Source organism: Schistocerca cancellata, chromosome 5 (assembly GCF_023864275.1).
Source record: "Schistocerca cancellata isolate TAMUIC-IGC-003103 chromosome 5, iqSchCanc2.1, whole genome shotgun sequence".
NCBI classification, from domain to species: Eukaryota; Metazoa; Arthropoda; class Insecta; order Orthoptera; family Acrididae; genus Schistocerca; species Schistocerca cancellata.
The window spans coordinates 621,304,137-621,592,494 of NC_064630.1; the positions used below are offsets into that span (position 1 = coordinate 621,304,137).

The window sequence follows — 288,358 nt, forward strand, 5'->3', positions numbered from 1 at the left end:
GATCGGTGAGTCCTCGCGGCACACAGAGTGTTACGGATCGGCGCGACGTTTTGCTGAAGAACATTGAGGAATTACGACATTGAAGAACAAGAAAACGCTGTGTTGAATTTTTCTGAGCCATCAAGTAACGGCCTTTCGACAGAGAACAGTAGCAAGATGAAATTACGCCCACCGCAGTTCATACCTGATAAACGTGAACTGTGGCTTGCAATGCTTGATCTGACTTTCCAGCATCATGGCATTGTAAACGAAGAGACAAAATTTATGATCGCCGTTAGTGCGCTTGACAATAAAACAGCAACGATCAGCCGCCCGCCACGCAAAAGTATACGTGTTTTAAGCAACTACGTCGGCCGGTGGAACAACGTATCCAGCAACTATTGCACGGTGAAAATAGAGGAGATAAGTTACCTTCGGAATTTTGGCGGCACCTGCGAAGTTTAGTCAACGACACCGAGTTTCCAGATACGACACTGCAACATGTATGGCGTGTGGAGTTGCCAGAACGGCTGTGGCGCTCTCAGACGCACAAGATATCTCGTCGTTGATCTCATTAGCCGACAAGGTCTACACCTCGTTAGACGCAGCGCATACGTCGACGGTGATGTTCGGACACAACAGTACAGACTCACAGGAAACGTCTGCGATACAACGACGCCAACAGCCGGACGTTTCTCAGCAACTGGATGACCTACGGAAAACAAGTTGACGGATTGAAGCAGCAGATATCGACGTTGCTCGGAGGCAAGACAGGCACAAACAAGAAGAGCAAGGAAGATGACATTGTGTCTAAGGAGCGTATCTGCTGGTACCATCGACGATTCGGAAGAGAGGCGACGCGCTGCACATCACCCTGCAATCACCCAAATGTCGACAGCGGCCGGAGTTAGGCGCAGCCGGTCGCGAGTTCGAGCACCAGCGCCTACTGTTACGAGGTGAGATCGACGAGGGGCAGCTATGGGCGAGATACCTTTCTTCTTTATTTTCGCTGCCTCATCGGCTGTTTGTTACAGACGTTAAGTCCGGCCGTGCTTATGTAGTCTACTCAGGTTCGGACGTTAGTGCATTGCCTGTTAGAAACTGTGATGTGAAGCTTCCTCCATCTCAGTCGAAACTCACAGCAGCAAACCAGACGTCAATAGCGACTTATGGAAAACGTCAGTTAGAGGTAGACCTCGGGTTCCATGAAAGTTTACCATGGACTTTCGTAATTGCCGATGTGTCAGACGCAATATTGGGTGCAGATTTCTTGTTTCATTATGCACGTGAGGTATCTATTAGCTCAGTGAGCATTCGACAGGGGACACAGTGCATTAGAGGCACCCTAGGACGAAGCCCTATGTCCACGTCTGATTGCAGACAAGTAGCAAACTGCGAATCCTTGTCTGGTGGGCAGACAATAAAGCACAATACGGTACATCAGAATCGTCCGTAGGTCCGACAGTGCGTGGTCATCGCCACTTCACCTCGTAAAGAAGAAAGATGGGACTTGGAGACCATGCGGCGATTACAGGGCACTAAATACTCGTACCATCCCCGATCGTTATCCGATACCACGTATCAGGGATTTTACGCACGCACTTGCAGGCACGACCATTTTTAGTGTCATTGATTGCAAAAAAGCGTATCACCAGATACCGGTCGCACCTGCTGAAATACCGAAGACGGCTGTCACGACACCATTCGGTTTATTCGAATACCTCCGCAAGCCGTTTGGGTTAAAAATGCGGCACAAACTTGGCAGCGTTTCATTGACGAAGTCCTCAAAGGTTTACCATATTGCTTCACGTACTTCGACGACATCTTGGTTTTTCCGTTGTCTGAGGAATTGCACGAACTACATCTAAGGACTGTTCACCAACGTATTGAGGCATATGGCGTTTCGGCCAATGAATCAAAGTGTTTACTTCGACGACGTCAGGTGCCATTCTTGGGCTACTCAGTGACAGCAGCCGGTATCAGCCCACTGCAAGACAAACTCGACCTTATCAAAGAGATGACCCGCCCCTTTGACTATCGCCAACTACGCCGGTTTCTTGGAGCAGTTAACTTGTACAGACAACATCTGTCTAATGCGGCGGCCATTCAAGCACCTTTGACGTCAGCACTAGTCGGCAAGGATGCAGTAGGCAAACGTGGGCATCAGAGATGCAGACAACATTCGAAAAGATCAAAACCTGTCAACGTCAGGCAATAATGTTGGCACATCCGTTTCTTCAAGCTCGGCTGGCAATTGTTGTGGATGCGAGCCAGCAGGCTATAGGTGCAGCTCTACACCAGAAGGTGAGAAACAATTGGCAGCCCCTAGGTTTCTTCTCCTGCAAGCTTACATCATCACAAGTAAAATGGAGTGCCTATGATAGGGAGCTACTGGCAATTTATGAAGCCATCATACATTTCCTACCGCAAGTAGAAGGCAAACCATTCACTGTTTTCACAGACCACAAGCCAATTACCTTTGCCTTCAGTAAGAACAAGGATGCTTGCTCACCACGAGAATTTAGACAACTCGAGTTTATCGCCCAGTTTACGACAGACCTACCACTCATAAAAGGAGCTGAGAATGTCATTTCAGATTTCCTGTCTAGGTTGGAAACAATCTCTCAGACTATTGACTACAAGGAAATAGCTACAGCACAGGAAACAGACCAGGAACTTGCTAAATTTTCTCGTGATACTACGTCCGGGTTACGCTTGCAACAAATATAGCCAACGGATGAACACTTCCGAGTTTGGTGTGACGTATCGCAAGGAAAACCGAGACCGTTCGTACTTGAGAGATTGCGACGACAATTATTTGATAGCATCCATGGACTGGCTCATCCGGGAATAAACGCCAGCGTCAAACTAATGACAGACAGATTCGTGTGGCCCGGTATAAATAGACTGCTGTAATTGGGCAAAAACGTGCCTGCAATGTCAGAGGTCCAAGGTGGGACGACACGTGCACAAAGCCATAGGAAATTTCCCACTTACTACACAACGTTTCACACATGTGCAACTGGACATCGTGGGACCGCTTTTGCCGTCGGAAGGATACCGTTATCTCCTCACTTCAGTGGACTGCTTCGCCAGATGGGCAGAGGCGATTCAGTTATCGGATATTTCAGCAGAAACGGTGGCACGCGTATTTCTTTCATCTTGGATCGCACGTTTCGGCATCCCTTTACATGTCACCACAGACCAGGGGCGTCAGTTTGAATCGACGTTGTTCTCAGAACTGGCCAACCCCTGCGGGTTCCAACATCATCACACCACAGCGTACCACCCAGCAAGCAATGGGATGGTGGAATGTTGGCATATAACATTAAAAGCTGCATTAATGTGCCACGCACAATCTTGGATGTCAGCGTTACCACTAGTTTTGTTGGGCCTACGCACAGCATTGAAAACGGATTTAAGGGCATCCACGGCAGAATTGGTTTATGGTGAACCCTTACGACTGCCTGCAGAATTCTTCACTGATACAGAAGGGGCACGACGAACCGAATTGCCGTTTACATTGCAAATGGTACGCGAGCATATGGCCAGACTTCGCCCATCTCCTGTCTCGAGACATAGAGCGGTAAATACGTTCATGCACAAAGATCTACACTCATATACACATGTGATGCTACACACGGATGCTGTCAAGTCACCGCTGCAGCCTCCATATTCTGGACCTTACAGACTGCTCTCACAGGATGAACATACCATGCAGATAGATCTTAATGGAAAGAGCCAAATGGTATCATTTGAACGGCTCAAACCTGCACATATGTTACCGACTGAAGAGGACACAGAGGTCAGGCAAGCGCCACCTTCCACACCACTGGACCAGGATGACACCACCTCACCATCATGAGAGGAAGCAGTACCGTCACTACCAGCAACAGAAACTGAAGAAGTTCAACCAATGCCTTCAGTACACACAAGAGCTTGGCGTCGGCGAAATATAAATACCCCTGCATTCCCAGAGCTCCACTCTATTGGAGGGAGGCTGTGTGGGAGTCGCCAGCAGAACATCTGTAGATGCACAGTGAAGGATAGCATTATTCTGTGGTGGCACGCACAAAGGACAGATTGTTTTTTCTTTGATTATATATAGTAGTTCTGTTGTTAATATGAACTTTTCGTTGCAATAAAAAAAAATATTATAGCCTAACTACTTCGTGAGTCTTTCTGAAGATTGTAATAAGTAGTATGTGGCTAAAAGTCCAACATTAATCTTTTATAGTCTTATTTCATCGAGACAAAATACACGCAAAGGCTGCTACAAGAGCAAACAGAAATCCCTCTATGGTTGATTCACACTGGCTGTCACGTCACGTCCCATCAAAATATTGTGCAATGCATTTCAAATGGTGACATCCACACTTGCGAAATATTAAGTTTGTAGTTTTCAAGGCATTGAAATATTGTTGTGTCATTGGATGTGTCTCATTATCTGAGGTCACCGATATATTCAGATTTTCATTAGTACCTGATATGAATTATTGTTGAATCTCAAAGAGCTGTATCTTAGCCATCTTTAAAATTTTCTGATACTCCGCCATTTCTTGTAGCATCTCCTGCACAAAGACCATGCAACAACAGTTGTCGAAATTCCTGGCTCTGGGATTTACACATTTCTGGCGACGTTCTCGTTGTCTCTGAACCTAGGCTTGCAGGAACTGTCAACTAGTTGCCCTGGCTGCAACATGTCCTGTGCCCTAGGGCCACTAGTGTTCAGCTATAGAAGCAAATACACTTCTTACCAAAACTGGGCAGCTGATTATCTTGTCCAAATATGTGTGACGGGATAATGACCTATACATACTTCTTAAGGCTTTTGAACGTAACTTCAGACAGAAAATTTTCTCACAATTCGCCAATTGTCACTCATAGAAGGATGTGCATGCTTATTTGCAGTGGAATCTCTTGGTGAGCTGAAAAATTTGGCCAATTGCGACTAGAACTTGCACACTGAGGGATTCATACTAATGTAATTACGTGTGTATGTGTTTGTTATGTATAGGTATCGTGGGAATCGAGACACTCAACGATTTTTGCCTGTTAAAAATATTGTTACTGACAAGATAATAGTCCTGGGAATTCCAAAACTGTATAAAAATTTCTACATTGTTTCCCCAGACTAGCCCAGATATATAAATAGAAGTGAGCAGGGGACTTATGCATGTATAGAAAGAAGCTTTAATAAAACATTTTATTTACTTACTAAAACATGACTACAACTTACATTTTATGTTTGCATGCAGAAATGTTCGTCTCTTATGCTTCTGATGGATGATGAATGCAATGTACATTATTTTATGTGATGTAATTATTTTTAATAGGTTTTGGATATTTCAGTTTACTTGTACTGTGAAACCTCGCTTCTTGCTTAATTTAATGATTCAAGTCAAAAGCAAGTATCCCATTGGTTTTGAGAAGTGAGTTAGGGAATGTCAAAATACACTCCTGGAAATTGAAATAAGAACACCGTGAATTCATTGTCCCAGGAAGGGGAAACTTTATTGACACATTCCTGGGGTCAGATACATCACATGATCACACTGACAGAACCACAGGCACATAGACACAGGCAAAAGAGCATGCACAATGTCGGCACTAGTACAGTGTATATCCACCTTTCGCAGCAATGCAGGCTGCTATTCTCCCATGGAGACGATCGTAGAGATGCTGGATGTAGTCCTGTGGAACGGCTTGCCATGCCATTTCCACCTGGCGCCTCAGTTGGACCAGCGTTCGTGCTGGACGTGCAGACCGCGTGAGACGACGCTTCATCCAGTCCCAAACATGTTCAATGGGGGAGAGATCCGGAGATCTTGCTGGCCAGGGTAGTTGACTTACACCTTCTAGAGCACGTTGGGTGGCACGAGATACATGCGGACGTGCATTGTCCTGTTGGAACAGCAAGTTCCCTTGCCGGTCTAGGAATGGTAGAACGATGGGTTCGATGACGGTTTGGATGTACCGTGCACTATTCAGTGTCCCCTCGACGATCACCAGTGGTGTACAGCCAGTGTAGGAGATCGCTCCCCACACCATGATGCCGGGTGTTGGCCCTGTGTGCCTCGGTCGTATGCAGTCCTGATTGTGGCGCTCACCTGCACGGCGCCAAACACGCATACGACCATCATTGGCACCAAGGCAGAAGCGACTCTCATCGCTGAAGACGACACGTCTCCATTCGTCCCTCCATTCACGCCTGTCGCGACACCACTGGAGGCGGGCTGCACGATGTTGGGGCGTGAGCGGAAGACGACCTAACGGTGTGCGGGACCATAGCCCAGCTTCATGGAGACGGTTGCGAATGGTCCTCGCCGATACCCCAGGAGCAACAGTGTCCCTAATTTGCTGGGAAGTGGCGGTGCGGTCCCCTACGGCACTGCGTAGGATCCTACGGTCTTGGCGTGCATCCGTGCGTCGCTGCGGTCCGGTCCCAGGTCGACGGGCACGTGCACCTTCCGCCGACCACTGGCGACAATATCGATGTACTGTGGAGACCTCACGCCCCACGTGTTGAGCAATTCGGCGGTACGTCCACCCGGCCTCCCGCATGCCCACTATACGCCCTCGCTCAAAGTCCGTCAACTGCACATACGGTTCACGTCCACGCTGTCGCAGCATGCTACCAGTGTTAAAGACTGCGATGGAGCTCCGTATGCCACGGCAAACTGGCTGACACTGACGGCGGCGGTGCACAAATGCTGCGCAGCTAGCGCCATTCGACGGCCAACACCGCGGTTCCTGGTGTGTCCGCTGTGCCGTGCGTGTGATCATTGCTTGTACAGCCCTCTCGCAGTGTCCGGAGCAAGTATGGTGGGTCTGACACACCGGTGTCAATGTGTTCTTTTTTCCATTTCCAGGAGTGTATATGACCTTATGATTGAATCTTCTGATTGCATTGACTTAGAAGGTTAAATGTCTTACACCGCCAAGGGACCATAGACCTTAGAATGTGACATAAATTTGAACTTTGTACATCTAACTGTTCAAAAGAAAACAGTGTTTCTATGCGTTTGGGCGCTGATGACCACGCTGTTTAGCGCCCGAAAACCTCAAACCACATACACACACACAACAGATGAACAGACAGACACATGGATTAAAAATGACAAAAAATATTTTTATTCTTGTAATATCATTGCAGATTAGTTGTTTTCGGATTTTCCCTTTACTTGTACTGAGAAACCTTGTCTCTGGCAAATTTCATGATTCTAAGTCAATGGGAAGCTTTGATGAGTTAGTTTTCAAGTATCAAAATATGTGACATAAATGGATATCTTATGATTGCAGTCATCTAAAAACCCAAAAATTTTACAACCCTAACAGACCATAGACATTGACATGTTACACATATATGAACTTAATATTACAATATGCTCATGAGAAAAAGATTTCATAGCAGTCAGACAGACAGACAGATGAACAGCAAAGCCTACCTATAAGGACTCAGTTTTTACAGATCGAGGTACAGAATCTTAAAGAAGAGTTCTCTTCGAGGTTCTCAGATTTAGATGCTCATTCTGAGGATTTTCCAAAAACACATTTCTTGTAAAGTGTAAGACATTCACTTACCACTGCAATGAGAAATAATTGACCTACAAGCTAATGACACAATGAAGTACAAATTTAAAGAAGGAAACCTTCTTCAGTTTTACAAGTTTCTTCCAGAAGAAAACTACCCTAATTTCAAAGACTTTGCACAAGGTTTATAATTTGTATTTGGCACTACCTACAGGTGAGAACAACTATTCTCTTTGCTGAAAATTTACAAAACCTAAAGACAAAAGTAACCTGAGTGACAAACATTTAGGAGATATTTTGCCCATACAACAGATTAAGTTAGTGCCAGTAAATTTTGTATGCAAAAGACAAATTTCATACTCTCACTAAGTGTACTAAAGAGTAATAAAATGTACCTAAGGATTACACTGAATGTTGTTTTTGTGTTGAACAACATTAAATTTCGTATATTGAACTAACTCAGTATTGAACAAGCATGTAACAGGGGGGTCACGAACTGCAGATTCCCCTGTCAGATTCGTTAGCTCTGCCAGTGACACTGGAGTGGAAGGAATTATGTTTGCTGCAAATGAAGACGATATGTCATAATTTTAATCTATACATATATATATAGGTCTGTGATCAATAAAAAGTACGTCTCACTGCTGTTACTGTAGCTATATCACCTTTACATAATCCTTCTAAACTTCAACCAAAGCTTCACAAGCTGCAGGAACAATCTGAGGTATGGCTGGCTTTGAAATGTGGAATAACTGTGCAAGGCTTTGATGGCAATCTCCATTGCCAAGAACGAAGAGTAAGTCTTTGATTCACATTAATTTCTTTTCTGACATTCGTGTCTTTCTCTGAAACGACTAGCTAGATAATTTCGTAGAATATAATAACTGGAAGACGACGTCCTAGTGAAGTTACGAAAGCGAGACCGTCTTCTAAATTCAGCTCGCACCACATGTCATTGTCGCCATGTTTTCTATAGCATGGTTATGTACATCTACAATGGCTGCACCTTTTTCTTCATCTGATTGTTATTGATGTAGCACCACATATCATTAATTCACCCTCTTCACTTGTCGTAATGTGGCCCTTGACGCGAATTCACAATGTGAAATGATTGCTGCCAGTTCAGCGTAGCAAACGATGCTAATAGGTATACATTAATGTTTATACATAGAGTAGACGAAGATACGAACATGTTGCAGGCTTTGATAAATCGACATTGCCAACAGAAACATAGTTTTAAAACTCAGGTTTAGTAGGTTTCTAATGAATGGGCCTGATAGATAGCACTGCTTAAACATGGGCACGTGGTCCTTTATTAGTGACAAACTTAATTCTTTTTACAAAACTCGTCTAATTTGCAAGAATGAAGTTGATAGATTCTCAGTTACGAAGTAAGGAAAGGCAGCAATAGCTTCCAAAATTGCATTGCAATTGTGAATTTAGTATACTTCTTTACTTCTTCTGCTAGAACAGCTACCACCATATTTTATGTGTTCATCCCTTATTTAGCCTAAATATACCACTGTCCCATCAAAATACATACAGGATACCCATTGACCCATTTTTCATTAACTGCCCCGTGTATTTTGAAATAGTGTGATTATAATTTATGTGTAGCATAACTAAATAAAGAGCAAATATGGTCATACTCAAAGAATAAAGAAAATACACTCTTTGATTAAACCAAACTGAATGAGGTCTATTATCTTCACATTCCTTACATCTCAAGATAACTGCTGTAAGAATTTGCAGCTCATTGCTGTGTTTGTGCTAGCTTTAGTTGCATTAATGTTACTGCAGAGAGAGTGTTCTCAGTTACAGATTTCTGAATTGATGAAAAGAAGAAGTTTAGTGTTGAAGGCAATAAGGAAATAGTTATAACTAACATTCATTTTCCAGATTCGTCATACGTTGATTTTTATAAAATTCCGTTTGAAAACATCAAACTCCTGCAAAATATAACAAAAAATATTTCACAGGAATTACCCACAGCGAAACTTCCAGGCCAGTTGAGATTGAAAAATGAATAATCTACACAAATAATAATTCTCTACACTAGTTATAGGCCTTGTGACATTGTTTCCGCATTTGAGAACAATAAAACAATAAAATATTTACTCAGTTAGTAACGAAAGGGTTTTTGATAGTTCTTTTAGTATATTTGTACGTTGCTCTATGTAGTTGTGGCGTAAACCAAGTAGTTTAACACATATATGCTACATAGTTACAATTTTAACGAAAGTTTTCACCAATGTCGATTCATTTCATCTTCTAATCTGGGTCACATATTTATATTTTAGAACTCTGGTCTTCCCGTCTTATAAGGATATAGACGTCTATATGTACTTTCGGTGATCAATGACCACTGTCTCACCCCCTGGTGTCTCCCTTTCCCTCCACTCCCAACCAGTTGCCGCGCCTTTACCGTTGTGTCCCTCCCTCTCTCCATCTCCACACCCTCCATCTCCTTTCCCAACACAACTTCCACCGTCTACCCGTCCCGGATGATGAGCTTCGCCCTGACATCTACCCTTCCTACCAACTCTAACCCCCTATTCCTGCCTCCGCCTCAGGGCTCCCTCTCCCCCCCTCCCACCTTCTGAGCGGATTTCCCCTCCTACTCCCCCTCCATCTCTTGTGCCTTCTTTCAGTTTCTCTGCGCTCCCTCCTGCCCTGTCTTCCCTTTTCCTCTCCTGCCCCATGTGTCTCCTGCCTCTTCGTGAACCCACGGTTGCCCCTCCTCTCTTCATCCCGCCGCTTCCCCAGCTGCCCCATGCTCTCCCCTCCTTTTCCATCCTCTCTGACCTTTCCCTCAGCAGGTTCCACCTGGAAGTTTTATTCTTCGTCGTGTGTGCTCCAAGTGGGTTTTTAGTGTGTTGTTTCGGAGTGTTTTTAATACTATGGCCAACTTTTAACCTGTGCATGCGCATCCAGTGTCTTCTCTGTGTTTTACGAATCGTCAACTGTGTTTTTTTAACTTTCTGGTGACTTTTTTAACTGTCCCCAATGAACGTCTACGTGTCAGTGTATTTTTACCTCCATTTTCTCCCCTTACTCTGTTTTATGTTCCCCTTTTTTATCTCCTTATGTATGTATTATTTTATTCTTTTTTAGTTGTCGTATCACTCGGCTGAAGAGCGGCGGATTGTGCTGCTGACAGCCCTCCCCTGCTCATATGGGGTAGGGGAATGAAATCACAATAAAGAAAAAAAAAATGACCACTGTTAGTATCTCCCGAGGCGAAGATTGACTGAAGTCCACACATACATCTATGTCTATGGTCGAAGAGCAGATAACAATGTAGAAGCTCTGGAGAGGATGTGTTTTGCTCTATGTTCCAAGGTTTTGCTGTGTCAGCGTCATTGAAGTCTGGTCACCGCGTAAATTTGAAACTCCCACTTGACCTTGTATTTTTGTATTTGTTTGATAAACCGGTTTGATTAAAGTTCAGGTACGATGTCGGATAATGATAGGCAGGATCAGTAGTAAGCGAAAGTCAGCAGGTGCCAGGCGAACACATATTCCACCGAATTCCGCTGAAGCAAGCTTCATAAAATGTGTTTGTATTCATATTTGTACATTCATTTTTTCCTCAGAAGCCTATCTTGAAACCGACGACGCGTGAAAATGTTTTATTACTAGTGATATTAATATCACACACTGTTAAACCTGTGGTTATCAGTTTTTGGCAGTTTCGTTGTTTTATTAAGTTATTAGAATGAAGGTCTTCATTCTATGTTAATTACATTAAATGCGTAACAGAAGTAAAGGACGTTAGCGCGTGCCTGTCAGTTTTTGTAAGGTTTGTTTGTTTGCGGTGTTGGCAGCAACTTTAATTAACAATCAATGAATTAGTGATTTCAGTGAATTAGTCATTGACGTTGCAATAGCTTTCGAGAAGCGGCCTGTCTTCTTCAAGAACACCCATCCCATGGTTGAATTGCAGATAAACTTTTAATTTCTTTAGACTTTCTGTATAAATAATCGTCAGGCTTATTTCAAACAGTCAATCCAAATTTTAGAGAATGGAGCCAAGGTTTCAGTATTCGGTTCATCTGTCAGAATAAATCAATTTTACTTTATGGTTAAACCAACTTTCGTTCTTAAGCAACTGCAAGATGTAGTTCAGTTTGACAGCTAAGAATTTTTAAATTACTACTGGTACCTGTGGATGTGTGTGTCCACAAACCTGGACATGTTTTGCCGATAGTATTTTGAGAACCTAGTCAAATATTCATTTTCAGGAATGAGCCACTGTACTTAATATTCTACTTTGCTAGAAAAATCTTCCCAGTTAAGTCATGCAAGTGTCATCTGCAAATTGACAGATATTTGTTTCAGCTATGAGCAGAGCAGTGTGTATTTTCTATAAGTGACATCCAGTAGGACTATTTTCGGTAATTATTAGGTTAGCTTCATCTCATTTGCAAGACAAAATACACGCCCTTTTCAAGAAATTTCTTTGAGTGGCTAAGTGAAACATTCCTTTATTTTTGACAAAACACTGTCGTTAAGGCTCCACAGCTCCCGCACTACATCGATTTGGTGCAGAGGACCTGCATGAAGTGTATAGTTAGTTATTACCACATTATTTTATGGAGGCACTTTGGAATGAGTTTCTGGTGCAGGGGAGGGTGCCGACAGTAGCTGATGCAGTAATACTCAAAAAAGGTGATAACATACCTACCAATGTGCCCTATGAATACTGTGTGAAAAAATCCAAGAACTGCTTCTTTCTGCATAGGTACTTACCCATACAGAGCTGACTGGACCGAATTGTATTCAATACAGCTTATGGAAGAAGAGCTCCATTGTGAATGCAATAAATTCAACATTAGAACTACTCAAGAGTGCAATGTCTTGCTACACTGTAGAAGTGATGACTGATGTCCAGCGAGCTATTGATCATTTGTGGTGGCCCTCTTTTTTTTGCCAAGATCAGGGAGTTAAAGAAATCCAAGGTATCTATATTTGAGTCTGCTAGATTACTGCAAAAAACTGGAACGTATTATGGATAACCTAAGCAGTAGTATGAGGAAACATCATAGAGGGGTGCCTCCAGGTATCCATCTGTGAGCCTACCTTTGGGACACCTTGATGGACCATCCCCTCACCTCACTTGAATTGCCGAAAGCAAGTCAAGAAGTTACTTGAGTTGTTGCACCTGCACATGCCCTGCTAATCATTGTTATTTTATTTATTTATTCATCCATAGACCAATTGGCATAATAGTATCAGACATGTCAGAAATAATATATACATATAAAGCATTTACAAAACAGGACAGGATAAGGAGCAGAAAGAGCAGGAAATCAGTCATGGTGTAATCAAAGGAACCATCCCAGCATTCACCTTTGTGATAAGGGGAAACCATGGAAAACCCAAGACAGGATGGCCAGATGGGGAACAAATGCCAGTCCTTTAGAATGTGAGTCCAATACATTAAGACTGGAGTAGTCATTTTGCTCACGATGTGATTGGAACGGGAATAACAAAATACATTGTCTTGATTGTGAGTGCAACATGGAAAAAAAATTGAAAATAATATTTCAAGGAATTCCAAAGCACAGTTGGAAAAAGAAACATAATGAAGTTTTAGTCCTGGTGCAGAACTAATGTAGGTGCAACAAGCTGCAAATGGGACTAAATAAAACAATTTACATATTACTGAAGGGCAGATTGCCTAGACATGGAATTCAACTACTAGACTAAACAAACTGTCAGTCAAAACACTGCAGGTTTATAAATATCTTAGTCTCCATTTGGATGAGGATATGACTTTTAAAGACTGCATGAAACCGGTGTCCAAATGAGCAACAGTAATTGTGTGCAAGATTACTAGTACTGCTGCCACAATTCAGATCAGACATTTTTAGAAAATATACTGATAGCTGTAATTTCATTTGCAGCCAATGTCTGGGTGCACAAAGTGAGGTGAAGAGAGATGGTAAAAATCTTGAAAAGAATGCGGAGTGCATACAGGACACTAGAAATAGAGTTCCAATTAGTAATCCTGGAAATAAATGCCGTAGATCTGCAGATTCAAAGGAGAGGGTCTACTTGTTTGGCTACCCAGGGGAAAGAGAGAAAAAGTGTGGACAATAACTACAGAACAGATGCAGTACTGATATGGCAGACAAAGAATGGCAACATTCTTTGTCTACTATACATTTATTAGTGACAAGGTGCATTTATGTTTGCAAAATTTAAAAGAATGGAGTAGCTGAAGCACTTAGTTCCCACAAAAAGTCTTGTCCACCTCATCTCTGGGCATCAACACTGGTATCTATGCACCTTTAAGTGTAAAGATGATGACAGCTGTGCATGTGGTGACAGGGAGGGCCCCTCCTCCCCACCCCCCCACCCCCACCTCCCTCTTGCATTTTTCAATATGGCACAGATATAGGCATTAGTCTTCACTGGTCAATTTGTTACCACAACCAGATTTTCTGCTTTCAAATACATTGGCTTTGTGAACTCTCAACCAGACTATTACCGTCGAACTTAACCTAGACCTCAGGCTGCTCTACAGATCAGTTTGTCACCACAACCAAATTTCAGACTGGAATGGGGTTCCAATATGTACAAGGTTTGTGAGAAAAGTAATGAGACTGACAACATTATGAGTGATATGGCAATGCTGTGTTATTCCACTTGTGTAGACCAGAGAGTTCATCCCTTCAAGATGCTCAGTCTGAGTTTCAGCTCTTAAAGCCATCACATGATTTTTGAAACTGCCATCAGTGAAGCTGTGTTTTTGTTGAGCATTATGAAATTGGAATAGTGGACCTTAGAGTAATGTTATGGCAAGTTTTGTGTTAAACTGGGGGAATTCACTAGTGCAACTTTTCGAAAGTTGAAACAGGGCTATGTGGAACATTCCTTATCAAAAACACAAGTTTTTTACTGGCACAAATCATTTTTTCAAGGCTGAGAACATGTTGAAGATTAACCTGACTCAGAGAGACCTTCGACTTCAGAAATTGATGAAAACATTGAATGTATGCATGCTCTTCTAAGATTGGACTGACATTTAAATATAAGGATGATGGGTGACCTGTTGAACTTAAACACTTGTTCTGCACGTCAAATTTTTACCAAACTTTCACCCATGCAAAATGTTTGCACCAAAATGGTGCACACAACTGAGCTGAAGGAAAATCGATGAAACGTGTGCATTGATCTTCTTGAGAGGATTGCCAATGACCAAGAATGGTTCATTCATGTAAGCTAGGTGGTGAATCCTGGATTTTTAAGTACAAATCTTCTCGACCAGAAAAACCTTGAGTGAGTAAATCAAAGATCAAAACAATGATTATTTGCTTTTTTTGACAGTAGGGGGTGTCATGCATACAGAGTTTGTTCCTCCATGACAAACTGTCAACCAAGTGCTTTACAAAGATGTCCTTGAAATTCTCAGGAAAAGAGTGAATCAAGTGAAACTGGATATGCAGACAAGTGGATGCTCCATCATGAAAATACCTTATCACACGTGCCTACTTTCATCGTGGAATTTTTGACCTCAAAAGTCATTCCTGTTGTTCCAAATTCCCGTATTCACCAGATCTGAGTCTTTGTGACTTTTTTCTTTTCCCCAAATTGAAAAATGTCTTAAAAGGACATAATTTTGCGATTCTGGAGAACATTCAGAAGAGTGTGACTGACATGTTAAAGGCCCTACCATCACTGCTACCAAGACTGGGAACAATGTCTCCACCGGTGTATAGCTCCTGAAGGGAACTACTTTGAAGGGGGCAATATTGTTGCTTGGAAAAAAAAAAAAAAAAAAACTTTGGAAGAAAAAACAACAAATCTCATTACGTTTCTCACACCCCTCATAACTTTAACCCAACTGTGTTCATCAATTAGATTCAATGTTTCACTGAGTTGTTCTTTCTTCTTCTTACGGAGTATGTACATAGTGTCTAAATCCTCCTTTTATATGCGCTTATGTAAAACAAATTTGCTCTGCTTCCTGATGTGATTCCTGAGATTTTGAGCTGTTGCCTGCCTGTATGTTTTTAGGTGGGACATAATCATGATTCATGCTACCAATATGAGGCCCATGCAGAATTGATTTGATAGCTTCTTTCTATGTTAATACTGTTAGCAATAATTCCAATTTTTATGGCTGTTATTGCCCTGCATAGCATCATAGTCCTGACAACAAAAGATAGTAAAGTTTTATCCAGATTATTTCTGCAGAACAACTTTGACGCATATCGAATACTAAAGGTACCATCAAGGTACATTTTACAGAATCATTAGCTAAACCAATTAGGAGCTTTGCTTTCTGTTTTGGACAAAAGGCGGTAATGGTGTCACATGTCTATACGACTTTTGCTAGCTTACTCCTGGTTGGTTCCAATTAAAGAATAAATGTCAATCTTTGGCTTTCTTCTTGTTATTAAATTCACAAAGAGAATGATGGGTTGATCGGTGTTTGTAAGAAGCACAGCTCTCAGTACAGCTTATAAGTTACTTATAAGTTAAGGCAGTGCTACTTGTTTTCAGATACTTTCATTGTAGAAAAAGAAGGAAATGGTTGGGAGGGGTTCAAGGGGCTGGAGAGGTTAGACATGTCATTCAGAACACAGGGAGAGGAAGCCACATTATCTGAAACAGAAATGAGGCAAAGATGTAAGTGTACGTCTCTCTTGATGTTGCCTTGTCATAATAAGTTTTCAAAAACATTAAATCATTTCAAGCAGTAACTATTTTTGTAGCAACAGTTTTTTTGGTTGCTTGTGGCTCAAGATCTGTGGCCAGCATTGATCAGTGAAGTGCTGCACTGGGCAAGATGTTGGAACCTCAAAGTATTTGATTAGTCTGTTATACACAGGATAGCTCACTGGTTTTGTAAGGGACTGTCAAATTAACAAGGCACATGGAAAAATTAAGTAAACTGTTTATTATTTAAAAAGTAACCACCATAACTGTTAATACAATGACACTGTGAGACAAGATGCTCAATGCCTTCATGGAAAAATGTTTTCAGTTGCCTACTGAACCATTATTGTACCCAGGCATGCACCTCTTCATCTGAAGCAAACTGATGATCACAAATGTCTTTCTTCAGGGCTCTAATAATGTGGAAATTGCATGGGGAAAGGATATGTAAGGACTTGCCCCATATGTCGCCAAGGTTGTTTCGACAATGCTGCAGAAATTTTACTGGGAAGCCCTTATACATTCTCCATACAGTCCCAATCTCTCCTCACGCAATTTCCATATTTTTGGAGCCCTGAAGGAAAACTTTCATGGCTGTTGATTTGCTTTCGTTGAAGAGGCACAACCATTATTCAGTAGGCAACCACAAACATTTTTCCATGAAGGCATTGACTGTCTTATCTCACAGTGGGATAATTTGGTAATTAGTTTTGAAATAATAGATAGTTTAATTACTTTTTTCCATCGGTCTCATTTTCATTTGACTGCCCTTATACTATCAAAACTTTGTGCTTTTTAGAGGTCCATACAATTGAGAAGGTGAAGGCACAAATGATATTTTCATGAGAGCAACAATTTTCTTATTGTGGACAATGTTACAGCTTCCCAAATTGTTGCCTAATGCTAGGCAGAAACATAAAATTAAACTGTCTTGTACTTTTGTGACAGAAGTATAGTGTCTTAATTATTTGATTCATCATTAAGCTTGTTTCGTTGTTGTATTGTGATGATTGTCTTTGGCTGCCTGTATTTAGAGGATTAAGGACAGTTGATTCTTGGTTCAGATTAGACACACTTTTCCTACTGATTCCTTCTCTTTGCTTATTTTATTTTTTGCTGTATACAAGAGATAATTTTCCTGTTAAGACACTATTCTTGCCCATGTTATCTGAAAGTCAAACCTCTGACGAGCAGCAATATAGGTGTTATTTAAGTCAAGTAAGGTTTAGAAATGACTGCTAACCAAATTTTTGCCGACATTAATAAATGCTTTAAAGCTAATTCACTGTCATCCACTTTGAAAAGACCCACCATATGCATTTCAGAATCTGTAAGATTTTGCCTTCCAGTATCTGTATGACATATGAAGAGATACAGACTGAAGAGGTTGACAGTGTAGAATTTTCAAAATTTTTAGGTGTGTCCATTGATGAGAGGTTAAACTGGAAGCAACACATTGATGGTCTGCTGAAACGTCTGAGTTCAGCTACGTATGCTATTAGGGTTATTGCAAATTTTGGTGATAAGAATCTCAGTAAATTAGCTTACTATGCCTACTTTCATTCACTGCTTTCGTATGGCATCATATTTTGGGGTAATTCATCGTTGAGTAGAAAAGTATTCATTGCTCAAAAACGTGTAATCAGAATAATTGCTGGAGTCCACCCACGGTCATCCTGCAGAAATCTATTTAAGGATCTAGGGATCCTCACAGTAACCTCACAGTATATATATTCACTTATGAAATTTGTTGTTAATAATCCAACCCAGTTCAAAAGTAATAGCAGTGTGCGTAGCTATAACACCAGGAGAAAGGATGATCTTCACTATTCAGGGTTAAATCTGGCTTTGGCACAGAAAGGGGTAAATTATGCTGCCACAAAAGTCTTTGGTCACCTACCAAACAGCATCAAAAGCCTGACAGATAGTCAACTAACATTTCAAAATAAATTAAAGGAATTTCTAGATTACAACTCCTTCTACTCATTGGTTGAATTTTTAGATATAAATTAAGGGAAAAAAAACAACTTAAACATTAGTGACATGCAATATTTTGTGTAATGTAATATCTTGTACAGACATCTTTTATTAACCTGACACGTTCCACATCATTACGAAGTGTCGTATTCATGATCTATGGAACAAGTATTAATCTAATCTGGGATTACAACTCGATAATAAATTCAGTTAGGAAGGGTATACTACAGAAGGACTTTCCCACATGTTACCAAGGTTGTTTCGACTATGGTGTAGAAATTTTTCTGGGAAGCCCTTACACATTCTCCATACAATCGCAATATCACACCGTCTTTACAATTTGCACTTCTATCACAGCATGAACTACATTATTAGTGACACAATCAAAAACACATCTGATTATGCCAGAGACATGCCCACCACTACTTACATTCTGTGGTATCAGCTACTTATATAAAAAGAGGCTGTGTTAGAAGAGGATGTCCCATTACAATATCCCCCTCACAGTGTGTTTACAATACTACTATAAGGTTTGCCAAACAGTGTACAAACTGATGCTCAGGATAGAATATAGATATATAGAAATATCTGATACATAACATATTACAGAAAACTTAAGAAAAATATCTATACATATATCAGGATATGGTATTCAGATTTTCAGATCTGTGGAACATACTGTCACTAGACAAATAATATAAGGTCAAATCTACAACATTACACCACTAAACTATAGAAATAAATACATAGACAATGTAAATTACTAGAATTATTAAAATTATAAATTGGAAGTTAACAACCATACAATCAAACCTTCAAAATCTTCAAAACAGAAGAGAAAAATTTCAGAGCTTTAAAGTGTACGACAAGTGAGTCGAATCGAAAAACTCACAACGGCGGCTGCAGACGAGCAAAAACATCCTCAGTCATGACTAGGAATCAATCTAGTCACATAAACCTTAGTATTTAAGGATATGTTGACTTGTGAAAGAACAAAATAATGGAAAAATATTAGGCCCTAAGTTTACGATGCGGGGATTGACCGATGAATCCAAACCACACCGAGTACAAACTATCAAAAAATCTTTGAGGGAGAGAGAGAGAGAGAGAGAGAGAGAGAGAGAGAGAGAGAGAGAGAGAGAGAGAGTCGCGATGATCAGAGAATGGTGACACATTGTAGTAGCTTGAGAACCAAAATCAGAGTACAAAAGCAGACATATATACATCATGTTATATTGTTTTTACTAGTAGATCTCTTCCATACAAACTAACCTAAGTACACAAAAACCTAGAAGATTCATTTACAATTGATAAAAAATAAAATACATAGTGATTTAAAGTTACATAATGCACTGGAAAGTCAATCCCCATTCTTCAAAAAAATATGCTTTTGTGCTGAATAACACTTTCTTTAGCAGTTGTGGCTAACAATTCACAAATATCAGTCACAACACAGATCCAGTTGACAGACGCTCGAGTACATTACCCAGTACCCACGATCTCCCAAAAGTTGACTGGTCAAGCAGGGTACAGCCATACAGCAGTGTGGGGAGTGGATCTGCCACATCTTTCAGTTTCCTCTTTAGAGTTCTCATCACACACTCCAACAGATAGGTAACTTCCTGTCTAGCAATCGCATCAAATCCTGAAACATGGTTTTGTGTACTAAATATGCTGTTCAATACCTTCTTCACATCACACGAGATATGTTCCCCTCAGTAATTTTTCAAAGTCAATTATATGGGATTAATGTCAGATGAAATTAAAAAGTGTTCACATATGAAACATTAATAAACAGAGTTAAATACAATGAAAAGAATGGACTAATAAGGTAATTCAGACAGATATGCTTAGATACTATTCCTAATCTTTGCAGTACAAATTATGCACATTGTTCCAGTTCAAAATTGCAAAAAGATCTGATTTAGTCTCATGGCAGATATGTATCAAATTCTAAATAAAAAATCTAATACAGCACATAATTATATATTGTATCATAGATTTTAACTCAGTCAGTAGGTAAAATAGATCTTTAAAAATCACATCATCTTACATTCTCAATTCCAGGCAAACAAGACACAATTACATAATTTTATGGATCTGCAAATAGATTTACAGTCAGTCAATGGATAAGTTAGAACTCTGGAAATACATCATCTTACATACTACATTCATGGCAAACAAAACACAATTATATAGTCTTAAAAATCTTCAAACATAGTGAATATTTTCTTCTAGACTAGGTATGATTATGCATTCACGTTCACAGGTCTTGTCCTCTATACTGTGAATGTTAACAGTACTTGACATTTTACATTCTTGCTTTGCTTATCTGTAGCTCGTCTTATCTTTACATCTACAACGGGCATTTTCACAAAATTTTTACTATATTTAATCTTGTCTCTAAATTGTTCAAATATAACACAAATTAGGCTGCCTGTATCAATAAAACAGTTCCCTTACCACTGATCAACCTTAATCTTAATGTAAGGACATCCAAAATCTGAATCATCATCTATGTTATTGGACACTTCATGTAAGAGATAAATTTCATCAAATTCTACATCCACACTGTTTTTGCAGGGTTTTATCAACATCACTATCATCATATCATTACTTTGGTTACACATGTTGACAGGTAAAGATTTAACACAATGAATGAATACCATAGCGTAACTAACATCTCTTATTATGGAAGGAACACAAAATATACACTCCTGGAAATTGAAATAAGAACACCGTGAATTCATTGTCCCAGGAAGGGGAAACTTTATTGACACATTCCTGGGGTCAGATACATCACATGATCACACTGACAGAACCACAGGCACATAGACACAGGCAACAGAGCATGCACAATGTCGGCACTAGTACAGTGTATATCCACCTTTTGCAGCAATGCAGGCTGCTATTCTCCCATGGAGACGATCGTAGAGATGCTGGATGTAGTCCTGTGGAACGGCTTGCCATGCCATTTCCACCTGGCGCCTCAGTTGGACCAGCGTTCGTGCTGGATGTGCAGACCGCGTGAGACGACGCTTCATCCAGTCCCAAACATGTTCAATGGGGGACAGATCCGGAGATCTTGCTGGCCAGGGTAGTTGACTTACACCTTCTAGAGCATGTTGGGTGGCACGGGATACATGCGGACGTGCATTTTCCTGTTGGAACAGCAAGTTCCCTTGCCGGTCTAGGAATGGTAGAACGATGGGTTCGATGACGGTTTGGATGTACCGTGCACTATTCAGTGTCCCCTCGACGATCACCAGTGGTGTACGGCCAGTGTAGGAGATCGCTCCCCACACCATGATGCCGGGTGTTGGCCCTGTGTGCCTCGGTCGTATGCAGTCCTGATTGTGGCGCTCACCTGCACGGCACCAAACACGCATACGACCATCATTGGCACCAAGGCAGAAGCGACTCTCATCGCTGAAGACGACACGTCTCCATTCGTCCCTCCATTTACGCCTGTCGCGACACCACTGGAGGCGGGCTGCACGATGTTGGGGCGTGAGCGGAAGACGGCCTAACGGTGTGCGGGACCGTAGCCCAGCTTCATGGAGACGGTTGCGAATGGTCCTCGCCGATACCCCAGGAGCAACAGTGTCCCTAATTTGCTGGGAAATGGCGGTGCGGTCCCCTAAGGCACTGCGTAGGATCCTACGGTCTTGGCGTGCATCCGTGCGTCGCTGCGGTCCGGTCCCAGGTCGACGGGCATGTGCACCTTCCGCCGACCACTGGCAACAACATCGATGTACTGTGGAGACCTCACGCCCCACGTGTTGAGCAATTCGGCGGTACGTCCACCCGGCCTCCTGCATGCCCACTATACGCCCTCGCTCAAAGTCCGTCACCTGCACATACGGTTCACGTCCCCGCTGTCGCGGCATGCTACCAGTGTTAAAGACTGCGATGGAGCTACGTATGCCACGGCAAACTGGCTGACACTGACGGCGGCGGTGCACAAATGCTGCGTAGCTAGCGCCATTCGACAGCCAACACCGCGGTTCCTGGTGTGTCCGCTGTGCCGTGCGTGTGATCATTGCTTGTACAGCCCTCTCGCAGTGTCCGGAGCAAGTATGGTGGGTCTGACACACCGGTGTCAATGTGTTCTTTTTTCCATTTCCAGGAGTGTATTACTGTTAAAATTACATTTCCTACTTAGCCCTTTCACTTCATTCCACTAATTTGGGTACAAATTTTCACTAACCACAGCTAACATATTCCAGAATGCACATTTACATATGTTGTCATCAATCTGGTCCCAAACAAACTTCCAAAAAGTTTTCATCTTTATTCTGTAGGTATACAGACAACTCACCTTTACTGTTCAGACCATTACTCTGCATGATGATGATGACCATCTACATTTATTTGCAATAAACTACCAGTCTCAGACATACCGACCTCAGTCAGTTCACAGCTCTCATTCACATCTACATAAAAAATACCACCTAATTCAGATCCAATACAGTCATCACCTGTTTTGCATACATCAAAAACACTGTTTTCTGATCAAGAGAAGAAATCATTAGTACACACTACATCAAAATTCTCATTACTCTCACATTCTGGTTTGTGGTTAGTATCTACATCACTATGATTAAACATTGTATTCCAAAACTTTTGATCGAAACATAGATGAGAAATCTGATGTTCTTTCTGTTCAACGTCAGATACCTGTGCTACTTTATTAATACTCTTATTATTGTCTAATTGTAAGTGTAAATTGTGGGTCCTGTATTTGTTGTGTTTCCTCGCTCCAAAACTGTGGACCTTCATTGAGACTGCCGTTTCCTGAACAGTTACCTCTATGATTGATTTTCCTGTTAAATTGCCCATAGTTATCCCCATTGTTCCTATTCTGCTGATGTTCAAAATTTCTGCCTCTCTTACCATTTTGTCCCTCATAAAAATTACCATTATTTTTGTTTCTGTTGTTATTACCATTGTGATCTCTATCATTTCGATTATCATGGTACAGGCTTCTTTCTACTGCCCTATCCAGCCTGTCAACATATTGTAACAATTGTTAAAGGCAATCGTCAGGTCTGTATACTAAATACCACTGCAGTCTCTCTGGCAATCTCCTTTTGAGTGCGTCAATCAGTCATTTCATCAAAAGGTTTGTCAAGGTGTGTTAATTTCTTAAGATGATTCTTACAGAACTTTTTTAGGGTACCATCTGTATTCCTCTAATTTGGACCATTCAGAAATTCACTTTTAATTCTCTCTTGTTCAGCTTCTGACCAAAATGTATTTAAAAAAACTTTTTTCAAAAGTTTGGTATGTCTACCACTGACTTAAATTTATATTTACCAAAGACAGAGCCTCACCTTCAAGACATATTTTAACAGATTTAAACTTTTGGTCATCACTCATGCCTGAGACACAATTATCTCTACAGTAGTGAAGAAAATCCACTGGATGTAAATTGTTGATGGAAAACTTTTGATAAGAGTGTTGAATCTTGCAATACCATTGTTTACATTAGTAAGCATACTGTTTTAAACATTTAATATTTTTTGATCTAAACTACTAAAGTTCTGTTCCATTTTTTCTGCTATGGCTTTCTGTTTAACTCTGACGTCATCAACATTCTTCATTTGTTGTGCAGGCTAGGCCACAAACTCATTTTCAAAACAAAAAATTTATTTTCTAATATATTGACTTTTTCATTCACATTTTTTAATCCATTTGACAACTCATTTTTTAGCACCAAAATCTGATTACTAAGTTGGTCTATTTAATATTGTACCCTGTCCGTTTTATCATTGTTTTCAGTTCGTATTTCCGCTAACTGATCATTAACTGCACTAAATTTGCTGTTGTTATCGGTTTTTATTTCTGTTAACTGATCATTAACTGCACAGAATTTTACCAAAATCAACTGCATAACACCAGATTTAACTGTTTCTTTGCTGACTACACTTTCACTTGATTCAAACATGTATAGCCTATGTCCTACAGTTTTCACTTCATCACTACTACCCTTATCTCTATTCATTTTCCTAGCATTCACAAGAGTCCACAAAAAAATTTAATTTCACAAATATTTTGTACTTTTCTTTTTTCTTATTGATGTCCCTTGCCATACTTGTGAAGTCCCGTTTCAATTCATTCGGTCCGTCATTATCGATATCTCGTCACTGTTGATCTGACTTTGTTGGGCAGCTCTCAGCTCTTCTCTCATCACGTGATTGAAGTTCTTTTACATAAAAACTGCAGATACACAAATAATTGTCCTTCCTTCTTCTCCAACAGACAAAACTTCATTATCAATCAACAGATCCTGGAAGATGCCCACCTTTGTAATCTTACACTCCCACACATCACCATTAAATTTCTCTTAGTCTCTTCATTATTTTCAAAACCTTCAAGAGGTGTAAATTATACAAAAGAAAAAACTTTTTACTTATCTTCATTTTTTCTTCTTGTTGATGGCAACACCTAGGGGTACATTCTTGTGGCTGAAATTTTGATTTTTAACATTGTGGGTTCCTGATGACTATATAACTGATGAAGATTTGGCTGTATTATTCTTGAATTTTATTGTTTGTCAAATTTTTGAATATCACACTGTCTTTACAATTTGCACTTCTATCACAACACAAATTACATTATTAGTGACACAGTCAAAAACATATCTGATTCCATCCGAGACATGCCCACCACTACCTACATTCTGTGGCACTCACAATATTCCACAGAGTTTACAAAGCAAAAGAGTTTGCAAACTTTCTTAACAAAAGTAGAATCTTTACCATATTATATCTATCTTATAAATGAATCCAGAAATAAATTTAATAATTCACGTTAGATTGTGCAATTAATAATATGAATTTTAAGTGTGCCAGATATTCCATAATTTCAAATATTTCTAAAAGAAGAATAATTCCAACTTTACACACAGGGTGTAACAAATTAATTTCTTTTTATACCTTTTAGCCTGAAATATAATACATCGTATACAAAATCAAATGAAATTCTTTCAGTGAAACAGCCGTGAATGTTCACCTATCATATTTGAGATTAATCCTAGTATTGGCTACTTCTATAAAATAATAGTTATGCTAGAAGATGGTGTCCTGTTACACCTGCCTGATTAATGGACCTAACATGCCATGCTCAAATCCGTAGAAAGCTGGCCTTATTTCTCCTGATGACTACATCCTCCTGAGTAGTCCCTACTCAGTGATCTGAATGGGGGACATATTTTACTTCTGGAATATGTTACCCAAGAGGAATTATCATCATTTGACCGTACAGTAGAACTGCATGTCTTTCAGAAAAATTACGGGTGTAGTTTCCCCTTGTAGACAGCAAAGCCTTAAAAAAAAAAAAAAAAAACCAACCCTTGCATACTTTTCTTACTTTCATTCTATTTTGTCATATGGGGTCATATTCTGGGGCAACTTGTCAAACTGAGCGAAAGCACATAATAAGGCTCATGTGTGATTTAAATTCAAAAACATCATGTAGAAACCTGTTGAGGGGAAAGGGTATTCTAACCACTGCTTCTCAGTATATTTATTCCTTAGTGACACTTGTTGCAAATAATCAACCAATCAATGCTAGGAATAACAACAATCTACATAAAGACCTAGAATCGCCTACCTTGGTCTGATAAGAGGACCAATATTCAGGAAAAAGCATTTTCAATATATTGCAAGCAACCATTAAAAACTTTGTTTCAGATAAATCACTGTTTAAATAGAGTTTGAAAGACTTTTTGATAGGCAAACTCCTTCTACTCTGTAGATGAATGTATTAACAGTGGCTGTTAGACTAGCTTAAGTAAAAATGTCTGTTAGATTTCAGTTTTGTTAGCACTTGGTCATAACAGTTTTTGTGTGTGATAAATACATTAAATTTATTAAAACTGCATAACTATGTTTCATTCTGACTATTAATTCTGTAAATATTAGCAGTTCCAGTTTGTCAAAATATGTGAACATATTACTGTAATCTCCTAACAAATGATCAGGGAAGTCAGTATTATATGCAAATGTTATATGTTTATGTTATACCTTCTGACATGTTCAATGCCACAAGAATCATCTCATTTATGGGTCTATGGAACAAAAGCTGAATCTAATCTAAATCTAATCATCTAACTTCTTCCCCATGAAATATTGTGCAGTCCTTTCAGCAGAGCTACCTTACGCTACCTTTGTGGTTCTACCAGACTTCCCACACTGTCTTGCACTAAAATGGCCCTGAACCTTGATAAATTTTCAAGAATGAGATGCTTCATAGCATTACATCTTTTGATGAAAATACTTGACTGAAAACCCAAAAACTGTATATTAGACTGTTCAGGAGATATGTAAATATAGTATTGGACCAAATGTAAGCCACACTTTTCCCCACAATCTGGCTGTGAAATATTGCATTGCAGCTTATCTGCATGACCCTACAGTTTCAAATGGCACAACAGTATCACCAGTGTTTGCATATCATATATGAGGTTACAATGTAATCATTTTTGATTGCTGACATTTCATGTAGATATTAATTGCAAGAAAAATCCAGACACATTCATAGGATCTATAGACCTGGAAAAAATTTTATTCTGTACTTTGAAGAAGCAATTGGTAGCCCACATGCAGGATTGAACAACAGTAACATACAAGAACTAATTGGAAAATTGCTACTGAGTCTGGGTCTCAGCAATTGCAGGATATGTTAAGAATGTAGCTTTCTTCAACCCTCTTTGTACTGAAAGTAACACACACAGCCTACTAAATTTTTTACACTCTAACCAGATATCAATGTAAGTGATGTCTGAAACATGGTTGCTGCTGAATGTACCTTTCTGTTTCCTGAGTTTAATGTAATTGAAGTTGACAGACATGACTGAAGTGGGGGAAGGCAGGTCTCATAAGAAAAGGAATCTCAAATAAAACTAAAGGGCAGAGATACCCTTAAAGTTGCTGCAGCTGCTTTGTATACAAACAGGACTGAAATAAAAGTAATGTCAGTGTACATGTGGCAAAGGGATATCATAATGAAACAGCAACTAAGTATGTAGTTCAGTAGTGCATCTGAAGATATTATTATGTGATTTTAATGCTCCTCAACATGCTCGGGTTCAGTGCAAGAAAACATAGTCAGGAAAACGATAGTTGAGACTGTTGATGAAAATAACTTAATTGTTTCAAATGATTGTTTGGTGAGGTGGATAACTTTACCAGACCAATGATTGAGCACTGTAGATTTATGTTTGCTCTCAATCAGACTTCACATGGGAGTTAGTCGCTGAAACCCTTGAACTGATCTCTGTGCGCCATTCTCAGATGTGATGCAGGGGCAATATAAGGTGTCATATGACCGGCCTACAACTGGACTGTTTGGAAAGCAGACCACTATGCTTTAGGAAAAGGTAAAACCTTTTTCAGAATGTTCAGAAACAAGAATTTTATTGCTTATATTGAAGAAGGTGAAACACTGTGCATCCCAGAATATAAATGCTTTGTTTGAAAAACTAAAATGTTATCAGTAAAGTTGTCTGTGGAATACAATAATGCATTCTGGAATAAAGGGGAGCACTAAAACTGTACAGAAAGCATCCTCTGGAAGAAAGTTCTAAAAACTTCAACAGACTGCAGGCAAAAGTAAAGTACCTACTCAAAAATAAGAAGAAAACTGCATGGATAAACAACTGTAAGAAAGACACAGCTAGCACAACCATCTGATAACAAAATAATTAAATACATGGAACCCGGAACAACAATAGTACAACAGTGCTTTCGAAGAAAATAGTGGATGACTTCTTGAGACATCTGACATCAGATTCAGTTGAAAAATACATTGAGTAGTTTCAACCTAATGAAACAACCTCTTATAAGTCAGTCACACTCCAGAGCTGTGTACAGAAAGTGCGGGAAAGGATGCTAAAACATAGACGTGGATGGTGGTATGAACACCACAACTTGTTCACCAAAACAAATTTCAGACAGAGCGTGAATGAAATACTTGTAAAATTAGTAATCAATAACCAGATAAATCTTACCACAACAAAAACATCATTGCTGTTTTTACTGACACAAATCGCATTTATGATGTCACCTTGTTGATGCAGGCTGCCAAAATGTGGTGGCAGACCATTCCTCGAACCTTCATCAGCAAACTTATCCACTTATTTTCACCTCAATCATTGGTAGTAAGAATTGGAAATGGTTAGGTGGGGATGAATATGATAACTGTTGTGTTACCCCTTCATCAGAAGGTGAAAAGTTGGGAAATATCCTAAACTTGAAGCTAGGATTTATTCCTTTTGTATATAATAAAAGGAAAGATATGATAATCTAATTAAATGGCGTTGAAATTGCACATGGGAATATCAGCTAGTGTCGCAGCTTTATGCTTGGAAGTGGCCTCTATCCAATGAAATATTTCACTGGCCTAGAGACTGCCAGAAGATTTTACTAAGAAATTTGTCACCATCTAGATACACATAATCCAAATGCAGTAGAAGCACTCTTAGTCTCTACACAAGATCGTCAGTGCAAGCAAGATGCTCATTTTACGGGACATGTTGAGCAGTATGGGGGTGGATTGTAAAGTGGTGAGAGACATCACATTAAAGAGAACGAGAAATTAAATCAGTGAATGACTGTGATGTTAGTAGTTAAAGCAGAGGGAGGAAGGCTGCCTCCTGTGTTGTTTTGACGTGTAAAACCTTGTCCAAGGAAAATTTTTCTAAGGTGTTTGTGATTTATTTCTAAGAAAAAGGCTGAATGACAACAGGATTATTTATGGACTGGCTAGCTACTGTTCGGAACTGTATACATGATGGACTGATCAGTAAGAGTTCTGTGCTAGTATTGGATGTCACTGAAGGTCACCTCACACCTAAAGTAAAGAATAAAGTTTCTGCATTGAAGATAAGACCTGGTCATTGTATGACTTCAAAGCTAAGATTACAGAATTCAACAGTTCACTAAAAAGTAATAATTCTGTTGGCTGTGATAGTGTTTCTAGCAGAATATTAAATTCTTGTTTGGACGACATAGAATCACAGTTAAGCGATCTTTATAATCAATCGCTGTCATGGAGCATATTTCATGACTGCCTTAAATGTGCTGTAGTAGCTCTAATTACAGATGTACGTCAATCCTTCTAGTCTTTTCAAAAGTGTTTGAGAAAGTTACATATCATAGAATACTCACTCATTTATGAGAAGAAATTGTTAATTGCATTTCAGTTTGGTTTTTGTTACAAATTCTCCACACAGAAAGCCATAAGATATCTCACTGATGTAGAGCTAGCAGAAGTAAACAAGAAGAATTATCCTGTTGATATATTCTGTGACCTTGCCAGAGCTTTTGATTGTATGGATTACAAAATTCTATTTAGTAGGTAAAATGTTATCCTATCTCTCTTGCATGGGGGATCATAACATATGAAGCACAGCAGGTATCAGTACTGGGTGCTCTCTTTTTTTTCTAACCTCCATAAATGAAGAAATGTGTAAAATTCTTTGGGGTCTAACTGGATTACAAGTTAAAATGGAGTCAACACATGGACAAACTAGTAAAAAAGCTCAGATCTCTGTATTATGCCCTTAGAAGCATTTCTCATTGTGTTAACCTAAAGATAAGAGTGTGGACTTAGTTTAAATATTTTCGTTCCTTGTTGTTCTATGGAATTATCTTCTGAGACAGTGCATCTAAAAAGAAATAAAGTGTTTATTAAGCAGAAGCTAACAGTAATAGTTTTGTGTAAAGTAGATAACTGTACATTTTGTAGAAGGATTTTTAAGGATCTTTGAATTCTTAAACTCACTTCCCAACACATTTACTCCTGAACTGTTTTTGTTCATGGTAATAAAAATCAGTTTCAGCTGGACTGTGATACACAATGCAAGACACAAAAATCATTTGCATGTAGACTTTACCCAGAATTGACAATGGAATTATGTGCTGTGATGGTTAGCATTCAACAAGTTCCATCTAACGTAAGGCAAGAACTTGAGAATTCCTAGCAATTGAAAATTCAAAACGTATCTCATTAGCCACTCTTACTTGTAGTTATCTGCATACCTGTATTCGGGTACTGGAAAGTCTTGTTAGCTACATTGCAAGTAGCAATGTTCATTATAAAGCTGTATGACAACAATAATAATAATGAAACTTCCTGGCAGATTAAAACTGTGTGCCAGACCGAGACTCGAACTCGGCACCTTTGCCTTTTGCGGGCAAGTGCTCTACCATCTGAGCTATCCAAGCATGACTCACGCCCTGTCCTCACAGCTTTACTTCCACCAGTACCTTGTCTCCTACTTTCCAAAGTAGACGGGACGTGAGTCAGGCTTGGGTAGCTCAGATGTCCTGAGTACGAGTCTCAGCCCGGCTCACAGTTTTAATCTGCCAGGAAGTTTCATATCAGTGCACACTCCACTGCAGAGTGAAAATCTCATTCTGGAAACATCCCCCAGGCTGTGGCTAAGCCATGTCTCCACAATATCCTTTCTTCCAGGAGTGCTAGTTCTGCAAGGTTTGTAGGAGAGCTTCTGTGAAGTTTGGTAAGTAGGAGATGAGGTACTGGCGGAAGTAAAGCTGTGACAACGGGTGTGAGTTGTGCTTGGGTAGCTCAGATGGTAGAGCACTTGCTCACAAGAGGCAAAGGTCCTGAGTTTGAGTCTGTGTCCAGCACACAGTTTTAATCTGCCAGGAAGTTTCATATCAGCGCACACTCCGCTGCAAAATGAAAATCTCATTCTGGAATAATAATAATAATGAGGGCAGCAGTTTTTTTCATAGTAGCTGTTTTCTTACTAATTTACTTGATTAAATTTATACGGCATAAATATGAATAGAATTAAGCATAATTTATTGTTAGTACACTATACAGACTGATGTGCTATGGTGTCTTTGTCTTATGTTAATGTGTACTTTGACTCATTCCACGTTCCTTAAGGTTATCCTTATTGATGGTATATATATAACACAATGATTGAATGAAAATATAAGACAGTGATTAGAAGGCTGTGCATTAAAAATTACAGTAAAATTTAAAATATGTCATTAAGAGTGAGTACAATGTAATTTTATTTTTATTTTATTTTTTAGTTGGTAATATGACATAACGTAACTGTACTGACTTTCTTTCTCACCGCAACCCTAAAAATTTGGGCCCAGCTTATATTTAGGTGTGGCTTATATATGTACCACTACAGTAATTATGTTACAACTGGCATTCACGTGTCTGTTAAGCTGTAAAATTATTTTGGTACTGTTGAGGTTTTTAATTTGTCAGTTAAGAGAACATCAGTTTCTTTGCTCCTTTATTTATTTTTTAGCAGTTTTTCTTCTTAGCTTCAATATATTCTCTGTTGGATGTCAACTTTTCCATTTTCCTCTATCTCTTACACATTGGATCAAATTTTCTCCAACATGTTCATTTCAACTTGTTATTTTAAAGGACATAGCACCTATTTCAAGAACTTCTTTTCTGTATCTGTATTCATCAGTTTTCTTTTATCATCTTTAATCATTAACTATACCAAGAATTTGACTATTAACACTTAAGATTTGCAGCTTACTGATGCTATGTGTAGCATTGATTAGTTGTACTTTGTGCCTCATGCTTTTTTTTGGAATGCAGTTACTAATAAAATCTTCTTGGACTACCAGCCGTATTAGGTGGTTAAAATTTCACAAGATTTTGACCAAGCTTTCCTTGGCCTTTGTCAAATGGTGACTGACTGACATGGTTCTGTGGCTTCACTGTTATATAGCCACAGTGCTGGCTTATAACATAACTGTTGTTAACTTCCTCGCTGAATATGGTAATGTTTTTCTCCAACACCAGTTGCACCTGCTTCAACTCAATGATGACTGGGTTCCATGCTGTGCTGAGCCGCAAACTTCCATCCTTGTTGAAACTGTTTACAGATAGCTTTGTTTCTACAGATTCTTTTATAACACTATCCCAAAATCTGTTTGTCCTTATACTAACAGATGTTTCATCGAACATAATCCAATGTTGATTTTCTAAGGACTGTTCTGCCATTTACACATTTTTGCACATAAGCACCTCTCATGCTCTGCTGTTGCTCCTCAGTGCTTACTCTTTGCCCGACATAGTAGTAGCCACATTGACATGGTCTCCCTGCGGGTCCGGGGGTAAGAATAGGCCCGAGGTATTCCTGCCTATCATAAGAGGTGACTAAAAGGAGCCTCACACGTTTTGGCCTTTATGTGATGGTCCCCTGTAAGGTTTGACCTCCATTCCTCAACATTTTTCCAAACAGCGAGCCAGCTGGGGAAGGGTGCCTTACATGGTGCATTGTGTCTGTCGTGTCTTGAGATCTGCAGTCCGCTTGCTCATTGTCAGATTGCAGTCCCGCTCATTCTCCATCTCTGGGGTGAGGACAATGTCCTGGGAGTGATTTCCACCATGCACTATGCAATGTCGCTTTCTGCACCAACGATGACCATGGACTTGTTTGCACCTGGTATCCAGCACAGTAGCCAGTCCATTGTCGTGGGACCGCCATGTAACCTGTTTGTTGTAGCTCTGACAACACAAGGACCGCTCTGCTGATGCCTGCACTGTTAACTCCCCACGTGCCTGTTACCCTGGGCATCGGGACTACCGGCAATGGCCATCCTGCCAGGTGGTCTTTGCTGAGGCTCGGTAGCGCCCGTGGGGAGGGCCCGTGGCCGAAGTGGGTGGCATCAGGGCAGATGATGCGCGATGAAGCGCACCACGTCATCACTAGCTGGTGATCAAACACCAGCAGTCTCTAACTGTTCTAAGTCTCAGTACAATGCAAGGAAGTACGATCCTAAATCATTCCCCTCCCTGGCCACACCATGAGAGGACTGCAAGGCTAAGGATGGCAGCGAACCTTATTCACCTCGGTACCTCATATGTATGAGAACTGATGTGGATGCCATTGTTTCAACGAAGCCACAGTTTTTTATTTTATCGTTTAGAGGACAAGTTCGGTGAGGTGGAGGGCTTGTCCAAAATTCACTCTGGGTCAGTCTTGATAAAAACAGCTTCCTCTGCCAAGTCATTGGCTTCACTCACTTGTAACAAGTTGGGGGATGTTTCTGTTACCATCACACCACATAAGAGCTTAAATATGGTCCAAGGTATTATATCCATAGGGACCTTCTTTTGCAATCTGATGACAAGCTGCAAGTTGTTCATTTCGTGTGGCACATCCATCAGGGTCCGAGGGATAATCAAGTTGCCATCGGTGCCTTCATCTTGGCCTTCAAAGGTGACACCTTACCTGAGGAGGTCAAGGTGATGGTCTACCACTGTGGTGTCAAGACATATATCCCTCCCCCAATGCGGTGCTTTAAGTGCTGGAAGTTTGGCTATATGTCTTCCTGCTGTACTTCCAGCATCACACGTCAAGATTGTGAACGTCCATCACATCCCAATACTCCATGTGCCCTGCTTCCCAACTGTGTCAACTGTGGAGAGCATCATTCACCTTGCTCCCCAGATTGCAGAATTTTACAGAAAGAGAGGAAAATCATGAAGTACAAGACCCTGAACCGACTGACCTACACTGAGGCTAAGAGAAAATATGAGCACCTACATCCTATGGCTATGACCTCCTCATACGCCGCTGCTACAAGAACAGTTGTAGCCCCATCAGTTTCGCGAATACCAGTTGGCTCTGAGAGCCAGAAGGCTACACCTCTCCCCTTGATGGTGGGGGAAATTCCCCCCTGTTGCTCCCGCACCACCGACCTTGGGAGCACTGCCCTCCCAACCATCGAGGGCACCAGTCCCCACATCCCAGCCGGAGAAGTGTAAATCTTCTTTGGCTCCTCTTGCCTGAAAGGGGTCCCTTGCATCACTCCCTTCCCAGGTTTCTGCTAGAGGGAAATATGATGCCCGCCAGTGCCCAAAAGCAGCTGGTCATAGGACTTTACGATCCTCCTCGGTCCCAGAGACTAAATCAGTGAAGCCCTCTCAGCGAGAGAAACCCAAGGAGTACCGAGGAAAGTCCAAAAAGAAGACTGCTAAGACCAAGGAAATTGTGGTGGCACCCACATCACCGCTACCTACAAGCTCTGCATCTGAGGAGGAGTTGGAGTTCCTGGCATCCGCTGAGGACCTAGATCTTGCTGGACCCTCAGACACAATGGATACAGACTGCTCAGGCAATAAGTCGATGGCAGCAAGTGACCCTGAGGCGTAAACTGCCTCATTGAATGTTCCATGCCTTCCCAGTCTCACGATGTCATCCTCCAGTGGAATTGCAGCGGTTTTTTCCACTGCTGGCTGAGCTATGACAACTGTTAAGCTTTACACCTGCTTTCTGCATTGCCCTCCAGGAAACCTAGATCCCAGCAATGCAGACCCCTGCCCTCCATGGCTATAAGGGATATTACAGGAACTGTAGTGTAGTGACTATAATAGAGTGTCAAGCTGAGTTTGCGATTGTGTCCTAAACTCAGTCTGTAGTGCAACTGTGCCCCTTCAAACCCCTCTTGAAGCTGAGGTTGTCAGAATGAAGAAGACACAGGAAATAACTGTCTGCAATGTATATCTTCCTCCAGATGGTGCAGTACCCTGAATGTATTAGCTGCACTGATTGATCAACTCCCTAAACCTTTCCTATGTTTGGGAAATTTTAACGCCCATAACCTGTTGTGGGGTGGCACCGTGCTTACTGTCTGAGGTGGAGATGTAGAAACTGTGCTGTTTCAGTTTGACCTCTGCCTCTTAAATACTGGGGCCGCCACACATTTCAGTGTGGCTCCTGGTAGCTACTCGGCTGCTGATTTATCCATTTGCAGCCCAAGACTTCTCCCATGTACCCACTGGAGAGCACATGATGACTTGTATGGTAGTGACCACTTCCGCATCTAACTGCTACTACCCTGACATCAGGCCCACGTACGCTTGCACAGATGGGCTTTAAACAAGGCAGGCTGGGAAACTTTCATCTCTGCGGTCACTGTTGACTCTTCCCTACACGGTAACATTGATGTGATGGTTGAACAGGTGACAACAACAATAATTAATGTGGTGGAAAACATGATCCCTTGCTCTTTAGGGTGTCCCCGGCGAAAGGCGGTCCCTTTGGGGTCACTGAAGTCGCTGAAGTTGCTGAGGCAATTAAGGAGCGTCGGTGAGCTCTACAGTGGCATAAGTGGCACCCATCCCTGAAGCACCTCATAGCCTTTAAGCGGCTCCGTGCCCGCGTTCACCAGCTCATCAAAAGACAGAAGCAGGAGTGTTTGGAGAGATACATGTCGACCATTGGATGCCATATGTCACCTTCCCGAGTCTGGATGAAGATCAGACATCTTTTTGGGTACCAGACCCCAACAGGTCTCCCCGGCATTAACATCAATGACATGTTGTCCACTGACACAAACTCGATTGATGAGCACTTTGCTGAACACTATGCTAGAGCCTCTGTGTCGGAGAACTACTGCCCAGCCTTTTGCACTCTCAAACAGTGGATGGGAAGGAAAGTCCTCTCGTTCGCTACACACCACAATGAACCCTATAATGCCCCATTTACAAAGTAGGAGCTCCTCAATGCCCTTGCACATTACCCCAACACAGCTCCTGGGGCAGATCGGATTGACGGTCAGATGATTAAACATCTCTCATTTAACTACAAGCGACAGATTCCCATCATCTCCAACCGGATCTGGTGCGATGGTGTCTTTCCATTGCAATGGTGAGACAGCACCATCATTCCAGTGCTTAAACCTGGTAAAAATCCGCTTGATGTGGATAGCTATTGGCCCATCAGCCTCACCAATGTTCTATGTAAGCTGCTTGAACATATGGTGTGTCGGCAGTTGGGTTGGGTTCTGGAGTCACGTGGTCTACTGCCTCCATGTCAGGGTGGCTTCCGCCAGGGTCGATCTATCACTGATAATCTTGTGTCCCTCGAGTGTGCCATCCGAACAGCCTTTTCCACCCCCCAGGGAGTCCACAACTCTTCTGTGGATACGTATGTGGCGAGCACGGGGCCCTGAGCTAGTGCAGTTCTCCTTCCTTTCTGGGCTGCCCTACCCCTCTTCCCCATTCCTCCTCGTCCCCATTCTTCCCTCCCCCCTCCCTTACCACCCATGCAACTCCCTCTTCTTTGGAGTAATGTATCGAGCTTTCATCCAGAGACAGACGTTTGAAAACTCCAGGATCCTGTTTCCTTTGTTTTTCTCCATCCTCACGCTTTCTTCCTCTATTGGTCTCTCCCTACGTTCACTCTTCTCCTTGCTTTCATGCCCTTACTTCTATCTGTGCCTCATTCTCCTTGCCCTATTCTCCTTGTCTTCTTTTCCATGTCTTATTCTCTGCTTCGGTGTTTGAGATTCTTTCTTTTATCCCTCTGTCCCTCTCTATCTTTCCTCTCTTCTTTCCTCCCTGTGCGTGTCTGAAGGCCGACCCATGTGTTCGCACGCGTAGCCTGTGACGGGGTAACACGTAATTCCCGCCCTGGGTAGACAAGTAAGGCACGCACGTACCCCCTGGTAAAGGCCAGGCCCAGGGAGGGGTTATTGCCTGAGCTGTTACCTTCTGAACTTGCCGATTGGTCCCTATGTCCGTTTCTCATGAGATGTGACCTGAGGTGTGACCAATCACCTAAGGTAGGAGTGCCCTCTGCGACGACCCCCACAAGGAAGGAACGCGCCATCGGAGATCCTGGCAATCATGGGGGATTCATCTGCAATGGATTTCTCTTCTTCTTCTTCTTCTTCTTCTTCTTCTTCTTCCCTGTCTTCTGCCCAAAAAAGAAAGCTAGATGCAACTCCTGTTTCGAAATTTCTACCACCAGCACCAAAGTTTCTTGTTGTCACAAGATCTGACGGTCACGATTTCTCAACAGTCAACCCTTTTGTCATTCAGGAGGGTGTAGATGCGATTGCAGGACCAGTGAAATCTTGTATTCGGTTGAGCAACGGTACCTTGCTGTTGGAGACAGAGGGCGCCTTCCAGGCTCAAAAATTACTTCGAGCATCTCTCTTATATACATATCCTGTACGGGTGGAGGCCCACCGCACCTTGAATTCGTCGCGTGGTGTGGTGTATACCAGGTCACTCTACAGACTAACTGATGAGGAGATTCTGTCTTTCCTCTCTGATCAGGGAGTGATGGCTGTCCATTGGGTCGTGAAAAGGCTTGACAAGGACCTCATACCGACCTGCACCATATTCCTGACATTCGACAATGTGCAATTTCCTTCACGAATTAAAGTGGGTTATGAGCTCATTTCTGTTCGACCGTATGTACCCAGCCCTACAAGGTGTTACCAATGTCAGCAGTTTAACCATACACAGCAGTCTTGTTCAAGTGCGGCTAAATGTATTGCCTGTGGCAGGGATGCCCATGAGGGTGACTGTCCACCTCCGTCCCCTCGTTGCATCAATTGTATGGGCGACCATGCTGCCTCCTCTCACGACTGCCCCATCTACGAAGATGAGAAAAGTATACAGGAAATTCGAGTGAAAGAGAAGGTGTCGACCTCGGCGGCTCGCAAATTATTCAATAGCAGAAACCCCACTGTGCTTCTGGCAGGTCAATACAGTACCGTTCTCACCTCTCCTCGGCCTAACGGGGAGATAGCTACACAGACTTGCGATCTAACATTTAGTGATTCGGTCATCTGATCGGTCAGTACTAAGATCGCCCAATCAACGTCTCCTCTTCCTCCCACCAACTCTAAGGCTCAAACATCATCATCTGCTACTGCTAAGACGAGGACCTCTGAATCAGATGCTTGGACCTTCAAAAAAGAACAGACACGGGAAGATTTCTTGCGTACACAAACTTCACAGCCATCAACTGTTCTTTCGACAAAACATAATTCTTCAAAGAAGGCTCATAGAAAAAAGTGTTTTCCATCTCTGCTGAGCCACGTTTCTTGTCCTGCACCACCCAGCGGTTGCCGTCCCAGACCATCTTCAGTTTCGCCAGGCTGCACCGCTGGTAGCCGATCATCTGGCCTTTCACCAGCGGAGGAAGCTGCCCCTCCTAACCAGCTCAGGAAGGTGGCAGATGCAACTGTTGAGTTGATGGACCATGACTCACCACCTATCGATTGCAGCAGCAGTGCTCCCTCGAAGCCAGGCCCTCAGCGGCCATCGAGGTGACCCTTTCTTGTATCTTCTTTTTCTTTTTGTTTTCATAATGGCACTTCTTCAATGGAATATTCGTGACATTTGGTCCAACCGAGAGGAACTGAAATTGCTCCTTCGAATGCACTGCCTGCTTGTTGTAGGTCTCCAAGAAACAAAGTTATGCCCATGTGATCGTATTGACCTGGCACACTATACCTCCATGCGTTTTGACCTTCCCCCTGTGGCAGGTATTCCGGCTCATGGAGGGGTCATGTTGCTTGTTCGGGATGATGTCTACTGTGACCCAATCACATTGCACACAGATCTGCAGGCAGTTGCCATCCGAATTACTCTCCTCACTTTCACATTTTCCATTTGTACTGTTTACACTCCATCATCGTGTGCCTTTACTAGGGCAGACATGATACAACTGACTGCTCAGCTTCCTACACCATTTTTGTTGATTGGCGACTTTAAGCCCACCATCCCCTTTGGGGCTCTCCAGCATCCTGGCCGAGAGGCTCCCTCTTGGCAGACCTTTTCAACCACCTCAATCTAGTCTGCTTAAATACCAGTGCACCTACCATCCTTCCGGATGCAACACATACCTATTCCCACTTAGACCTCTCAATATCCACTATCCAACTTGCACATTGGTTCGAGTGGTATGCTCTGTCTGACACATACTCGAGCAACCATTTGCCCTGTGTAATCCATCTTTTGCATCACAGCCCTTCTCCACGTTCCACTAGCTGGAACATCTCCAAAGCCGATTGGGGGCTTTTCACCTCCCTGGCGAGCTTCCATGATCAAAACGTCTCCAGCTGCGATAGTCAGGTCACATGCCTCGCAGGCATTATTCTCACTGCTGCTGAATATTCCATCCCTCGTACTTCCTCTTCTCCTCGTCGAGTTCCAGTCCACTGGTGGACTACAGCGTGTGGTGACACTATTCGTGCTCGGCGACGTGCTTTACGCACCTACCACCACCACCCTACGGTGGCGAACTGTATCAGTACAGCGTTCCAGCTGCCTCGTGTGGAAGGCAGTGCCCTACTCTCTGGCAGCTGGGCTTTAGTACCTCCTTCAGGAGGACTTAGCTGCAGAGCAGCGTACGGCACCGGTTTATATTGGTACTCCCCCCGCCGCAGTCACCCGTGCTGCACCGTCTTTTCCAAGGGGGGAAGGGTGTTGTGCCAGAGCCAAAGTAGCCCCTGAGGGCCAGCAACCCATATTACACCACACAGAATGGGTTTGTCTGTGTCCAAGGCATACCAAAAGCACCATGGTAAACACTGGCTATTTACATATGAGATAACGGTAACAGACATTCTGAGCCTACGCCAAAACCTGATTGGCTGGAGACAGCTACTTAGGAGCTAGAACCAGCCCTGAAGTTTAGTTCACTCCGGATGCCGACCTTGTGGACTTCGACAGCTGAAGGTTACGTCTTCATCTCTGAATTGGACTTTTACTAAGGTGTGTGTGTTACCATGAACATTTGTGGAAAAGTAAAAGTGAACTTTTGTTTGCCTCAATTAGGAGACTTTTACTGTCTTTGTTATTGTTACCTTTCTTTTGTTGCTCGTCATCAACTGTGTAAACTTACATAAATAAAAGATGTGTTTGCGAAAAATTGTGAATTGTCAGTCACAACAAAAACGACACTGATCCATAGATTAGTTTGGACTTGGAAGCCATTCCAGTCAGTTATGCTACATTCTCTTTGCCAAGATGCCAAATGTGCATATTCACTTTTTGTTTTTGGGCGAAAAATGAATGTCAAAATAAAAGTGAAACTGGATGCTATTTATGGTAATTCTTTGCTGTCAAAGACAACAGTTAATTACTGGTTCAATGAATTTAAACATGGTCAAAAAATCCATTGTTGATGTGGAACCCCCAGGAGGTATAGTCACACAGAAATCAGTGAAAAAGTTCACAACATGATTCTTCACGACCCTGAAATGAAAGTGCATGAAATACCAGAGACCGAAATTGAGTTGAGGGGAATAATGATATTGTTCATGATTAAGATGGAGATACAAAAACTGGTTATCTTGAAGAGTGCCATGATTGCTTACAGTGGATAACAAATGGATCACATTTTCAACTTTTTAGCTGTGTGTGGAGCAAGTTAAGTAAGATCCTAAGTACTCTATGCATCAAGCTATTACCCTTAATGAGGCCTAAAATCGTAACCACACCTCAGAAATTAAGCAACTAATTGAAATAATTGGTTACTTCTGGTGAATCTGTAGGAGATGAGAGCTGCCCTTTTAGCCAAAAACATTAAGGCAATGATTTTTTGTGGTGTTGGTCATACTCTTAGACTTTCTAGAAAAAGAAAAAATAATCACTGGACATACTGCAATGAAATACTGGCCACTTATTAAGAAACTGAAGGAAACAGTTAACAAAGAAGGAAGTACTGCTCCACTACAACAGTACAGCAGCACATTCACTTGTACTTGATGCCACAAAATTTGTCGAACTGCATTACAAATTGGTGTTGCAGTCCTCACTCATCTGACTTGGCTTCCATTTTATCTTGTTCTAAACACAACGAATGATTTGCAAGAAATATACAATTCTACTCAAATTAGAATGTCAAGTGACAGTTATTGGGAAAAAGCAGAACTATGTTGAAAAGTAATTTGTTTTTCAATAAAAATTGATATCTTCATTCCAAACACAGGTACTTATTCAACTGTCATCATTCAAGGAAAATAAAAAAGCTCTCAAATACAATAACTCTTAGGTGTGCCTGAAAGCACACATTTCTGATTTATGAATATGGTGCTTACTCTTGCCCGACATGGTAGCAGCCACATTGACATGGTATTTTGTACACTTCAGGCATTCTGAGCCCTATACTGCCCTTCACAGGCCTGATGAGTTGCATTTTTCCTGGGGGGCTGAACATTGATGAAATGTTGTGTCTCTTGCAATAATGACTATTTTTTGAGCTCTGGTGTCTCCTTCATTATTCTTGACATTGGGTCCCTTGGCAGTTTCCTGTAGGTATCCTCCTCAAGAATCACCTGAATTTTAGTATCATAGTCAGCTTTATTCAGAATGATGGATACTTTGCCCTTGTCAGCTGGCAGACTCACAATGAGGGGATTGTTGCAGAATGAATGTATTCCACTGAGTTCATTTCCAGTCCTACATGCTTCTTGATGAATTTTATGTGTGCTCTCACCAGGCATCTTGTGTATTGCTTGTTCAACCCCACTTATATCACAGATTGAGATACTATGAGGTGCACAGTTAAGACCTTCCTTAAGTGTCAAAATAGCAGCCTTGTCAATATCTCTCTCCATCATATTGATGACCGTTTGTTCTGCATCATGCTGTTGTTGAGGTAGCTGGCTGAATGTCCCTTTCCATTTCTCTGTGGTTCTCTTTGTGTTGACATCTGCTGTGTGCCACATTTCCTCTCTATATGTATGGTGATATGAATTAATAAAATCTTCTCTGGCTTCTAGCCACATCAGATGGTTAATGTCCCACAAGCTTCCAATTGAGCTCTCCTTGGCTATTGTCAAGCAGTAAATGACTGCCATGGTCGCTTTGCTATTATACAGCTGTGTTGTTGGCTGTGACATCACTGGTGCTCACTTCCTAACCAAATGGGCAATGTTTTTTCCTATATCTGTCGTGTTCACTCCTAGCCCGCAATAGCCAGGTTCCAGGCTCTGCTGAGCTGAAAACCGCAGTCCTTATTTATGGTGTTTACAGATATTTTTATTTCTACATCTTCTTTTATAATGGTGTTCCAAAATCCAGCTGGCTCACTCAACAACAACAAAAAGAAGAACAAAAAACAACAGAATGAACTGTCGTCAACATGTTGGAGAGACATATCAATGCGAGACACATTTCGGCATTTAAGAAATATCTTAACTTCACACCAGCACCTCGGAGTTTCCCTATTGTGGTATTGTATGTGGGGTTGAACAAGCAATTTGCAAGATGCCTAGTGAGAGTACAGATGCAATTCACACAAAATGTGCCAGGTTATTTCAAAATCTAAACCACCGCCAACTAACATGACTAAGGCAGAACACAACAGCCTTCACGCACTCCGCAATGATTCCCTCAACATGATTCTGCCAACTGACTACAGCAGTGTATCCATCATTCTGAGTAAAGCTGACTGACACTAAAATTTAGTTCATACTTGAGGAGGATACCAACAGGAAACTGCCAAGGGACCCGATGTCAAGAATAAAGAGGAAGATATCAGAGCTCCCAAAACAGTAGGCATTGGAAGAGATTGCTATTAAGAGTCTCCTCCCTCAGGCATCATGACCAACTACGCTCTGTGGGCTACTGGAGATCCACAAAATGAATTCATTTAATTGCCATATTGTGAACACAATTGGGTCACCAATTTATAGACTGGCAAATATCTGGCCAGCCTCTTTACACTGCATGTGGGTCACTGTTTGCCTTACATCAAAAACACCAACAATTTTATCAACCGAATTAAGCATCTTCTCTTGATCAGCTTTGATGTGGTTTCCCTATTTACATATGCTGCAGTTAAAGATTGTATAGACCTCCTGTCTCAGTTATTTGATTGTACAATTGTGGGACTGTTTAAGCACATATTGAAATCATTGTATTTCCTATATGGTGACCAGTATTTTCACCAGATGAACAGTGAGGCAAAGGGAAGCCTGTTAGTTCCATCCATAACCACCCTTTTTATGGAGAAATCTGAAAACATTGCCTTGGACATGGCACCAGTTAAACCTAGTTACTTTTATTGTTACATCAATGACACATTATCATCTGGCCCATGGACATGAAAAACTGGGAGAATTCTTAGAACATCTGAATGGTGTTCACAACCACATCAGGTTTATTATGAAATTAGGGATAAATGGTACATTACCCTTCCTTGATGTCCTCAGTCACTAAAAGACCAACGGGCACTTTAGCCACAGTAACTACAGGAAACCCATATGCAGGTCAGTACCTCACCCACCACTGTCCGGCACAAAAACATGGTCTTCTGTACATCACGCTTTAAGTTGACTCAGATGCCAAAAACTTTCCACCAGAACTAAAACACCTCCAAAGAATCTTCCAGCAAAATGGGTACAATCACCAACAGGTGTCATGAACTATTCCTGGTGAAATGTGCAGGAAGAAAACCACTGAAGAAGAGAGCAAGAAATATGTTTTTCTGCTTTTTTGTGGCTCAATGTTGTGAAGGATTAGCCGGTTCCTGAAGAGACACAATATTTTAAAAGCGTTCAGGCCTCCAGAAGAAATACAACTCATGAGGCCTGTGAAGGGGCAGACTAGGTCTCAGCACACCTGGAGTGTACAAAATACCATGTCAGTGTTGGTTGGTTGGTTTAAAAGAGGGGGGAAGGGACCAAACTATGAGGTCATCAGTCCCTTGTTCTGAATGAAACAATGGCAGAAGGGTGAGAATAAGACAATGAGACAACACAAAACAGAATGAAAGGAAAAACCACAACAATGACTGAAGGGCAACAAACACTTAAAGGGACAAAAGAGGACAAGAAAATCACAAAGACACAAGAAACAGGTAGAAGAAGTTAAAACAAGAAAGCAGGCTTCCATGGCTGGCTGACCATGACGGTAAAAAGGAAAAGTCAGCCACTCTGCAACACATTAAAACCTCCACCCTGAAAGCACTAGGGTGGAGGACACACAGAGACAAAGGACATGTGCTAAAACTTAGAGCAAATGGTAAAACTCACCCTCACAAAGAAAACATAAAACTAAAGCTGCTGTTGAGGCATTGTCATCCAACACCGAAGGTAGGGTGCTGGGAAGGTTAAAAGTCCACCACAGAGCGGCTAAAAGAGGGCAATCCAGCAAGAGATTCACGACCGTCATTCATGAGCCACAGCGACACCGAGGTGGGTCCTCACGACGGAAGAGGTAACCATGTATCAGCCACATATGGCCAGCTGACAGAGAACCACAGAGTCCCTGCGAAAGGCATGCACGGAGGTCTTCCACACATTTGTAGTTTCCTTAATGGCACACAGCTTGTTGGGCCTACTGAGATTATGCCATTCCATCTCCCAAAGCTGCAGAACCTTGTTGCATAATACTGAACGAAGGTCAGTTTCAGAGAAGCCTATCTCTATAAGTGGTTTCTGCGTAGACTGTTTGGCCAGCCTGTCTGCAAGTTCGTTGCCTGGGATTCCGACATGACCTGGGGCCCAGACAAATACCACTGAACAACTGGACCATTCCAGGGCATAGATGGACTCCTGGATGGTCGCTACCAAAGGATGATGAGTGTAGCACTGGTCGATAGCTTGTAGGCTAAGGAGTCAGTACACAGGAGAAATGACTCACCTGGTCACGAGCGGATGTGCTCAAGAGCACAGAATATGGCCGCCAGCACTGTCGTGAAAACACTGCAGCCATCTGGCAAGGAGTGCTGTTCTATATGTCCTCCATGAACATAGGCAAAGCCAACGTGACCATCAGCCATCAAGCCATCAGTGTAAACCACTTCATGGCCCCAGTACATGTCAAGAACCAAGAGGATGTGACAGTGGAGAGTCGCAGGGTTAACTGAGTTCTTAGGGCAATGTGAAAGGTCCAGGCGAAGTCACGACCTAGGTGTACACCATGGAGGTGTTCGTGAATGAATCTCATGTAAAGGTGGTAAAGGTAAGGACTCCAGTTTGGAGAGAAGGGATCGCACACAAACTGCAATTGTAAGCCCTGACATGGGCCGCCAATGTGGGAGATGAACCCCTGTGGTTGCGAAACTGAGATGGTAATTCGGATGCGCAGAAGAACTATGAATGTGTGCAACTGGAGAGCAATTGCACACACCTAACCTGCAATGGAGGGACTTCGGTCCCCACCAAGACGTTGGTCACCGGACTCGTTCTAAAAGCTCCTGTTGCTAGGCGAATGCCACAGTGGTGCACTGGGTCACGTAAACACAATGCTGAGGGTACCGCCGAACCGTAAACCAGACTCCTGTAGTCAAGGCAAGACTGAACAACGGCTCTGTAGAGCTGCAGTAGCGCAGAGTGATCTGCACCCCAGTTGGTGTTACTCAGGCAGCGGAGGGCATTGAGGTGCTGCCGGCACTTCCACTTAAGGTTATGGAGGTGAGGAAGCCAAGTCAATTGGGCGTCAAAAACCAGTCCTAAGAATCGATATGTCTCTACTACAGTGAGTGGATCATCATTAAGGTAAAATTCTGGTTCCTGATGAATGGTACAATGCCGATAGAAGTGCATAACACACGACGTTGCAGCCAAAAACTGAAAACTGAGGGTTAGAGCCCATGACTACACCTTGTGGCTGGCTCCCTGTAGGCGCTGCTCAGCAACACCAGTGCTGGTGGAGCAGTATGAAATGCAGAAGTCATCTGCATACAGAGATACTGAGACGGACGGCCCTACAGCTGCTGCTAGGCCATTAATGGCCACTAATGCACTCAATACGGAGCCCTGCAGGACCACATTCTCCTGGATATGGGGCAAACTATGGGAAGCACCAACTTGGACAAGAAAAGTACGAAATGACAGGAAATTTTGGATAAAATCGGGAGCGGGCTTCAGAGACCCCATTCATGTAATGTGGCAAGGATATAAGGTCGCCAAGTGTTGTCATACGTGTTACGTAAGTCAAAAAAGAGAGCAACCAGGTGTTGGCATCTGGAAAAGGCTTTTTTTTGTTTAGGGCGCTCAACTATTAAGGTCATTAGCGCCCAGCCACAAACGTTAGTGCACTAATAGCATAGAAAAATGCAAGGGGACAACACCAGAAAGGACTTACAAAGGTGCAGATAAACGAAGTAAAGAAGTTAGATCTCTTTGGATAGGCCTGTCAATGTAATAAAACTAAGGATATGAGCATCAGCTAAAAGTTCCTGTAAGGTAGACAGCAGACACAGGAGAACACGAGAGTGAATAAACTGGGGACAGGACAATAAAATATGGCGCACTGTCAATGGACGACTACAGGGGCACTGAGGAGAGGGCATCAACATAGGCCCCAACAAAAGGGCCGGCGACGGGAGAGAGAGAGGAGCCAGTATTTGGGGCTGCAGCTGCTCAAGGAAATGAGGATGCAGTTGGCTGCGGTGATGCAAAATGACCCTGTTGGCCAGGCGTACGTTGAACAGGTGTCGGCCACGGGGCCGGATAACGACCCCTGGAAGCCAGCTGGGCCAGGGCCCGAAATCGTGAGCCCACACCTTGGAGCCGGATGAATGTCGGGAAGCGCTGGCAGGAGGAGATGGAGTAGAGTCCGAGGCTGGCGAACTTGGAGCAGTTCAGCTGGACTCTTGTCACGCACTGGCGTGACCCTGTAGGTGCTGAGAAATAATGTAAGAGCTTCTTTTGGAGAACGGTCCTCCGTGTACTTCTTCATCTGAGTTTAAAAGTGTGAACAAGGCACTCCGCCTTTCCATATGATTGGGGATGGAAAGGAGGTTTACCTTGATGTAAGACGTGGAGGATCCAGGACAGCAGGGAAGTTGGTTCCATGACTCATGGATTGGCGTCATTTTCTGCACGGAGAAGCACCCTGCTGATGGCCTCCAGTTGATGGCGGATGGAGAAGAATAATCAGAGGTTAGCCTGGGTGCGAGATGGAGGAAGCATGGGCCAGCCTTGGAGAACATAAAGCTGCACCAGTTGCATGAGTGGATCTGCAGTCATTGCTGCGGCCACCCTTTCAGCTGTGACTGAGAATGCAGCTAATGCATCCTGTATGTCGTCATCGACCTGAAAAATTAGGAGGTCTGATGAATCTAATACCGAATCCTGGTTGGCATTGTGGGGCGGCGGGTGGAATAATTGTTAATGTTCCCATTATTTATTTAATGCTGTTGTTTGCTGTTCTCAACACTGGCTCTCTAACTACAATATTGGCAACCAGAAAGTGATTAGCAAAACGTGAAGCCTGTAATTAGAATTCCTAGTGCCCACTTCATCTGAGAAATACATTTATAGCTCTGAGGAATTAGGAGATCGTCTGGGATTCACAATCAAAAACCATTCTCTCTAAAATGTTCACTATATTCTGAAAGTCACAGACCAAAAAGAATCCACACAATCCAACTACCAGAGCAGTTCAGAGTCTAATGTGCTGATGCAACTATAACTGTTCAAATTAAATGTTTAAGTGAATGCTCGCCATAATTTGATGATAATGTTCATCAAACGCCACGCTAAATAATCGTAGAACACCTGTCCTGCGGCGGCACGTGAAAATACGACATACGCAAACTGAAGATAGATCATTAACGTCATCCCAAAATTAACACTTCACTCGAAAATGCTTTCATGGTTACGCGTATCCCGAGTAACTTATTACTGCATCTGAGGCTGTTTATATCAACGATACCGACGCGACGCGGCTCCCGGCACAGTTGGTGCGCTAATCAGTGTCTGGAGAGAACTGGGGCCTTGCCTTTTTTCACGCAGCTTTCTTACATATAAAGCCATGGTGTGGACGGCTAAGGGAACGCCTGATCAAATCTGCTCTCCCTACTAGCCGCTGGGCTAGTAATGCACCACTTTAAGTTATCGAATAAATCATTGCTTCCTTTGCTGATGGCCAATGAAGCTTTCAATTTAATTGTGTAATCAGCACACAGATGAGTAATCATAATAAAAGTCTGACGTGGATTTGTCAAATATTTTGGGCGAGATAATTAATTTAATTACACTACATGCAGTAGACGAGCTCTGAACTTGCCCTTTGGAGATACGCTATCGCTATAGTTTTATAGTTATTCAGTTGAAACTTCTCACATCTTTATGGTTATAGCGGATCTCCCTTCTACTTAAATTTAAACATCCTAGATTTATTTATTCGCCTACTTAATCTATCTTAATTCCTTAATTTTAAAGATAAAAAAACCATAAAATCATGAATTTCAACTAAAATTGTAATTTGTGAGATCCAGAATACTGTTTCTACTAAATTATTATGCAAAAGGAATCTAAATATAAATTTTTAAGTTTCTAGCTCTTTTCTGTTGCGCCAATGATTTTTACAGAAAAAGTCCAAATTTCGAAAATGGTTAAGTTATTGAACTGATATTCAACACATATTGATTTAGTATTACTCCTGACATGCTAGAAACTTTTCAGGTTATTTACTTGATTTTTAAAGTATTGCGCAACATTTATGACGTCAGAGCTAGTTACAGCGGACTGGCTGTCACACAATGGAAAGACTGATGTGAATTTTATAAGGCGTGAGTAGGCTGCTTCCCTACAGCATGCTGCGAGGTTGGCGAGAAATGGATGGTGTACCTAAAACGTGAAAGGAATCCATCACTGCAGGCGGTGGGAAGTCTTTGTGGGTAACTGGGCTGATGGGGAAAATAAGGCTACGAGGGGCTTATGGTCAGTGATCAAGTGAAAAGACGTACTGTAAAGGTTTGGGAGGAATTTGGTACAGGCAAACACAATGGCTAGGGCCTCCTTCTCAATTTGGGAATATTTGCCTTGGGCATCTGTAAGGGATTTAGATATGTACGCCACTGGGCATTCTGATCCATCCGGTAGACAGTGTGAAAGGGCAGCCCCAACATCATAGTCTGAGGTGTCTGTAACCAAGAGGAGAGGAAGGGAGGAGTTATATGGCATGAGACACTCCATGAGTCCACCTTCCGTTTTAAGGTTTGGAAAGGCAATTCACAAGCCGGGGGCCAATGAAAAGGCATATTCTTTAAGCATAGGTGATGGAGGAGCGCCGCAACGCGGGCGGCAGAGGGAATGAACTTTTTATAGTAAGCAATTTTACCCAGGAAAGACCGCAATTGGTGGACATCACGTGGATGAGGAAGGGCCGCTATAGCGACGATGTGGGAGAAGGTAAGTGATATGGCATCATGGGAAATGATGTGACCCAGGTAGGAGATAGCAGGTTGAAAAAAGGAGCATTTAGCAAGGTTGCATTTTAGGCCCACAGTCCGCAGGTGCAGGACAATTGTCGCAGATGGCTGAGATGTTCATCCACGGTATGGCCGGTGATGACGATGTTGTCGAAGTAGTTGATACAACCTGGCGTATCCCGCAAGAGCTGTTCCAAGTAAAGCTGAAAGATGGCTGGTGCACAAGTGATGTCATACATGAGGCGGTTCAACTGAAACAGCCCAAACAGTGTGATGATGATGGCCAAGTGAGTAGAAGGCTCATCAAGAGGTATTTGGAGGTAGGCCTCGGCAAGATCGATCTTCGAAAAAAATTTTCCACCTGTGAGCTTGGAGAACAGGTCCTCGGGACACAGGAGGGGATAGTCTTTAACCTGTAGCTGAGGGTTAAGCGTAGCCTTGAAGTCAACACAAACTCAAAGACGCCTCTCTGGTCTTTTGAGGATGAACAAGGGTGTCGCCCACAAACTGTAACAGACTGGACTGATAACTCCTTCTATGGTGAGACGGTCCAATTCTTGTTAAAGAGGATGCTGGAGGGTGTGGGGAACCTGCTGGGCCCAGAAGTACTTTGGGCAGGTAGATGGTTTCAGCTGGAGCAACACATGAAAATCTTGAGCACAACCGATGCCCAGTGAGAAGAGGTTGTGGAATTCCATGCACAAGTTATCAACTGCCGGCAATGGAACCTGGGAAGACACCAGATGAACATTGTCATTGATGATGAAGCAAAGGCACAGAAGGCATCCAACCCGAAGAGATCCACCATGGCCTCATTGTTGGCCACAAGGAATGTAACTTTCCAGCGAACTATTTATACAGGACGGAAGCCGTGAACTGACCCAAGAGGGCAATCCCGTGCTTATTATAATAAGTAAGGAGGCGCCGAGGTGTGGACGCCGGGGGTCACCACAATCTTTGCACAAGAGGAACAGCTGATCAGTGAGACCGCTGTTCCAGTATCCATCTGCATCTGCAATGGCTGACCATTGACCTAAATGTCAATCATCAGTTTGGAAGATCCTGAAAACTGCACCTGATTGATATCCATGAGGATAGGTCCCTGACGGTCATTGGTTGGATGAGGAGTGGGCTGTCAAGATTGGCAGACCGAACTGACATGTCTGTTATAGGTACACACTGCACAATACGCCTACTTGTCAGGGCAGTCTTCCCGTGCATGGTTCTTAAAGCACGGGCAGGACGGCAGCCGGAGGGGCTGGCGGCGCTGGTGAGGGTGCAGGGGCCTCTGTGCACTGACGGCCTGCGCCGGACCTGCGAAGCCGTCTGAGGGTGCGAATTCCTGTACAGGGTGGCTGTCCTGTTGATGCTGTGCAGAACAGGATGGTTGGTGCCAGCCATTGGAATGGATAGTGGCAACGTCTTCGACCTCCACCTTCGATGGTCGGTGCCAGCCATTGGAATGGATAGTGGAAATGTCTTCGACCTCCACCAGCGATGTGATGGGCTCTGAGGCACTGTAGTCGTGGAGGGCCACTTCCGCCCAGGATTCCAAACACTTGTTTGGCGCTGTAGAGACTTCGTACTTAAATGCTAGATCAATGATCTGGTTGAGAGTAGGATTGTCGACTCGGAGGGCGTCGTGCCGGAAAGCCACATCAGGGGCGGCGTGGATGAGGTGATTGCAGAACATCTTCTCCATGTAAGATTCTTTGGAGACTCATGTGTTGAAGTGACATTTCCGGCTGAGACCTAGCATTTCCGCCGCCCACTGGTGATAGGATTGGCCAGCCTTCTTGCGACACTGGTAGAATTCGATACGAGCAGCCAACATGTGGAACCGTCATTGGTAGTAAGCCGCGAGAACCTAACAAATCTGGGAGAAAGTCAAAGAATCCGGAGGTCGAAGTTGGGAGTTTCATCAAAAGAACATACACTTTGGACTGGTTCCAGGACAAAAAGTAGGAACGACAAACAGCCTCTTGGATAAACTGGTGGATCTGAAAATGCTGCTGGTGCCGCTTCTTGTATGTTTCTAAGTCTTCAGCATCCTCGTTGAAAGCGGGAAACGGCGGGGGTGGCGAAACTGTGTGGTTTTGCAAGAGTTCCACAAATAAACATTCCTGTGTATCCTGAGATTCCTTGCAAAACTGTTGAAAACCTAGTAGTAAGTTGTGCACATTTTGGGCCGGCTGCTGAAGTACAACTACTGCCATGGGGAAGACACATGCAGGCGCCAACTCGTCGCCACTTGTGTGTGACTGACAGTTCGCAATTTTTCACAAACACAAGTTATATTTATGTTAGTTTACACATTTGATGACTGAACAACAAAAGAAAGGTAACAATAATGAAGACAGTAAAAGTCTCCTAATTGAGGCAAACAAAAGTTCACTTCTACTTTTCCACAAAGGTTCGTGGTAACACACACACATCTTAGTAAAAGTCCAATTCAGAGACGAAGCCGTAATCTTCAGCGGTCGAAGTCCACGAGGTAATTCATAATGTTCGAATACAATATACAGGGTTATTACAAATGATGGAAGCGATTTCACAGCTCTACAATAACTTTATTATTTGAGATATTTTCACAATGCTTTGCACACACATACAAAAACTCAAAAAGTTTTTTTAGGCATTCACAAATGTTTGATATGTGCCCCTTTAGTGATTCAGCAGACATCAAGCCGATAATCAAGTTCCTCCCACACTTGGCGCAGCATGTCCCCATCAATGAGTTCGAAAGCATCGTTGAAGCGAGCTCGCTGTTCTGGCACGTTTCTTGGTAGAGGAGGTTTAAACACTGAATCTTTCACAAATAACCCCACAGAAAGAAATCGCATGGGGTTAAGTCGGGAGAGTGTGGAGGCCATGACATGAATTGCTGATCATGATCTCCACCACAACCGATCCATCAGTTTTCCGATCTCCTGTTTAAGAAATGCCGAACATCATGATGGAAGTACAGTGGAGCACCATCCTGTTGAAAGATGAAGTCGGGGCTGTCGGTCTCGAGTTGTGGCATGAGCCAATTTTCCAGCATGTCCAGATACACGTGTCCTGTAACGTTTTTTTCGCAGAAGAAAAAGGGGCCGTAAACTTTAAACTGTGAGATTGCACAAAACACGTTAACTTTTGGTGAATTGTGAATTTGCTGCACGAATGCGTGAGGATTCTCTACCGCCCAGATTCGCACATTGTGTCTGTTCACTTCACCATTAAGAAAAAATGTTGCTTCATCACTGAAAACAAGTTTTGCACTGAACGCATCCTCTTCCATGAGCTGTTGCAACCGCGCCGAAAATTCAAAGCGTTTGACTTTGTCAGCGAGTGTCAGGGCTTGTAGCAATTGTAAACGGTAAGGCTTCTGCTTTAGCCTTTTCCGTAAGATTTTCCAGACCGTCGGCTGTGGTACGTTTAGCTCCCTGCTTGCTTTATTCGTCGACTTCCGCGGCCTACGCGTGAAACTTGCCCACACGCGTTCAACCGTTTCTTCGCTCACTGCAGGCTGACCCATTGATTTCCCCTTACAGAGGCATCCAGAAGCTTTAAACTGCGCATACCATCGCCGAATGGAGTTAGCAGTTGTTGGATCTTTGTTGAACTTCGTCCTGAAGTGTCGTTGCACTGTTATGACTGACTGATGTGAGTGCATTTCAAGCACGACATACGCTTTCTCGGCTCCTGTCGCCATTTTGTCTCACTGCACTCTCAAGCGCTCTGGTGGCAGAAACCTGAAGTGCGGCTTCAGCTGAACAAAATTTTATGAGTTTTTCTACGTATCTGTAGTGTGTCATGACCATATGTCAATGAATGGAGCTACAGTGAATTTATGAAATCGCTTCAATCATTTGTAATAGCACTGTATGTCCCAGACTCCTGCCACATATCAATGTTAATTATATGGTCTTGTAATTTAGTGGAATACTCCTACTACTTTTCTTAAATATTGGTGTGACCTGTGCAAGTTTCCAGTCTTTGGGTATGGATCTTTCGTCAAGCGAATGGTTATGTATGATTGTTAAGTATGAAGCTACTGTACAGCATTTTCTGAAAGGAACCTAACTGTTATACAGTCTGGACTGGAAGACTTGCCTTTGTTAAATGATTTAAGTTGCTTCACTACTCTGAGGATATCTACTTCTACGTTACTCATGTTGGCAGTTGTTCTTGATTCGAAAATCTGATCTTAGTTCTTTGATAACAGTTCTTGCAAGGCATGGGTGAGCATTGTGTCCAGTTGCTTGCACTCATGGAAAAAATAGTTTATTATTTAAATAATAAGGTTTAATGAGCACAGAGTCTGCAAAATACCAAAGTAAAAATTGCATTTATAACTGAAATCTGCCAGACTCATAACTTTTAGTTTTTTGAATATTAGAAAACTTTCATAGAAAATAAATTTAATTAATACATTGAGTTTCAACAATCAGTTTATTTTGGTATTAACAGTGTGATATATGATGTTTCTTTTTCTAGTAGCCCCGTTACCTGTATCAGAAAAACTGTCATATTCCAATTGTATTTTATAAAAAGCATTACGTTCAAACAAATGTTATAAGATAATAATATATTTGCAAGTCACTTCAATTTTTTTTCTCATTAGTGTTAAAAATTTTCAGCAGGATCAGTTGAAGGAGAAAAACTGGACCTTGTTATATTTGGTGCCAGTGGCTTTACTGGAAAATATACTACTGAAGAAGCTTTAAGATTATCGAAAGTAAATGATGGTTTTACATGGGGAATAGCTGGTAGGAGCTCTAAGAAGTTAAAGCAGATTTTAGATGATATCAGTAAGAAAACAGGTATGTACCTTAAAAAATCAGAGAAGTTATGTAATGATGCCATATCTGTTGCCTCCACGATTACAGTTATCATTAAATAATAAGTCTTTAAGATAAATACATTTTTTATTTATTTTTTCTCAAGACTATTAATTTGAAAATATAATCCAGTATTCATTTAGCATTAATTACACTATAAATACAAAACGGTCTCCAAAACAATTGACATAATAAAAAGAATCTATTTCTAACTGATATTAGATAAATGTTTTGTCAGTGTTGAGTGAACGTGGCACCTGTTTGTTTCATTGCACTGAAAGAGCAAGTTGGTATATTCTCAATAATAACCAGTGCTGAAAATTTTAATTCTTACCTCACTAGTAATGCACCGTCTACCCACTGTGACAATCTATAGTGTGCATCTACATCCACACTCTGCAAACCATAGTGGAGAGTATTTCCCATTGTACCATGTTCCATTGGTGTTTGAAGCACAGAAAGAATGACTGCTTTAATGACTCTGTGTGTGGTGTCATTAGTCTCATTTTGCCTTCATGGTCCCCCTGGGATTGATACATAGCGATCTGTAGTATGTTTCTAGGTTGCTCAGTTAAAACATTTTTTTGAAACTATGTAACTCGTAATATAATTGTCCCACACATCACCATAAAATTCCTCTTAGTCTGGTTGTTTTTTATAAAAACCTTGAGAGGCATAAGATATACAAATGAAGAACCTTTTAATTATCTTGATTTTTCTCTTCTCGTTTTTGGCTCTAATTCTTGTTATGTCTAGGGGTACATTCTTGAGGCTATAATTTTTATAACGTTCTGGGTTCCTGAAGATGAAATAACTGATGAAGATTTGCCTATTGCTATGAATATTTTTTTTACTTTATCCCAGTCTTCTAATTCACACTGACTTTACAAATTTTACTTCTGTCATACCAAAAGTTACATTATAAGCAACACATTCAAAAACACATCTGATTCCATCAGAGGCATGCCCACTACTAATACTTACATTCTGCGGTACTCATACAATTCCAAAATGTTTACAAAGCGAAAGAGTTTACATACTTTTTGCCAAAAGAAGAATCTTCACAGAAATGTTTAATTATCTTGTAAATTAATCCAGAAATATATTTAATAATTAGAATTAGATTGTGCAATTAATAATATGATTTTTAAGTGTGCTTGAATTTTCATAATTTCAAATATTTTTGAAAGAAGAGTAATTTTAACTGTTAGTACATATTGATTATAACACATTAATTTCTTTTTATACATTTCAGCCTGAAATATAATACTTTGTATACAAAATTGTATGAACTTCATTCAGACAGACAGCTGATTTAATATTCACCCATACAAGAATCAATATATACATGGTATTGGTTATTTCTATAAAAAAAGGTAATGTTAGAGTACAGTGACCCATTATAACCTTCACAGGATAATTGGTGTCTACCTTCAAGTGTCTATCAGTTTGGTTTTTCAGAATTTCTATGATGCTCATCCCTGATTCAAGCAAACTGGAGCCCATTTATGCTGCCCTCCTTCATAAATATTCAATATCCCTTGCTAATCCTACTTTTTTTGTGTGTCCCATATACTTGAGCAATATTCTAGGGTGAGTCACTTTGTAAGCAATCTCTCTTGTATACTGATAGCATTTTCCTAGTATCTTATCAGTGAACTGAAATGTCCACCTGCTTTAACTCCAACTGACACTATGTGATCATTCCATTTCATATCCACAAGAATTGTTACACCCAGGTATTTGTGTGAGTTAATTGATTTATGTTGTCTCTCATTGATATTTTTTGCCTTTTGTTTAATTCATTATTTTTTGTTTCTGGACATTTAAAGCAAGTTGCTAACCTTTGCATCACTTTAGAATCTTGAGATCTGCTTGGATTGACAGCATCATCGGCAAGAAGTCTTTGGTTACTTCACGGTAAATGATGACGGCCAAAACAGTTGCAGGCTAAAGATTTATTAATTAATTAATTAATAAATCTTTATCCTGCAACTGTTTTGGCTGTCATCATTTACCGTGAAGAATTTCAACAGTTGCTGTTTCAGCCATGTTTAAAATCTTGATCTTTGGTTTCTATTTATGTTGTCTTCCAGGTCATTAATATATTTCATGAAGTTACTTCTGTATCTGTTGATGAATCTTCTTTCAAAATAGCATGCTGTGCCCATCTTAGCAAGAAGTCCAGTCAAAAAATTCATTTGATACCTCGGCAAGATAGTACTTGCTGACAAGGGTAGCATACCACTAAAGTAATTACCAATTTTGCTCATCTTTAGCACAGCTGTAGTACATATGGGGATGTTACAAATGATGCTCTAATATGATGCACTTCTCCAGCATTTTCAAGGAATTGAGGATCAAAGTTTTATACCATATGAGAACACCAACTGTCAAGCAGTTACATTAGTACAACCGGCTAAGGTAGCAAACTAGAAATCTGCCTGTACTGATTCTAATAATTAGTTATGTAGGATTTTGAAGAAAAATGTGCGTATCGGCATTTTAAACCCAACAGTATAGGAGATTTGCTGCTGATCTATCCATGGTATGGCCTCACGTCATTGATAAATGGAAGGAAGTTTTGGAGAATATTAACTCTGTTTGCACCTCTGTCCACATTAAACTCACCAACCAGCAACAGTATCTGTATTTTGATAGCTGTCATCCCTTTTACACCAAAAAATTCCTCCCATACAGCCTGGCCATCCAGCGATGCCATATCTGCAGTGACAAGAATTCCCTTCCCTAGCATGCTTCAGGTCTCACCAAGGCCTCCACTAACTGGCACTATCACCCAGACCTAGTCTGCAAATGGATCTCCCATCATATTTCCCCTCACATCCCCAATCTTCCCACCACCTTCAAGAATCAGCCACAAGGGAGTGCTCCTTTCATCACCTAATACAACCCTGGACTGGAACAATTGAATAACATTTTTTGCCAGGGCTGATTACCTATCATCACACCCTGAAATGGTGGACATTCTACGTGAGATCCTTTCCACCCTTCCTGTAGTGGTGTTTCATCACTCACCCAACCTCCACAACATCCTGGTCCATCCGTATGCAACATCAATCCCAGCCTCTTGTCACAATAATTATATTGCTGTGAAAGACCAAGGTGCAAGACTGGCCCAATCCACCCACCCAGCACTCCCTATTCCAGTCCTGTCACAGGCTTATCCTACCCCATCACAGTCTGGGCCATCTGTGAAAGCAGCCATGTCATTTACCAGCTCTATTGCAATCATTGCACAGCTTTTTATTTTGGTATAACTTCTATTTAGGTGTCCACCAGGATGTACAACCACTGCCAAACTGTGGCTAAGAGCTAAGTAGACCCCCATGTGGCATAACATGGTTGATTTCAATGGCCACTTCATTACCCGAGCTATCTGGATGCTCCCCTCCACAACAAGCTTTTCTGAATTGTGCAGATGGGAGTTACTCTTACAACACATTCTCCACTCCCAAAATCATCCTGGCCTCAACCTATGGTAATATACTGTCCCCACACCCTCCACCCAACAGTTTCCACCCCCTCTGTCCTATCAGTGCCTCTCTGTTCTCATCTCCCACCTTCTTTGTGTGCTACTCTGTTCCAGTGCACCTGCCCATATTTCCCCACTCCTCTCCTTTTTCACTCTGTTTTCCCCACCTCCCTACCCCACAGCCTCCCGATGCTGTGCCTGTTGGCAGTTTAGTACCTGCACACTCTGCTAGGCAACGCTTCTTTCTCATCTCACCCATACACTTCTATCCCTTCCCCTCCCCCCCCCTCCCCCTGCCTCCAGTTTTTAGCTTCCATTCAATGTGACAATTGCATTATGTTCAAAATTGTCAGAGTTGGCAGTTATGTGAGTGTAAGGTGTGCTTCCCTGTGAGAATAAATGGTGTGTGTGTGTGTGTGTGTGTGTGTGTGTGTGTGTGTGTGTGTGTGTGTGTGTGTGTGTGTGTGTCTCTTCCTTTTTCTAAGAAAGGTTGTGGCTGAGCCGGTTCTAGGTGCTTCAGTCTGTAACCGCGTGGCCGCTACAGTTGCTGCCTCGGGCATGGATGAGGTTAGTTAGGTTTAAGTAGTCCTAAGTTCTAGGAGATTGATGACCTCAGATGTTAAGTACCATAGTGCTCAGAGCCATTTGAACCATTTTTGTTGTGGCTGAAAGCTAATGTGTGTCTTTTAATTGTGCCGGTCTGCAGCTTAATGTGTTATCTTTATAGTAAGTAGCAATCTGTCTTTTCCTTACAGTGTTGAAGGTTTTGTTAGATGCATTACAATAAATTCCATAAGAAATCATTAGCACTTTTTTGTTGTGCACTGCAGAAAGGTGGCATTATTCCATTGTGATTATCATTGAAAATAATTTATGTTGGCTTAAACTATTTTGTCTTTGAACAAATTTATACATATTGTAAACTGAAATAGACACACAATATATTTTAGTTACAAATTATATATTTTATTCAGTAGGTAAGGGTAATACGCAGTGTTCAAAAAATCTCTCTGCAGTGCTGTGTGATTGTTAGCCGCGCATGCCGTATGCCGCAATGAATATACTGAAATGGAACTCAGTGAAATACAAGTTATTAATTTATTGAATAGTCATTTTTACTTACAAATTTTCACATTAAATGTTGAAAGTGTCTCCCTGTTGTTGAATATACAATTCAATTAATCTAATCATGTTTCCAAACACAAGCTGTAACATTTCTTCTGTAACAGAAGCAGTGAAAGTGGATATTGCAGTTTTCAATTCATTAATGGATTTTGTACAGTTTTTATAGACAGTTGCTTTCACTGCACCCCAGAAGAAAAAGTCAGGTGGTATTAGGTTGTTAGGTGATTGTGGAGGCCAAAGTCCCTGTGAAATTATGCGATCACCAAAAACATCAGGAAGCAGTGACATTGAAACATGAGCTGTATGCACAATTGCTCCATCTTGTTGAAAATAACCATTCAGTATTTAACTTAACACAAGTTCTCCTATGAATGGGTACAGAATATTACTGCAGTATTGTTGTGTGTTTATTGTTTCATTGAAAAATATGGGTCCCACAAACCAACATCTAGAAATTGCAATCCAAACTCCTATTTTCACAGAATGAAGTGGTTCCTCATGAATACACAATGGATTTTCAGTACTCAACATACAAGAATTTTGCAAGTTCATGTACCCAGATAAATGAAACCACACCTCATTAGTGAAAAATGTTTCATTAAGAATATCCCTTCCATTTTGTTGAACAAAATTTTTGAACCATTGACAATAATTCAGTCTCTTACCATGATCAGTATTTTTTAGTTCTTGCATGACTGTCACTTTGTATGGGAAAATTTCTAATCTTTTCCTTACAGCTGTGTGGGCCTTTCCGACACTAACATCGATTTCCTGGGTGAGTTTTCTCACTGACTTGTTCAGACTCATGGACATTTTATTGGAAATATTGAGTAGTTTATCCTCAGACAAAATGCTAGGATGACCACTTCTTGGCACATCTGTCACTGAACCCATACTTCGAAATTTGTTAATCAAATCGCGCACAGTATTGTGATGTGGGAGTGTTGTCTCCGGGAAAACTGAATTAAATGTTTGATGAACTGAAGCTGTGTATTTTCTGCCAGCTTTGAAAACTTGTTCGACTAAAAACACACGTTCTTCAATGGTTACCATTTTAACAGTGACAGAAATGAAGAAAGGAACTAAACTTAAATGTTCGCATCAACACGTAACGACACACACCAATGATACTGCTGACACTGGCTGAGAGAAATGAAACAGTGGGATGTCGGGAGAGTTCACTTGAAGGGAAGTAACCCAGGCAGGCAAACAATCATACGGAACACGCAGCCAACAATCATACAGCACTGTGGAGAGACTTTTTGAACACCCCATACAATGACAACATGCTTTCTGTGCAACAAGAAATCTTGGTAAAGTTCAATATCATTAAATTTCAGTGGGCCTGTATCATTCTCTCTCTCTCTCTCTCTCTCTCTCTCTCTCTCTCTCTCTCTCTCTCTCTCTCTCTCTCTCCCTCTCCCCCCCCCCCCCTCTCTCTCTCTCTCTCTCTCTCTTTTTTTCTGTGTGTGTGTGTGTGTGTGTGTGTGTGTGTGTGTGTTTTGTAAGCATGGCTGATGGGTGGAATGTAATGTAGAAGATCTAGGGATCTAGTGTTGTCTTCTCCTTGGTCCAGGGTATAGATTTTCCAAAGCAATATGCTAGAGTGAGATTGGCCTCCCTAGTTTAGCTGACTGTAGACATAGAGCAGAAAATGGAACTTCCTCCTTATGAGTTTCCTTGTAATATAGCATCAGTGATTCATTCTTCACTAAATGAACTCATTATATGTTAAGCCATGACACTGGTTTGTTTGTGACTTTTTTCCTGCTTATTCAAGAGTCTTCATACACTTGAAGTCTTGAACTGACATTTCTGTTAAAAAGAAGCTTTCTTATTTATTGATTTTGAGATTATGGAGTGCCAATCAGCAGGAACAAAAGTGATCTTATGTCTTGTTTAAGATATTATGGACCCAAAATCTGAATCATTTGATAGTAGGAGTAACCACTCACCCTAAATGTATGGTCAATAATACCTATGTTATCACTGCTTTGCAGCAATTTCACAAGACAATTCAAGTTTTAAAGTTCTGTTCTGTCCTGTACAAGTGCCTCTATACCTGACAACATGTCTTGATGTTGAGGCTCTTGTAGTAATGTGTCTTGTAACACAAGAACATATTTCTTGTTAACCACATGAAACAATCATTTCATCCCGTATGTACCTAAAGCCCAAATTAGTCGATAGCTCATGATAGCCTTGGTTGTATAAGTACATGTTTCTTTTCTGATAAGCCAGTATGGGGAAAGGTGGAGAGTCAAAAGTAAAGGCATGAAACAATTTATTATTCTTTGACATATTTTGGATCTTATTTCATAGCTGTTTGAGCAACCTGTGCCCTTCAAAGATGAAGTTCATGTTGTGCTTCCAAGATCTTTTCTCCATCTCCATCTCCATCTTCATCTTCTAAAATGGACATCTGTATTTTGCACATTCCACATTTTAAACAGGGTACTTTGTGGTGTAAGTTGAAGCCATTACTGAAAGATCTGCAATAAATGGGCTCTTCAACAGGTAATATATTTTCATCTTTGTAGTACTCCTTGTATAAGTTGTACATAAGACATACACTAAGGGCAGGGGGAATGGTGAGGCATGCTTCCGGACAGCATTCATTCTCACTATAGTTGACATAATCGTCTTGAGAGATTCAACAACTGTTTGGATAATTCTCATTTATAGCTCCGTCTCAGCTGCACATTTTTAATTAAATTACATGTTTCAGTCACTCTGGGTCATCTTCAGATGCAAAACAAAGTAAAACTAAATGCACTTCAAAAGCACGCTTCAAGTCATAGTAATAAAACAGTGTTTGATGAGCATCTTCAAACACTGAAGCATGCAACTGGAACTAATGATTCGCATTTGAAAGTGTTTCACAATAAATCTAAAGGACACCTCCTGACAATGTTGGAAGAAACTGAGATTTTTACATGCCATCTGCAAGAGCCTGGCATAATTTCACTTTTATAATTTGTTTTATATTTTTACAGCATTATACTTTCAATGTTATTTGAAATTCATAATATTTAATGACACTTCATGCAATTCAAGGTCCTCAGCATAATCCCACTTCCGAATTTTTTGATCTGTATGTCTTTCACTATTTATACTTCAATTGTCCTAGACCTATACTTTTAATGTATTTACAAAAAAAAGTTTAACACAATTTTCGTTTTATACTTTCAGAGTAAGAACTTATGACTATATTCTTTCAAAGTGTCACGCTTTGAATACCTTCTGACATTAGTTCAGTTTTTGCTACTTTATTTCCTCTTTTGTACTCTACAATTTTTGTCTCCCTCTTACAGTTTTATGCATCCATTCTGCTATCTTAACAGGTTTTTTACATTATTGACTTTTAGCAATTTTAGTATAAGACCATATCTTGTTAAACCCATAGCATCACTGCCATAATCTCTCCCTTCACCCCCTGTCCATTCTGGCTTGCCCACAGCCCCCCCCCCCCCCCTGCCCCTCGCCCACTTTCTTTGCCTGTCAATCCGCCTTTCTCCATTTTATAATTTCACTATTTTACATACCCATTGTTCTACACCATTATGGTTTCATCAAGGATTTTATATAATTATATGCTATATAATTTCCATATGTCCTCTCCTGTTAAACTCATGACATCCCCACCACCCCCTTCCTGCTTCCTTTCCCCTCCCCCAATCAGTCTCAGTTCATTTCCTCTTGACACCTCCAAACCCCCTCCATCTGTACCACCAACATGTAGTAAGTAATGACGACAGTTGTAAAACAAAGTACTCTGATATACGGTTCTGAGTAGACAAGACACGCTGCTGACACAACTACATAAGTAAATTCTACATTTATGTACAATTACTGTCTTAAATGAAAGAAAAATTTGGAGTAGGAATTAAAATCCATGTAGAAGAAATTAAAACTTTGAGGTTTGCCGATGACACTGTAATTCTGTCAGAGACAGGAAAGGACCTGGAAGAGCAGTTGAATGGAATAGACAGTGTGTTGAAAGGAAGATATAAGATGAACATCAACAAAAGCAAAACGAGGATAGTGGAATGTAGTCAAATTAAGTCGGGTGATGCTGAGGGAATTAGATTAGGAAATGAGACACTTAAAGTAGTAAAGGAGTTTTGCTATTTGGGGAGCAAAATAACTAATGATGGTCGAAGTAGAGAGGATATAAAATGTGGACTGGCAATGGCAAGGAAAGCGTTTCTGAAGAAGATAAATTTGTGAACAGTGAGTATAGATTTAAGTGTCAGGAAGTCGTTTCTAAAAGTATTTGTATGAACTGTAGCAAAGTATGGAAGTGAAACAGGGACAATACATAGTTTAGACAAGAAGAGAATAGAGGCTTTCAAAATGTGGTGCTACAGAAGAATGGTGAAGATTAGATGGATAGATCGTGTAACTAAAGAAGAGGCACTGAATATAATTGAGGAGAAGAGGAATTTGTGGCACAACTTGACTAGAAGAAGGAATTGGTTGGTAAGACATGTTCTGAGGCATCAAGGGATCAGCAAGTTAGTATTGGAGGGCAGCATTGGGGGTAAAAATCATAGAGGGAAACCAAGAGAGTAATACACTAAGCATATTCAGAAGGGTGTAGGTTGCAGTAGATACTTTGAGATGAAGAAGCTTGCACAAGATAGGGCAGCATGGAGAGCAGCATCAAACCAATCTCTGGACTGAAGACCACAACAACAACAACAACAACAACAACAGTCTTATCTACTTATTGTAAAGTATTGGATGGTACATACTTACTTTTAATTTAATTCAGTGTGATCACAACATATAATTTAATTTAAAAAGTGCAACTGAGACAGAACAGTAAATGAGAATTATCTTAATCTAAACATTTGCTTGGCAATGGCCTTACCACAGTGGATACACCGGTTCCCGTGAGATCACCAAAGTTAAGTGCTGTCGGGTGTGGTCGGCACTTGGATGGGTGACCATCCAGGCCGCCATGCACTGTTGTCATTTTTCAGGGTGCACTCAGCCTTGTGATGCTAATTGAGGAGCTACTCAACCGAATAGTAGTGGTTTCGGTCAAGAATACCATCATAACGACTGGGAGATCGGTGTGCTGACAACACGCCCCTCCTATCCGCATCCTCCACGGAGGATGACACGGCGGTCGGATGGTCCCGATGGGCCACTTGTGGCCTGAAGACGGAGTGGTTTTTCTAAACATTTGCTTAATCACACAAGACGATTGTGTCAACTAAATTGAAAATGGTGCCTAGTCTGGCGGTGAGACACTGTTTTATTTAACTTGAGTAAAATTAATGAAAACCGTTGTAAAATTATATTTAACATAGAATACTTACATAAAAATATAATTCCCAGGGTGTGCAAAAGTTAAAATCATGAATAAAAAAGCAATAGCTCATGCAATTACAAAAAAAGTGAAATTATGTGGGTAAAAGCAGAAATTAGGGAAACCTACAAGAACAAAGATGTATTAAATGATCACTTATACTTTTTCACTTAAATATAGCTAAAACTCATTCTTCACAGTTAGAAAGTCTATGTACATTAATTAATAATAGAATGGACAATGAAAGAACAAAAATAATTGCAAGGCATCATAAAAAAATATTGTGTATGGCAGATGGAAGGAAATATGGAAACAATACTGTGCCTAAAAACCATGAGTTCTTCAACAAGCTCATTAATTTTACAGATATTCCTCTTACAGTTAATGAGACATCTTTCCATGAAGAGGCTTAAACTATAATCCCAAACCAACATTAGGACATAAAGAGAATTATAGCAGACATCAAATGCACTAGTGATTTAGCAAGGCTTCCCATTCATAAACAGAATGACCTTCCTGTCGAAGTCACTAGCTTGTTAAAAACACAGTTTCATCAAAAATTAGCTGTAATAATGAAAGTTGGATTATAAATAATTTGAATTTAATTTTTTTTTAATTCATATTATTTAACAATACTTCATGCAATTTGAGGTCCTCAGCATAATCCCACTTTCATAATTTTATGATCTTTATGTCTCTCACTATTTATAAATCATTGGTCTAGGCCTATACTTTATGTATTTGACAAAAAAAAAGTACAATTTTTGACTGTATACTTTTAACGTTTCACACTTTGAACATCTTCAGACACTAATTCAGTTTGTGCTATTTTATTCCGGTTTTACACATCCATTGTGGTATCTTAACAGAAGGTTTTTTATATTATTGAATTCTTGCATTTTTGGTATAAGACTATCTCTTGTTAAGCCCATAGTATCCTTGCCACAATCTCCCCCCCCCCCCCCCCCCGTCACCCTTGCCTTCTTTGCCTGCTCTCAAGCCCCCTTCAGTCCATTTTATAATTTCGTTATTGTATTTCATTTATATTTTAAATACCCATTGTTCTACACTATTAGTGTATCAATGAGAATTTATATAATTATAGCATGACCTCTCTTGTTTAACTCATGAGATCCCCACCACCCCTCCCTGCTTCTTTCACCTCCGCCATTCGGCCTCACTCCATTTCCCCTATGCCCCTTCCCACCTATACCTCTAACATATACCTATTTAAAACACTGATTTCAGTTCCAAAACACAGCACTCTGATAAGTGGTTCTGAGTTGACAAGACTGGTAGCAGACACAACCTCATAGGTAAATTCTACATCTATGTACAGTTCTTGTCTTTTCTACTTATCATAAAATATTAGCTGATACATATTTAGTTATTTAAGACCTGAAGATGATGCAGAATGATCAACACTTGTAATATAATTTAAAATGTGCAACTGAGGCAGAACAATAAATCAGAACTATCTTGACATTCATTCTCTCATTAGAGACTTCATTCTGTCATTAGAGATTTTATTCATTGATGCCGTACTTCCTAGCTTATCTGATCCTGGAAATACTTTCAATTTCTTAATAGCTCTGGTCAACTGTGAATCTGAAATTTTGGATGTTTGAAGGCAATATCTTTTGCATATTTCAACACTAGTTCCATCAACTTGAATGTAAAACTGATTACTTGTTGACTTTGGCAATCTTGATCCATCTTTAGGACTTCTAAATTCAAGGCTCATTTGCTAAATCAACCCACGTAGAAATGCATTCTGATAAGAAAAAGAAGCTAATTTCCAAAATTTTTCTGCTGAATTTCTATATTACACTTCTTGTACCTTTTCTAGACGTTTTGACCTGCAGTTATAGCTTGTGTTACTGAATTTCTTTTTAGAAACTATTCCCCCCCCCTTATTTTCATATGCTGTGCCAGAATTTCTTTACTTCTTCCTCTCTTGCTTTTTACTCTCATGTTTCTGTCTCATTCTACTTCATTTAAGAAATTTGTGTTTTGTTTTTTCAGCTTCTTGTACTGCAACCAAGAAAACAAATGTATCAGAATGTTATGCTTTTTTTTACATATATATCTCAAAGGACAACATGGTATTGTGAGATGGTCAGATAATATTATGTATTTATAAAATGTTAAACTTACCTGAAGAGTCAGACATTTCAGACTCTGATGGTTCCTGGTCATCATTAGATCTTGCATTCTCCAATGTACTGGGTTCAGTATTCACATCTTCATCAGATTGAGGGTCCACTATAATCAACATAAAATGTACAGCAAATCCTACATATGTAGAAACTCACACTTCACAAACATTTAGAGGATTAGTGGTGTAAGTCTGACTAGCACTAGATTGGATGCTAACAAAGCGACTGTTTCATTCACCCCTGAAACTGCTACTGCTGCCAATGGATGTATGAACTAAACTAGGACCTACATCACTCTTCTTTTTAACAGATCTGCATCTTTAACAGATCTGCATTGTCTTATAGTACTTAAGTAAAACAACTTAAAAGTGTGACTGACATCCCTTTGGCTTTAACCCTCTCACTTATGATATTGTGAATCTTTCATTTCTACAGACTTGTAATATGCGTGTTATGGAACTTGGACTTTTTATATCTTTTGTAAATGTTATCTACACTTCTGCACATTCATATTGTGACACAAAACTGCTTCAACTCTCTGCCAGAGTTTCAGTAGTAGCAACTGCTGAGCAGTTGTATGGCAGTCTCTCAGCAATTTGGAAGTAAATGGTGCGGTGGGTAGAATGCCTGAAGATCATGCTGGCCAGGGCAGCAGTTAAATACCCTCTTTATCAAGACTGGACAAGGCAGTATGGACAGAAAAATAATGTCATGGAGTCATTGATGATAGGGCATAATCCCCAATCTTAACATGTCAGAAATGTACATCTGTTGTCCAAATTTTGGACTGTGCGGACCAGAGATGATAGTCTTATATACCCAATGGCAACCCATGCCATCACACCAGGTGCTGAGCTCTAATGGTAATTACAAATTCATTCTGCAAATGGTTCAATCCCCTAGTTAGCTCTATACATAGATATGTCTATTTTGACGTGGTTCACAGACCTGGGATTTGTCTGAGAGGACAACATGATTCCTCTCCTGTGTCCAGTGCCATTGGGTATACCACTGTCAGTGGACCTCTCTCTTCTACTGCATCAGGGGACATCACAACAATGATCACCACACTGAAAGTTCATGGTGCTCCATACAAAGTCACCCTGTCTGTGTGGATATTTGGCTTACTGCAAACATGCCCATTTTCGGGCTCAGGTGTGTGATGTGGCTGTTCAATCCTGTACAGCCAAACAAATAACATGTCTGTCCTCTTGGGTTCTATTCTGACACAGCTGTTGAGTGTCGAACTTGGTCCTCATGAAATGATTGATTCCATATTCGTAGCAAAGTCTGCGATTTCGGCTATAGGCCATGACCCTGCTACTGCAAAGTTTCAAAACATTTTGATAAATATTTCTCTTTTTTCAGTGATGAGTAACACCATCTTCTTATAAACAACCAACATTCAAATGTGGTTTCTGGATGAGAAATCTTTGGGAGGACGATGGTTCAAACCCACATCCAGAATCCTGATTTAGGTTTTCTGTGATTTCCCTAAATCACTTAAGGTAAATGCTGGGATAGTTCCTTCAAAAGGGCATGGCTAATTTCCTTCTCTGACCTTCCCTAATGTGAACTTGTTCTCTGTTCCTAATGACCTCATTATCAAAAGGATGTTAAACAGTTATCTTCTCCTCCTCCTGCTCCTCCTGGATGAGAATTCCTTTAGGCTAGTGTTTTATTGGACTGGTTGTCAGAGACCTGACAGTTTTATGAAGAAAAAGAAACTAAACCAAAGCATGTTGGACAGACATCTCATTTCATGAGATAAGGGAGCAGAAGGTGCAATAATGAAGGAGAAAAAATTGTGTAAGAATATTAATTAGTGGCCAAAATTTAACATCACCACCAAGTACAGTCCAGACAATAGCTGAAGAGCCCTGTAACTAGTTCACAGGAAATAGTTAAAATCTTAATCTCACAAAGACATAATTTCCACAATTCAAAGTACTTTTTATTTGTGGTTCATAATGGAGTTCCATACTCTGGTGTAAATGTCTTCAACAAACTACCATCAGTAGTAAATCAAGATACTTGGAATCCACACATATTCAGAAAAGGAATCTAACCAACCATTCCTACAAATGTGTATAATTTTTATTCTCTGAGAAATATCATTGTGGTCAGATAAGTATGAGGCAATGATCATAAAGATGATAAATAGTTGCTTGTTCTAATTCCTTACTTTGTTAGATAAAAATATATTGGATACATTTAAGGATAGAAATATGAGTAAAAACAAACACATAACAAATAGCTGCACAATTTTTAAAACCAATTACAACAGTCCAGAAAAAAAGTTTGCAGAAGCCACAGTGTGACGTCAAAAAATGTGAAGAAAGTCTCCATTTAGTGCCTCATAAACATAATAATTGCCAATGAATGGTCTATGAATGATGATTTGTAACTACCGGACCCTCACAACAAAAGTTTGACAAATTTAATCGTCAAAATAAATTGCTCTAACACATTAGAGCAACAGATAGAACCTTAAAAGCCTTTACAATTAAAACATTTCCTCACTGTTAAAAACCAGAACACTTGGAAGTAAGGCAATATGTAAATATTTTAAGTGACTTTTTTGTTATCTAACAGTAAGGAAGTTAACATTTAGTTGTTATCCAGCACCAGTTCACCTTCATTGCCAATTCACTGATGATTATTAGGAAATGGCTGTGGTAATAACCACCCTGAATTCCACACAGAGCACCCCTCAGGGACTCTGCATTCGTTTGCTGAGTATGGGCTTGGCGACCCTGGGGTTCCTGAGGTGTGAACTGGTAAGTTCCACGAGCCCTCTGTCACCGTAAGCTCTGTGCTTGCTTGAGTGACCTTCATACAGCGCAGTGGTGGAATGTTTAGTGTTTTGGAGAATGGGGATCTTGGCTTCACCCCTTGGTCCCAAAGGTACACATACTATAAAAAAAACCCTCAACCTCAAGGTGTGCTACATGCTGCTGAGGTGAAGGACTCTTGAGGTAAAACAGTCTCTAGTGGGCAACCTATGAGGCACCTGCAGCCCCCCAGTTGTATAAGGCTTGTTCAGGCATGCAGGGCTCTGCCTGAGTGATGGTTGTTTCCCTAGTGTCTCATGGGATCCCTATGGAATGGTCTGATCAAACTACTACCCCTGATGGGACGGGTGTACCATCTGTACTGTCAGGTAATACCTACACCCACTACTCAAAGAGAGCTCGATTGGGCAGTCCTCCCAAATAGCAGTCTCAGAATCGTAGTAACAGGGCGTTAGTGTGTCATAAAACTTTCATTGAAATCAAGCAAATAGGGGGAACCTTTGAGAAGATCTCTCCTTCCTATATTCATAAGGCATTGGAAGGTATTGCTGGGTCTCTAAAAAAATGTCAAACGACTTCATAATGGAACACTTCTAGTTGAAACTGCTAAGTCAAACCAAATATCTAAGCTCCTGGGATGTAAAGCCTTAGATGACTACCCAGTCAAGGTTGAGTTGCATAACACCCTTAACTTTAGTAAGGGCGTGGTTACCTGCTCAGATATAATGGAGGTGGACCCTGCGGAGTTACATGAAGAATGAAAAAATATGGGTGTCATGGAAGTGCAGAACTATAGGAGGAGAGTCAATGGCAAACTGGAAAAATTGGCAACATTTCTACTCATGTTTAGTGCTCCGAAATTACCTGAACATATCCTTGCAGGCTATATCCGCCGTAAGGTTTGTCCATTTGTTCCTAATGCAACGTGATGCTGCAAATGTCAACAATTTGGCCATACCACTATGGGACGTAAGGGGAAGGCTGTGTGTGGCAGCTGTGGTGGCTTAGCTCACAAATTAGGCAATTCTTGCACACTTCTTCCAAAACGCGTAAACTGTTCCGGGGTTCACACAGTGTGGAACAAAAATGTGAGGTTTACAACGAGGAAAGGAAAAATCAGGAGTTGAACATAAAGAGATGCACACACTATGGTGAAGCTAAAAAAGCGTTCAGAGCTCTGCAACTACCAGTTTTTGCTACTTCTTTTGCATCAGCCCTTAAGATGCCAATCACTAAGTGTGTTGACTCCACACAAACTCAGACCACAGATTCACGTGTGAGCACATGCACTTGTTGATGTACCTGTGGGGGAAATGCTCCACTTGAAAATGAAGTTGTTCAAAAGCCATCAGCAACAGGCTTACCACCTAAGCCACATACCATTACCCAATATTAGAAGCCAGCTGAGCCATCCTCGGAACCCAGGCAACCCCCTCCTTTGCATCCTTTGAAAAGTAGTTCCAAGTCCAAGAAAGTGATAGTTAAACATTTGTATTGGTGAGCTCTTGAGGATATGGACTTCCAGTTGGAGGAACCGGAGAGCAAGGAATCGGCTAACATTCCCCCTGACCTCTCTGGTAAATCACTGCCTCCGAGGGAGGAACACAAGAACAACCATCACTAACCAATGGCTTCCACAGGGACTTCTGTGTTGCAGTGGAATTTGAATGGATATCACTCACATTTGGAAGAATCACAGCTATGGTCCAGTAGAAACCGTTCTGCACCTGCTTACAAGAAATGCATCTTAAAGTCACCGACACATATGCATTACAGGGCTCCCACGCATACAGGAAGGACGGTACTTCTGGAGACAGGGCTAAAGATGGAGTGGCTGTTTTCATTGATGATAGATGCCACTCCCCTCCTGTCCCTCTTACCACGGCCATGCAAGCAATTGCTGTGAAAGTTCTCGCTCCCTTTAATATCACAGTGTGTTCCTTGTACCTTCCCCCTAATGATGCTTTGGATGCAGATGCACTGGCAGAACTCTTCTGGGGGTGATTTCGATGTGCTATGGGGCTTGGCTACCAATTGCTCCAGGGATTTAATGATTGAGCGACTCGTCCAATCTGAGAATATCAGCCTTCTGAATGCATATCAGATGACACACTTTTCCACAGATACAGGGCCTTTTTCAGCCATTTACCTTTGTTTTTGTTCCCCTGCTATTGCAGACTCAGTGCAGTGGAAGGTAGCTCCAGATTTACATTCTAGTGACCACTTCCCAGTGTGGATCCGTCTGCTGACTAGGACGGTGGCTGACAGGAGACCACGCAGATGTATGACACAGAGGACAAATCGGTTACAGTACAGTCGACAGGCTACTTTAAAAGCAATTGTGCGCAGGAGGTGATGGCCCATATCACTTGTGAGATCAAACAGGCTGCCACAGAGTCCATCCCCTGGTCTAGTAACCAACTCAGATGACAGCCTGTACCTTGGTGGAATGACGAGTGTCAACTGGCAATTAGGGCCAGACGAACAGCTCTGCGGAACTTCTAACACTGTCTAACTACAGACAATATCCATACCTTCAGATCTGTGAGAGCACATGCGAGGTGAGTGATAAAAGAATGGAAGAGGGCTTCCTCGAGGGAATTCATGACTTCCATTATTCGGTCCACTTCCACTGCACAAGTTTTGGAATCAATAAGACAGATTTCAGGCAAGGGTAGTACATGTCCCCTTACAGCCTTGTCAAGTAATGGGGTCATGGTAGCTATGCCAGGAGACATGCTCAGGTTTTTGCTGAACACTTCTTTACTGTTTCTACTACATCATCCAGACAAGCTCCTGCTTGTCAGGTGTTCTGTAGGACTGCAGAGATGAGGGAGCTCAATTTCTTCTTGCATAATGAAGAAGTCCACAACCTTCTGTTCTCCATGTGGGAACTGGAATCAGCTTTGTCTGCAGCCAGAGACACTGCTCCATGACCTAATGAAATCCATTATGCCATGCTTTGTCATCTGTGCCCTGAAGCGAAGGACAGCTCCTCTCTTGTTTCAATCAGATCTGGTTCGATGGACAATACCCCAAGACTTGGAAGGAGACAATATTAATTCCATTCTGGGAACCAGGCGAAGACCATAGCAATCCTAATAGTTACCAGAGTGTCACCCTTACCAGTTGTATGGGTAAGATTCTTGAACACATGGTCAACTGCCACCTCGTCTGGCTGCTCGAATCCCGAGGTCACCTGAGCTGCTCCCAGTGCGGTTTCAGGCACTACCATTCCATCCTTTACAACTTAGTTCTACTGGAGATGGCAATACAGGAGTCCTTCTTATGCTGAAACCATTTCGTTTGTATGTTTTTTGACCTCAAAAAAGCATATGACACTACTTGGAGATAAAACATCCTTTGCCAACCTCATAAATGGGGACTATGTGGATGCCTGCCACTTTTTATCCAATCCTTTCTTGAGATATGGCATTTTCGATATCACATTGGTGATACCATGTCTGACTGCTATGTGCAGGAGAATGGGGTCCTCCAGAGCAGTGTCCTCAGTGTCACATTGTTTGCCACTGCTGTCAGTGTCATTTCCTCTGCAGTCAGGAACCCTGTCAAATGCTCTTTGTTTGTGGATGACTTTGCAATCTTCTACTCTTCCTCCAATCTTACAATGATCGAGGCAGCTACAGCTGACCATTGGGAGACTGGAAACCTGGACCAGGACAGCTAGTTTTTGGTTCTCACCCAAGAAGACTACATGTGTCACTTTTAACCATGCTCATCAGAGTTTTAACCAACTAGTGATCACTAAGGGGGACAATATTTTACATTTTCAAGACACTGTGTGCTTTTTGTTTTTATTATTTGACTCAAAACTGACTTGGCTCCCACACCCAAAGGACCTACAAACAAAGGGCTTTCAGTCATTAAATATTTTGAAATACCTTAGCGAAAAAGCATGGGGAGCTGACAGGTCCTGCCTCCTGCAGTTTTAGAGGGCATTTGTTTGATCACGCTTAGATTATGGCAGCATGGTCTATGGACTGGTTCACCCTTCCTACCTCAAGATGTTAGAAGCTATCCACCATGAGAGCATTCAGATATTGACTGGAGCCTTTCAGACCAGCCCATTTCAGAGCCTGTGTGCAGAGGCTGGTGAACCACCACTCTGGATTCGGTGATGTATCCTTTTGGCTAGATAGGCACTGAAAATCTCAGCGCCACCTCAGTCATTGATATTTATTTCAGTGGTCCAACCAATTTTTGAATGGCTGTTCAGGAATCGGCTCCATGTGACAAAGCCACTTGGTATACATGCTACGGACTGTCTCAAGGATCTGGATCTATCAGGCATCGAAATACATAGCTAGGAATGGAATGCATTGACACCTTGGCATCTCCAGAGACCTGGAGTGATTTAAGCTTGACACAATACATGAAAACTTGTACTCCAGATTTTAATTTTTACAACTTTGTTTTCATCCATATTAAGTACTTGCCACAGTTTTATCATTGTATATACAGATGGAGACCAGCAAGAGAATGCTCTCAGTTGTTCTGCTGTTTTCCTTGATAGGGTTTTTAAAGTGCACCTTCCAGAGCAATTTACAATTATGATATGGATTTATATGGCATTCTGATGGCCCTAGAGAGGCTTCACAGACATCACCATACAAGGTTTCTTGTCTGTTCAGACTCTCTTAGTGCACTGCAAGCACTTCACAAATGTGTCCAGTAGACCCACTGATTCAACTCATCCATGACTCTTTGCAGTGGCTGCAACACCATGGCAAGGAGGTGATCTTTAGCTGGAAACCAGGCCACATTGGGATACAGGGCAATGACATGGCTGACATAGCCACCAAGGAAGCATGTTGGCATGGTGCTGCCCATCAGTGTCACATCCCATCGCACGCCTTCATCTCATTTTGTGACAGATGCCGTAGTGGACTGACAAGACAGCCAGTCCACAGTGACGGGTAACCGAAAGGCACGCGTACACACACGCCGACTGGCGTGAAGTCTGGAACAGGATACGTTATTAATGCACTAAAGAAAAGTATGTAGCGTCTCTTTACTTAACTTTAATTCATCCTTGTGGTACATCGCTCTTGACTATACAAATGAGACACTCTCCAGATATGGTTAATGGCGCCTTGTTAGGTCGTAGTCATGGACTTAGCTGAAGGCTATTCTAACTGTCTCTCGGCAAATGAGAGAAAGGTTTCGTCAGTGTAGTCGCTAGCAAAGTCGTCGTACAACTGGGGCAAGTGCTAGTCCGTCTTTCTAGACCTGCCATGTGGTGGCGCTAGGTCTGCAATTACTGACAGTGGCGACACGCGGGTCCGACATGTACTAATGGACCGCGGCCGATTTAAAGCTACCACCTAGCAAGTGTGGTGTCTGGCGGTGACACCACAGATGCATCATGCGCCAGTGGGAGACTGAATGGTTTCAGGTGAGAGACAACAAACTGTGGTTGCTCAAATCAACAACAAAGGTGTGGCGGACTTTGTGTCAGCCTTGCCGCTGGAAGGAGGTTCTGCTTACCAGACTGCGTATTGGACATAGTCCTTTAACACATGGCTTCCTCCTCTGGTGGGAAGATCCACCAGTCTGTGAAGTTTGTGGCATGCCACTTTCAGTTCAGCATATTGTGCCTGTGTTTATGCTGTATACTGGTATTAGGGAAGCCTTCAGTCTCGCTGGTGATCTGCCCACCATCCTCACAGATACCAATTCCAGTGTTACAAGGGTGGTGGCATTTTGGGCACTATTAGGCCTCATCCCTAAATTGGTGGGGAAGGGCAGCAGCCTGTAATACATTATGAACTACTCCGCATGTGGGGACAGCCTTTGTCCCCACCCTTGAGATTTGCATGCTGACTTTTCATTAGGGTGCTGATGACCATGATGTTGAGTGCCCCTCAACCCAAATAAAAATAATAATAATAATAATCATCATCATACAGAGCAGCACAAACTTTGATGCAGCTTCAGCAACCTTCACAAGCAATAGACAGACACCCTACAGTGCAAATGTTCAAATCTTCATGTTACGGGCCACGGGACAGATACAATGCCCCAATTCACAATTACCACAAGTTGGCTCCAGAAAGAACTCCCTTTCCCATTGGCCACACACACACCATTCAGCGAAGACAACACATCCTCTGTCCACACTCTGGCCAGGCAAAGACCTTCCGCCAACTTTGTAGTGTTGATCTTCAAGCATTTTACCACAACTGGCACAGAATAAAGTATACACACTGAAGATGACTCATTTAATGATACATATTCAGGGCATAAAAAATTAAAACAGACATAATTGTGTTTTTTATAATTTTACCTCCAATAGCTTATTATTCTATAATTATTATCCAACAAGTTGCAGGTTCTCAGTTTACAATGACAACACCTCTTTTCCAAAGTTTTACTTTCCAGGGTAATATTACTATTTTCATTTTAGTCTGACTAAGCAAAGCAATCTACAACAATTAAGTGATAGTAGTTAATATTGGAAACATTGTTAAGTAGTTGTTAAGTGTGGAATGTCCTGCTGTGTGCACTCTGACTTGCCATACATACAGATTTGGTGCAACCGATATCGGCTCAAAATATCAAGACTCAACAGCAAGTGTAATTCTTCACCTGCTGCAGAGGCCTGATTGTCGTTGGCCTTGCAGCTTCCTGTTGCCTTGGAAACCACAGAGACAAGGGCACAGGCAATAATGTCATTCCCAGAACAGTTGTAGATGATAGAGGAGAACAGTCATTCTGAAATGTCAAATCAGTACAGCAGTACATATTATAATCTCTTGTGCACTGCAAGTAATGAGACATCTCTATTGCCCACTGTTGTAAATGATACTGTACTAAGGAAACATTGTGAGTATAATGCAGAAAGGCTATCGTTGTTGTTGTTGTGGTCTTCAGTCCTGAGACTGGTTTGATGCAGCTCTCCATGTTACTCTATCCTGTGCAAGCTGCTTCATCTCCCAGTACCTACTGCAACCTACATCCTTCTGAATCTGCTTAGTGTATTCATCTCTTGGTCTCCCTCTATGATTTTTACCCTCCATGCTGCCCTCCAATACTAAATTGGTGATCCCTTGATGCCTCAGAACATGTCCTATCAGCCGATCCCTTCTTCTGGTCAAGTTGTGCCACAAATTTCTCTTCTCCCCAATCCTATTCAATACTTCCTCATTAGTTATGTGATCTACCCATCTAATCTTCAGCATTCTTCTGTAGCACCACATTTCGAAAGCTTCTATTCTCTTCTTGTCCAAACTATTTACCGTCCATGTTTCACTTCCATACATGGCTACACTCCATACAAATACTTTCAGAAATGACTTCCTGACACTTAAATCTATACTCGATGTTAACAAATTTCTCTTCTTCAGAAATGCTTTCCTTGCCATTGCCAGTCTACATTTTATATCCTCTCTACTTCAACCATCATCAGTTATTTTGCTCCCCAAATAGCAAAACTCCTTTACTACTTTAAGTGTCTCATTTCCTAATCTAATTCCCTCAGCATCACCCGACATAATTCGACTACATTCCATTATCCTCGTTTTGCTTTTGTTGATGTTCATCTTATATCCTCCTTTCAAGACACTGTCCATTCCAGTCAACTGCTCTTCCAAGTCCTTTGCTGTCTCTGACAGAATTACAATGTCATAGGCGAACCTCAAAGTTTTTATTTCTTCTCCATGGATTTTAATACCTACTCCAAATTTTTCTTTTGTTTCCTTTACTGCTTGCTCAATATACAGATTGAATAATGTCGGGGAGAGGCTACAACCCTGTCTTACTCCCTTACCAACCACTGCTTCCCTTTCATGTCCCTCGACTCTTATAACTGCCATCTGGTTTCTGTAAAAATTGTAAATAGCCTTTTGCTCCCTGTATTTTACCCCTGCCACCTTCAGAATTTGAAAGAGAGTATTCCAGTCAACATTGTCAAAAGCTTTCTCTAAGTCTACAAATGCTAGAAATGTACATTTGCCTTTCCTTAATCTTTCTTCTAAGGTAAGTCATAAGGCCAGTATTGCCTCACGTGTTCCAGTATTTCTACGGAATCCAAACTGATCTTCCCTGAGGTCGGCTTCTACTAGTTTTTCCATTCGTCTGTAAAGAATTCGTGTTAGTATTTTGCAACTGTGGCTTATTAAACTGATTGTTCGGTAATTTTCACATCTGTCAACACCTGCTTTCTTTGGGATTGGAATTATTATATTCTTCTTGAAGTCTGAGGGTATTTTGCCTGTTTCGCACATCTTGCCCACCAGATGGTAGAGTTTAGTCAGGACTGGCTCTCCCAAGGCCGTCAGTAGTTCCAATGGAATGTTGTCTATTCCGGGGGCCTTGTTTCGACTCAGGTCTTTCAGTGCTCTGTCAAACTCTTCACGCAGTATCGTATCTCCCATTTCATCTTCATCTACATCCTCTTCCATTTCCATAATATTGTCCTGAAGTACATCGCCCTTGTATAGACCCTCTATATACTCCTGCCACCTTTCTGCTTTCCGTTCTTTGCTTAGAACTGGGTTTCCATCTGAACTCTTGATGTTCATACAAGTGGTTCTCTTATCTCCAAAGGTCTCTTTAATTTTCCTGTAGGCAGTATCTATCTTACCCCTCATGAGATAAGCCTCTACATCCTTACATTTGTTCTCTAGCCATCCCTGCTTAGCCATTTTGCACTTCCTGTCGATCTCATTTTTGAGGCGTTTGTATTCCTTTTTGCCTGCTTCATTTACTGCATTTTTATATTTTCTCCTTTCATCAATTAAATTCAATATTTCTTCTGTTACCCAAGGATTTCTACTAGCCCTCGTCTTTTTACCTACTTGATCCTCTGATGCCTTCACTACTTCATCCCTCAAAGCTATCCATTCTTCTTCTACTGTGTTTCTTTCCCCCATTCCTGTCAATTGTTCCCTTATGCTCTCCCTGAAACTCTGTACAACCTCTGGTTTAGTCAGTTTATCCAGGTCCCATCTCCTTAAATTCGCACCTTTTTGCAGTTTCTTCAGTTTTAATCTACAGGTCATAACCAGTAGATTGTGGTCAGAGTCCACATCTGCCCCTGGAAATGTCTTACAATTTAAAACCTGGTTCCTAAATCCCTGTCTTACCATTATATAATCTATCTGATACCTTTTAGTATCTCCAGGGTTCTTCCATGTATACAAACTTCTTTTATGATTCTTAAACCAAGTGTTAGCTATGATTAAGTTGTGCTCCGTGCAAAATTCTACGAGGGGGCTTCCTCTTTCATTTCTTAGCCCCAATCCATATTCACCTACTACGTTTCCTTCTCTCCCTTTCCCTACACTTGAATTCCAGTCACCCATGACTAAAGGCTATCGCAAAACTGATTATGTTATTTTAGCATCTTAAATAGATCAGAGCTCTCTTTCAGCACCCACTCACAGAAAAAGGTGATGAAGTCTAGTAGCACTGCATAGCAGGTCCCTTACATCAAATAATTTCAGGAATGGTGACTGCAAAATACCTGTAAGATAAAAGTTCACATACATATTAGCGGAACGACATTTCATGTATGGAATGGAACACAACATATTAAAAACATTCATACATAACACTCCAACAGTGTGACTTATTCCACATAGCCAAAGGTACTTCTTGATGACAAGTCTGTGGAACATGTATGACTGAATGTATGGCTAACTGTATCAAAAAGGAAAGAGAGAGAGAGAGAGAGAGAGAGAATGAGAACAAACCTTGCAAGAAAACTAAAACTATAAGACAGAATTGGTGGCCAGTCCTTACATTCAGGAAGTGAAATTTCAGTATTGCAGAGAGAGAGAGAGAGAGAGAGAGAGAGAGAGAGAGAGAGAGAGAGAGAACTACGTACACTATCCCAACTGTTGAAACTATTAGTTCATTCATTAAGAAGGAGAGAACAATAGGAGGAGAGGAAGGTAAAATAGAGGACAATGATCTTACTAATATTTTTGACAAAGGGACTATTAGTTCTGACAATTAGAATAGTGCTTGTACTTTTACACAAGTCTCTCGGTAGTACTGCTGAAGGCAAGGCACAGCCACAAATTCTGTTTCAGTTTTATATTGTTTTGTATGGATAACTGCTTCATTAAAAACACATTTATAAACAGGTGATTTTACACCTGTTAGGACCTCTACCTTTGAGTTTATTGTGACTTTTGTTTTAGGGGAAGATTTGTCATACATACCAATTATAGAGGCAGACCTGCAGAATTTTGACTCACTGCTTCATATGGCCTCAAGAGCTCGTGTTGTTGTGAACTGTGTTGGTCCTTATAGATTTTATGGTGAGCCAGTAGTAAAAGCATGTATAGAGAGTGGTGCTCATCAAGTTGATGTTACTGGTGAAATTCAGGCAAGTAACTTTTGCATTGCTTCTAAACATTATAATCTTGGGAACTTAGTTTTCAAGGAAAATTCTGTTCCCTTTTTGGTACAGTACATCCAAAAACTTATGCTCAGCTACAACACATTGGCAGAAGAGAAAGGTGTCTTCATTATTAATGCCTGTGGTTTCGACTGCATTCCAACAGACTTGGGAGTAGTGTTCCTGCAAAATAAGTTTGGAGGTATGTGATGACTTGTTATAATTTAAATATTAAGTAAAATATAAGTTATTTATTGCCCCCTATGTAAAAGCACAAAGAGACTTTTAAAATGTTTCATTCAAATTATTTAATACTTACAAGACTACAAGTGAATTTCAAATGGGTGGCGGTGGTGGTGGTGGTGGTGGTGGTGGTGGTGGTGGTGGTGGTGATGGTGATGATGGCAATGATGTTATTAAAGTATGCTTTAAAATGATTTTGCTTAATCTGTAGCTAGGTATCAGTAAGCATTTTGCAAAAAATAAAGTCTGTATACGTGGCTTGCACGCTGACTGTTTCTATGGTATTACTTTAGAAAGTGCACAAATGATATCTAACATGAAGTTAACTAAGTATCCAACTGTTTATAAAACCATGGAGTCTCATTTTACTGTGTTAACACTAGAACCAGACAAACTGATCATTCTGAAATTTTGTCTATATCTGTAATCACAATATTTTTATGTTATACTTCAAATGTTTGTGGCTATTGTTTCCTTCCCCCAGTAACCCCACTGTAAAAATTATAAACCTGTATGTATACTCATTGCTTTTATCTCTCGCTGTATACTTACAAATACAGCAGCAAGCATTTTGGTTGCTTAATATTTCTTTATGCAGTTATGTCACTTGAGACCCGCATTGAGTTTCAGAACAATAGTTCAGAGGTAGAAAAATTGAAAGATAATTAGAAGCTATTACTATGACTATATTCCAGACAGTTCAGAACTAAGTGAAAGTTGTTGTGATGTGTACATAGAAGTTACATCAGTGACTGCTACAGTAGCAAAATAAACTTCCCCATCAAAACCAGTATGTCAATTAGTAATAAATAGTATTTTATTCAACAGAGGATGACAGGGAGGAAGAGGTAAGTGTTAGTTACCTTCACCATTTTTTTGCGAACTGTTCAAAATTCAGGAAAGAATGGACAGAATGGAATGTTTCTGGCCATATCTTGAATGCATCTGAGAGACTACAAAAGCAAAATGTAGTACACTATACAGCAGGACCAAAGACACTTTCAGACAGAAACATCAAAATTCACAGCAGTACTAGTTCTTAGTGGCAGTTCATAAATGACACAGTGCTAGAACGTATAACACTGTGCACAAAGACAGAAACCCATAAGAACTTGGAGTATGCAATGACTACATTTTCGTATGGTTGTGCCTTTCTTGTGCTATAGGTTCAAAATTGATAACTTGTCAACTGAAAACTGACAACCCACAGTTCTTTTGTGATACAATGTCAAGAATTAAATTTAGAGACATATTGAATTTTTATGCTCTGATATCAAGGTAGAAAGGTCAAGAAGACTCAAGCAGACAGAGTTTGCTTTCGTGTCAAAAATTTGGAATCATTTGATTGAAAATTGTTTTGTATTTCACAGTCGCAGAAAAACTTTCCCATTAAGGTGAGATGTTGATTTGCACTTCACTTTGATTAGTAAGACTTATTAATTCAGCCACAAATGTAATGTGAAATATCTCTTCAATGGATTTCTAAACCTTGGGAAAAGATGATCAACCAGAGAAGGACACCATTCCTTAGAACAGAAGAAATGTAACAACAGATTTTCACCTGGCCAAAATACAGAAAGCTAAGGGTATAAGCCTAATGCCTGTTGGATATAGTAAACAATTTAAGAAGAGAGGTAACAAAATCAGGAAGAATCTCAAAGCACTACCATATGAAACTATTGTGACGCAACATGGAGGTACAACCTCCTCTACTTATCAAGGCGTGAAAACAAAAATGTTCTCATCCTCAGTACTCTTAAATCAAGTATACAAACAAAGAACTATTTGATGTGTCTTCCAGAAACTGTAAAATTTTGTAATGAATGAAATATAGAGTAGCTATATTGGACCAGGTGACTAGAAAATATTCAGTGGAAGCAGCTATTTGGAGATGGTCAGTACAAGTGTTCAATGCATTCAACTTCACTGGAAGAAATTCGTTGTGCCTTTAAGAACAGTTACAGGGAAAGTTAACAGCAGTAAACAGTTTCTGCAGAATCTCAGCAAATAACTAAGGTGTGAACATGTGAAGAGTAGGTGACAAATGTATTTCCTGTAATCAGCGGTGGAACAAATAATGAAGATGAACCAGTGAATAAGAAATGTAGATGGCAATGCAGAGTGACAGAATGCATGAACAAAATGACTAACAAATGTGACACTAGTAACAAACATGTATATCAAAAATGTATGGAAGTTAACTTGAAGAAATGCGTTATTTACATTTAGGTTGGGGTGTATTTTCCCCTCTTCTCCTGCTGATGTATAATCTGTAAGGTTTGTGGTGGGTCTTATACGAGCACTAGTGGGAGGTTGCATCCCTGGCCAATATAACTGGGCAATATTCTGCTGACCATAATACACCGCCAGATGAAAGTATATTACCTTTACCCTCTCTTCTCAGAGTTGTTGTTTGGTGGGCCAGATCCTTCCATGCCACCTCCCTGTCAATCCAACTGCGGTGAAGATTCCTGGAATGCTTCCACAAGTTCTCTCTACTGCATTACTAGGTAAATAGCCACACTTCTCACAAACAGGGGTATATTTTGCCCAACATTTTCACTATTACTTTTAACAACACAACAAACAATTGCTATGGTAATACCACTCTCTTGAGTACATTCAAAAACGTCCACACATGTGTACTTTAGGACCTGAGAGAGCAATCAAAACACAGATAAAAAACTACTGCTGTTCAAATGTTCTTTTTAGAGAACTTAACTTCTTTAATATCCCACCTTCCAAGTGTATGGACTTGTATTGCAAAGCCTTTGTGTGCAATAATGTGGAGGTGTAAATTGTCTCCACCACTGCACTAAAATCCTTTCACCTCTCTACTGTAAACCATATGGAAAAACCTCTTGTTATTTACAACAAATTTTAAGAATAATCTGTGGATTATCCTTTTAACACAACTTATTCCCTCTTTCACCAAAGACCACTTCTGCATCTTAGTACAGTAAAATATACCTATTTCATTCAGTGTCGTAGTGCCTCATATTAATTCCTATTCTACTATGATACAGGTCAATCCCCTTCTTGGTGCCCCTGCCCACACAGTATAAGTCAGCCTTTCTTAGGTCCGCCTATCTGCCTTTTATTCGTCATTCCATATTAGAGAGTACACTCCACATTTCAGATACATTTATATCTTCCATTACTTTTTCTTCTAATTTCGCCCATATTACTTTGAGGTTCCCTTTTGATTTCCATGTCTGCACTCTGTTTCAGGTGTAAAGTCTCTTGCTTACTACCTTCTCCATATCTTAACTCATCTATTGACAACACTACATGTCTAAGTATTCTTAACTGCTCTCTATTCTTTCTTTTGTTCTCTATTTTCTTAAAACCCAAGCTCCAGCTAGATTACCAATTCAAAAACTTACTGTCTCCACTGTCATCTTCTATTAATCCATTTTCTGTACCTGTATCCTATCTTCCTATCTGTCATCCTATTATTATAGTCACATGAAATACTATTTAGTACTTGGTTGCTTGTCCCCTACCCCCTCATAATTTATGATATGTCAGCATTATGTAAACCTTTCTCCTGAACAGTGTGGGTCAATTAAATATTATGCTTTTGGGTGTGGACTATCCACAATCTTAAATGGTCCTGCATATTTCAGAAAAAAATTCTGCATTTCCTTTTTAAGATTAGAACTATGATGTTCTTCTTTTACCATCACAAGATCATTTATTTCAAATGTTGGGTTTATTGCTGATGTATTATAATTTTGCAATCTTTTATTAGCTGCTATATGCAATTCATTTTCTACTATTTTGTCTAAGTTAACACTTTCTTCCTGTTGTACCTCTGGCCATTTGAAGAATTTTAATAGTGGTTTCCCTATAAATTTTATTCATAGTATTTCTACAGGAGACAATCCTGTAGACAAATGGGGTAGTTCATTCAAAACCAATTGAAATTCTGGCACTAATTTTGCCCAAGTTGTATGTCTCGGTGAACAATAAGTTCTGCATAAATGTCCTATCTCCTTCATAACTCTTTCACACGGATTCGATTTTGGATGATATTTTGATATCATGACATGCCTTATGTTCTCTCAAGCTATAAACTCTTTAAATGATTGACTCACGAGCTGTGAACCATTATACATTAATAATCTCGTAGGTTTTCCTACCTCTACAAAATATTTGTGCATACAGTTTATAACTGTCTCTGTGTTAGCTTGTTTAATTGGATATAATGTAATATATTTAGACCAACACTCTAATAGAACATAAATATATCTGACACCTCCTTGACTTGATGGTAATGGTCCATAAAAATCCGAAGCTGTTAAATCATGTAAAGCTCTAGGTATTATAGGATACATTGTGTAATGTGTTCCTTTATTATTTTCCTTCACCTTTTGACAGACTTGACATGTCTGGAGTAATCTAACAACTTTCTTACGTAGGTGTTTAAAATGGCAAAACTTTATCATATGTTTTATACACTTCCTTATTGCAAAATTCCCATAACCTTTATGTATAAACCAAATTAAATCATTTTGTGCTCACTCGGGTACACATAATTTCCAATATGATGTATTTTTATTCTCTCTCCAAAACAACACTTGATTGATCACTGTCAAAATATTGTCTTCTGTGGATGGTAACTCATTTTTCCCATACTTTAACATTTTTAAGATTTAACTCTTCTTCATCTTTCATTCCTTGACTGATTTTAGTAGCTAACACACGTACTTCGTCTTTCGTATAGCTTATTTTCATAAAATTTGTATTAAAAATCATTCCTGGTCCAGCATTTTACTGAGAATTACACATTCCTAATGGCAATATTGACAAAGCCTCTGGTACACAATTTAATGTTCCCTTGATGTATACTATTTGTATCTGAAACTGTTGTAAAAGCAATACCCACCTCATGAGCCTCCTATGTAATAAACGACTTTCCATTAAGAATATCAATGCTTGGTGATCTGTATATACACTCCTGGAAATTGAAATAAGAACACCGTGAATTCATTGTCCCAGGAAGGGGAAACTTTATTGACTCATTCCTGGGGTCAGATACATCACATGATCACACTGACAGAACCACAGGCACATAGACACAGGCATCAGAGCATGCACAATGTCGGCACTAGAACAGTGTATATCCACCTTTCGCAGCAATGCAGGCTGCTATTCTCCCATGGAGACGATCGTAGAGATGCTGGATGTAGTCCTGTGGAACGGCTTGCCATGCCATTTCCACCTGGCGCCTCAGTTGGACCAGCGTTCGTGCTGGACGTGCAGACCGCGTGAGACGACGCTTCATCCAGTCCCAAACATGCTCAATGGGGGACAGGTCCGGAGATCTTGCTGGCCAGGGTAGTTGACTTACACCTTCTAGAGCACGTTGGGTGGCACGGGATACATGCGGACGTGCATTGTCCTGTTGGAACAGCAAGTTCCCTTGCCGGTCTAGGAATGGTAGAATGATGGGTTCGATGACGGTTTGGATGTACCGTGCACTATTCAGTGTCCCCTCGATGATCACCAGTGGTGTACGGCCAGTGTAGGAGATCGCTCCCCACACCGTGATGCCGGGTGTTGGCCCTGTGTGCCTCGGTCGTATGCAGTCCTGATTGTGGCGCTCACCTGCACGGCGCCAAACACGCATACGACCATCATTGGCACCAAGGCAGAAGCGACTCTCATCGCTGAAGGCGATACGTCTCCATTCGTCCCTCCATTCACGCCTGTCGCGACACCACTGGAGGCGGGCTGCACGATGTTGGGGCGTGAGCGGAAGACGGCCTAACGGTGTGCGGGACCGTAGCCCAGCTTCATGGAGACGGTTGCGAATGGTCCTCGCCGATACCCCAGGAGCAACAGTGTCCCTAATTTGCTGGGAAGTGGCGGTGCGGTCCCCTACGGCACTGCGTAGGATCCTACGGTCTTGGCGTGCATCCGTGCGTCACTGCGGTCCGGTCCCAGGTCTACGGGCACGTGCACCTTCCGCCGACCACTGGCGACAACATCGATGTACTGTGGAGACCTCACGCCCCACGTGTTGAGCAATTCGGCGGTACGTCCACCCGGCCTCCCGCATGCCCACTATACGCCCTCGCTCAAAGTCCGTCAACTGCACATACGGTTTACGTCCACGCTGTCGCGGCATGCTACCAGTGTTAAAGACTGCGATGGAGCTCCGTATGCCATGGCAAACTGGCTGACACTGACGGCGGCGGTGCACAAATGCTGCGCAGCTAGCGCCATTTGACGGCCGACACCGCGGTTCCTGGTGTGTCCGCTGTGCCGTGCGTGTGATCATTGCTTGTACAGCCCTCTCGCAGTGTCCGGAGCAAGTATGGTGGGTCTGACACACCGGTGTCAATGTGTTCTTTTTTCCATTTCCAGGAGTGTATAACGATATCTGAACCCCAAATCAGTGTTTCAAATTTCTTTAAACTCCATACAACAGCAAATAATTCTTTCTCCACTGCTGTATAATTCAGCTCATGTTTGTCTAGGCCGTGACTAGCGAAAACAGTGGTTTTATGTTCTCCCTCTTCTGGGTCCCATTTCCCTTGAAATACTTCTGCTGCTATGCCATGTTCTGATGCATCTGTTGTGATGCCAAATGGTTCATGAAGACTCAGTTTAAAATAGGAGCACTGACCAGGGTATCCTATACTTCCTGGAATGCCTTTTCTGCATTTTCATCCCATATCCATTTCACCTTTTGCTTTAATAGCGATAGTAGATGTGGATTATTCATGACCTCTCCTTGTATATACCATCTATAAAATCCCACTAATCCTAAAAAGGAACACAACTATTTCACATTCTGTGGATGTGGACAGTCTTTAATCATTCTAATGCATTCTGGATCTGGCTTAATTCCTCTTATTCCTACGAGATGACCCCAAGTAAATCACAATGTTCCTCCCAGGTTTCTGAAACAATCAGTATATCATCTACATAAATCAATAGCTCTTGTAACAACTTTCTCCCTAATGCTTGATCTAATGCTCTTATAAACACTGTTACTGATATATTTAACCCAAATGGCAAAAGTTCAAACTGGTATGATTTTCCGTCATATAGGAATGCAGTATAAGGTATAGATTTTTTTAGCTAATTTCACCTGCCAGTACCCAGTCATCAGATCCACAGAACTAAAATAATTTGCTTTTTCAAAACAAGCAAGTAGTTCATCTATGCATATGAGACAATCTCTCCCTGGTTCAATGTGATTATTCAAGGTTCTCGCGTCTAGTACTAGGAGCGCACCACCTGCTGCCTTTCTGACAACTAACAGTGAATTGTTGTATACGCTTGTACTTCTTTCTATAACATTATTATCTAACATTTTAAATGATTAATGGAAAATCTCATATAAAGATGTGAAACAAATACTAACAAAGAGATAGAGGGGCTGGCCAGTACTTACCTCAGCTCAGTACAGCCGATAGATACACAAAAAACAGAACCGAAAATTTACGTTCCTAGTTTTCGGAACAAATGTTCCTTCATTAGGGAGGAGAGAGGGGAAAGAAAGGGAAGAAGGGAAAGAAGATTCAGTTACTCACAACCCAGGTTATGAAGCAACAGGGAAAGGAAAACAGGGAGGGTAGCAAGGATGGAAGCATGGTTGTCAGAGGGAAGCCAAAGATATTCTACTGTAAGTACTGTGCCAGCTTCAAACCAAGGAGGATGCATACAAAAGTAAAGATGTATATAGTATAAAGCTAAACACAACTATGTAGGATGAAAAGATGCGTGAATGGCTGAAGAGGAAAGGGAAAGATGAGAAGACTGAAGAGTAAATGGGAGTGAGGTTGTTTAACGTAGGTTCAGTCCAGGGGGATGGCGGGATGAAAGGATGTGTTGGAGTGCAAGTTCCCATCTCCGCAGTTCAGAGGGACTGGTGTTGGGTGGGAGAAGCCAAATGGCACATATGTTGTAGCAGGTTCCTAGGTCCCTAGAATTATGCTGGAGGGCATGCTCCGCTACTGGGTATTGGACATCTCCTAGGCGGACAGTTCGTCTATGTCCGTTCATGCGCTCAGCCAGTTTAGTTGTTGTCATACCGATGTAAAAGGCTGTGCAGTGCAGGCATGTCAGTCGACAAATGACATGTGCAGTTTCACACGTGGCCCTGCCTTGAATTGTGTGTGTTTTACCAGTAGCGGGGCTGGAGTAGGTGGTTGTGGGGGGGATGCATGGGGCAGGTTTTGCAGTGGGGTCGGTTACAGGGGTAGGAACCGCTGGGTAGCCCAATATGAGAGAAATAGTGAAAGATTATTCTTAGCACTGAAGTTGGAACTGGAAATGATTAAGATTTGCTTTTCAATAAGTCTCTTCTCCTGTCCATATTTTCAAAAACAACTGTGATGTACATCAAAATAACATTTCTGCTTGTTTTATTGATTTCTCCAGTTACTTTCAAAATTTTCAATACTGAACTCCACATCAGTAGGGATATAATAATTTCTAATTCTTATATAATTTTTCGATTAAAATACTTGTGTAGAACTTTTATTACATATAAGAGTAAAAAAATAGCCAATTACCCATGGGCCTTCCATGTAATCAAAATTCCAACCAGTAAATTGGTTCTTCCTTGTAGCACAAAAAGAAAAGTACTTCCCTACACAGAGGACAAAGGGCACTAAGACCATGATAATTACTTGCAGCCTCTGAGTCCCCCCTCCATCATACTAAATCAATATACACTATTACTGGTGCCCACATCTTAATGCATACAAATAGTTCTAAGATCACAATATTAAATACTGCTACAACTGTTTGAGTCTTCATACATCATAATCTATCGCAGTATGCTATAGTTGGTGCCACCCCTTAATAAGGATGCAAAGAGTCCTCAGACTACAATTCATTTATATCTGCTTGCATATAAAAAAAAACACAACCTCCACTTCACTTTTTTCTGGTCAGTTTTCCTGCTCTACATGCTATAAATACACACTCCAGTTTGATTCTCTAACAATGCCCTACAGTTATATGTTGAGCATGGACTCAATTTTACTGGGCTATCTGCTGAGGCAGCAATCTTGCGTGCCAGTGACCACCTAATGTGTGTATTCATGAAATGGAAAATGTGACAACTAAAATAGCAATTTATTGAAATCCAAAAATTGTTACTGAATATAATAAGGCAAATACTACAACCCACCTTTCGGATGAATTGTGTGTATATAGCAGTCCATTGGGAAAGACAGTAAAATAGGATCAAAAGTTAGCATTCAATCTCACTATTGCTGTGAATGTGTTATATGTATTCCAATATGTAGTGGGATGGTAAGTGTCAGTCATGATATTTTGGAAACAGTTGACAGATGCTTTCACATGGCATTCACATGAAGAAACTCCAGTCACTACTGATACAAACTCACTATCGATACATGAAGAAGCAAACATTGGTTGGGCAAAAAGGGAGGAAAAGTGCTTAATGTATGTAGATATTGTTCTGAATGTTGCAAGACAAATATGAAAACATTTAGGCCCAATGCATCTAAAAAAATTACCTAAAGAGGTGGTTACCTTTTGTTATGCATGAAACTCTAAACCGCATCTTTGTGCTGATCATTTTAATGAACTTCATTAAAATTACAACATTTGTTTTTTAAACTCATTACTGCTCTTCCCATGCACTGATGTCATCCGAATGAAAAGTACACTGTCAGGCCAAAGGATGTGACGCAACCCAAACCAAGAGTCCACTCTCTGTCCTGCAGGACTGATGGCATGCTTTATTTTTTAATAGATACAACAAATGTGGTTATCTCTGCCACTGGGCTCAAAAAACTCTTGGAAGATCTGGATATACATAAGTGACTAAAATTTTGAGATTTGTTCTCTAGTATTTATTACTTTGTCTAGTCACTTACAGATAATCATACATTTTGGTACTAAATATTCTGTTGATCTTCCAGTAGTGGTCTAGCATCATTGCCTTGGTGTGTGGCATACCCACAACTGCAAAGGGTCTTTTTTCATTTAAAGGATAAAATTTTTTAACTACTTTCTTATTTTTTTATAGTACTCTTATGGCTTTCAACTAGAACTAAATCTCCCACTTTGTACTGCACAGCAAGGACACCCATGTCTGGGGGCAAGTGGTTCCATGAGTGCCCCCTAGCTCACAGGTAAAGGACAAAAATATTGTGTAGTCAGATGCTTTTCTTTCAAGATGATTTAAAATCTGGTATTAAGTAGATTTTTATCTAGGTCTTAACTGGAACTTTTTATGGCTAGTTACAAGTGTTCTTCCAAAATACTGAAAGTACAAACTTTTGCATGGCCCCCTTGCTGCACAGGTTTCCCACATACTTATCTTTTTTTCATCTCACCCCCTTATTGTCTAAACATTGTTTAATATTTATTGTTTGTATTTCTGTGTCTACTACAAAATGTATGTGGCAGTGGACCAAAAAGGTCTGCAACCACATGATCCCAAGTGCATTCTGCCATTCTTCTTCTTTTCCTGGTGCCTTTGTCCAACAGTTCGCAGGGTTGGCATGGTTAGGATCAGATTTGGCAGGGTTAATTTAAGGAGTGGCTGGATGTCCCTCCTGTCGCCATCCTGTTATGCAAATGATGATGAGGAAGATGAAATGATGAGGTCAACACAAGGACAACACAAACACCCAGTTCCCAGGGCAGAGAAAATCATCAACCCAGCCGGGAATCGAACCCAGGACACCATGATCCAAAGGCAGCAAAGCTAGCCACTAGACCATCAGCTGCAGACTCAAGAGCATTCTGGCATTATTGGATACAAAGTAGTATATAAATGTGATGTAACTACTTTAACTTTCTGAAATGTGCTACAAATTCTCAGTAATTTGTTCTTTACTATTCTAAATATATCCTTAAAGTAATAACGTTTATTCAAATGCAATACACATTTTGGTGACCAAAATATGAATTCTCTAATTATTTGCTTATCTTTCATCTGACGCAAGTTTTGGTAATTACCAATACATGAATCCTATGTCATAGATATTATTTAATGAGGTTCCTCTCTCAGCTTGTACTTGAACAGTAGTAACAAAAGAGAGTAATTTTTCTGCTGTCAAATCTCTATGCAATCAGTTCCTTCACTACCAGAGTATCCTGTACTAGCTCCTAATTACTCCAGTTGTGGTTCCATTTCATTTTTAAATCCTGTATGTGTTTCAGCATTCTTAGTCAGGGCATGTTCCGAATTGTGCTTTTCTGTATTATTATCTTTCTAATATTTGTGCTTTATTTGCAATGTTTTGTACTGTCCGCAGCTCGTGGTCGTGCGGTAGCGTTCTCGCTTCCCGTGCCCGGGTTCGATCCCCGGCGGGGTCAGGGATTTTCTCTGCCTCGTGATGACTGGGTGTTGTGTGATATCCTTAGGTTAGTTAGGTTTAAGTAGTTCTAAGTTCTAGGGGACTGATGACCATAGATGTTAAGTCCCATAGTGCTCAGAGCCATTGGAACCATTTTGAATGTTCTGTACTGGTATTAAATTAATGGTATTTAAATGCTCAACTCTGCTTTCAGACCTTCCTTGTACCAAGTCTAAATGATTATCAAAATCTTGTACATGTTTTAATCCCAAATTCAATTTTCTAGTTTATCCTATCTCCCGTTTGAGTGAGAGACTAAATCAATCAGTTTATCATCTATGTTCAGCAGTCTTCCTTACATCTGAGAAAATATTTTCTCTCTTTAGAAAATCTGTATAAGAACATTTTTTGTTTTTGTGTGTTGTTAAGTGCGAAAACACCTGAATAATTGTTTCAAATGCCTTCCTTCCCTATTTGAGAATCATGGCCATCAATCTCCTGAGAAATAATAATTTAAAAACTCACAGGAGCATTACTTACAATAATTAATAAATTAGTAATAGTAAATGACATGTTTTTTTTTTAATCTAAACTACTCGTAAACGAATGAATTTCATTGGAAAAATCCATTATCTAAATTGAAATCCACCTAAAAAGTTCACTGCAAAACTGATATTCATGTAAGCATATAACCATATAAATGTACATTAATAATCCACTGCACAATGAATAGTATCCTATTTAAACAGAAACTACAGGGCTTTTATGAAGTGAACCCCAGTTAAAAGTTCATGTAGGCCATGTCTGCTGCTCATCAGCAGATGTTACATGAGGCAACTGTAGCTGGATGTCCACGATACTGGATGCCCCTCACGTTTGGAAAACCAGGGTGCAGATGGCTGCTAGATAGATGTAGGACAGCCACTGCACACTCTGTTACTGCTGTCCTGAACTATTGTTCCCAGAAAATGAGCTACATGCCCATTATGCAGACAGTGCACCTGAAGCTTCTATGTAATTATATAGCTCTGATTGTCAGCTTTTCATTCTCCATCTATGAAGACCATTCCAAATTATATTACATTTCCAGAAAATCTTCTTTATATTTAATATTGATTACTAAATATTCGGAGCAGCAGTTACTCTTTTTAACTCTCACTGTTGAATAGGTTAATTACATCTTTTTGATTACTGTTGCTATTAAAAAGTCACTCTTGTATATTTTGTGAATGTGATATTAATTTTTTTTAAAATTAATAAAGTTTGAATCATGAATCATTTTAAAACTTCTTGATGCAGTAGCTAAACATTAGTCTGATTTATGATCAGTGCTTATTCATCGCCACTATAAACATTATATACATATAACTCAAACACCACAGAATTAAAGTACCCCAGAATCACTTTTAAATAATTCACCAATTCACTTTAGAAAGGAGACTATTAGTTCAGTCTTTAGCTTTATAAAAAAAACTGAAATGATCACAAAAGTCTTCAGTTCTTTATAATGTGGAGCATTGCTTGGCCTTAAACTCTATACCATAGCACCTCTATGGCTAAGATCATAGTCTATATTTTTCAACTTCTCTTCATCACATGAAAGGTGATTCATTCAGAATTAGTCAAACTGAAATGATGAGTATTTGCTCTTCAGTAAGCCTCCACAATTGCTTATTTATAGACAATGAGGGTACAGAAAATTTCGCACTGTAAGAGAGGTGAGCAAGGGTGGAATTGGGGGATAAATGTGTGTCTGAGATAGTGTGAATGGGGGTGGTGCAGCTATTAGCAAAAATTTTGGAGCTCAGTCATATGGTGCCCATTCAGGCATGAGCAGCATATAACTTAGTGCCAGCCCATAGACCAACAGGTAGTGGATGCAGCAGCTGGTTGTAGATGAGGCTACGTGGCTCATATCAGTTTGGTGGCTGGTGTGTAGTAGTTCTCAGTCTAGGCAGCAGTCGATGACAGATACTGCTAGCTGCTGGAGTGACTAGTATTTGTACTTGCTTGGTTCAATTCTATTATGAAAAGGAGTTACTTCTACTCAAGTAGAGAGTTCAATAAGGCAGTATATGAGATAACCCCCCTCATCATTGTGCCAGGCTTGTGTCTTGGACCATGCCATCTCAGTGTTGTTCAAAGCATGTGCATTATTTGACTTCCAAGGTAGCAGAATTCCTTAATTTTGTTTACAACATTGTCCCAATTTTGGTGTTATATTTATCACTAATGTCATTTCTGCACATTCTCATAACTTTCGTCTTTGGTTCACTATCAGTCGATATTTTGTGCTCGTTGACAGTTCATTCCGTTAAGCAGCTTCTGTAATGTTTACTCCCCTTCACTAAGGTTAGCAATGTTATCAGAAAATCTTATCATTGATGTCTTTTCATCTTGAATTTTCATCACACCCCTCAACCTTTCTTTTATTTCCAACAGTTCTTCTTCAATGTTTACATTGAACAGAAGGGTAGAAAGACTGCTTCCTTATCTTAAACCCTTTTTTTCCTGATAAATTCAAACATCTTGCATCATTTTATGTTGTCAAACACTTTTCCTAGGTTAATAAATTATATGAAGGTGTCTGGATTTTCGTGTGTTACCTCCATTATCTAGCACATCATAGAAATTGCCTCTCTGGTCATAGTGGCCACTGCTACATCTGTTACAACTGTACGTTTTCATTGCTTCTTTGACAGTAAGTTGATTTTCTGATGAAAACTGAAGATATTTTTAAAAGCTCAGATTTTCATAGTGAATTACATGGAACAAGAACCGTTTATGCAACAAATGCTTCATGCAAGACTTTGTGGGCATATTTCTCACTCTGATTGTTATAGAGATGTTCTTTCTTCTTTTTGAAGACACGTTTGTGCTTGAATTGATGCAGGCTTTCCTTGATTGGTGTTTGATTATTATTTTGTAGGAAAACTATTTTTTTTAAAAAAGATGGTAATTTATATGTCAATGTAAGTGCATGATGTGTATCATTAATAAGTTACAATATGTTACATTTATTGCTAGCTTCATGCTTGCTATAAACATCACCATCACCAATTTAGACCATTCTCTTAAGTATATTGTTGTTGTCATTAATTATCCTTACATTCTTCAACCTTTTGTTAACAGTGCCCATAGTGAATTTATGTTCTGTGATTAACTGTGCATAAGGAATTAAAAAATAGAGTAGACATATGTATTAACTGCAGCTGGATGCTTTCACTTTGCAGGTGACATAAACTCTGTGGAAGCATATCTTGAGATTGAAGTTGATGTCAAGGATCGAAAGGTCTGTAGAGATACTGTATGCCATTATTAATTTTTTTAATGATCACACTCTTTGTTTTAACATTTTTTATGAAACAACAAATAATGGAATATACATGTAGCTGTCCTCCACCTTCATGCAAATTTTAATATTCAATACTGAATTACTATTTTGTATTATTGATTCTGAGCTTTCATTGAAAGATAACTCAAACTTTTCTTAAATTATTCTTTAGTTTTCTATAGGGGCTGCTTGTGCAAATTTGCACCAGTTTGCTACAACATTATAGAAGTTAAAGATTCTGTTTCACTAAGTCATCATGATAGGTGCTATGTAATATTATTGCTATATTAACTTTACATAATGCATTAAGGCCAAGTATATTGTTTATATATTTATGATTTCTGCTATTTTTTTATTAATGCTTTAATATACTCTAGATCTTCCACTCCCCTCACACATCACTGTTTCTGAATAACAAATATGGAAAGCAACTCTTTTCATACACTTTCATACTTAATTTTCTCATACACTCAATTTTTTACCACTACCTATCACCTTTTGACTTAAAATATTAGCAATTGTGACTAAATCAAATATATTAATTTTACATATATCAGTTGAACTGTTTAAATATATGTACATTTTATAATTAATAGTTCAACATTGTGAGGAATAAAATAAAATGAAAAAAAGAAAGATGGTAGTGGCGGGAATATACCCCAAGCTGACAAAATGCCAGTTGGTGCGCTTGAACACTGTGACACGAATCGATATGTCAAATGTTGCTCAAAAATCCCTCACACTCTATTCATAAATCATTAGAGAATGTTTTACCTTTTCTTACTGCCTCCTCAGGCAAAATATTGTACTTCAAAAGTTCATCTACCTGCTTCTACTCACACATTTTGAGTCAAATTTGGGAGCCCCATCCAAAGCCCTCCCCTTGTTAGATTTAAATTTGGAGTAGGACTTCCTAACTCTTTAACTTTCACATTCTCTTCCAAAGATGTACAGGAAAAGGGCCTCTTTAGCAGATCATCTACAAAATTTACCGGATGACTATGTCTCAGAGCATCCACAATCAAAAACAGGCTGCTGTGACTCTTCTCTGAGTTCATTATAGGGTGGCTGACCATCATTTTAACACTTGACACTGGTTTCTCATTATTGCAGAAACAGTGCTACAAAAAATGTCTTCATTTATGTATCAGGATGCAGTCAAAGAAAAATGACATAATTTTAGTGTGATATTTACAGTGTGCTCTAGCACAGTAGCGCATGATCAGTGGCCAGACTGGTTTTCTATATTTATAACCTTCCTCTGCTAAGACGTTTATACAGGTTATATTGGTGCATTTCTTACAGAGGCTTTAACTTATTTTGAATGTTGGCTTTCATGTATGTGTTGTTAATTTTTCAAACAACTGAAACTCCAGGTAGAAATATCAACAATGTAGGAAAAGAAAGATTGCAACTTACTGTAAAGATGACACATTAAGTTGCGGACAGGCATAGTTAAGACACCTACACAGAGCTTTTGGCCATAGCCTTCACCATCCAAAGGGAAATGCACACCATTCATACACACAAGCACACACACCTCACACACACATGACTGACAACTCCACCAGCTGGGCCAGATTGAAACTATCACATGGGATGGAAGCAGCACTCTGGAGGGGAGGGGGAGGGATAGTAGTGTACAGGTGGGAGGATTTGATGTGGAATGATCATATAAAATTAATTGTTGGTAAGGCGGGTGCCAGTTTGAGTTTCATTGGGAGAGTCCTTAGAAAATGTAGTCCCTCAGCAAAACACTCGTTCGACCTATACTTGAGTATTGCTCATCAGTGTGGGACCCGTACCAGGTCAGGTTGACAGAGGAGATAGAGAAGATCCAAAGAAGAGCAGCGCGTTTCGTCACAGGGTTATTTGGTAAGCGTGATAGTGTTACGGAGATGTTTAGCAAACTCAAGTGGCAGACACTGCAAGAGAGGCTCTCTGCGTTGCAGTGTAGATTTCAAGAGGATGCGTTTCTGGATGAGGTATTGAAATATTGCTTCCCCCTACTTATACCTCCCGAGGAGATCACAAATGTAAAATTAGAGAGATTCGAGCACGCACGGAGGCTTTCTGGTAGTCGTTCTTCCCGCGAACCATACGTGACTGGAACAGGAAAGGGAGGTAATGACATTGGCATGTAAAGTGCCCTCCGCTACACACTGTTGGGTGGCTTGCAGAGTATAAATGTAGATGTCGATGTAGAGTGGAACACTGTCTGGTGGAGTGTGTAGAGACTAGAATGCCAACAGGCACAGCATCAGAAGGCTGTGGGCAGGGAGGTGGACAAAAAGGAACAAAAAAGGAGAGGAGTGGGGAAAGATGGGCAGGTGCAATGGCAGAGGGCAGCAGACAAATTGGGTGGGAGATGAGAAAGGGGAGGAGATGTTAGGACAGAGGGTGTGGAAACTGTTGGGTGGAGGGTGATGCCTGGATAATTATGGGGGCAGAGAATGTGTTGTAACGATAACTCCCATCTGCGCTGTTCAGAAAATCTGATGTTGGAGGCGAGGATCCAGATGGTTTGGATATTGAAGCAGCCATTGAAATCAAGCATGTTACCTTCATCTGCATGTTCTACCACAGGATGGTCTACTTTGCATTTGGCCTCAGCTTGGTGGTTGCTGTTCATCCTGGTGGACAGCTGGTTCATAGTCATAACAATAGAAAAAGTTGTTCAATGATTGCAGCAGAGCATATTTGTGTGTATTTATACTTATCTGTGCATGCTTTTGTGTTACTGGACATAATTTTGCATTTATTTGGATGTTTATGCTTGTCTTTACATATTTTTTATTCTTTTTTCTCTTATCCAGCTCTTGTTGCAACCATCAACACCTATTTTACCCATTTTTGCATCATTCCCATTTTACTTCCACCTTTTGTGCCGCATGGACACCTGCTCCATCTTTCTGCACCAATTGAGAATAATATCCCTTTACCTGGCTAAAACCGAGACCCACATCCTATTTCTCAAATGCTGCCTAAACCATGGAATCCCCCAAAATCGCCTAAGCATAATAATTCACCAAGCGGTGTGATGCAATGGTTAGCACATTGGACTTGCATTTGGAAGGATGATGGTTCAAACCTGTGTCCGTTTTCTGTAATGCTGGTTCCTTTGACAGTGCACGGCCGACTTCCTTCCCCATTCTTCCGCAATCTGATGGGACTGATGATCTCACTGTTTGTCCATTCCTCCCAATCAACCAACCAATCATAATAATTGCTTTCTCTGAATCCCACCCTCATTTCACAATGACCTTCATATTTTTTGATTCTGCCAGTCTCTGGCCCTCACAGACCTAGTACTGCAAGAACATGTATCGCTGGCACAGGCATCCCAGAACCAGTATGTGCAAGTTACTATTACTGTGCAATCCCTGCTTCATACATTACATTTCAGAAATTGAATCCCTTGCTCTCCAGCATCTGGAGGAGCATTTCAGGCACCAACTCCATAAGTTATCCAACGTGCTAACATTCCACTGCTGCATCAATACACCACTATCTGACCCCTATCCTACCCACAATGTTCCTCCTAGTCCACCTCTCACAGTACCTGAACCCTGCCCAGCTGACCTCTGTAATTTGCCACATTCCCCAAAACACCATACCAGAACTCCACCAAATCCAGACCTGAAACATTCCTGTAACGCTGTTGTTAACCTTTCTACTAAAACCCTCAGTTCCACAGAAGTTTCAGTCCTATCCAAAGGTCTCGCCTTTAGCCCTACACCCAGATTTAACCATTCTGGATTTGCACAAGGCCTACTCTTCTTCTCTTGATCCCTGCAATGAATGCACTTCTTTGCCACAGAAGGCCTCCACCAATTATGTGACACCTCCATCTATTAACTATGCCCAAATGATCCCATCCCAGAAGTCCAACACAACTTCCAATCCTGAAAGCCTTAGGCCCTTCCCAGAACTTCTCCCCTGAATCCATTTCGCTCCTCATGCCTATGACACCCACCCACTTTCTACATGCTCCCCAAAATCCACAAACCCAACAACAAGCTTGGATGCCCCATTGTGGCTGGTTATTGTGGCCTCACTGAGAGAATTTCGGCCTTCATTGGCCAACACCTCCAACCAATTGCCCATAATCTAGCCTCCCACATAAAAGATACCAACCACTTCCTTCACTGACTCTCCACCATCCCCACCCCTTTACCTCTGCTATCCCTACTCATCATTTTTGACGTCACCTCCCTATATACCAGCTTTTCTTGTGCCCGTGGTTTTACTGCTATTGAACACTACCTTTTCCAATATCTTTCAGAGTCCAAATCCATTACCTCATTCCTCATACATCTTACTAGTCTTGTCCTAACCCACAACTAGTTCTCCTTTCAAGGGAAGGTATATACAGAAATCCACAGCACAGCCATGGGCACCCACATGGTACCCTCCCACGCTAACCTGTTTATGGGCCATGTAGAGGAGACCTCCATAGCCTCCCTAAAACCAAAACCCTTAGTCTGGTTCAGGTTCATTGATCATATCTTCATGATCTGGGCTCAGGGCCAAGACACCCTATCTTCACTCCTTCACAACCTCATGACCTTCTCTTCCATCCGCTTCACATGGTCCTCCTCAACCCAGCATGCCATCTTCCTAGACGTTGACCTCCTCCTGTCTGATGGCTCCATCTGCACCTCTGTCCACATTAAACCCACCAAGCACCAACAGAACTTGCATTTTGACAGCCGTCATCCCTTTTACACCACAAAATCCCTCCCACACAGCCCAGCCACTTGGGAACGGTGCATCTGCAGTGACAAGAACTCCTTTGCCCAGTATGCTGATGGGTCTCACCAAGGCCTTCACAGACAGGCACTATCCTCCAGACCTAGTATGCAAATGGATCTCCCATACCATTTCCCCCCAACCCCCAATTGTCCCACTACCCCCAGTAACCAACCAGAAAATAGTGCCCCCTACATCACCCTGCACCACTCTGGACTGAAGCAGCGAAAACACATCCTTCACCAGGGCTTTGATTACCTATCATCAAGCCTTGAAGTGAGGGCCATCCTATTCGAGATCCTTCTTACACCTCCTAAAGTGGTCTTCCATAGTCCACCGACCTCCACAACATCTTAGTCCATCACTTTGTCACTGCCAATCCCAACCCCTTGTGACAACGATCATATCCCTGTGGAAGAGCCAGGTGCGAGACCTGCCCAATTCACACACCCAGTGCTTATTCCAGGCCTGTAGCAATTTTATCCTACCTGTCACAGGCCATGCCACCTGTGAGAGCAGCCATGTCATTTACTGGCCCTGCTACAATCATTGCGCTGCTTTTTATATTGGTATGACTACCAACCAGCTGTCTACCAGGATGAAACGACATCACCAATCTGTGGCAAAGTGCAAAGTAGGCTGTCCTGTGGGGCAACATGCGGCTGAACATTCCATGCTTGATTTCAGTGGCTGCTTCACTACCCGAGGCATCGGATCCTCGCATCCACCAACAGCTTTTCTGAATTGTATTAATGGGTGTTATCCTTACAACACATTCTCCATGCCCATAATTATCCTGGCCCCAACCTACAGTAACATGCAGTTTCCACACTCTTCACATTCTCATCTCCCACCCTCTTTGTTTGCAGCCTCTGCCAATGCACCTGCCCTCCCTTCTCCACGCCTCTCCTTCTTCATTTCTTTTTCCCCACCTCCCTGCGACACAATCTCCTGATGCTGCGCCTATTGGCATTCTGATCCCTGTCCTGTACACCACCAGACAGCATTCCTCTCTCCCCCACCCATACATTACTATCTCGTCCCCCTCCCTGCTGCTTCCAACCCACTTGATAGTTGCACTTTGGCCCAGGTGCTGGAGTTAACGGACACACACACATATATATATGGTTATAATAGAAGGAAACATTCCACGAAGGAAAAATATACCTAAAAACAAAGACGATGTGACTTACCAAATGAAAGTGCTGGCAGGTCGACAGACACACAAACGAACACAAACATACACACAAAATTCAAGCTTTCGCAACAAACTGTTGCCTCATCAGGAAAGAGGGAAGGAGAGGGAAAGACGAAAGGATGTGGGTTTTAAGGGAGAGTGTAAGGAGTCATTCCAGTCCCGGGAGCGGAAAGACTTACCTTAAGGGGAAAAAAGGACGGGTATACATTCGCACATACACACATATCCATCCACATATCCATCCACATGTGTGGATGGATATGTGTGTATGTGCGAATGTATACCCGTCCTTTTTTCCCCTTAAGGTAAGTCTTTCCGCTCCCGGGACTGGAATGACTCCTTACACTCTCCCTTAAAACCCACATCCTTTCGTCTTTCCCTCTCCTTCCCTCTTTCCTGATGAGGCAACAGTTTGTTGCGAAAGCTTGAATTTTGTGTGTATGTTTGTGTTCGTTTGTGTGTCTGTCGACCTGCCAGCACTTTCATTTGGTAAGTCACATCGTCTTTGTTTTTAGGTATATATATATATTTGTGTGTGTGTGTGTGTGTGTGTGTGTGTGTGTGTGTGTGTGTGTGTGTGTGTAACTTAATGTCTCATCTTTACAGTAAGTAGCAAACTATCTTTTACCAAATCACTTATAATTTTTTCTTTTATTTGAGTTGTTTGTCAATGTGTAGTTGCGTAACCTTAAAATCTGAATGTCCTTGAAATAACACATTTTTCCTTTTCCTGCTTTCTCTTGGCTACCATTGGAAGGTGTATTTTATGCAAAATTGTTCTAACTTGATCACCTCTATTTTGTGTGTTGTTATGGAAAATACCACACTATGCATTCCATCTTAAACACTTGTAAACTGTGGAAACTGAGCATGTAGAGATATACACTCCTGGAAATTGAAATAAGAACACCGTGAATTCATTGTCCCAGGAAGGGGAAACTTTATTGACACATTCCTGGGGTCAGATACATCACATGATCACACTGACAGAACCACAGGCACATAGACACAGGCAACAGAGCATGCACAATGTCGGCACTAGTACAGTGTATATCCACCTTTCGCAGCAATGCAGGCTGCTATTCTCCCATGGAGACGATCGTAGAGATGCTGGACGTAGTCCTGTGGAACGGCTTGCCATGCCATTTCCACCTGGCGCCTCAGTTGGACCAGCGTTCGTGCTGGACGTGCAGACCGCGTGAGACGACGCTTCATCCAGTCCCAAACATGCTCAATGGGGGACAGATCCGGAGATCTTGCTGGCCAGAGTAGTTGACTTACACCTTCTAGAGCACGTTGGGTGGCACGGGATACATGCGGACGTGCATTGTCCTGTTGGAACAGCAAGTTCCCTTGCCGGTCTAGGAATGGTAGAACGATGGGTTCGATGATGGTTTGGATGTACCGTGCACTATTCAGTGTCCCCTCGACGATCACCAGTGGTGTACGGCCAGTGTAGGAGATCGCTCCCCACACCATGATGCCGGGTGTTGGCCCTGTGTGCCTCGGTCGTATGCAGTCCTGATTGTGGCGCTCACCTGCACGGCGCCAAACACGCATACGACCATCATTGGCACCAAGGCAGAAGCGACTCTCATCGCTGAAGGCGATACGTCTCCATTCGTCCCTCCATTCACGCCTGTCGCGACACCACTGGAGGCGGGCTGCACGATGTTGGGGCGTGAGCGGAAGATGGCCTAACGGTGTGCGGGACCGTAGCCCAGCTTCATGGAGACGGTTGCGAATGGTCCTCGCCGATACCCCAGGAGCAACAGTGTCCCTAATTTGCTGGGAAGTGGCGGTGCGGTCCCCTACGGCACTGCGTAGGATCCTACGGTCTTGGCGTGCATCCGTGCATCGCTGCGGTCCAGTCCCAGGTCGACGGGCACGTGCACCTTCCGCCGACCACTGGCGACAACATCGATGTACTGTGGAGACCTCACGCCCCACGTGTTGAGCAATTCGGCGGTACGTCCACCCGGCCTCCCGCATGCCCACTATACGCCCTCGCTCAAAGTCCGTCAACTGCACATACGGTTCACGTCCACGCTGTCGCGGCATGCTACCAGTGTTAAAGAGTGCGATGGAGCTCCGTATGCCATGGCAAACTGGCTGACACTGACGGCGGCGGTGCACAAATGCTGCGCAGCTAGCGCCATTCGACGGCCAACACCGCGGTTCCTGGTGTGTCCGCTGTGCCGTGCGTGTGATCATTGCTTGTACAGCCCTCTCGCAGTGTCCGGAGCAAGTATGGTGGGTCTGACACACCGGTGTCAATGTGTTCTTTTTTCCATTTCCAGGAGTGTAGTTAAACACTTAGATTCTTTCCATGTCACAGGAATGTGCATACTGTATATGTAACTAACTGTTATGTTTTGTTTCTAATAACTTTGGTTATGCTAACTGTAGAAAAATAACTAGAATTGATTTGAATGCAAAAGAAAATAAAAGCAAAATGTATTGAAGTAAACATCTTCTGTGTGAGCCACGCAGGCTACTGCAGCACTCCACATGATAATGCATACTTTGTTGTTCTTCTGCTACAATTCAAATCAAATAACTTCAGTAGCTGCTATGCTGCAAGCATTAAACTGATCTTCAATTTTTGGTGCTTTGTATTAATTGGCCACATCATATGGTGCCTAAATGAATGATATTTAGTCACTAAATTTTCCAAGATATATCTGAATCTAGAGTTTTCATGTTCATCACTTGTAGTTTCAATTTTGCTTGGATTCAAATACTGGTAGTCAACCAGTATTTAAAAATAGTGATTGATTTGAGGAATCGGGTAACAGACAAGTCTTTTAGCTTATAAGGGAAAAAATCTGCAAATGGTCAGCGTATAGTCATATTTACATATGAATGTGTAATGTGAATGTAAAATGACTCATTCCACATCTTTAATTATTCATACGAATCAAACATGAAACTAACCAACCAACTAATTTCATTGCTAATGTAAACAATGAAGATGAGTCCTAGGTTGTATAAAATATACCAGTAAAATAAAATACAAGCAGTGAGATGTGGGAAAGGCTGGACTACATCTCAGTCTGAAGTATACTGTGTCAGTATGAGATATCTCTAATTCAGAGGGCAGGCGGTGATCATCATTTGAAACTACAAAAGCAACAACATTGCAAAACTTTCCACTATGCTATAAACAGGCAAAAGGCATCTGCATTTAAAAAATCTCCTTAGGATATAGAAAAAGCAATCTCTAGAATTATTAAAAAATGGAACAATTTCAATGATTAACTCTTGATAGTGGCAGCATACATAGTAACTAAAATAAACAGTCAAGAAGAGATGCTAGATTTATCCTGGCACACATTGTGTATGCCAGTTAACAAAGAGAAAAGAAAAGAAAGAAAACCAACAGTCACTTAGAGTAAATAATGTTTCAGTAGTTAAAAAGCAATATTTTTGTAACAGCTATCTTGTGTTGATAGCTGAATATTATAATCTTGACATAATTCAGCCCCCTCCCCCATAAGGGCTTGTTATACCTTTTTGTTCTGCCAGACATTCAAGCTATATTTGGTAGATAGACTTGGATATCCTATAGCAACACTAATGGTAATGTGTGTGCTCTGTTCAGTCTGTCAGCATGCCCCAAAGGGTCATTTCATGCTCTGCCCATGTGTGCATTTTTGGCACAGAAAACTGGCTGCCACTTTGGCATACACCACAGTGATGTCATTTGCATATTCAGCCACTGTTATGAGACACAGAACCTGGAAGACCTGCCTCACAGTCGCCCACCAGCTGAAGACCACTATGTGCAATTATGGCTCGCAAATATTCTGAGAAAAATGCGCCATATTCGCTGCCTGTATGGGGTAACTTGGACCACTATGTCAACAAAAACAGTATGCAACAATCTCCACATGGTTTTGGCCATAAGGCATCCTTTGTGTGAACAATTGAAATCTCTCAGTATCATGATATGTGAAGAAAACGGGCAAGGGAGCATTTGAAATGGAACTTAATGGTGTTAGACAAATAATGTACTCATTGTGACTATTGTCACAGAAAAGTCCAGAGATGTCAGAAACCAATATACGTATCAGGTTTCTCAGGTTCATCTGGCCGTAGGGGTTAGTCTGTCATCTTTTGGGCCTGTGTCATGTACGAATGTTGGGAACTGCCCTTCAAGATTAGGAGTAATTTAAGGGCTGTGCAATATTGCAACAGGATTCTCCATCCTATTGTCCAGCCTTAAAGTCAACATTTTGATGATAGGTTTGTTTTTCAAGACAAAAATGCATGAGCACATTACACCCACTTCAGGAACACCTTTCTCCAAGAGGCAGAAATCAACCAAATCTTCTGGCATGAACTCAAATGACCATGGTTGGGACTAGGTGGAACAAGCAATGTGTCATCACAGGGATGCTCCTCACACACTAGATAATCTCAGGAGGGCAGAAGTCTACTGCTGAAGAGTGGGACAAGCTTGATCACAAAAATCTCTACTACCTTATGGACAGCATGCAAAGAATAATCAAAGAATATTGGAGTCTGTGGGTGGAGCAAAATGATATAGAATAATGTTAACCAGCAGCAGACACTAATTTTACATATATGCACTTTCACAGCATTCATTTTTAATTTTAATAAGACTTATCTATTTAATTCCCTTGAATTCTCCCTTGAGTTGACTTGAAGTATACACATTAAGAAAAGTTGAACAAAAATTCCAGGAGTATGCACTTTCTGAAACTGACACATCAGAGAGTAAAATCAATCATGGAATATTGTTAAAGGAGAGACAGGGCAAGAAACCACAGAGGATGACATCATTTCTGTGGAGAAGAATGGGAGCATTATAAAAGGCATATTGTAGCAGATATTTTTAACAATTACTTGTTTAAAAAATAAGTGAGAAAATTTGTGCAAACATTTCAGAAGAGAAAGTAAAACAGTAAGCCAAGGAAGAAATATAGGGGCATTTAATGAAATAAAAATTAATCTCAGATTGCCATTTGAAATAAGGAAGGCTGTCATGACTCCAAAGGGTAAAAGTTCATATGAGTGGATAGCATCTCCAATAAGAAATGAAAAATTGTACTCTTACAACACGCAGGCTTGTTAGCCACCAGCCGGCCAGTGTGGCCGTGCGGTTCTAGGCACTTCAGTCTGGAACCACATGATCACTATGGTCACAGGTTCGAATCCTGCCTCGGGCATGGATGTGTGTGATGTCCTTAGGTTGGTTAGGTTTAATTAGTTCTAAGTTCTAGGTGACTGATGATGTCAGAAGTTAAGTCGCATAGTGCTCAGAGCCATTTTTTAGCCACCTGTTAATGCATCATTAACTCAGTGTTTTTCCAGACAGATTGAAATATACCATTCTCAGGCCTTTGTATAAGAAGAATGACTCTACTACCATCCAGTGTCACTCCTTGTGTCATTATTTAAATGTATCCAAAAGAACAGCAGAACTTTATTACACGATTCCTTAAACAGGCACAGCTGAAACAGCTTCTGAATTAATATGATTATGGGTAACCCTGATCTGAGGATAAGAGTTTAACACCAATGTAATAACAGTATCTACATCTCAAAGCTGAGTACCCTGTCTAGCTCAGTAGAGTAACACTGACAGCCCAAAGCCTGTATAGGCCATGAGTGATGGACTGGTGATGCCTCGGAAGGTTGGATGCAAAATGTGAGGACGTAAACTCCGACTGATGTATGCTGTGCTCCAATGAGTGGAAATCTGATTCTGGGACTGTTTGTGTGGTCAGTTCTTGACCTGGTGAACCATTGCTGTGAACTCCCAATGTTGACTGACTGGAAAGCAACTTGGAATCCTATAAGACTGTCCAGTAGAGGAATACCCACAACTTGTGCTAGTGTCACATGGTTCGTGGAGGCGAGCCAGTGTCAAATATAACAGCACTCTCTCTGGCAATGTGGTGCCACCAGATACTGTGGCAGCTGCTACTGGCTTGATGTGCTGTACTGATGTTCAAAAGTGCCTACGACGGGCAGCAATAGTGATATGCCAATGCGTGGTTGGTGGTTGGATCGAAAGGCACCAGCTGTGGAAACAACAGGTTCAATCATTAGCCTGCTACTGTACTTTCTTCATGTTAATAATTCGCCATTTTATTTGAATCATGAGGTATAATTAGTCCTGTCTGCAGAATCATCAACAGAGAAAATAGTAATTTATCTTTTTGTGAAAGTTACTGGTTGGTTTTGTACAAATAGGTTAGCTTTAAGGTTTGAAAAACACAGCTCATCCAGTTTTTTAGTGCCAAAAATATTCCACCTCCTATTAACCAAGTATATCAACAGAACTAATAAACAGAGTAGAAAATTCTAAGTTCTTAGACATAGATACTGATGGAAAATTAAACTGGAAAATCATGTAGCAAACTTGCTAAAATGCTTAGATGTGGTTATCTTTTGCTATAAGAACAATTGCCCAACTCTGGGGGTACAAAAGTTGTTGTGTCCAACTTCTTAAACACTGAGGTGGCTAGTAATAATACAGTTAATCAGAATACTCTGAATAAGTACTACTTTATTAATTACAACAAAACTTGTCTTCACTTGCCATGCTTGGCTGTAGCTATGAAACTGTGAGGAAATGTGGGCTTACAGTTCAGAATACACTAAATGCACCATGATTACTAAGTGGCAAATTGATCCAAGTTCAGAATGGCTGTACTGTGGCTTCACTACAGTCACTAAAAAACACAAGTTTGTAGACACTTGTTGACGTTCTGATGGCATTGGTGCACAGACACAGTTCACTGGAGAAGGAAGTCTCTTCATTCACTGATAGTTGACACGAGCTATGTCACAGCGATGCACAATGGCATTACTCAGACAGGAACTTCCTGGAAGGAGGCAGGTTCCAACCTCAAACAGAACTGCCCTGCTGGCCTCTAGTGACACTATTTCAAGGTAGAAGAATGGCGACGGCACTTCAGAACTACAGGAGGCACAAGTTCTTCCTAGCATCTCATTGGTGCCTCATAACATCACTTTACTGTGGAGTATCTCTGTGCTGGTTGATACTCTTTGTGCCACTCTCGATACTCAATGACACTGCAGAAGTCAGTGAATTAACATAGTTTGCATATTTTCATTCACAGATATGTTTTGTAATAATATTCTGGGGGTAACTCCTCGCTTGGAAAGAAAGTATTCATTGCACAGAAGAAAGTAATTAGAATTATGCATGACATTCACATGTACACATCTTGCAGGCATATCTTTAAGTGGTTGAAAATGTTAACCGTAACCTCACATTATATTCATTTGCTTATGAAATTTGTTATTTACAATCCATCTGAGTTTCAGAGTAACAGATACAAAAATAAGTACAACACTAGAAGAAAAATGATCTGGAGAGCCCTTCTAATGACTCTATCTTTGGCACAGTCAAGGTTGAATTATGCAGCTGTAAAACTCTTTGTTTGATATAAAAGTATTTGGAAATAAAGTATCTGACAGGGAGCAGTAGCACTTTCAAATATAGATTAAAAGTGTTTTGCTTACCCACTTCTTTTAGAGCACAGAAGAAATATTGAATAGAAATAATTAGTCATTTTTACAAAGAAATCTGTTAATGGCTTCCATATAGTTACATAAATATTTTTACACCTTGTACATGCACATGTATGTGCGCTACTTTTAGTCTGTTGGCATGAATCACATTTAATGTTTATCGTGAATACAATCTATGGAATAAGTAACTATCTATAAAATACATGTTCACAGATTTGCACATGGTGGAAAACTTGTTTTAAGCAATGTCCCATGTTATTTTTTGTGTCCTTATCAGAAGAAAATCTTCCAATATGTTGATTAATGGTATTCTCCTTATAAGGAGTCTACTTGCACAACAAAAAACAGAAAATTACATTGATGTCGTTGGCCACAGAAGTGAAACTATACTTGGAATGTGAAACAAAAATGAAACTCCACAGATTTCAGTGCTGGGTCCATTCATGTTCTTGTCTACACGTTTACCTACACATACAAGTTAAGGAGTCTCTGATGCCTTTCCTGTTGAGGCATTTGGGCAAGTTTTTGTGGTGCAAACATGCCTTTACATTGGATGTTAGTTATCATACTCTAATGGATGACCCATTTGTAGACAAATATTTTCTGGAGGGAGCGAGTTACAGATTAAAGCAGTGGCTGCCCTCTGCGATAGTGTTTCTTCCCACTTTCCTTCACAGGAATTGCAAAGGTTATTCAGAAAGTAATGTCTGAATCACCATAGCTATGTGATTATAACCCGAACATACGCGCATGCTCACTGACTTCCGTCATGCATTGCTCATCCAAGGATGCCATATACATTTTGTAATGTTGCAGTTTGCTTTTTACAGTGTCATTTCAAAATGTTTAAACCAACTGATCTGCCAGCCAACTGCGAAATATGGTCAATGATTCAGTTTTTGACAGCAAGGAACATTGCAGCAGTGGAAATTCATTGATAGATAAGTGAGGCATATGGCCCCAATGCAGTGAGTGACAGCAAATGTGCAAGTGAGCGTGAGCTTTCAAGGATTGATGGGAAAATGTCTATGATGAACTGTGACCAGGTTGACCATCAGTGAACTCGGAAGATTTGGTCAAATATTTGGAAGACCAGGGTTTCACAGTTTGTTTTAGCATTGGAATTTCTGGATGTAGTTAGAACAACTTTGCACAATATTGTCCCAGAAAACTTGTAATTTTGTGAACTGTGTGCACTTTGGGTTCTCAGCCTACTTACTGACAAACAAAAAATGGAAAAAATGGCTCATGCACTTGATTTTTTTGACTGATATCATAAGGAATGTGAGCAGTCTTTCAAGAACATAGTTACAGGGGACAAGATGGGGCTTCCTTACATGACCTTGAAGTTTAAATGTCAGTTGGTGGAATGGAGTCACATGACATCACCAGTCAAAGTCAAGGCCAAGCACACAATCTGAACATACAAGGTTATGGTAAACATGTTTTGTTATATACATGGAGTCCTGTTAGTCAAGTTTATGCAGCAAGGGACAACATTAAATGCAGCCACTTATTACAGTACCCTGACTAAACTCCAATCATTTTGTTGGAGCCCTTGGTGTTGTGGTATGAAGATGAAGTTGACTGAAGTGCCATACCACTGTAACTCAACCATCTTCTGCATTATTTTCATAAGATGAATATTTCTGTCTTTCCATACTGCTTGGATGGTGAGAGCTAATGGTACACTTAATTTGATCTTGTTCATTCAAAATATCCTGATGAACTGAAAGCTTGTGTGATGACTACTGACTCTGTGGTAAACACTGATGGGATCTGCGGAGGAAGAATAACTGTTCTGCTTGGAGATCAGGTCAAAAGAAACCACCACTCTCATGTGGTTCATCAGTTATTTTTGGCCTTGGTGAATATTTTATTTGCATTTGGATTTAGTCATGAATATGGTGTGAATGTTTAACATTTATGTTTGAAGTGCAGATAGATGTTGTGGGACGCAAGTAGCTGAGAAAAAGGAACTGTGAGGTACTGGTTCACCCTGTGAATTAGTTAGCAAAGGAGAGTTTATGTTAGATAGCAGTTATTATTCAACAACATTTTGCCTGAATAGTGAAACAGTAATCGGCCCAAAGAAGTTTTTATATATCCGTTAATTTCTGAATAACTGGGGGACCTGAGAGTTTGTATTCTCTCCACTATTAATCTGTCCACAAGGAACTGGCATTTAATACGAAGAATTTACACTGCTTTCAAGTGCAGAGCACTGGGCTATGTTGAAGGAATTGTTTGACATAAATATTCTAACCCAGGGGTAGTGTAATTTGGTGGGTGCAGATTAGATGACAGAATAGTAAGGGATCACACTATAATCTAATTCAGCTTGTAACAGTCATTCTTACAGGGTGGCTATTGCGGCAGGATATTGCCCTAGTTTATTGTATGAGCCAATGCATGAAGAACATTTACTGCTTATTCTAACTCAGAAGAAATTATCTGATATTGGCATACTATGTCTGCCATGAGTTGTTACATTAGCCCCGGGAATTCTGCAGTACCATATGGATCCCCAACTTCTGAACCTCATTGCAAAGTGCATCATTCATGTTGCCATCAAACTGTATTGTCCACCATTCTGTGAAATATATGTTGACCAACATTGATTTACCATGGTTGCATATTCTCCCAGAAGGCCCAAACATTAAATTTTCATTTACAGTATAAAACTACTTTTCATGTTGCAGTAAACTGCTAGTAACGAAAAAAGATTGTTACGTTTCTCTGGTGATACATGTTTCAGCCCTTATATCAGACTTGAAACTAATCTGGTCAAGTGCTTTTGTGAACAATATGTTCCAACATGTCATTTCACCCATTGACTGGGAATGCTTGTGTGATTAACTATATGGACACTGACTCATTGAAAGTGGGTCATTGCCACAGCTTCTGCGACTTTTGATGAATTTATTGGTAGATGATATAAACTACTGAATACTGACCGCATAAATTATGTTACATTCCAGGGTAAAATGACTATGAAAAGTTTTTATGAGAACTGTATAGTCACTGAATTGTTCTTTTGTTCCTCATCTTGAGAACCCATACACTCAAGTGACAAACTTAACACTTGAGGTTTGGGATTTGGATTCCATCAAGAGGTTTCTTGGAATCATTAGAGCAAGGTAGGAAGACTATTTCCTTGTGTGACCAAAATTAAATAATTCTATTGGTCCCCAACTGTAAGCTTTATATTTATATTCTACTTTTGGCAGATACAAATGTTGTACCAGTTGAGTTACTTTGCAACCTTGCTAAATTTTTTTCAGCATCTTGGTTGCTGCTACCACCATATAACATACACTCAAGGATGATCAGATATGTGTAGAACATTTTATTCCAGTTCATTTCATTTTTTTCTCTTTCTTCTATCACTGTAAAGAATAAATACAAACACACATAAGAGACAGTTTGTAAAGTTAAAGACATCTGAAGACATCTTTCTGCTACATTATTGAGATAGTAAATGATACAAGGAATTTCCAATGAAATAGTCAATATTGCAGATATATAAAGTACAGTCAGCCACCATTATTTTAACAAATAGTGTGAAACTGTGAACAGTGCACAGTGTTATATTGCCCAATATACATCAAAATAATTGACCATTAGCTTCCAAAGACTCATATTTAGTCAGTATTAATGTAATTCTATGAGTGGTAAGTTTTCATGTAATAACACAAGTTCTTCACAGTTATTTTCTCTGGTCACGAGTGACTGGCATTATCCCAGTGCCTATTTATCAGCTTGCCCAGTAACTGCATAAAAAAATTAACAACAAATTAGTTATATGCCGATAAAATACAGCTCAATTACATTTTCAGCAATAACGTACAAAACAAGAATTAAATGAGAAATTTGTGTGTCTTCAGAAATGAAGTTTTCTTTTATTACTGGATAGATTCTTCTTTAAAAGCTTTAATATTAGGTCCTATTTTTGCAGGCAGGGGTTTGTCACATGTTTTCTGATAAAGCTCATTAAGATTATTCCAGAAACAAAATTTTATGCTTGCAATATTTCAATAACAATATATTTCACCAAGTATACCATAACGTTTTAAGACAGAAAAATTAAGACATAAAAATAGTAATAATGTATTTTTGACAGGTTACTTTCTACAAATTATGTAGCGTTGGGTTACATGCAAAACGTTTTTGTGTACCAATACTTCCTAAACAACAAAATTTTGACAGAAGATGAAGTGCTATTTCTGTTGATGAAAATTAGGTCTTTAAATTAAGATGCTTCGGTACTGTAATAGGAATTTAGTAGCAGGGTCAGAACTTTGAGAGCATGTGGTCTCTCAAAATTTTAATTATTGAATATAACGTTAAATAAAAAGTTTCTATTAAAAATCTTTTATATTTTTGTAACCAGCCAAATTTAAGCTCTACTTTAAAAAATAAGAATGTGAATAATATAGCAAAAAAAAAAAAAAAAAAAAAAAAAAAAAAAAAAAAAAAAAAAAAAAAAAAAAAAAAAAAAAAAAAAAAAAGAATTTTGGAACATCATATGTATAGATTAATTAGGTATGAGGAGAAAATCATTCATGTTAAGAATGATACCAGCCCAAGAAGATCTGTTTCACTTTGCTATTTTATCAACTTTTATTGTTGTTATTATAATTTAATTTTTTGCATTTAGCCTACCACAGAATTCTTTCCCAAACAAACTGTGTCAATCCCATCCATGAAATGAGAAAGAAGCACAGTTTCCATAAAGTCTCTACAACCCTCATAGCTGGCCGTTGTGGCCAAGCGGTTCTAAGCGATTCAATCTGGAACTGCACGACTGCTATGGTCGCAGGTTCGAATCCTGTCTGGGGCATGGATGTGTGTGATGTCCTTAGATTAATTAGGTTTAAGTAGTTCTAAGTTCTAGAGGACTGATGACCTCAGATGTTAAGTCCCATAGTGCTGAGAGCCACAACCCTCATATAATGTTAAAAGGAAGTTACTAGTCTATAAAAGTCACAACAGAAAATTAATAAACCACAGGTGTTAAGATTTTTTTAAAACATTACTTTTTTTGCATATGCTCCATAAAATATAAGATTATAAATTGTAATTTAATGTTATATGCTCACTGTAATATATAAGTATGTGATTACATTTCAAGTAATGCTGATACCAACTGGTAACCTTAAGTTAGACAACTGAACATAAAAAATAACTTCTCTGGTATTAATAAATTAAATATCTCATGTGGATTAAAGCACTCGTATAATATTGTACTCTTTGACTTGTCCTAGATTTCATTCATTGTACTATAAGAAATCCAAGAGGGTCAAAAAGAATCAAATCAGTCAAATACAATACAACAATTATTTAGCATAATTTGTTATCTAAATTAGGCTGTGTGCTGACCACTCACTGGAAAGTATACACGACAATAAAAAAACATATATTTCATTTAATAATGTGTACCTCATTATTTTAATAAATTCAGTTATTCTGCTCTAGGGACCCGCCATACACTTTGGCACCTGGGAGTCTGCTATTCATGTAACATCCCATTATGGTGAAATCCAGTCACTGCAACGGAAATTGTTCCCTGATAGATTACCACGACTTACTCCAAAACTAAAACAACGGTAATTTTTTCAGGTGAATCTTAAATAATGTAACACTGGAGTCGCATCATCAATTTATTCTCCTTTAATTTCTGTTTAATAGGTTGCTGCCTCATAGAAGATCTGACGTTGAGGGCTGGTGTTTACCATTTCCAGGGACAGATGTTGCAGTTGCTGAGAGTTCCCAGAGACATCTTTATAAAAATGAAATGAAGCGTCCTGTGCAATTTAACATGTACTTTGTGCTTCCATCATTGTTAAACACAATTGGCTTCATCTTCAGGGCTTTGTTGGTGGGTCTTCTGGCACAGTGCAGACTTGGAGTTAAATTTCTTCTTAAGGTAAGTGATAAATACTTAAATTTGATAAGTATCTCATGTAAGAATAACTGAAATGCTGTTACGAAAAGGACAGATTGGTACTCACCATATAGAGGAGACACTGAGTCACAGACAAGCACAACAGAAAGACTGTTGTACATTGAAGCTTCCAGGCAGAATACATTCTTATAAAGTAGAAAACACACAAGCACAGCTCACAGACACGTGACCACCGTCTCTGGGCCCTGAAGATGGACTTAGCAGCCACAGACAGTGGTCATGGGTGTGTGTGTTTGGCTTATGTGGATGTGTGTATGTTTTCTACTTTGGAAGAACACCTTTTGGCAGAAAACTTACATGTATAGCAATCTTTTTGTTGTGTCTGACTGTGACTCAGTGACTCCTCTATATGGTGATTAGCAATCTGTCCTTTTCATAATACTGTGGTTATTCCATCCTGAATCTTTCATTGTTTAAAACACTATTACTTAATAAAGATTCAGGAGTGGTCATAAATTACTCTGACTTATGAAACAGTTACTATCCCAATCAACTGCTGGGTATTATTATTCTGTTCCAATGATGACAGTACCTGGATAGCAGTCTCTGATGTTTAGTGCACTGCTGTCTCATTTGGTGGTGCACTGCAGCTCTAAACACTATAACACATGTGTAGGAAGTTACACCTCACATCGTTAACAAACCATTCCAAGTCTCTGAGCTGGGCCTTGTACTCAGCTCAGAATCACAGAGCCAAATCAGTAATGGAGGCAATGCTAAAGATTATGAGCTTTGTTGAAATTCCATGAGAAAGGCTGGTTTTCTCCACTTTCTCTGCCAGTTATTAGAATCTTCCAAATGTTAACTCGGAGCCCAGATGACAAGCATAGTTCATTGCAACATGCACCACCTTCTGCAGCTATTTGCTGCCTGACTGTCAGAAGAGCCCTTCAGGATGGTGACTGAGTCCCCTAATCATACACAGTAAGTGCACAAGGTGATTCTTCCAATCCCTTGCTGCCATTTCCCTAATTCACCATATGTTCTAACTGCCAATGATTAAAAGACTCCCTATTAGAGCACTGCATCCTCGTGGCAAACTGACTGTCATTTCCCATCACTGTCTATGAGGTATGGCATCACTTGCTTTCAGTGGGTGAGTTTTGCCAAGTGTGACCAAACTGGTGCCTGACCCCTCCTATTCAGCAAAGGAAACATAGTGGTTAGATTTGTCACAACAGATTGTGAGGCATATGGAAGAACATAGAGCCAGTGCACACTGCATCTTCATGGCCTATGCACATCTGTGTGATTTTCATATCACTATGCGAGCCATGCAAGTGGCTGTGTTCCTAACACTTTCACTGCTGTGGGCTTGTATACATGTCCCATATGTCATTCCCCAGGTGTTGTGGATGTGTATAAGTGCACCACTTTGGTTTTCCTACAATGCTATGGAAGTCTGAATGCATCCTGATATGCTGACCTCTCATTGCTGTGGATGAGTTACTTCTATATATGGGTGAATAAAAGAGTTTAGAGTCTTTATCATACAATATATGTTCCTCATTGCATGCTATCATTTATAAAAACCCTCATTTTGATATCTTGAATTGTTTATGAGATGTATTGATTGTTATGACATGATTCACAATGCACAAGGATGTCTATGAGAATGCTGGGTATGATAGTTTTTCAGATATACAACCCAATAAGTAAAGAACAAAATGAGATATCCTTCTGCTATCAATTTTAAATAAAATTTCTGTATCTTATGTACCTTTCATTCCCTGCAATGTATATGAGCTAAAACTAACCACATGTGAATTTTATGCAATGCATTTTTACCTCTGCAAAATCTTTAAAATTTCATGCAACGTTTTACTTAATTTAATGTAGTGCATTAGGTATGGTGGATGGCAAAAAGCAATTCATTTCTTTATCAAGTAAAGATATCAGACTGTAAGATGTGCAAAAATCAATTTTTTCACCCAATAATTTTCAAATAATATCTGATATTGGGTGGAATGCCATCTCTCAGCACAGGCATCAGCATTTGGCAAGCAGTATAGCTATAACAAAAGCCACCCCAGTGCAGCTATAGCAGCTGGGTAGTACTGGTCTTTTTGGAAACTTCTGCCAAGTTCATGAAGTTTATTTGGCTTCTCTCTTCTACACTGCAGCTGAGTGAACCACACATGGATTGAATATGCTTATGTATTGTTCTACTCCACACTCTTTAGCACATATTTCCACATGCACATGCTGCCACATAGTCAAGGAAATGAGTAGTAATACGAGAGGTGTTTGAAAAGTCCGTGCAAAGTCCAAGAGATGGCACCACTGGCGCATATCAAGGTCATGTTTAGTTAGCAGCATCTTTGAAAAGAACACACACCAAGTTTCAGCCATATTGGTCTATTTCTTTGAGTTTGGCATTCGTGTGAATCAAGGAAGTCGATTGCTTGTCAAAAAATGGACAAAACAGAATTTCATGTGGTGATTAAACATTACTTTGTGAAAGGTAAAAAGCCTCAGGTGACTAAAGAGAAGCTTGATAAACATTACAGTGACTCTGCACCTTCGGTTAGAACAGTTTATAAGTGGTTTCAAAATTTTTTGAGTGGCCATATGGGCACAAGTGATGCTGAATGTTCTGGACGCCATCTGGAGGTAATGACTCCAGAAATCATTGATAAAATCCATGATATGGTGATGGACAACAGAAGAGTTAAGGTTTGTGAGATTGCTAGTGCTGTGGGCATCTCGAATGAATGGGTACATAATATTTTGCGTAAACATTTGGATATGAGAAAGCTATCCGCAATATGGGTTCCGCGATTGCTCACACTTGACCAAAAATGGAATCGTGTGAAGTGTTGCAAGGATGGTTTGCAGTTGTTCAGGAAGAATCAGCAGGACTTTAAATATTGTTTCATCACTGTGGATGAAACATGGATACATTACTATACTCCTGAGACCAAACAACAATCTAAACAATGGGTTACCAAGGGAGAATCTGCACCAAAAAAGGCAAAGACCATTCCTTCGGCCAGAAAGGTTATGGCGACTGTCTTTTGGGATTTACAAGGGATAATCCACATCAACTAATTGGAAAAGGGTAAAACTATTACAGGTGCGTATTATTCATCGTTATTGGACCATTTGAAAACCGAGCTGCAAGAAAAATGCCGGAAATTGGACCGCAAAAAAGTCCTTTTCCATCACGATAATGCACCAGCACACACTTCAGCAGTTTTGGTCCCAAAATTAATGGAAATAGGATTCCAACTTGTTTCACATTCCCCTGTTCTCCAGGCTTGGTTCCCTCGGACTACTATTTGTTCCCCAATTTGAAGAAATGGCTGGTGGGACAAAGATTCTATTCAAACGAGGAGGCGATTGCAACAGCTGATAGCTATTTTGCAGACATGGACAATTCCTATTATTCAGAAGGGATCAACAAATTAGAACAGCGTTGGACAAAATGTATAAGTCTAAAAGGAGACCATGTCAAAAAATTAAAAAAAGGTTTACTCCAGACACGTAAGTAGTTTTTATTTTTGTACGGGCTTTTCTTATCCCCCTCATAGCTTGTGTGTTTCCTGGAATGGAGACAGTATCAGCAAGAGACAATAGGATCAAGGTACCATTGACAGCCATGGATTTACCCATATAGTCACACTGTCTAATGTAATGTACCAGTGATTGAGACTGTTGTTGATGAGATTTATTTATTTGCGCTTTTTATAAAACAGATAATGCTGAAGACATGCAGTGATGCAGGAAAACATTCAGTTATTTTACTGCATCAAACCTGAGTAAAATTGCCTAATCTTCATCAGCAGCAACCAGGTGTCATGGCTGCTGCTATTATGACTTGAGGTTTTACACAGATTTGATGTTGTTAGGTAAATGAGAATATTTTATACAAGCATGTCATCATGAGAAATTTGTTTCCATAACTGATGTTGCTCACATCTCATTTAAAGGCCACTTATAAATCTGAGCACTGTGTTAACACTGTGGCACATTTCACAGTACAATGGATGCTGACTGATTTAGTTTGCAGTTTTTAGTTCTCCAAATAGGACTGCCAGATATCATTATATAATTTTTAACAATTTCTTTCTAGCATCCAGGAATGTTTACATCTGGTTATGTAACTCATGAAGATCCCGCAGAAGAAATCTTGAAAAATACTCTCTTCAGATTTACACTTTTTGCTGAAGGATGGAAGGAAAGATTATCAGAACCAACACCTAAGCATGTAATGCCAATAAATAAGAAAGTAACTGTACAGGTATAGTACTGTTTTTCCTTTTTCTGTAGGCTAGTTTTAACTTTTTATTTTCCTTGCTGCTGCTCCTTCCTCTTTATCATCAGCATTGTCTTCTTCTTCTTTTTCTTCTTCTTCTTCTTCTTCTTCTTCTTCTTCCTGCTTCTCCTCCTCCTTATTCCATTAGTCACAAAGTTTGGGATCCATTTGTTGGCAGGTCTTCCTCCACTTTTCTCATGTTGTGCCTAATGAATTACGGTACAACAGTTAGGTAGAATGGATTGCTGGTACTTACCTTCAGGAGATGAAATTCTAATTTCTGTTGACAGATCTATTCAAAATAGAAAAGGCAAAGAAAAGAAAAAAACCATGGCAGTCTTTTGGTATTAGTAGTATTAGGGAGGGAAGAGGGATAGCTTGGGGAAGACTGGAAAGGAAGGGAAATTCATTTTAATCAGCTTTGTACAAGTGAGAACATTGTTTTCAGCTATTGTCAGTGTGCTGCTGTTTATAGAAAATATTTATCATTCTGCTCATCACAATTAATCAAAATTAATGTGAATGAATCAACTGAGGATGTAGTCAGATCCAAGACAACAAAGGGACGGAGAAAAAATCTGAAAAAGTACAGCATCAGGACTATTTATACTGGATTCCTTAATGCAAGTATGCTTAAATGAAGATAGAAATTTACTATTTAGCAACAGAGATAGACTTGTCCAAACGGTGCATGCAATGTGTGTGGAGCACAAATATCACAGATTAGGAACAACCAACAAAGTTAGGGGTCACAGAGCACTGCATCTTCAAAGGAGATGGCATGAATTATGATGGCATCAAGTTCTTGAAATAGGCCAGCACATTCTGGGATTGAATTTTAAAAGAATCTGTAGATATCCTGCTTCATCTGAGCTGACAAATAAATCCACTTCCATCAAGCCAACTGCAGAGATCAAGTCATACCATGCAAATGTGTATCCTCCACATCAGCAGTGTCCTGACCCTGCACAGAGCCTGAAAACTGTGACACATGTCCCAGCCATGCACTTTTGGGGCCCCAACCTCTTTGCCTTTACATATGTCTGCCTGTGTCTGTATATGTGCGGATGGATGTGTGTGTGTGTGTGTGTGTGTGTGTGTGTGTGTGTGTGTGTGTATACCTGTCCTTTTTTTCCCCCTAAGGTAAGTCTTTCTGCTCCCAGGATTGGAATGACTCCTTACCCTCTCCCTTAAAACCCACATCCTTTCGTCTTTCCCTCTCCTTCCCTCTTTCCTGATGAAGCAACCTTGGGTTGCGAAAGCTTGAAATTTGTGGGTGTGTTTCTGTGTTTTTTATTATATAATGAGAGAGAGATATGCTGAGTGAAACACATTTGGATGTCAGGTGAACAGTGCGTGCTTTGAAACCTTCATTGGCTACCATAGCAAAATACTGTTAAATTATCTTTCACAAAACACAATGACATTCTGGATGTATTTAGAGGCTGTTAGTGGCACCAAAGTTAGTGTCCAGGCACTCACGAACAAAATGGTATCTGAAATTGTGGATAGCTAAACAAAAATGTTTAACTCTGTTTTCAAATGTTCTTTTACAAAGGAAAACCCCAGTATATTGCCCCAATTTAATTCTTGGGACACTGAAAAGATAAGTGATATAGAATGAGATTTTCACTATGCAGCGGAGTGTGCACTGAGGAGATGAGGTACTGGCAGAAGTAAAGCGGTGAGGATGGGGCACGAGTCGTGCTTGGGTAGCTGAGTTGGTAGAGCGCTTGCCGACGAAAAGCAAAGGTCCCTAGTTCGAGTCTCAGTCCGGCACACAGTTTTAATCTGCCAGGAAGTTTCATAAGTGATATACCGTATTTACTCGAATCTAAGCCGCACTTTTTTTCCTGCTTTTGTTATCCAAAAAACCGCCTGCGGCTTAGAATCGAGTGCAAAGCAAGCGGAAGTTCTCAAAAATGTGCCGCCACAACTAACTTCTGCCGAAATTTAAAAAAAAAGTGGAAGACGAGCTTTTTTTCTCCGTCCCGAGTTTCGACCATTTTCATACATTATCCAACGTAGTAAATACAAATTCCGTATTGTTCATCTTCGAATGTAGCAGAATTTCAATGTACTACGAAAATACGACTGGCAAGACTGTGTGGGATGTTTGTCAATATGGCCAACTCTACGTTCTGAATTTTTTCCTACCTGTGAGATGGTTGCTAATAGGAACCTGATGAAATGTGAATCACATGCACTATTCTCTTCACCATAAGAATAATACAAATATAAACATTTTGCCATGTATTCTTTCGTGTTTTCTGCTATCTGATTTAAATCCTGTCTGCCTAATAAGCTACGAAACTAGAGACAACAGCAAACGCGGAAGAATATACGTATCGTGTCATGTTTATATTCGTATTATTTTTATGCCTAATAGTGATACAGTCAGAAATTAAGCACGGCAACTGACTAGATTTTTAATTCTAAGATGACTAATTTCTGTGCAGAATTTGATGTACTAAAGAAGCGGCCGCAAAGATTTTCAAACGGAGAAAAATTTTCGCCTAACTCTCGTTCAGAACATGTTCTATCATACGCAGTCTATTATTTGGTTCTTGTTGATTATTATCAAAGAAAGCAGCAGTGTAAGTAACAATAAATAGCAGTCTCTTGCCATTGTTTCGCTAATGAGACGATTCCTCTCTCTTTTTTTTAATTGTAAGCGGCGGTAGCGTGCACAAAAGCAAGCCATGCCGCGAGCGGCGACAGGCCGTGAACACGCACTATGAAAATATGACAAACAGTGCATGACACAGTACAGTAATGCATTTTCAGCTTAGAATGGCGTAAACACCTATAACAAAGAAAACAACAGTTATCAGATCAAAGCAAAATAAGCAATCGATTCAAACCAGACGAAGCACGTGAAAAAGGAAGGGTACCCATATAAATACTGACGGAGCGCCTGACGCATAGCAATGGCTACCTGGTAAAGTTTAACTGCTAAGCTTATGACTCGAACCAAATTACTGTAACTGTATCATCATTCATTCGACTTAAATTGTCTCATATTACAATGGACCAACTTTGTTTCGATTTGGAGGTGCGGCCTAAAACTTTCCTCTCCTTTGAATTTCGAGTCTCAAATTTCAGGTGCGGCTTAGATTCGGGAATTTTTTTTCCCTTTATTTCGAGTCTCATTTTTCAGGTGCGGCTTAGATTCGAGTGCGGCTTAGATTCGAGTAAATACGGTAAATATTAATGTCAATGGTGTTGAGAAACAGATGAAATCATTAAAACTGGACAAAGTCCCAGGGCCTGACCAAATCCCTGTCAGATACTATACCCAATTTGCAGCTGAGTTAGCTCCTCCGTTAACCACAATCTATCATATATCCCATGACCAAAAAACATGCTCTGCAGCAGGAAGAAAACACTGGTCACATCCCTACAAGAAGTGTAGCAGATGTGATCCACAAAACTACTGTACAGTATCCCTTTCATCCATTTGCTGTAGAATCTTAGAACATATTCTGAGCTCAAACATAATATCTCAAATAGAATGAACTCCTCCATGCCAAGCAGCAAGGATTTCAAAAACATCAGTCATGTGTAACTCAACTCACACTTCCCTCACATGACATACTGAAAGGCCTGATCAAGTCAGTCAGGTAGATGCAGCATTTCTCTATTTCAGAAAAGCATTTGACACAGTATCACACCTACACTTATTATCAAAATTACAATTGCATCAAGTGAAATTTGTAAATGCATTGAGGATTTCTTGGTAGTGAGGATGCAGCAAGTTGCTTTGGACAGAGTGTCATTGACAGATGTCGAGGTAACTTAGGGTGTACCCCAGGGAAATGTACTGGTTCCACTGCTATTCATGTTATACACAGGGTGAGTCAGGAGGAAAGGTACATATTTTGATGGGTGATTATGCCATTTGACATCCCTACAAAGTGTTACAACCAGGTGCTTATATGAATTTATTGATTCCAAATGTGACTCAGTGATATTATTGTCATAGGATACTACATTTTTTTTTTTATTTTGTGAAGACAAAATTTTGCATTTCTGAACATTTAAAGCAAGTTGCCAATCTTTGCACCTCTTCGAAATCTTATGAAGGTCTGACTGAATATTTGTGCAGTTCCTTTCAGATTATATTTCGTTATAGATAACTATGCTTGAGATGCAATAGTATTAGTGATTCTGAACAAAAAACTTGATGTGGATATATGCCCTATTCTGAATGGTTTCTGAGATAGAACACTTTTAATGAACATTTCTATTTATTTCCTGTATTATTCATTGTCATTGTTTACAACATACCACAGTAATATAGAGGAAGTTGAGACTAACATTTTGATACAGGATGCTTGTGGTCTATCAAGTCGGAAAACTACCTCAAACTGGCCTACAAAAAGCACCTAAGCCACAGCGCACGTGCGTTGCACGAGATTTTCAATATTCTCATGATCTCTCTACGCAGACTGTTAATCCTAGACAAAAAAATAGGACCTTTTTTTAGCAAATTTAATTTAGTTTAATTGCGTACTGATACATGTTTTTGTTGGAGTGTGCATTTTTTGAGTAATTAAAGAAATATGTAAGAAAGTGATATTAAATGTGTTCTATCTCAGAAACCATTCGCAATAGGGCATATGTCCACATGAAGTTTTTTGTTCAGATTCACTAATACTATCACATATAAAAGCATAGTTATCTATAACAAAGTATAATCTGAAAGGAACTGCACAAATATTCAGTCAGACCTAGATAAGATTTCAAAGAGGTGCAAAGATTGGCAACTTGCTTTAAATGTTCATAAATGTAAAATTTTGGCTTCACAAATTTAAAAAAATGTAGTATATTATGACAATATTAGTTAGTCACATTTGGAATCAGTAAAGTCATATAAGTACCTGGTTGTAACACTTTATAGGGATGTCAAATGGCATAATCACATAGATACAGTCATGGGTGAAACAGGTAGCAGACTTTAGTTTATTGGTACAATATTAGGGATATGCAATTAGGCTACAAAGGAGATTCTTACAGAACACTTGTGTAACCAATCCTAGAATACTGCTAGAGCGTGGTGGACCCATATCAGAAATGAGTGATGTGGGATATTAAACATATACAAGAAAAGGGCAGCAAGGATGGTCACAGGTTTGTTTGACCTGCAGGAGAGTGTCATGGAGACCTTTAAAGAACTGAACTAACAGACTCCTGAAGACAGACGTAAATTACCCCGAGAAAGCCAACTTAAAAAGTTTCAGGAACTGGCTTTGAATAATGGCTCTAGGAATATACAACAAACTCTTACACCTTGCTCCCACAGAGAGCATGAGGACAAGATAAGAGTAATTACAGCATGTACAGTAGCAGCACTTAAATAATCATCCTTCCTGTAAATGAAATGGGAAAAAGCCCGAATAACTGGTACAATGGAACGTGCCTTCTGGTGTGCCCTTTACAGTGATTTGCAGAGCATGGCTGTAGATATAGATCAGGAAACCAACCTTACCGCTTACCTACGCCACGTTGGAAGAAGAAATTTTTTAAATTTTTTTTCTAAATTTTAGCGATCATGTGATAGATGCTCACTTCTTGGGCCTTGTTGGTACTTGCTTTTGGCAGCTTGTGATCATGGGTTGGACACCCCTGATGCAGATGATGGGACATGAAAATGGAAACAACTTTTTTAAATATCATTTCGGTTCTGACTAACAGGACGTGCTTATAAATGTTCTTATCAAATGGTTATCTGTGTAATGAAATAGACACTATAGTTACACACCCTCTAAATATTAGATTGTCTCCTAGAGGCATATAGACAACTGGAATTCCTTTAAAATTAATATACAGACTGATCCTGACTATGTTGTTGTTTAAAGTTTTTATGTCTGTTCAAAATAAACTGGTTTTATTGTAAAGTATATGGAAAAGGGAAATAGAGTTAATCAGATACCAGTCATAAATGATGTGTGCAGGTGTGCAAATGTCCTTTCTTCTTTTTCTAAAGAACTGTCTATTATTAGATAAAAATGCTAACACTAAAGGTCACAAAATTTTAGCATTTGTAAACCAGAGATTGTTTGTTTGAGAATTACACAGATAATTTCACTATTTAGTTATGATGGAAGGACCAGGCAGCAATGTTACAGGAAAGTAGTAGCAACAGTAGATATAATGAAGATGCTGGTAACAGTTTTACTAATATTGGCAATTTTTATCATCTTGATGCAGAATTGAAGACTTGCAGTAATTGGCATCATGAACAGTGAAGTCCACTGAAGACTCACTTAAATTATGAATACATATGTTAATGTGTTCTCCCTAATAATTGTTCATAATGAAGAATTTTTATGTGTGCTGCTTATAATGTGTGGAAGTTTTTATGCAACAGAAGTGAGTTGCTTTTAATCATAAGCTATTTTTTTAATGCATAAGCAAAATCATTAAATATGTGAAAGATGTTTCAGTGTGTGTTTCATCTATTTGCAGGTTAAAGGTAGAAACCCAGCATATGGTGCCACTTGTACTGCTCTTGTCCTTTCAGCAGTGACAATTATTAAAGAACGTGAAAAAATGCCAGCTAGGTAGGTTTCTTAACTCTGCTTTCATCCTCAGTCTTGTTAAAGTATTGTTATAATAAGAAAATAATGATCCAAAGTCTGCTTGTAAGTTCTGCAGTGTCAGGAATTGTACTGGTTACTCAATTTCATTAAAAAATGAGTTTTTAGTTGCTTTGTATTTTTCATACTGTAGTATGCCACTGAGAAGTTTGAAAAACATCAGCATTTCTTGGAAACAACAGCCCCAGTGTCATGCATATTTGAGAACTTATTATTCATAACAGTAACTAAGGTATGTAAGAATCCATAGACAAACAGAAGAAGACAAACAAGAAGAAAAAAGAATTGTGTAAATGATGTGCAGTAAGTAAATGTTAAGGGGTTCTCAGTTTTTTTGATAAACTTGATATTCTGAGACAGGGGCACTGAAAAATTATTTGCTTGTGTGTGTGTGTGTGTGTGTGTGTGTGTGTGTGTGTGGGTGCGCGCGCGCGTGTGTGTGTGCGTGCCCATCTCATTTACTGATGATGGCTTTGGCTGAAAGTTGTATGTGTGTGTGTGTGTCTTAATTGCACCTGTCTGCAACTTGATGTATCATCTTTATGGTAAGTATCAATCTGTCTTTTTCCTAAATTGTTGATATTCCTACCTGGAGTTTGAATTTTTTGATATTTATTTTTATAACTGAGTTGCTTAAGAGATTCACTCCCTTACCCTGATTCTATTCTCTTTCTGCCACTCTTTCCTCTATTACTCTTTTGCCAAGTTCTTCCAGCCTTAGTGTCTCTTTCATGCTCTGCGCCCTTTCAGTTTCAAGATAGTTACCATAATTAACCAACATTTTGCAATTCCTAATGATTTCCACCTGTCTCCTTCTCCACTGCTTCCTAGTCCTTCCCTATTCTTTCCTTGCCCTTCATATCTTCCTGCCTCTCATCTACCAAAATTCACTGTTGTCCCCACACCCATCTGTCAAGCCTCACAAACTGATCAGAAGAAAAAGGAGAAACAGAAGAAATGAACTCATATGTAGGGAATCCTGATGTCCCTACAACAGTCTCTCTCTCTCTCTCTCTCTCTCTCTCTCTCTCTCTCTCTCTCTCTCTGTGTGTGTGTGTGTGTGTGTGTGTGTGTGTGTGTGTGTGTGTGTGTGTGTGTGTTTCTTCATTTAACTTTCCTGTAATATACCTCATTCACTCTTTAAGGATCCTGTAAAATAATTTTAAAACAGTTGACAGTATGGCAAAGAGTATATGCAAGTCGTGATTGGCGTTACACTACCAGGTCATGCCACCTGGGCCTGTTGGGAACATGTTGAACTGTTAGTGACTAGTGGTATGATTTGTTCAGAATTGATGTAATTGTCATTATGAGAAAATAGCTGTTTCGTCAGTGTGTTGTGGTTAAATTCCCTGTAAAAGAGGATGTGTGCTGTGCTTTGTGCGTAGCTGCAAGTAGTGAAAGGAAATAGATTATGGAAACAGTAGCACTGGACAGTGTTTTAACCCTAGCATATGTTCCACCACTGTGGGTGGTTTGGTAAATCTTAGTGAGTGATATTTTATATTTCCATTGTTTAGGACATAGAAATTTTCAAGAATTGGGGAATCACAGTGTCTGCTATCATTAGATACTATGATCATAAAAATATGTAGAAAAAACTCTTCCTTGGAAGTGTTTACACATTAACAAACAAAATGCAAGGTATTGTCAGAATTTCTACCACTTCTAAACAGAGTTAGGTCATTTGCAATGTGCAAATAATTATAAGATAAAAAAAAAAAAAACTTGAAACTGATGAACACAACTGAAGTATCATTTTGCTTGGGGCTTATATTTTTTTAAAATTCCTGCTTGATAAGAAATGTCCTTTGTTGTTAAATATATATAATATCGTAATATGAAATGTTGAAAATAGCATTTTTGTGTTATGCAACTCTCAGTGTAAATAATGTGCTTTTACAAAGACAGGGTTATTACTGCTTGTTTCTTTGATTTTTGTTTAGCATGCATGTCACTGACCATACCAATTTAAATCAGTTTTCTTTTATACATTAATTGTCAGTGTCCATATCATTGATCTCTTCATCCTCCTATTTTAACAATGTACAGAGGTAGTACATGCAGTGTGAGCATGGAATGTGAAAAGTGGTGGGGAATGGAAGGAAACATGTTTATGTTTATAGTAAGAAAATACCAGTAAGGGATATATGGGGATTAGTTTCTGCTCTCTGATAATGTTGCTGCAAATCACTTAAGATGCACCTTGAAGATGAAAAACGTCCAACTTGTAATCAAACATTAGCTGTGTGAGACAGTGCATACCCCATTTTCGCACATCTACCATTGTAATTTTTTGATGTCATTAAAATAATAAATACACTGCCAGTACTAAAATTGGAACACCATGAAGAGGGCATGCAATAAATGTGCAAATGGTCAGATCTCAGCACAAGTGTAAATAGGTAGTAATCATCACCATGTAAATACTGTATATAGGGACAGATTGTGCTGCAAATTTCTCATTCAGAATTGAATGTGTGATGAGCAAAAAGGTCTAGAAGCACATGTCAGAATTCAATGACAGCAGGATTTTGGTTCATTGACACACACACACACACACACACACACACACACACACACACACACTCTCTCTCTCTCTCTCTCTCTCTCTCTCTTACAGTATGCTCCCGATTATTCTCTCTCTCTCTCTCTCTCTCTCTCTCTCTCTCTCTCTCTGTGTGTGTGTGTGTGTGTGTGTGTGGGGGGGGGGGGGTCGTGCACACACATGCGTTAATTTGTGATGTGAATGTAAAATGCCTCATTCCATATATCATTACGATTTATCATGCAAAATGATCCATGGAACATGAAACTAACTGACTGTGTTATATCATTCCACCATATTACTGCTCATGTTGGCCAGAGTCCCATGACTACCATATTGGTATCAAATCAGTGAATTAAGAAGGTCGTTACTCATTACCATGCAAAATCTCAGCAATAGCAGGTGACTAGTGCTTGAGAAGACAGACAACATGTTTGCTCAGCTGTGCAGGATTGCGCAGCTGCATCATCTACCTAGACTCAGGAAATAAGCTCACTTTCAGCAAATCAAGTATCTGCATGGACAGTGCAAGAACATCTGGAATTGCATGGACTGTAGGCACAGTTCCCCATGACACAGCAGCAGAGAAAGGTGCACCAACAATTGTGCAGCCTATTACAAGACTGGGCAAGGGAATGGCACCACTTCATCTTTTTTATCAACATTATCATCCAGTAGAGTATTCAGTATTTACTAGTTATTATTGTACTCTTTCTGATATTTTCAATAACAAGATTCCTAGAAAACATTGGCTATATTTTTGTGACAGACAGAATTAACTTTGTCTATTTTTGGTAAAAGGCAGACAATTTTTATCAAGTTATTTTATTGCTATTCTCTCCTTGGTGTGAAATAGTGGAATGATGACTCACTCACAGTAGTGAATTAGTGCACAAAATGTACTGGATTCTTTTTAAAATGGTCAAAACATTCTTATCTGCATTTGGAGAACATTCAACAAATCGACACGCTTCATAACAGACTTCTTCAAAGTTCATTTTTAATGTAAAGTGTTTCAAAAATGTAGATATCTGTATGATAATGATTTTTTTAAACTTTCATCTACTTACAAACATACAAAATTTGTTTCATTACTTATGCTCTCACTTTTTAATGTTTCAGGGGAGGTGTGATTACTACAGCTACTGCATTTTCAAAGACATCCTTAATAAAAGAGCTGCACAAAGAAGGTCTCACATTTGATGTAATATCAGAAGAAGAGAACTGAAAGCCAGATATTGTTAAATTTTACTTCATGCAGAGTCTTTGTGTGCATCGTTAATATTATAGAAGCTGCCTTGTTGTGAGAGGCTGTAGAAATTTGGTTGTCCATTGAAGCTTCTAGTCTATTAGTGATGTGAACACCTCTCTTATGATTTGCACTACTCGTTATTGCATTTTTATGCACAGACTTGATTCATAGAAACAGTCAACTTCCGTATCCAAAATAAACCAATTAATCAATTAATCACTCAGCATATAGCACATAGAAAGTGATGTTACAACAATTTTCTTGAGACTGTAGTCTCAGATTCCACAACCATATACTACTCAAAAGTGTGAAAAAAACTGAAAGAAGGGATGCAGTATAGACCTATGAGGGAGAGTAATGAATCGCTAATGTGATTTGTGAGAAAGGGTGAAAATTAGCAACTGTGAGTCTTGACCCTCCAAACCGACAAAATTAATCTGTTGATGGTTGTGAACTAGTGAATGTGGCATAATGTGTCAATCAATCAGTGCTTGTAAAGCACAAAAATGAAGAAAAAGGTTGAAAACTGTTGCTTAGAAAAAACTTGCATCATAATGTGTTTGATAATTTGTGAAACTACACACAGTAGCAATCGAATCATTGTGGGGAAGTTTGTTGCCACCTTTCCTATGCTTTCAATGTATGCAACATCCAAAAAATGTTTGACTTTCACAATTCTAAAAAAAATAGAAACCTGCAAACCCAAACTGGTCAGAATGGAAAGGCACAGAGGGGGGTGGGGGGATAGTATGTTGGGTATGTTTTCCCTCCTTTTTAACATGAGAGAGGTGGACAGTCTCTAACATTTTGAAAAATTTTACTTCTTTCTTATGTGGGCCACTTTGGTATTACTATTTCCCACATTTTTAACTTTGTACTGTTGGTGCATTTTGTCAACAAATTTTAATTTTCAGACATTTTTACTGAAGTTGTGTAATGGGGGAGGGTGACGATGGATCTCATCTGCATAGCCAAAGTTGGTATTATACACTTAATGATGTGATCCATCTGTCTGCTTCAGTTTAACATTTAATAGATCTTCTAGCTTGTATTTTATGAAAAATTTAATGTAAAGAGTAGCATATTATATGTCACTGTAGTTCCCTTTCTGAAATACCTTCTTCAAATGCCATATAAAATATGTAGTGTTCTATTGAAATAAAACTAAACTTATTCTTGTGGCTTTACAGATAGAGAAATTTTTTCTTTTAACAATACATGAAAATATTTCTCCCTTTGACTATTTTCTTCACTACAAAATATGAAATTTCCAGAGCACATTCTGTCAGATTACATAATTTCAAAGCATTCTCATAACTGTGGCCAATAACAAGAAACCAATCGATTCATTAACAACATGCTATATTTCACTATATGATGTGTAAAGTTTTTACTATAAAGTTTATTTCATTTTGAGTGAGAAATATTGTACTGTGTAGAAAATGCAAGACTTCAGAAACTGAATTTTTCATTTCTAAACAGTTATCCAAGAAGTGAATGTAGTTTTGCTTCATTTGCCCGAAAAATGTTTTTAGCTAACAAACACATGATTTGTCACCAGATGTTGTGGGCTGGTGTAAACTGGGCTATCTCAGCATGAAGACCATCAATGTACACAATGTGTACATCAGTTAAGCCATGTTATCCAGAATCACCTCTTGAAAATATGGAACAGAAGCCACAACTCCACACTGCATGTCACAGAGCACAGTAAATAGCATGAGCACAGCTACACAACCTATGGATGATCGAAACATGGAAAAAAAAAATCCTGAAGTAATGAGTTGCACCTGCGGGGAAAATACCAATGGCTGAATACAGGTGTCAGTAACTACATTAGATGATGCATCCTATTTGCTAATAGGGCACTATCCATCGATGTGCTGAAGATATTTTCCTGTGTGGGTGATGCTTACATGGGTTGCAATGGAAACCCTGATACGTCTGCCATCATCTCTCAAGGAAACACACTGCCCAGTCACATGCAACTATTTGTTCACCAACAGCACCTTGTATGTCATCTGTTCTTTCAGCAAGACAGTGTTTCTTCCACAAGTGCTAGTCCTGCAAGGCATGCAGGAGAACTTTTGTAAAGTTAGTAAAGTAGGAGTGATGTGCTGACAGAAGTAAAGAAGTAAAGACCTGTCGTAAGTCATACCTGTATAGCTCAGTTGGCAAAAGTGTTGCCCATAAAAGGCACTCTTCCAAGTTTGAGTCCTGGTCCAGAAAGCAGTTTAAATCTGTTAAGAAGTTTCAAAACAGTACTCACTCTGCTGCAGAGTGTAAGTTTCATAATGAAATCTGCCACCCAATTGCTTCCAAATTGTGGCAGATTCATTTGAGGAACACTTTATGTATATGAGAGAGCTTGTTTGGCTTCACTAAATATCTCACACTCATCCCTATAGAGTATGTCTAAGTATCATCAAAAGAAATATTTCCCCTTGGTCCCAGCACTGACCAATCTTTGTAATTTATAGGCAGCAAATGAGCAGTCACGGTTAATATGACTCTCCTAGATGTGTTCAGTGTCTCATGGAGTCTATTCCATGATTCAATGCTGTCATAAGATGAAAGGGTCTGCCACATACTGCTAGATAGGTGTCTTTTATTCAGTTGATCTTGAATGCTTTTCATAGTTTTTGCATATTTGTTGTATGTAACTCAGTGTTTAGGTGTATTTAATCTACCGACACAGGTTGCTTTTTAAGATTTTCACCTTTGCGTACATGTGCTCAACATTTAATGTAGCAGAATAAAACAACATTTAATGAAAATTACAATTCTGAAGGTAATAAAATATTCGATATTAGGTTGTGAAGTTTATGTGAAGTTATAAAAATGAAAGAGCTTGTCTTGTAACATTACTGGATTACTGTACTGATGAAATTAGATCAATTTGAGATGTATCAAGACCAGTTAAGATAACTGCAACTAATTTCTAAAGATACCGAACCACAAAGTGAAAATATGTCAAAAACAATGTAAACAAAGTCCAATTTATTATTCACAGAATTCATATGTAGAAGAGCAATAGAAAGTAATAGTAGTTACAATACAGTTAACTGTAAAATCACAGCATTCATGTTGGGAACAAAATTCAGTCTGTGTTTGTAAATCTATTAACAAAAAAAATTAGAATATTGTTACAGATACATATTTCACATAATTTTATCACGAACATTGTAGTATTTTGACGTGCTAAGTGATTCAAAAACATCGTCATGAATTTTAAAACTAAATTTTATAACCAGTTTTGTAAAAGCAATGAAATCTCAATTGTAAACTCAAATAAGTCTGATTGAAACAATGTGTAATACATATAAAATCGGTGAAAAACAGTCTACATTGCAATAGTATTTTATTAAAATGACCGGTTGCGGCCTATACTTTGGCCATCTTCAGACAGCATCATCAGCTGAAGTCGATGATGTGTGCAAGAGCCAGTTAACCTCAGTGACTGAAACTTTACAACTTTAAAATTTCAGTGACTGAGGTGAACTGGCTGTTGTACGTATCATCAGCTTTAGCTGATGGTGTCTGAAGATGGCCTAAGTATAGGCCGGAACTGGTCATTTTAATGAAATACTACCATGATCTGGACTGTTTTTTCACTGATTTTATATAGATTACAAGATTGCTGCTTCCCGAAAAAGTTACCAAAAATTTTTAATGTATAATACAATTCTGTTAGTGTTGGAAGCTATGTAGGGAACAACAGCGGTACCTGAGGAGACGCAGTATGACACCAGTTCTCAGGCACTAAACCCACATCAGTCTTTGTCAGTTAGGAATGCAACAAATAAGTTTTTAAAGTATTTTGACTGTTTTGGCTTCATCATTTATTTAACCCAACACAGACCAGCTGACATGTGTTAAATGGACCCAGGTGTTATTCCAGGTGGAGAAAAGCAGCTTAGCTGAGTTACACACCTCACTGAAGATGATGATTATTGACAAGCTAAGCTGCTGAATTGCAGCCATGAAATCTGCTTGCATTTTAAACAATAAGTAGATTCCTATGAAATCCAAGCTTAGCTTGTGAAGTGATATAAGACAGATTTTGGTTTGGCAGGAAGCTAAAACCTGTCACTATCTGACAAAACATGCCTTCAGATGAAGGCTTTCTATGTATGGAATAGTATGGCTTTGGAAGGCCATGTCATTACATGTGGAATAATAAATCACTGCACAGTTATACAGACAGTGTGTTGGTTGCTTATATACATCCTGAAGCCAGTTTAATAGTTATGTTTTCGCCCTAGAATATGACAATATTTGTGAAACAGATGGACATGGACAAAAATAACGAACAACCAGAAGTTCAAAGTAAGAAGTAAGCAGCTTATTCTCCTAAACTGAATCACTACAGCATTATATTATCAGGAGGCATGTTACCGGTCCCTTTCATACTTCCATGACTTTTCCCATACTGAGAACAAAATTGCAAGAAGAAAGACATTACTTTGTGGCTTTTACAAATATGGCCAGTACCAGCATTGTACTGTTTACTGACACCAATCCATCCTGACAGTACTTGTGCTGTACCAAATGGTCACATGAATTTTGTATGTTTCAAGTGTGTCCTAACTTGAAACATACATTTTTTGTTGAAAATTTCTTTTACTAATGCCACGACTGTGTTCTATATCTTTGTTAAACTTCACAGCATCTGATACATAATTTTATGAGCTACAGTTATTTTTGTAAATTTCCTTGCAGTATTGACAGTAAATACTTTGCAGTTAAGTGTTGTTTTCTTTTTAATGCAACTGTATTTTATGATTCATTTCAGGTTTTATGAAAATCAAAGCGTGATGTTTTCACTTTGAATTATGGCATACACATAAATTTCTCATTATCATAAATTGGAATAAGGCATTTAAAATGAAGTGTGTGCATCAAAACTCTCCTGCTCACAACTGAGACATAAACTGCCTGAATGTTAAAGTCCAAAAATTGCAATCTTCTAGTTGCTTTACAGAGTTTTGTTAAAAGATAAAAAGTTTTGGAGCAGGAAAGAATTCATTAGTATTAAAATACTTATCTTCATGAATCAGAAATGGTGGTGAGTGTTGATAAAATTAGCACACCATTTTCTTTTGCTACAGAAAGTACCAGTGTAATTCTCTTGAAACATAGTGAATCCTTAAATCATTAGAAATAATTTTATCACAAACAAATTTTTTCAACTTTCATTGTAGTTTACTATAGTCCCTTCACTTCTCCATTACAAAACTTTCCATTAACAATCATACTGAGGAAAACTGCAGTAAAACTGTCATATAACTGAGTCTTGAATTAAAAACTGAGCATGCAGTTGGAGCCCACATCTGATATAGGTTTCTAAAAATGAGAGCACTGGTCACTAGTATAACTTTTCAACACTGCTATTAGTGTTGACATCTTTATTAAGATTTGCAATATAATTACAGTTTTATAATCCAAATGATTTCCCTATAAGATTAATAATATAATTTTGCTTGATAACTTAAACTAACAAAATCACAATAACAATTTCTGAAAAATTTAGAGAGCTGCAGGTATTCCTCAGGCACACAAAATACCAGTTTATTTGTAATAATAAGTATTTATTTGCTTTACTTCTGACCACATAAAATAGTGACTTCTGATTAAACAAGAGGCCACACAACCAAAAACCTTCATCTTCTCTGAGTTGTTCTCTCCCACACTATAGAACCACTGGTACTTTTCCTTCCAAGGCTGTAGCTGGACTCCTATTTGTAGTACAGACTATGGCCAACACTGTTTTCTCCATAAACTTGTCAAGTTTTGATTAGAGAAGCATACGATGTGCATTATCCAAAATAGTTGTATTTAGACATGCAGAAACCCTATTCTGCTGCATGTATATTGCATTATGAACTCAAATTGAATGGTCATGTCTTCACAGAAAGTCTTCAGATCATTCAATATATACTCTTGCCTATTATCAGAATTAAGACAACTTATTTTCAAATTAAACTGACATGTAGATATTATTTCAAAAATCTTGAAAAACTTTGGCACTTCTGAATTTGTTTCCAGAAAAGATACACAAAAAGTGGTTAAGTCATTAGTAAATGTTAAAATATACCGTTTCTTATCATATGAACCTGGAGCAACTGGTTCAATTGTATCACTAAGAGCAAGTTTCTACCCTTCTTGTTTTATGGGGCTGCAACATCTATTTCCCTTCAATAGATGTATGGCAAAAATCATAATATGACTAGTCAGATTTGAAGTTCATGTTGTCAACATGCGTCTGCAACTTAAATATTATTTTAACTTTGATGAGCCAGCTTACTGAGCCACTATTCAATCATCTCTGTCGGTGAAGCTACATGACACTGAAGTTCTTTATGCATAAAATTTGGCTGTGTACATGTTTGACTCATTTATATGTGCAATAGCAAAAGTTATGTTGTACTTTTGAATAATACCTTTATAGTTCTCAAAAACTATGCACAGACCTTTTGATTCAAGATTACCTATTGACAACATGTTATAGCTGACATCTGAAACTGACGGGATATCTGTAACCAAAATCAGAATTCTCTTGCCAGTTACATAACTCGTGACTTCAATTTCACTGACACATTTAGCATATATAAATGTTCCAGACTTTGCAATATTCATTTGTAATTGGCTCACGCAACCTTTTCACATTTTTTTTTTATTTTTTCTTATTTTAAGTGCTCTGAAGTTCAAGAATTCAAATACTGTTTAATTTCAGTTGATGCAGCTGAATTTTCATAACTATGTACAGGTAAACAGTAACTATTCACCATTCCATCTCAATCATCAGAGATTACCCCTGGAATTTTGTTTCAGTTTCTGTGCTTCACTTCTTTTTTTCCCCCAAAATGTACCAGCATGTTAGGTTTTTGAATTTTTAAGTTTTTTTATTTTTTTTTATTTTTTTTATTCTAGGCCCTTCACTCATTTGACACAAAAGTTTCCTGTGTAGAGTGAAGCAAAGCTAAAAGAATGCATATTTGTTGGGCCACTAATAAAAATTGATAAAAAAATCCAACATTCGATACCAGACATAAAGGTACTGAATTAGCTGCTTGGTCCTCTTTCAAAGCCACTGTGAAGGGCTTTTTGGGAATCATAAGATATGACAACTATGTTTTCATTATGAACGATTTATTAAGCAGTTGCATCAGGTGTAAAATGTTGCTTAAATTTACTTTTTTCATGCACACCATAATATCCTGCTGCAAAATTGGGAAACCATAAATGATGAGCAGAGTGAAAGCTTGCACTATGACATGCATATGATGGAACACTGTAATCTTGATCACTGGGACCCTTTGATGATGGGCGACTACTGCTGGGGTTTTGTCAGGGAGAGAGATGAAAAGAAGAGACTCATTGTTGAATTTTTCGAATAGCAAATATGATTGCATTCAAAATATGTTGTGAACTAATTTGGACCTAATATCAGCATCATGTTCATGCACACATATTAAACAGTACTGCATTCTAAAGTTCTGAGTATGTATTTCTTATCTGACAGATTGCCTGTTGGCTTCTGTCTTGGGTTCTTAAGCTGATGTTTGTTTCACAATTTTTCTGACGTTTCACTAGTATGAATGGATGGCATTGTCAAAGCTCCACCCTCCATTGATGGAGAAGGACTGGAGTTGAGCTCATGGTTGCAGATTGTATGTACCTGGTGCACCAACAACCAAGGGCTTTTCCGTGGTCATTACTGCTGCAGTTCTCCCCTTGCTTCGTGCAACGGTCGTTCTCTGCAGCATGGGAGTCCAGGATTCATGCACCTTTCTTGTTGAAGCTGTTGTCATGATTGTGTATTTCTATAACTTCCCTTAACAACAGCAAGAACTTCCATGTCATCAAATTTCACTACATGTCAGTCTCACACAGTACGTGGTCCACCATGGCCAATTTCTCTACCTGCCCCAACCTGCAATGCCACTTATGTTTGGTGATCCTGATGTTGACTGATCATCCAGACATTTCAACGTAGACATGTGCATGGCATATGGTATGGCCCCGACATTCCGAGTGGGTCCCTTTTCTCTTTTGGCAATCTGAGACACTCTTTAATTATAAATAGTCTGCCTCAGACATGAGATGCAAGACCTAGAAAGTGTTCTCAGGAGCAGTGGGTACTTCACCAGTTGCATAAGAAGTGTCACACAAACAAACACACAGTAAAGTGATACATCAGAAAAGGAAATGTCAGATATGGCCTTTTTTGCCACACATTCCCAGAGTGGCAGAGAGAATGAGCCATATATTGAGCAAACACAGTGTAAATCATTAGACAAACTGTTTCTTCCATATATACAGGGTAATCAAAAAGTCAGTATAAATTTGAAAACTGAATAAATCACAGAATAATGTAGATAGTGAGGTACAAATTGACACACATGCTTAGAATGACATGGGGTTTTATTAGAATCAAAAAAATACAAAAGTTCAAAAAATGTCAGACAGATGGTGCTTCATCTGATCAGAATAGCAATAATTCGCATAACAAAGTAAGACAAAGCAAAGATGATGTTCTTTACAGGAAATGCTCAATATGTCCACCATCATTCCTCAACAATAGCTGTAGTCGAGGAATAATGTTGTGAACAGCACTGTAAAGCATGTCCGGAGTTATGGTGAGGCATTGGTGTCGGATGTTGTCTTTCAGCATCCCTAGAGATGTTGGTTGATCATGATACACTTGCAACTTCAGGTAATCCCAAAGCCAATAATCGTGCGGACTGAGGTCTGGGGATCTGGGAGCCCAAGCATGACGAAAGTTGTGGCTGAGCACACTATCATCACCAAACGACGCGCGCAAGAGATCTTTCACGCATCTAGAGACATGGGGTGGAGCGCCATCCTGCATAAACATCATACATTCCAGCAGGTGTTTATCAGCCAGGCTGGGGATGACACGATTTTGTAACATATCGGCATACCTCTCACCCGTCAAGGTAGCAGTTTTGCTGTCCAGTGCCATCTGTCAGACATTTTGTGAACTTTTTTTTTGTGTGTTCTAATAAAACCCCATATCATTCCAAGCATGTGTGTCAATATTTACCTCTCTATCTACATTATTCCATGGTTTATTAATTTTTCAAATTTATACTGACTTTTGATCACCTGGTATTTTAAACATAAATTGTGCACATAACTTGTGCTTTATTTCCTTCCTCACATATGGTTTTCACAGAAAACAGGAAGTTATATTTCTTGCTTATTGGCTTATGATTAGAATAGTACTACAGAATCTGAATTTGAAATTGTGGTATTGTCCAAAAAGTGGGATGCCAAAGCACAGTTGGCATCTCGCAATGAAACCACAGGAGGGTACAGTTGCCACATGCTGCACTGACGAGTAAGCAATGCCGGAGTAGCCATGTCACCTAGGACTTCTCTTCACTACCTCAATGGCTCATCTTCTTATGGATGAGCAGAGGAATGCTCAGCCCAATTCATAGTCAATGATCAAGATGACAGCACCACCTGAGATAGGTAGCCAGTGTATTAAATGTCTTAATGTCTTATGCAGAACATTACGTGCATTATTCTTCAAGTGAAGTATCTTGTAAATTTATCTGTACCAACATATGCTTTAATAATCCAGATACAGTTGTAAATAGTCGGAACATTCCTGTGGAAATGAATTGTACAAAGTTAAGTAACTCTTTGTATCTATATTGTAATAAATTGAAGTAATACTTTACATGTCATAGTTCTAACCAGTCCCTGCCTGGAGCACACCAAAGGACCCATCGTTGCACTGGTGATTGTGTTACCATATGACACAACAGCAGCAATAACAATTAAGAAGTCTCAAGGTGATTTTTGGGAAGGAAAAGTAGTGGGGGTAGGGGGGCAGAAGAGGAGATGGTCAGAGGGATGGGAGAAAATGAACATAGGGTGGAAAGAACAGAGAAAGAGGGCAGGAGGAGATGGAGAAGAGGATGGGGTGGAGGAGTTGGTAATGGACAGAGAGAGGGGAAGGATGTCATGGACAGAGAGAGAGAGAGGGGGGGGGGGGGGGTAGGAGGAGTGGAAGGAGACAGAGATGAGAGAGAAGGAGATTAGGATGCGTATTCAATTCCCATACACATTACAAATGTGTGCTTTCTCTTTGCTTTCTTTTCCATTTGGTCAAACTGAGACACAGCAAAGTGTGGCCAGGTTCTGCTAGTTTCATAATAAATTCTCACTTCAATTCACAGTTACTTCTCACCAAACTGTAAAGCCTTGAAAATAGTGGATTGATGTCCATTTCATAAAAACTACTCTACAAACAGAACATTCTGAACATTATTAAGAGTGCATCTTCAACTATATTGTACCTTGATTATGACAAGAACAACAAACATTGCTTCGCTCAATATTTTTACTACTTTAAAAGGTCTTTCTTTACACAGAACTTTCCTCTTCTTACTGTGATTAAGAAACAACTCAAAATATGTATGAGTTAATTAATAAAAGACTATTCTACATGAAATTATTCCACACAAATTTCTACTTCCCTCAAAGCACTTAGCAACACTTCTCGTTGTCATCTTCATTTTCCCTGTATCCAGCATCAAGGAGGTTTGGGACATTTATGGTACCTTGAAACTTTCCCCCCTCTTCCCACCATTTTTCTTCTGTAACTGAAGTATCCTCATACTAAGGATACCAGGCTCAATTATAATGTCCTTGGATGAATTACAGTGCAACTACATGCAACAGAAATATCTCTCCTGTGACATTATCTGTGATTTGCCTTCATGACAAACCATGGAGTCATGGTAGGTAGTGTTGGGAAGACCTGGGACATTACTGGGACACTGCTATCAGTGTGTGTGATGTCTGATGTACTGCTGGGTGAGTCTGCCAGCACAAAGCACTAAGATGAAACAGACAGTACTGCCAACTTGTAGCACTGGAACTGAACTGCTGATGTGGCTGGAAAGAATTGCTGGTACTGTCGACTTGAGGCATAAGGCATTACTGACTTTGCACAGTCCGGTGGTGGCCTGAAAAGTTGGTGCAGATGGATACCCACGTGGCACTGGGAGGGCACATTACCTGGCATAGCAAAGTAGTGCACTAACAGCAGCACTCTCTGCTGCATCAGGTTTGCTGCCTGTTGGTGAGGTTGGTGCCCCGGACATTGTGGAGGCAATGTGTAACTCCATGCTAAACAGCCCAGGCAATATGAGGAAATGTCTCAGTGTTGATGAGAGCCATTTACACACACACTAGAGCAGGACAGCTGCCCACATGGCCTGCCTAGTGTGTGAAGCAATCGACTACCCGGTGGATACAGCTTCCCTCTCCCCTTAAAAAGAGATAATACAGCCATCTCACAGATGTGCCACACTCATGGGGAGAGGCTGCCCACCACCAACAGTGCCGACTATCCAGGAAGCTTGAACAGTCAACAATACAGTCAGCAAAAGGAAAATTTGTGCCCGGGAATTGGCCATAAAAATATAACCTAGCATTCCATGTTCACTGAACTGAACAAAAACACTATTGATATGTAAGAACATTGGGAATTACATAATCACTGAACAAGAATGCAAGAGACAACTAAAAAGACTACTGAACATGGGGTGTAGGACTGTGACTTTTGATACACATGAGTAGTACAGAAAATTCACAAAAGCTCAACACTATTCCTGTGAAAATACCAATGTGAACCACTAATTAACATGAGAAATGATCCCAACAAAAAATGCATGCCATGTCCATGAAGGGGAACGGTGACAGGCCTCCATCACAGGTAGTGACAGGGAGTGGTCGGGTGTTGGCGGAGCTAGCGATGAAACTTCCAAGGAGGTGCAACCCAGAGCCTAGCAGAACAGTGGTGCCAGTGCGAATGGGGAACTGGTGGCTGAGTCAGCAATAACAACTGGAGCAGATGTGGCAATGCTGACAGGAAAGACTGGACTAGGTGCAAGCGGCTGTGGGGCATGCTAAGGCAGGGCCAATGTTGAACTCACTGTCAAGACAGCTGGAATCAGCCAGCAGGAGGGCTGGCTGAAACTGGGCCAGTGGCGAGAAGAGTGACAAACAGTCAAACAATGTTGCAGACAGGCCTGGCAGAACTTGAGGGACAGGTGAAACAGGGCCAGTAATGGCACGAGAGTTGGCCAGGACAGTCTGGCAATGGACAGATGAACAACAGGACCGATGGAACAGGGCCGCCAATGGCAATGGCAGGACGAATGAGACAGCTGGCAGTGGTGTTGAGAGGACTGTCAACAAAACAGGCCAGCCACAAAAGGACTGGCAATGGACAAACTGACAACAAGACTGATGTCACTGTAGGCAGACTTGACGATGACAGGAGGGCTGGCCAGGACAGGGGGATAGGGTCAGATGACCAGATTGATGACAGGGCTGAGGTCATCACAGACAGGCTTGGCAATGACACTAGGCCTGCCTGTGACAGGGATGGCATCAACCAAAGTGATGCCGAAAGAAGGGCTGGCTGTAACAGGGCTGGTGGTGATGGGACTGATGCCAATGATGAAAGAGGGTGTCCAATGGCATCACAGGCAAGGGCTGGTCCGAGAGTCGTGGTACTGCTGCTGTAAAACTCTGAGAGCAGCACATGGAGTGCTATATGATATGAAGACAACTTTGTTAACAACCGGACTTAAAGGTGCCCATCTTCCCACACACAAAACATTTGGATGGCCTGTCTGGACTTGATTCATGAACAATATCAATCAAATATTGCAAAAGGACTGTCCGACATTAACTAAGGATGTGGAGTGCGAATTGCTCAGCCAGAGGTGACTGGTACAATGAAAATGTACATTTAACCATCCCACTAACAGTTAATTGTATGCCAGGTGCAAGTTGGGAAAAAAACTGACGGTAAAAATAAAAAACGTTTGCAATCCCAGTGGCAAGAAAATGACCACTGCATTGCACACCTTTGATGCCGTAGGCCATAAAACGCAACTCCAACTGTTGACAGTACAGGTTCCAGTCCTCTTTCTGACCGTTGAATACACAAAAAAAGTGGCACATCATACACAGAAGTGGCATGTCGAGATGCAACTGTTGTAGCCTAAACCTGAGTGAGCTGAGTTATGCTCTCTAACAACTTCTGAATCTGCTGCTCCTCTAATCAAATGGCTCGAGACAATGGCAACTCTGGTGATGGTACAGAAAGTACGATACAATTGAACACATAAACTGTATGTGAGAACACTGCCACCAAATTAGAAACTCAAATCTTGCACTAAAACTGAAAACAACTGCAGCCAGCAGCATGAATGCAGAGTCACACCGGTACACACGTTAATAAACCATCTGGACTAAGCAGAAAAGACAAAAACTACTAACAAGGGAACCTCCCCATCGCACCCCCCTCAGATTTAGTTATAAGTTGGCACAGTGGATAGGCCTCGAAAAACTGAACACAGATCAATCGAGAAAACAGAAAGAAGTTGTATGGAACTATGAAAAAAAAAAAGCAAAATATACAAACTGAGTAGTCCATGTGCAAGATAGGCAACATCAAGGATAATGTGAGCTTAGGAGCGGTGTGGTCCCGTGGTTAGCGTGAGCACCTGCGGAAGGAGAGGTACTTGGTTCAAGTCTACCGTCGAGTGAAAAGTTTAATTTTTTTGTTTTCAGATAATTATCAAAGTTCAGGCACTCACAAATAATCAACTTCGCTCTCCAAAATTCCAGGACATGTTCAGATTTGCTTGCACATATGCAGGATTTGACGGTCTACACATGGAAAAATTTGAAAACGTTACAAACATATGTTTTGATAGAGCACAGGGAAAACTGCGACTGTGAAACTGTTGCATTCATTTGTTGCAGTTTATGTGACAAACTCTTATGTTTTCATCACTTTTTGGGAATGATTATCACATCCACAAGAAAACCTAAATCGGGCAAGGTAGAAGAATCTTTTTACCCATTCGCCAAGTGTACAAGTTACGTGGGTCGACAACATATTCCTGTCATGTGAAGCACATGCCGTCACCAGTGTCATATAGAATATATCAGGCGTGTTTTCCTGTGGAGGAATTGGTTGACTTATGACCTTGCAATGAAATGTTTTCGGTTCCCATTGGAGAGGCACGTCCTTTCGTCTACTAATCGCACGGTTTTGTGGTGCGGTCGCGAAAACACAGACACTAAACTTATTACAGTGAACAGAGACATCAATGAATGAACGGACAGATCAGAACGTTACGAAAATAAAGAATTAAAATTTTCACTTGAGGGAAGACTTGAACCAAGGACCTCTTGTTCCGCAGGTGCTCACACTAACCACGGGACCACGGTGCTCCTGCGCTAAAATGATCCTTGACGTTGCTTATGTTACACATGGACTACTCAGTTTGTATATTTTGCTTTTTTTTCATAGTTCCACACAACTTCTTCCTGTTTTCTCGGTTGATCTGTGTTCAGTTTTTCAAGGACTATCCACTGTGCCAACTTATAACTAAATCTGAGGGGGGTGCGATGGGGAGGTTCCCTTGTAAGAAACTTGCTGCATAGACTGAAAACTGTACCCAGGTGTAAGAATTGTGCATGCAAAGAATGCTGCTCTGTCACTAGGGCAACAGAAAAAGTGGGAAAAGTAGCCACAGCAAAACTAACTAGCATACTACAAATAATATGAAAACAAAAACTGCTCCAGCCTACAACCCAATACACGGAAAAACTCTTAAACCAGGCTGGAAGGGAACTGAAACCCGAAACCTGTGAGAAATGTCAACATCAAAACACACTTTTACCTTGTCGTCGTGGAAGTATAGCAGACAAGAGGAAAGAAGACAACAACAACAACAACAATGTACTTCAACACACGTGAGGCATAAACCTCACCAATGAAGATTTGCAGATATAGAAAAACACCAAAAAAATCTTACCTCAAATCTATTGAAGTGTACTCGTACTGAGGATTGATTGAAGACACTTCAAAACAATAACAATACTTACAAAACCAAATTCAGTGATAATGTTCTTTGATGAATATCCCCACAACTATATAAAAGAAATATCTCTCCTGTGATACTGTCTGTGGTGTGTCTACTTGACAAACTCTGAAGTCGTGGTAGACAGTGGTGTGAGGACCTGGGACATTATTGGGACAGTGCTGTCAGCATGTTATGGCTGATGCGCTGCTGGTGAAGACAATTATGCACTGGGCCAGATCTGCTGGCACAAAGCACTGAGCTGAAACCGCTGGTACTGCCAACTTGTAGCACTGAAACTGAACGGCTGATGTGCCTGGACGGAACTGACTTCATGGCGCTTTGAGGCCAAATTACCTGCTTAGCAAAGTAGTGCGCTGATGACAGCACTCTCTGCTGCAACAGATTCGCTGCCTGTCAGTGAGGTTGGCACCCCCACATGCTGCGGAGGTGAAACGTAACTTGATGGTAAACAGGCCAGGCCATACAAGGAAATATCTCACCGTTGATGAAGCAGTTTACCCATGACCTCCTGGCAGGGCAGCTGCCCACATGGCCTGCCTAGTGCACAGGGGAATCAGTACTAGGTGACTAGTATACTAACTGTTTTGTTACAGCCCAGATTCCTTCTTCTTAAACTGGTCTTTATCACGTCAGTGAGTCATGCTTTGTGTCTCCATCTTGGCCTCAGACTTGGCCTCCATCAGTTGTATTGGTATGTTTCCATCTGCCATTCTCTTTACATGCCCAAACTATTGTAACCTTTTCTGAATCCTCTAATTCACCTCTTATACTCCATGTTCATTCCTAACATCTTCATTTGTCACTCTGTATCTGTAGGCTTTCCCTAACGTACCACTTAGAAATTTCATTTCACTGGCTTGGATTCTACTCTCCTCTCTCCTGGTCCTTGTCCACTTTTCCAATGCATATGTCAGCATAGGTGTAAAGTACGTCTTGTACAGCACTTCCTTGCTTTTCATTGGCAGCACCATTCCCCAGACTAAGCCCCTCATGCATTGTTAAAATGCTTTGCTCTGTTGTACCCTTTTGCTGACTTTGCCTCCATTCTTTCATTCCCCATTGTCACACCTCCTAGATATTTAAAGTTACCCACAATTTCAATATCTTGTCCTTTAATATTGATTTTTCCCTTGCCTTCTCTGTCTCCTATGGTTGTCACTATACTCTTGCTTTCCTGACACTATATTTCGTTTCATATTTCTAATTTTTTTTTTTTTCATTTACGATGTATATTTGTTCTTGTACATATTTACTGTTGGTTCCCCATACCACAGTATCATTAGAAAATAGCAGTTACTTGATCTCCCTTCCTCTTTGAGCTGCTTCTGTCTATTTCACATTTTCATCCATCATCATTACAATAATAATGATGACGTCACACTTCCTTGTCTCAATGCTGTAATATTTCTAAACCAACCAGTTCTTCCAACTTTGGACGGGGCACAGCTGAACCTTTTGGCACGCATTACTTAAAGAGTTTCTGTTGTTTGTTTCCCAGCTTCCTTTCTCTCCAAGGTTACTCATATATTTTCTCTGGGAGCTTCATTTTAAGCCTTCACTAAGGCAAGAAATGTTGTCACATGTCTTTCCCATACTGCCAATGCCTTTCTCTCAACTGTCTCATACTACAGTGTAAAGATTGGGTCCACTGTTGATCTGTTGATCTACCATGTCTAAAGCCCTACTGCTCTTCTTCTAACTGACCTTCCATTTTTCCCTCAATCTTCTTACCAGTATGCTCTTCATTATTTTTGCTACTTGTGATCCCTCAATAATTGTCATGTACTTTTCTGTCTCCCTTCATGAACACTGGAATTATTGTTTCCTTTCCCCATTCTTCAAACACATTTCTGAGTCCATATGCATCTTAGCAATCTATATAACCACTGTAGCCCATTAAGACCAGCTGCCTTAATCATATCCACACTTATTTAATATCTTCCAGGTGCCTTTCCTGTTTTCATCCTTCTTACTGTTAGTTCTACCTCTAACACTGTAATAACTTTCTCTTCATCCAGGCAATATACCCATGCTGTACATCTACTCTCTTTTCAGTGCTTTTTTAAAGTATTATGTCAAAGTATTCTTTCCATCTTTTTCTTATCTGCTCTACTTGAGCTTTTCATTTTTCTGCTTCACCAGCTCTGTATGTTCTTTCCTTCCTCTTACTCCCTGTAATTCCATACAGAATCCCCCCCCATAACAGCCTTTTCCAATTCTCACGTGAATCCTCCCAGGTTTTCCTCTTTTCTTTAACTACCACTTTCTTATACTTCTTTTTTCCATTTTATCTCTGTTCTTTTCATAATATTTTTTTTCTTTTACTGTGTCCTTCACCTGTACATTGCACAGTGGTGTGTCCTCGTCCTTTACCCTTTCAAGCATTCTGCCAAAGGTGTTTTCTCAGAGCTAAAGTTTATTTTTTTCAATGTGCATATCTGCCATGCAACACTCCTCTTTGTGATTGAGTAGTTGCTATACCATTCCAGATTTTTCATTGTTTGGTTTAACCATTTAGCAACCTAGACAACATAATACTACACGAATTTTGATGTAAAAATACACAGTAGTTGGGCATATAAGCACAAAGCAAAAAAATATGAATATCTACAAGTTCCACTACTTCATAATCAGCATCACATATATCAATTAATACTCTTTTTTTCCAACAACTGATCTTGGTCCTCAATTGGTAAGACATGAAAGAAGTAGGCCTACTCTCATATTTATATTCAAGGTTGTAATAATGTAGATTTGATTGTGCTGTTGAAATATAATGAATGAGTCCCAATTGTTTGAAACAGAATAGTGTGAAAAGTATACATTTCAAATTAAACCAAATACCCTATACAGATAGTAGCAGAAACTCTGCCTGAGAGTGTGTGACAGCGATTGCAGCATGACCGGAAATGAATCCTAACAGATTATTGTATGTAAACAAACATAGGAGAGCTTACCTGAAAGACAATTTCTGTTTGTTCATGAGCTGAAAATTGCTGGTAGAGGTGTTTTTTGTACTTTAAGTGGTTGCAATAATTACCAGCAACAAAGTAATCAAAAGTCTTTCTACAGATTCCCGAAGAATAAAGAAATGTAAGTATTAATGTAAATTTGTGGTTAGCTTCTTTCAATGAGTTAGTTGTACTTCTTCTAACTGAGAAAGTTGTTATTTATAGCTTGGCTTTCATTATTTTTAGAAAAGCAGTGGGTTATTCATAGTAGGAGGGCAGATCCTGATTAAATATTTAGGGAAGAAGAGCCAGAGCATTTAAATACGAGTCATGTAGTATGCTCTGATCATTTTGTAGAGGAGGACTTCAGAAAGAATAATTTATTAAGCCAAGGGTACGAATTGTTTGTAAAACAAAAAAATGTCCATATTTAATGCCTGTCCAATAATTAGTTACATTACTGCCGTTACATAAAATTTTTTCTCCCAGTTTTAGTATTTAGCCAGGCTCTGTTCCTTCTGTTTTGCCTGATAGAAAGGAAAGTAATTTCAGATCAAGCCCAAACAAGAGAAAGAGAGAAGGGGAGGTGGAGCAACAAGAATCAGTCGCTAACATTCAGGCTAAAGTGGACAATAGTGTCATCTCCAAAGCGGAAAAAATGTGTGAAAGTGAACCCATTAATTTTAAAGTGTAGAATGTTACAGAAAAGAGTATCGAGACAGAAAGGGTTGATCCGTGCTCTGAGATCAAAGTTGTGTATTTTAAAGTGCAAAGTAATAGAGTGCAGCTCCGCTAAAAGCAATGTTTCTCATGATGTGGCAGGCAAGTTTATAAACCTACAGGAATTTATGAAAAACCGGAAACCTCAGGGAAGAAGGTATAAACAACAAGACAGGAGCTATGCTTTGGCTCTTCATTTCTGTTCACCAAAATAGTACAGGATTTTGCAGAAATATTTTTGTTTACCTACTTCCAAGAACACTGAGAAGCTGGCAGCAAAATTCAGAGGTTAAGCCAGGTATCAATAGCTTAGTGCTTGATTTGTTGCAACTAAAAGCTGAAAAAATGAAACCAGAGGAAAAAATTGTGTCAGTAGTATTTGATGAACTGTCACTTAAGTCACTGTTAATCTACCATGCACAAAATGACTTATTCAAAGGTTTTGAGGACACTGCTGTAGAAATTTGTAGTGATTCAAAGTTAACTGAGTGCCAGTTATGTAAACAAGTCATGGTAGTGATGGTCAAAGGTCTGTACTTAAAGTTTAAGCAGATAATAGGTTATTATCTGTCCCGAGAAGTCCTGTCAGAGGAAATAATAAAAGATATGTTAATTAACATTTTCGTTTAAATTCAGGATAGTGGCCCCTAATGCCTGAAACTGTAGTTTGTGATCAAGGTACAAATAACGAAAAAATGGGGAAAATTCTTAGGTGTTAACTTAGAAAATCCGTTTACTGAAGTGAATTTTTTTTTTAGGTGATGCTCCTCACTTACTCAAGTCACTGAGGAATAATCTCAAGAAATATGATTTTCAGTGGAAGGGAAGAGTCTGTAGCTGAACTCACACTGAAGAATTTTATAAGAAAGACTCAGTAGTTGTACCTAGACAAAACTATGCATCACAAAACTATGCGTCACACTCACTCCATTCTCACCAATGAAAGTGTGTTTAGCAGTGAGAACCCTAAGTCACTCTGTTGCTTGTGGTATTCAAGTACATGTGAGACTTGGTTCTTTATCACCCTCAGCTGTTGATGCAGTTGATTCCATGGAACTGTGTGATAATCTATTTGACATTTTCAATTCGTTAGAATTTACAGCAGCTATTTACACCTAATAATGGAAAAAAATCCCTGTGGATTCAAGGATGGATTGATGGTATCATTGCTATAGTCTTGTGGTCAGAGTTAAATGAAAGGTTTAATTTTAAAATTCTTTTTACTAGAAGACTGACACAGATTCATATTGAACATGCATTTGCCATAGTGAGAGGTAAAGAGGGCAACAATGTTACCCCAGATGCATAAAAATTTCTTACGATAAACAGCTTGTTATCCCCATCAGAAGGCAGTAACTGTGAATTCGATGTTGCAGCATTTCTTGTTACACAGAAAGAGCCAGTTTGTGTCAATAATAAATATATTTGCAATGTAGCCACTGATGGAGTTAAAGATGCAGTAGATGCTGCACAAAGAAATGCAGATAATTATGATATTTGTTGTGTCATAAGCAGAATTGAGCACAATGAGTGTAAAATTGCTTTAATGTCAGTTGAACAAAATTATCGTGACCCCGACACCTTTCATATTCAGTAGAAAAGTACGAAACAAGCAAAATATTGTTCCCAACAATTTATTTATTTATTCATCCATAGAACAATATACATTGCATGGATGACATCAAATGTTTGTACAATATTTATTATAAAATAAACATGTCTCTTTACAGTATATACAGCTCCTATATTTAGTTCTACTTTTCTAATCATGTCAAGTTAAATTTTTTTATGCAGTACAATGTTGATGAACATTAGTCTATAGTTATTTTAAATATTCATCTGCTGTGTAATAGCTATTACATACCAAATATTTTTTTAGCTTTTGACTAAAGGTGTGGGGATCATTTACATCTTTTATTTCTAGTGGTAATCTGTTGCACAATTTAATACCGTGATGTAATACACCATTTTGAGTTTTTGACTTTTTTCTACTGTTTATATGTAAACAGTGTCTGGATTTGGTTCCATAGTTGTGAATTATGGTGTTTGTTGTATACAGATGAATGCTTTTCCTTATATACATTATGTTTTGATAAATACAAGGGTAATCCCAAAAGTAAGGTCTCCTATTTATTTATAAGCACATAAACCTGTTTATTTCTACATCATTTTACAGCTTGGACATTTAGCCATTTTTCGATATAATCACCAATTCTGTCAACGCATTTTTGTAGATGCTGTGGCAGTTTTTGTATGCCCATGTCATACCAGCTCGCTGCCATGCTGTTCAGAAAGTTATGAACTTCTTCTTTCACCTCGTCATCGGAGCTGAATTGCTTTCTAGCCAAATGTTCTTTTAACCAGTCCAGAAAATTGTCCTGTTCAGCTGCAAAGTGGTGAAGAAATGCACGGGAAGCATTAACTCCTTGCCGCATGTGGTCTTCAGTCAGCATGCGTGGCACCCATCTTGCGCACACCTTCCAGTAGTTCAATGTTTCAATTAAAATTTTGTGAGCCTTGCTTCGAGAAACCTAAGGCACCAATGTGCAGAGATCATCCAGGGTGATCCGCCGATCTTCACGCATGCTTTGCTCAACCTTCAACACTGTCTCCTCAGAAATTGACAGTCTCCTGCTCCTTTGTTTGTCGTGAATTTCGGTCCGACCAGCTGCAAACTCTCTATACCACTTACAAACATTTTTGACATCCATGCACGACTCGCCGTACACTTCCATCAATTGGTGATGGATTTCAGTCAACGCAGTGCCCTTTGCATTCAAAAACTGAATAACTGCGTGCAATTCACACTTGGCAGTAACATCCAACGGGAGCTCCATTCTCAACGGCTGCCAATATACCCTCGTATATTCACATGGAACTGTCAGAATTTCTAACTTTTTGAACAACTCTTTATAGTGTGCCCTGTTACTGCTATTTGTTACTATTCGAACAGCTCTTTTCTGTATCTTGAAAACTGTTTGTATGTTTCCAGCACTTACCCCGCAAAACATTATTCCATAACTGAGGACTGAATGCGCATACCCAAAGTAAGCTACTTGCAAGGATGAAATATTGCACACTGGTGCAAGGATTCACAGAGCGTAACATGCTGAAGATAGGCTCTTTGCTAAAATTCTCGCATGCCCTGTCCATTTTAGCTGACAGCCAACATTCATCCCCAAGAATTTGCTATCTGTTACACAATCAAGTACCTCACTGTTTACTTTCAGTGTAATGTCAGAGGGTTTTTTCTTTAGTTGGAAGTTTATACAGTTTGTCTTTTTGACATTTAGAGTTACTTTATTCTTTAGTGAGCAGTTGTGGATGTCTCCGAGAGCTTCATCGAATTTTTCTATTAACAGTGTTGAGCTTCTGTCTGTAATTACTACAGTGCTGTCTTCAGCAAATAGTATTTTTTCCCGTGCCTGACACTCTGTGGGAAATCATTTATATACAGGTAAGGATCAGGATTGGGCCCAGTAAACTTTCCTGGGGGACACCTATATTAATATATATTGGATCAGATAAGTGTTTAACTACCAATCTTTTGCAAATATGTGGATTTCAACTCTTTGCACCCTGTTTTCCAGGTATGATTTAAACCATTGCTTTGCTGTACCCCTTATTCCTAATATTTCTAATTTGTGTAATAAAATTCTCTGGTCAACTGTGTCAAAAGCCTTTGATAAATTCAACAAAATGAGTGTTCAGAATAATTGTGTTCTAGAATGTCTGACGTTTTTAGGTGGCATTACAAACGAATTGGTCCATAGATTGAGGAGTCAGTGCTGCTGTAGAGGGTGTTTGCGAAAATCGTTTCCTCATATTGGCCAACAAATACTTTTCGGTGCCGATTAAAGCATATGTAAATAAAATAAACAACCTTTCTGCATCTCAGTCCTCGAAAAAGAATGTCAAACTGCAGAAAATTATGTATGTGTGATGAAATAACTTTCGTAAGACATCAATTAATGTAGTCTCTCATTCAGTTCTCTGACGAATAAAATTGTTTATTCCACAGCAAAAATATTTCATTCATGCCAAGATTTCCAACCTATGATTCATTAAATGCCTTCTTGTGCCCATTACTTTATGTATGAGAGCCAAATATAAATGCCTTCTTGTGCCAATTACTTTATGTGTGTGAGCCAAATCCAAAACATCTCTTACTTCTTTTCATGTGTGTATTAGCTGCTAGCAGGCGATCAAAATATAGTTATCGGTATTTTCAAAAGTAATAGAGACAGTCATGAAAAACAGAATTACAAATTACCTCGAGAAATTCAATCTATTGTCTGTAAACCAACACGGCTTCCGCAAAGGAATGAGTACAGAGTCAGCCATCACCCAATTCATTGAAAATATTGTAACGGGGCTAGATAAGAACAACAGTACAATAGGAATAAATTTGGACCTCTCAAAGGCATTCGATACTGTCCAACATGATATCCTGCTAGACAAATTAGAATATGTCGGTATACGAGGAGTAGCTAAAAAGTGGTTTCAGTCATATCTCCATAATAGGAAACAGGTAGTAGAAATTGCAACAACAAACAGTAAAAACCAAAGTATTGTTTACAGATCGGATATTCAGACTGTGCCAATAGGGGTACCGCAGGGGAGTGTTCTAGGACCTCTCCTATTTCTTCTTTACATAAATGATATCAAGATTCCAGTAAATGGTACTCATATAACCCTGTTTGCGGATGACACAAACATTGTAGTAACTGACATAAACCGGGTATTGCCAACATCTGCAACCAGAGTTATAGAATATTTGCAAAATTGGTTTGAAGTGAACAAATTAACCATAAATATCTCTAAAACTAATTATATCCATTACAGGAAAGCAAAGTCACACTCTGATCTAGATCTCAGAATACAAAATAAAGAAATTGTGAGAGTTGCTACCACAAAATTCTTAGGTGTACATATAGATGAAAATTTAGACTGGAAATCCCATATCCTGTATCTCTCACATAAGTTAAGTTCTGCTTGCTTTGCTTTACGCGTTATTAGCTTTGTATGTAGTAGGGAATGTAGCAGAGCTGTTTACTTTGCTTATATACATTCTGCTATTACCTATGGCCTCATCTTCTGGGGTCATAGTAAGAAAAATCTCAAAACCATCTTCACTCTACAAAAACGAGCTGTTAGAATAATTACCAACAGTTCAAGGCTAACTCCTTCAAAGCAATTATTTAAACAGCTGAATATTCTACCCCTACCGTGCCTCTATATACAGAAAAGCGTAATTAATATAAAACAAAATATTAACAATTTCCAATCCAACTCGGATCTACATACTTACAACACAAGAAAGTGCAATGACGTTCATATAAAAAGAGTTAACAAGGCTTTGGCGCAGAAACAAACAAACATACAAGGAAGTAGATTGTATAACAAACTACCGGTAAAGTTAAAAGAAATAAAAAAATTGTCTTCATTTAAAGAAGCAGTATTCAAATTTTTAATGACCAACTGCTATTATAGTGTAAAAGAATACCTGGAATAGCTCCATACTAAACCATCATATTTATGTACTCTGTGCCAATAGTAATTTTTATCTGACTGTTGCTATGATCTAAATAAATAATATGTACAAAAGTGCTAGAATTGTATGTGTTATATCTAAATATCAACTGTGTATTCCATGTAAAAAGTCTTTCTCATACATCAATGTAAATAATCAAAGTTGTACATGCTATTTCAATGTGGTCTGATGTTACATAGTCTACTATGCACATCTGTATTTTGTATAGTATTGTTCACCCTATATGTGTGTATATATATACTATGTATTTTTTTTTTTTTTTTTTTTTTGACGAAATCCATGCAATGTAAATTGTCTCTGGATGAATAAACTACTACTACTACTACTACTATTTCGAGCCTCTAGATGTCACAGCTGTGCGCCATTGCGAAGGGAACTAACGCATTCTTGCGAGTTTCAACTGGTATATTTATAGGCTTTTTTGTGAAACATATATGTTAAGTTTCATGTTTCGTAATGTATACATTTGCATTAATAACATTCTGTGCGTATATAGGCAGTAAAGTATTATCACAAAGTAAAAGCTGAGGTGAAAACAGGTCTATTATGAATGAGCAATCATTGACATATTATTCAACTGAATGACACTTGAGTTGAGCAGACAACATATATGACGATGTTTATATGAGGTAATGAATGAATTAATGTTCACCAGCTGTATAACAATCCATTATTCATTTGAAAATTTGATGATGTGTGACGTGACCATACGTCCCGCTTTGGGCGGGGCAGTCCCGCTTTCAGGCTGTCTGTCCGTTGTCGCCAGCCAGAGCACAAATGTCCCAATTTTTCAAACAGGTCAAATGGTAATTGGTTACGCATTACATTCGAAACGCTCGGGTGACGGCAGCAGTGCGGGCGGCGTGGAGAAAGAGCGAGTAATATGCCAGAGCGAACAGACGCTGTTACTCAGCCAATGTTATTACATTGAGCGAGTGCGAACTTGACATGCGACAATATTTTTAGTTTGTATTGGAATGTTCGGGCACACTTGCACAGTCAAACGACTCATTCAACGTTTTCGTGTTTGTAACACTAGAAAAATGCCTAAACGCAACTGTACCTTCAATACTGTTTTGCAAAATAAATATCCATGTATAAAACAAAGGAGTGGTACATCAGATTTTACGTGTGAAAAGTGTCGTATTTTATTTACTGTTGGTCATGGTAGTGTCAGCGATATTGAAAAACATTTAAAATTGGAAAAAAACATAGGCTTTCCGAATAAGCTGCTGCTTCCGGGTCGTCAAAGCTTGCTTTTTTTAAAAGAAACGATTTGCCGACTTCAAAGTATTCGGATGTTGCAGCAAAAGAATGTGCATGGGTTTGTCAGACGGTTCAAGAAAACAACAGCTTTCGTTCAAATGACTGTGCCTCTAATTTGAACTTGTTTTGAGAACAAATTTAGATTTGCTCATACAAAATCGTACGGTATTGTTGTAAATGTGCTGGCATCTATGGTGATGGATTAATTGAAAGAGCATCTTTGTGAAGCCCTCTGCATATCTTTTAACAGATACCGGTACTTAAAATCGTGGCTCATTAAAATTATTCCCTTTTTTTATTCGACATTTTTTACCTTATGGAGCTGCGAAAGTCAAAATTTTAGAGTTCCAAGGACAGCCTGGTGAAACATCGAATATTGTTGTCGATTATTTGAAGGAGGTATTGTCGTGCAATGGTTTAAATAAGAAAATTGTGGCATTTTGTGGAGGTAATACTAACTGCAAATTTGAAGGAAAGAATAAAACGGGAATAATAATGTTTATGCAAAACTGAACCTACCACTTGGAAGGCAACTCACTGGGAATGGATGTGCAGCCCATATAGCTCATAACACGATCAAAATAACTTCACATTGTCTCCTTGTGGACCTCGTATGCGTCACTGTAAAAATTTACTCTTTTTGGCTCACGTTAATTCTGGCGCTTGAACAAATTTTAAGAATATTTCTGCCCTTAGAAAGCTATTTTCTAAGTATTTATAAATATCCAAATATTTTGAAAACAGTTTTAGAAAATCCCACATCAGAATTATGGTTACACTTTTTGATGCACAGGCAGTGACTTTCAGTCAAATGGTGTTAAAATTGAAGCATAATGCGTGTCTGCTGTAGAATCTCTAAGGTAAATTGAGCATCTCCAAGACTAGCAAAGAATAGTTGGATCAGTGGTATCAGTTCAATGCACTTAGAAATGTTTGAGTGGGCAACTTTGACAAAAGTACCTACCGTATGTGGGAGTAAATACAGAATGTTACACATTGGCTAATTACACAAGGATTTCTTAGCAACAACAAAGATGTAGACATATTCGATGAGTTTTTGCTTATTTCCAAACACATCACGGATGAAAAAATATCAAGCTGGAACGCTGAAAATTTTGCTATTGGAGACATTTGGGTGGAATTGTTCACACATTTCCCTGACAACAATCTGAACTATACGAATTTTCTTATAATTAATGAATAAGTTTTATGTTTGCCTGGAAGTAATGCACCTGTCAAGAGTTTTTTCTGTAATGAACAATGTATGGACAAATGACAAAACACAGTTAAGCGTCGCAGTTTTTAAAGCCATTTTGATTACCAAGACTAACATCAACAAAGCGTCTGATAAGCTCCATTCCTCCTTGAAAATAGACCAAACATTTTGAAACTGGTTTCCTCCACTGACAAATATAAAACAAATGTGTCTGCAACTGCAATCTAATGTTCATTAATTCATATTGTATATAATTAATACATTGTCATCATGTCCTTTTTCTTTGAATAAATTACAAATAGTGAAATACGTTTTGTCCTAAATTCTGCATGTGTCCCGCTCTGACAAAAAAATAAATGGTCATGTTAATAATGTGTGGCGTATACAACTAAAAGATATAAATAGGTATGTAAAGTGTTTATCAACAATGATAAAGGCTAACAACAACAACAAAGGTTAAAGCCACCTTCACGTGGGATGTGGTGCTCGTTGCGAAGCAAGCAAGACGTCAGGTCCGTTGTGGTTGCTACACACTCTGAAACAACTTGCTACTTCTCATGGAACGTGCTCCTCATGGTCATCTGTGACCCCAGCCCTCTTCAGGGGCAGTCTGCAACGTCTGGCTTGTAAATCACACAGTTTATTTACGAAAATGAATTCGTGTACAATAGCTGCATTAGCAATTGGTGAAGAACAGCAGAGAAAGTCGTGAAGAACATTCTGGACTTGTCAATGGTTTGAACATTGAATAATGCTGTAAACAATCTGAGATACATACTAGTAAAAGTTGTTCACTTACTCAATTGGCTGAGTTGGTTTAAATTGATAAAGGTTTAAATACAGTGTCTAATGTCAGTTTGCACATCCATAATATCCACATTCTCAATGTTGCATTGGCTACCATGACTCTGAAGTATTCTACACACTTTATCACATAGATTTCAAGATCAACATTTGTTTCGTAATTTCGTTTGAATGGAAGAGGAGATTTTTTCAAAGCTGCCAACATCAGAAAAAAAGATACTTACCAGCAAGAAGCATGCATGTTTTGTGTAATGAGAAAATATTGAAAGTATGTAATAATCTCCAGAACTCTGTCAAAAACCGCTTTGTACTTCATTAAGTTCATATCCTTGATAATGATGATGGGCTGCAAGTCTGAAGGCATATTGTATGTAGACAGTATGAATGTAGAATATGCTACCAGTACTAAATGAGAAATTTGAAAATAACAGCTGTCACCATTAGCATCTACATCATCCCTACCCTGCTATCCCTCCCCTCTCCACCCCACACTACCTTCACACCAACACTGCCTTCATACCCATACTACCCTCCACAGTTAGATCGCTGCTCACATCAGCCACAGTCACAGTGAGCCTTGTGCACCCACAGGCCACGAGTGTGTGACTCAGACTTGTGTCCATTTGTGTGAGTTTCCCCTTCTGAAGAACGACTTTGTCCAAAAAAAGTAACAAAATGTAAGTAGTATTTGTATGCATGCGCGTAAGTAACACAGAGACATGAATACAAATATCCAAAGTTGTCACAAGACATTAACACTAAATGAAAAGCACACCTGACTACAGACTGCAGAAAGCCTGAAATACAGAAAAGACCATAACGCAACTGACAGGGAAATAAGTGACAAAATAATCAAGAAAATTGATGGAAGTGCTACATAGTTCAGGGTCCTTGTGCTCACCAAGCACGTGACTTACACAGTATGGTTTGTTCCCCTAGAAAATAATTAAAACAGAAAAAAACCAAACAATAGCTGATTAAGGATCACTAAGACATGAATATACACATTAATTAGACACATTGGATACCTGGTTGTCAGATCAGGACAGCACAATTTCCAATTATCACAGTCCACCTTAGTTCTTCTGAAAAGACTTCTCTTACAATCGTTGTACTGACCAACCTTTTCATGCACCTTTTTCGTATGCAGCTTTTTACCATTTTCGAATTTTGGTCATATTTCTGAGTTCTTATATCACTGCAAATACTTCTAATTCCTTTCACACTTTAATGCCTTTAAATTACACACTTTATTTTCATACTATCCACTTTCACTTTTTTAATGCAGACCACACAGGTGATCTAGATCTATGATAACTTTTCTGCCCTTGTCATATATTTAGTAGGATAGTGAAACTGATGGATAAATAATACCCATATATTCAGTCAACTATGATATGGTTCACACTATTCCAGGTAACTTAGTGCTTTGTGATTTGAGTATAAAACGACTTTGTGACCCAATACATAATTCATAAATTTGTTGAAGGCCAGTGTTCTTTCATCTGTTACTGTGTACAGTGATTGATTGATTGATTGAATTATCGATGGACTGATTTTTATTAGTCCTGTTTTATCATACAGCACAAACTGTACTGTTGGTATTGGACAATCAAAGAAAAGTTGCAATAATATACAGCATTAGCAAATTGTAAGCAAAGAAAAATTAGGTACCTGTTCTTACAATTTAATTTTTAAATAACTTTACAGAGTATAAACAGTGCTTTATTAGAGAAGCCTTTAATTTAATTTTAAATATTGGATACATAGCAATTTTTATTTCTTTTGGTATCTTATTACCTAGTATTACACCAATGTTAATTATGCTCCTCTGATAGGCTGTTGTTCTGTGATATTTTTGATGTTTATTTGATTTCCCTCTGGTACAATGGTTTCCTATATATTTGTTCTGTAGTAGTTTGCCTGCATTCAAGACATAATCTCTAGTGAACAAGATAGTGTTTTCGTGTAGTCACAAAGTTCTACTGGCAAATGTTATGGATACATGTTTACCCTTCTCATATATTACCTTTTCCCAGAATTAATGTGCTCACACATCTCTGTCACTCCTGTCTCTCCCAAGAAAAGAAGGCATTCATAAACCTGGTATGTATAAGAGTTTACTTTCACAAAACTTTTACTTATTCTCTTCTCTTGGCAACTATTATCCAAAACACATTAGTACTTTTCTTTAACAAATTGTTCGGACAGGGTGTATTTCAAGTTTGAGTGCTGCTTAATTTTCTATAGAATCTACAAAGACAAAGGTTATTTTAATCGCTTTTTACACTCAGGTTCAGAAAAACAGAACATCTTGAATAACTAGAGATAGGACGTTCATATTCACAACACATATACCTTAGTACGTTCTGTAGAAATGATTAGCATTTGAATCATTTCGGCCCATGAGTTCCAGTCAACAGCGATATTGTGGCACAACACCACCTATCAGTAAAATGTGCCTGCAGCTCTCATTTTCGCTATAAAGCAAAGGTAATGGATTAGTGTGATTTGAGCAGACATACAGGATGCCTCGCAGATGCATGCACAAACTGTACCATCAAACCAGTGAGTTTTAAAGAGGGCGCATTATTGGCATGAGAAAATGTGATACACTGAACCAGGAAATTGCTGCTCATGTGGGATGAAGCGTTTCAGCAGTGCAATGGGTGTGTGCAGAATGAATCACGGAAGATCGTAGAACATGGCGAGATGGGTCAGGTCACACCACCCAGCCACTCTCTGGAGAGAGATCGACACCTCATCTGAATGGCACTGCAGGACAGATCTGCATCCTCCTCGGCTCCGGTGCAGCAAGGAACAGTGTAACACATCATACACTATCAGGGGTGACAGTCCAACAGCGTCTGTTACGGCACAGGTTATGTAGGCCTAGGTATCTTCCACTTCTCCGCCTACATTTGACGAATTTGCAGACACATACTAGACGGCAACGGTGTATGGAATAATGTCTCTGGGGACAGGAATGGCATCAGGTCATATTTCCCAATGAATCCAGGTTCTGTTTATTTGAAAATGATGCCGGCGTTTTGCTTCGCCACAGACACGGGGAGCAGCATCACAGTAACTGCATTCACACAAGACATAGAGTGCCAACTCAAGGCCTTATGGTGTGGGGTTCTATTGAGTACAACCACAAATTACAGATGGTTTGTGACCAGCGCACTGTGACCAGCGTGTCTTACATGAATGACATCTTGCCATCTGTAGCCACACTCTTTCTGCACAACACCCCCAGACGCCATTTGTCAGAAAGACAACGCACAAGCACATGTTGCTGCATGAACACGTGCATTCTTGGTGTCACAGGATGTCAGCCTTTTGCCCTGTCCCGCCAGATCACCGGACTTATTGTGGGATATGGTAAAACAACAGGTGCAGCGCTGTGACTCAATGCCAACCATCGCAGATGAACCTTGGAACCAGGTGAATGCAGCATGGATGGCTATACAACAGGAAGCCATTCACACCTTATATACGTTGATGCCATCATGCATGGAGCAAGTTATCAGGGTCCCTGGTGGGCCCTGTGTGTATTAAACAGCAGGACACGTGCTGAACCAAGGTGACTGAATTGCTAATCATTTCTGCAGAATATGCTAATGTACATGACCCACGAATATGCACGTCTTATCTCCAGTCGTTCAAGGTGTTCTGTTTTTTCGGAACTTGATTGTAGTTTCTGGAATGGAAAATTTTGCTATGGACTCATTTTTTTTTCTTTGTCAGGTAAAATTCTGTGCTCTGAAATACTGTGACAACAAATAATACCTTACTGTATTTAACAGACTTAAACCATTTCAGTAATACTTCATATCATTTACATGAAACTGAGGCCCATGGACCCAGTCAAATATTCGTGTGGCCGCCAGTTATCAGGTGTATTTTATAGTAATATGCATCTAGCAACTAACTGCTAAATCCAAAAACGACAACTAACGTTAAGCGCTTCTTAAAGGAGTAGTTTTCAGGCTTGTAACAAACAAAAATACTTACAGAGACAGTAATATTTTAAGACAAGTTTGATTTTAACTGACGCTGGTGAATTAACCATGAGCTAAGTGAAGCTGGCTGCATACCTCATGATCAGAGGGCTAAACAGCACAGCCACTGTGGGCTAGGTGATGTAAGGGAGGAAACATATCTTGTTTGTCTGCCATTGCTGAAGATTCATGGGCATGCCCAACTTGTATAAACTAGCTACTATGTATGAATTTGGAAGCCAAAGGAACATGGATTTGTGAATGTGCATTACAGAGATGGTCATCTTCAAATGTGGTACGTATTTGTAACAAGGAATATGAAATTAAATTAAGACAGTTGTAACACAGAACAATGAGTTCAAGAAAAATGACTTTAAAACTACCTAGGAAACATCGAGTCTGTTATCGTGTCTTGTATTGCATATTGCATTTAAATGTAAGTGCAGTTACTGTTACCAATCATCAGTTCCACAGACAACACAACAGTACTTCATCAGGCAGTTACAGTATCATGAAGGCAGGTTCACACATGCAAATAATGTGGTACCACAGCTTGTGTCTTTCAGTAGTGACACCTTGAGCTACCATTCACACAGATGTGCATGTTGGTGCATAGCTTTCAGTATGGCATAAATTGGAATCATATTGGCGGGTATGAATGTTATAGTGCATGTTAGAGCTGTGACAAAAGTTAAATACAAGGAAGATGAAACCCAAATGTTGTATCCTAAAACAGATTTCACACAGAGATAAATCAGGGGCCACAAACACATTTACAAAAGAAATAACATATGAAGACGAAAATGCTGTCTGCAGTGACAAACAAACTAACAGCTGACACGTAAATACAAACTCGAACATGCCACTCTTCCAAGATTTTAGAATCTTATTGTGTTTGTTGATATAGGCATTTCAGGTACCTAATTTTTAGTTTAACACTTGCCACTCACAGTCTGGAGCTATCTGGTGCACAGAATACACAATTTAGACAACGCTTGCTCTCATAAATCACGAAGTTTTCACAGGTCGCTTTTTTGGTTACATACATTAAGTTTATTTATTTGTTCATCCAGAAATCTTTTAAGATTGTGGGATACATTACTGGCTTGCAAATATTGCCCCCACCATCACACACAGACACACGCACACATGCACACTGCTGTAGAAAATCAAACATAGTTTGGTGTTCTTGTAGTCCCAGAAGCTGCAAAGTGTGCCTGCCGACGATTGTTTTAACTTTTTTCGGTAATAATATGGAAACTCACTGAAATCGAATGGAATACAGCAGCAATTAACCCATGATGACTGCGCCAGAATGATTATGTTTCAAAATACATACTACAAACAGGCAGCGGTGGTGTGAGGAAAGTGGCGCAACAGAGTACACCCAAGTCGAACTTCTTGTGGCATGACAAAAGTTCCGTCTCTCAAGTTGCGCCATGGCAACTATATGCAACTGCAGTATGCCACTAGCTGTGATGACATTTTTGTTGTGTGTCTGAAGCCAGCTAACTTAGAGGTCGCTAAGGGTGGTAGCAAACTGAAATAGAGAGTATTTGACACGAAATATTCCGAATGGTGCCGACTTTCAAAGATAAGTACTTTGGGTCTCAGTGGCCAACATATAGTGCACTAAGTGTAGCTAGTCTGTTGGTGCTCATAACATATTAATTTATGTAGGCTACGAATTAATAATAAGGTCGGTACAGATGCCGTGTGAGGTGACATCCCACAGTGTGAGTATTGGCTCATGAGCAAAAAGGTTTGACTATTGCTGCTCCATTTGCTTTGAGGAGTCTGGTGAAGTCAGCACTCAATTTTTCTAGAAATCTACATTTTTTTCAGATTTTTGATAGATATGCTATAGTTCTAGGGTTCTCTGCACAAAATTTGAGTAGTTCTACGGAATTTTGGTAAGAAAAACAATAGTGCTTGTAAAAAATTATTTGCCAATTTGAGAAAAAAAATTATAATCAAAATTTTGAATAGCTCAAAGACTTCTTCAGAAAACGCTAATGACATTTTTTCGGCAGATAACAGTTTATGAGATAATTACAGTAATGAAGAACCCATTTTAACCACTTGTGAAGATGGTACCCAACCTATGGGAAACATACACGTTTTCCAGTCTTCTTGATAGATAGGCTGCAGCAGAGTTCTCTGTACAAAATTTGAATACCGATAGTTCAGCAGAATTTCGGGAAAACAAATGATGATGGCTATTTTGAATAGCTGTTAAGTTGGCACCTGATTTTTGAGAAATATTCATTTTTTCGGAGGTTTTGATCGATCTGCTACATTTCTAAAATTCACTGTACAAAATTTGAAGAGTTTTGTAGAATTTCGCGAAATTGTGAATAGCTGTGAAGTTGGAACCCCACTTTCGAAAAACACACATTTTTTCTGATTTCTTGATAGATATGCTATAGTTCTAGAGTACTCTATACAAAATTTGAGTAGCTCTACATAATTTCTGGAAAAAAAATACAGAAAAGCCTAGTGACATTTTTTGTGCAGATAATATTTTGTAAGATAATTGCAGTAATGAGGAATAACATTTTCACAATATAAAAATACAATTTGTGCAACAGCTCTGGATAGAATCCCAAGAATTCTACCAAAAATGGTCAGCTAAACCCTTATTCTTTTTAAAACTCGGTTAGCTATCTGCGCAAGATTTCGTAGTGTTTTGCTGTCTAATTTAAGTTAAACATTTAAAGTAATATTGCAGTGAAGTATTGTGGACATGCTGTGGTGAGAATTCGCTTTGCTCTTTTAATTTATTTACTGGAGGGAGCGGAATTTATTGTCAAGTTCGGAAGATGCTCATGACCACACACAAGCTCCAAAATATTTATTGAACAGGAGAATATCATGGGATTCAGTGAAAAGAAGAGGCGTAGATTTAGATAATATATCTTTAAACTTATTTGTAAAGAAGTATGTACCAGTCAGATAACAACTAAGAAGGAATATGGTGCAAAAATGCAAGTTTTTATGGAACTGGTGACCATAGTTTCGTGCTTTGCTTGTCAAAAGACTGCAAACAGGTTGACAATGCATATTTATTTTCGTAGCAGGATGAATGTATTGGTACATAGGTGCATGTATGTACTGCAGTTGCTCATGAACATTATTCTCTTTTAACCATAGTGCTCAGGTTCACCATTTCTAGAGGTGTTACCACTATTAACAGTTTAATGACTCTCTGAAAAGGCTACAGCTGTTCTCTCTCTTATTTCTTGTTTTTAATTTCCCCAATGTTCTTCGTATGTAATAGGAATGATTATGCAAGTCTTCAAGTGAATTTCATGACAAATGTGTTATTCATGTCTTTAACTGCATTTTTAATGGTGTTGTATGTAATCAGATTTCAGTGTCATGTAGATTCCTAGTGTTCTGATATTATCTCATTGGTGTTAGCCAACACCAACTTATACACCTCAGACAGTATGTTCATTCCACACACACCAGTGTTCAGCTATACAATTTTAATTTTGATGCAGCTTGGTGTTATACAACACTGATCATATTTTACCATGTCCATACCTGTGTATTCCTTATTATCTGTAATTATATAAATTCCCAAACACTCTATTCACTAACAGTGTAGAGATCGTTATACATAGAGTTGCCATCCATCCCGATATGTCAGTACCATCACCATTATGGACATTCTTTTCATGACATCCCGGCAAGGACCAGTTTTGTCTCGATTTTGCAAAATACTGTTACAAGCTTGGCTCAAGTACTGAAGTAACGCCATCTGTTAGCGCAACATGTAAATTCAGCTTTACTTAGTCTTATTTATGTCAACAAGGGACTGTCGAATCAATCTTACAGTACCACTTTAACTACCAGCTGACTTGTGTGGGGGTTTAATAAATATGTAAAAGGGAAAAAAAGATTTGTGAAAAAAGGTTAAATCTTCCAAAAAATATGGTGTATCAACTACCTCTGTGCAACAAGTTCCATGTAATTATGTTCTAAAAAAAGGTAATTATATTAAATAAATTTTTACACCATTTCTACACCCCCAACTCAGAGTGTCCTGACGAGTTCCTACCTAGATATGGCAACCCTAGTTACACATAAACATATCCAGTTTTGAAATACCCACCTAACCTTTTTCAGTCAGCTTTAAACAATATTTTTAATTCATATTATTTAAAAGATTGATGCATGGACAATTGTTGCTTAATGCTGTATGAGGATCATGTAATGAAAACTTCTCTTGTGATGCCAAAATATTATATATCATAACCTCCCTATGTGATGTGCGATCTAGTGGTGTGGTTTCCTCAGTTTATACTTACACATCATGAAAGTAAGGATGATGAGATGCAATATGTATACACATGTTAGACAGAGACATTCTGCTGTTTGTTATCCATAAAACATTGTGTTATATTTTTAGGTAAGTGTTAATTTTTGTTCACTTGTCATGGTGTGGATGCTACCATATATTTCTCATGGATGCCTATTTTACTGTAGATTCTTTGAAAATGGCGAAACATCAAAGTGTGTATGGTGTCATAAAGTCAATAAAATACTGTGGTAAGACAAATAGTGTTGCTATAAGGATGTAAGGAGTACTGGTATACACAACAATACTACTCACACTCATCTGAACATTATGGCAAGGTTAGTTCAGTACGTACTCTTGTGCAATCACCGTTCTGGCGTAACATATTTGTGAATGATAACACTCATAAAAATGTACAGTCTACTGGAATTGAAATGTCTTCTCGGCTTGGAACAATTTAAAGTAATTGATAGCAGAGGCATTCTCCTCACTTCTCTCTGAAAAACTGTTTAATGTATGTATACTTTAAGACCGGCAATGGACTGTGAGAACTTAAAATTATGTGCATTCTAAAGTGTAACAGCTAGAAGGGGGATCGTTCACGGACGAACGGGTCCCAAGGAATGGTTTACTGAAGTGAACAGACAGATTGAGAAATTACACATATCAAAAAAGTTTTGCATCATCCCAGTTCCCAGAACTCCGGAAGATAGACGTTGACTGTGGATATTGTATCACAGACACAGTCCCTTTGACTGTTCAGAGATGTCACTAAACCTGCCCAAAGATGTAAACAACCATGCATGAGCAGCGCCTATTAGACCGAGGGGGTGCAACAGCTGATCAGTTCCAGTCATTCCACCAGGAAGGTGGTACACGGCCCATGTTGTCTGTAGTTCAACCATGCCTAGATGGTAAATACCGCGTTTCGACCCCATCCGCATTGTTACTTTGTGCAGGAAGGGCTTTTAACGAGGGAATTGTCCAGGCTTCTTGGAGTTAGCCAAAGCGATGTTGTTAGGACATGGAGGAGATACAGAAAGACTGGAACTGTCGATGAAATGCCTCGCTCAGGCCGCGCAAGGACTACTACTGCAGTGGATGACCGCTACCTACGGATTATGGCTCGGAGGAACACCGACAGCAACGCCACATGTTGAATAATACTTTTCGTGCAGCCACAGGACGTCGTGTTACGACTCAAACGCAATAGTCTGCATGATGCGCAAATTCACTCACGATGTCCATGGCGAGGTCCATCTTTGCAACCACAACATCATGCAGCATGGTACAGATGGGCCCAACAACATACTGAATGAACCGCTCGGGATTGGCATCATGTTCTTTTCACCGATGAGTGTCGCATATGCCTCCAACCAGACAATCGTAGACGTGTCTGGAGGAAACCCGGTCAGGCCGAACGCCTTAGACACACTGTCCAGAGCGTGCAGCATGGTGGGGGTTCCCTGCTGTTTTGGCATTATGTGGGGGTGTCATTATATGGGGCCGACGTACGTTGGTGGTCGTCATGGAAGGCGCCATAATGGCTGTACAATACGTGAATGCCATCCTGCGGCCGATAGTGCAACCCTATCGGCAGCATATTGGCGGGGCATTCGTCTTCATGGACGACAATTCACACCCCCACCGTGCACATGTTGTGAATGATTTCCATCAGGATAACGACATCGGTTGACTACAGTTGCCAGCGTGTTATCCAGACATGAACCCTATCGAACATACCTGGGATAGAGGGGCTGTTTATGGACGACGTGACCCACTAGCCACTCTGAGCGATCTACGCCGAATCGTCGTTGAGGAGTAGGATAATCTGAACCAACAGTGCCTTGATGAGTATGCCACGACTAATACAGGCAAGAATCAATGCAAGAGGACGTGCTGATGGGTATTAGAGGTACTGGTGTGTACAGTAATCTGGAGCACCACCTCTGAAGGTCCCGCTGTGTGGTGATACAACACGCAATGTGTGATTTTCATGAGCAATCAAAAGGGCGGATGTGATGTTTATACGGATCTCTGTTCCAATTTTCTGTACAGGTTCCGGAACTCTCGGAACCGAGGTAACGCAAAACTGTTTTTGATGTGTGTACTTCTGAGGAACAGTTGTTCACTGCTCACTTTCGTCATAGCCGGTCTCGTTTCCCCCTCGGTCTCGTTCTTTTCTGGAGCGTTAATGGTTCCACATTCCATTTCCACTTTTTTAAAATTTTATAAATTAGACTCACATAAATTTTAAGTTTTATGTAATATATACATTTTTTCTGGCAGTAAAGAAATCTATTTGCGTTTCATTGTTCAAATCAGCTGAAATTTATTTAAATGTGTGTGTCTGTACTTAAATTGCTGAATGACTGAGAAGATGAAACTTCTATGTTATTTGATTCTGAAACAGCTGAGTAAAACTGAACATACTGAGCCTACTTTCTCTTTACTTTTTCTTATCATGTCAACACTGACCCACAATATTCTAGTGCAACACAATCTGACTGCTCAAAAATTACAACCTGACTTCAAATAATTAATTCAAAAGAATTTCCCTGACTAAAAAGAAATCTAAACAATAACCTATACATTTCATTAAGCACTTACCTCACAAAAATCTTCATTTTGCGAACTACTGCAATACAGTGAGCATCAATCCCACCTGCTAAATAAAAGATTCTAACTACTAAAGCCACTGCTAATAATAGACATGTGGTTAGCAAAGGAAAGATTTTGTTGCAAGCCAAATAATGTATTTTTTTACCTTAATAATGTGACATCTAGTTCAGATACGAATATAAATCGTCATTGACATCTAGTACAAAAGTATATAATCATGAATAATATTCAATTTACAAGTCAAACATGTACAGATCGTTAGCCTACGCTAACACTTCAGACCTCTACCCTCCATCAACGCTAACTTCCAACTTCTAACATGCATCACTGCTGTATGTTCACCTCCAATTGCCCAACAGTACTTCCATCACTGCTGGCGACTAACTTCCAACTGCCCAACAGTACTGTCGATTATCTTCCAACAACGAGTCCGACCAGCCACAGACTCTCTTACAAAGAAAGCGCAGTCAGAGATCCAATGCAAAACGCTACACAGCGCTGCCAACACAGAAGCAGCCCACTTACATAGCTTTAGAAAATATAATTATTGCAAGGCAAGTTTGTTTCTTTTTTCTTTTTTACTATAGATTTTTAAGGTTTCTTCTGTTTGATTTAACAAATAGTTTTTGCAACATCTTTTAATCATTTTTTGATAGTGATGTAAAAAATTTTATATAAGCTTTCGATTTTCGCATTTCTTCCAAAAATAAAACGTGACACCTAGTGAAGAATTTTTCCAAGTTAGATTGTTTTCTTGTGCTATGCCCTGATTTTGGAGTTTTTCATAATCTCGACTCAATAGGAAAAGTTGAAGGAGTGCCTCTCCATTTAAAAAATCATAGAATAGCATAAAATCATATTTAATTTTTATCTCAAAATACATTGTTTCTAAGTAACTTTTTGGCGAGAAACTTTATTACTTTGAACTTAGATATCAATATTGCATTGCCACATTAACCTTAATAACACAACCAATAAACCTACTATTACTAAATGAGAAAATCACATTTTCTTTTAAATACACTTATTCTTTGACACAATCCGGAGTATATATACACTCCTGGAAATTGAAATAAGAACACTGTGAATTCATTGTCCCAGGAAGGGGAAACTTTATTGACACACTCCTGGGGTCAGATACATCACATGATCACACTGACAGAACCACAGGCACATAGACACAGGCAACAGAGCATGCACAATGTCGGCACTAGTACAGTGTATATCCACCTTTCGCAGCAATGCAGGCTGCTATTCTCCCATGGAGACGATCGTAGAGATGCTGGATGTAGTCCTGTGGAACGGCTTGCCATGCCATTTCCACCTGGCGCCTCAGTTGGACCAGCGTTCGTGCTGGACGTGCAGACCGTGTGAGACGACGCTTCATCCAGACCCAAACATGCTCAATGGGGGACAGATCCGGAGATCTTACTGGCCAGGGTAGTTGACTTACACCTTCTAGAGCACGTTGGGTGGCACGGGATACATGCGGACGTGCATTGTCCTGTTGAAACAGCAAGTTCCCTTGCCGGTCTAGAAATGGTAGAACGATGGGTTCGATGACGGTTTGGATGTACCGTGCACTATTCAGTGTCCCCTCGACGATCACCAGTGGTGTACGGCCAGTGTAGGAGATCGCTCCCCACACCATGATGCCAGGTGTTGGCCCTGTGTGCCTCGGTCGTATGCAGTCCTGATTGTGGCGCTCACCTGCACGGCGCCAAACACGCATACGACCATCATTGGCACCAAGGCAGAAGCGACTCTCATCGCTGAAGACGACACGTCTCCATTCGTCCCTCCATTCACGCCTGTCGCGACACCACTGGAGGCGGGCTGCACGATGTCTGGGCGTGAGCGGAAGACGGCCTAACGGTGTGCGGGACCGTAGCCCAGCTTCATGGAGACGGTTGCGAATGGTCCTCGCCGATACCCCAGGAGCAACAGTGTCCCTAATTTGCTGGGAAGTGGCGGTGCGGTCCCCTACGGCACTGCGTAGGATCCTACGGTCTTGGCGTGCATCCGTGCGTCGCTGCGGTCCGGTCCCAGGTCGACGGGCACGTGCACCTTCCGCCGACCACTGGCGACAACATCGATGTACTGTGGAGACCTCACGCCCCACGTGTTGAGCAATTCGGCGGTACGTCCACCCAGCCTCCCGCATGCCCACTATACGCCCTCGCTCAAAGTCCGTCAACTGCACATACGGTTCACGTCCACGCTGTCGCGGCATGCTACCAGTGTTAAAGACTGCGATGGAGCTCCGTATGCCACGGCAAACTGGCTGACACTGACGGCGGCGGTGCACAAATGCTGCGCAGTTAGCGCCATTCGACGGCCAACACCGCGGTTCCTGGTGCGTCCGCTGTGCCGTGCGTGTGATCACTGCTTGTACAGCCCTCTCGCAGTGTCCGGAGCAAGTATGGTGGGTCTGACACACCGGTGTCAATGTGTTCTTTTTTCCATTTCCAGGAGTGTAGTTTCTGTCCCTCGTTCTTTCGTAAATGTGGGCAGGCCTCCGTGGTGGAAGCAGACGAAGAGTCTCTCACAACATCCCATCTTTCCTACATCCATTTCTGATGTTTCCTTTCCTTGACTTATGACCGAGTGAGGTGGCGCAGTTGTTAGCAAACTGGACTCGCATTCGGGAAGACGACGGTTCAATTCCGCGTCTGGCCATCCTGATTTAGGTTTTTCCGTGATTTCCCTAAATCGCTTCAGGCAAATGCCACGATGGGTCCTTTGAAAGGGCATGGCCAATTTCCTTCCCCATCCTTCCCTAATCCGATGAGACCGATGACCTCACAGTTTGGTCTCCTCCCCCAGATCAACCCAATCAACCTTGATTTAGCGGCAGGCAGAGCTCAAAGCCTTGGGAATGCGATCTTCCTAGGGAATGGCAACCATAAAATACTGCCCGGACCTTCAGGGTGGGGGTTGAATTGTTAGGCCAGTTTACAAGCATTTGTAAAAACTATTTTGCGGCTCGAGATCTTAGTCAAAGGCCTTGGAAAAATAATGGGATTGGATCATCATAGAGACGAAAGTGACTACGGAAAAGGATTCTGTTTATAACAACGTGGGATGTGCAGGGTTTGGATGCAAAGAAAAGAGAAGTATTCCAGGAACTAGGGAGGTTGAATGTGTATGTATGTGTCCCCAGCGAAACAAAGGTCAAGGGGAAGGGAAATGAAAATATAGCAGATTACATTCTTTTTACAGTGGCATTAAAAAGGAGGTAAGGGCTCGGAGGGGGGGGGGAGTGTCCATATGAAGCAATGAAGCACAGAAGAGATATCAAATGCTGGGAGGAAGTTGATGAGATGGTAACGACCGTAGGAATCTCAAAATAAGGCCACAAACTGATTATTATCGGGGCTTATGTACCTACAAGTGTCGCTGACAGCATAGTCGAAGATGAGTTTTATGAGAAAGTAACAAGTATGCTAGAGAGAGTACGCTCCTGCAAAGATATAATTTTAATGGAAAAGTAGGGCTGACCCTTGCTCGTGGAGTAGTGGGAAAATATGGAGATGACAGAGTAAATAAGAATGGAGAAAGGAGAAACGTTAGCGGATAAGTGTGAGACATTGTCCTTGAAGATTATAGGTGGGTTCTTTCCTCACAAGCGGATTCACAAGTATACACGGGGGAATTCTTCCAGAAATATCAGGTCAATAATAGACTATATTATTCAAAATAAAATTCTAATATAAGAACAATAATGATGTTGGGGTCTACAGCTGCAGAATGTGGCTCAGACCATTCCCTGTTATGTGCAAAGATGATAGTAACATCCAAGGGCCACAGACAAATTAAAGAGGTAAATATTCCCATGAGGACAGTGGATACTATGAAATGCATCTTAGATAGCTTGTGTCAAGAGTCTGTACAATTTGTATATAACTGGTTTGCAAACAAACTGAGGTACTTACAAGAAGAAACGGCGGGGCGTATGTACCAAGGAATTAAAAAAATGCATACATGACGCACCATATGAAGCACTGGAGCAGGAAGTGAAGAAAGAAAGCAGTGCCGACAATGGTGGACTCAAAGCACTGAAGAAAAAGTGAACCTAAAAAAAGACGTTCTATAAAGCTGGTTGAGAGCACGATACAAACATGATAGAGCCTTGTATATTAGAATGAGTGGAGAGGTAAAAAAGAACGTCAGCAAAAAGGAAAAGGAAACCTGGGAGGGTCAATGCAAAGAAGTAGATCGGTGCCTGGGGGGCACAAAAGTGACTACAGCATGAAAAATTATTGCAGGGCTGAGAAAAGAAGTAAAAGAAAGAAAACCCTGCCGGTTATCAGTTTGGTAGAGTGGAAGAAGCACTTTAAAGGCATGTTAACAGAAGAAAAGACAGAGTACAAGGTAATAAAGTGGGAGATATGGCAGAACAAGGAGGATGAGCAGATAGAGGAAATAACTGCGAAAGAGGTATAGAAGGCAGTTACACAAATGGAAATTGGGAAATCATCAGGTCATTGAAATGTACCAATAGAATCAGTCAGCTATGGCCCAAGCATTCTGTATGAATGTTTACGCAACTCATTTAAGGAATGTATGTGAGATGGAGAGGAAATTCCAGTAAGGTGGAACTTAGCATACCTAAGTCCCATATACAAAAAGACAGCAAGAGAATATGTAGCAATTATTGTGGCGTAAGTGTCAATGTACAATTAACATGTTGTATGGAAGGATTTTAAAATCAAGAATGGAGAAGTTTGTAAATGAAGTGGAAGGACAAAGTGGCTCTAGAAGAGGCAGGTCAAGTGTAGATAACATCTTTATCCTATGACAGGTCATGGAGAAGAGACTGGAAGGAATGTAAGAAGTCATTTGATTTTAATATATCTTGAGAAAGCATATGATACAGTGCCACTAAAGCTATTGTTTAAAGTACGGTGGTCAGGGGAACTGCCAAACTTTGTGTAAGAAGCATCATAAATCTCTACAAGTCAGCAGGATGTGTCATTAAAATAGGAAAAGAAGTTTCCAGAGAGGTCTTCAGAATAACTGAAGGACTGAAGCAAGATATTATCTGTCTCCCACGCTCTCTAAGATGTGTGTGCAGAAGGCATTGAATCTGTGGCGTAGAAAGTGCGTAGGCATGGAGACTAAAGTAGGGAACCAGTGTATGTACACATTTTTCTAAGCTGATGATCAGCTCACTGCAGCAAACGATGAAGGCGATATCTCATGTGCTGAAGAAGTAGTTGTAAGAGTATAAAAAGTAGCGTTTGAAAATTATCTATGTTGGGGAGAAGAGGGAAGTAGCTTGAATATTGACGGACATCTTACGAAAGTGTGGAAAGAGTTCAACTACCTGGGTACTATCGCATCACTTGATGGAAAATGTGACAGAGATATCCAACAACGGATCAGGCAGGGAAGGGCGGCGATACATAAATTAAACCTTGTACTTTGGCCCTCAAAAATAAGTTAAAGGTTAAAATTCATTTATACAAATCAAGAGTGGAACGAATAACAGCCTATGGGAGTGACTGCTGAGAACTCACAGAAGAAAATAAAAAGGTACTTAGAGCTTTAGAAACAGACCACCTGAGAAGCTACAGAATGTGTCACCTCGAACCTCTTCTGCCCTCCATAAACCCTTGCCCATCTTTCCGTATCGGAAATTGTTTTCACAACTGAATACCGACCAGGTGACCAGGTTGGGTGATATTTTAGAATTTGAGGTACTAATGATAGAATAAATGCAACCATCACAGTTTGGACAATATTTTTGTTGACCCCGCGATTTTTTAAGTCACACAGACAAATCCATGTGTATTTTTGTGCAGTGATTTTAATTTATTGTTACTTGTAATGACATTTACCGCTCCACTGTCTTACGAAACACTGAAACATTGCAATCTCAGAGTTTTACCAGCTTCGAAATACCGTATCCAGTGGTAACAATCTGCTGTAGATAAGTTCAAATGGCTCTGAGCACTATGGGACTCAACTTCTGAGGTCATCAGTCCCCTAGAACTTAGAACTACTTAAACCTAACTAACCTAAGGACATCATACACATCCATGCCCAAGGCAGGATTCGAACCTGCGGCCGTAGCGGTCGCGCGGTTCCAGACTGTAGCGCCTAGAATCACTCGGCCACTCCGGCCGGCTGTAGATAAGTAATTAGGCTGTTATAGCAATGCGTATATATTTTTAACTTAGTGTAGCCCCAGCGGATGCTGAGAATCTATTTTCCTCTTCTTTCTTGTTACAAACATATCCATAATTAGACACTATCACAACAGCAAAAAACAATAACCGGTAGCACTTATACACTGAAGAGCCAAAGAAACTGACATAGGCATGCGTATTCGAAAACAGAGATAAGTAAACAAGGCCGAATACAGCGTTGTGGTCGGCAACTCCTATATAAGACAACAAGTGTCTGTATCAGTTGTTAGATCGGTCACTGCTGCTGCAATGGCAGGTTATCAAGATTTAAGTGAGTTTGAACATGGTTTTATTGTCGGTGCACCAGCGGTGGTACACAGCATCTCTGAGGTAGCGATGAAGTGAGGATTTTACCGTACGACCATTCCACGAGTGTACCATGTATATGAGGAATCCTGTAAAACATCAAATCTACGACATCGCTGCGGCTGGAAAAAGATCCTGCAAGAACGGGACCAACGACGACTGAAGAGAATCGTTCAACGTGGCAGAAGTGCAACCTTCCGTAAATTGCTGCAGGTTTCAATGCTGCGCCATCAACAAGTGTCAGCTTGCGAACCATTCAACGAAACATCGTCGATATGGGCTTTCGGAGAGGAATGCACACTCGTGTACCCTTGATGACTGTATGACAAAAAGCTTTAAGCCTCACCTGGGCCCGTCAACACCGACATTCGAATGTTGATGACTGGAAACATGTTGCCAGGTCGGACGAGTCTCGTTTCAAATTGTATCGAGCGGATGGACGTGTACGGGTATGGAGATAGCCTCATGAATTCATGGACCCTGCGTTTCAGCAGGGGACTGTTCTAGCTGGTGGAGGCTCTGTAATGGTGTGGAACGTGTGCAGTTGGAATGATATAGGACCCCTGATATGTCTAGATACGACTTTGACAGAGGACACGTATGTAAGCATCCTGTCTGATCACCTGCATCTATTCATGTCCATTGTGCATTCCGACGGACTTGGGCAATGCGACAATGCGATACCCTACACGTCTGGAATTGTTACTGAGTGGCTCCAGGAACACTCTTAAACACTTCCGCTGGAAACCAAACTTCCCAGGCACTAACATTATTGAGCATATCTGGGATGCTTTGCAACGTACTGTTCAGAAGAGACCTCCGGCCCCTCGTGCTCTTACGGATTTATTGACAGCCCTGCTGGATTCGTGGTGTCAGTTCCCTCCAGCACTGCTTCAGACATTAGTCGAGTCCATGCAGTGTCATGTTGCGGCACTTCTGCGTGGTCGCGGGGGCCCTATACGATATTAGGCAGGTGTGCCAATTTCCTTGGCTCTTTAATGTATAACGTATTAACACCCATCAAAATTATTCTTAATTATAGTTTAGCTACGAAGTTTTTATTTCAAAAATCACAGTCTATGAATGCTTTGTGCTTTGATCGACGCTGCTTCTTGTTCAGCAGTGAAACAAGCGCCCGAAGCGCCGTTGAAATGGCGGGAAACAAGTAGTTCTTAATGCTTTCACAAGATTGCAGATAAAATGGCCGTTGAAGTTCTCCAAGCAAGTAAGGACTGTCGCAGCAGTCCAGACGTGCAGCGAAATCGGTAGTGCCTGAGAATCGCATGAGGCTGTGCTATGGGTCATGGCCCCATAGGTTCAAGTCTACCTGTAGTATTTTATTTTTTAAATGTTCTTTTGTTGAGTTCGAATACCTACATCATTTTAAAAAATCATCAAATATATGCTAATTAACACATATCAAACAAGCATCTTTTTATAAAATATGCACAACTTCTTGTTTGTAATTACACATCGCATGCAAATTTTCAGTTTTCATTCCAAATAATAATTTTTAAGTATCGATATTTTATACAAGAATGTTAATAAAGGTAATTTAAATTAAGAGAACATTACAAATTATTTTTGGAACAAAAGTGAAAAGTCAAATACTCTTTATTTGGACGACGTCCATTGTTTTATACGACGGATGTGGTCCCACACGAGTGTTAAGCTTCGTGGAAACATGGAGCCGCGCGGGATTAGCCGAGCGGTCTCAGGCGCTGCAGTCACGGACTGTGCGGCTGGTCCCGGCGGAGGTTCGAGTCCTCCCTCGGGCATGGGTGTGTGTGTTTGTCCTTAGGATAGTTTAGTTTAAGTAGTGTGTAAGCTTAGGGACTGATGACCGCAGCAGTTGAGTCCCATTAGATTTCTCACACATTTGAACATTTTTTGGAAACATGGAAAACAATTTTCACAGCATTGAGCGCGACACACGTTCCACTGCAATCTGAACACAATAGAACTGATCTGGCGCAAAGTTAAGGAATTTTTCACGAGGACGTTTAGCTGGCAGATGTGCTGGAACTAAGGCACGAAGCTGTCAGCCGCCACTGCCGAACTCTGACGGGGTACAGAACGGCACGTCATAAAAGAAGTTGAGAAAATGTGGCACTCGGCTGGCTCCGTGGATTCTGTTGTCGATCACCTCTTTATCAACGTATCTGATGACAGTTTCAGCACTGAAATGTATTCTTCGGAGTCAGATAGGGAAGGAGCTCAAAGATTACCAGACCTACGGTGGCTTCAATATGTAACTATACAGTGAAATCCTTGCAGTAACCCTTTGTGTCACACACAGCTCACGCAGAAAAATTGCCCTGTGTTTAGTCTAGGCATTTTCACCAGTCTAATTTTTAATTACAGTACTATGTTAGATAAGAACTAGAGCATGCTACGTTTCTCGTCTGGTTCCGTAAGAAGCGTACTGCCGAATTTTATTCTCTTTCAGAGTTAAAAGACTTTCGAAGCTATGCAGGGTGGTCCATTGATCGTGACCGGGCCAAACATCTCACGAAAAAAGAGTAAAACGAAAAAACTACAAAGAACGAAACTTGTCTAGCTTGAAGGGGGAAACCAGATGGCGCTATGGTTGGCCCGCTAGATGGCACTGCCAGAGGTCAAACGGATATCAACTGCGTTTTGTTAAATAGTAACCCTCATTTTGTATTACATATTCGTGTAATACGTAAAGAAATATGAATGTTTTAGTTGGACCACTTTTTTCGCTTTGTGATATATGGCGCTGTAATAGTCACAAACATATGGCTCACAATTTTAGACGAACAGTTGGTAACAGGTAGGTTTTTTGAATTAAAATACAGAACGTAGGTACGTTTGAACATTTTATTTCGGTTGATCCAATCTGATACATTTACCTTTGTGAACTTATCATTTCTGAGAACGCATGCTGTTACAGCTTGATTACCTGTAAAAACCAAATTAATGCAATAAATGTTCAAAATGATGTCCGTCAACCTCAGTGCATTTGCCAATACGTGTAACGACATTCCTCTCAACAGCGAGTAGTTCACCTTCTGTAATGTTCGCATACGCATTGACATTGGGCCAACGCATGTTGTCAGGCGTTGTCGGTGGATCACGATAGCAAATATCCTTCAACTATCCCCATAGAAAGAAATCCGGGGACGTCAGATCCGGTGAACGTGCGGGCCATGGTGCTTCGACGACCAATCCACCTGTCATGAAATATGCTATTCAATACCGCTTCAACTGCACACTAGCTACGTGCCTGACATCCATCATGGTGGAAGTACATCGCCATTCTGTCAAGCAGTGAAACATCTTGTAGTAACATCGGCAGAACATTACGTAGGAAATCAGCATACATTGCACCATTTAGATTGCCATCGATAAAATGGGGGCCAATTATCCTCCCTCCCATAATGCCGCACCATACATTAACCCGCCAAGGTCGCTGATGTTCCACTTGTCGCAGCCATCGTGGATTTTCCGTTGCCCAATAGTGCACATTATGCCAGTTTACGTCACCGCTGTTCATGAATGACGCTTCGTCGCTAAATAGAACGCGTGCAAAAAGTCTTGTGCCCAGTGGCAGAACTGTACACGACCTGCAAAGTCGTCGCCATGCAATTCCTGGTGCATCGAAATATGCTACGGGTGCAATCGATGTTGTGTAGCATTCTCAACACCGACGTTTGCTACTGATGTGCGAATTAGCCGCGACAGCAGCTAAAACACCTACTTGAGCATCATCTTTTGTTGCAGGTCGTGGTTGACGTTTCACACGTTGCTGAACACTTCCTGTTTCCTTAAATAACGTAACTATCCGGCGAACGGTCCGGACACTTGGATGAAGTCGCCCAGGATATCGAGCAGCATACATAGCACACGCCCGTCGGGCATTTTGATCACAATAGCCATACATCAACACGATATCGACCATTTCCACAAGTGGTAAATGGTCCATTTTAGCCGGCCGTGGTGGCCGCGCGGTTCTAGGCGCTTCAGTCCGGAACCGCGAGACTGCTACTGTCGCAGGTTCGAATCCTGCCTCGGGAATGGATGTGTGTGATGTCCTTAGGTTAGTTAGGTTTAAGTAGTTCTTTTTTTAAGTTCTAGGGGACTGATGACCTCAGATGTTAAGTCCCATAGTGCTCAGAGCCATTTGAACCATTTGGTCCATTTTAACAAGGGTAATGTATCACGAAGCAAATACCGTCCGCACTGGCGATATGTTACGTGATACCACGTACGTATACGTTTGTGACTATTACAGCGCGATCTATCACAAAGTGAAAAAAGTGGCCCAACTGAAACATTCATATTTCTTTACGAACTACACGAATATGTAATAAGAAATGGGGGTTCCTATTTAAAAGAACGCAGTTGATGTCCGCCATCTAGCGGGTTAGCCATAGCGCCATCTGGTTTCCCCCTTCAGGCTAGACGAGTTTCGTTCCTTGTAGTTTTTAGGTTTGATGCTTATTTCGTGAGGTATTTGGCCCGGTCACTGTCAATGGACCACCCTGTATATAATGGTTTACTGCTCGTCTCTATTTACGTCTTAACTGGTGCTGCTCACAACACTGCAGGTTAGCTGGACCAGCTGGCTGACCAGTGCAATGAAGTTAAATGCGCCGGTAAAGCCGTTATGCCTTATCGCTGAGTCGATATGCCCGTACACGGCCGCCTGTATTAGAGGCCAGAGGACTGAAATGTGGCAACGTTACGTTAAGGCCTACCGCATGGCTGTGGCTTTAAGTTAGCGAACGGAAGCAGTTGTTTACGTACTTTCCCGGTGTCTGTTTTATCTGACATTACAGTGTAATTATGCTATACTGGACTCTGCAAAAATTATAGCAAGTAGTCGTGACTACAGTCGAAGATATAACACAATGTAAGTATACAATTCTGTGAAGTTTGTAGTGTTTTTACATGTATATGTGCAAATGTGCTACGTGAACGACTTTCGTCTACACGATTGCAACAAAAGTTCTACTATATTCTAGATACAATTTGAAAATAAAGTTTTGAATTCATAACTTTAGTATCAGAATCTTCTCCTAAGTAATTTTGTGTTAATATTATGAATATTTCTACCCATTTGATTCTATTTGTAGACTTGTCTTTCGTGATGTCCAAGCAGTAGAAAAAACCAGTCCACTCAAATTCTCATTTGCTATTTTTACATAATAGTATTTTGATTTAAGATGATAGCAATTAATGCATCATTCTATTTGCAGATGCCAGAACAATGTTGTGTTCCTGGTTGCAACAGCAACTACAAATCCAACAAGGAAGAGGGTTACATCTCAGTGTTCAGATTCCCTACTGAAGAGGAAAACAGAAAACGATGGACAAGAAATATCCCCAGAAAGGACTGGACTTCATCAAATAGAAGTGTTGTTTGCATTAAGCATTTTGAAGAAAGTGATGTATCAAGAGTGGAGATTTACAAGGACTCTGATGGGAACTGTCACGAGTTTCCTCGTCAAACGCCATTGCTTTTACCAGAAGCTGTGCCAAAAATATTCCCTGAGTTACCATCGTATTTAAGTAAGGTGCAGCCTCCAAGAAGGTGTTTGTCATTTATATAGGAAGGAACATGATAATACATTTCAAATAACAGACTGAAATAATTGCAAGTCTGCAAATAATGTTAGTAGGCACCTCACAAACTTGTTTGCTGAACTTGTATCTCCAAATCTCGGTTAAGAAACGTCATAATACACTGCTACGAAGCACATGTGTTACTGAAAAGTTCATCGTTGCAAGGAAACGAGAATAAATTGCGTAATTCCGACATAAAGTCGGCGTAATACTGCGAGAAATTAGGTTTTCTAGTTTACTGTGTTATTTATAGGAACCAAATCTACAAAAAAAAGTGATTGCGTATTTGTAACTGACACGTCGTCTACATTTGACGAAATATAAACTTCAGTCTGGGCCTAGCTGGTCACGCTAGCCGGCCTACTGACGTCACAGGCTACGACGTTGTCAGCTTGACGTCTCCGGCCTCTAATACAGGCGGCCGTGGCCCGTAGCGCAAGGCATAAAGCGTATCCTCATTATCGTACTTGACTATAAACGGGACGGCTTGACCTCCGTTCCACGCGAAGCTTATATCCAATGTGATTCCAGCAGATGTGGAAGGATACGTGGTGTAATTGTAATATCAGGTTTATTCTTACGATGAACAGAGTAATGTGACCACTTCTCGGCAGGCAGCAGCACCTTTCAGCTCAAAACAGTACGCAAAGAACAGACACCATGCAGAATCCACAGTTGTTAAACATTGTATGTAAATTGAAGGGGATCACTGATGTCAGCTGCAGCAGAACATTACGCGCTGTCAGTGGCGACGAGCGGAAACGTGTACCGGGCTGTGATTCAAACCCGACAGGTGCGTTAACCACAGCGGGACACAGCGTTATGGCAACTGTGCGGACTATCTCGGCACGCCTCACTGTCCATCCACATTCCCATCGAGCACCACCTATCCGCAGTCCCTGTCCATTAACTCAATGTACGTTTCTCAGATTTCCACGGTAGGTCGGACGTATTTGTGGATCAACAATAAAGAAAGTCGATCCATTGCCCAGCCAGGCTTATCAGTTATATGAACGCATTGATTATGTTCTTTTGGACATGTGCGAAGGAACAGACACCATGCATTCATATAATTGATAAGATTAGCTAGGCAATGGATACACTTTCGCCGGCCGAAGTGGCCGTGCGGTTAAAGGCGCTGCAGTCTGGAACCGCAAGACCGCTACGGTCGCAGGTTCGAATCCTGCCTCGGGCATGGATGTTTGTGATGTCCTTAGGTTAGTTAGGTTTAACTAGTTCTAAGTTGTAGGGGACTAATGACCTCAGCAGTTGAGTCCCATAGTGCTCAGAGCCATTTGAACCATTTGATACACTTTCCTCAGTGTGGATGCACCAAAACGTCTCACCTCCTGTGGGAATCACAGAGTAGCCGAATAGTGAGCAAAATGGGCAGGGACTACGGATAGGTGGTGCTCGGTGGGCATGCGGATCGACCGTGAGGCACCGAAATAGTCCGCTCAGTTGGGACAACGCTGTCCCAGATGACGCGCCGGCACTGTAGCTCAGCGTGTTCGCTCAGAGAGTTAGCTGCACTCTGTATTTATACATAAAAAAATCTGAGTTAATGGATCAACGATGAACTTGAGCAAGTGCACTGGATGTCCGCCCCGAGCAAATAAAACGAACAGTAACGAACAAAACCATTCAACAGAAAAAAAGAGACGGCGCGGTGGTTAACACCCCTGCCTAGTAATCATGGGATACTAGCTTCGAACCTCAGTCCAGAACACATTTTCGTTCGTCGCCGCTGATCCCGCTTAATGTCTCGTTGCAGCTGACAGCGATGATTCCCTCCAGTTTGCATAAAGTATGCAATGACCTCTTTACCACACCATCTCCTGATCTTTCAATGGAATGGTAACCTACATAGATTAGTATATTATATCAATTAATAACAGTAATTGCAATATGAGGTACGATCACAAATGTTTATAGCATGTTTTGAATGTCATTTATTCTTTACTCATTGCTTTCTATTGCCGGCCGCAGTGGCCGAGCGGTTCTAGGCGCTTCAGTCTGGATCCGCGCGACCGCTTCGGTCGCAGGTTCGAATCCTGCCTCGGGCATGAATGTGTGTGATGTCCTTAGGTTAGTTAGGTTTAAGTAGTTCTAAGTTCTAGGGGACTGATGACCTCAGATGTTAAGTCCCATAGTGCTCAGAGCCATTTAAACCATTTTTTGCTTTCTATTATAACAACCTTAATTTGATTTCATGTCACTTGCTACAATCCTGTACCAAATTTTAAGGTTATAGTATTTATAATGGGCATTCATGGATCTATGTTACTTTCGTTTTACATTCATAAGCTGACCAGATTTCGGACAGAAAAAACCGGGATGCTTGCGGTTGTACTTTATACCTAACTTTATTACTACGATTACGCTTAGCTTTCTTTTCAGTTATAACATTTTGAAATCGACAATAGATCTATGAAGATGCAGCAGCTGAAAAACCCATAACATGAATTTATCTTCATTCTGTGGTCTGGAAAGGAAAATGTAGGTACATTATGTAGTGGACTGACAAGACAGCCAGTCCACAGTGACGGGTAACCGAAAGGCACGCGTTTACACACGCCGGCTGGCGTTAGGTCTGAAACAGGATACGTAATGAATGCTATAAAGAAAAGTACGTAGCTGCTGGAATACTTAACTTAAATCCATCGTTTGTATACAGCGTTCTTGATGATACAAGTGAGACTCTCTCTAGATATGGTTAATGGCGCCTTGCTAGGTCGTAGCCATGGACTTAGCTGAAGGCTATTCTAACTATCTCTCGGCAAAAGAGAGAAAGGCTTCGTCAGTGTAGTCGCTAGCAAAGTCGTCGTACAACTGGGTCGAGTCCTAGTACGTCTCTCTAGATCTGCCGTGTGGTGGCGCTCGGTCTGCGATCACTGACAGTGGCGACACGCGGGTCCGACATGTACTAATGGACCGCGGCCGATTTAAAGCTACCACCTAGCAAGTGTGGTGTCTGGCGGTGACACCACACATTACTCATAAATAAAATTATTTTCTTCAGAAATAAAAAAGACTGACATGTACCTTTTTTTCTAATAGCCTGGATATACACTCCTGGAAATGGAAAAAAGAACACATTGACACCGGTGTGTCAGACCCACCATACTTGCTCCGGACACTGCGAGAGGACTGTACAAGCAATGATCACACGCACGGCACAGCGGACATACCAGGAACCGCGGTGTTGGCCGTCGAATGGCGCTAGCTGCGCAGCATTTGTGCACCGCCGCCGTCAGTGTCAGCCAGTTTGCCGTGGCATACGGAGCTCCATCGCAGTCTTTAACACTGGTAGCATGCCGCGACAGCGTGGACGTGAACCGTACGTGCAGTTGACGGACTTTGAGCGAGGGCGTATAGTGGGCATGCGGGAGGCCGGGTGGACGTACCGCCGAATTGCTCTACACGTGGGGCGTGAGGTCTCCACAGTACATCGATGTTGTCGCCAGTGGTCGGCGGAAGGTGCACGTGCCCGTCGACCTGGGACCGGACCGCAGCGACGCACGGATGCACGCCAAGACCGTAGGATCCTACGCAGTGCCGTAGGGGACCGCACCGCCACTTCCCAGCAAATTAGGGACACTGTTGCTCCTGGGGTATCGGCGAGGACCATTCGCAACCGTCTCCATGAAGCTGGGCTACGGTCCCGCACACCGTTAGGCCGTCTTCCGCTCACGCCCCAACATCGTGCAGCCCGCCTCCAGTGGTGTCGCGACAGGCGTGAATGGAGGGACGAATGGAGACGTGTCGTCTTCAGCGATGAGAGTCGCTTCTGCCTTGGTGCCAATGATGGTCGTATGCGTGTTTGGCGCCGTGCAGGTGAGCGCCACAATCAGGACGGCATACGACCGAGGCACACAGGGCCAACACCCGGCATCATGGTGTGGGGAGCGATCTCCTACACTGGCCGTACACCACTGGTGATCGTCGAGGGGACACTGAATAGTGCACGGTACATCCAAACCGTCATCGAACCCATCGTTCTACCATTCCTAGACCGGCAAGGGAACTTGCTGTTCCAACAGGACAATGCACGTCCGCATGTATCCCGTGCCACCCAACGTGCTCTAGAAGGTGTAAGTCAACTACCCTGGCCAGCAAGATCTCCGGATCTGTCCCCCATTGAGCATGTTTGGGACTGGATGAAGCGTCGTCTCACGCGGTCTGCACGTCCAGCTCGAACGCTGGTCCAACTGAGGCGCCAGGTGGAAATGGCATGGCAAGCCGTCCACAGGACTACATCCAGCATCTCTACGATCGTCTCCATGGGAGAATAGCAGCCTGCATTGCTGCGAAAGGTGGATATACACTGTACTAGTGCCGACATTGTGCATGCTCTGTTGCCTGTGTCTATGTGCCTGTGGTTCTGTCAGTGTGATCATGTGATGTATCTGACCCCAGGAATGTGTCAATAAAGTTTCCCCTTCCTGGGACAATGAATTCACGGTGTTCTTATTTCAATTTCCAGGAGTGTATTTTCTGCAATGTTTAGTCACTTACTAGGTACTTAGGTACGATTTGTTAATCCGAAAAAACTATGTAATATTAATAATGAGTAATCGGATACAAATTATATATTTCGTAATAAAATTTCAGATTTAGTACTGTTAGAACAAGTATGTATACTTGACAAACAATATTCAGTAAGCACTACTAATACAAGCTGCATCGCTGACATTCTTCACAAAATAACTTTCATATGACTGCAGTGCCGTTAGGAGAAGTGGTTTAAGTTAATTTATGCTCCTTTATATCTCTTTGTTTTTACTTGCCGTGAGGACCATAAAGTGAAAGGGTAGAGTAGGTAGGTAATACCTGATTTTCTTTTCACCGTATCTCTTACTAGGCATAGGACGAGTTTCATCAAATGCTGTGAAAATATCTATTTCTATAGTGTCTTGCTTCAAGGAAACTTATTTTTTACAACTATTTAACTAAACGAAAAATATTATTGAACGCATTTTGTTTCTCGACTAAAAAGGACAATTACGTGTCTCTAACGTCTTTCTCGGGACACCGGGACATTTATGTGAAAACCGGGACGTCTGGTCAGCCTAGATATTTTTACCACAGCAACTGATCGGTCCTAGTTGCGCACGCTGGCGACTTGTCGGCATTGAAACACAAACAATAAACTATCAAATGCACCCTCTTACATCATTAACCCCGCAGGGGCGGCGGACCACGGTGTCCCTTGTCCCCCCCTCCCCCTCCTCCTCCTCACCCGTCCGCCTAGTTTCCTAACGTGACCATCAGTATGGAAGTTATTACAACGAACAAGGGCAGGCCTCCTGCTCATTAGAAAGGTTACGCGTATCTTAAACAGAGGGAATCTAAAGAAGGTGTTGTCACGTGGATGTGCTTACGCCGAAAAGCGGATCATTGCAAGGGAGAGCTGCTTTCGAGGAACGGAGAAGTGTTGAGCGTATTAGAACATCTCTGTGGACCACCTGACGATGCAGCTCTGAAAGTGAGAAAGCAAGTGGAAAGAGCGAAGAGAAGGTCTTGAGAGGAAACTACACAGTTATCGGAGACATACGCGGATGAAATGGGAGATCTACATAATAAAGTTTATGACTTTTTACAGTGATGCCTAATTCAGAATCTATGAAGAGAACCGTGCGTCGTCGATGGAGTCAAGAGTGGGGGAACCAACAAGAGCCTAAGAACTCATATGAAATTGATCTTCATGAAGATCTGTTAAAAATGGGAGATGGCAGACGTTTTCTTCTGGAAGACGATAGATTAGAGGTGTGAATAATGATTTTTTGTGGAAGCAAAGGAAAAGAAAGTTTAAAAACCTGCTCCCAATTTTTTATGGATGGAACATTTTAAGAGATGCAGTAAGCAGTTTGCACAGATCTACACCATACACGTAGACTTAGCAGGCCCGATCTTCCTACTGTATTTGCACTGCTCCCTAATAAGAAGAAAGACACATGTTTGTCTGTTCCGTCTGATAAAACAGGCAGTCCATCTGATAAGACAGGCAGTCTCTGAGTGGTGTCCCAAACAAGTAAAGGTGGACTTTGAGGCAACTGAGATATCGGCCATTCGTCAAGTTTTTCCCACAACTGAAATAAATGGATTCTATTTCCATATGAAGAAGAGTTTATGGAGAAGAATTCGAGTTCTCGGTCTAACTGAGGAGTACCGCTAGAACGAGGATTTAAGACTTCACGTCAGCATGTGTGCAGCGCTGGCAGTTGTAAAACCGGAGGACGTAAGCAATGGATGGATTGAGATTCAGCCGGCCGGTGTGGCCGAGCGGTTCTAGGCGCTTCAGTCTGGAACCGCGTGACCGCTACGGTCGCAGGTTCGAATCCTGCCTCGGGCATGCATGTGTGTGATGTCCTTAGGTTAGTTAGGTTTAAGTAGTTCTAAGTTCTAGGGGACTGATGACCACAGATGTTAGGTCCCATAGTGCTCAGAGCCATTTGATTGAGATTCATGCAGAAGCTCCTGATAACGGAAGGTTCTCTCAGTTTTTTAACTACTTTGTGGATAACTGGCTAGAGAATGAGGATATCACAATAGAAATGTGGGACTCTTACGGAAAAAGGCACCGAACGACGAATGCTGTTGAAGGGTGGCACAACAAAATAAATAGTATTATTGGAAAACCTCACCCTAGAATCAACTATTTGGTGGAGTGCTTGAAAAAGGAAGCAGAGCTCACAAACTGCATGTACATGAAATTGGAAATGAATCTTGAAGGTAAGAAGAGGAAGAAGAAGTATTTGAAACTGGACGACAGGATACAGAGAATCGTAAAGAATTATGAAGAGACTGGCAACATTAGGCCTTGCTTGAAAGCCATTGCCCATATTCATAAACTGGACTAAAATACGTTAAAAATAATGTATTAAAAACTATGAAGACCACTGAGTCCTCGCAGATTACTGAGATAAAATTATTAAAACTTTGAAGCAGCATTATCGGAGCTAATATTAAGTTGTAATTGTAAATAGAGTGTACATTAGTTCAGCGTGTTTAGGCTGACTTTACACACGCCAGAATGGTAGATGGTCATTTATCATTTTCACGGTCCAAAGCCTGTGCAAAGTGTGATGCGAATCAGCCTTTAATGTAAAAATTAAAAAGTGTTTCAAGCCTCACAAAAGTATCCCTATTGTTGTCACGTTAAGATAACTTTTTTCTAGCTTCCAATATTATGACCATACTATTAATTAATTGTGAGTTCTAAAATAATTTTCTGAAGCTTCAGAATCGCAACTATCACCTAAAATATCATGGTTTGTTAAACTGATAGTATACGCTTTTGTAAAAGAAAATGGGAACTGAACTTTTCAATTGCACCTAAAATTAACATCCCAAAACTGATCTGATCCTAAGGTTGACAATTTTGGCATCTCAAATATTTTTTATTTAAGTTTAGCTGCAAGCATTTATAGTAGATGTAAATCTACTTAAGTACATTTAGATATAGTCCTTTAAAAATTAGAATTTCTTACTAAATTGTTGATTATCTTTAAACAAGTAAGTAAAAGCAAGGAGCTTACTACTGAAAATTAGTTGTTACTAAAGAACATTAGAAACAAATGTATTAGACCTACTTTTCTTATACATTAGAGACTTTTTGAAAAGATATTTGATCATTTCCTCTGTCACTGACAATGTAATTTCAGTTGCTTTGCAACACCAGGGATATCTACTTCTAAATTATGTTTGCAGCTGTTCTCATTTCGAGCTCTGGAATATTTAGTTCGTCTTCTTTGGTAAAGGAATTTCGGAAAATGCATTTACTAACTCTACTTTAGTGGCACCGTCATGAGGAACATTACCGTCGCTGTCGCGCAGTAAAGGTACTTACTGAGACTTTCGGCTGGTTTACTTAACATGGGACCAGTATCTCTTCGGATTTTCCGCCACATTTCTAGAGCGAGTTTCGTTGTGGAAACTATTAAATGCATCTCGCATTGAAATCCGCACCTAATTTCGAGCCTCAGTAAAACTTCACCAATCTTTGAGATTTTGCGTTCGTCTAAATTATACGTGCCTTTTGCGGTGCTCCTGCAACAGCTTTCTGTCGTGTTTTGTGTACCATGGGGGATCAGTTCCGTCTCTTATTAATTTATTTGGTATGAATATCTCGAGTGCTGTTGATACTATTTCTTTGAACTTAAGCCACGTATGGTCTTCATTTACATAGTTTGGAAGGATTGGAAACTATCTCTTAGAAATACGTTAACCGAATTTTTAGCTGCTTTTATAAATAGATATATTTCGCGTTTAGTTTTGGTGAATTTCTTTGTTACGGAAGTGAGCCTCGCTACGACTGCGTGTTCACTAATCCCTGTATCCGTCGTGATGCTCAGGATTATTTGTGGCTAAGAGGTCAAGTGTGTTTTCGTAACCATTTACAATTTGAATGGCCTCGTCAACTAATTGTTAAAAATAATTTTAAAAAAAGCATTTAGAACAATTACGGAAGTTGTTTTCTGTTTACAATAGGGTATGAAAATGTATTTTTGTCAACATGCGGAAGGTAGATTGAAGTAACTGCCAACTATAATTGTATGAGTAGGGTACCTATTTGTGATGAGACTCAAGTTTTCTTTTCTTTGAACTGTTCAGCAACTGTTTCATCTGAGACAGGGGGTCGGTAAATTACGTTACAAGCGTAGTATTCTGTATTACTTCATTTCCTTATTTCTAACATTTTAAAATTGTAAGTCGACTTTAGATGACATGTCAATCATAGATGTTCTTATCTCTATGTAGTGAACGTGTTTTCAGTCATGTTTTGAACATTGTCCCGCTACACTTTATTAACTAATGTTTTTAGAGAGTAAATTAATATGGAGTATGTCGTTCTTCTTTTCAAACATTCACAAACCCATTTATTCTTTCCCTATTGTCTTTTGGTTATGCAGTTGTAGTAATTAAAGTAGACACAAATGCAGTGACCAAAAAGAAATGATTAGCGTACATTCGCATTCTCGTTTCATCGTTCCTTTCTCGTTGCTCCCATGCCGATGGACTGTTTCTATCGCAATCAGTAAGCGTGAAAGGAAGCTACCGTACAGACACAGGAATCTATATTTATACTCCGCAGAACTAATTACATACTGACATAATCGTCGGTATTGCTTTCGTTTCCCAAAAGTTATAAATATTTCGATTGCGGAAAAGAAGCTCTGTATTTGGCCAAGATGTCGAAGAAGACGGTCCCTTACATACTGCTTGTATCGAGTAAGATGTGGAGACGGCGGTTTGAAAGCGGACAGAGGTAGTGCGGGGAAGGGTGTCCCTTACCTGAGGGATCGCTGCTACTCAAGCTACCTGGCGAAGGGGCAAGTGTGGCAAATGTCCGGCGTGGCAAATGTCCGGCATTCTCCCCCCCTGTCGCAAGCGGCAGACTTTACTTAGCTCACAGCCGAATTCGCCATCGTCAATTTGAATTAAGCACAGCTTAAAATAGTATCCTCTCAGTAAGTATTTTTGTTTGTTACTGAAAAGGAGATGTTCCCAACGGTGGAATCGACTTTTAGAAACCACCTGTACGGTGATGTAGATTAAAGTCCAAGGTATCACCCACTGCAGCCATTTCACCACGAGCGGCGCTTCATTGCGAATAATCGATGAAAAAAAATTTCGAATTTTTACATGATTCTCTACAGTTTGAAAATAGCAGAATGTTGCCGTAGCGTAATGGTTATCATGCGGTCCTCATTTCGATTCAATTTCTTCCCGTTTATCATCCCATATCCTCGTCCATTTTACTGGAATTCGTTATTTTTATTCCTCATTTCGCTGGAATTTCGTTTTGCTTATAATCTCTTGTTATTTAACTCTTCATCTGCGTTATTTTGTGCATAGTATGATAAGAATTCACGCTTTAAATGTTTGTATAATGATTTCCATCCAAAAGAAATGTAATCTTGTAGCGAAAAATACATTTTTGACACTATTGCACAGTGAATATGAATAGATTATTTCTTCTTTTGTTTTATAAAAAATAAATCAGCATTTTCAAATGTTTAAATATTACGATAAATAAATAAAAAAATAATGAAATTCGCATGCAAAAAGATTTCGAGTGGAAAAAGAATTATGGGTAGAAGAAATGAGAGCAATTGAAGCAGTCAATACGCTGATTAAAATCACGTGACAGAGGAATGGAAATGAGAAAAATTACAAATGGCTCTGAGCACTATGGGACTTAACTGCTGTGTTCATCAGTCCCCTAGAACTTAGAACTACTTAAACCTAACCAACCTAAGGACATCACACACATTCATGCCCGAGGCAGGATTCAAACCTGCGACCGTAGCGGTTCCGCGGTTCCAGACTGTAGCGCCTAAAACCGCTCGGCCACTCCGGCCGGCCAAAAATTACATTTAAGCCACTTAATTGAATAAAAGCAGTGATCAAAGTCGTTTCGACAGAATTAAAAATGAAAAGTTTGGAGGACCCTGACAAGTATTTATTCGAGTGGGCTATCCGGCGATCTCGCGGCTATGCGTGTGGCCTGAGCGATGAAAGTACTCTTCGCTGGTGGCTCCATTGGCGATTTACCCGACTACGTACAAAAGTTTTTTTTTTCTCTTTTCTTTTTCTTTTTTTTTTAAATCACTGACATACTTACAAGTAGCTGCGATATAATAAGAGAAAAAAAAGCAGTATTATTACTGGTGTCACATTCGAACGAATGCACTGCGATTCCTAAAAGAAGTGAGTACTCGTCACCGCAACATTATCAAGCGAAAGCAGCGCACTTCGTACTCACGAATTCAAGCGACGGCAACAGGAAATGACGGGGACGGTTTCGTGGGCCTGTGACGAGGTGCATCGATCGATAGCCACAGGCAGCGGCAGCCGTCGTGAGCTCAGTATTGTTAAATGGAAATTTTCCTCTTGCTGACAAGGAAATTCCACATCGCACCCCCCTCAGATTTAGTGGTGAGATGTCCCAGTGGGTAGCCCGCCAAAAACTGAACACATATCAAACATGAAAACAGTGCTGAACTGTAAAAGGGAAGATCCGCGTTCAAATCCTCAAATTCAAATGGTTCAAATGGCTCTGAGGTCATCAGTCCCCTAGAACTTAGAACTACTTAAACCTAACTAACCTAAGGACATCACACACATCCATGCCCGAGGCAGGATTCGAACCTGCGACCGTAGCGGTCGCGCGGTTCCAGACTGTAGCGCTTAGAACCGCTAGGCCACTCCGGCCGGCTTCAAATCCTCCTTGTGCCCTTTTGTTTTCTTTTTTTCCTCAAAATTACGAGCTGTCCGTCCGGTCATTGACGTGTCTGTTCCCTTTATTCATATTTGTGTCTGTGTCGTGGTAACGCTAGCTTGCAACAGCGGGGTGTAAGGAAGGGACATCCAGACTTTTCTCCACACAAGTACCACGTGTTATGACTTTTGTGTTCCGTTTTGGGAATTTTTACTCCTGAATTTCTTTGCTGTAATGTAGTTCACACCCGTTTATTTGTTGTTTTCATTTCTGTTCACATCTACATCTATATCCACATCGATACTCTGCAAATCACACTTACGTGCTTGCCAGAGGGTTTATTGAACTACCTTCACAATTCTCTATTATTACAATCTCGTATAGCGCGTGGAAAGAACGAACACCTATATCTTAACGTGCGAGCTCTGATTTCCCTTGTTTTATCATGGTGACCGTTTCTCTCTATGTAGGTCGGCGTCAACAAAACATTTTCGCATTCGGAGGAGAAAGTCGGTGATTGGAATTTCCTGAGAAGATCACTCCTCAACGAAAAATGCCTTTGTTTTAATTATGTCCAACGCAAATCTTGTATCATTTCAGTGACACTCTGTCCCCTACTTCGCGATAATACAAAAAGTGCTGCTCTTCTTTGAACTTTTTCGATGTACTCCTTCAATCCTATCTGGTCAGGATCCCACAACGCGCAGCAGCATCCTAAAAGAGGACAAACAAGCGTATTGTAGGCAGTCTCTTTAGTAGATCTGTTACATTTCCTAAGTGTGCTGCCAATAAAATGCAGTCTATCCCGGCGGAGGTTCGAGTGCTCCCTCGGGCATGGGTGTGTGTGTTTGTCCTTAGGATAATTTAGGTTAAGTAGTGTGTAAGCTTAGGGACTGGTGACCTTAGCAGTTAAGTCCCATAAGATTTCACACACATTTGAACAAAAAAACGCAGTCTTTGGTTAGCCTTCCCCAAAACATTTTCTATGTGTTCAAAAAATGGCTCTGAGCACTATGGGACTTAACTGCTGAAGTCATCAGTCCCCTAGAACTTAGAACTACTTGAACCTAACTAACCTAAGGACATCACACACATCCATGCCCGAGGCAGGATTCGAACCTGCGACCGTAGCGGTCGCGCGGTTCCAGACTGTAGCGCCTAGAACCGCTCAGCCACTTCGGCCGGCTTCTATGTGTTCCTTCCAATTTAAGTTGTTCGTAATTTTAAGTCCTAGGCATTTAATTGAATTTACGGTCTTTAGATTTGGCTGATTTATCGTGTTACCGATGTTTAACGGATTCCTTTTAGCACTCATGTGAATGACCTCACACTTTTCGTTATTTACGGACAATTGCCAAATTTCTCACCATACAGATATCTTTTCTAAGTCGTTTTGAAATTTGTTTTGATCTTCTGATGACTTCATTAGTCGATAAACGACAGCGTCATCTCCAAACAACCTAAGAAGGCTGCTCACATTGTCTCCCATATCGTTTATACAGATAAGGAACGGCAAATGGTCTATAACACTACCTTGGGGAACGCCAGAAATCACTTCTGTTTTACTCGATGTCTTTCCATCAATTACTACGAACTGTGACATCTCTGGCAGGAAATCACGAATCCAGTCACACAACTGAGACGATATTCCATAGGCACGCAATTTCGCTACAAGCCGCTTGTGTGGTACAGTGTCAATAGCGTTCCGGAAATCCAGAAATACGGAATCAATTTGAAATCTCTTGTCGGTAGCACTCAACACTTCCTGCGAGTAAAGAGCTAGTTGTGTTTCACAAGAACGATGTTTCCTAAATCCGTGTTGGCTATGTGTCAATAGACCGTTTCTTAGAGGTAATTCATAATGTTCGAACACAATGCATGTTCCAAAATCCTGCTGCATATCTACGTTAACGGTATGTGTCTGTAATTTAGTGGATTGCTCCTACTACCTTTCTTGAATGTCGGTGTGACCTGTGCAACTTTCCAGTCTTTGTGTACGATCTTTCGTCGAGCGAACGGTTGCGTACGATTGCTAAGTAGGGAGCTAATGTCAGAGGTCTATGCGGTTTTCTCGCTTGCTCTCTTTGTTGGACACATTTATTTGCGATGGTAATATATTCTTACCACATGACTCATATTTTATAACTGATGTATAGTATTGCAACTGCCAAAATTACGGAAGGAGATCAGACACGTCAACGACTAGGGAGACAGCTCATAAATTTTTGAAAAGAAAAAAAAAAGGGTTGGGTACAAGGGAGTTTCGAACACGGGTCTTCCGCCTTGCAGGCCAGCTCCATGACTACACAATCTCGACACCGTAGCTCTTTTACTGTGCTCAGTGTTGCATATGTTGAGCTAAGACTATTCGCTGTTTATATTTTGCTTCTTTTTTTCATATTTCAGTACACCTTCCAGTTTTCTTGCTTGATCTGTGTTCAGTTTTTGATGGGCTGTCAACTGGGCCATTTTACAACTAAATTGGAGGGGGGCGCGATGTGGAGTTTCCATTGTGAGAATAGTATCAGTGGCTTGCATCCGTATTTACGTATGCATTTCTGCTCGCTTTTGCGCAAAATCACACGCAGCGGTTAGGATTTATTTTAGTCGGCAGGACTTCTTTTTAAAAAGTGAGTGATTGCCAGGTAGGTGGCGGCAAAGAGGGCAGGGGTCAAATATTCTGAGGTCTGGCCACGATTCCTCCCCCATATCTTTCACCCATTCGCATTTTTGTGTGTGTGTGTGTGTTTTTTTTTTCCTGGGAGAGGATTTACAGCACCAGGCAGGCGGAGGCAAAGAGTTCAGGGGTCGAAGATCCCGAGGCCTGGCCACAATGCCTCCCTCATACCTTTCACTCAGTCGATCCGTTATTCCCATGTACGTATTTTTGTTTTTTGTACCCAAAAGAAAAGGTTTTAACGAGGACCTTAACAAAGGACCTCCACTGAAATACACAGAACAAAATAAACTTGAGTCCTCGAACGAAACGAGAAATTACGCTCGAAGGACTAATTAATGTTCTATCCTTGAATGTAAGGACAATAAGGGCAAACGGCAGAGCAAGTAATAGTGAGAAACAGTATGCCCTACTGGAACAATAAAGAAATGTCTTCCCTAAGTAAAAGGAGTACAGCATTTTCTTCATAATGGAACCAAAGTAAAATGTCTGCTAATATTTTACATAAAATGGAAGTCTTCTCTTGAAAGGTAGATCAAAATAAATGGAAATTTTTGTCTTTGTGTGATTTCCTCATGAAAATATCAAAATATAAGAGCATTTTGAGAAGAATACTAAGCAAGTGACTTTCGATGAAGGAGAGAAAGAAAGAAAATAAATACATAAATCAATAAATTTCTGAGATCTCACAGTGAATTCAAATTCTCACTTGAATTAAGGACAGCGAACCAACGTTCTTGTGCACCTGGGGGTCGCACGATAACCGTTACATTACTGCTACAAAGTAATTACGCTTACTATTTTAAAAGGTGTAGATCATCCGCAGAATCCCGAAATACCTTTTTCGTCGATTACTCGTAAACCAGGGCTCACCAGAGTGAATGGCTTTAGGGTGTGCTACCTTGGATCTTAACCAACATTACCGTAGAGATGGCTTCAAAAAGTCGATCCCACTGTTGAGGACTCTTCCTTATGAGCAAGAAAAATATACTTTTAAGAAGCTCTTAACATTAGTTGACGTGTTTGGATTCAGCTGGTAAGTTGCTAGATGCATATTATTATGAAATTCGGCTGAGAATTGCGAGATGCACAAACGCTTGACTGGGGCCGCATGAGGCCCGCGGGAGCAGTTTGACGACCACTGGTCTAATGTGTCTAAGACCAACAAGCGATTTGCAACCACCATCTGTCAAAATAGGACTGTCAGTAAAATCTGATGTTATATTGATTAATCCTAGCCTTATTTCAATGTATCTGTTTTAGGAGGCTCAGGCTCAGCCTGCTTTTTGTTTGATTTGCTCCTTGTTACATGTGCTCCAGTTGAAATGTGAGTCGAGAGTGATTCCAGATATGTTGACATTTCTGTTGGTCTTGTGCCTTCCTAACCATAAACTAGATGTTCCGATGTTTGGTTACCTTAGTAGTGAAAATTCATTTGTTCATGGAATGGGTTCCATCCGTTTCAGGAAATTAGAATTTTTTTCTCGATTTCTTCATCAACGTGTATTTCAGCATATCTGTATCATTTTAAATATTTTAAAATCATGAAAATAGCAGTGGTGGTGGAAAATTAAGCTTGTTCTTCTTTTGTTAACAGACGTGATTTTTTCCCTTATTTAGTAGTGTATATGATTTGTTTCATACTCACTCCTTATGGCAGCCGCAACATCATGACTGCACCTGAATCCTGCGAAACAAAATAAATCACAAATTGAGCTAAATTTTTTTCTCTGTAGTTACCCACTTTTTTATGTTATTCTCGTCAAGCACATGTATTTATCTACGACATAAGTTCATTAAGCACAAATTTCGAGCAGTACAATGTTTACGTTCGTTGGACAGCATGTTCGACTGTTCTCACCCGGGGCGTTTTGCGTGATTTGGAACTCTTTCTTTCTCTCTCTCTCATTCTAGCTGTCTCTAGTTATGTAAATGCATCCACACTCGTCTGCGTTCTCCCCCCCCCCCCCCATCCTCACTGTCTCTCACCAGTCTATGCTGTGTATGTACCGGTTAGTTATGATTAATGTGCTGCTACTCACAGAGGTTCAGTGTAGGTTGTAATTATCGTATTGCGGCGAAACTTGATACATATTCTAATGCGTTATTGAGGAACTGATTAACGTCAGAAAAAATTAGTTGCGGGTTTAGCCACCTCATGCTGAACTGGCGCTGTGAATGTAAGAAAGACGCTTAGAAATATGTAATAGATTGGGAACGGGACATGGTCAGTAAAATACAAAGAAGTGAGAAGCGCATAATGCTGATTTTATTATTATCTGTTGCTTGCAGGAGAGCTTCTGTAAAGTTTGGAAGGTAGGAGACGAGGTACTGGCAGAAGTAAGGCTGTGAGGACGGGGCGTGAGTCGTGCTTGGGTAGCTCACTTGGTACTGAGTTAATCGATCAACAACGAACTTAAAACGGATGTCTTACGACGTCCGCCCCGAGCAGATTAAGCGAACAAAATGAGATAAAAAAAAAACTTGGTAGAGCACTTGCCCGCGAAAGGCAAAGGTCCCGAGTTCGAGTCTCGGTCCGGCACACAGTTTTAATTCGCCAGGAAGTTTCATATCAGCGCACAGTCCCCTGCAGAGTCAAAATCTCATTCTGTTGCTTATACAGTTTGTTCAGTATGAGTACTGAGGACGTCGACGAGATGCCGTACAGTGCCAGATCTGCACCTGGTGACTTTAACTGGAACTAACATTTTTCCATCGCAAATCAGTTCAGCATTAACGCATTAGCATATCTAAGTTTCGCTGCCACACGATAATTACAGCCCATACTGGACCTGCAAGAGTAGAAGCACTTTAATTATAACGACCCGATATATGGGGCGATTAAATAGTTACCGTCTCTGGCACTGCTCCAGCGTATATGCAACGTAGCGCGACTCCGGTGTGGATGTATCAGTACCGACGTGAAGGCGAGGGGTTTATTGTGGCGCTCGTGTCTTTCCGACGTGCATAGTGAAAATGCTGAAGTGTGAACTATGGCGACGTTATTACCAAAAGCTTCCAAATATGAATACGTGCTGGCATTCTTTTCTTGACTGCCGAAGGACAAACATTGGTAGAATCCATCCAAGAATGAAGAAATGAAGAATGTGTACGGGGTAGCATGTCTGTCCAAAACGTTACACCAACTCAAGTGTCCGCAGCTCGTGGTTGTGCGGTGGCGTTCTCGCTTCCCGCGCCCGGGTTCAAATGGCTCTGAACACTATGGGACTCAACATCTTAGGTCATAAGTCCCCTAGAACTTAGAACTACTTAAACCTAACTAACCTAAGGACATCACACACACCCATGCCCGAGGCAGGATTCGAACCTGCGACCGTAGCAGTCCCGCAGTTCCGGACTGCAGCGCCAGAACCGCTAGACCACCGCGGCCGGCCCGCGCCCGGGTTCCCAGGTTCGATTCCCGGCGGGGTCAGGGATTTTCTCTGCCTCGTGATGACTGGGTGTTGTGTGATGTCCTTAGGTTAGTTAGGTTTAAGTAGTTCTAAGTTCTAGGGGACTGATGACCATAGATGTTAAGTCCCATAGTGCTCAGAGCCAACCAACTCAAGTGGAGACAATCGAGCACCCCCCCCCCCCCACCCGCTTCCTATAGTCCTGATCTCTTCCCATGCAAGGACTTCAGTCCCTTAAAAAAAGCCTGGAGGGTCGACGATTCCTGTCGGAATAGGATGTGCCACGCAGCAGGACACTGTTTTACCAAATGAGCATCTTCAACCTGGTACGTTGGTGGGACGTGATAGGCGAACCGATTCTGAACTGTACGGCCTTCTCACGGAAACGTTTTGATCACCTATTGAGAGATAAGCATATGTGGAATGCGAGCTGTCGCTTTTTAGTTCTACAGGCTGTGCGGTGGTCCCCTACATTTTTACAAGAAACCGAACATATCGTCCTTCCCTGTGTTGCACATTTTCATTGTAGGTCGTAATTTCGATATATGTCCGATTCACACCGTATCTCTGTAATGACTGAAGTTAACTATAATTTACTGGCGTCTGCCTCCGTGTAAAGACTTGACGTAGGGTTTTTTAATCAGATCCGGCCATTGATGGTTGTTGTTAATGCGGCTGTCTACATCGCCAGCGTTGGAAGGCAAGTCACTGCTACAATCGCTCTTCATAACCAACAACCACGTACCACACTTCACACCTTCGTCTTCCCCATTAAAATTATTGTCATGTGTCTTAACCCCTTTCGTCTCTCTGTAGAACCTACCGCAGTGTCCGTACAAGGCTGTCAGGACACGGGTCTTATCAAACAGAAGCTTGTGGTTTCCTTGCGGCAAAGCATGTCCCACTACAGATGACTTGTCCGTTTCCTGCCGTAGACAGTTGTCTTCACGCTTTTTATTTGTCAGTTATGTTTACACGGATTTTTTATAATTGCACAATGCCGAACATATATAGCGACATAGCGCCCACACGAATTGCAGCTACATGTGCTGTACAGCATTACCGACCATTGTTGGCCAACAGCGTTTGCGGCAATACATTTCCGGGCCAGAAGTTTTTCCAAGCGGCCACACTCTCGCCACAAAATGGACAAACGATTTTTGCAAACTCATAATGAAACTGGTACATGTGGAGTTTAGAAAGTTCTAATAAAGACATGCCAACATAAACGGTTTTTTGAACTCTACCGAAACCTTCACTAACTCCAAAGCCATGAATTCTTTGTTGAAAATTATAGTTCGTTTAAAATTTGGAATTCCGATTTATTGTCTTCCACCACAATGCCCATCCCACAAATCGACTGAGTAAATATCGTGGTGGTTTCTAACATTCTGCGTTGTTTTCCTGGAAACTGCATTATTCATTAATTTATAAAAGCCTTTGCCAAAATTACATGTCGTGGAAGCCCTCTTTTCGGCATTTCTATCAGTGTACTTCTGCAGCGAGAGAGCTGCAATTTAATAGTGTGAGCGACTGTAATCAGTTTCATCCTCAAACTGATATATTGCCGGATGTTTATATAATGCAGTATACATCTTTTTCTATCCTCAAGCAGCGTCCATCGTTTGGAGTATGAACCGTTTTGCAGAATTCTGTGCTCTGGATACAGCGGCAAATCGCAGCGCATGTCATTCAAACTATTAGGAAATGTCAAGTCTGTCTCCAGAACACGGAAAATCTACAGAAACATAGAGTCAAATGGCTGTGTATTCCTTCAAAAAATAAATTAATTAATTAAATAAAACTCATAGTTCTCTCGTTTGTCTTCTTCAGGTATACCAACAAAAACAAATACTATAAATGTGGCTCTCTCCTCTCAGCGATCACAGGCCCTGTATACAATGCGCTGCATCAACGATCTGCTTCCACCGCCTTCTATCTCTCGCAGCCTCTCTCCAACTTGCGGAAATTCCTAATGCTGTGATGTCCTTCTCTATCTATGTCATCTTTCCACCTTGTACGAGGTCGGCCCAATGGTCTTGTTGCTTGGAGAGTTCCTTCAAATACTTTCTTGGTAATTCTGTTGTTTTCCATTCTGGCCACATGTCCAGCCCATTGTAGTCTTCTACTTTTTAATTTCTGGATGATAGTGGGTTGTTTCATTAACTGATAAATTTCATTGTTCTTTCGAATTCTCCATACGCCATTCTCCAACATAAATCCCGAGATTTTTCTCATTACTTTTCTTGGCTACATTTATTTATTTATTTGGTTTTAGGGGATATAAACCTATTAATTTTTGTTTACATATTACATAACCTGATATGGTTATCTACAACCAAAATTACAATTATGCATTACTGTCATATACAAATACATAAGCATATACACAGAACTGACATAAGTCACGGGATAGCGATACGCACGTATACAGATGGCGGTAGTATCGCGTACACAGGTTATATAAAAGGGCAATGCATTGGCAGAGCTGCCATTGTGCTTCAGTGTTTTCGCCGCCCACGCTCCATCGTTCACGTGTGTCACCTCCATCATCAGTGTTCGTGTACAGTGCTGACAGTATATTGTTTTTCTTCGCGTGTGAACGGCTTCGTGTTTTTTAATTATTGTGTCTACTGTTTTTGTCCACCATTATGTTCTGTTAATTCTGTGTCTTCATTGTTTTGTCCTTGCACTACCTGTGGCTGAAGAGCGGCGTAATGTTGACGCTGCCAGCCCACCTTGTGTAAGGTGTAAAATGTCAATAAAGAAAAAAAAAAAGCAGAGCTGCCATTTTTACTCAGGCGATTCGTGTGAAAAAGTTTCTGACGTGACTGTGTCCGCACGGCGGGAATTTGGAGACTCTGAATGTGGAACGGTAGTCGGAGCTAAACGCGTGGGACATTTCATTTCGGAAATCTTTAGGGAATTCAATATTCTGAGATCCACAGTATTAAGAATGTACCGAGAATACCACGGACAACGCAGTGGCCGATGGCTTTCACTAGCGCAGCGGCATTTGTGTGGAGTTGTCAGTGCTAACAGACAAGCAACACTAGGTGAAATAGCCACAGAAATCAATTTGGGACGAACAACGAACGTATCCGTTAACACCGTGTGGCGAAATCTGGTGTTAACGGGATATGGCAGCAGACGACCGACGCGAGTGCCTTTGTTAACAGCACGACATCATCTACGGCGCCTCTCCTCGGCTCGTGACAATGTTGGTTAGATCTTAGGCAACTCGAAAACCGAGCTCTGGTCCGATGAATCCCGATTTCGGTTGGTAAGAGCTGATGGCAGATCCCACGAACCATGGACCCAGGTTGTCAATAAGGCACAGTGCAAACTAGTAGTGGATCCATAATGGTGTGGGTTGTGTTTACATGGAATCGACGACATCCTCTGGTCCAACTGAAAGTGTTGGCGTTAAAAAAGGTTTGTGCCAGGTGGGTTCCCAGGATGTTGACAGTGGCTCACAAAGAAACAAGAAAAACGGTATGCAGCGAACTTTTGGAACAGTGCGAGAATGGTGGAGATGAATTTCTTGGAAGAATTGTGACAGGTGATGAAACATGGCTCCATCATTTTTCACCAGAGACGAAGAGGCAATCAATGGAGTGGCATCATGCAAATTCACCCAAGAAATAAAAATTCAAAACTACACCTTCTGCTACGGTGTTTTTCGATTCTGAAGGACTCTTGCTTGTGGACATTATGTCAAGTGGAACCACCATAAATTCTGATGCATATGTGACGACACTGAAGAAACTTCAAGCTCGACTGAGTCGTGTTCGTACACATCGGCAAAAGCAGGATGTTTTGCAGTTGCACGACAATGCACGGCCATATGTCAGTCAAAAAACCATGGAAGCGATCACAAAACTATGGACAACACTGAAACACCCGCCTTACAGTCCTGACCTGGCTCCATGTGACTATCATCTCTTTGGGAAACTGAAAGACTCTCTTAGTGGAACGAGGTTTGAAGATGGTGAGTCCCTTGTTCGCACTGCCAAGCAGTGTCTCCAACAGGTTGGTTCAGAATTTTACCGTGCGGGTATACAGGCGCTGGTTCGGCTTCCTGGAGATCATGTGCAACCATTTACGGACTTCATGTTCCCAAATAACGAGAGAATTTTTATGAATGACAGTGCGCCATGTCTGTTCACTATTGGGCAATTCGAGCGAATGATTTGGCCACCCAGATCACCCGAAATGAATCCCATAGAACTTTTATGGCACATAATCGAGAGGTCAGTTCGTGCACAAAATCCTGCACCGGCAACACGTTCGCCGTTATGGACGGCTTTAGAGGCAGCATGGCTCAATATTTCTGCAGGGGGCTTTCAGCGACTTATTGAGTCCATGCGACGTAGAATTTCTGCATGGAGCCGGGCAAAGGAAGGTCCGACACGATATTAGGATGTATCCCATCACTTTCGTTACCTCGGTGTATAGTTAAATATTCATGCCTGTATCTTTAAGATATGCTGCAATAACGTAATGCATCCTTGTATCTTCCTTAGTTAATAACATTGTAATGAATGTCGTCAAGGGAATCTTCGGCTAGCTCAACTTTTGATACAATTTCGTTTGCTGTGACCGGTATTTGGCGCACGCTATAATTACATGATTTAAGTTAGCTGTTTCTTCGCTGTCTGGGGAGTACGTTGGGCAATCAACAACTTTCATGTTATAAAGGTGACTGCAGTAACATCACGTCATAATCGCACTCTTATTATGGGGCTCTGATGCAGTTCGCTCGTTCTGACTCCGTTAAATCACGGTTTTCTCGGCAGTTCGTGTTAAATATGAGCATAGAATCATGCTATGTTCCCTTGAGAAATTGTCCATTCACTCTTCCATCGATTCTATGCTTGGTGGTATATTTTCCGTACAAAATCACTACCGGGTAATCTAATTCCTTGGAATATGCCTTGAATTGCACTTTCTTCAGCATATCTCCCGGCCATTTCGTTCTCTTAGATACCCGTATGCCCTCTGATCCACGAGAAGTTTACATCAAGATCAACTTTTCTTTCAGTGTGAAGCAGGCTCGGTATTTCTTGCATATAATCAGGTGTGGTCGCGTTCGGAGCTGAATTTTCTATCCTCTGGAGAGTGCTTTTTGAGTGTATTAAGAGTAAAACTTTTGGAAATACTTTTCTTATTCCGTAGGTAGCCACTTCTTGAACTGCCATTTCTGCAGTGTAAATGAATGCTTCATCTCGTTAGGAATTGCATATCACCTCGTAGTGCGATAGCACGTTCCTTCTTCTGTCTTGAAGCCATCCGCGTTGATTTGAACGTAATTTGGCCACTTATTTATATGACAAATAATGTTTGGTTCAAATTGTTCAAATGGCTCTGAGCACTATGGGACTCAACATCTTAGTTCATAAGTCCCCTAGAACTTAGAACCACTTAAACCTAACTAACCTAAGGACATCACACACACCCATGCCCGAGGCAGGATTCGAACCTGCGACCGTAGCAGTCCCGCGGTTCCGGACTGCAGCGCCAGAAGCGCTAGACCACCGCGGCCGGCAAATAATGTTTGTTGTTTGTTTCTTCTCGGTATTGTTTTCGGGTGTGGGCGAATGAAATACCTTGTTACACATGTAAGCTTATTCATATGGGTAGCTGTTCTCCGTTATACTGTTCTCCTGTAATAATGGGAATAATATTCTGATCCGATGACAACTTCTTGTAAGAAGAGGTGTTTTGTGAGAGTGTTTCTTTTTTATTTCTGTGGCACATGATTTGTTATAACTACTGTATTTTCTTGATCTTCGTGTTACAAGGGTCCTTGTGCCGAGTTAGTAAATATTCCTGTACTAGTAATTACGATCGTCGAGTGTTGAGAGGCATTTCTTTTCCTTCTACTAGAAGTGCGTTGTTCGGTAATGTCAACATGCCCCCCACACACGTTTTCATTGCTCTGTATCACAGCCTGTCCAGATTCTTTAATACGTATTAGGTTTGTGCACGAGTTTGTACCGTTTTTATTTTGCATGTTTGTGTCCCAGTTACTGTGGCCTTACTCATCTATTGTCATTTTTTATTTGTAATTCGCTGTTGCTATTTGAGTTTACATATTCTGATTTTCTCATTTGGAGATAGGAGTAGAATTGTGGACGATAGAAAATGGAGTGAGAAGCGGAGAAAGCGCAACATTTCCGACATATCCTTCTGTCTGAGTTCAGCCGACGAGTGACAGCAGCGGAGGCAGCCAGAAACATTTAAGCCGTGCGTGGGGATAATGCCGTTGGACAGAGAACGGCAAGAGAATGATTTTCTCATTTTAAGGAGGATCTTATTGGCATTAGTGACTCTCCACGTCCTGGAAGACCTTCAGGGTTTGATTCAGATTGTTGAAACGCAGTAATCCACTACGATTCACCTCAGTGTACTCGAGAGCTGGCAAATGTGATGAACTGTGATCATTCCACCATCGCGCAACATTTCCATGCAATGGGGAATGTATGGGTACCGCATGTTCCAAGCAAAAACCACAAAAACCAGTGGGTAGCCATATGTGCATCTCTGCATGCTCGTCATCAATTGGCTCGTGAACAACACCGACCATTCCTATCCTGTATCGTCGCTGGTGACGAGAAAATGGTGTCTTCATGTTGACGTAAGGAAAATAAAAGAGTGATTAAGGCCAAAGAAAGCATCAGGTCTCTGTACAAAGACCTGCGAGTACAAAAGGTAACGTTATGCATCTGGTGGAGCAGCGACGGCGTGTTGTACTACCAATTGCTTTCCCGAGGTTTAACCGTGATTGCTGACATCTACTAATAACTGAGACGTCTTGCAGACGTAGTCTAAGAACAACGACCAGGAAGGCTGCGTGAAGTGATACGCGCGCCCGCATTCTGCTAGTCCAACAAAAAACGCTATACAAGACTTGGGTTGGGAAGTGATTCGGCTCTCTATCCAGCAACCTTCAAGGAACGTCCTTTCCTGATGAAAATGCACCAACGAATACTACTTCTCAAAACCACGTGATTTCTACAGTCGCTGAATCGAAAAGTTACCCCAGCGTTGGCAGACTGTTGTAAACAGTGAAGGAGAATATAGTATTGATGACTAAAGCCTTTGTTATGTATAGCGCTTATTAAACTTGTGGAAAAAACGCTACGAACTTATGCACCAACATAATATTTTGGCACATTCTCGTAGAACACGACCATACACCCATAATCTAGTACAGAGCGTATTAATGACGTGTAGAGTATCGTTAAGTGTCCCTGGCTCAGCTTTCCACCATGTGCACGTGGTGGATCGAAGAATGTTCAAACTCTGAGTTATTTTTAAATTTTGTAGTCGATGCGTTCGTACTGTGATAATCTGCTGTCTAGAAACAGCCCTAAGAACGTGGCTATAGCAAAGCAAAAGCAAAAGCAAAACAAGGATAATGGAATGTAGTCGAATTAAATCGGGTGATGCTGCGGGAATTAGAATAGGAAATGAGACGCTTAAAGTAGTAAAGGGGTTTTGCTATTTGGGGAGCAAAATAACTGATGACGGTCGAAGTAAAGAGGATATAAAATGTAGAGTGGCAATGGCAAGGAAAGCGTTTCTGATGAAGAGAAATTTGTTAACATCGAGTGTAGATTTAAGTGTCAGGAAGTCGTTTCTGAAAGTATTTGTATGGAGTGTAGCCATGTATGGAAGTGAAACATGGACAATAAATAGTTTGGACAGGAAGAGAATAGAAGCTTTCGAAATGTGGTGCTACAGAAGAATGCTGAAGATTAGATGGGTAGATCACTTAACTAATGAGAAGTATTGAACAGAATTGGGCAGAAGAGGAGTTTGTGGCACAACTTGACTAGAAGAAGGGATCGGTTGGTAGGGCATATTCTGAGACATCAAGGGATCACCAATTTAGTATTGGAGGGAAGCGTGGAGGGTAAAAATCGTAGCGGGAGACCAAGAGATGAATACACTAAACAGATTCAGAAGGTTATAGGTGGCAGTAGATACTGGGAGATGAAGAAGCTTGCATCAAACCAGTCTCTGGACTGAAGACCACAACAACAACAATATGGAACCAATTGTATATGATCTTGCGTCAACGGCAACTTTTTCCTTGTAAATGTAACTGCCTGTGATCTATCTGCTGATACCGTAAGCCTCGTTGTAGTGACCATGCATGTACTGTTCTCATTGCGTCGATAAGCCACATCTGATTTCCCGTTAAAGATGCTAAGTTAATATAATTTCATAGATCATCGGCATATTATAGCACTTTGATGCTACGGGAAAATACATTTCCGAAGTCAACTGCATACATCATATACTCAAGTGATAAAAACCATGGGGACCTTCCTATATCGTTTCGGATCTCCTTTCGCGCGGCTGAGAGCAGCAACTCGGCATGCGATGGACTCAACAAGACGATGGAGCACCTCTGCAGAAGTACTGTGCCAAGCTGCCTCTAAAGCCGTCCATAATTGCGAAAGTGTTATCGGTGCAGAATTATGTACGCAAACTGACCTCTCGATTACGTCCCACAAATGTTCGATACGATTCATGTCGGTCGATCTGGGTGGCCAAATCTTTCGATCGAACTATCTAGAATGCTCTTCAAACCAATCGCGAACAATGCTGGCCCGGCGATATGACGCATTGTCATCCATAAAAATTCCATCGTTGTTTGGGAACATGAAGTCCTTGAATGGCTACAAATAGTCTCCAAGAGGCCAAACATAAAAATTTCCCGTCAGTGACCGGTTCAGCTCAATCACAGGACCCAGTCCATTCCATGCAAACACAGCCCACACCATGATGGAGCCACTACCAACTTGCACACTGCCTCTTTGACAACGTGTCCATTGCTTCGTGGGGTGTGCGCCACACTCGAATCCTACCATCAGCTCTACCAACTGAAATCGGGACTCATCTGATCAGGCCATGGTTTTCGAATCGTGTAGTGTCCAATCAGTACGGTCACGAGCCCAGGAGAAGCTCTGCAAGTGATGTCGTGCGGTCAGCAAAGGCGCTAGCGTCGATCGTCTGCGGCTATAGCCCATTAACGCCAAATTTCGCCACTTGGTGATAACGGGTAAGTTCGTCGCACGTCCCAGATTGATCTCTGTGGTTATTTCACGCAGTGTTGCTTGTCTGTTAGCACTGACAACACTTTGCAAACGCCGCTGCTCTCGGTCGTTAACTGAAGGCCGACGGTCACCGCGTTGTACGTGGTGGGAGATAATGCCTGAAATTTATTATTCTCCGCGCTCTTGATACTGTGGATCTCGGAATATTGAATTCCCTAACGATTTCTGACATGGACTGTCGCACGCATCTAACTCCAACTACCGTCCCACGCCGAGAGTCTGTTAATGCCCGTCACGCGACCGTATTAACGTCGGGGACCTTATCACATGAATCACCTGAATACAAATGAGTTCCGTCAATGCACTGCCCTTTTGTACCTTGTGTACGCAATACTGCGGCCATATGTATATGTGCATATCGCTATCCCACGACTTTTGCCACCTCATTGTACACAATGTAGGACTCAGACTGGTCTTCCGAGCTAGTCCTTTAATTGCAATGCATGGACCAAAAAGAGTGTTATCCTGCTATATAAAGTATTCGTTTGGAGAGCATGGCATGAACACCGAGGATGTATATTTCTGGCAGCTCTATAACTCGTAGTTTTTGCAACAGGGCTGCTATCTCCACGTTGTCATATGCTCCATTTACATCATGGAAAGCCGCTGTTAGATGTCCTTGAACTAGAAATGCTTGCTCTATGTCCAGTGATAGCCTACTGAGATTATCCATGGTACTTCTTTCTTTTTTTCAGAAAACGAAATTGTGACTGTGGTAACAAGGTGTGTTTATCTAACCACAATTTCATCGACCTTTCATAATCCGTTCAAATGCCTCACAAACGCACTACGAGAATGAAATAGGCCGATAGGAAGAGGCCAAGAATGGATCCTTTCGCTGTTTAAGGCGCTTCAGTCTGAACCCACGCGGCTACTACGGTCGCAGGTTCGAATCCTGCCTCGGGCATGGATGTGCGTTATGTCGTTAGGTTAGTTAGGTTTAAGTAGTTCTAAGTCTCCCCAGCATCTTAAAGAACAGTGTTTATTTCGTTTCTTCTTCAGACGATTGAGCGTAGACCAAATGTGCGACAAAGGAGGTCATTATTGATCTTCTGACATTAATGACGCCAACTGTTTCTTTTTAGCTGCTTAAATGGGCATTTTGATTTAACATCTTCTTGTTTATACGTATGGTTTTGGATAGGGTCTGCCTTTAGCAAAACACAGTTTTGTTTTTTAACCCAAACATGTTTCACTGCAGTTGCAGCATCTTCAAAAGTTTCAAATGGCTCTGAGCACTATGCTACTTATCTTCTGAGGTCATCAGTCGCCTAGAACTTAGAACTAATTAAACCTAACTAACCTAAGGACATCACACACATCCATGCCCGAAGCAGGATTCGAACCTGCGACCGTAGCGGTCGCTCGGTTCCAGACTGTAGCGCCTAGAACCGCACGGCCACTCCAGCCGGCGCAGCATCTTCAGTGGGCTTTTATTTTTCATCTGTTAAAGATAAAGAATGTTCTTTACTGTTTGTATACATGTAACTATTAGTTACATGTTATTAGACAAGACTCAAGACCAACCTATAGAGCTGTCACCTCCCCCCCCCCCCCAAACAGCCCCCTCCCCACCCCCAACCCCCACACACAAACAAAACACACACACACAAAAAAAAAAATCCTAAAACCTACTGTCACTCTCTCTCTCTCTCTCTCTCTCTCTCTCTCTCTCTCTCTCTCTCTCTCTCTCTTTTCACCCCTCCCCCCCCCCCCCCCACACACACACATTGACAGACACCTCTGAAAGATTCAGAACAACTGCCAGGAACACCTTCAACTGTTCCACTGTCAGTCATCTTGTTTTTACACCTTCAACTGTTCCACTGCCCGCCATGTTTGTTTTTACAGCTGGTAAACAGTAAAACAGTGACATTGACCGTGACAGTGGTAACTCAATATGTAGTGTTTGACGCTGTTGAAGATGAGGAAAAAGAGAATGTAAGTGAAACATTATGTAAATAGACACACACACACACACACACACACACACAGAGAGAGAGAGAGAGAGAGAGAGAGAGAATTAATTAATTTAAGGCATAGAAATAACAATTTTCAAATCTTAATTTTGGCTTAAACAATTTATCTACTTTAAAGTGTAAATGTTTGGAGATGACAAACTGTGGAACAAAACAGTCACTGTAGAAACACAACATAACAGAAAAACCACACCATGTGGTGAAAGGTATGCATTCATAATTTATGTATTTTTCAACTATCTGTAATTACGATTTAAGAACTAATAGTTACATGTATACAAACAGTAAAGAACATTCTATGTCTTTAACAGATGAAAAATAAAAGCCCACTGAAGAGGCTGCAACTGCAGTGAAACATGTTTGGGTTAAAAAACAAAATTATGTTTTTGCTAAAGGCAGACCCTATCCAACACCATTCTTATTGTTAAAGCAAACACGGAAAAAAAGAGCTCCATCCCCAAGATGATTACTTCTTGTTTATATTTAATAAAGTTTTCTCATGCAGTATTTGCTAGAATATTTTAAAGGTAATAAAGAAGTTGCAATATTCATTCTACCAGGGAGCCGATTTTCCTTTTCATATGTGGGCTGGATTAATTGTAGGAATTAAAGTAGTCGCTACAACATTGATAATACTAAACAGTTTTAGTAGTTTTCCACCGGCGAGGTCGATTTGCTTAGAGTCTTAATCCGATTCTCTATTATTCTTTTATATTTCACCCAGTCTGCTTTGTTAACTTTTCGCTTTCTTGATGGATAGTGGGATTCGAGTGACTGTCTTCAGTTTTCTGTATTTCTGTAGAATAGTGGTGTAATCCGTTAGGATAGTCAGTGACATTCCATTGAAGACCTGTAGCGAGGTTTGATGAACACATAGTTATGTCTATCGCGGATAGCCGTTTTTCCCATTTCGTAATCAATGTTGGCAATCCATCGCTCAAAACATAAAGACCAAAGTCATCCACAATTTCTAGTAAAGCTGTTCCGTAACCGTCTTAAGAGTCGCAGCCCGAAGCATGACCTCGGGCATTAAAATCTCCACAGATAATTAATGGTGCTTCTAGCTGGCTCAATAAATTGTGCCATTTCCTTCTTGAAATGACAGTTCTCGGTTGGCAGTACAATGATACTGTTAATACTTCTTTGTAGATTTCTCTGGTACTAATAGCCACTGCCTGAAGACAATTAATGTTCAAGTACTCTATTTTTATTTCCTCGTAAGACAAATATGAACGTAGTAATATTGCTACTCCCCGTCTTGTATCTACCCGCCTAAAAACACGATAACCTCTGAAATATATTGTTTCACAGATATATGACAAGGAAATGTCTCTTGCAATTAATTCACGAAGACGGACATCTTTATTTGCCCAGACAGAGCGAGCATTCGACTGCAATTTTTTTTTCACATTTGATACACTCCTTTGTTTGTAGATAAGAAGCAAGCAAAGTACTTGCCATATCGGTTCTATACGAATCGGTCCTGCAGGCGTGGACTTAACTTCAATTATCTTTACTCAATATTTTTTCTGTCAATAATTCGTTCCAACTCGGAGAGATCGTGTGATTATAAGATTGGGGGGAGGGGCAATATGGTAAAATATGGCCCACCTAAACGCACCTTTAGTCAAATGTTTGAACGGAGCGAAGACAAGACACCCCGAAAATTATGCAATGGATTTTTGGCGAATTTTCAAGGACAAACGCAAAGTGCAAAATGGACATCTGGGAGATCAAATTGCCCAGCATGATGTCTAGTTTTGCGAAGAAAGATTTAATTGGTTGAAATAAATCAGAGTAATCAAAAAATTTTAATTACTGATTGAAAGGAAAATTTTTGTTCCAAATTTTCAGAGCCAAATGAAGGGCTGCAAACGGACAAATGAGTTACCAAACTAATCAGCACGAGGCCTAGTTTCGCATAAACATATTTCATCGCTCTCTAGTAATCAGAGAAATGGATTACATTTCGTGGTTTCTGAACAAAATTTGAAAATAAAAAAGACTGAGAAAATGATCAAATAATTTGTGAAATCATTTGTCTAAAAGTAAGACACAAAAAGACTAGTAAAATGTTTGACACATTTTAAGGCGTTGACTGCCGCGTGGCTGCGGAGCTGAAACGCTCACCTTACACCCGCCCTACGGCTGATCTGGCATGGCGATGAAATATCCACCGTTAATAAGCTAGGCTTTCGTAGGTGAATATGCTTGCGTCTTCCGCTGTGCGATGCGGGCCGCAGGACGCTGCGTGTAACGTTTATAACGTTTTCCTAAGCGCGGGGCAGCGCACGTAGAATCTAGAAAGTGAAAGTGGTGCTTTCTTTAAATTTAGCCTCTGTGCACAATAGACTGATATAAGAACTACCTTCTGACACACTTTTTTTAATTCAATGAAAATGTTTTGCCTACAAATTGGAAAATCATTTAAGCTTTTAAGAAAATTTGATTTTCAGTATTTCCAATATTTATCATGCCATATCTCCTAAACTGTGTGTCACATAACAACATAATTTTATAGTTGCCTTCAGAAGTATAGTATGTCGATGACGTCTGCAAACTTTCTGGCCGATACTCAGTAATAGTAAAGTAAGGAACCAAATTATCACGTCTTACGCGGGATCTATAGCAAAATCAGCAACCGAAATGTAGTAAGCGACAAACTTTTACCCTTTTTGTTTTTTGTGAGGGGTGAAAGCGAGAGTAAATTTCGGAAAGGTTACAATTTAATTTTAGAGTTTGTTGGAAGTAGATGTGTGCTACAGTTTCTCCTGGACGAGAACAGTATTGTGCGGTTCACAGGAGCGACGGGAGTTGCAGCGCGGTGTGAGGAGCATTTTGCCAGGAGCGGGGCAGTAGCGGAGACAGCGGAGGCCAAACAGTACTTGATCCAAAAAAAAAAAAGTTTAAGGCATTTTCAGATTCACAGCCAACCAGCTTTATTATCTTCTTACGTTCACTAAAGACAAAGTGAGAAGTAATCAATGTAACCGAGTGGTGAAACGAATTACACCAGCAGAAAAACTGACAATTATATTAAGGTAAGTTTGTCGTTAATAAGTATCTTTAATGCCAGGTGACGTAACATAGTACCTATTGTCATATGTATTGCTGGGCCATTGTTCCAGTAAAATAAATACTTATTTGCCGAAGTTATGCTACGTATAGCAAAAATGTTGACCTTAATGGATCGTATTGAATTTTTTTCCTTCCACGCTAATTAATTTGTGTATACATCATTTTTAATGTTTCCGACGGCAGGGAATGATACTGAGAACAGTCAAAAATTCTGTAGTTTGAATGAAACACTTTGCAGCAGAAAGAAAGAAAATAATATTATATGGCTTTAAACAGAAAGCATGCATCATTTATTGTAGGTGGTGAAGTCTGCAGTAGTGACATTATTGTCGTAGTATGTAGAATGTAGGGCCTTATTCACTGTGAACACTGGAGACAGAAGCAGAAAGACAAGATGCCTTGTGCCGCTGCAGGTTTCGTGCTGGAACATTAAGTTGTTGGTATATCCTTGATCTCTCCGGTTTATGGTTTCCAAGTCCATATCAACGTTGCAGATTTGTAAATGGTTACTGACGAGTGTTTTTTTTTCCCTACAGGTCTATGGACGAGCGGAGGAGAGCTGGTAGATTCTCTTCCGACCACGCAAACCGCTGCGACATCTGGACAGACTCCGGAAGCACGCAAGCGTTTCCCGCAGATAGAGCGCGCAGCTGCACTGCGTTGTCCGCACCCAAAGAAAACGGTTTGTATGTTTGTGCAAGTGAGGAGTGCAGTCTCCCACGCGTTTTACGCAGCAAGTTGCGGGAAAATTATCCCGGCTAGGAAAACGTAGCTTAAGTGTGCGGCAGTCAATGTGATGTTCGAAATCGTATACAGCGAAAGAGGTTTTGATAGTGAATTTAAAGTTCAGTGTTTAGCTCAGAATTTTAAAGACTAGTAGAGGATATTTGTCTGTTGGTCCACGTTAGCAACCAGACAAATATCCTATAGTACTCTCCAAAATTTTAAATTAAACATTAAATTTTTAGTCAGACCTCACTTGCTGTACATGCTTTCGAGCATCATACAAAGGCACATTAAATTTTATCTAAGCTATCAAATATTTGACTTTTAAATTTAAAATTTTTGTTTTCTACTGTTCTGTTACTCAGGTACATCTGCGTGTAACTATGTGGTGTTATATACAGGGTGACAATTATTGAACTATATGAAATAGAACATTCCATTAGAACTACTGACAGCCTTGGAAGAGCCAGGCCTTACAAAACTCTACCACCTGGTGAGCAAGACGTATGACAGGCGAAATACCCTCAGACCTCAGACTTCACGAATAATGTAATAATTCCAATCCCAAAGAAAGCTGTTGTTGGCAGATGTGAAGATTACCGAGCCATCAGTTTAATAAGCAACTGCTGCAAACTGCTAACACGAATTCTTTACAGACGAATGGAAGAACTGGTAGAAGCCGACCCCGGGGAAGATCAATTTGGATTCCGTAGAAATGTTGGAACACGTGAGGCAATACTGACCTTACGACTTATCTTAGAAGAAAGATTAAGGAAAGGCAAACCTACGATTCTAGCATTTGTAGACTTAGAGAAAGTTTTTGTCAATGTTGACTGGAATACTCTCTTTCAAATTCTGAAGGTGGCAGGTGTAAAATACAGAAAGCGAAAGGCTATTTACAATTTGTACAGAAACCAGATGGCAGTTATAAGAGTCGAGGGGCATGAAAGGGAAGCAGTGGTTGGGAAGGGAGTGAGACAGGGCTGTAGCCTATCCCCGACGTTATTCAATCTGTATATTGAGCAAGCAGTAAAGGAAACATAAGAAAAAATTGGAGTAGGAATTAAAATCCATGGAGAAGAAATAAAAACTTTGAGGTTCGCCGATGACATTGTAATTCTGTCAGAGACAGCAAAGGACCCAGAAGAGCAGCTGAACGGAATGGACAGGGTCTTGAAAGGAGGATATAAGATGAACATCAACAAAAGCAAAACGAGGATAATGGAATGTAGTCGAGTTAACTCGGGTGATGCTGAGGTAATTAGATTAGGGAACGAGACACTTAAAGTAGTAAAGGAGTTTTGCTATTTGGGGAGCAAATTAACTGATGAGAGGATATAAAATGTAGACTGGCAATGGCAAGGAAAGCGTTTCTGAAGAAGAGAAATTTGTTAACATCAAGTATAGATTTAAGGGTCAGGAAACCTTTTCTGAAAGTATTTGTATGGAGTGTAGCCATGTATGGAAGTGAAACGTAGACGATAAATAGTTTAGACAAAAAGAGAATCGAAGCTTTCGAAATGTGGTGCTATAGAAGAATGCTGAAGATTAAATGGGTAGATCACATAACTAAAGAGAATTAGGGAGAAGAGAAATTTGTGGCACAACTTGACTAGAAGAAGGGCTCGGTTGGTAGGGCATATTCTGAGGCATCAAGGGATCACCAATTTAGTATTGGAGGGCAGCGTGGAGGGTAAAAATCGCAGAGGGAGACCAAGAGATGAATACACTAAACAGATTCAGAAGGATGTAGGTTGCAATAGGTACTGGGAGATGAAGAACCTTGCACAGGATAGAGTAGCATGGAGAGCTGCATCAAACCAGTCTCTGGACTGAGGACCACATAAACAACAATGAAATAGAATCGTCATCACTTCTGAACAGACTGCATTAATATGTTCAAACTACAGGTTGGCCGCGGGGAATGATAGGAAATAGTATGCTCTATGTGGTTTGGCTTAGAGACGAAAGGCACTTTCATTTGGATGGGTTCGTCAATGAGCAAAATTGGCGCATTTCGGGGACTCAGAATCTACGTTTCGCAATCGAGAAGTCTCCTCGCCCTCGGCGGGTGACTGTGTGATGTGCAATGTCCAATCACCGAATAATCTGTGCGATATTCCTTGATGGCATGGTGACCACCGAATGGTACGTAAAGGTTTTGGAAGATGATTTCATCCCCATTATCCAAAGTGACCCTGATTTCGACAAGTTGTGGTTCATGCAAGACGGAGCTCGAACCCATCGAAGCACGAGAGTGTTGCATGTCCTGGAGGAGCACTATGGGGACCGCATTCTTGCTCTAGCGTGGGCCTCGATTGGCCGCCATATTCTTCGGATCTGTACACATGCAACTCCATTTTGTGGGGCTATATTAAAGACAAGCTATGCAGCAATAACCTCAAAACCATTGCTGAGCTGGAAACAGCCATTGAGAAAGTCATTTACAGCTTCGATGTTCCGACAATTCAGTGGATCATGCAGAATTTCGCTATTCGTCTGCGCCACACCATCCCCAATGATGGCAGGCATATCGAACATGTCATAACCTAAACCCAAATATCTGTAGTGACGTTTACGAGGGGCGTTTGAAAAGTCCGTGCAAAGTCCGAGAGATGGCACCACCTAGGTCATGTTTAGTTAGTAGCATCTTTGGCAAAAAAACACACGCCGAGTTTCAGCCATATTGGTCTATTTCTTTGTGTTTGGCATTCGTGTGAATAAAGGAAGTCGAGTGAATGTAAAAAAAATAGACGAAAAAGAATTTCGTGTGGTGATTAAACATTACTTTACGAAAGGCAAAACGCCTCAGGAGACTAAAAAGAAGCTTGATAAACATTACGGTGACTCTGCACCTTCAATTAGAACAGTTTATAAGTGGTTTGAAATTTTTCGGAGTGGCCATATGGGCATAAGTGATGCTGAACGTTCTGGACGCCCTGTGGAGGGTACGACTCCAGAAATAATTGATAAAATCCATGATATAGTGATGGATGACAGGAGAGTTAAGGTGCGTGAGATTGCTGGCGCTTTGGGCATCTCGAATGAATGGGTACATAATATTTTTCATAAACATTTTGACATGAGAAAGCTATCCGCAAGATGGGTTCCGCAATTGTTCACGCTTGACCAAAAACGGAATCGTGTGAAGTGTTTCAAGGATGGTTTGCAGCTTTTGAGGAAGAATCCGCAGGACTTCTAGAGTCGTTTCGTCACTGTGGATGAAACATGGATATATTACTATACTCCTGAGACCAAAAAACAATCGAAACAATGGGTTACTAACGGAGAATCTGCACCAAAAAAGGCGAAGACCATTCCTTCGGCCCGGAAAGGCTATGGCGACTGTGTTTTGGGATTCGCAAGTGATAATCCTCATCGACTATCTGGAAAAGGGTAAAACTATTACAGGTGAATAATATTCATCGTTATTGGACCGTTTGAAAACCGAGCTGCAAGAAAAACGCCGGCGATTGGATCGCAAAGAAGTCCTTTTCCATCACGACAATGCACCAGCATACACCTCAGCAACTGTGGTCGGAAAATTATTGGAAATAGGATTCCAACTCGTTTCACATCCCCCCTATTCTCCAGACTTGGCTCCCTCGGACTACTATTTGCTCCCCAATTTGAAAAAAATGGCTGGCGGGACATAGATTTTATTCAAACGAGGAGGTGATTGCAGCAACTAATACCTATTTTGCAGACTTGGAGAATTCCTATTTTTGGAAGGGATCAACAAATTAGAACGGCGTTGGACGAAGTGTATAAATATAAAAGGAGACTATGTCGAAAAAAAAAGGTTTGTCCCAAACACGTACGTAGTTTTTATTTTTGCACGGACTTTTCAAACGCCCCTCGTATAGGAAGAATAAAGTGTGTGCACGTCATACATTGTAACTAATTTAGTTTTTTTCGTATAGTTCAATAATTGTCACCCTGGTCATTCATGCTTCTTCTAACAACTGGCGATAGTCCTTGAAACTTGTCAGGGAGCTTCGCTATGGCATTAATTTTGATTGCTACCTATTTGTTCAACTGATTGTCCCGTTGACGGCTGAGGTTAGGTTCGGTAGGGAACTTCAGTTGTGTCGACACTCACCTTAACTTTACAGCTGATGGGCGCAGTTCTGCACTTCGTCATCCTGTAAACTTACCGTTCTCGTCCGTGGGTTCCCAGGACTATGGTTCAACTATAGATAAGAACATACATAAGCGGTAAATTCTCAAAAGCCTTTCTACACAAAATAATTTACTCTAGCATGCATTGCTTATCTGTTTTGTTATTATTATTATTATTCCCAGTGTAAGCTCCACACTTCATATTTCTGTATGAAACTGAGCCCAAGTTTACCTCCCGCTCTATAAAAAGTCTACGTATTACCAAAACCATGTACCCACGAACTGTTATTCAACTTGAACTCGTATGCTAATCTTTGACTAAACAAAACCTAATTTTAATTGAACTGTAACTGGTCTGAATACAACTTGTCTTTATATTAATTGCGCAACTGCAGCAAAACAATTATCTGTCCCTAATCACAGTTTCCAGTTACAACATTGTTGTAGATTTCTCGAAAGCATAACAGTAAACAGCAAACAGGCAGCGCCTAAGCTAGATTTCTATTTTTAAATTAAATTTCCAAACAGACTGTTGCATACCATACGTTGCAATGTGCTGATGCGTAATGATAAACTTTCTTTAAACAGTGGGACGGAGAGAGTAAGTATTCCTATGAAATGATATTCTAAGATAACGATTTTAGACTTAAGTCTTTATGCAAAAAGACAGAGTAAAATTTCGCTTGATCTTCGCATACTACTTTAATCAGAACAGTACTACGCTTACCATAGTGCACAGTGATTTGAAAAGAGATCACTGTTAACAGAGCATTTTTATAACAACCAAACAACTCAATCAGTTGATATCTTAATGCATGACTTAGGGAAGTGGGGTGGTCTTTCTCTCGTCTCTGAGCGAGTTAGCTAGCTGACAATAATCACTCCGACAAACTAGCTGCGCAGTCTTATCTCAAACTTCTTCTCTTCAAAAATAATAACATTATTTTTAATTTATATCCTTTTCACCTTCCAGTACATACATCATATTCATCCTTGTTGTCCTTTATAATAAATCTTCGTTCATCTAACAGATACAAGCACAGGACACCACAGCACTACTGAATATGTCCATCATCTACCACACTTCAACTAACAATGTTATCAAGCTGCGGAGAGGCAAAGCCTATGCCACAACACGACCAAAGATCGTTTACCAATAACATAACTTGCTCTCTCTCTCTCTCCGACGTGAATATCGATAACTCCCAAAAATCAAAATGACACGCCCACCTTACACGAGTAACGTTGGATAATGACACCACATAGCAGCAGTCTATTGGAATCTATATCAAATCTACCACAAGAGCTAGGCCGATCTGGCAACCACAAATATAGCGGAACGATTCGAAATAGCAGAAAGCGAATGCTTGTATAGGTATCATTTCCTGTTGAAAGATGATGCCAATCCATGGAGGAGAGAGTGGTAAGATACTGGGCTACAGAAATTGAAGTTCTTACAAACAAATATTATTTTATTAACTACAGATGTCCACAGAGGAAATCTGGCATTTAAAAGAACAGTTTGAAATAAAATTTAACACGTTAACAAAATAATTTGCAAGCTAGGCTCCATTAAACTTTGTATTTGGCTTGCTCATCTGATTGTAATCCTTTTGGGTAATTCCGGGACTAGCTTGGTAGACATAGCTAGACCAGCATATCACACTACTGTTTGAGATTTGATCAAAATGGTTCAAATGGCTCTAAGCACTTTGGTACTTAATATCTGAGGTCATCAGTCCCCTAGACTTAGAACTTCTTAAACCTAACTAACCTAAGGACATCACACACATCCATGCCCGAGGCAGTATTCGAACCTGCGACCGTAGCAGCAGCGCGGTTCTGGACTGAAGCACTTAGAACTGCTCGGTCACAGCGGCCGGCCTTTGAGATTTGAGTTTCGATGAGAGCTCATCTTGAGTAGTGGTATAATGTCATTTAGCAGCTCGTGAAAAATCTCATTGAACGTACTAATCAAATTAGGCCATTTGCGACAACGACTCACTGAATTAAGACACAACGACGATGGTTATTACTGTACTCCTACTTCCGAACTATGTTTCGGGTTCCAATTTGTCTTTGCGTACACTGGTAAGTAGTATAGAACACAAACATATGTATATTCCAGTATTTTATACCATGTCACAGAGCTTATCTTCTTATATCTGATATCAGAGTAAACTAAAAGCTTATCTTCACTTACAGTGTGATATCTCGCCTTATCTTCTAAGTATTGTCACTAGTGTACTAACATTAATGCGCATAATGAACAGGATGAAAAGTTTTAACCATGTATCTACTGGTATATATGGCGGGAGGCGAAGAACCTTGTTACACGGAGCAATAATTTACCATCGTCGAAAAGTTGTACTTTGTGTCGCACTGCAAATCGATCACTTCAAGCTGCAAGTATTCGTGAACTGAATCACAAGGCGAGAAAATACACAGCGACAGTACTTTCAACTCTTTCTCCGAAGAAATCGGTATCAAAAGAAATTGACGTTCAATCACCTTTTATACTGTGCCAAGAGTTCATGTAAGCTGAAAACTTGGGAGCAGACATTAGGAAATAGGAAAGTTTACTGATCTTAGTACTATTTCTGAAGGCAGAGATAGTATTTTAACTAATTTTTTGACTCACATGTCGCAAAGAACCTACATGCGAGGGATGAGGGGAGAGCAACTTTCATACCTCCCCCTCCGCCCTTACCGGCAGAAAGAAAGATTCTGCCCAGTGCAGCCCTGTCCAGTCCAGTATCAGTTTCTAGAAAGCAAGAAAGTCTGAAGTAAGAGGGTTTGATAAGTCCGGTTAATTTCCATGACAGAAAGGAACATTTTTGCTGCGTCTTCATTGTTGGTAAGCTAGATTATTGCAAGGATCGTATAATAGAATTTCAGCAATGTACAGGCAATAGATCACTGTTGACAGCCGTTTCAGTTGGTCAGTGTATCAACTGTGATTGAAAAAAATGGAGAAAACCGAATTTCGTGCTGTTGGTAAACATGTTCATTCCAAGTATTGAACTGCCTCACAAATCAAAACAGACTTGGATGAAGTTCATGCGGACTCTGCACCTCACTGAAGACTATTTACTGTTACATTAATAAATTTAAACGTGGTCGGACTAGCACCGAAGACGAAGCGCTCTCCGGCCGTTCAGTTGAGGTCACCACAAAGGAAACCACAGAGAAAATCCATGATATGGTAATGCAAGACTATAGGCATCTTAACTGAGGGAGTGCGTAATACCCTTCACAGAAAATTGTCTATGAAGAAGCTGTGTGCGAGGTGGGTGAGTAGTTGTTTACAGTCGACCAAAAGCGCATCCAGCGTATTTCAATAAACTGTCTGGCGACGTTTAATCGTAACCCGTAATTCTTTTTGCACCGATCTGTGACTGTTGATGAAACCTGGATCAATCATTACACACCAGAGTCAAAGCGGCAGTCAAAATAATGGACAAAATTTGATAAAATTTCATGAAAGTAGGCAAAGACCGTTTTGTTAGCTGGTAAGCTGATGGTCACTTGTTTTTGGGATTCCCAAGGAATAATTCTCACAGATTACTTGGAAAAAGACAAAACCATAACTGGATCCTATAATGCTTCATTGCTGGATCGTTTGAAACTGCGTTGGCTGAAAAAAGACCAAGACTGGCACGCAAAAATGTGCTTTTGTTTTGAATTGGTTCTTCATCCACCCTGTTCACCACACAGAGCACCAAGGGACTTTTTCCTGCTCCCTAACGTGAAACTTTCGCTTGTTGGGAAGAAATTTTCATCAAATGAGGAAGCGTTAATTGCAGTCAACGAGACTGCAGAGTTTGACAGAAGCTATTTTTCTAAGCGGTGAAAAGACTGGAGGTTCGCTGGACCAAGTGTATATACCTCAAAGGAGACTATGTCGAAGATTAAGGTGGGTTGTTCGCGAAACAAATATATTTTCTTGCTTGTTTACCAGAGTTATCAAACCACTCTCGTATATTGACTATAGTAACAAGTGTTGCCCGAACCACATACCATTTTCGAGAATATTTCGAAAGCATTTCGGTGGTCGCGAAGGTAATATAAATACCCCTTTCCCTTCCCAACTCAATATTTGGGTACAATGTTGCACGCCACCTAACACTGCTGACACTATCGTAGAACTACGATCATTTCTGCGTCTATGGTACCAGCACTTCATCAGTTCAAGCTTCTCTCTGTTCAACTGCATAGCGTTCCATTTTTTATTTTTTCATTTTTTCAACAGTTTTCTGACTGGTTCGATGCAGCTCAGTAGTAATGCCTCTCTTCTGCCAACCTCTGCATCTCAGAGTAGCACTTGCACCCTACGTCCTCAATTATTTCTTGAATGAATTCTAATTTCTATCTTCCTCTACAGTTTTTACTGTGTACAGCTCCCTCTAGCTCCTTCGAAGTTATTCCCCGATGTCTTAACACATGTCCTATCATTCAATTCCTGCTTCTTCTCAATGTTTTCCACGTGCTGCTCACCTTGTTTATTTCTTTTCGTATCCGACCACCCAATCTTCAACATCCTTCTATAGCATCATATCTGAAACACTTCAGTTCTCGTCTGTTCCGGTTTTCCCTTACTCCATTTTTCACAATCATTCAGTACTGTGCTCCAAAAGCACATTCCCAGAAATCTTTCCTTAAAATAAAACCGATGTTTGATACTAGCAGATTTGTTTGGCCAAGAATTCTCTCTTCGACCGCGCAGTTCTAGTTCTCATATCATTCTTATTTCATCTGTCGTGTGTTATTTTGGATCCAAGGTAGCAGTATTCTTTCACTTCATCTACTTCATGGGCACCGTTTTGATGTTAGGTTTATCGGTAAACTCATCTCCGCTACTCCTCATTATTTTCGTCTTTCTTCGGCTTACCGGCAATCATTTTTCTTTACTCATAAGATCGTTAATGTAGACACATCAAGAAAAGTTTTACATCATCTCGGTTCCGAGAGTTCCGGAACCTGTACAGAAAACTGGAACAGAGATCAACGTAAAAATCTTTTCCGCCCTTTTTATTGCTCATGAAAACCACACACTGCGTGTTGTACCACCGTACAGCGAGACTTCAGAGGTGGTGGTCCAGATTGCTGTACACACCGGTACGTCTAATACCCAGTAGCACGTCCTCTTGCATTGATACATGCCTGAATTCGTCGTGGCATACTATCCACAAGTTCATCAAGGCACTGTTGGTCTAGATTGTCCCACTCCTCAATGGCGATTCGGCCTAGATCCCTCAGAGTGGTTGGTGGGTGACGTCGTCCATAAACAGCTCTTTTCAATCCATCCTCGGCATGTTTGATAGGGTTCATATCTGGAGAACACGCTGGACACTCTCGTCGAGCGATGTCGTTATCCTGAAGGAAGTCATTCACAAGATATGCACGATGGGGGCGCAAATTGTCGTCCATGAAAACTAATGCCTCGTCAATATGCTGCCGATATGGTTGCACTATCGGTCGGAGGACGACATTCACGTATCGTACAGCCGTTACGACGCCTTCCATGACCACCAGCGACGTACGTCTTCCCCACATAATGCCACCCCAAAACGGCAGGGAACCTCCACCTTGCTGCACTCACTGGACAGTTTGTCTAAGATGTTCAACCTGAGCGAGTTGCCTCCAAACACGTCTCCGACGATTGTCTGGTTGAAGGCATATGCGACACTCATCGGTGAAGAGAACATGATGCCAGTCCTGAGCGGTCCGTTCGGCATGTTGTTGGGCCTAACTGTACCGCGCTGCATGTTGTCGTGGTTGCAAAGATGGACCTCGCCATGGAAGTTGGAAATGAAATTGCGCATCAGGCATCCTATTGCACACAGTTTGAATCATAGCACGACGTCCTGTGGCTGCACGAAAAGCATTGTTCAATATGGTGACGTTGCTGTCAGGGTTCCTCCGAGCCATAATCCGTAGATAGCGGTCATCCACTGCAGTAGTAGCCCTTGGGCGGCCTGAGCGAGGCATGTCATCGACAGTTCCTGTCTCTCTGTATCTCCTCCATGTGCGAACAACATCACTTTGGTTCACTCCGAGACGCCTGGACACTTGCCTTGTTGAGAGTCCTTCCTGGCACAAAGTTACAATGCCGACGCAATCGAACCGCGGTATTGACAGTCTAGGCATGGTTGAACTACACACAACACGAGCCGTGTACCTCTTTCCTGTTCTAATGACTGGAACTGATCGACTGTCGGACCCTCTCCGTGTAAAAGGCGCTGCTCATGCCTGGTAGTTTACATCTTTGGGCAGGTTTAGTGAAATCTCTGAACAGTTAATGGGACTGTATCTGTGTTACAATATCCACAGTCAACGCCTATCTTTAGGTGTTCTCCGGGTTCGATTCCCGGCGGGGTCAGGGATTTTCTCTGCCTCGTGATGACTGGGTGTTGTGTGATGTCCTTAGGTTAGTTAGGTTTAAGTAGTTCTAAGTTCTAGGGGACTGATGACCATCGATGTTAAGTCCCATAGTGCTCAGAGCCATTTGAACAATTTTTTTTAGGTGTTCTGGGAACTGGGGTGATGCAAAACTTTCTTTGATATGTGTATTTCAACAGGTTCTGTAATTCTTCTTCACTCAGAATGAGGATAGCAATTTCATCAGCGAACCTTAACGTTGATAACACTTCACCTCGTATTTTTATCCCTCTCCTGAACTTTTTGTTATTTCCGTCATTGCTTCTTCGATGTATATATTTAACAGTAGGAAAGAATGACTACACCCTTGCCTTATAATCTTTTTAACAGCGTTCCATTACATAGGGAACAATCACACAAAACAACAAACCAGTGACGATCAGTCCTTTGGCGTCATCTGTGTGTAGTCATCTGTAATGTTGTCGATCTGCCAGTCCTCAGTTGCTAGCAATATTACATTACTGATGATGAGGTTAGGTGTGTGTGTACCTGAATAAATGCCATTTATGTTTTGGTATATGTGTTCCACTACTTTTTATTTCATGCATTTTCAATGGCTTGCACAGGTGTTATTGATATGCTGTTGGTGAAGATATTCTTCTACCTCCAGCACTATAAATACATGCTGGCACAGAACACAGGCCTTATGCACGTTAGCAGACAAAACAAAATAACACTGGGAGAAGTGTTTATCCTGTGCTGACAAGGACAAGCGCGGTCTCAGGCGCCTTGCCATCGTTCGCACGCCTCCGTCCATCGGAGGTTCGAGTCCTCCCTTGGGCATGGGTGTGTGTGTTGTTCTTAGCGTAAGTTAGTTTAAGTTAGATTAAGTAGCGTGTAAGCCTAACGACCGATGACCTCAGCGGTTTGGTCCCTTAGAATCTTACCACAAATTTCCAAAATTGTTCTGAATGCAAAAGACTTCACCAACAGAAAATCAAACATCACTTCTTTTATTCGCTCGAAGACTAGTTTCGTGCCGGGACCCATTTTCAAATCATCGTAGCATAGTCCATGTCAAAAATGAAAAATTTGCAAACGAACAGTTGCAGTGATTACTGTAATTGTTATCTGTATGCGCTGCAACTGTTCATTTGCACATTGTTCATTTTTGACATGGTTTTTGCATTTTAGGAAATATCATTTGTGACTGTGTTACGATGATTTGAAAATGGATCCCGGCCCGAAACTAGTCATCTAGTGAATAAAAAAAGTGAAATTTGCAAGTTTGTTGGTTTTTTGTTGAACTGATTAACAGAAATTTCTGGCTCTCAGCTATTCAAGGGTTCCAGAAGTTCGTACTTTCCATGGTACTTGAACAATACACACTGTCACATAAGACGTTTAACATAACTGCTAGGCGAAACGCGTATGACAAAACGTAATGTCATTTATGCAGTTGCACACAGACGTAACCTCAGAATTATTAACATGAAGGGGATTCGATAAGTCTCAAAAAAATTTTTTGGAACGAATTTTCACTGTGCGGCGGAGTGTGCACTGATCTGAAACATCGTGTTAGATTAAAACTGTGTGGCGAAACAGGACTCGAACTTAGGACATCTGACCAATCGCGGGAAGGTGTTCTAGAGACTGATCCATCCAACAACGATGTACAACACGCACTCACAGTTTTTATTTCAGCAGTACCTCATCTCGTACGTCTCAGACTTCACAGCAGTCCTGCATATCGTACCTTGCAGGATGGTACGCCTGAAAGAAACGATGTTGCAGAGACACGGCTTAGCCTCAGCCAGGGAGACTGCTTCAGGGAATGAATTTTCGTTCTGCGGCGGAGTGTACGCTGATGCGAAACTTACAAAAAGGACACTGTGCATGTCTTTTGGTGTAAACCTCGTAATAACTTGCTTACGTTAATGTTAAGTACACCGCTTTAGCATCTATATAACTACACTCCTGTAAATTGAAATAAGAACACCGTGAATTCATTATCCCAGGAAGGGGAAACTTTATTGACACATTCCTGGCGTCAGATACATCACATGATCACACTGACAGAACCACAGGCACATAGACACAGGCAACAGAGCATGCACAATGTCGGCACTAGTACAGTGTATATCCACCTTTCGCAGCAATGCAGGCTGCTATTATCCCATGGAGACGATCGTAGAGATGCTGGATGTAGTTCTGTGGAACGGCTTGCCATGCCATTTCCACCTGGCGCCTCAGTTGGACCAGCGTTCGTGCTGGACGTGCAGACCGCGTGAGACAACGCTTCATCCAGTCCCAAACATGCTCAATGGGGGACAGATCCGGAGATCTTGCTGGCCAGGGTAGTTGACTTACACCTTCTAGAGCACGTTGGGTGGCACGGGATACATGCGGACGTGCATTGTCCTGTTGGAACAGCAAGTTCCCTTGCCGGTCTAGGAATGGTAGAACGATGGGTTCGATGACGGTTTGGATGTACCGTGCACTATTCAGTGTCCCCTCGACGATCACCAGTGGTGTACGGCCAGTGTAGGAGATCGCTCCCCACACCATGATGCCGGGTGTTGGCCCGGTGTGCCTCGGTCGTATGCAGTCCTGATTGTGGCGCTCACCTGCACGGCGCCAAACACGCATACGACCATCATTGGCACCAAGGCAGAAGCGACTCTCATCGCTGAAGACGACACGTCTCCATTCGTCCCTCCATTCACGCCTGTCGCGACACCAGTGGAGGCGGGCTGCACGATGTTGGGGCGTGAGCGGATGACGGTCTAACGGTGTGCGGGACCGTAGCCCAGCTTCATGGAGACGGTTGCGAATGGTCCTCGCCGATACCCCAGGAGCAACAGTGTCCCTAATTTGCTGGGAAGTGGCGGTGCGGTCCCCTACGGCACTGCGTAGGATCCTACGGTCTTGGCGTGTATCCGTGCGTCGCTGCGGTCTGGTCCCAGGTCGACGATCACGTGCACCTTCCGCCGACCACTGGCGACAACATCGATGTACTGTGGAGACCTCACGCTCCACGTGTTGAGCAATTCGGCGGTCCGTCCACCCGGCCTCCCGCATGCCCACTATACGCCCTCGCTCAAAGTCCGTCAACTGCACATACGGTTCACGTCCACGCTGTCGCGGCATGCTACCAATGTTAAAGACTGCGATGGAGCTCCGTATGCCACGGCAAACTGGCTGACACTGACGGCGGCGGTGCACAAATGCTGCGCAGCTAGCGCCATTCGACGGCCAACACCGCGGTTCCTGGTGTGTCCGCTGTGCCGTGCGTGTGATCATTGCTTGTACAGCCCTCTCGCAGTGTCTGGAGCAAGTATGGTGGGTCTGACACACCGGTGTCAATGTGTTCTTTTTTCCATTTCCAGGAGTGTATTATTCTTCTGTCTATCTGTCTACCTACTTCCTGTACATACACTGACGAACAAAATCGCAACACCACGAGGGAGTTGTGGAACATAAATGAAAGTTGGCAGGCGAGTTCCTACACATGACAGCTGATGTCTACTCACATTTCGTACCAGTCGCATAAGTGTGGCCCTGATAGAGTCGCTATGAGGATGCATATCTGGTTTGCTTTAAATACACGCTGTAACGGTCGTGAGCGTTAGGTACCTTTGAGATTGGACGTGGTGAGTTGATTTGTCAGGAATGCTTTTAAGGAGAAAAGGATGCCATTATCAATAGCCCACCGACTTCGAGCGAGAGAAGCTGGATGTTCCTTCTGCGATACTGTAGAAATTCTTGGTAGGAATGTATCTACTGTACATGATGGCTGGCAGCGGTGGTAACGAGAATGTACGGTCACAAGAAGACGGAGCTCCGGACAGCCACGTGGCACTACCAAAAGGAAAGACAACTGTGATCGGCGTATGGCTCTGTCGCTTCGTACTACATCTCCAGCAGCAATTTAACCAGCAGTTGCACAGTGATACAATGAACTGTTACAAATCCGTTACTTCAAGGGCAGGTCTGAAACAGACGCTACTTAGAATGCATTCCACTGAGTCCAAACCAGCGCCGTTTGCGACTGCAGTGATGTCTATCGAGAGCTCATTGGAGGGCAGGTTGTAGGTGTGTTGTTTTCTGCTGAAAGTTGGTTCTCCCTTGGTGCCAGCGATGGCTGTGTGGTGGTTAGAAGGAGGCTAGTTAAGGGCCTGCAACTAACCTGTCTGCGTGAGAGACACAATGGACCTACGTCTGGGATTATGGTCTGGAGTGCCATTTCGTGTGACATCAGGAGCACTCTAGTGGTTATCCCACGCACCCTGACTGCAAAACTGAACGTTGGTCTGGTGATTCGACCCTTTGTACTGCCGTTCATGAACAGCATTCCAGGGACTGTTTTCCAGCAGGTAACGCTCGCCCACATACGGGTGTTGTAACCCAACATGCTTACAGTGTGTCGACATATTGCCTTGGCTTGCTCGATCACCAAATCTGTCTCCAGTCGAGTACATATAGGACATCATCGGACGACAATTCCAGTGTCACTCACAGCCAGCATTAACCGCCCCTGCCGGCCGATGTGGGCGAGCGGTTCTAGGCGCTACAGTCTGGAACTGCGCGACCGCTACGGTCGCAGGTTCGAATCCTGCCCCGGGCATGGATGTGTGTGATGTCCTAAGGTTAGTTAGGTTTACGTAGTTCTAGGGTACTGATGACCTCAGAAGTCCCAAAGTGCTCAGTGCCATTTGAACCATTTTTTTTAACCGTCCCTGTATCGACCGACCAAATGCAACAGGCAGAAAACACTATCTCACAAACTGACATCCGGCACCTGTACAACACAATGGATGCACGTTTGCATACTTGCATTCAATATTCTGGCAGTCACAATGGTTATATGTATGAGCGTTTCACATTTGCATTAGATTATCTCGCGTTTACATTAACCTGTGATCTCGCAATGTTAAATATGTCACCTAGAGAAATATATTCCCGAAATTTCGCTACTCTACATTATTTTTTGGTGTTGTGATTTTTTTTCCGTCAGTGTATATAAACGGATGTCTGGTGCCGCGGTTCTGTCTGTCTGTTCATGCTACACTACTGGCCATTAAAATTGCTACACCAAGAAGAAATGCAGATGATAAACGGGTATTCATTGGACAAATATATTATTCTAGAACTGACATGTGATTACATTTTCACGCAATTTCGGTGCATAGATCCTGAGAAATCAGTACCCAGAACAACCACCTCTGGCTGTAATAATGGCCTTGATACGCCTGGGCATTGAGTCAAACAGAACTTGGGTGGCGTGCATAGGTACAAATGCCCATGCATCTTCAACACGATACCACAGTTCATCAAGAGTAGTGACTGGCGTATTGTAACGAGCCAGTTGCTCGGTCACCAATGACCAGACGTTTTCAATTGGTGAAAGATCTGGAGAATGTGCTGGTCAGGGTAGCAGTCGAACATTTTCTGTATCTAGAAAGGCCCGTACAGGACCTGCAACATGCGATCGTGCATTATCCTGCTGAAATGTAGGGTTTCGCAGGGATCGAATGAAGGGTAGAGCGACGGGTCGTAACACATCTGAAATGTAGCGTCCAATGTTCAGAGTGCCGTCAGTGCGAACAAGAGGTGACCGAGACGTGTAACCAATGGCTCCCCATAGCAGGCTCGTCGTTGAGTACACCATCGCAGGCGCTCCTGTCTGTGATGCAGCGTCAAGGGTAACCGCAGCCATGGTCTCCGAGCTGATAGTCCGTGCTGCTCCAAACGTAGTCGAATTGTTCGTGCAGATGGTTGTCTTGCAAACGTCCCCATCTTTTGACTCAGGGATCGAGACGTGGCTGCACGATCCGTTACAGCCATGCGGATAAGATCCCTATCATCTCGACTGCTAGTGATACGAGGTCGTTGGGACCCAGCACTGCGTTCCGTATTACCCTCCTGAACCCATCGATTCCATATTCTCCTAACAGTCATTGGATCTCGACCAATGCGAGCAGCAATGTCGCGATACGATAAACCGCAATCGCGATAGGTTAAAATCCGACCTTTATCAAAGTCGGAAACGTGATGGTACGCATTTCTCCTCCTTACACGAGGCATCACAACAACGTTTCACCAGGCAATGCCGGTCAACTGCTATTTGTGTATGAGAAATCGGTTGGAAACTTTCCTCATGTCAGCACGTTGTAGGTGTCGCCACCGCCGCCTACCTTGTGTGAACGCTCTGAAAAGCTGATCATTTGCATATCACAGCATCTTCTTCCTGTCGATTAAATTTTGCATCTGTAGCACGTCATCTTCGTGGTGTAGCAATTTTAATGGCCAGTAGTGTAATTTAAGGAACTACTTCAGAAATTTTGATAGATAAACTTATTTGCGAGGAATAACCGTGGATACATTCTGAGTAAACGATGCCATCTAGCTGTGAATGACAGAACTACCTGGAATCGCGTAACTGACACGGCGTGGCGCTGTTGTTGGGCGGGTACCAGTGTTACGTGACAAGAGGATGCTTTGTATTGAAGTTACGTGGTGAAGGATGCTCCGTACCGATGTTGCATGACATAGTGTGCTTCTACCAAATTTGTGTGGCAGAGGCTGTTTTGCACCCACGTTGCGTGGCAAAGGGTGCTTCGTGCCAGTGTTTCATGGTAGAAGGTGCATCCTACCTATGTTACGTGGCAGAGGGTGCTGCGTAGTGGTGTTACATTTGGAAAAGCGGGAACAGGTCGCAAAGTTCCGCCGGACTGACACGTGTCTGTGATTCGCACTGGAATTTTAATAATGTCTCTACCCAGTGGCCCATAAACGAAATTGCCGATCAACTAGAAAAGTCATCTTGCCGTAAATACTTACAATTAGAACTACCCGTGTGAAGCCGGGGTAGGTCACTAATAACTTACAAAAATAATAATTTACACTTATAAAATCGTGGTATTCACTCATTCACTCAGTATTTCACTTAGACATTCGATTGTAGACTACGGCTATGAGGAAAACTTCACCTACTAATCATCCAACAGAAAGCCCACAGTGGGACTAACACTACTAACAGGCCGAACTTTGTTATTAAACCCCCCCCCCCCCCCCCCGCCCCCTCACCCATTCTCCACACCTACAAAATCCTGATCCGACCCATTCTCTGCTACGCAAATGTTGCGTGGATATCCGCCCCACCAAAGTGCTGCAGGTTCCTCCAGATCCTCGAACGACAAGCACTTCGTCTCACTTTCCACACCCGTTTACCTTCTCCCACATGGATCATCTACCATCTTATCAAATTCCTATTTCTGATCACAAATATCAAACACTTCTGCATCTCCTATACAACACGGAAACTACACTGAATAGCCAAAGAAACTGGTACACCTGCCTAAATCTTGTAGAGCCCCTGCGAGCACGCAGAAGTGCCGCAACAAGACGTGGCATGGACTCGACTAATGTCTCAAGTAGTACTGGAGGGAATTGACACCATGAATCCTGAGGGGCTGTCCATAAATCAGTAAGAGTGCGTCACGGGGGGGGGGGGGGGAGGGAGATCTCATCTGAACAGCAAGTTGCAAGGCATCCCATATATGCTCATTAATGTTCATGTCTGGGGAGTTTGATGGCCAGTGGAAGTGTTTAAACTCAGAAGAGTATTCCTGGGGCCAATCTGTATCAGTTCTGGACGTTCGGGGTGTCACATTGTCCTGCTGGAATTGCCCAAGTCCGTCAGAATGCACAATGGACATGAATGGATGCAGGTGATCAGGCAGGAAGCTTACGTATGTGCCACCTGTCAGAGTCACGTCTAGACGTATCAGGGGTCCCATATCGCTCCAACTGCACTCGCCCCACACCATTACAGAGCCTCCACCAGCTTCAACAGTCCCCTGTTGACATGCAGGGTCCATGGATTCTTGAGGCTATTTTCATACCCATACAAGTCCATTCGCTCGATACAATTTGAAACGAGACTCGTCCGACCAGGTAACATGTTTCCAGTTATCAACAGACCAATGTCGGCGTTGACGGGCCCAGGCGAGGTATAAAGCTTTGTGTCGTGCAGCCACCAAGGCTACACGAGTGGGCCTTCGGCTCCGAAAGCCCATATCGATGATGTTTCGTAGATGGTTCGCACACTGACACTTGTTGGTGGCCCAGCATTGAAATCTGCAGGAATTTGCGGAAGGGTTGCACTTCTGTCATGTTGAAAGGTTCTCCTCTGACGTCGTTAGTTCAGTTCTTGCAGGATCTTTTTCCGTCCGCAGCGATGTCGGAGATTTGATGTTTTACCGGATTCCTGATATTCGCGGTACTCTCGTGGAATGGTTGTACGGAAAAATCCCCATTTCATTGCTACCTCGGAGATGCTGTGTCCCATCGCTGGTGCGCCGACTATAACACCATGTTCAAACTCGCTTAAATCTTGATAACCTGTCACTGTAGCAGCAGTAACCGATCTAACAACTGATACAGACACTTTTTGTCTTATACAGGCGTTGCCGACCGCAGCGCCGTATTCTGCCTGTTTGGATATTTCTGTATTTGAATACGCATGCCTATACCGGTTTCTTTGGCTCTTCGGCGTCGATTCCATTGACCGCAGTGTCTCTTCACTGGTCAGCAATCCTTGTGTGCTGTCGGGTCTTCACAAACACGCCTCTCCGTTCTACATCTGAACACACTCCACATCCTTCCTCAACGCGACTTCAACCAACTCCCCCTGCCAGGCAATGAGACCCGCTCCTGGCTTTGTCCCTCCTACCAACTTTAACCCTTCCACAGACATCCCATTCCACATAAGTTCTTCTCAATTCTTTTCCCTCAGCACCCATCCTAATCCCTTTCTTCCTGTACCACTACCCTCCCCACACACCATTACCTTCCACATTCTCCGTCATTCCCGCCATCTGTACTTCCATCATCCACTTCACCTCCTACCTATCATCTCCATAGTTTCCCCATCTAACAGATCCCTGTCTCTTTACCCACACCCCTCAACCTCTATGGAATATATTCTCTCTTGCCACAACACTTCTCGCCCAGTGCAAGACCTTCAGATGTTAAGTGAAAGTGCAATGCTCCAGTGCTTTTTTCGTAGAGGAAATCGTCTCATCGCAATTGTGTTTTTTTTAAATTATATATATATTTCGTCTGTTTTGCTGACCACCATCACTTTTTAACTTAGAACGTAAACAATCCTCATATTTTTTCTTTATCATCTTTGTTATATATTTATGAATGCTCTTGGCTGAAGAGCGGAGAACTGTATCGCTGACAGTCCACACGCCCCTCCCATACAGGGCGTGGAGAATGAAACAGCAATAAAGAAAAAAAATATGCCCATGCGAGCGTGTAAATGAGATGATTACTGTCCTTTTTTCGGGTATTTCCGCCGACGCTCGGAAAAGTCAGTGCTTCTGTTACTTATATAGTGGAGTACGTGTCCCTCCCTCTCTTGCGTTGCTCAACTTCCTGTGGTTTGCCGTTGCTTCCTGTGCACTCACGAACCGTGTCGGATATGCTGTTGGCAGCAGGTTTGGCTGGTCTGTGAATGGCCGCCTCTATCACGGCGACACGCTCTATGCAGCCGGCCGCTCAGCAAACCTATCCATGAGGGCACTCCCTCAAGCGAGCAACTGAAAAATGTAGCTGTCTAGAAATCGTTGCCATATTTCGACTGTTTTCGTGTTACTTTGTTTTCCGAAAGTTATCTAACAAACTTGGAAATTAGCACACTTAAAATATTAAAGCTCAAAATGTTCTTGCAGGGGGGGGGGGGGGGAGGATGTTTATGACCCCATCCCATGCCCCCTCCCACTTGGAGCAGCTCCATGCAAGTGCGTAATATTTACCATTGCATAGTAGACCATTTTTGTTGTTGTTGTGGTCTTCAGTCCTGAGACTGGTTTGATGCAGCTCTCCATGCTACTCTATCGTGTGCAAGCATCTTCATCTTCCAGTACCTACTGCAACCTACATCCTTCTGATTCTGCTTAGTGTATTCATCTCTTGGTCTCCCTCTACGATTTTTACCCTCCACGCTGCCCTCCAATACTAAATTGGTGATCCCTTGATGCCTCAGAACATGCCCTACCAACTGATCCCTTCTTCTGTTCAAGTTGTGCCACAAACTTCTCTTCTCCCCAATCCTATTCAATACTTCCTCATTAGTTATGTGATCTACCCATCTAATCTTCAGCATTCTTCTGTAGCACCACATTTCGAAAGCTTCTATTCTCTTCTTGTCCAAACTATTTACCGTCCATGTTTCACTTCCATACAATGCTACACTCCATACAAATACTTTCAGAAATGACTTCCTGACACTTAAATCTATACTCGATGTTAACAAATTTCTCTTCTTCAGAAACGCTTTCCTTGTCATTGCCAGTCTACATTTTATATCCTCTCTACTTCGACCATCATCAGTTATTTTGCTCCCCAAATAGCAAAACTCCTTTACTACTTTCAGTGTCTCATTTCCTAATCTAATACCCTCAACATCACCCGACTTAATTCAACTACATTCCATTATCCTCGTTTTGCTTTTGTTGATGTTCATCTTATATCCTCCTTTCAAAACACTGTCCATTCCGTTCAACTGCTCTTCCAAGTCCTTTGCTGTCTCTGACAGAATTACAATGTCATCGGCGAACCTCAAAGTTTTTATTTCTTCTCCATGGATTTCAATACCTACTCCGAATTTTTCTTTTGTTTCCTTTACTGCTTGCTCATTATACAGATTGAATAACATCGGGGAGAGGCTACAACCCTGTCTTACTCCCTTCCCAACCACTGCTTCCCTTTCATGTCCCTCGACTCTTATAACTGCCATCTGGTTTCTGTACAAATTGTAAATAGCCTTTCGCTCCCTGTATTTTACCCCTGCCACCTTTAGAATTTGAAAGAGAGCATTCCAGTCAACATTGTCAAAAGCTTTCTCTAAGTCTACAAATGCTATAAACGTAGGTTTGCCTTTCCTTAATCTTTCTTCTAAGATAAGTCGTAAGGTCAGTATTGCCTCGCGCGTTCCAGTATTTCTACGGAATCCAAACTGATCCTCCCCGAGGTCGGCCTCTACCAGTTTTTCCATTCGTCTGTAAAGAATTCGTGTTAGTATTTTGCAGCTGTGGCTTATTAAACTGATTGTTCGGTAATTTTCACACCCGTCATAGTAGACCATAGTGGAACAGAAGATGTAAATTAAACTCTTGTATGGATTTGTTAACGTAAACTGTGATATACAACTTCTATTTAGTAGGTAAACGCAAGCGTAGCGTCCATGGGGAGCGGGAATATGTGAACACCGAGCAAGATACACTCTAAGACAAAAAAACGACACACCACGAAGAAGTTTCGCAAATCGTCACAAATTGATATTCTTACTGATATCGGCAGACTGCACAAAACTGTAAATTTTGCCTGCCAGTGGCTGAATGTGTGGCACTGCAGCGCAATTTCACAGCGCAGCTGACAAGGATAGTAAACAGGGGACATGTCGATACCAGGGCAGAAAGTCTTTGCGAATTTCGTTCTGCGTACTCAGCTGGACAGTAACTATGGCTCCTAGACGGGCGCCTGAACAATATACGCAGGTGTCAGCATCTGAGACAGGATGTGTAGTCGGGCTCAATGAAGCCAGTTGGAGTAATAGGCGAATCGCTCGACATTTCAATAGGAGCGATACTACTATTCGACGATGTTGGAAGGAATGGGTGAACCGTGGCCGAACGCAGCATCAAGAAGGAAGCGATCGACCTAGAGCAGCGGTTCCCAAACTGGGGATAATTACCTCCTGAGGGGTAAAATGAAATTTTCTGAGGGGTAAAAACTAAACGATTCGATTCTGTTCCAACCACTAAACTAAATTATTTTCAAGATATCGTTACTGTAAACACCATTTTGTAATATACTAATATTGATTATAGAAGTAATTAATAATTACTTTTTCTCAAATGGTTTAAATGGCTCTAAGCACTGTGGGACTTAATATCTGACGTCATCAGTCCCCTAGACTTAAAACTAATTAAATCTCACTAACTTATGGACATCACACACATCCATGCCCGAGGCAGGATTCGAACCTGCCACCGTAGTGGTCGCGGGGTTCCAGACTGTAGCGCCTAGAACCGTACTTTTTCTCAATTAGTAACATTAATGCGCTGGGGGTTACAGGTTCCTCGCATACTCCACCCACTACACAAATATGTTGTGCTTTCTCCCATACATCGTTGATGATAAAAGTGAGACATATACGTAACAAATGCTAAATATCTCAAGAAAATATCCTCCAAGTAGTTGATAACAAAGTCAATAGTCGAGAAATTGCTTCATTAATCGCTTCGAGACAGATGAATGAATTAATTGACATTATGACACAGCGGACACAGCAGTAATTACATAAGGACTACTATAGTACTGTATACAGTGTTATTATTATTATTATTAGAGTGGTTAGACACAAGGCATTAACAGGCTGAAGTCCAATTTCTGACAGTTCAGAAGTAAGGAGAGCAGCAATCAAGTGGTTTACAAAAAGTAAGTATTGTGCTCACTTCTAAATCTATTTCATTTTAAATGGAATTGCCGTGTGCAGATCAAGCGAGTGCCACAATGGAGAGGAGTAACGCAGAGTTCAAAATGGTTCAAATGGCTCTGAGTACTATGGGACTTAACTTCTGAGGTCATCAGTCCCCTAGAACTTGGTACTACTTAAACCTAACGAACCTAAGGACATCACACACATCCATGCCCGAGGCAGGATTTTAACCTACGACCGTCGCGGTCGCGAGGTTCCAGACTGAAGCGCCTAGAACCGCTCGGCCACTCCGGCCGGCGACGCAGGGGAAGTATGTCTTGTAACAAGAGCCTAGCCTGACTGTGGATAGTTAGCTTTCTTATGTGAGAACGAATTGTGGGTACAACTTGCGATGCACCACGAATTCTTTCGTCATTTCATTCTAGCAACACACACACGCACACACACACACACACACACACACACACACACACACACACACACACACACACACACACAAAGTATTTTCCATTAATGGTTCTTCATTTTAAAATTAAAGGTGTTCCAAAAAAACTCTTTCAAAAAATCAAATGGTTCAAACGGCTCTGAGCACTAAGGGACTTAACATCTGAGGTCATCAGTCACCTAGAACTTAGAACTACTTAAACCGAACTAACCTAAGGACATCACATACATTCATGCCCGAGGGAGGATTCGAACCTGCGACCTTAGCGGTCGCGCGGTTCCAGACTGAAGCGCCTAGAATCGCTCGGTCACAACGGCTGGTCAAAAGTCTTTCATTCTACAGTTTAGTTAGGTTCTAAAGTTGGTGATAATGTGGGGCGCGGGTGGGAGGGGGGAGGGGGGTGGTAGTGCAAGAGTACTGTCTGATGTCTGATTGCACTCAGGGGTAACGGCTTAAGAAAGATTGGGAACCACTGACCTAGAGAGACGGAAGAGAACGTGATCTCCAGGCAATCGTCAGAGAGGCACTCAAAGCCCTTCATTCATCATTATCATCGATTCAGCGTGCAACCAGTGCTTCAGTGACCACAAGGACCATTGATACAGGGTGACAATTCTTGAACTATATGAAATAAAATGGTCATAACCTCCGAACAGTTTGCGTTAGTTCGTTCAAACTGAACGGTTGGCAGCAGGGCATGAAGGGAATTAGTATGCGCATGTGTGGTTTAGATTTGCAACGAAGCCTACATTCATTTGGACGGTTTGGTCAATGAGCAAAACTGGCGTATTTGGGGGACTGAGAATCCAAATTTCGCGATCTTAAAGTCTCTTCACTTTCAACAGGTGACTGTGTAGTGTGCAATGTCCAGTCATGGAATAACTGGTGCGTTGTTCCTTGATGCCACGTTGACTGCCGAACGGGACGTGAAGGTTTTGGAAGATGATTCCATACCCATTGTCAAAAGAGACCCTGATTTCGACAAGATTTGGTTCATTCAAGATGGAGCTCGGCCCCATCGAAGAAAGAGAGTGTTTTATGCCCTGGAGGAGCACCTTGGCGACCGCATTGTGGCTCTGGGGTACCCGGAGGCCACTGGCATGGGCCTCGAATGACCGCCATATCCTCCGGATCTGAACATACGTGGCTCCTTTTTGTGGGGCTGTATTAAATACAAGATGTACAGCAATAACCCCAAAGCCGTTGCTGAGTTGAAAACATCCATTCAGGAGGTCATCGACAGCATCGATGTTCCGACACTTCAACGGGTCATGAAGAATTTCGCTGTTCGTCTGCGCCACATCATCGCCAATGATGACAGCTATATCTAACATGTAATAATCTAAATCTGAATATCTATAGTGACGTTTACATGTTGAGTAAAGTCCGTGGACGACGTAGTTGGTAAATAATTTACGTTTTTTTCATATAGACTCATGCTCATAAATTAAAGATAATGCTGATACATGGTGAAACACGAACTGGTGGGCGGTTTTCAGGTTTAAATCACCTCGGGGTATGACCATGCGGTGCATTTGACCTGCGGTCGTCGCACGGTGGCGCTGGCAGCAGTCCACATACGCAGAGGTGTGTTGATGCATGTCAGAGTACGGTGCAGCGACTAAGTGTGCAGACGTTCTCAGACGTGCTAATGGTGACCTTGTGTTGAAAATGGCTCAAAGAACACATATTGATGACGTTAAGAGGGGTAGAATATTAGGGCGACTGGAGGCTGGTCAAACACAGCAGGTCGTAGCACGGGCCCTCCGTGTGCCACAATGTTTGATTTCAAGATTATGGCAACAATTCCAGCAGACAGGAAACGTGTCTAGACGCTACAGTACGGGACGCCCACAGTGTACAAAACCACAAGAAGACCGATATCTCACCATCAGTGCCCGCAGACGGCCACTAAGTACTGCAGGTAGCCTTGCTCAGACACTTACCACAACCACTGGAACAGTTGTCTCCAGACACACAGTCTACAGACGACTGAACAGACATGGTTTATTCGCCCGGAGACCTGCAAGGTGCATTCCACTGACCCCTGGTCACAGGAGAGCCCGTAAAGCCTGGTGTTAAGAACACAGTACATGGTCATTGGAATAATGGTCCTAGGTTATGTTCACAGACGAGTTCAGGTATAGTCTGAACAGTGATTATCGCCGGGTTTTCATCTGGCGTGAACCAGGAACGAGATACCAACGCCTTAATGTCCTTGAAAGGGACCTGTATGGAGGTCGTGGTTTGATGGTGTGGGATGGGATTATGATTGGTGCACGTACACCCCTGCATGTCTTGGACAGAGGAGCCTTAACAGGTGAGGTGTATCGGGACGTCATTTTCCACCAGTATGTCCGCTTTTTCATGGGTACAGTGGGTCCCACCTTCCTCCTGATGGATGATAACGCACGGCACCACCGAGCTGCCATCGTGGAGGAGTACCTTGAAACATAAGATATCAGGCGAATGGAGTGGCCTGCCTGTTCTCCAGACCTAAACCCCTTCGAGCACGTCTGGGATGCTCTCGGTCGACGTATCGCTGCACGTCTTCAAACCCCTACGACACTTCAGGAGCTCCGACAGGAACTGGTCCACGAATGGGAGGCTATACCCCAGCAGCTGCTCGACCACCTGATCCAGAGTATGCCAACCCGTTGTGCGGCCTGTGTACGTGTGCATGGTGATCATATCCCATATTGATGTCGGGGTACATGCGCAGGAAACGGCGGCGTTTTATAGCACATGTGTTTCGGGATGGTTTTCTCACTTTATCACCAAGGTCGTGGACTTACAGATCTGTGTCTTGTGTGTTCCATATGTACCTATGCTACTAGCGCCAGTTTTGTGTAGTGCCACGTTGTGTGGCACCACATTCTGCAATTATCCTTAATTTATGAGCATGAGTGTAGTTCAATAATTGTCATCCTGTAGGTTCACAGGAAAGGGGAGTGAGGCCTGACCTCTGTACACTAACGGGCTCGTTTACAGTGGTGTCGGGCACATTCGGCTTGGAATCTAATTGAATGGAGTATAACTATTTTCAGTTGTGAGTCCCGCTTCGAACTGAGCCCAGATGAGCAGCGACATCTTGTCTGGAGACGCTCCAGACGGCAGTGTGATACCAACCTGACTGTCACCGTCATGTGGCCTGACAATTACGAGTGCTGGTCTGGGGTGGCATTTCATTTCATAACAGTACCCCTTTGGTCGTCATCCGCGGCATCCTTAAAGCACAGTGGTAGGTTGACGGTATTCTGCGCTCCGTTTTGTTGTCATTCATGGCAAGCTATACTGGGCTTACATTTCAGCAAAATAATGCCCACCCGCACACGGTGAGACTTCCTGCTGCTTAGCTTCGTGCTTGCCAAACCCTACCCTGGTCAGCAAAGTCTCTGGACCTCGCCACAATCGTGAACTTTTGAGCATTATCGGCAGACCCTCCAGCCAGTTCGGGATCTTGACGATCTGATGCACCAGTTGGACAGAATTTGGCACCATGTCCCTCAGAAGTATAAGTAACAGTTCCACCAGTCAGTGCCAAGCCGAATAACTGGTTGAGACAGATGTGGGCCAACTGGTTATTGACTTGCTCAATTTGTGGAGCTCTTTCTCTCGAATAACTCATCCAAATTTTCTGAAATTGTAATCGTTTAATTGTCTGTACATGTACACCACACTATGGATTTCCATTTGTGGTGCATCGTTTTTTTGTCTTAGTGTTTTTTCACTAGTTTATTCCCAAACACAGGTTACAGTGACACGCGCGCTACACCAAACCGCCATCACTGTGATATGTTTATCACCAACATTTGCAATAATCCTAATAGCATAACTGGCTGAAACTAACCGTTTCGGCAGATTACCAATGTGCTTTTTCCAATTCAATTTCTCATCACTGCACACACCCAGAAATTTTGAACATTCTGCCATAGCAACACACATCTGTTCAAAGTCTATATTCATCAATGATGTTATGCCACTTGCTATACAGAGCTGTATATTCTGCGTTTTCTCAAAATTCAGGTAGAGTCCATTTGCAGAGAACCGCTTAGTAATTTTCTGAAAGACATTATTTGCAATTTCTTCAGCTAAGTTTTGTTTGTTGGGTGTGATGTTCAAATGGCTCTAAACATTATGGGACTTAACATCTGAGGTCGTCAGTCCCTTACACTTAGAACTACTTAAACCTAACTAACCTAAGGACCTCACACACATCCATGCCCGAGGCAAGATTCGAACCTGCGACCGTATCAGCAGCGCGATTCCGAACTGAAGCGCCTAGAACCATTCGGCCACAGCGGCCGGCGTTGGGTGTGATTAGTATACTTCTATCACCAGCATAAAGAACTAGTTTTGCAACTTCATGAATATAGAGTGGCAAGTCATTAATAAATATTAAGATTAGTGAGCGACCCAAGAATATGACACCATTCTTGGTATCTCCCCAGTTAGAGGACTCTGCTGATTTTTGCTGGCTATTTGTACTGTTAATTCAACCTTTTGCATTCTTCCAGTTAAACATGAATTAAACCATTTGTGCACTGTCCCACTCATACCACAATACTCACGCTTATCTAGAAGAATTTCATGATTCACACAGTCAAAAGCTTTCAGAGATCACAACATATGCCAATGGGTGATGTTAGGTTATTCAGAATATTTAATATTTGATCAGTGAGTCGAGAAAGACTGAAGCTCTGTCCGGTCCTCGGTTAGTCAAACAGCTTTTCCGCTGGCGGTCTACCACGTGCACGCGGTCAGCGACCCATCTACCGAGGCATTCTTCAAGGTCATCCACCTGTACTGCCGCGAACAGTTATGTCAATGGTTCCGCGATCGTGGCAGCTTTGGGCGCCCAGGATTTATTGCCTGTTGCCTTTAATACTTCCACGGGCAGCGGGAAGTATACTTTTCACCAACTGTATTTCTTTACTGTTTTCATAGGAATGCGTCGTAGCACCTCTGTTCCCTCATAGCGCCTTGTGGTAATTCGCTCCTTCGCTACACCTACTGTAATTTCTGTTTCTGGTGAGGTATAGCTTCTAATTGTCATCCATTGTGTGCCTTTCAAAGCAAAATAAGGTTGTTTTTAAGACCAGTGGTTGATATGCTTACCACCCAAGCAATTTTTTCACTATTCAAATGAACGTAAAATCATTGCTCCAATTAAATTTCAAACTTGATAATTTCTCTTCCAAACAATCATCGCTATAGGCTCAGAAATGATGTTTTACAAGACAGTGAATAACAAAAAAGATACAGAGAGAGCACGGTGATAATCGTACAAGGGATGTCTTACTGTAAACGAAAAATAATCTTGAATGCACACTGTGATCAGAAAGACGTTTTAGAGCACTTATTTCCACAAAAAGTGAAAATTACCGGATAATGAATTAACGCAAGCAGTTATCCCTCATATGAGACAAAGCTTAGCAAAAATGTTAAGCAGATGAGTCAACACTAATAAAAATGAGAAAGCTCAGTTGCACACAAAAGAAATTAGCGACCTTCCCCACCTTCCCATAGGTAGCACTAACATTCTGCTGCCGAATGACTTGTCTGGCGTAGCAGTAATAAATTGTATACACAAACCTCCCAACTGGATCACTTTATATGCTAGTGAAAAGAAGCACTCCGTCTTCAGGCCACAAGTGGCCCATCGGGACCATCCGACCACCGTGTCACCCTCAGTTGAGGATGCGGATAGAAGGGGCGTGTGGCCAGCATACCGCTCTCCCGGTCGTTATGATGGTTTTCTTTGACCGGAGCCGCTACTATTCGGCCGAGTAGCTCCTCAATTGGCATCATGGGGCTGAATGCACCCAGAAAAATGGCAACAGCACATGGCATGGTCACCCATCCAAGTACTGGCCACTCCCGATAACGCTTGATTTCGGTGATCTGAAGGAAACCAGTGTATCCACTACAGCAAGGCCATTGCCATGGTCGTGAAAACCGTATCAAAATCTCTACGGTAGTTTCTAAGCTTAACCTTCACGTACAGACAGAAAAGTGTAGCAGGGAACTTTAAGTTGGTAACATGTAGAGATTTATGTCCGAAATTACAACAAAGCACAATATAGCTGCTAATTTGATATAGAACAGACATGGTTTATTCGCCCGGAGACCTGCAAGGTGTTCTGGCCGTTGTGGCCGCGCGGTTCTAGGCGCTTCAGTCCGGAACCGCGCTGCAGCTACGGTCGCATGTTCGAATCCTGCCTCGGACATGGATGTGTGTGCTGTCCTTAGGTTAGTTAGGTTTAAGTAGTTCTAAGTCTAGGGGATTGATAACCTGAGATGTTAAGTTCCATAGTGCTTATTAGAGCCATTTGAACCATTTGAAAGATTCGTGCCCAAAAACTGGAAAGTGGCACAGGTTGCACCAATATTCAAGAAAGGTAATAGGAGTAATTCACTTAATTACAAGCCCATATCCTTAACGTCTATATGCAGCAGGATTTTGAAACATATATTGTGTTCGAACATTACGAATTACCTCGAAGAGAACGGTCTGTTGATGCACAGTCAACAAGAATTTAGAAAACATCGTTCTTGCGAAACACAAATAGCTCTTTCTCACACGAAGTGTTGGGTGCTATTGACAAAGGATTTCAAATTGATTCCAGTTTCTAGATTTCCAAAAGACCTTTGACTCATTACCACACAAGCGGTTTGTAGTGAAACTGCGTGCTTGTGGAATGTCGTCTTAGTTATGAGACTGGATCGTGATTTCCTATCAGAGAGGTCACAGTTCGTAGTAGTTGACAGGAAGTCATGGAATAAATCACAACTGATTTCTAGCGTTCCCCAAGGCAGTGTTATAGGCCCTCTGCTGTTCCTTATCTATATAAACGATTTAGGAGACAATCTGAGCAGCCGTCTATTGTTTCCAGATAATTCTGTCGTGTATCGTCTAGTAAACTCATCAGAAAACCAAAGCAAATTGCAAACCGATTTAGAACAGATACCTAAATGGTGCGAAAATTGGCAGTTGCCCCTAAATAATGAAAAGTGTGAGGTCAGCCACATGAGTGCTACAAGGTATCCGTTAAACTTCGGTTGCACGATAAATCAGTCTAATCTAAAGGCCGTAAATTCAACTAAATACCTAGAAATTAAAATTACGAAAAACTTAAGTTGGAAAGAACACATAGAAAATGTTGTGGGGAAGGGAAAGCAAAGGCTGCGTTTTATTGGCAGAACATTTAGAAAATGTAACAGATCTACTAAAGAGACTGCCTACACTACGCCTGTCCGTCCTCTTTTGGAGTACTTCTGCGCGATCTGGGATTCTTACCATATACGATTAACGGAGTACAACGAGAAAGTCAAAAGCACGTTTTGCATCATCTCGAAATAGGTGAGAGATTGTTACGGACATGATACAGGATTTGGGATGGACACCATCAAAAAAATGTGTTTTTCGTTACGGCGGAATCTTCTCACGAAATTTCATTCACCAACTTTCTCCTCTTAATGCGTGAATACTCTGTTGACGCCTACCTACAGAGGGAGAAACGATCATCATAATAAAATAGGGAAATCAGCGCTCGCACGGAAAAATATAGGTGTTCGTTTTTTCCGCGCGCTGTTTGAGTGTGGAATAATATAGAATTATTGTAAAGGCGGTTCGATGAATCCTCTGCCAGGCACTTAAGTGTGATTTGCAGAGTATCCACGTAGATGTAAATGTAGATGTGCTATAACAATTTCATAGTTCAAATGCGTTTTCTTTTTATGATACTTCGACGCCGTCTACAGTGTCATTGAAACGTAATGAATGAGAACAGAGATTTGACAATAGGTGCAATAGAAAACCTAAAAAAATAGTTGGCTGTCACTTCTTATCCCATTACCGAAAAATCGTAAACAAAGTGTAACGTGAGCTGTCACACCGTGGCGAAGAAACGCAATACCATTGCTCTTCACATCATTAAGCCAACTTCAGTTCTTGTTATCGAATTGTTAACATGTCTGTAAGATGCGTATGCAAAGTTTCACGGTACTTCTGAAAGTGACCAGCGAAGTAATAACACTCAAAATACGCTAAACGCTATAGGGCTAAAATGCGCCGTCCCAAAATCACCTGATTTGGGCTGCAGGAATTGTTGCGGACAGAATTGTTCTGCGCAGCCGAATGCTCACTTTATAGATAGACTACTGGCCATTAAAATTGCTACACCACGAAGATGACGTGCTACAGAGGTGAAATTTAACCGACAGGAAGAACCTGCTGTGATATGCAAATGATAAGTTTTTCAGAGCATTCATCCAAGGTTGGCGCCGGTGGCGACACCTACAACGTACTGACATGAGGAAAGTTTCCAACTTTCTGTCAAATAGCTTTGTCAAAGAAATTTGTTGGTGTAATAGAGAACTTTGTCAAATGTCGTCAAATATTTGATCAAATCTAGGGCCTCCTGTAGATATGATCAAAGAAGTCGCTTGTCTTCTGTTAACTGCAATGTGACATGTTACCACGTGGAGCGCTAGTATCGCTGCAGCGTTCTGTCATCTGTAGTGTTTTTATAAACATTGCCGGTAAATACAATTGGTGTGTACCAACAAATATGAAATTAATAGAGATGTATGAAGCTGATGAGGCGCTTTACAGCGTGAGGCACCCTGATTACAAAAATAGAATAAGAAGATTGGAGACCTGACCTAACATAGCCTAACCTAATTCTCTCCTGTAGCAAGGAATCGGAGTGTTACAGTGAGCCTGTCTTCTGCAGATACAGCAGTTCTTAAGTGAGTATTGTGCTTTGTGATATATTCTTAAGTAATTGATGTACAACTTGACGTCCTCCGCTATAGGCTCACGTGACAAGTTTTGTTGAATTCTTTTAATCTTGTCGTAAAACCCACGGCTTCACCCACGTGCGTTCCCCCCCCCCCCCCCCCTGCTTCTGTTATGCATGCACACACAGTGCAGTTGTGATACGTGCAACTGCTGCGGTTAATAACAAGTTGTTATTGTCAGCCATCTTGAACTTTGACGAAAAATATGATGACAATGTAATACCCCTTTTTAGAGCCACCAAATATTTGATCAAATCTTTGACAAAGAAATTTGATAGTGTAATACTGGCCTATGGCAACAGCAGTGGATACAGCAGCTCCAGACAGGCTAGCAAGAGTTTGAAAATCGTTTGGGTGTTTGTCGTGCGTCCGGACGGGAGTATATTATTGAACATTTGTGAAAGAAAAGAGAAAAGTCTCATCCCGTGACCGTAAAAAGTACTGTAGGATTGTATGGGCATGCGTACAAAAGATAAACCTTTGTAAAGTCGGATGCATATTTTCGAAATTTATCCCAAGTTTCCGTCTTCATTCAAGTGTAAGAAATAGGCTTGAAAAATCGAGTGAACCTTTATCAAACACCATTTTTATTGATCAAGAGTCATTTTAAAATTGATACATTAGAAGCTTCTGCTGAAGCGTTAACTAAATCTGAAAAAGTTAACACGACCTCAGGTTCACAAAATCGAGGGGCGTTCAATAAGTAACGCAACATTTTTTTTTCTCAAAGCAGGTTGCTATTATTCAGGATTCTAGTACACCATATTATACCCCACTCCTTTGGCTACAAAATGCTATTTTTCAACAAAATTGCCGCTTAGTGCGACGTCCTTACACCACCACACTGGGAATGCCTGCATGCCGCATGGTACCAGTCTTCTGGTCGACGTCGGAGCCAACGTCTTACTGCATCAATAGCCCCACCATCATCCACGTACTGGTTCCCGTGCAGTGCATCCTTCATTGTGCTAAACAGATTAAAGAGGTAACCTGCAAGACCAGGGCTGCATGGTGGATGAGGAAGAGCAATCCAGTTTTGTGCGCTCCTCTCGGCTGCGCAAACTTGTGCGAGGCCACGCGTTGTCATCGAGAGCGAGAAGTTCGTTTGCATTTTTGTGGAGACGAACCCGCTAAAGTCGTTCCTTAAATTTCCGGTGCGTAGCACAATACATTCAGAGTTGATCGTTGCACCATGAGGGAATGTATTCGAACAGAACAACCTCTTCAGTGTCGCCTTGACTTTACTGGCAGAGATGCCGATCGGTTCTAGGCGCTACAGTCTGGAACTAGTTAAACCTAACTAACCTAAGTACATCACAAACATCAATGCCCGAGGCAGGATTCGAACCTGCGACCGTAGCGGTCTTGCGGTTCCAGACTGCAGCGCCTTTAACCGCACGGCCACTTCGGCCGGCTGTGTGTGATGTGCTTAGGTTAGTTAGGTTTAAGTAGTTTTAAGTTCTAGGGGACTGATGACCTTAGAAGTTAAGTCCCTTAGTGCTCAGAGCCATTTCAATCATTTCAACTGGCAGCGAGTGCGGGCTTGAACTTTTTCTTCGGAGGAGTGGCGGTGTGGCGTCACTCCATAAATTGCCGTTTTGTTTCCGGTTCGACGTGATGAACCCATGTTCCATCACCTGTGACGATGTTCGACAAAAAATTGTCACGATCAGCCTCGTAATGCATAAGCAACTCCGCACAGATAGTCCTTCGTTGCTCTTCATGGTCTTCTGTTAGGCGAGGAGGTACCCAGCGGGCAAACGCCTTTGAGTACACCAACTGTTGGATCAGTGTGTTAGCACTCGAAACAGAGACGTCAAGTTGTGCAACGAGGTGTTCGATTGTGATCCGCCGACCACCTCGAATGAGTGTGTCTGCACGTTCCGACATTGCAGAAGTGACAGTTGTGTGCGGCTGGCCGGCGCACACGAGATAGGACAGATTTGCACGATCTTATTGCGATCACGACAGACGCCTCGCCTAACGACTCATCGAGCTTTTGTTCACTGCCAGGTCTCCGCAGACATTCCTCAAACGCCTATGAATGCCCGTGATGCTCTGCTTTTCCGCCAAAAGAAACTCAGCGACAGCTCTCGTCTTGGAACGCATCTCCGTTGAAGACACCACTTTGAAGGATATGTATTGCGCTGCCACCTATCGAAAATGCATGAAACTATGGCGACTGAAGCGGTAATATTCCATCCATTTTTCCCCATCTTTTCATCCGAAATTGGTCTCGAGAAAAAATGTTTTGCATTACTTATTGAACGCCTCTCGTAGCTCCACTATCTAATACAAAAGCCTCAATCGACCAATTGCGTGTGCAACACTCGCCAACACAAAAAACATTAACAAACTGACCAGAACGCCACGACGGCGCATGACAATCAACTGTGAATTCTTGTAAGCTTTCCGTGCTAGAAGATTAACTTTGTCAACGTGTACGAATCATTAACTCCTGCCTTCAGAAACATCAAACACACACGAACATCACTCTGCCTCAGAAAATCCAATACTCATATTTCACAACCAGGAGATCGCGTTACCAGCTCCCAGACTACACAAGCTCCAACCGAACGCAACTGTTTAAACATTATGACCCTCCAGATAATCAACCCTCAAGATGCAGAAAGATTAGCTTTTGACTCAAAAGCGATCGTTCTCATTGCTAACCCCTTCTGTTAATAACACTTCTGTGGTAAGAACTACGTGCTGGAGGGACTTCCCATTTACTTTTATCCGTTTAATTTACATCTACATCAAGTGCAAATCACTCTGAGTGCATGGCAGTGGGTACTTCCCATTTTACCCTATACTAAGAAAACCACTTTGAGTGCATGACAGACGGTACTTCCCATTTTATCAGGCATTAAAAGCTTCTTCCCGTCGCACCATTTCCATTTCCACATAGACTCTTTGCTTGATGGGTTGTGCTGAGGCATCAGTCAAGCTTGATAATATTATGTGGAGACACGTATCAATAATTTCCTCAATTTTTATCTGTTTACGTGAGACCACAGACCGACAGTATTTTAGAAATGATATCTTCTGTCTGACAGTTATTTAATTTATTTATTTACGACTGTTGTTTTGGCTGTCCTGCCTTGCTTCTACAAAATGTTTTTGAGAACAGAATGTATCACTCAGATTGACTTTTTAATTACTGTTTTATATCTGCAGTAGCTGTTCTATTGACCTGCTCTGACTTCGCCTGGGGCCGGCCGGTGTGGCCGAGCGGTTCTAGGCGTTTCAGTCTGGAACCGCGCGACCGCTACGGTCGCAGGTTCGAATCCTGCCTCGGGCATGGATGTATGTGATGTCCTTAGGTTAGTTAGGTTTAAGTGGTTCTAAGTTCTAGGCGACTGATGTCCTCAGATGTTAAGTCCCATAGTGCTCGGAGCTATTTGAAACATTTTTTTGAACTTCGCTTGGGCGCAAAATAGTATTTACTGCCAGACGACATGTATCGCTTTTACACACAAACCTTGCCCGTGAATCAGTCCATATATTAGTGAAAACCGCATCAAAATCCCTACAACAGTTCCTGAAATTAGCCTTCACATACAGACAGGTTAATTTAATTTAGTAATACGTATGTTTGTTGTTTCGGCTATTACTCGAGGACGGCACAACAGCGGAAACCTTGATCATAAATGAGCATCCCAGGCAGAACATGTTACCATTTCCGAATCGCCTCCAGTGCTTTCGCGCCGCGTTTTAGTTCGATATCTATAGCGCGAGTTACGCTGCAAGAGGGATCCAACATGTGCACCAGTGCTCAAGACCACAGTGGACTGCGGTTCAAGGCAAAGTTCGAAGTTCGCTGCCCATCTCTCTCCTGATAGGAATCTCACTCGCTGTAGCTTTCCCTTTTCTTATGAAACCCAGAGGTTGGACTATTAACTACTCGTATCTGAACATGACGTAACACAGTCAAGTATGTGTGTTTTGAGTGTGTGTGTGTGTGTGTGTGTGTGTGTGTGTGTGTGTCTGTGTCTTGATCAGTTGCTCTGGTGCTTGACGTTTAATTTCATTTCAATAACTAACTATAAGTCATTCATATTATTTTTTATCGTGTATCTTTTTCCTAGTTAAGTCTAATTAGGACCCTTCTTTGAATTTATTTATTTGCAATGACATGTTGTCCTGCAGGGGCTATATACAGGTTGTTTCGCAATGTTTTGGCGATTTTAAATTTGAATAACACACAAACTAATTGTGAAACAGAGTTGAACATTTTACACAAGGTATATTATTTGTTCAGTTCTGCCCCTGGAATACTAAATCGGATAAATTATGACCATTCGCGGCTACACATTACTCAAGGCGTTCCACCCAGTTTTTGAACACATCTTTCGTAACTGCTAGAGGAATTCTGGAAATTTCATCGTGAATGCTATCTTTTAATTATTGCAAGCTTCTCGGCCCGTCGTTTGGACACGTTTCTTAACGAATTTGTCGCAGTAGATAAGAAACTTAAATTCACCGAGATACAAATCGAAGCTGCAAGTGAGATTGCTGGAGCAAGACTCAGTATCAAAGATAACCATAAAATGATAATGGGATCCTCCTATCGCCCACCAGACTCATTTCCTGAAGTAAACGAAAACCTTAGAGAAACTCTCAGTTCACTTGTACGTAAGTTCCCTAACCATACTGTAATCGTTGGTGGGAACTTTAAGCATCCAACAATTAATTGGGAAAATTACTGTTTTGCTAGCGGTGGGCGTGATAACACATCCTGTGAAACATTGCTAAACGCCTTCTCTGAAAACTACCTAGAACAGATACTTAGGAGCCCCACTCATGATGGAAATATATTGGTTCTATTGGCAACGAATAGATTTTACCTCTTCGAAATTGGTATCAGTGACAATGACGCATTTGTGACAACAGTGATTACCAAAGTGCAAAGTGTTGTGACTTGGCAAGACAACCAAGTCACTATGCGAGGATGCCGAAATGCACGCGCTTAGCTCACGCAGGCTTGCGTGAGGCCTGGAACAGTGTAAAGTAGTTAATATAGCAAATAAAGTACGTAGTTGATGTAATACTTAACTTTATTCCATAATTGGTGAACATCGCTCTTGTTGATACATTATATAATCTCAATATACACTGGTAATGGCGCCTTGCTAGGTCGTAGCAAATGACGTAGCTGAAGGCTATGCTAACTATCGTCTCGGCAAATGAGAGCGTATTTGTCAGTGTAGCATCGCTAGCAAAGTCGGCTGTACAACTGGGGCGAGTGCTAGGAAGTGTCTCTAGACCTGCCGTGTGGCGGCGCTCGGTCTGCAATCACTGACAATGGCGACACGCGGGTCCGACGTATACTAACGGACCGCGGCCGATTTAAAGGCTACCACCTAGCAAGTGTGGTGTCTGGCGGTGACACCACACAAAGGACAACAAAAGCAAGCAGAAAGATGTGTATGTTCAGTAAACTAGATAAAAAATCAGTAATGGCATATCTCAGTGAGGAACTTGAAGCTTTCAGCACAGGTCAGGAGCATGTAGAGGAACTCTCGCTTCTTAAGTTTAAAAGAATAGTTGACCACGCACTGGATAGATACGTACGCAGTAGAACAGTCCATATTGGGAGGGCACCTCCATGGTGTACAGTCACTGTGAAGAAACCTCTAAAGAGACAAAGATTGCTGCATAATAGATGTAAAACAAAGAGTAGGGCTATATAGAGAAATAGATACTGAAGAAGGAGGAGATTAGTGTTTAACGTCCCGTCGACAACGAGGTCATTAGAGCTCGGGTGAGGGAAGGATGGGGAAGGAAATCGGCCGTGCCCTTTCAAAGGAACCATCCCGGCATTTGCCTGAAAGGATTTAGGGAAATCACGGAAAACCTAAATCAGGGTGGCCGGAGACGGGATTGAACCGTCGTCCTCCCGAATGCGAGTCCAGTGTGAAGAGATACTGAATGAAACGCGTTTAGCTATCAAGAGAACAAAGCGTGATGCCTCCAACGGTTACTGTGGCAGAACATCGTCAAATGATCTTTCACAGAACCCAAAGAAACTCTGGTCGTATGTAATGGCTTTTAGTGGTACCAAAGTTAGTGTCCAGTCCCTGACGAATGAGACAGGAAGTAAAATCGCTGGTAGCAAAGCAAAAGCTCAAATTCTTAACTCAAACGTTCCTTCACAAAGGAAACTAGGATTACTGACCAAGTTCAATTCTCGTACCACTGAAAAGATGAATCAAATAAGTATTAGTGTCAGTGGTGTCGAGAAACAGCTGAAATCGTTAAAATTGAACAAATTTCCATGTCCCGGTGGAGTCCCTATCAGACTCTATACTGAATTTGCGGCTGAGTTAGCTCGTCTTCTAACTGTAATGTAACGTAGATCTCTTAAACAAAGCACCGTGCCCAGTTTCTGGAAAACGACACGGGTCACACCCGTCTACAAGAAGAGTAGTAAAAGTGTTCCACAAAACTACCTTCCAATATCCTTAATATCGATTTGTTATAGAATCTTAGAACGGATTCTGAGCTCAAACATAATGAGTTATCTTGAACAGGATGACATCCTCAATGTCAGCCCGCATGGATTCCGAAATCATCGATCTTGTGAAGCCCAACTCGCAGTTTTCTCACATGACATACTGAAAGCTTTAGATCAAAGCAGTCCGGTAGATGCAGTATTTTTGATTTCCGAAAAGCATTTAACTCAGTACCACACCTACGCTTATTGTCCATAGTACGATCATATGGGGTACCAAGTGAAATTTGTGATTGGATCGAGGAATTTTTGGCAGGGAGGAGGCAACATGTTATATTGGATGGACAGTCATCGTCAGATGTAGAAGTAAATCCGGGTGCATCCCAGGGAAGTGTGTTGGAACCGTTGCGGTTCATGTTGTATATTAATGACCTTGCAGACATCAGAAATAGTAAAATCAGGATTTTTGCAGGTGATGCAGTTATCTAAAATGAAGTGCTATCTGAAAAAATATCCAGTCAGATCTTGATAAGATTTCAAGCTGGTGAAAAGACTGACAACTTCCATTAAATGACCAGAAATGTAAAACTGTGCGCTTCACAAAACGAAAAAACGTAGTATCCTGTGACTATAATACTAGTGAGTTATTGTTGGTATCGGCCAAATCATACAAACACCTGGGTTTAACACTTTGTAGCGATATATAGGTTCAGTCCTGAGTAAAGCAAGTATAATAATAATAATAATGGCGTGTGGCTAGGGCCTCCCGTCGGGTAGACCGTTCGCCTGGTGCAGGTCTTTCGAGTTGACGCCACTTCGGCGACCTGAGCGTCGATAGGGATGAAATGATGATGATTAGGACAACACAACACCCAGTCCCTGAGCGGAGAAAATCTCCGACCCAGCCGGGAATCGAACCCGGGCCCTTAGGATTGACAGTCTGTCACGCTGACCACTTTTTAAAAAAATCTCATTTTGTTCGTTTTCGTTCGTTGTATCTGCTCGGGGGGGACGCCGTAAGACACCCGTTTCAGTTCGTCGTTGATCCATTAACTCAGTTTTTTTTTTTTTTTTATTACACAGGGCAGCTAACCCTCTGACCGAACACGCTGAGTTACCGTGCCGGCACCACTCAGCTACCGGGGGTGGACGGTAAAGCAGATGGTAAACTTCTGATTATTGGTAGAATACTGGGGAAGTGCAATCAGTCTACAAAGGAGATTGCATACAAATCACTCGTGCGACCTATCCTAGAATATTGCTTACGATGCATGGGGGCTTAATTAAAATAATGATATAAGAATGCAATGCAAATACTTTTTAATTTTCTGTCGCTGTATGTCCGATTACGCTGTTTCGTAAACGGCTGGCCCTGACTAGTTTTTGTACGCAATCTGACTGCATGTAACAACCACAAAGAATGAAATGAAAATTTCAGTTAATACAATTAATTAATTAAGTCCCCAGCAACTATAAAACCTACGAAACCAACAAAGCACAAGTGTAGCTGTTCTGTATGTGGTGGTATGACTCAACGCACATCTGGCACGGTTCTTCTTCAACAAGACAAGAATTTTTAAATACCAATTATACTGACGTGATAAAAGAAAATTACAAATACTATAATTGTGCAAGAAAACCAAAATTACACTCTAATACAAGAACACACGCCAGATGCTTTGTTGACTGAACCTGTAATGACACATTATTCAGGTCACTGAAATAATGAGAGAGAAGAATAAAAGTAGTTTGTTACCTTAATTTATATTGACGAAATGCACTCTGATCATTACAATGTCTCCATTAGAATAACATCTGCTATCTCTCCCATCACATAGCTGCATAAAACATGGAACAAACACTCACTACTACCCCATCTCACTCCAACTTCAGCTACAAGCAGTGTCCACCACAACTTCTCGGCAAGAACTGCCTGTCGCTGCGTCTCAATAATCACTGCCAGTGGAGGCGGCGGAACAATACTCTCTGGCGCGATTTCTGGCGCTGTGGCTCAGTGTAGCCACCTTTCAACGTGTGTGTGTCCCGCACCACATAGGACTAACAGGGGATATTGAATTTATACAGAGAAGGGCAGCACGAATGGTCACAGGTTTGTTTGATCTGTGGCAGCGTGTCACAGAGATACTGAAGGAGCTGAACTGGAAGACTCTTGAAATAAACGGAAACTACCCCGAGAAAAAGTCTATTAACAAAGTTTCAAGAACCGGCCTCAAATGATGACTCTAGGTATATACTGCAATCCCCTACGTCTTGCTCGCGTAGTGATCGCGAGGAAAAGATCAGAATAATTACTGCACGCACAGAGGCATTCAAACAGCCATTATTCCTGCACTCCATACGTGAATGGAACAGAAAGAAACCCTAATAACTGGTGCAATGGAACGTACTGTTTCCCATGCAGCTCACGATGGTTTGTAGAGTATAGATGTAGGTGTTGATGTAGATGTAGATGTAGGACGGTAGCGCTTTCCTGTGAATTGCTACGTGCCGTTCCATATTCTCGTGAGTTAGGACGGTTTCCCGAGGGCCGGTTGACTTTCGATTCGATGCACTGGCAGCTGCACATAAATACGTATATTACCCAAGTCAACATTGTTCCACGAGCAGGAGTTGGATGTCGCGCGGCTCGAAAGGCACGTTGCACGCGCACGACATGTTACCGCGAACGCAAGATGTTGCTTCGACCACTACGGCATGATTACCGACTGTATATGGGGTGAAACTTGACACTGTACCCTGCCAATAGACTGCCCCGTCGTCGCTGCATATTGTTTTTAGTGCGTGTTATTCAAATTTGGAATAGTCAAAACTTTGCGAAACATCCACCACAATGTATGTGAACAAAAATTGTCAAGAATAAAAAATTATAACTATATAAGCAAAAATTTCTTGTCGACTGTAGACGCCAAAATTATGCTTTCTGATTACCCTTTTCCAGTAGCTTTTTCACTTTGACAGCGAGACTCTAGTCGTTAGGCTGTACAGAGACGATGTACACTGTATAGAGTATGTCTTACCAGTAGCTCTTCGTCTTTGACATCTTCGGATTGGCGTTCAGTATTGTGCTTCGTTAGAGCTAATTCGGCGGGAAATACACAAGCTGTTCGAGAAGTATTTACCTAACTACATTCATAAGGCATAAAATATGACACATAGAGAAATAATTTTTATCTGAATTGACTGTGACGCCGGCCGGTGTGGCCGAGCGGTTCTAGGCGCTTCGGTCTGGAACCGCGCGACCGCTACGGTCGCAGTTTCGAATCCTGCCTCGGGCATGGATGTGTGTGGTGTCCTTAGGTTAGTTAGGTTTAAGTAGTTCTAAGTTCTAGGGGACTGATGACCTCAGATGTTAAGTCCCATAGTGCTCAGAGCCAGTTTTGACTGTGACGTATTCAAGTTTTTGCGAACATACATACTTACTATTACTTTCTTTGTTACAGGGTCCAGTGACGTAACAACAGCGGAATGGGATACCATTTGCAAAAAAAACATGTACTCCGACCAGGAGAAAGTCCACTGTTTCATCTAGCATCAGAAACAGTTCACAGAAAATTCCAGACGGCATACCATAGACAGCCACCAGGTCTTAAAGGCATCAAGGTTTGGTATGCGAAGTTTAAGGAAACAGGAAGCATTTGTGATCACGCTAGAGCAGGCAGTTCTGAACCTAGCGCGCAGACAGTTCAGACAGTGAGAGACGCCTTCGTGAGAAGTCCAGTGACATCAGCCCGCAGAGCCTCACGTGAGTTGCAGATTCCGAAGACATCAATGCACCGCATCCTTCATAAACAACTTCTTTCCCGTGCGTACAAAGTCCAGATAGTGCAGTCCTTCCAACCAAAAAAACAAAACAAAAAACAAAAACAAGAAACGGATTACAGTGCTCGAAACGACTGTGCTGTTGCCAAGCTGGCTGAGACTGAGGAAGACGAAGACTATCTGAAACGTGTCGTTTTATCAGACGACCCCATACTTCATTGGAACGATGTTGTCAGCCGACACTATGCTAGGATCAGGGGCTCTGAAAATCACCACGCTGTGTTTGAGACCGTCAGAAATAGCTATAAGGTGAACGTTTGGTATGGTCTTAGGCACAATGAAATCGTATCACCTTTTTTCTTCAGAGAAACGACAATCACAGACAACACCTCTCATGATATTTTGCAGTTTTTCGTTGTGCTATAGTTTCAGGACATTCTGTACTTAATTTTGCAACAAGATGATGGGCCACCTCATTGAGAGTTAGATGTTCGTGCCTATTTTGGTACAACATTTCCAGGAAGAACGGGCGTGATGGTAGCATCAACTGGCCTCCGCGATATAACAGTGCATTTCTTCCTTTGGGATTTTGTCAAGGACCAAGCTTACTTGTATCAAACGTTAGTGAACGACATCCCAGTATTCGAATGACAACTAATGACATTATAACACACATCTCTCACGAAATATTGAGCAACGCGTGGGTAAAATTGGAATATCGCCTGGATATCCTTCGGCCAACGAAAGGAGCACACATCGTAATTTGTTAAATGTGTGTGTCTACTCAGAGACTTGAATATATTACATGAAATTCAAGATAAAAGATATGAGCCCATGTGCTATATTTTCTGACTTATAGATGTTTGTAATCAGGAAAATTCAGCGACACCCTGTATAACGCAACAGTCTTTGTCCCCAGAAGCATCCTCCACGATCTAAGCTCAGGAGGCAAGGACTCGCAGGAAACAAGATCCTGGGTGTGAGACAGCAGAGATCTTCGTCGTGCTACATTTAACTTCCTGCAGACTACTCAGTTTTTCAGGTGATGTCCTATACTACGCCAGATTCTTACTCCAGATCTACAAAACCAAAGCTGTCTTTCCAAATCCTGCTGCGGTAACAGTGCATGCTTTGTCATTCGGCCACCTTCCTTTGTAAGAACGTCAGCTCTGTCAATGAATATCTTGTACATTGTATTGGCTGTAGCTCTTAGACCGACCCTTTTCGATTACAAAGAAGGCTATTCTTAACCTCTTCGAAGCATGGAAATGCAGTTTATATGGAAGAGTAGAAACACGCAACAATAGTATATAATTACGCATCGCCAATTACATTAAGGCTTATAACTACAAAGTAAAATTCCTGATGGTGAATAGTACAGTGTGTACTTGCCGCTTCTCATTTCTGATGTTCCGCATCATTCATCATTCTCACAAGGGAAACTTCCCATTGCACCCCTCTAAGATTTAGTAGTAAGATGGGGCACTGAATAGCCTGTCAAAAACTGAACACAGATCAAGCATGAAAACAGGAAGAAGGTGAACTGAACCGTGAAAAGAAAGCAAAATAGGAAAAGTGAACGTCGAAGAACAAGAACTGCAATAAAGAACAAACTGAAACACCAAATGCATTCTGGCGAAGCCGAGACGGTAGTTCAGCGTGTTCGGTCAGACTGCTAATTGCACTCTGTAAAACTGAATGAATGAATCAGCAATGAACTTAAACAACCATCGTGGGACGTCCGCCACCGAAAACTACAGCGACCAGTAACGAATAAAAATGAGATTTAAAAATAAAATAAAAAAAGACGTGGTCATGGTGTTGGACTGCAAACCGCACGAACCCTGTTCAAAACTCTCTCGTGTCTTTTTTTCACATCATTAGGCCTATGAACTGTCCGTCCAGTCATTGAAACTATTGTTCTATTTCTGTAGACTTGGCAGTACATTGGTTATAGAATATGAGACATGTGGTAAGACTACTTTACCGTCGCAAATGAAAGTAATGAATAGTGAGAGCAGGCGAGATACCACATAGACGTCTCACAGAAATGAAGTATGAACTGTGTTACAACAAAGGAATACAAGAGTCAAGACTTCCAAATTGGAACACAACTTCAAAAACGTCAAAACATATGTTCTGACGGAGCACAGAGAAACTGTGTGATTGTGTAACTGTTGTGTTCATTTGTTGCAGCTTCTGTGACGAGCTACTATATTTTCATCATTTCCTTGGGAGTGATCAGATTCACAGTCAAACACCTATATGGGGCAATGAGGCATATACCGCTCACTTACCAGGTTTACAAATTAGGTGGGGTAAGAGATTCCTATCATATAACAAGCGTACTGTCACTAATGCCGTGTATGACACACCAGATGTGTTTTTCGGCAGAGGATTCGGTTGACTTGTCGCCTTGTCATCAATCGTTTGCTGTTCCCATTCGAAAGCCACTTCCTTTCGGCTGCTAACAGAGTAGTTGTGCAGAATCAATACCATTATAGGTCCCTCGCTTACATCTCGCTGTTGCAAACGGACGTTACACTACGGCCCAGACACAAATCTGAATAAAGAAAAGAGAGAAAAACAATCGGCAGGAGGAACGTGTGAACACGGCTATTGCGCTTGGTACCCATCACCGCAACCACTTATCCACGACACCACATGTCTTGATTGGTGCTCTGCATTGCACTGCTTGTTCTTGGATCGTTCACTGTTTTTATTTTGCTTTATTTATCACAGTTCATTACTCCTTCTTCCTGTTTTCATGCTTGATACGTGTTCAGTATTCGACGCGCTGTCCTCTGTTCCCTCTTGGGGAGTCTCCCTTGTAAGCATGAAGCCGATATTCCACAATGTTCATCACGCGTTTTAAATTCAGATACTTTTCTCACCTTTGAGAATTTGTCCATGCAACCGGGGAACCATTGCGAAACTTTCACACTTGTATCCTTTTAAATAATGACAGTATTTGGAATTAGATAAGGATAGTTGTGGGAATGAAGAAAAGCATCTTGAAAAAATGAATAGATTGGTGTGAAATAATAATCATGAGTTTATGATACGTCCTTGTATATGTATATTTCCATGCACGTAATTTTGAACAAAATCCTTTGCAGAGTACTACAATACCTCTACATGAACAATATTTGACGTAAGAATGTAATCTTCGTTGCTTTTGCTTTTCATTTTCTTTAAGGGATGCAAAAATGATAGTGGATTTATTTACCACTGAAAAGGCTATATACAATTGCCCGTGAGAAAAGACGGGATTTGGTGAATACGATCCTGCTCTTTGAAGCGTTTATCACTGCTACTTGTGTATAGTGATCACAAATGCACTTTTAATAGGCAACCGTCTTCCTGTCAGTTCAAAAATCATGCTTGGTTCAGATGGTGTTAAGTGTATCTGTGTTATTACAACAGTTTTCTCGGCATCCGTCAGCTGAGCATTAATTGCAAATTCATTAAATTTTGTTAGAACCAAGCGTGCTCCATTGATTAAGCCCTGGTTGGCGTTCAGCTTCAGCCTTCGTATATCAACATGGCAATAGCGTTTTTCTTTAGAATAAGTTTATGTGGCGGTAAACCTGACGGATCTAATGAATATAAGAATTCTACAGGATGGTTGTCGTTTCGGAAAATATATTCGTTTAGAAAAGTCAGCTTGTAGAGCAGAGATAATAGACTACCGCAGTGGTTACGGTTATTACCTATGAGAATGCTGTATACAAATTATCCAATTTATAAGTACTGTAAAACAAATGAAAAGCTATTTGTATTAAGATAATATGAAAAGGAAATCCGTTATTCGTTGTTAATAACCCAGCTTCGTAAAATGTAGATATGAAGCTTGCCATCCATCAAAGTATTTTATGTTAAAATTTCCCACAACAGTATGTTCTAACGCAAAATCAGTATGGAACATCAGAAGCCGGTTAAGAAACCTTTCTAGCGATACTTCATTCATCCCTGTACGATTAGTATGTGCTGAGGAAAAGGGAAGAATTTAGAAATAATACGCAGTACGTATTGATCGGTGTCGGCCAAAAATATAATAAGGTAAATTTCAATAAGTATAAGAAAATAAGACAAGGTAGATGCACTGTATAATTAGGTAAACGACAATAACAATAAATAATTACGCAATAGATGACTTAGAAGATAAATTTCTTATATAATTAGGTAAATGACAAAGAAAGCAAGTAGTCAGATGATTAGATACATGACAATAAGTACAAAAAATAATAAAACAGGTACACAGTTTGACTTATGGTTGTACAAAACACTTTTGTTTGTTTATGGTTCTTTTGCATAAGAAATTTAGTTCATTTGCTGAGTTGGAATCTTTATTTTCACCCGTTTTGTAATGCTGGTTTTAAATATATTTATTGCCACTGTGCATGCTGTTTCGGTTAGTTAGGTGAAGCGGACAAGACCAAGATAGTTGTAGCAGTTATAGGTGCACTGTCGCTGTTGCCATTACATGACTGTATAGCAAACTTGCTGGGTCCAGAGATTCTGCAATAGGTCTGAGATGTATTCTAGTCCGATCCATTCGCAAAATGCTGCGGGCAAAATTCACTACCATACACGCCAGTGTAAGGCTGTTCCCACGTTTTAGAGAATGTGTGGAGATGCTGTATCGGTAGGATGGAAAAATTTTGTGTTAAAAACATTCGGGGATACCGTTAATGAACGAAAGTGTTTATGGCTTAGTCCTCCCGCCTAATGATGTTTACGGCTCCCTAATTGTCCAACTACGACATTATACTTGCTTCCCACTCTACAGTGGCAGCGCGCACTGTTGTCACACCTGAAGAAGAAAGGAAATGTAGTGCCTCCGCGCGATTTCGTACAATGGGCTCTTTTCAGGTGCCTTGCATGAAAATTCAACACTTCCTTCACAGTTGCTCTGTAATGCAAATTCTTACTGGAGATGGAGGTACTATTGTCTACTAAATGTTTTTAACACACTTCTCGGTGGAATTATGTTCTTGAATTATTTATTTCAGATTTACTATGCACAAGTCCTCTACACTCTCTAATTGTTTTGATATTATTGTAATACAAACATTCCTTCCTAAATGTGGTCCTCCAGAGCCCGCAAACGTTACTGTATATGTAACCTGTAAAAGTTGTCTGGTAAGTTACTTTAGGTAAAGTTCAATCATTAAATTGCCCGCCTTAAGTGAGTTCATCAGTCAGCTAAAACAGGCTAATTCAGTTCATCACACGTAAATCGCTCAACTTGCAAAGTGGTCTGTCTTTAACATGCACGGCATTACAGAAGACAGCCAATAATAGTTCACATTGCCTTACTCGATTGTCACTACACAGTTCCGCAAATCAAAGCCCCTTACAAGCGACATCGAAGATTTGTCCAAGTTTTATCACATGTGAGGCAGAGCGCAAGGAGACGCGGAGACTGTGTCTAGTAACATGTGTGACTTCTTCATGGCTCTAACTTCGAAGTCCCTTAGAAATCACATCAAAAATCGAAGTTGCAGCACGTAAGAGAGAGACGTGGAAACTACGTTGATAAACATGGACGTTTCCTGTTGCGATCCACCGGGGCAAACTCCATTCGTAACTGTGGACGCAGCTGGCTTGCCATCAACTGTCTCTGGTAGTTGATCATTAGATTTTGTCATTGCCTTCTGATTTTGGACGCTGAAGTGAACAGTTTTTTCATTTTTTAGTGAAAGCGGATTCTTCTTGATTAAAGCCTAGTAAAAACTATCACCCTAACTAGCAAGGTTAAACTAAGACAGGAGTGAGCAAGAGTGTTGACTCGGGCCACTTTGTGGACAAAGAGGTTAGTGGAGGACGGCACCTTTTAAAATGACTGTATGCGTTAGTTAAGTTTACATTTCAGAAAACGTGTAAATTGTTCCACAAAATGACTGACAGTTTTGGGAGGCAGCACAAAAATCATTAGCTGGCCGCATGCGACCCAAGGGCCGCTATTTGGCCACATCTGACATGAGAGAATATTTTAAATAAATGGCTCGAACACCAACGATGAAAAAATCCAGGCTGTGCGGAGGATGCTGCAGTATTTCCCAACCACATCGCAAAAGCGTAGCCCTCATGCCATTGGCAGTGCGAGAGCGGGAGCTGTCGTGAAACAGGATGAATCCGTCCGACAGCATTCATAAAGCCCGAGGGCTAACGGCAAGGCCAACGGTGGAAACATCACACATCTCCCACGCCAAAGAAATCCAAAGCTATTACAAGTTGCAGTACGGTCATGGTGACCTCCTCTTGTGATTGAGGGGTCCTCTGCTCGTCGAGTTCCACGAGTATGGAACCACAATCAGTGGGCAGCGCAATGAAGACACTTTGCAGAAACTGCGGCGCGCCATAAAGCCAAAACGTCCAGAAATGCTGTCGGACGGATTCATCCGGTTACACGATAACAGTCGCCCCCACACTGCCAATCGGACGAAAGCTGCGCTTCAGTGATTTGGTTCGCAAACTCTGCAACATCCTCCGTACGGTTCGGATCGTTCACCATGTCATTTACACATCCTTGGCGAGCTGAAGAAAGACAAGCATGGACATCAGTTTCAGTCGGACGAGTACGCCCATTAGTGGGTACGGTTCTGGATCCGTCAGCGGCCGACTGCGTTCAACTAAACACGATTTAATGGTCTCGCCCCGCACTAGGATAAATCTCGAAACCGTGTGGTGATTGCTTTTGAATGGATACATTTCATAGTCCCGTTGCGGCGAGTGCTCGGTTTTCATTTGACAGCCCGTTATAATTTCTGGATTAAGAAAGTTATTCGGAAAGTGAGGTCCGACGGATCGCGAAATGGAAACCGTAGTGAGAATGGGATGAAGCTTTCAACAGATGTGTTGAGCAATGTCTGTAGAATGCCCACCGATTGCATCAGGTCGCCTTTTTCCGTTTTGAGGGCACAGTGAGCTCTTAAAGATGCCTAGAAAATAGTGTCTCCTACCAAGTACGGGTACGTGGCGAGAGATTTCGCCTGATTTCGTGCAACCTACATAACGTAACTGTCGTGCATTTCCTTTTTCAGGGCAGTTCTCAGCCACACACGGCAGCTGCAAAGAGGACGCTCCTGCAGCGTTTTCGGTGAGAGGTGTTTGATCACCCACCAAACGGCCCGGTCTTGGCTCTCTTTAATTTTCGTCTGTGCTCACGTGAACTGCTAGCTATGAAGACAACATTTTGGCACGAACAACGAGCTGTATACGAGCACAGAGAGTTGGCGGAACCCAAAAAATGTTCAAACGTGTGTGAAATCTTATGGGACTCAACTGCCAAGGTCATCAGTCCCTAAGCTTACACACTACTTAACCTAAATTATCTTAAGGACAAACACACACACCCAAGCCCGAGGGAGGACTCGAACCTGCGCCGGGGTCAGCCACACAGTCCATGAATGCAGCGCCTTAGGCCGCTCGGCGGAACCCACAGGGCAGCTGTCTTCCATGACGAGCATACTGAAAAGTTGTTACACTGCTATGACAAATGTTTAAGTCGGAGTGGCGACTACGTAGAGAAGTAGTTGAAGATGTAGATAACTGTTGCAAATAGAACATTTTTATTTTCATTGTTGTTTACATTATGTGACGAATCAGACCTTATTTTCCGAATAACACTCGTATTATGACAGGTCAACTAACTTTTAATGAATGCTGCTTTATATTTCAAAGAGAGGCAGATACGTCACACTATTTTGCAGCATATTCACCCACGTATCTGCAAACAACGGTCGGGACGTTCTATTAATCGCTCAGTTCCTCGACGACAGAGCTCCGCTCCTTTGTTACGGAGCCACATGAGAAAAGCCGTGTGAACGTACTCTTCATTGGAAATATATGGATATGGTGTCTGTTCTTTCGGCCGCGGTGGTCTCGCGGTGAAGGCGCTCAGTCCGGAAACGCGCGGCTGCTACGGTCGCAGGTTCGAATACTGCCTCGGCCATGGATGTGTGTGATGTCCTTAGGTTAGTTAGGTTTAAGTAGTTCTAAGTTCTAGGGGACTGATGACCACAGATGTTAAGTCCCATAGTGCTCAGAGCCATTTGAACCATTTTGAAGAATGTCTTCCACGAGTAATGAGTGTGTTGGGGTGGGACACTACGAATGTAGTGTGTGGGCATACACGGTGAGAATGTGGGTCTCGCGGGAGGCGTGGCCAGATAGTCCCTGCAGTCGCGTTATCCTCTGTGTCCTCGGTGGCTCAGATGGATAGAGCGTCTGCCATGTAAGCAGGAGCTCCCGTGTTCGAGTCCCGGTCGGGGCACACATTTTCACCTGTCCCCATTGATGTATATCAACGCCCGTTAGCAGCTGAAGGTATTAATATAATTCTAATTTCGTCATTGGAAAATCGCTCACCCCCAGATGTTGTCTCAGCTTGCCAAAATGATCGAAATCGCATGGCGCAAGATCTGGACTTCCCGATCAACATCAAATATTTCGGTGTGGCCTTGGTCTAATTGTTGTCACCATTTCACTACAGCTAGACGCGTCATTAGAGTTCTCCATACACCGCCAGAGTTTCACGGCGAGTTTATGTGCAATTTAGACATTTTGCGCACAAGAATCGTACTGTGGTCCCTCGTACTTTAACTCTGCAAAACCTTTGCAGTGGCCGCACCATTTCACTTCCACACTGTGAAGTACCTTTCATCTGTACAGCAGCAGAAATGCGCCTGCAGGAAACCCGGAACATGTACTCTCTTCTGACAATGCGCCACATTTGTCGCGCGATGGAACAGCGTGCGAAACTTTACTTTCTGAAGTTGCTACGTATATGCCAGTTTACATGTCTCTCGCCTATTCGAACTTTCCACCTTATTTTCATGTCAGCCGTAAAAACAATGGAAAACGTAACAATAATTACAAAACTCCTTACTTGACCTACTTTAAACTTTGGCAAATGTTATTTCTTTCTCTCTATCATCACTTACTGATAAAACAGTTGCAAAAAACCAGTTGTTATTAACGTCGGATGACTGCTCGATAACCATGACTTAATACAGTATCGCGGTGTGTGGACGGCATTAGGAAGCACTCGTTATTGTAATCAGAACCCTTCGGCGGCGCAGGCCCGATACACAGTGCTCTGTAAAAAGATATCAGAGAGTTAAGCAGGGAAGTCTATTCCTGCTTCCCCACAAAAGGAAACTTTTTACTGGTGGCGGAGCCCCAGCCGTTAGCGATAGGTAGCTGTGCACAAAAACTGAGAACCGGAGACTTGAAAGTTGTAAGTCCTCTAGTTAGTCAGCCTAACTGTAACCCCACTGACATGTTTGCGCCGGCCGCTGTGGCCGAGCGGTTCTAGGCGCTTCAGTGCGCAACCACGCTGCTGCTATGGTCACAGGTTCGAATCCTACCTCGGGCATGGATGTGTGTGATGTCCTTAGGTTAGTTAGGTTTAAGTAGTTCTAAGTCTAGCGGACTGATGACCTCAGATATTAAGTCCCATAGCGCTTAGAACTTTTTTTTTTTTTTTTTTTTGGCGTGTTTGCGACTGACACCATGCACGTACTTGGAAAGAACCCACAACATAAACGAATGTAACGTTTTGCGCATAAATAGTCAAAAATACCTATTGCTGTATGATTGTAGGACAGCAGAACATTCGCTGGAAGCAGTTGCGGCCATTAAACCTCTAGAAATACGCGTACGGAGCAATTTAAAATGTAACGACCACATTAAACCAACAGCGGTAAAGTAGTTGCCAGAGTGAGATTCATTGGAAGAATCCTCAGCAACACAAAGGAGGTATACTATGTGATAAAAAGCAGCAAGACACCCCCCAAAACATATGTTTTTCATATTAGATGCACTGTGCTGCTACCTACTGCCAGGTACTCCATATCAGCGACCTCAGCAGTTATTAAGACGTCGTGAGAGAGCAGAAGGGGGCGCTCCGCGGAACTCACGGACTTCGAACGTGGTCAGGTGATTGGGTGTCATTTGTGTCATACGTCTCTACGCGAGATTTCCATACTCCTAAAGATCCCTAGGTCCACTGTTCCCGATGTGCGTAGTGAATTGGCAACGTGAAGGGGCACGTACAGCACAAAAGTGTACAGACCGACCTCCTCTGTTGACTGACAGAGACCGCCGACAGTTGAAGAGGTTCGTAATGTGTAAGGCAGACATCCATGCAGACCATCACACAGGAATTCCAAACTGCATCAGGATCCACTGCAAATATTATGACAGGCGGGAGGTGAGAAAACTTGGAGTTCACGGTTGAGCGGCTGCTCATAAACCACACATCACGCCGGTCAATGTCAAACGACGCCTCGATTGGTGTTAGGAGCGTAAACATTGGACGACTGAATAGTGGAAAAACGTTGTGTGGAGTGACAAATCACGGCACACAATGTGGCAATCCGATGGCAGGTTGTGGGTGTGACGAATGCCCGATGAACGTCATCTGCCAGCGTGTGTAGTGCCAACAGTAAAATTCGGAGGCGGTGGTGTTACGGTGTGGTCGTGTTTTTCATGGAGGGGGCTTGCACCCCTTGTTGTTTTGCGTGACACAATCACAGCACAGGCCTACATTGATATTTTAAACACCTTTCCACTGTCGAAGAACAATTCGGGATGGCGACTGCATCTCTCAACACGATCGAGCATCTGTTCATAATGCACGGCCTGTGGCGGAGTGGTTACACGACAATAAAATCCCTGTAATGGACTGGCCTGCACAGAGTCCTGACCTGAATCCTACAGAACACGTTTGGAATGTTTTGGAACGCTGACTTAGTGCCAGGCCTCACCGACAGACATCATACCTCTCCTCAGTGCAGCACTCCGTGAAGAATGGGCTGCCGTGCCCCAACAAAACTTGTAAGAGGTCCATGATTAAGGAATTTGTTGCTAGCACACTCGAGCAGACGTAATTTCGATGGATTGCTCACGCGCTGCCTGCTATATGTAAGCTGTAAGAGAATCTCAGACCAGAGAGCAGTGTTGTATGCAGTAGGAACTGTGTAGCAGTTGTAGTAGTAGTAGCTAGCAGTTTGGTGTATGGAGTTGGCTGGGCCGGTCGTATGGAGCGATGGCGGTGCCTGAGAGTTGTAGTATAAGGTAAAAGTAGCCTCGCGCATATGTAGTATTGTTATATCAAGTCCCATGTAAATGTTTTTAAAAAGAAATCTCTTAATAATAATCTTTCTTATAAAAATTAACTTTTGACAACAATTCATCTCAATTTAAAGAATTTACTAATTTCTCCAATCCATGGTCATCCCGATTATTATAAAGAAAAATCAGTTGTTTCTTTTATACATGACAAATCTATCGGCCAGCATTGCACTGCGCTGTGCCAGAAAAATTTCTTATAGGAGCAGATATATACGCGTTATCCGGCGACCCTATTGAGGTAAGAATTTCAATTTATTCAGAATGATCTTTCAGGGCCATGACGCAGCACTGCTGACGTCCTAATTTACCAGTTTAAATTCACATTCAATTTTTGAAAGGTTAACCACTTCGGTCGCAGGTTCGAATCCTGCCTGGGGCATGGATGTGTGTGTTGTCCTTAGGTTAGTTAGGCTTAAGTAGTTCTAAGTCTAGGGGACTGATGACCTCAGACGTTAAGTCCCATAGTGCTCAGAGCCATTTGAACCATTTTTTATTGAAAGGTTATAAGTGAGCCACAATTTTATTGAGAGATTATAAATATTTTTTATCTGTGGAGAGGTTACACTAAATGTAAGTGCCATATACATATTTTTATTGTGGGGAGGTTACTCTAAATGTGAATGTTATATTTATTTTATTTTAATGTTGGAGGTTACAACCTTCCAGCACCTGTCCGAACTATGCCTGCGAGAGTGGAAGCTGTCATCAAGGCTAAGGGTGGGCCAACGCCATATTGAATTCCAGCATTACCGATGGGGCGTGCCACGAACTTGTAAGTCATTTTCTGTCAGGTGTCCGGATACTTTCTATCACATAGTGTATCTTACAATACCATCGTTCCACCAATACTTGACTATTGATCGTCATTCTGGGACCTGCATCCGATGGAATTGATAAAGAGCACTGCGTTTCGTTACTGTTTCGTTTCGTAAGCACGAAAGTGTCACGGAGACGCTCAGCCAAGTTCAATAGTAGATGCTACAAGAGAGGCGTTCTGCATTACGGCGTGGTTTACTATTAAAATTTGGAAAGAGTGTACTTTTCTAGAAGAACGAAACAATGTACTGCTTCCTCCTACGTTTTCATAGCTAGAAGTCCATGTATGTAGAATTAGGGAAATTCGAGCTTACACGCAAGTTTATCAACAATCGTTATTCCTCGGACCATTCTCAACTTGGATAGGGAAAAGGAGAAGTGACAATGATACACGAAGAACTCTTCGCCACACATTATAAGATAGCTTGTGCAGTATAGAAGTAGATATAGAAAGCCACAAGAAAAGAACAGGCAGAAATGAGCCTGACCTCTGGCGCCAGTCCTAGGAGACGAAGAAAGATGTGGAAAGCCGATTGATCGGGGATTTTCCTTGCATATCTTACTATGCTGTTAAGTGAGGAGCCATCCGCCGCCATGCAACGGAGCTATGACGTCATATTTCGCGTCAAGCTTCGTGAGCAGCGACAATGTTTTATATGGGCGGGAAGAGATCGCCGCTCGCCCATTACGTGAAAATGCACCCTGTGTTTGGAGGGGGGGGGGGGGGAATATAATCTTAAAAATCCTCTGTCCTTTGCCACGTTCCACTAAGAACGGGAACAGACACGAAAACTTGTTGCCAGGACCAGGATACACCAAAGTATCATATTTTTCTAGAGAGTGAATTTATGGTCCATCAGATTTTAGATGACTGGAGAAAAATATAGAAATACAGGACAGGAAGTGTACTTTACAATCACTACTCAGATGAAGCCATATTTAGACTTGTATATATATATATATATATATATATATATATATATATATATATATATATACACTCCTGGAAATTGAAATAAGAACACCGTGAATTCATTGTCCCAGGAAGGGGAAACTTTATTGACACATTCCTGGGGTCAGATACATCACATGATCACACTGACAGAACCACAGGCACATAGACACAGGCAACAGAGCATGCACAATGTCGGCACTAGTACAGTGTATATCCACCTTTCGCAGCAATGCAGGCTACTATTCTCCCATGGAGACGATCGTAGAGATGCTGGATGTAGTCCTGTGGAACGGCTTGCCATGCCATTTCCACCTGGCGCCTCAGTTGGACCAGCGTTCGTGCTGGACGTGCAGACCGCGTGAGACGACGCTTCATCCAGTCCCAAACATGCTCAATGAGGGACAGATCCGGAGGTCTTGCTGGCCAGGGTAGTTGACTTACACCTTCTAGAGCACGTTGGGTGGCACGGGATACATGCGGACGTGCATTGTCCTGTTGGAACAGCAAGTTCCCTTGCCGGTCTAGGAATGGTAGAACGATGGGTTCGATGACGGTTTGGATGTACCGTGCACTATTCAGTGTCCCCTCGACGATCACCAGTGGTGTACGGCCAGTGTAGGAGATCGCTCCCCACACCATGATGCCAGGTGTTGGCCGTGTGTGCCTCGGTCGTATGCAGTCCTGATTGTGGCGCTCACCTGCACGGCGCCAAACACGCATACGACCATCATTGGCACCAAGGCAGAAGCGACTCTCATCGCTGAAGACGACACGTCTCCATTCGTCCCTCCATTCACGCCTGTCGCGACACCACTGGAGGCGGGCTGCACGATGTTGGGGCGTGAGCGGAAGACGGCCTAACGGTGTGCGGGACCGTAGCCCAGCTTCATGGAGACGGTTGCGAATGGTCCTCGCCGATACCCCAGGAGCAACAGTGTCCCTAATTTGCTGGGAAGTGGCGGTGCGGTCCCCTACGGCACTGCGTAGGATCCTACGGTCTTGGCGTGCATCCGTGCGTCGCTGCGGTCCGGTCCCAGGTCGACGGGCACGTGCACCTTCCGCTGACCACTGGCGACAACATCGATGTACTGTGGAGACCTCACGCCCCACGTGTTGAGCAATTCGGCGGTACGTCCACCCGGCCTCCCGCATGCCCACTATACGCCCTCGCTCAAAGTCCGTCAACTGCACATACGGTTCACGTCCACGCTGTCGCGGCATGCTACCAGTGTTAAAGACTGCGATGGAGCTCCGTATGCCACGGCAAACTGGCTGACACTGACGGCGGCGGTGCACAAATGCTGCGCAGCTAGCGCCATTCGACGGCCAACACCGCGGTTCCTGGTGTGTCCGCTGTGCCGTGCGTGTGATCATTGCTTGTACAGCCCTCTCGCAGTGTCCGGAGCAAGTATGGTGGGTCTGACACACCGGTGTCAATGTGTTCTTTTTTCCATTTCCAGGAGTATATATATATATATATATATATATATATATATATATATATATATATATAGACACACATCTGCTAATGTACAGAAAGTTGAAGCAACGGGATTGAATAAGAGGTTCGGCAGATAAATATTAACAATTCCTTTTAGCCGGCCGCTGTGGCCGAGCGGTTCTAGGCGCTTCAGTCTGGAAACGCGTTGCTGCTACGGTCGCAAGTTCGAACCCTGCCTCGGGCATGGTTGTACGTGATGTCCTTAGGTTAGATAGGTTTAAATAGTTCTCGGTCTCGGGGACTGATGACCTCAGATGTTAAGTCCCATAGTGCTTAGAGCCCTTTTTTAACCCTTTTCGGTAGCGCTTTGGAGCGCTGTAGATCGTCTAAAACGGGTCCTGGCACTCATGCGAGCCTCCTCCGTACATGTGAGTGACGACAGGGAAGTGGTGTGTACATGGTAGTCAGTTATACGGAACAAGGCAATAAAATAGGCCAAAGTGGACACGTAAATACTGGCAGAAAGAAGCTATTAGGGTTAGAAGTGGCCGTCATCACATCGTTCGATTTCTCGGTTTATGAAAGCGGACTTTCCAAAGGGTCTACAAGAAATGATGTACCACTCGCACTCACGCAGTAAGGCCATGAGCAGCGGCCGTAAGAAGGTCCTAATTGACAAGAATCGAAGACGAGAACCACGCCCTGTGAGTGACAATCAGTTCTAAATCCTACTGGGAGTTGCTACTGTCAATCAATGTACGCCCATCCCGATCAGTTTGACTGAACATTGCATGCGGTGGACATTTGGAGTCAGGTACCTAGTGAATGGCCGTTGCTCAAAGCGGCACGTAACTCCCGACAGCATTTGGGATATGTTAATCGGTGACCTATAATGCACCAAGCGCTAGTTGTCACAAAACCGCCTTCTCTTTTTCTGCGAGTTGCAGTAACATTATGGTTATCGGATGTCTTTAGATTTACCGTATTTACTCACATTCGTTATTCTAATACCACCTTGTCAAAGTAAAAGATATCGACGACAGAAGAGCGCACGATGAAGGGGCAGCTGGCAACACTCTGCCTCTGCTGCTCTCAAAGCCACAAACTCGGCCACAAAAATGCTCCGCCTCTGGGAATCTGACGCCAGTAGCCTTGGCTACTAACATCTCTGCCGCACACGTGGTTGTAGCGGACTCGCCATGAAATAAAAATTTCTGCGTTAAAACCACTACTCCGGTTCGATCGACCTGAGCTCTGAACACAAATCGCTGGACAACAAAACTGAAAGCCGACTCCCGACTTCATGGAAGGCATCAAACCACATATATTAGGGCCAGTCAAATGATTGGATTGGATTTGGATTGTTTGGGGGAAGAGACCAAACAGCGAGGTCATCGGATTAGCGAAGGACAGGGAAAGAAGTCTGCCGTGCCCGTTGAAAGGAACCATCCCGGCATTTGCCTGGAGGGATTTAGGGAAATAACGGAAAACCTAAATCAGGATGGGCGGACGCGGGATTGAACCGTCGTCCTCCCGAATGCGAGTCCAGTGTGCTAACCACTGCACCACCTCGCTCGGTGTGCCAGTCAAATGAAAAGCAAACATCCACCACTATGGGACCGCGGAATGGTTCCATGCAAAACTAATCACCACAGGAGTTAAGACATTTATCCAACTGCGAGACGAGACGATCTATTCCTGTTTCGTAGAACGTGCTCGGCCGCTGACAGATCCACAATCACACCCACTCTTGGACTTCCTCATTCGACCGAAAGCGACTTCCACACATGTCTTTCTTCAAGATATGACAATCACACGGTGAAAGATTCGATGTTGCAGTGTTTCCCAACCAAACAGCTGAAGCGTAACCTTCATCCGATCAGCAGTGTGGGGGCAGAAGTTATCGTGCGACAGTATGAATCTGTCCGACAGCATTCCTGGGCATTTTGACTTTGGCGCGTCGCAGTTTCTGCAGAGTGCCCTCATAGTGCTGCGCATTGATTGTGGTTCCACGCTCGAGCAACTCGACGAGCAGAGGGCCCCTGCAGTCGAAGGAGCAGCCCATTACGACCCTACCGGAACTTCTGTGAACAGCTTTGGATCTCCTTGGCGGTTCAAATGGTTCAAATGGCTCTGAGCACTATGGGACTTAACTGCTGAAGTCATCAGTCCCCTAGAACTCAGAACTACTTAAACCTAACTGACCTAAGGACATCACACACATCCATGCCCGAGGCAGGATACGAACCTGCGACCGTAGTGGTCGCGCGGTTCCAGACTGTAGCGCCTAAAACCGCTCGGCCACTCCGGCCGGCTTCCTTGGCGGGGTAGCGGTAGGATGTTTCCACTGTTGGCTTTGCCGTTAGCCAATGTGGTGGGTGTTCGGGTTTCATTCGACTGCCCCTTATACAAGAAGAAGAAAGGAAAATGGTAAATGTAATATTAAAATTGCTAATGAAACCCTGTTGAGAGAATTTATCTTTCATGGCTCCAGCAATAAGCCACAATAGTGACGTAATTAATCAAGTGCACGCATTACGAATTACAAAGTTCTGAGTAGCCGTAAAGTTCACTTTCTTGCGATCTACACGTTGCTTCTTTCGGTGAAATGATCTCAAGCAGCTCCCCAGCTGATCTGATTCTGTTTCACCTAGAAAGTTTTGGGGGAAGTTTATAACGCACAGTCAAAGTTTTGGGAGATGACAAATAAATGGTTTGAATGTTATACTCCCAGAAATGATAAAAAAGCAATCCTGAACCATCGTTACAGAGCTATTGTGGCTTACTGAGAGTTTTTTCAGCAAGTCAATAAATTTACAGATCGTTTCACAACATGATGCCGAACCCTTTCATTACCTGACGCACTGAATGATAGTCATCTTTACATTTGAGGTTATCTTACAACGTACACGTTACGAGCCGACAGCCCGTATTTCTAGCTGGAGTCTCCAAAACGTAAGGCTGTGTTGGCAGCATGGGGCCGTGCCAGGGCAGTGTCGTATATTATCAATTCTCGTTGAAGAGCCTCCTACTATCAGCTTCTATAGTCACAAGGTAAACGCTTTCTCTCTCTCTCCCTCTCTCTCACGCACACACACACACACACACACACACACATACACACATACGCATAGTATCGTGTTCCGTTTCTGGCCGCTTTCGCCCTCTTATCTGTTACAAAGAACGCACTCTCGTGTCTCTTTCAGTACACCTGCCTCCACCAAGAACCGTTCTGATTGGTTGGCTGTTGACGTACTTTTTTAATTCAATAGTTTTACAGGCTTGCGTGGTTCAGAATAGTATATAAACGTGGTGTGTACTTTCTGTGTTTAAAATGGAGCGTTATATTCTTACTCAGCTATAAATCTAACAGCTTAAGAATTTATAAAATAACGTAAAGAGGTACTGTCTGCATCTGCCTCTCACATTTTCGACCAGTGACCGATTTCTGTTGCGATCTTTGGGACTCTCGATCCTCTGCTTCTTTATTTGTTAAATGGAAGGTGCAAAGATGTCCACCATCGTACCCTGAATACAGTACTGCATCACATTAGGTGACTAAGATACAAATGATATACCAATATATCACAGACGTTACGAATGCCCCCACATTCATTCACGTTATTATGAAGCAATAGCGAGAGGAAATATGTCGTGCACCAGTAACCAATTTCATTCAAAAAAGCATTATTCCAACAGGACAAGGCGCCTTATTACGTTCTTTTTATTTTCTTGGATTAATTGAGTCTACCTTGCACAAGTTTCCAAATCTTATATGAACAATATATTATCCTTTTCCACAAAATATTAACTTACTCAATAATACGAAAATTTGTATATGTATTGTGCACATTTTACACGCTGATTATTAGAAAAAATCAGGTATTGATTAAATCCAAAAAAGAGAGACGAACACTGGGCATTACTTGAAACCAAAAATTAGAAAAATCTGGGTATTAATTTAGCCTAAAAAGTGAATTACATACAATGCAAACAAATTATTCCTCTTAATTTGGACTGATTCAAGCTGTACTTAATACTACTCTTAGCTGGAGAAGAAAAAAGAAATTAATCATCTTAATTTGTGGAAGAAAAGAAAACACAAAGCATGACGTACTTTAGGCTTGTCAGCTTATATATCATTCTGTTAAAATTGTTTAAACCAATTACAGTGAGTACTATTATACACAATTCCTTTTAAAAAAAAACACTTCCAAAACTTCCAACAACAGTGGGTAATTGCCTCCACAGTCACTGTCACTTCCTAAAAGCTTGTTATCGTCACACTGGAAAGAGTGTTGCCACCGCCACCACACTTTCTAGTTACAACTGTAACACCTCCTTTCTCTTAATTATATGCTCACACCCCCTTGATTGCTGTAATGTTTACGCTGGTCTTTATTCTGAGCCATAAGAACTGAACCTTAATCCTTGTATGAGATGAAAATATGAATAGGGCCTTCGGATTTGGGATGACAATATGAGTCGATCTTTGGAATTACCAGAGACTGTAATCGAAAGTGAATTAACACAAATCTATGTTTGTTTTGTGGTTTAAAATGCCATTTTGGGTAAGTGTAGTATTTCTCAGCTCACCAGTCAGTGGTTTAACTATCATGACTTTGAAAGACTCACTGTCTACTTTGTAGTATAAGTACTCACTGCCTATTATGGATAAGCTGTAGAAGACTCTTAAATTATTCCTTGTCTCTCTCTGGACTAAGTATATTCGAACTACTAACTACTTCATACTCAATGAACATTTTCTGATTTGACCAAAATATTATCTCCTAACCAAATGGTACATAATTTTCTCCTTACATCATCTCTTTTCTCCACGATTTGACTGTTGTTTCTCACTTTTTCTGTTTCAGTCATTCTATTAATGATTCAGCGGCTTCCCATTTCATTTTACTGGCAAATGCCTTCTATTTCAAATCTTCGTTTCCATCACACAATTCTTTTTTAGTCTTCTTATGACCCTTTTGGAGGCTCCTAGATAAGTTTCGAAAGTGATCAATGTATTCTTTAATAGCAAAATCTATTCTGTTATATACCGGTGCAGAGTTTAACGTGGGGTTATCAGTGTAGGCTTGAATCGTACTTTGGGAAGCAGCCACATCTTCTGATAGCTCTTGTTCTTCTGCCACGTCTTCAGCTCCTCCATTCTGAGGTCTTTTCACTTTCTTTTTTTATTGTATAGGCTTTCTTATCACTATCTTTAACCAAATCGGTTATCTCCTAAAGTTATGTGTAGTGGAACCGTGCAGTTCTCAGCTCGTTCTGTTCGGTTATCAGATTCCCCCCTTCCCCTCTCCTTCTCCCCCTCTCCATCCCCCACTTGATCTTGGCCAGTTGGGTGGCTTAAAAATGACGGGAAATTCAAAAAGCGTGTTCATTTTGTCTGGGGAAATGAACTCATTATTCATGCTACACTTCTCTTGGCCGGCTGGGTAACTTAAAAATAGCAGAAACGTTGCAGTTGAATTACCCCCTCTGCTTAAACAGCACATTAGCCATCACTTGTGTTCTGTATACCATAATGAAAGATGCAGAGACCATCCCTCCATTAGGAAAGCCTTATTTTATTTTGTGTCTACAATTGCCATAGTCAGTCATGAGGCATGTATTACGTTAAATTACATAGCCGCCAGTCCAAAAATATGTATTTCAGTTTAAAATAGCTTGAAAGTTTTTTTTAAAAAAGCAAGATAGCCCCCTGATTTTTAAAACAAGTTTCTACAATCACTACAGTCAGTTATTAAGTACAGACTTTAAACATTGCCTATGCACACAAAACTCCATGTAACATATCAAGTACACCCTCACCATGGAATATGTACAGTAAAGTTCACAAATGAGTCTGTGGTGTCACCGCCAGACACCACACTTGCTACGTGGTAGCCTTTAAATCGGCCGCGGTCCGCTAGTATACGACGGACCCGCGTTTTGCCACTGTCAGTGATTGCAGACCGAGCGCCGCCACACGGCAGGTCTAGAGACACTTCCTAGCACTCGCCCCAGTTGTACACCAGACTTTGCTAGAGAGAGTTCACTGACAAATTACGCTCTCATTTGCCGAGACGATAGTTAGCATAGCCTTCAGCTAAGTCATTTGCTACGACCTAGCAAGGCGCCATTATCATTTGCTATTTATCTTGTGATGCATGTACCGTCAGACCGATGTTCACCAATTATGGATTAAAGTTAAGTATTCCAGCAGCTACGTATTATTTTTACTAGACTCAACTCCTTTAACTGTTTCAAACCTCACGCCAGCCTGCGTGAGCTTAAACGTGTGCCTTTCGGCTACCGGTCATAGTGGCTTGGCTGTCTTGCCAAGTCACAATAAATTGGCGACGAGTATTTTGCGTTTGTCTTGCGTTTGCCCTAATTTACTTGTGTCATGGCTTCCCCACAATCTCCAGATGTACTGTCCGAATTTTATCGCTTACAGAACCAGCAGACGCAGGCCTTATTGGATGCCCTTGGACAGCACATCCAGGGTAAACGTGCACTGCTACACAATGCGGCAGCCGCCGCTCCACCGCTACCGCAGCCACAACACGCAGTTGCACCACCTTTTCGTCCTTTTGATGCGGCACTGGAAAGCTGGACGGAGTGGTCACGCCAATTTGGATTCCATCTCGCCGCCTACAGAATTCAAGGTAATGAGCGGCAGCCTTTTCTCCTTTCCGCCGTAGGCGTCCAAACCTACCGTGTGATAGTGAAATTATTTCCCTGACGCGACGTAGCAACTCTGTCCTACGAAGAAATTTTGTCTGCATTAGATGCATGTTTCAAAGAATCAGTCAATGTAGTTGTGAAAAGGTATACCTTCTTTCGTACAAAACGTACGGCCGGTCAGACTAATCGGGAGTGGGTTGCAACCTTGCAAGGCCTTACTAGGGATTGTGCTTTTGAGTGTGAATGTGGACTCCCTTATTCAGATACTATGGTGCGTGATGCAATTGCACAGAACGTTTCTGATGTTCGTATACGGGAACAGATTTTGAAACTAGTCAATCCCTCCCTTCAACAAGTGATGGACATTTTGGATCGGCAGGACACACTTGACTTTGCTCAGGAATCATTTGAAACTTCGCTGCCTGTGTGTCACATTAACCGGCCCGCCGGGCGAGCTGCACAGAACAGTAAACAGTCCTCACGCAAGGCCGTGCCAATGCCGCCTGGCTCTCAGCCACGTGTCCCGCATCGGCAAATAAATGCAGTGAAATCATGCCCGCGGTGTGCTACTAGACATTCGCGTGAGAATTGCCCGTCATGCCAGACTATTTACTTTTTCTGTAATAAAAAAGGACATGTTCAAAGTGTTTGCCAGAAAAAGCTCCGATCTGACACTCACAACCATTCCAGACCCTTTGCTTCGCGCCGGAATCGAACCAAGGATACTCAGGCTCGTGACACGTCGCCTATGGAAATTCATGTCGTTCATGCCACTCCGCCCAGTGCTACTCTCTCTAACAGTGACTGTGTTCGTTCCACAACTCGTGTGCGTCGACATCGCCGGAAATCCCGTGAAGTCGCAAGTGATTCTGTACCAGTGTCAGTTCACGTCGCACGAGACAGTCGCTCTTGTCGTCAGCAGGACAATAAACTTTTTGTCGGCTTGGACATTCACGGCAAAGCGATCCCGTTCCAGCTCGATACCAGAGCTGCGGTTTCCCTAATCAATCACGACACGTACAAACAGCTGGGCACACCTCCGTTGCGTGCCGCAAATGTTAAGCTCAGTAGTTATTCAGGACAAGCAATCCCTGTGTTAGGACAGTGCAGCCTTCTTGCAACATACAAGGGACAAACAAAACTTGTGTCATTTTACGTCCTTCGTTCTTCTTCTGCAGTGAACTTGTTTGGTTTCGATTTTTGTTTCAGTTGTTTAACTTGTCTATAGTCAATCAGGTCCTATCAGTGAACCAGACTGTGCCTTCAGACAGTGTTTCTCGTCTATGTGAAGAATTTGCAGACATTTTTGCACCGGGCCTTGGTTGTGCTAAGAACTATGAAGCACATTTGGAACTGAAAGTAAACGCGCAACCAAAATTTTTCAGAGCGTGCAATGTTCCCCACGCATTGCGTGATGAGGTCGCAAAAACATTACACGATTTGGAATCACAAGCTGTAATTGAACGTGTGCAGGCTTCTCTCTGGGCATCACCCTTAGTAATTTTGCAAAAACCTTCCGGAAAATTGAGACTTTGTGTGGACTTCAAGGCAACAGTGAATCCACAATTAGTGACTGCAACTTTTCCTTTACCCCGCCCGGAAGATCTTTTTGACAAACTGTGCCCGGGTAAATATTTTTCGAAGTTGGACCTAAAAGATGCGTACTTGCAAATACCGGTGGACGAAGAATCCCAGCGCGTTTTGGTGGTTAACACGCATCTTGGTTTGTACCGATTCAAACGACTGCCATTCGGGTGTGCATCCGCCCCTGCATTGTTTCAGCAATATCTACAAACTGTTTGTGCGTCGGTCCCTACCGCAGCAAACTATCTGGACGATATTGTGATCTCCGGAAAGACGGAAGAAGAACATTTAGCCAATCTCAGAACATTATTTCAGGTCTTGCGACAAAATGGTCTTCGCTTGCGGAAGGACAAATGTGTGTTTTTTGCTCGTGATTTGCCCTACCTGGGACATGTACTCAATGCCCAAGGCATACATCCGAGTCCAGAGCACCTCCGTGCCATACAGGACTTGCCTTCGCCGCAGAATTTGAAGCAGCTACAGAGTGTGCTGGGAAAAATCAATTACTATCATAAATATGTCAGCCACGCCTCGTCCATTTCAGCTCCGCTTCATCGCTTACGCCGTAAGGGTGTTCCGTTCGTTTGGACGACGGAATGCGAACGCGCCTTTCGACAGTTGAAATCGGCGTTGCTTTCCTATACCTGTCTTACGCCATTCGATCCCCAGAAACCCCTTTTGTTGATGGTGGATGCATCGGATTTCGGGATCGGTATGTGCTTGCGCACAAAGATGGTTCGCACGATCGCCCTATTGCCTTTGCGTCCAAATTGCTCTCGTCTGCGCAAAGAAATTATTCACAGATCGAGAAAGAAGCATTGGCTCTCGTATTTGGCGTTACAAAGTTTCATGATTTCTTGTATGGTCGTCACTTTACCATCATCACAGACCATAAACCTTTGACATCGCTTTTTCATCCGACCAAGCCTGTACCTCCAGGTACAGCGCAGAAATTCATTCGCTGGTCTATTTTCCTCTCGCAGTACCGCTACGATATCTTGTATCGTTCCACTGCTAAGCACGGAAACGCCGATGCGTTGTCCCGTTTGCCTGTTGCTGAGGATAGAGCATTCGATTCCTCCGAACTTGCTTGCATGTTCATTGATTCGGAAACCGATGACGTGGTCGAATCGTTTCCGATTGATTTTCGTCGGGTAGCTACAGCCACAGCTGCCGACCCTGTCCTTGCCACCGTTCTGCGTTTTGTTGCTACGCAATGGCCCATGTCAAAGTCACGGATCGAGGATCCGTTGGCTCGCCGATTTTTTGCTCAGAAGGAGAGACTTTTTGTACGACGTGGTGTTTTGCTGTTGCGTTCTGATAATGATCAGTCCAGGATCGTGGTCCCACGTTCGTTACAGTCCTCTGTCTTAAAGCTTCTCCACCAAGGACATTGGGGTATAGTGCGAACGAAACAACTTGCTCGTCAGCACTGTACTTGCTTGGGAATCGATGCTGCGATTACGAATATGTGCTCTTTTTGCATGGCGTGTGCCGAACAACAATCCGCACCACCGCGGAAATTCTTTGCATGGCCAAAAGCCACTTCCCCTTGGCAACGCTTACACATCGATTTTGCTGGTCCCTTCTGGAATGCTCGATGGTTGGTTGTGGTCGATTCATTCAGTAATTTTCCTTTTGTTGTCCGGATGTCTTCCACGACGTCTTCTGCCACCATCCAAGCGTTGTCCGCTATCTTTTGCATTGAAGGTCTTCCACAGACTATTGTTTCCGACAATAGCCCACAATTCATGTCCACAGAATTTCAGTCATTCTGCAAGGCCAATGGTATTCAACATCTTACGTCCGCGCCGTTTTCGCCACAGTAAAACGGTGCCGCTGAACGTTTGGTCCGGACTTTCAAGTCACAGATGTTGAAGTTGAAAGAGTCGCATTCTCGGGAGGACGCGTTATTGCTCTTTTTGTCCTCGTATCGCTCTCAGCCTCGAGATGGTCGCTCGCCGGCTGAGTTGCTTCACGGTCGCCCTCATCGAACCTTGATGTCTTTGCTGCATCCGCCGCATCAGGTTCCTGTGCAGCGGCAGACACCTGCTCTTGCCCCAGGCGACGTTGTCTACTACCGCAACTATCGAGGTTCACGGCGTTGGCTCGAAGGGCGCATTCTTCGCTGCCTCGGCCGCGCTATGTATCTGGTTTTGGGGGTCTCTGGTGAGGTGCGTCGGCATCTCAATCAGCTGCGCCTCTGTCGTCGCACGGGATCTGCCGCTCCCCGTCTGCTTTCAGCGACGGTGCCGTCCGGTCAGCGCCCTGGGGACCCATCTACTGGCTCGCCTCAGCCCCAGGTGTTACCGACGCTGCCTTCCATTTTGCCCCATGACGCGCCGCCGCCGCCGCCGCCGCCGCCTGTTCTCCCGCCGGCGACGCCCACCGTGGACGCGTCGCTGCAACCGCCGGGCGCCTCCCTGGGTCACGTGCCGCTGATGGCTTCCCGTGACCCGTTGTCCTCCGCCATGGACTTCTTGCCCGCTCCGGACCATCTGTCGTCTTCGCCCGTCGGGTGCTCCGCCCCGATGGAGGTCGACCCTTCGGCCTCTCCTGTCTCTCTACGGACGCGTACACCGCATGTTGGCGTGCACCCTGGACTAGGTTTTCAGGCGTTTCCTAGCTCCCCTCGGACCGAATGGCAGGGTGCGGGTGGCACAGCCTCGCCTGTTGTTAGGCTCCCCACCTCATCGCATACGTCAACATGGGGTCCTCCCCACGGCGGGCGGAAGCCTTATAACACAACCGTTCGCCGATTTGCGAGGGAGGAATGTGGTGTCACCGCCAGACACCACACTTGCTAGGTGGTAGCCTTTAAATCGGCCGCGGTCCGCTAGTATACGACGGACCCGCGTATCGCCACTGTCAGTGATTGCAGACCGAGCGCCGCCACACGGCAGGTCTAGAGACACTTCCTAGCACTCGCCCCAGTTGTACAGCCGACTTTGCTAGAGAGAGTTCACTGACAAATTACGCTCTCATTTGCCGAGACGACAGTTAGCATAGCCTTCAGCTACGTCATTTGCTACGACCTAGCAAGGCGCCATTATCATTTGCTATTTATCTTGTGATGCATGTACCGTCAGACCGATGTTCACCAATTATGGATTAAAGTTAAGTATTCCAGCAGCTACGTATTATTTTTACTAGACTCAACTCCTTTAACTGTTCCAGACCTCACGCCAGCCTGCGTGAGCTTAAACGCGTGCCTTTCGGCTACCGGTCATAGTGGCTTGGCTGTCTTGCCAAGTCACAACAGAGTCATCATTAAAATTACGCAGATAGCCCGTATTTATATGTTTTACAATTATTGTGATGTTTCTTATCCAGCTGCTCTGTACCGTCCAGTACTGTAGGAAGGAAGATCAGACACAATTATTTTAATAAAAGACAAGCACAGCACAACTAAGAGCCACCTTGGCTCAGCCTCTACTGCTGCTCTTGCGGGGTTGGCAATGCGTACTTAACCCTAACCCACCAAGTACATAGACACGAGGCAACACGCATCTGTCATAAGCCAGTGTCTCAATGAACAGAAGAGCGCTGATGCTGTCTCCGTCTCCCCCTCCACCCACCGCCACCAACCCTGCACCAATTTATCAGCTGCCTGACCGATCAGTTTCATGGCTGCCTACACACATCCCAACCATTTGCGCTCAGTGATTACAGCACTGCCCTGCTGCTATGTTTTGTTTATATTAAGTTCATTGAGCTCATGTTCTTCGAGATCCTGCTTGGTTTTACACAGAAACAAAAACAGGGTTTGCCTGGCTATTTTTGAGGTGACAAGACCAAAAAGAGGTGAGAGAAAGCTCAGGGCTTAGAAGTGGCTAATGCAAGGAATGAAATTTACCAACGTTCTGTTACATAATAAACTGGGAGCTAATGATTTTCGTAATTATCTAAGAATGGATGAATCACGCATTTCAGAGACATTTAAATATTCTTAATGAAAAAGAACAGTCATGTGAGAGGCTGTAAGCTATGAGGAGAGCCTACATTACGATTTCCAGTTAGAGGCAGAAGTTAAAACGACCTCAGATTTCATTGCTGTTGTATCCCCACAATTATTTACGAAAATGATTCCTGAAACCCGCAACGTGATTTATAATTGACCGAAGAAATACATCAGGGTAAAATAAAATAAATTAAACAAAAGACATTCATATAAACTTTGTCAATGGCCGCGTCAAGGCAGATCCACTTAGACTTAGCGTCCTTTGGATGTCGATACTTCTGTTTTTCAGATTTCACTTCCGATAAATATCGGAAATAAAACCTAAAAACAGAAATACAGAAGATCGACGGACTTTTATTCTACATGCCACATGAGACCATTATGGTTTCGATAAAAATGAAAAAGCTCATTTATTGCATCTATATTGCTATAATCCTCGCATGACGTGTCCTAAAAACATCTGCAGTATTTAAATTTCTCAAGAAATTCTGTCCTTAAAGTCTCGCTCAACTGTATACACGCACATCAAAACAAGTTTTGCACCATCTCAGTTTCGAGAGTTCCGGAACCTGTACAGAAAATTGGAATACACATCAACATAAACATCATTTCCACCCTTTTTATTGATCATGAAAACCACACATTGCATGTTGTACCACCATACAGCGAGACCTTCAGGGTGGTGGTTCAGATTGCTATACACACCACTCCCTCTAATACCCAGAAGCACGTCCTCTTGCAACGATGCATGCCTGTATTCGTTGTGGCATACTATCCTCAAGTTCATCAAGGTATTGTTGGTCCAGATTGTCCCACTCCTCTGTGGCGATTCGGCATAGATCCCTCAGAGTGGTTGGTGGGTGACGTCGTCCATAAACAGCGCTTTTCAATCTATCCGAGGCATGTTCGATGGGGTTCGAGTGCTGGCCACTCTAATCGAGCGATGTCGTTACCCTGAAGGAAGTCTTTCACAAGATTGTCGTCCATGAAGACGAATGCCTCGCCAATATACTGCCGATATGGTTGCACTATCGGTCGGAGGATGGCATTGACGTATCATACAGCCGTTATGACGCCTTCCATGACCACCAGGAGCGTACGTTGGCCCCACATAATGCCACCCCAAAACGGCAGGGAACCTCCAGCTTGCTGCACTTGCTGGATAATGTGTCTAAGGCATTCATCCCGACCGGCTTGCCTCCAAACACGTCTCCAACGATTTTCTGGTTGAAGGCATATGTGGCACTCATCGCTGTAGAGAACGTGAGGCCAATCCTGAGCGGCCCATTCGGATGTTGTTGGGCCCATCTGTACCACGCTGCATGGTGTCGTGGATGCAAAGATGGACCTCGCCATGGATGTCGGGAGTAAAGTTTCGCATCATGCAGCCTATTGCGCACAGTTTGAGTCACAACACGACGTCCTGTGGCTGCACAAAAAGCATTATTCAACATGGTGACGTTGCTCTCAGGGTTCCTCCGAGTCATAATCCGTAGGTAGACGTCATCCGCCGAAGTAGTAGCCCTTGGGCGGACTGAACCAGGCATGTCATCGACAGTTCCTGTCTCTCTGTATCTCCTCCATGTCCGAACAACATTGCTTTGGTTCACTCTGAGATGCCTGTACACTTTCCTTTTTGAGAGCCCTTCCTGGCACAAAGTAAAAATGCGGACGCGACGAACCGCGTTATTGACGGTCTAGGCATGGTTGAACTACAGACAACACGAGCCGTGTACCTGCTTCCTGCTGGAATGACTGGAAATGATCGGCTATCAGACACCCTTCGTCTAATAGGCGCTGCTCATGCATGGTTGTTTATATTTTTAGGCGGTTTTAGTGACATCTCTAAACAGTAAGAGGGACTGTGTCTGTGATCCAATATCCACAGTCAATGTCTATCTTCAGGAGCTCTGGGATCTGGGATGATGCAAAACTTTTTTTGATTGGTGTATATTAGAACAGCATTTAATGCTGTGCACAGTGACAAAAGACGAACTTCTGTCGGTCGGTTGGCAAGAAAGCGCTTCACAGGGCACAGTTTGTTGGATGAAGTGGTGGGGGATCTGCTGCCAAAATGTCTACACATGTCCAACTTGTCGGTCGGTCAGTCAGTTGGTGAGGATGTAGAGACCTTCAGGCATGTGTTGCGTGCCTGCCACAGCTTTCAAGCAACAAAAAAAGCACTTTCTCGCATTCTAGTTTGATGCCCTCACTTAAAGTATGTATATTTAAAATGCCACACTGACAACAGAATTTATGTCACTCTAACGGTTTTGTTTTCACTTTGAAGACTCTGCAAGAAGCAGCATGAACATTGACACCATAATTTATTAAATGTTTCGTAATTTTTCACTTTCAAAGTTTCCTTGACCATCATCATTATTTACAGCCCCTCCCCTACAGGCATCAAACAGGCTCAAACCTGCCTGAAACTCTTGCCAGCTTAGTACACACACTCACACAATCTCCCCACTTTGAAAATGCTGAATGGCCACAGCCACTACTGCGCAGTAGTGGGATGAGGCGGTTTCTGGTGCAATTTGTTAGTGCATGTTGCCTACATCAGGGAAAAGGATACATTCAGGGGCAAACCTATTGTTCTCTTTTCATTGCAGTTCCTTAACCTACTTATCTGCTAAGAGGTTTATGACCCCTGGGGATAATCTGCCTTTTGATTTACAGGTACTTAACCTATTGTTCGGTTATGTGCTTTTCCAAGAACCCTCGACCGCTCCCTCTCTCCCTCTTCCTCGCCCTCTCCCTCCCCCTCTCCCTCCCCACCTCCTCCCCCACCCTTTTGGGAACGCCCCTCACAGATACAAGCAGACTTTTGATATAATTCTTATTGACTAATTAATGAAATCGATCACTTAATTAACCCCTCCCCCTGTGGGAAACCCTCAGCACTCCCCCTCACCTCCCACACCTTGAAATTGGGAAAAAAATTCAGCTGAGTGGCCAGTTGGCAGGAAATCGATTGCAGTGTATGGAATATTGTTTAAACAATGCAGACAATGTGTAAAATATGGTTTATTTAAACAATTTATGGTATATGAGGCGTTTTATAGAATATAGCTTATATATTTATTTAAAGAATTTGATGCGAAATCGATTGTATCATGTGAAATATTGTTTAAACAATTTATATAATGTGCAGAATATTGTTTATTTAAATAATTTATAGGACACAACGATTTACTGGACATAGGGTGGTGCATAGAATATAGTTTATTTAAAGAATGTCTGCAAAACTATTGCACTGTGTGAAATAATTAAACAATTGTGGAGCTTCTTCATTGGAATTGCATAAGGAAACATGTAATTACATCGTGACAGAGAGCTTAAACATATGTGAAAAACTTTCTCATGTCTCATCGTCATACCCCAGCTGTACACCCTAGGGCCCGTGGCTGCTGTCGACTGCCTCACCGTGCAGGCCTGTGCAGCACTGCACTCAGCTTGTGTGTCAGAGATTGCAATGGACAGTGTCCATCCCAGCCATTATAAGTGGCAGCAAGCTAAGCCATCCTCAAACAAAAGCACACTTCCTGTCTGCATCCACCGCCATCTCAAGTGGTCTGTATGCATGAACCAACTTGTGGGATATAGGTGCATGCAAGACACCATCCTTCCAAAGGAAATTCCTGGCTGCGAATCAATCTAGAAATACTGCTGAAGTTAATAGATAATTAATTTCCAGTCACATGATCGTGATGTAGGGGATATAAGACGGACGAGATAGCTATTTCACACACACAAATTGATTAAAAAGAGATCCCATTAAAAAGAGATCGTTTGAATGCAAAGAGAGAGAGAGAGGACTCTAAACTGTCCCAGCCTTCCTGGAGCACTTTTCTTATGGTACACTTCACGGAATGCTTCAGGAGTTATTCCATCTGGTGTTTAAATAATGTGCAGAATATTGTCACATTTCTACCAAAAACATATTATTATCAGTGACACTTGTGTGTGGCTGTAGAACCAAGACCGTTTCTTATGCAGGGTGACAATAATATAGAAATTGTCATCTTGTTTTGAATAGCGCAGTCCTTATGTGAAATGTATGTTGCCGGTGGTCAGCTTCAAATGTTGGTTCTCAGTAGTGTTCCTCAAAAAGAACATTGTCTTCTCTCTAGGGATTGCCACCTGGTGAGTGTAATACGACTGCTTAAAAAAAATTACTTGCTATCCAAAGTGACTTTCATGACCAATGGTTCCGATCTCGTCCGTAATAAATTGCGTGAATAGTCCATCATAATTGATAAGAAAAAACTAAACACACTAATAACAAAACTTTATACTTTCAACAAAAAGTACACAATAAAAAATTCATGTACTCTAGCAAGAGATATAAAAGACATACAAATACCACCTACTGGTCAGTTTGTTTCATTTAATATCACTAAACTATACACCAATGTGCGAGCACAGGAAACAATCCAAATAATTAAATGTAACTTCGTACAATTTAGGAAAATATCCATGTCTGGGACACTTGAAATTATAAATCTTTTGGAAATAGTATTAGCACAAAATTATTTTGAATTTAACATCATTCAAAATAATACTGATGCAGATGGAGTAGCCATGGGTAATAGTGTAGCAGGCAAATTAGCCGATATATTCCTAAATTCTATAGAAGATAAGTTCTTTAACTCAGATTGGCGTACTCTTAATCAAATTGTATATGATTTTAGGTATGTAGATGACACCCTCAAACTGGTAGATGGTAGCCACGCAGATATCGAAAATATCCACCAAAAACTCAGCCAACTGCATCCTAAAATTAAATTCACTATGCAAACTGAGAAAGACAATACCATTAACTATCTAGACCTCACAATTGGCAAAAATTATAATCACCACACGTTTGATATCTATTGAAAGAATACCACTTCCGACAATATTATAAATTCCAATTCCTGTTACTCAATGGCTCATAATCTAGCATTTTTCCATTCAATGATTAATAGATTTAATAACATCCCATTAGAATATCCAGCAATTCAAAAGGAATTTAACACACTTCGTTATACAGCCTATACAAATGATCCTGAATTCATAATAACAAAATTATATTACAAGCGTAAAACACCAAAGCAGAACACAATACATAGCGAAATATGCCTAACTCGAGAAATATCACACAAACAGAAAAAAGGTATGTACCAGTAGTCTACCTAGGTAGAATCTCCAACAGAATTAGTGCACTTTTTAAAACCACAAATATTCAACTAGCCTGTCGAATCACTAACAACCTTACAATAAAATTACGTTCTGGCACCACTAGAAAGCCGAAATTTGATAACCCAGGCATATATAAAATGACATGTGGCAGCTGTAATAGCTTTTACTTTGGCCAAACAGGAAGAAACTTTAACGTGAGATATAAAGAACACACTAAAGAGAGCGAATATAATCAGTCAAGCTTCTTTCTACAATGAAAAACCAGGCCGGCTGATGTGGCCGAGCGGTTCTAGGCGCTTCAGTCCGGAACCACGCTGTTGCTACGGTCACAGGTTCGAATCCTGCCTCAGGCATGGATGTGTGTCATGTCCTTAGGTTAATTAGGTTTAAGTAGTTCTGAGTTCTAGGGGACTGATGACCTCAGATGTTAAGTCCCATAGCACTCAGAGCCATTTGAACCATTTTTTGAAAAATCAAAATCACACTGCTTATACGATCGAAAATGCATTACAGATTCTGCACAGAATACCAAAAGTTTTTGCAATGAACGTTCTTGAGGAATTATAAATTTATATGTACACGAGAAAATACCCATAAAAATATTAAACAACCATACAGACTTTAGACACAAGTACCACTTTAAAAGTGATGACTGGGTGTTGTGTGATGTCCTTAGGTTAGTTAGGTTTAAGTAGTTCTAAGTTCTAGGGGACTGATGACCATAGATGTTAAGTCCCATAGTGCTCAGAGCCATTTGAACCACTTTAAAAACTTTACGAAACTTTTAGAACACGAAAATAGATAAATCGGAAGTACGAGGGCAGTTCAATAAGTAATGCAACACATTTTTTTTCTGAAACAGGGGTTGTTTTATTCAGCATTGAAATACACCAGGTTATTCCCCAATCTTTTAGCTACACAACACTATTTTTCAACGTAATCTCCATTCAATGCTACGGCCTTACGCCACCTTGAAATGAGGGCCTGTATGCCTGCACGGTACCATTCCACTGGTCGATGTCGGAGCCAACGTCGTACTGCATCAATAATTTCTTCATCATCCGCATAGTGCCTCCCACGGATTGTGTCCTTCATTGGGCCAAACGTATGGAAATCCTACGGTGCGAGATTGGGGCTGTAGGGTGCATGAGGAAGAACAGTCCACTGAAGTTTTGTGAGCTCCTCTCGGGTGCGAAGACTTGTGTGAGGTCTTGCGTTGTCATGAAGAAGGAGAAGTTCGTTCAGATTTTTGTGCCTACGAACACGCTGAAGTCGTTTCTTCAATTTCTGAAGAGTAGCACAATACACTTCAGAGTTGATCGTTTGACCATGGGGAAGGACATCGAACAGAATAACCCCTTCAGCGTCCCAGAAGACTGTAACCATGACTTTACCGGCTGAGGGTATGGCTTTAAACTTTTTCTTGGTAGGGGAGTGGGTGTGGCGCCACTCCATTGATTGCCGTTTTGTTTCAGGTTCGAAGTGATGAACCCATGTTTCATCGCCTGTAACAATATTTGACAAGAAATTGTCACCCTCAGCCACATGACGAGCAAGCAATTCCGCACAGATGGTTCTCCTTTGCTCTTTATGGTGTTCGGTTAGACAACGAGGGACCCAGCGGGAACAAACCTTTGAATATCCCAACTGGTGAACAATTGTGACAGCACTACCAACAGAGATGTCAAGTTGAGCACTGAGTTGTTTGATGGTGATCCGTCGATCATCTCGAACGAGTGTGTTCGCACGCTCCGCCATTGCAGGAGTCACAGCTGTGCACGGCCGGCCCGCACGCGGGAGATCAGACAGTCTTGCTTGACCTTGCGGCGATGATGACACACGCTTTGCCCAACGACTCACCGTGCTTTTGTCCACTGCCAGATCACCGTAGACATTCTGCAAGCGCCTATGAATATCTGAGATGCCCTGGTTTTCCGCCAAAAGAAACTCGATCACTGCCCGTTGTTTGCAACGCACATCCGTTACAGACGCCATTTTAACAGCTCCGTACAGCGCTGTCACCTGTCGGAAGTCAATGAAACTATACGAGACGAAGCGGGAATGTTTGAAAATATTCCACAAGAAATTTCCGGTTTTTTCAACCAAAATTGGCCGAGAAAAAAAATGTGTTGCATTACTTATTGAACTGCCCTCGTAATATACGCAACAACCAAAGATAATCGTAACAAATTTTAGTTAATAAAATAATATCGAGTGTTCATCTCAACAATCCTTGTAAACATACAGCGCCGTAAGAGTGGAACTGTCAAACTGCTGTCATGTCGTAATTAACATTTAATTTCAACATCTGGACAACGTTTACACTAATGACGCAATATGGACGTCAGATCAATCTAGACGTGACTACAAGACAGCTACTTTAATATGAATGAACATTGTCATCGATATCTGTTCTCAACAAAATTATAATTGCAGGTACTTGAAAATGGCGATTAAGTCGGAACAGTCTGCCGTGAATAAAGATTACTTATTATAAGCAGCTATTTGGTGTATGTACTCTAATAAGCATGTCGTTATCAGACACATATTACACTGCCGGCCCTAAAGAAGAAAAATTAATTAGTTAGCCTATCGATATGATAACAGTGATATACTGCCTGATGGGTGGAAGTGATGGCTGGATTGCAATGGCTATGATTTGATAGTGGAAGCGGTAAACGGGCTTTTTTTCCTTGTAGCAATATCTTTTAACGATCTTCCAGTCTCCCACCTACACAGGGGGAGACGACCATCGTAATAGAATCAGATGTACTACGGAATTTATAAAGTGATACATAGTATAAACCTGGTATTGTACAATTTCTCTGTGCTGTTACCTTAAGAGACTTCGTAAGTGGCGAGGCACTTAGTTACTTTAAGAGGGATTACGAAGGTGAGGTGGCGTCCTGTGACAGTGGTAGATCTCATCACTCTGCCATGAACCAAAAATGAGTTTAATATTCTAGTCCTGTGATGCATGACATAACAAATAAGAAAAGGTTTTTTCCTGGCTAATGAGAGATGAAATGTAACATATGCCATATTGTTACAGAATTTTCACAACAAGTCACGATACTTTAGAGATATGAAAATTCGTATATGCCTCGATTTCTTCTGTCTTCGAAAATAACACATATAAAAAGGAGAAATCTGCATTATACATAAGATATTCGACGTATAT

General features: G+C 41.5%; 1 protein-coding gene across 2 annotated transcripts; it reads left to right on the forward strand.

Annotated features, from left to right (window-relative positions):
* The first annotated feature begins 10,939 nt into the window (after positions 1–10,939).
* Positions 10,940–129,363, forward strand: LOC126187716 (saccharopine dehydrogenase-like oxidoreductase). 2 transcript variants are annotated; one of them, XM_049928959.1, is made up of 10 exons: positions 10,940–11,071; positions 53,722–53,904; positions 78,984–79,171; positions 79,256–79,385; positions 93,963–94,021; positions 113,025–113,155; positions 113,238–113,475; positions 117,590–117,757; positions 124,244–124,338; positions 128,045–129,363. In XM_049928959.1, the coding sequence occupies exons 1-10, from the start codon at positions 11,068–11,070 to the stop codon at positions 128,148–128,150; spliced, it is 1,302 nt and encodes a 433-aa protein (XP_049784916.1). In that variant the 5' UTR covers positions 10,940–11,067; the 3' UTR covers positions 128,151–129,363. The 2 variants fall into 2 exon arrangements, with proteins under 2 accessions (XP_049784916.1, XP_049784917.1); XM_049928960.1 differs by having other exon boundaries at positions 11,007–11,071; positions 53,725–53,904.
* The last annotated feature ends 158,995 nt before the right edge of the window (positions 129,364–288,358 follow it).

Bases quoted from the DNA above. Each gene is read 5' to 3' on its own strand.
- LOC126187716 (XM_049928959.1), top strand. The intron at 53,905-78,983 runs GTATGTACCTTA...CTTTTGTTTTAG, and splicing joins TGATATCAGTAAGAAAACAG to GGGAAGATTTGTCATACATA. The intron at 113,156-113,237 runs GTAATTTTTTCA...TCTGTTTAATAG, and splicing joins ACTCCAAAACTAAAACAACG to GTTGCTGCCTCATAGAAGAT.